At 40.3% G+C, this 279091-nt stretch overlaps 2 protein-coding genes, 1 long non-coding RNA gene, 3 other non-coding genes and 1 pseudogene across 16 annotated transcripts; 3 read left to right on the forward strand and 4 right to left on the reverse strand.

Annotated features, from left to right (window-relative positions):
- Nucleotides 1–1145: 1145 nt before the first annotated feature.
- PRRC2C (proline rich coiled-coil 2C) lies at nt 1146–106718 on the reverse strand. Of its 11 annotated transcripts, XM_037985964.2 has the most exons (36): nt 106499–106696; nt 82110–82278; nt 81128–81305; nt 79638–79747; nt 78423–78548; nt 76142–76365; nt 71652–71734; nt 70551–70684; nt 70383–70470; nt 68948–69092; nt 66127–66180; nt 61334–61946; nt 58642–58811; nt 57966–58215; nt 56772–56982; nt 52063–54321; nt 48870–49078; nt 44881–45035; nt 36983–37880; nt 34016–34101; nt 28640–28828; nt 28218–28469; nt 26707–26799; nt 23619–23720; nt 19818–20019; nt 17026–17229; nt 15227–15339; nt 14726–14862; nt 10477–10708; nt 10122–10244; nt 7541–7759; nt 7008–7111; nt 6253–6379; nt 5136–5372; nt 3549–3601; nt 2877–3100 (listed from the first exon to the last, which is right to left on the reverse strand). In XM_037985964.2, exons 2-36 carry the CDS (start codon nt 82219–82221, stop codon nt 3028–3030), a joined length of 8565 nt encoding a protein of 2854 aa, XP_037841892.2. In that variant the 5' UTR covers nt 82222–82278; nt 106499–106696; the 3' UTR covers nt 2877–3027. The 11 variants fall into 11 exon arrangements, with proteins under 11 accessions (XP_037841889.2, XP_037841888.2, XP_037841886.2 ...); XM_037985961.2 differs by lacking the exon at nt 3549–3601 and having other exon boundaries at nt 1146–3100; nt 79653–79747; nt 106499–106718; XM_037985960.2 differs by lacking the exon at nt 3549–3601 and having other exon boundaries at nt 1146–3100; nt 10137–10244; nt 106499–106705.
- On the forward strand, nt 74057–74160 carry LOC119619819 (U6 spliceosomal RNA). Its single transcript, XR_005236273.1, has one exon. It is a non-coding gene; the product is annotated as a U6 spliceosomal RNA (small nuclear RNA).
- Nucleotides 106719–106787: 69 nt separating the features above from the next.
- On the forward strand, nt 106788–155992 carry LOC119619654 (uncharacterized). The gene is made up of 2 exons (XR_005236155.2): nt 106788–106950; nt 155721–155992. It is a non-coding gene; the product is annotated as an uncharacterized lncRNA (long non-coding RNA).
- Nucleotides 110104–110206, reverse strand: LOC119619874 (small nucleolar RNA U13). The gene has a single exon (XR_005236316.1). It is a non-coding gene; the product is annotated as a small nucleolar RNA U13 (small nucleolar RNA).
- A 12975-nt stretch (nt 155993–168967) lies between the features above and the next one.
- LOC119619800 (U6 spliceosomal RNA) lies at nt 168968–169074 on the forward strand. Its single transcript, XR_005236256.1, has one exon. It is a non-coding gene; the product is annotated as a U6 spliceosomal RNA (small nuclear RNA).
- Nucleotides 169075–193372: 24298 nt separating this feature from the next.
- Nucleotides 193373–194023, reverse strand: LOC103230593 (ganglioside GM2 activator pseudogene; annotated as a pseudogene).
- A 33734-nt stretch (nt 194024–227757) lies between these two features.
- Nucleotides 227758–257931, reverse strand: FMO4 (flavin containing dimethylaniline monoxygenase 4). Its single transcript, XM_007989519.3, has 10 exons — nt 257636–257931; nt 255726–255867; nt 251953–252092; nt 248670–248858; nt 247550–247712; nt 240364–240506; nt 239239–239438; nt 237392–237744; nt 234700–234769; nt 227758–232701 (listed from the first exon to the last, which is right to left on the reverse strand). Exons 3-10 carry the CDS (start codon nt 252082–252084, stop codon nt 232275–232277), a joined length of 1677 nt encoding a protein of 558 aa, XP_007987710.3. The 5' UTR covers nt 252085–252092; nt 255726–255867; nt 257636–257931; the 3' UTR covers nt 227758–232274.
- Nucleotides 257932–279091: the final 21160 nt, after the last annotated feature.

Genomic DNA, 279091 nt, shown 5'->3' on the forward strand with positions numbered 1-279091 from the left:
GAATAACTAGTTTTCTTAAAGCTGGGTCTGGAAGCAATATGTTCAGAACATGGGATTTTAGGATAAGTAACTACAATCCCTCAGTTCATAAATTGAGTAAACAATACAAATGCCCTATAGCCTTTTAGGGCAGGTGATGATGTTCGTGAACATGCTAACAAAGCTATGAAAAATACAAACGTAAATAATACTGAGATCTATTTTTGGTCCTTCAGCTTCTGACCAAAAGATGGTGAAACTCTTTTCAACATCTGGCACTATGCATCAAGAAAACTTCTTTCTCCTTGACATCTCCTGCTTCGGCCTCCCAAGCAGCTGGGACTACAGGCATGCGCCACTACGCCCATCTAATTTTTTTACTTTTAGTAGAGACGTGGCTTCACCATATTGGCCAGGCTGGTCTTGAACTCCTGACCTCAGGTGATCCGCCCACGTCAGCCTCCGAAAGACCTGGGATTACAGGCATGAGCCACCACACCCAGTGGATAGATTTGTTTTCAATATGAGTTTGGCTACCTCAGAACAGGAGCCATGACTGCCACTGACAATAGTTACTTTAGTTGAATAATTTTCAGAGTTCTTCAAAGCGAGAAGTCAAGGCTTTGGATGATAATCCTTTTCTAGAGTATAATGTACTTTTTTTGAGACAGAGTTTCACTCTTTCGCCCAGGCTGGAGTGAAGTGGCATGATCTCGGTTCACTGCAACCTTCGACTCCCGCCCTGGGTTCAAGCAATTCTCCTGTCTCGCTTCCCAAGTAGCTGGTATTATAGGCACCTGCCACCAGGCCCAGCTAAATTTGTATTTTTAGTAGAGATGGGGTTTTGCCATGTTGGCCAGGCTGGTCTCAAATTCCTGACCTCAGGTGATCCACCTGCCTTGGCCTCCCAAAGTGTTAACAGGCATGAGCCACTGCTCCCGGCTGTATAATGTACTTTTTGTTTTTTTTGTATTTTTAGTAGAGATGGGGTTTCACCATGTTGCCCAGGCTGGTCTCGTACTCCTGAGATCAGGCAATTCACCCACCTCGGCCTCCCAAAGTGCTAGGATTACAGGCTTGAGTCACTGCGACCGGCCAGTACTCTTGACCACTATTTTTAATACATGACAAACCCTCTTTTAGGAAATGATTAGAAGCTCCAAGAATCATTATTTAGAGAATACTTTATTAGTTTCTGTAATCAAACCCATGTAGATAAGACCTTACATATTTAATACAGTGTGTTACCCCTGTACAAATGGAAAAAATTAAGTTTAACGTTTCTAGACCAATATGGCTGTTAATTTCTGTACAATGCCAACTCAACACAGTAAACTGGGATACTTTTTCCAAAGTTGACAGCACAGCTAAAGTTTCCAAAAATTCAAATTATATATATATATGTATATATATATATATTTATATAAAAAGACCAATAGCAGTATGTTATGCATCAATAGCAGCAACAGCTTTTCCAGGTTCTGCAGTCATCTGAATAAAATTATAGAGACATCCAGCACACTCCATTTAAAAAAAAGGCGGGGGGGGGGGGGGGGAAGGTAAAAAACAAAACCCCAGAAAATTGCAAAGTTCTGTTACTGTTGTGGTACCTGGCACCATTTTTTAAAATTAGCTTCTGAATCATCATCTGGAAATAAAACATTCTAGAATAACATCATTAAAAACAGCTCTGATAAAGCACGGTCACTACTACGTATCATAAAGCAGGTACAAGATATTTTACATTCACAGAGGTATGATACAGTACTGTCCTATATCTATAATACTAGAGGATACAATTAAAAAGGCATTATTTGAGACTTGATTCTACTTTTCCAGCAGAGGGCCCAAAGGATGGCATGACACAGCTCTGTAAAGAAATGCACCTTCTTAGGATTTCCTTTAATTAGTGGCACAGTTCTAGGTACTCACTGTTCTTCATAAACACCAGCTAAAAACTGGTTTAAAAAAAAAAAAAAAAAAAGAAAAAAGAAAAAAAGGAAAAAAACCCAGAACCATGGGATTCATACAAAGATGACTGAGTGGGGCAAGGAAGACTCAACCTAACTAGCATTTTACCAAATCTGTCATGTTTGAATGGTGAGAGCTCCATGGAAGAAAGGAGATGCTAAGTAGCGCTTCAAAGCTTCGGACCACAACCAAAACAGCATCATTTCAAACAGAAGCAGTAGCCAAACACTGCTCACTGTGATATGGTTCAAGGATGCTGATATCAGTATTTAATCATCTGCTCATTCATCCAGGAAGAAGGGGAGATCAGTTACTACTGTACTTTGATTGTGTTCAACTCAATCACCATGTTATAAAAATAGCAAGCTGCCATAATAAAAAATAAGGCTCCTCTATCCAGCACCAGTTATCTTCAGTTCTTCACCTCCAAGCCTACAAATGCCATAACCATATCCAAAGAACATAAGGGAGCAAAAAAACTGCATCTGATGTATTAGCTGGGACCATCACACTGTTCAGGCTGAGCTATTCCTCTGCTGTGTTATTCTCCTTATATTTTTGGTGTTTCATCTAATCATAAGGACTTTTAGGTCTAAATTATATGCACTCAAAAAAATGGGTGCATACATTTATATATAAATTCTGACTGAAGATGCGTGGCCATCAGCCGAGCACATGTTATATAGTAGGTACAAGCTTGCAAAGCCTCGTTTTTACCGGTACAGCAGCTATGTGTCAGTGTAAACTGCTCCTATGTCCCTTGTAAATCTCCAAGCTCTGAACAGGATCATGTCACAGACCATTTTGCCCCTTTGGCTGCTGGCATTATCTGACTTAATTCTCCATGTTTTCCCTCCCCCCACCCCCAATCCCCTGCAATAAACCATAGCCTTTAAGATTTTGTTTCTTCGGTTTTGATCGCCTGAGGTTTGATTGGTCCAGTTCTAACAGGTTTGGTGGCTATGGAGGGTGCAGGGGGTGGCTTTTCTTCTACTTTTTCCTGACAGACACCAGGAGGGTCGGTCAGTGTTTCAGGAGGTTTACTTGAATCACTGTCCACTTTCTGGGCTTTGCCTCCTATCTGTTTGCTCTGTTGCTGTTCAGAGAAGAACCGTTGCGTGGACTGAAGAACCTCTGCTCTCTGCTTTGCCTTAAAAAATAAGAAAGAACAACTAAAAATACTGCAGCATTACCAAAGCCTGTCAAATCAATCTTGGTTCAAATTCTTTTACCAATCACAAATCAGTTTTCCCCACACTGGTTTGGCCAAAGCCAAAAGGTACCTCATTGATCTTTGAGCTTTTAATGCATAGATTTCTTCCTATTTTTGAAATATTCCATGTGATTAAAAAAAAAAAAAAAGGAAACCACAGGACCACCTCCCACCACCTTTTCAAGGTTTGCCCTCTCATAAAATAATAAAATATAAATTGCTGCTGATTTGTATCTTCTCTGGAACAATAAGCTTATTGATATTACATTTTATTTAGGGAACCTGCTTGCAAATCTGAAAACATACATGTAACACTTAAAACTTCTAGTTATCAATATGTGGTCTACAATAAAATGAAAAGGAAGCACTTATATTGTGGCATTACCAACACCTAGGACCAAATGTCTTGTGGCTGAGTCCTCTTCCCACAGCTCTCTTCTGCAGGGGAAGAGCATCAGAAATTAGTAACTACGACTTCACTTGATCACTAAGTTCTGATAGCTCCTACCACATTCTGAGCTGGTAAATAATTTCTTAGTTTTGACTATGTGCCCCCAAAAATATACTTACGTCAATCTGTAAATTTTACCACTGTAACATTCACAATTAAAACTTAACTTTCCATCCTTCTTGCATATAAAAAAAAAAATGCTTCATGTTCTACAGGTAACCTGTACTATCCAAAGATCTGAAGCAATTTTCAAGAAGCTTGTACCCTTTCCCACCCCATTACGATTATAAAGTTCTAATGTTATTTCCAACATGGGAATATGTGAAAATCAAGAGCCAAGGAGCCAGAAGCAGAACTGCAATCCAAGGCCAAATAACTTCCGAAGATTTTTACTCACACTGGTATTTCTAATTATAACAAACAGATGGAAATCCTAGGCATACAGCCTTAATAAAAGTAGGTAATTATTTAATAAAAGTTTTGCTGCTGGGTAGTCTTTAAGGATTACTCAGGATCAGAAACACTAGGGATGTCGCCCCCAAAAACTTTAATTAATCAATCCATCAATCAAATTTTCGAATAGGATTATCATAAACATGTTTCTAATTCAGAGTAAAGCATTACTATGCACATTTCCCTGTTTGAAAGCGGTAAGCTTTTCTTTCTTCTAGTCTGATCTCATGACATATATAGTGATGAAACAGGCAAAATTACTAAGATCCCTGAAAGTCAAGCCTAAAGTAAACATAGAAATAAACGGATTTAACTGGCTATACTGGCAGACATGTAAGGTTTATGCTACAAAACCGTCCCCACACAGACTCCTAAAGGCACTCTTTCTGCATTAGCAAACCCCATGTTTATCAGTGCCTTTCATCATGAAGGATCCCAAAGTGCTTTTCTGAGTTCTTCATCTAAAACTGCACAATCCACTGTGGAATACAGCCACCTCATGTGGTAGGCCAAAAAGGGTATGAAAACAGTTTGAGAAGAAAACTGTACTTTGATGACTCATAATGGAAAAAATACCAAGATAGGTAACACATCTTACCCATTCCAGAGTTTTCATATAACCATGATTTATATTTTAAGCTGCTGGGAGGAGGAGACTCAGGGGAAAGGGGGAAGAAAATTAAAAAAAAAAAAAAAAAGAAAATGGGGAAGTCTATAATAATTCATATTACTTCTTTGCTATTCCAAAAAAAATTTTGCATCTAAACTCAGATCTCCCTCAAATATTTATCTGATAACAATTCATTTGGCCACAGTTTAAGACATTAATTCGTTTCCTGACTACAGTTGCAAAAAAAAAGAAAAACAAACAAAAAGAAAAAAAAGATGAAAGGAATGGGAATGGGGCAAAAAAAAGAAAAAAAAAGGGGGAAATGAATAAAAGTAGTTAGCTTGGTTAAGTCTACTAAGACAATGAATGCCTGGATATACAGTTATGGGTCCAGAGGCATTTTAAGACATGGTTCAGAGACAGATTCTTGATCTGTTGGCTGTTAACACTGTACTAACCTTCATGTCTTGTTCAGCCTTCAACGCAGCCTGGGCCTGATTACCTCTGACTCCAGATAGTGATCCACAAGGACCCCTGGCTACATGTGGCAAACGAGCATGGCTCATGAGGCCTGTGGTCAGCGGAGGAGGCATCTGACTGGCCAGTGCCATTGGTGGCCTCTGAACAGGCGCTGGGAAGGTGTTAGTATGTGGGGCTCTTACCAATGGAGGGACCAGGTTAGGCTGAGAGAGAATCTGAGTGAAAAAAACAAAACATACAACATTGAAGTGTTAAAAAAAAAAAAAAAAAAAAAAAAAAAAAACCAAAAACTGCCAACTAGACCAGGTTGGCTTATCCCAGAGTAAATCTGTGCCCATCCTACCAGTGAAAGGAAGTGTATGGATTGTGCCACTTCATTAACAAGGACAAAGAATAAACAGGCCATGCTTGGAGAGTTTAACAGAAAAATTAGGCAAAGCATGCTATGGCACTTCAGTTGGTCCTAGCATCTCAGTTGTAAATTCTGAAGGGGGGATAAAGACTTTTAATTAGGCTATCTTTTTAAAAGGTACAGTTACAGAAAAGGCACACACCTGTAACAAATGTAATCTGAAGATAAATAAAATCAATACTAATTCAACAAATGTTAATTTCTCAGGAACCAGTTCTAGTTTGTGAGAGTTCTTAGTTAGTCCTTTTATATGATCAGCAAGGGGAAGAGAAGCCAATATTTTTATACATATATTAAAACACCTTCTTGGAAATTTTATCTCAATTGCACATAAATATCTTAAAAACAAAAACCAACTTTAAACCTAGAAAACTTCAAGCACTGGGACCCTTCGCTGAAAAGTCAACTCCTTAAAAAAAGTTAAAAGGAAAAGGACTCAAATTATCAGAGCTGTGTGGGGAATCTTAAAACTATTTCTCTTGTCTGCTTTAGAACTAAACAATTACTATGTCTGGCTATAAATCGCAGACTATCTTTATAAAATAAATTTATTGTTAAATTCAGAAACTATTTTTTATTAAAAACTGTACTTAACTGGCTAACATAAGGCAAGATCACAATTTATCCAGATTAGTAACTATTTTTAAGTCAATAATACTCATTTCTTAATTATATCTGCCCACCTGGGGTGCAAACTGTGTAGGAAATGGTTGTGTCATTCTCACAGTGGCAGGGGCTGACTGGAACTGTTTCTGGTAGACAATGCTGTTCATTTTGCTGGACTGGCTGTTCGGACTTGTAGAAGTAGCCCTTGGGAAGAAGCCGTTACTAGTCAGTATAGTAATACCAAGTAAATAATGCTGTTAGATTTTTGCAAACACTGTTCTTAGTATTTTCATCATACTTGGTAGTTGGTAAAAATTACTGTGATGAGTTACCAAAACATTCTGGTAGAAGAGAGACATTGGAGGAGCAGAGGTAAGAAAGGATACCAGTTACCAGTTAAGATTGGCTGGTTCGAAACCAACTTGGACAATATTTTTAAAAAAATTAGCCAGGTTTGGTGGCACGTGTATGTAGTCCCAGCTACTCAGGAGGCTGAGGCAGGAGGATTGCTTGAGCCCAGGTGTTTGATATTGCAGTGAGTTATAATCATGCCACTGCACTCTAGCCTGGGTAACAGAGTGAGGCTCTGTCTCAAAAAAAATAAAAGAAAAAAAGATTTGCTCTGTAACAAAAGAATTTACTTAAAATATAGTACAATAAACACATTTCAAATAATTTAAAAGCTTAACATTTTAGACAAAACTATCAAAAAGAATGTCTTAATAATTCCTTTTCTGCTTGGAAAAGGGATTATATCACACAGGACTGATAAGTAGTTAACAAATAGTGACCAAATTGGAATTTCATAAGCAAATTTAAATGCCCATTTTACCGGAAGGGACTAGATGTTGGTGTGGTGCTTCTACCAGCGATTGGAGGTGTGCCTGGTTTTATATCAATGCCACTTCCAAAGGCTTTTAGTTCCATTTCAGACATCTGAGGAAAAGCATAAAATAAACTTAACATTTCTTTAATTCCATAAGCTAAGTGCTGTGTTTACATGTCCTATATGTGAAGACGTAATCTAGGAAAGGGCAAAAAACCTTAGTACAAAACTCCTACAGTTAGGCTTCAAGTATTATGGAATTATCAGACCAAGGAGACTTGTAATAAAATAAGCCCAAGAGACACTATAAATCCAATTCTTCCAACAAATTTGTGAATTCTTTGTTATTAGGTAAAAACTAGATGGGGCCAAACACATTAAAAGTAAACAGATAAAATGTAAATACACTGGGGTTTGAGATTTGTTTTGCAGGGTGGTAAACACTGACACATTTTAGTTTTTTAGATAACACAAATGTATAGATCTGAACACACTACCTTAAATTCTCAAACAACCTGTGCAAATGTCTCTTTACTTACTTTTCCTGTGGTTGCAATCATGCTATGCTGTGTTCCAGCAGGAATTAATCCTCTGAAAGGCTGGCTTACTTGTGCAGGACGGCTCAGACTCTGAGCCTGTGCTTGGGGAGTGGTATGCTGTAATGGGGGCTGAAGAGTCTGAGGCAAAGCAATTAGAGGTTGCCCTGTAGATCCAAAATTAGGCAAGGAAAGCTGGGATGCTGGTAAAGGTACTGTAACCTAGAAAATAAGTAAAGAGAAACTGAAGCAATTTGTTTCTGTTTACTGCAGACATACTCATACAACTATACACAACTCTTCAAATACTTTTGAGTAAGATTTAAAATAGAACACATCGGCTGGGTGTGGTGGCTCATGCCTGTAATCCCAGCACTTCGGAAGGCCAAGGGGGGCAGATCACGAGGTCAAGAGATCGAGACCATCCTGGCCAACATGGTAAAACCCCATCTCTACTAAAAAAAAAAAAACATACAAAAATTAGCTGGGAGTGGTGGCGTATACCTGTAGTCCCAGCTACTTGGGAGGCTGAGGCATGAGAATTGCTTGAACCCAGGAGGCGGAGGTTGCAGTGAGCTGAGATCGCACCACTGCACTCCAGACTGGCGACAGAGCAAGACTCCGTCTCAAAATATAAAAAATAAAATAAAATAAATAAATATAACACATCCATCTACTAATATATTTCACATACTTCTTTTGCTTAGTGACTACAAGTTGAGTATCTCTAATCTGAAAATCAAAATCCAAAACGCTCCAAAGCTTTCTGAGAGGCTGATATGACACCACAAGTAGAGAATCTGATACCAAGTCTGGGCACGGTGGCTCACGCCTGTAATCCCAGCACTTTGGGAGGCCAAGGTGGGTGGATCACTTGAGGTCAGGGGTTTGAGACCAGCCTGGTCAACATGGGGAAACCCTGTTTCTACAAAAATAAATAAATAAATACAAAAATTAGCCAGGCATGGTGGTGGGCGCCTGTAATCCCAGCTACTCGGGAGGCTGAGGCATGAGAATCGTTTGAACCCAGGAGGTGGAGGTTGCAGTGAGCTGAGATCGTACCACTGCACTCCAGCCTGGGTAAGGGAGACTCCGTCTCAAAAAAAAAAAAGAATTCAACACCCCACCTCATGTGACAGATCAGTCGAAGTGCGGTCAGAACTTTGTTTCATGCATAAAGTTATTTAAAATGTTGCTTAAAATTACCTTCAGGTTATATGTATAAGGTATATATGAAACAGGAATTTCAGGTTTGGACAGGCCCCACACATCCCAAGACACCTCATTATGTATACGCAAACATTAAAAAAAAAAAAAAATCTGAAATCCGAGACACTCCTGGTCCCAAGCATTTAGGTAAGAGACACTCAACCCTCAACTACATCTCCATTCTTCTATTAAAGGTACAATATAGTTTAGTTAATGCTACTCGTAGTGAAGAAAACAGAAAGTGAAAGAATTAGAACTATCTTTGAATTTATCCACAGGACATGCCAAATAATCACAAAGTACATGGGGACACAATATAAGTAGTATTCACAAGTTTCCAAACAGATATTTTACATAATGTTTTCAAGGCTGGTCAAAATGAGCTATGAGAAGAACAAGAATCTCTGTTTTCATATAAACACTGTATTTAATCTGAATGTCAATAAAATATTCCTGAATTATCACTCCCTAAAATAGCAAACAAAAACAGTTATAAGAAAATGACTAACGACTTGTTCCCCCACCAGCCCTCCACCACTTTTAAAGAATAAGCTAATGAAATTACTAGAGGAGATAGTTTTAAACGCACCATACACTTTTCACTGAAAATTATTATTGCATTCATACACTTAAGAAAGTATTTGCCATTTATACTCGATCACACTCTGCCACACTGTTGTATGTATGCTAACTTGTCAGATGGGTCTTTGGGAGGCTTCTCCCTAGCACTAATGGGTAAGCCACCTAAATCACACTTACATGTAACTATATTCTGCACAATGGTTTTCAAAGTTTTATATTCATGGAATCCTTTGTTAAAATAGAATAAATAATTACACAGAAACCTAGCAGCCAGGTGTGGTGGCTCAAGCCTGTAATCCCAACGCTTTGGAAGGCCGAGGCAGGTGGATTGCTTGAGCCCAGGAGTTTAAGATCAGCCTAAGGCAACATGGCAAAACCTTGTCTCTACAAAAAATATGAAGAAAAATTAGCCAGGCATGATGGCATGAGCCTGTAGTCCCAGCTGCACAGGAGGCTGAGGTGAGAGGATTGCTTGAGCCTGGGAGGTGGGCCACAATGAGCCATGATCACATCCACTCTGGCGTGGGTGACAGAAAAAAAATAAAACCCCCCAAACCAACAAAAAACCTAGATGTAAAAATACAGGAATGACTGAAGTAGGGGGTGATGGTGGTGAGAAGAGGGGTGTCATGAACCTGAAACCCCTTCTACGTGGACCCAATGGAATTCTTTATGACATCTCAGTGAACAGTTTAATGACCACTCCTCCATCTTTCCTTCATGGTTCAAATTAAATTCCCAAACAATCACAAAAGCAATAAAAATAATAATAAAGAAAATTGAGGAAATTTACCATGCCATAGTTTACCTGCTGGAGAGCACTTGGTGACTGGGCAGTGTTATAAAAATTTGTCTGACCAGGCTGTTGTACTTGTCCAGAATAAAGATTTGAAGCCTGGGTAAGATTTGCTCTAGCCTAGAAAAAATTTTGTAAGAAAACATGAGTAAAACTGAAAAAAATTTCAAATTCAGAGACAGAGATTATGACTTCAAAGCAATGTCTAGCAATTTTTAGTATTAGATAAAATGAAAGGACTTTGTTTTTTTCATTGCATCTTTTAACATGTTTTCTTTTAAAAATGTTTCCTTAAAATGATCTGTGGCATAGGAATACAATGAGTGTGCACTGTTCTAGTCCCCTGACTTACCTGGAGAAGATGTGTGTCAATCAGCTGGGAACCTCCTAGTCCTGATGCCTGCCCCAGTTGATGTTCATACAATATGGGAATAGGCTGGGTATTTGATGTTTGCTGAAAGGCAAGACCAGATTGTGCCTTGGCAAGTTCTTGGTGTTGGACAGTTGGAAAGTTGTGAATAGCAGTCCCAGAAAGGACCACAGATGGCTGGGATAAACTGCTTTGCATAAAAGCTGGCTGAGATCTACATAAGGATTAAAGAGAAAATATTGTTAGAATCTCATCTGGAATCGGAAAATCTTAACAATGCAAATCCCAAATGACCCAATACAGTCATGTGCTACATGACATTTCAATCAATAGAACACATATATATTGATGGTCCCATAAGATTATAAGGAAGCTGAAAAATTCCTATCACCTAGTGACATCACAGCTGTTCTAACATCACAGAACATATGACTCAAGTGTTTTTGCTGGTGCTAGTATTAAATATAAACAAACCTACTACAGTCATATAACAGTGCAGTACATAGTTATATACAGTACATAATATCTGATACTGATAAAAAGAATTATGTTACTAGTTTCTGTATTTACTATACATTTTGTTACTTTAGAGTGTACTCTTTCTACTTAAAACAAAAAACTATAAAACAGCCTCAGGTAGATCCTTTAGCGGGTATTCCAGAAGAAACCATTGTTAACATAGGACATGACAGCTCCGTGTGTGTTTCTGCCCTTGAAGACCTCCCAGTGGGACAGGATGTGGAGGTAGATGAGAGTATATTGATGATCCTAGCCCTGTGTAGGCCTAGCCTAATGTGTGTTTGCATCTTAGTTTTTAACAAAAAAGTTTAAAAAAGTTAAAAAAAAAAATTCAAAAAACAGAAAAACGTTAACAAAAGAAAAGGCCAGACTTCGTGGTTCATGCTCACAATCTCAGCACTTTAGGAGGCTGGGGTGAAAGGATTGCTTGAGGCCAGGAGTTTAGACCAGCCTGGGCAAGAGAACAAGACCTCATCTCTACAAAAAAATAAAAAATTAGGTGGGCACGGTAGCAAGTGCCTATAGTCCTAGCTACTTGGGAAACTGAGGTTGGACAATGGCGTGAGCTCAGGAGTTCGAGGTAGTGAGCTGTGTGTCACTGCACTCCAGCCTGGGTGACACAGACCTTGTCTCAAAACACAAACAAAAAAACAACAAAAAAAGAGAAAATATTTCTGTGCTGATGTACAATGTGTTTGTGTTGTAAGCTAAATGTTATTACAAGAGTCAAAAAATTACAGTAAGTTGAAGTTGATTTATTAAAGAAAAATTTGTTTTTACAAATATAGTGTACCCACAGTGTACAGTATAGACTCCACAGTAGTGTACAGTAATATCACTCGCCACTCACTCACTGACTCACCTAGACCAACTTTTAGTCCTGCAAGCCCCATTCATGGTAAGTGTGCTATACATGGTAAGTACCATTTTTAATCTTGTATGCTATCTTTTTATTGTACTTTTTCTGTTTAGATTGTTTAGATTTCTATGTTTAGACACAAATATTTACCACTGTGTTACAACTGCCTACAAAATACTAAGTACAGTAAAATGCTGCATGCATTTATAGCCTAATTAGACACAATAGGCTGTACTCTATAATAGCCTAGGTGTGGAGCTGCAGGCTATACCACCTAGGTTCCTGTAAGTACACTCTATGATGTTTGAAAAAGGATGCATACTTCAGAATGTTTCCCCATCACTGACACTTGGCTGCACTCTAATTAGCTCAGAAATCAAGAAAAGAGGCAGAGAATACAGACTGTGTCTAAAGCAACTTATTTCAAGATTTAAAGCCCTGTATACAAGGAAGCTTCACATGTAAAAGTCCTGTGAAAAGGCCTGTTCTCCCTGAGAAGTGGATTGCTCTCTCCTTTTGAATAGTGAGAATAATTCTCTTTTTGTGTTCAACACAAAGTTGAGAACAAAATCTCTTTTTCTCTTTGGCAACTTTCTAATTTATAGCACCAATAGCCCCAACTTTTCTTATTTGTATTTCATTACTTCCCCACATATATTTTTAATATAAATGGCCTAGCCTCAAGATCTTTATGGAATAAAGCACAGTAATAGCTCACGTCAGAATTACCCACAAAGATCAAGCAAGCAAACAAACAAGAACACAAACCAAAATCAAACCAAGCCAAAACACACCCCTCAAAACAAAACCATAATGCCAGACTCTAACTCCAGACTTCCCTATCATCTCTGAGGTGGATGCCTCCAGTCTACACTTTTAAGATGCAGAGATAAAGAATAAGCAACTAAATCAAAAGTAGTGGGTTAAAGAACATTATGCTTTGTTGTTTTATTAAAACTGACCTATGTGGCAGGAGCAAAATCCACTAAGAAAGAATGCTAGTCTAGGATCATAGCAATCTTTACAATATCTACTTATAATTTATGTTTCAAACACAAGGTAAGAAAACATTAATATACTGTAAAAAACTGTCCTGTCTTTGTAGAAGCCAATTCAGAGACTCCCTAATAAATACTATGCTGATTAGGTTAAGTAACAAGCAAGGAATGTTTAGGGATAAAATAACTGCTTTCAAAATCTAAACCTGTACTTTCCAATGTGGTAGCCACTTGCCACAATTACATATGTGTCTTATATTATATTTCTATTGACCAGGTCTGGTCTTAAAAGGTCTGTCTTCTAAGACAATTAGTGAAATGGGGATTACAAATACAGTACATTGCTACTCCACCTTCCATGGCCTGTGGAAGACATTACTAATTAATCACTGTACTCTTTCTCACAGTACTGAAAAGTGGTTGTAAACTTTTCAACAGTGTTTCAAGCAGCCAATACAATTAAAAGGAGACTGGCTTGTGAGGTTAAATCTAGCTGCTATTCCTGTGTCAGAAATTTTCAAGTTTTATTTTTAATATAAATTCCAAGATAATCCCAAATACAAGACTTCCTTTAGCTTCTAGTTGGGGCAAATAGTTTTACTTCTAATGGGAGAAAATAACGAAACTACCTGAGAGTAAGATGAGGAGGGAAGACCTACAACAGCTATATAGGTAACGACACAGGTGTATTAAATTTTACTAAAGTATCTTTAATCAAAAGGTAAAAATAAAAGCCACATTTATGAGGTTTACTAATGACTCAGCTCTCTGTTAAGAAAGTTTCATTAGCTGAACCTGGCTTCTCTAGGAGTATCATTATGGTAATATAAAACATACTGTATTAACTGATGACAAGTTTAATCTGTAAAGTATGGAAATTCTATCTGAACTCACTTCTGAAAACAAATTCCTAAAAACAAATGCACAGACTTCCTAAACCAAGTGTCCTGAATGTAACTTATTTTTCTTTCTGATGATTTAAGGCCACCATTAAGAGGATGGATGACAGCTATGCCATGAGGCACTGCTCCTACTGACTCTTACTCTCACTCTTCTTCCCTCATTAAATTGGAAACCAGAGACACTGAGGGTTGAATCCAGGCTCTGCCACTTTATGTATAACCTTAGGTTAAAACAAAACAAAACAAAACAAAACATAACAAAAAACCCTCACCCTCTTCAAGTCCTAACATCCACATGTTAAATGAGGATGACTTACCTTCACACAGGTGGCTTTGTGAAGACTAAATTTAGTTAATGTATGTGAAAGGCTGAATAGCTATCATATATAAGGAAAGTTCAATAAAAATCAGTTTTCATTATTTCCCTAATTGCAAAGGTAACTTACAGTGCATCTGAGTGAATTTTTGGAAAAAATGCTTTCTTCACTACATAGCATATTTGTCACTATTACTTCCATCCTTTGATAGTCTACCCCTCTCTGTTCTGTTATATTCCACCCTGTCCTATACCCTCTAACATAATGTAGTTAACTGCCATGCCTCAGCTCGTACATAGAGGAGATTCAGATATATATAGTTGTTGGTAGCCAGAAGGCACACAGACTTTTAGGTTCTTTAAGCAGCTATTTTCTATAATTTCTAACAGTTTTGGGGTTGCTGTTGTTCACTACTTCAAAAGGTTTTGAAGCCTGACTTTCTTTAATAAGGTATGGTTGAAATTACCAGAGGCTGAGGTTCATGACATATAATCAACATGCTCAACTAGCCAATGTGGTTTATAGCAGAGTCATCCTAGGTTTTTTTGGGAAGGAACAGTTATGGATTACGGCAAGGAGGATCAGTAGTTACAATGTTTTCAACATCACTACAAAAGTAACTTTTAAAGCATTTACCTATATGGTTGAAGTGAAGAGCTGAACAATTCCTGAGCCTGGGAAACAGCAGGTCCAGCCCCCAAACTCAGTTGGGCTTGATGCTGCCCTTGCAGTGGTGCATAAATAGGGATTGGAATCTGCTGAACTGAAGTTGGCTGCAATGCATTGAAAAAGTATGTAAACATATTATATATCAACATCATACAAATAAATCATTAACAATGGGATATAAAAATTTGAGACATGAAAAGAGTAAGATGAATACTATATATCAGCTCCATTTTAAAACAAAACTGCATGTAAACATCTAAATTTCCCTTTCAACCTACTACTTATTCTACATTGTTAATATTAAGCTCTCGTAAATTTGGGGAAATTTTAAAATTTTGCTTATAGAATATCAAGGTAATCATGCGTAGCTTGTAATTTCAGAGTCTATTATTTATGTTCCAAGGTAACTATTATAACCACAGAAATGCGAAGGAACAAACATAGGATGGAAGAAGTCTTTGATATTACCTGAGAGAGACCTGGTTGGAAACCCTGTTGTTGAGCCAAGGATGGTGGAGCCAATCGCGCATGTTGGGTATTAAATAAATGACTTGTGTCCATATAGAAGGCTGGGATTTGAGCTGTAGACCGTCAGGAAAAACAAGCAGTAATAAGTGTCCTAATTTCAGAATTTTCCAAACAGTAAATAAAAACCAAGTTTTGTAGCAGATTCCAAATTAAGTGCACCCTCTGAAAATTAATACAGCCATGGAAAAACTAAAAACCTGACAAGAGGCAAATGTGAAAAGATGGAAAACTTCTAGTAGACAGGTAACTAGTACTTGTGAAGGCATGAGAAAAAATTTATATACTGCCAATGGGGTATAGATACTCAGATTTTGTCAGTGGTAAAATTTCACATAATCTACTAAAATTGAAAACGAATCTACCCATTGAACTGGCAATTCTACTCCAATTTTAAACCTACCTACTAGAATCTAGCAAAATATTTAGAGGATTGACATTTAATTTTAAAAGTTTGGTATAAATTCTAAACACATTTCTATGTATGTACATACTACTTTGTGACTTGCTTTTTTTTTTTTTTTTAACAGTCTCGCTCTGTCACCCAGGCTGAAGTGCAGTGGCACGATTGAACCCAGCTCACTGCAACCTCCACCTCCTGGGTTCAAGTGATTCTTGTGCTTCAGCCACTTGAGCAGCTGGGTGTGTGCCACCACGCCCAACAGATTTTTGTATTTTTAGTAGAGATGTGGTTTCACCATGTTGGCCAAGTGGCTCTTGAACTGCTGGCCTCAAGTGATCTACCCGCCTCAGCCTCCCAAAGTGCTGGGATTACAGGCATGAGCCATGGTGCCTGGTTGACTTGCTGTTTTTATACAGTAGTATGTTCTGCAGAACTCCACATATTATAATGACGAGACAGGGTCTCACTCTGCCAGGCTGGAATGCGGTGGCATGATTATCACCTGGGCTCAAATGATTCTCTCACCTCAGCCTCCCAAATAGTGGGAACTACAGGCATGTGCCACCACATCCAGCTAATGTTTAAAATTTTTTTGTAGACGTGGGGTCTCACTATGTTGCTCAGGTTGGTCCTGAACTTCTAGGGTCAAGCAATCCTTCTGCCTTGGCCTCTTGAAGTGCTGGGATTATAGGTATGAGCCACCACGTCCAGCCTATATATTGTTTTTAACTTGTCATTATTGGAAATAATACTGCAATGAATACCCTCACTTAACCTCTGATAGGTTAAGTGTATCCATATGAGATTCCTAGCTAAGAAACTGTTACTACAGTACGTATATACACTTATATCTTCCAAGACACTTTTAAAAAGAGTTACATCAATTTAGGCTGGGAGAAGTGGCTCACGCCTATAATTCCAGCACTTTGGGAGGCTGAGGAAGGAGGATCACTTGAGCTCAGGAGTTTGAGGCCAGCCTGGGCAACATGGTAAAAAAACGCTGTCTAGACCAAAAATGCAAAACAAACAAACAAACAAAAAAATTAGCTGGGCATGGTGGTGTGCTCCTGTGGTCCCAGCTACTTGAGAGGCTGAGGAGGATCACTTGAGCCTGGGAGATGGAGGTGGCAGTGAGTCAAGACTGTGCCACTGCAATCCAGCTTGGGCAACAGAGCCAGACATCATCTCAAAAAAAAAAAAAAAGAATTACGCGAATTTAAATATTTACAGCAATGTACTTTAAGAGCCTTATGCTTAGCTGAAAGGTTAAGAAGAGACAAAAACAGGCATTTTAGTCTTCAATTTCTAAATTCCTTATATTCAAGCCTAAAAACATTACCTGCTGCAGACTGAGACACATAAACTTGCGGACTCTGTTGTTGCTGGGCAATAAGGGAAGGCATACAGCTTAATTGTGAAAAATGACTTGCAGAAGGCAGGCTGCTTGTCTGCAACTGCTGAGGTTTCACTTTACAAATATTTGGAGGGTCTGATGTGGTTGTAGATTTTGTGCTCAAAGAAGAGGTAGTGTATGTACCAGCTCCTATATTTGGGGAAGCAAACAAAGGGGAAAACAGAACAAATTTAAAAGTGTTGCTATTGATCACAGTACTAACCAGAAACTGCAAAATTAATGTTTCTACCCATCACGTACTTATATACTGCTTCAGGCCAAAAGTAGATGAGGTAGCTTACAAAACAAGAGTAATTATCACCAAATGCAAACATGACTAGAAAATATGGAACAGTAAACAATCGAAAATTAAAACAAGAAACAAAACACAAAATTCATAAAATGAGGCCGAGAGCCTATATAACTGTTATAGTTTGGCCAGAAACGACTTGTTTTTTAATCATCACAAAGAAGAATAGGATATATAATCAAGAGCTTCATTCACTTACGACCATAGATACAAGGACACAAAAGGGAAAAGTGCTATCCCTTAGAAATAATTACGACTATACACGGGCCTTGAGAGATCTCAACTGGTCCTAAAATGCCACATATACTTAAGGCTGGATTTCTCTCTCCTACAAAAACTGGCCCATGTTGAGGGCAGGAGTATAAGACCAGCCTGGGGAACACTGTAAGATTCTGTCTCACACAAAATTAAAAAATTAGCTGGGCATGGTGGTGCCTGTAGTCCCAGCTACTCGGGAGGCTGAGATGGAAGGACTGCTTGAGCCCAGGAGTTTGAGGCTGCAGTGAACAGTGATGACGTCACCGCACTCCAGCCTGAGTGACAGAGCAAGACATCATCTCTTAAAACAAAAAACACAACTCCAAAAACAACCAAAAAAACAAACAAAAACAAAACAAAACCACCTGGGAGATAGTAATATCTTTAAAACAAATGAAATAAACTACTTAATAAGTAAATAGAATTATAAAACTTAGGTGTTAGGGTCCATTAGTTTTATTGATTAATGAGCTATTATGACTGTATTACTGGCCCAAAATGTCAATACTGGTATTTGATTAAAAAGTAATGTATGGTTATCATTATCTTCAGATGATGTTCCACCTGAGAGTGGACCAAAATTCAAGTGCTTCTATCCTTCTAGTAATTATCTACCAGTAGGATGACTAGGCAACAAGGGCCTTGTTTAAAAAATTATCCTAGTCAAGCATAGTGTAGGAAATCTAGACCTGGGGAAACAAGTTAGTTGGGTTCCAAAGAAAGAACTAGGAACCATTATTTCCAGACCTTCCTACCACACTCTCCTGTTTCCTTTACACCACCTTCACTAACCCCTCCATCTCCAAGTAGACTGGGGCTCAGGCTAGTCTAGTAAGCATAAGAGAAGATGCCTTGGCAAATGAGTGGTGGAGGAATGCTAGGAAGGGTTTTAAAGTGAAAAGAGATATAGTTGGAACACAGTTTGATTTAAAATTTTAATGCAGCGTAGAATCACGGGAGTTTGTGTTAATACATACTTCTGATTACAGACAATATCAAAATAACTTGTATAACCCTAAGACCAGCTTTTTGGTAACTAAAAATAGCACGGTGGGTTGGAATACTGAAAAGCAATATTGAATGAGAACGAGTCAAATTAATTTATATCACTGGAAAGGAGCTTCCTACTGCTTTGGAAGCAGATAATACTGAGAAATTAACACTTGAAATTAAATTTTATTTTCTCAACAGAAGAATCTTGGTTCTACATATGGTAAAAGGAAAAGGGGGTACTTCCTAGAGTCAAGCATTTCGGAAACATCCGTGTTTCTTTCAGAACTGTAAGGCCTCCAAATAATGAAGTTCAGTGAAAAGATTATGCAATAGTGAAAATTTAAGAAAACCTAAGGAAAAAGAACAAGAAAAGCACCTTCTAACTTTGGGCACCAACGGACTCTCCTAAAAAACAAAATAAAACAAAAACCAAACCAAACTAAAGCCAAATCCGATGGATTACATCACTCAAATAGCAGAGGCTGAAAATTCTCTATCCCTAACTCTTTACCAGAAAATATGTTATCCCAACAGGTTTAGGCCAATAGCACCTTCAAATTAGACACATTTGATTGTGAAACATTTAAAACATTTAAAAAAGGTGTGATTCTCTGTTATTTTTGAGCTGATCTAGTTAGTTGTATATACATAAAAATGACAATCAAAAGGTGAACTTCCTAGAAAAATTTAGAGGAAAATGACACTTTAAAAAGCAATTACTGGCCAGGCGTTGTGGCTCACGCCTGTAATACCACCACTTTGGGAAGCCGAGACGGGCAGATCACGAGGTCAGGAGATCGAGACCATCCTGGCTAACACGGTGAAACCCGGTCTCTACTAAAATACAAAAAATTAGCCGGGTGCGGTGGTGGGCGCCTGTAGTCCCAGCTACACGGGAGGCTGAGGCAGGAGAATGGCATGAACCCGGGAGGTGGAGCTTGCAGTGAGCCAAGATTGCGCCACTGCACTCCAGCCTGGGCGACACAGCAAGACTCCGTCTCAAAAAAAAAAAAAAAAAAGCAATTACTGGCCAGGCGCCTGTAATCCCAGCACTTTGGGAGGCTGAGGTGGGAATACTGAATACTACTCTTTTGGGAGGGCTGGGTAAACAAGAAAAGACCATAAAAATTGTTAAATAATGTAAGATATTTAAAGAAAGAGTACAAAAAAGTTCTACCTGATAGTGATGTTGTAGGAGTGACTGAGGCAACAGGAATCTGGGGCATGGATGCACTTGAGAACGAATTATAATTAGCAGTGCTTGGTCCACTGGCACTACTGCTGACTCCAGTTGCAATTGGAGGTGCTGTGGAAGTTACTGGAGACCCCTTTTCCCTTACATTTGGAGAATTCTCCCATGCCTTGCGTGCAGACTCCATCTGCAATAAAATGGACATTTCTTATAGTAAAAAAATGATGTTAATACACAAAATACGTACTTATATACATGTATCAGTATTTAAATGCCAAATATAATCTTTCAAAAACCACACACACACAAAGATATTTAAAGAAAATCTAAGACCCTAAGACCCTAGGGATTTCAGACTTTCCATTTGCCTCTTTATCTTTGCTCCATTACTCAAATTGGGAGTGTGAGAGTGGGGCTTAGTTATATTTCTACAGAGAACTTGTTGATGGTTTTAGAAAACAAGTCAGTGTACTTTAAAGTCACAGCTCCTGAATGATTTAAACATGAGCCCCTATCCCCACCAGTGAATAATGAAAGGCCCTTCCCAGTAAATACCCATTCTCTCTATTGTTTCTTTTTACTCCAATGCTTCTTAAATGGCAAATGGCAGGCATCTTTTGGTTGGCTGCTTCATGCTCACAGTGTTTTAAAAGGCAAGGTAACAAGATAGGTTTTAGGCTTGGGTGCAGTAGAAATGCTTTTGTTTCACATCTAGATCTCAAGCATTTCATGTACCAGATGTAACCATTTGTATTTATGACCCCTGGTTTCAGGTGTCTTTTCTTCTCCCAGTTTCTTAAAGGGCAGAAAATGGCCTTATTTCAATCTAGAGCAGCACTATTCAGTAGTTTTCAACAGATACATATGTAAGTGCAGATCAAATATGTAATTTTAAATTTTCTAGTAGCCACATTTAAAAAAGTAAATACAGAGATTATATATTTATTTTGAAAACATTTAATTTAACCCAATATTTATAATATAACTAAAACACTAATGAACATAAAATTGAGATATTTTATAAATTTTTTTAATATTAAAATTTCAGATGCAGTATATATCCAACATGATCTGTAAGATCCAGCTGCAATGACTTACGTGAGAGGAACTTTTTCAAGTTACATATTTAATACCACTTTGTGGGTCCTTAAAGTATCAGTTTCTAAAATTTTATTTTGGTTATAAGAATTTTGAGAAATAGAGGCTGGGCGTGGTGGCTCACGCCTGTAATCCCAGCACTCAGACAGGCCGAGGTGGGTGGATCATGAGGTCAGGAGTTTGAGACCAATCTGGCCAACATAATGAAACCCCGTCTCTACTAAAAACACACAAAAAAATAGCTGGGCGTGGTGGTGTGCGCCTACAATCCCAGCTACTCAGGAGGCTGAGGCAGGGGAATTGTGTGAACCCAGGAGGCGGAGTTTGCAGTGAGCTGAGACCGTGCCACTGCACTCTAGCCTGGGCGATAGAATGAGGCTCCATCTCAAAAAAACAAAACAAAACAAAACAAAACCCAGATTTTTGAGAAATAGTACATAATTTACCCTGCCTTCCTTTAAAAACACACTATTCGTAATTTAACCTTTTCTTAAGACTAATTGTTATCATTGGATATTTAAAATATAGAACACTTTTATATTTGAGAAAAATCTAAAATCTTTTCTTTTTCTCAAAATCACCTGGCTGATTTCAAATGTGTTTTATTTTAAAATAAAAGTCTTGGGGGGAATTTAGGAAGTAAGCTATAACGTAATTTACCTGGACCATCTGAGATTTTGTGGTTTAGGGCAAGTTGACAGAGTACAATGTCTTTCATGCCAATTTTGTTTTACTAAACATATAAATTAAGTTATAGCTAATCAAACTTACATAACATATAGGCCACATGTATATATACAAGCCACAGTTTGACTTGATTCCATTCCTTAAGCAGAAAGATAATTTAAAGTTTTTATTTTTGGAAATTCAGTGAAACTAAAAGTACAATTAGTTAACTATACTCATTTTTTCATATTCTGTCAATGATGTCCATAAAAACTTAACACTGTCAATAGGTTCTTGGAAACTGTGACTTTAACCACAACAATGTATAATCAATATTTTTTCTCATAAACTTTAGAACAAGTGGCACTGACCCAAATGATGCTATTCTATGGATCCATTGTACACTGTTTTGCTTAAAGTTGCAGTTTCCATGAACCCACTGATAATAAGTAAGAATTTACTGTGTAATATAACTTTTCTATGCTTTACATATTACTACAATAAAAAGGACATGGCAGAGGAAGTAAAAAATAAAGAAATCAGAGATTTTAAGCTAATGCAATTTGATTTAAATTTAATTCTCAGTGTATATATTTCTTCTTGGAATGTTAAAAGCATGAGTGAAAGGCAAAGTTGAATAGGTATTCTAACGAAATAAATACTGGCTTAAAAATAATTAAAGATGACACTATATTTGCTTATGTGAAATTAGATTATTACCTTGCTAGTATAATGACAAAAACCATATAAGTAAGACTAAATAAGGAACGCAGATTGAGACAATCATTTAAGCCAAAAGACAACAGAAAAGGCTGAACAGGAATTGGCAGTAAACAGTAAAGACTGGGCAAAGACAGGGATGGCACAAAGCAGAAGCTGTTGTCTTATAAAATTTTACGACCTCAAACTTATATTTGTTAAGCCTCTTACAAAGAAGTTGGGCAGAGAGGGGGGAAGATAAGGGGACAAAAGTAGTATGAGTCCAAAATGAATACTGGCCACACTGTAAAATAACAAAGTTCCTGTGATTCCAACTGAAGACCATCAAAGAGATTGTCAACCAGTGCAACATCAGGAAGCCCTACCATATTGGAGATTAAGAACTTGCCTGGATTATGAACAAAGAACACCAATGAGATAAACAGACTTAAAAAAATCTTCCCTTGGCCAGGTGTGGTGGTTCACACCTGTAATTCCAATACTTTGGGAGGCTGAGGCACGTGGATCGCTGGAGCCGAGAGTTCAAGACCAACCTGGGCAATATGGCGAAACCCCATCTCTACTAAAAAAATTTTTCTTTTATTAAAAAAAACCTCCTTTAATTCCATGTTTGCACTTTTTTAAACGACTGACTACTCCAAAGATGAAATGATTTAAAACACTCTCAAACAACACAACTGTAAAAAATCATTAACACAGCTCAAAATTACAATAGATTAAAAAAAAGCCAAAACATTTTGACATCAAAAAGTGTGGAATCTCTTTTCCCTTCTTATTAATTATCCAAAAAACATCAACTGAAAATCTTCTGATATAATTTATAAAGCATACGTGTTAATTATCTTCCCATAAAATAATCATACAATGTTCATTCAATTCACACATAACTTACAGCAAAGACAAACAACATTCTTACTATTATCAGCACTTAATATTTTGGTAACAATCATAAAAACATGAAATTATAAGATTGCATTTTTTGTATACAAACCCATATATCCAAAAATTATTAAGATATCTGGCAGGAACTTAACACAAACATGGAAAAATACTCTCCTATATTTTTAAGAAAAAATTCACAAACATAATAGGTCTCATTTTAAATATGAGGATATCACATCACCACTTAGTGGTATCAGAAGCTAATAAAACTTTAAGGTATAATTTGACAGCACTCTAATTCCTCAGCTTAGTATTGTTGCTTACCACATAAATCTAGTAAAAATACCACACGAATATTGTTAACTTATGTACCCTTGCATGCAACAATTAAGGACTCTTAGAGATGGATGTTGTACATACCTTGAAGGTGAGGCTGAAAGTAGTGGGAGGAACTGAAGTTAGGCTGGAGCTCTGTTGTATAGTCTCCCTCTTAGGGAGGGGAAGGGTGTTGGGCAGGGGCACCTGAAAAGGTAGGCAACACATATCACAATCTAACTATGTGACTACTATGACAGCCCCATTAAAGACAATGCTAAGGTGTTCTAAGGGTAGTGTTTAATTTTCATCAGAGCTAACAGAAATATGTGATTATTTAAGAGTCACATTGTGTTTATAGTAGTTGGTAATTAAGGATATCTCAGATAAAACTTCTGAATGGAAATTATTATCTGTCTTTTCATACGTAAATTGGCAGAGTCTGCACCAGATATAAGGTGTATACTCAGAAGGCAGTGCTTCTCATATTTTAATATGTACATAAATCACCTGAGGATGCTGATAAAATGCAGATTTTGATTCAATTGGTCTATGCTAAGGCCTGAAATGCTGGGTTTCAAACAAGTTGCCAGGTGATGCTGATGCCGCTGGTCTACAGACTGCATAGCAAAGTTCTAAGGAATAAAACCTTCACCATATATGGGGCATCTACAGGCTCCAACCAAAAGTATTTAACATGATAGCAAAAATATAAAACATTAATCTCTTTCCTGCAATATGGTAAACTTTTTTATAACAAGATTCAAGAACAAAAGTAATCTTAGGAAGAAAGTATGGACTATTAGCACCACCTCATTATAATAAAACTGTTCTGCTATAGTAATAAAATTATGGCAAATATTGTTAGAAACTCTAAGATATTAGAAACACACTGCCTTTATCTCTGGATCTTGGGACTTTATTATGTATTACGTTTTGGATGGTTCATTCAGTTGCTCAGTAAAAATAACTGGGATGCTTGAAAGTTTTAAGATAATTACTTTGTGATACTATGGACTACCTAATGGAGATTCTTTCATACATGTTGAAAGCAGCTGTGCTATGATAATCCAAAATGCCACCTGCATTTAATCTTCAAGACATTCAAGATACAAGATGACTATACTATTAATACTACTAACCAACATGTATCAGTTAAGACCATAAAAAAAGTGTATTAAGCCCCAATAAGAGAAATAAGCCATTTTCAAGTATAATTTAAAAAGACAAAAGTTTTATGTACAAAATGGAATCCCCAAACAGATAAATGAAAGAAAAAAGGACATCTCAAGAGGTCCTAAATTTTTTCCCATGTAGGACATTTGTTTTTAACTCGACATTGAGTTCAGAATCACCAACACACTTGGCACAAGTAAGCAACACTGTGAAATCCTTTGAAACTGATGACCATTTATAATGCTCCCTGACCCAAACTGATCTTTTTGTGTTCAAATATACACTGGCTACACTGCTAACAATTGCATGCAGACTATTACCTATATATGAGACTAGGTCTCTTGCCTCCACTAATTATCAGTATAGAAGTCGCTCAATTAATAAGCCTTATAGATCACACAGAAACCATCAAAATGCTCATCTGGATATTTTCAGTGAATTTTAAGGGTTCTGAGAATAATAATTTCTTCTTCCTTATTCATATTTTATAAATCATTTTCAGAGGGTAGTCTGGCAAAAAGCATCATATACTTTAAAAACCAGTATCGTAGAAATATTCTATATATTTTTAAAAGTGAGAAAAGACACAAAGTATAATTAAACTTTATTGAGATTTTACTGATTATTTCATAATCTAGACAGTGACATCACAGCACTTAAACTGAAAGGAAGTCTTTTCTTCCTTCCCAAGTCTTCCACTATTTTTCACAGGAGGTATGAGTTAAAAAAAGAAAAAAAAAAAAAAAAAATATATATATATATATATATATTATAAACCACTCTCATTTTAAAAAGTGGGGGGTGGGTGGGGTGGGGAGGAAAGTTGAACAAATCACATTAATCAGCTCCTAGAGAGCTCTCAACACCAGGAAAAAATGTGTGACTCACTCCTTTCTATTCCTTTTCTCAGCTACATATTTAGTACAGTCCTTCAGCTGAACTACAAAAATTGGATCAAGTGACCCCTAATGCAGCTCACCTTTCTAAAATTCCATATACTTGATGCTAGAGGGAAGAATAGAAAGCATAGAAAAAAAGAAAGAAGATAATAAAGATTTTTGTACTCAAAATGATAGTTAAAGCTCTTTGTGACAGACCTTTAAATAGTTATCTGTAAAAGATTTTTTTTTAAAAAGGATGATCAACATTTTAGTCTGATACCCTTTGCTTATTATAGAAGGTTATATTTAAAACAGAGAGCACTAACCAAATTTCCATCACACCTGCTCTCCAAAATAAGGACCATGCAAGTAACTTTTAAAATGTTCTTCTAAATAAATGACACTGTACAACTATGGCAAGCTATCTAATGTTTCTGGGCTATTTTTCATGTCAGTAAGTGAACTAAGCAAAATGATGAACTGTACAGACTTTTAAACACAACCTTGAACTATATTAGTAACCTGGTTGCTCTAGAAAACTAGGTCCTAAGTTACAACATGACTTAACATCACCTTATATTAAAGCATCTCAGAGTGTTTGGTGTACTTATGTATATAACACATTATAGCTCAATCTACACAAAAGGAATGTTGTTAACACACTGGTATTTTTTTCTTTTTTAAAGACATACTTGATTCTTTGGGAATTCTATAGTTGTCTTTTAATTCTAATTTTAGTCATCTCAAATAAGTTAAGTTTCACTTAATTATAAAAAGGTTTTATATAAGAAAACAAAATCACCAACCATTCATGCTGAATTTGTAAAATGTGAGAGCTAAAACAACTTCTTACCAATACCAGGTTAATAAGATTAGTATTTATATGAAACCAAGCCCGCACACCCCAAACCTTCATCTTAAATGGAAAGCAGATGGCTTTCAGAGGAAAAATAAAAAAACTCAGCTTTGATTACTTTTACTAATTATATTACAGCGCTCCTAAAAACAGATTTACTACCAACTCTTTCCCTGAGCTAAATATTGATCGCTACAGTAAATAAAACATGAAATAATGTACTAGACAGTAATAGCCAGGTTCCAATCCAAGCTTGCCACATCTCAAACTGATTACTTACATTATTAACCAAAGTATCCTCCATCTTTGTGTTATTAGTAGCCACAGTGTTAGGCAGAGAAGAAGAGGGTGTAGTATAGTCTGTTACAGACTCCTGCAAAGTAGTAATAGAAAAAGAAAATACATTTTAAACTGAATTAATTGCTCACTTTTTTTTTTTTTTGAGTCTCCCTATCATGCGGGCGGGAGTGCAGTGGCATGATCTCAGCTCACTGCAACTTCTGCCTTCCAGGCTCAAGTGATTCTCGTGCCTCAGTCACTGAAGTAGCTGGGATTACAGGAAGGAGCCACCATGCCTACTTAATTTTTGTATTTTTAGTAGAGATGGGGTTTTGCCATGTTGGCCAGGCTGGTCTCGAACTCCTGGTCTCAAGTGATCTGCCTGCCTCAGTCCACCAAAGTGCAGAGATTACTAGCAGGAGCCACCACACCTGGCCAAATTGCTCACTTTCTAATGATAGCCTAATAGTTGTAAAGTTGTTCTGGAAGAAAGCAGGAGAAGACAGCAGACTTTAAGACTCAACTCATTCAATTAATTAACAAACAATGGAATAATACGACACAGACTCACCATCAAAATGACAGCATTTCAACTACTGCTGCATTCTTGTACATTTAGTACTAGGAGACTCTGTCAATAGTACCAAATATTTATTTCTGTGGGTTATTAAAATAACCTTTTATGTGTTTCCCATGTTCATTCTATAGCTCACTATCAATTACTAAGATCTTAGTTGTTGCAATTACTTAGGTTTTAGGGTATACGCCTTGTTTCCTGTCACAAATCTCATTTTGAAATATGGCAGAGTAGGACCACATAAGCTATTATTTATATGATTTCAGTTGTATGGCAATTAAAAAGAGAATAATATTCAGATAATATAAAAAATTGCATGTAACTTTTTTCTCAGTGAGTTTATGTCCCAGAGTCAACATCAAATGGCAGATAGGTTTGCTATTCCCACAAGTGTCAGTTCCCATAGTTAATCAACATATCTTGTCTTAATGAGTATTTTTAGATACATGTTTCATTCAATGTGGCCCCTAAATGTGAGTTAACAGCCTCTAGTGCTCAACCAAAGAAACAGTTATCTGTTCCAACTATGAAAGAAAACTGACTATACTGGAGTTACTAAAAGTCTGCCTTATTTCCTGACTTTAGAATGTCACCAGTGGGCAAGATAAAGTTCCACAGTAATTCTATTTATATTAAAAGTGATATAGAGCCATCTTTCAAAGTATTCCGATTTTGTGTAGATGTTTTTCACTTTAAACTACTCAAATAGTCCAGAATTTAGAGTAAGTTTCCTCAAAAAGAAATATAATTTGCTATAAAGAATTTCTTTAGATTACATATGCATACTAGGAAATAAAATCTTCTTTGTAGAAATAACCTCTAGAGTTATATGCCTCAGCAGGAAAAAAAAAAAAAAGCAGACTGTTGCTGTTCTTCTCATTCATTTTAGACATGGTTTGCATCTACTGAACTGGAAATCCCTACATGTGGCTTACCTTTGCATTAGTACCATATTCTGCAGATGATACCGAGATCATTGTTCCTATTTCAGCAGACATTTCTGAGACTGCTTTAGTTTCCTTTGTCGTGACAGGATCTGTGCTTCTGACTGTAGCTGGGCTTGGTTTCTCTTGTCCTTCTGGCTCCACCTGTTGGGCATCTTTTACTTTTCTATTTTTTAATGAACGTTCCTTTCCAATGGGACCAGGTTTATGTTCTTTGTTTTCTACTGGACTCAAATCTGGAAGCTAAAGTCAAATGTTTATGATAAAACTATGTTTATGATAAATGAGTATCTTTCATCATTGCATCATGATCAAAGATATTCATTAAAACTAAGTTCAATTTTAAAACTATTATTTGCTCTTCATGTTATTGGCCTTCATAAAATTTTATCTGGATTATAAAGTATATTTACCTTCTGGGCTTTGATAGGTCCTGCCCGTGGCTGCTTCTGCCGCTGTTCTTTAGGTTCAGGTATCTTGTCAGCAGATTTTTCCGAAAGCACAGGAACAACTTCATTTTCATTTCCATTTGAAGCTGGAGCACCAAACTGAATTGTATCAGCTCCAATTTCAAGTCCACTTTCTTGACCACTCTTCGCTCCCTAGTAAAAGAATATTTTAAAACTTGCTTGCAAAGCATAGTTCAGATGTGACTGATTTATGAAGTACTATATAGTTTAAGTACAATAGAAGGTTTAAGGCAATCTACATATTAACTGAGATTGACATTAACTGTATTTTAGGAGAATTTTCTCTTAACTGTTGTTTATCTGAACAACTGAAAAATGAAACTCGCATAAGACTGAAGTTTTTAAAGTCCTGGCTCTCCTGAGTGTGATCATGGGCAAAGCACAGCTTCAAGCTGTTTCCTCATTTAAAACAATCGTAAAAGCAACACACAAAGACACCACTACCAACAAACAGATGAATGAACTGGAAATAAAAGACAGTAGTTAAGTGTCACCTGCTTCTCAGAAGTCTGCTTTGAAAATGAAATTTAAGAAATATAACACAAACTTTGCGACTGGTAACGTAGAGCACACATCTAAGCAATCAATCCACCAATTAAACAGTTAATTTGGGCCGGGCATGGTGGCTCACACCTGCAATCCCAGCACTTTTCGAGGCTGAGGTGGGCGGATCATGAGATCAGGAGTTTGAGACCGGCCTAACCAACATGGTGAAACTCCGTATCTACTAAACACAAAAATTAGCTGGGCGTGGTGGCATGTGCCTGTAATCGCAGCTACTCAGGAGGCTGATGCAGGAGAATCACCTGAACCCGGGAGGCACAAGCTGCAGTGAGCCTAGGTTGTGCCACTGCACTTCAGCCTGGGCGACAAAGCGAGACCTGTCTCAAAAACAAACAAACAAACAAACAAACAAAAAAACCCAGCTAATTTGTTCAGCACCTTCTTTGTGCTAATCAGATGTGCTAATCAGTCTAACTGCACAATTTGCATTCTAGCAGGGAAAGCAAATAAAGAACTAAAAAGTCAGATAAGCAATATGCAAAAAGGGTTAAGAGACCAGCTACTAGACTGGTAGACACAGAAAGCCCCTGAGGAGGACACACTGACACTGAATGAGAAGACAAGATCAGTGGAAAGAGTTTAGGGAGACCACATACCTAGGGTAAACACCAAGAACAAAAAAAGGTCAGTGAGGCCGAAGCATAGCAGGTATGGGGAACAATTGTAGAAGACAGACAAGCAGGAGGTTAGGTGACCTAGGGCTTTGCTACAATTAATCTTTTCATGAAAAGACAAAAAAAAACCAAAACTAGTGTCAAAATTCAACTAAAGCTTCTTTTAATAATTGAATCACTACTCCATGTCATTTTTGGCATTCTCAAACCTAGCATGGTCAATTACTACATAAGGTTAATGTTATATCTACCAGGATATAATGTCAAGAGTATGAACAAGGCATGCAATTCAGATTTATTTTTAATATCTAAATAGTCACCTTCAAATACAGTCACGTGCCATATAATGATGATGTTTAGCTAACGATGGACCATATATACAAGGGTGGTTCCATAAGATTATTATATCATATTTTTACTGTACCTTTTTCTATGCTTAGAAACACAAATACTTACCATTGTGTTACAACTGCCTACAATATTCAGTATAGTAATAAGCTGTATAGGTTTGTAGCCTAGGAGCCATAGGCTATACCATCCAGGTTTGTGTAAGTAGACTCTATGATGTTCACACAATGACCCATTTCTCAGGATATATCTCTGTTGTTAAGCAATGCATGAATGTATTGGAAAATACTGACATAAATTAGAATAAAAATTTCTTTGCTTTAGTCAATGTTGAAATTCTACAGTCAGTTAAGTGTACAGTTAGTATTAGAAAAGAATGATGCAGTAAGTAGACTGTGAAGGTTATTAACTGTATGTACAAAAATGTTAAGAACTTGTACATATTTAAATGAGTAGAAAAACAGAAAAATAACTGTCAAGTTAATGACTATTACAGAATGTTATATCCTTTGAAACGAAAGTGTTTATGAAAAATACATAATACAAAGAATGATAAAAGTTTATACAATATTATAATATCAAGTCTTTGTAAGGCTAGTTGGTGTAACTAACATTGATAACTTTAAGTAAAATAATCATTAAGAGCTCTATTTCACCAGAATAATCCAAGAAAAAGTCCATTAGGGAATTCTTTCCATCCTATGAAATATCAACTTTGCTAATACAAAATTTTATCATGAGGAAAAACTCCAAAATAATGTATGATATTCACAAAAAATCATCTTCTATATAGAAAACATAAAGAACATAAAGACAATGAAGAAAAAAGTATGAGAGAAAAATGAGACACCACTAAAATATCTTGCTCCACCACTGACTGAAGGTAAGTGTAAACACCCATTTATCACTGTAAACTTGTAGAATGCCTGCAAGAAAAATCTTGCAGTTGGGAAACAATCTTCCACTCTGTCCTTCATACCAGCATGAAAAATCCTGAAATGCTCTCTATGACTAATCATAATGCTAATACCAACATGCAGAAGAAAAATTACTAAACTGAAACTCTTAAATATTGAATGCAGTGACTCTTGAGCTGTACAGAGTTCTCTGAAGAATCTGTAACATCAAAACAGATGATGAAGTCTATTCTAGACCTACTAAGTCAGAAAACTGGAGTGGAGACAGAAGTAGCAGGAAGACTTCTTTAACGAAAAAAAATTCTTTTAGCACCTACAAGGCTATACAAAAATTAAAATAAAAAAATTAAAATCTCAACTATATTCTCTTCTACTGCCCTATTTTTTTCTGTACTCCTTTATAGCAAAACGACATTCATATACAGTTGGCTCTCATTTGCAGGTTCCACATCTGTGGATTCAACCCAGTATGGATGGAAAATATTCAGAAAAAAATAATAAATGGTTGTGTCAGTACTATACAAGAACAGACTGTTCTTTCTTGTCATTATTCCCTAAATAATATAGTGTAACAACAATTTACATAGCATTTACATTGTATTAGGTATATAATTAATCTAGAGATGATTTAAAGTACACAGGGAGGTTGTGAATAGGTTATATGAAAATACTGCTTCATTTTATATGAGACTTGAGCATCCCTGGGTTTTGGTTTATTATGGTGGTGAAAATCAATCTCCACATATATGGAGAGAAAATGGTACTCATCTTTCCTTTCATTTTCTCTTAAACTCACTCTTTCATCCAGGCTTTCATCCCTACTACTCTACCAATAATGTTCTTATCAAAATCATCAGTGACCATCATATAACTCCAACTATCAACTGAACACCTATATTAATTGACCTGCCAGCAGCCATCTGGCACACTTAATCTATTCCTTCTTTGAACTTATCTTTCACTTGCCTTTTAGGATACTTCTCTAATCACTTAGCTTCTCTAATTCCTACATTTCCTGGAGTCAGAAAGCCCCAAGACTTAATTTTTGACTCTCTTTCCTAACTACTCTCATTCTCCCTTGGTAACCTTATACAATTCTATCACTTTAAACATCATCTACATGCTAACAATTTCAAATTCGTTATCTTCAAACTAGATGAACTCTTCTGAACTACAGACTCATATCCAACTACCTGACATTTCCACTAAGAGGTATAATAAGCATCTTACATCTAACATGTCAAAAACTGAACTTCTTATCTTCACCCCGAACCGGATCCATTTAGAACGTTCCAATCTCAGTTACTGAAAATTCTAGTATTTCCTACTGTTCAACCCCAAAATTTTGGTGCTAACTTTGACTCCTCTGTCCCTTCTCATACCCCATTTAACATTTTAGTAAATCTTGTCAGCTTAATCTTCAAAATACTTAGAAACTAACTATTTCTCATGATCTTTCATGCCACTTCCCAGGTTTTAAGCTATCATCATTTGATTATTGTAATATCCTAACTTCTACTCTTGCCACCTATGGATTATTTTTCACAGACCACCCAGAATAATTTTAGAAGTCAGATCCTGTCACTCCTTGCTCAACACCCTCCAATGTCTTCCTACCTCTTCCATAGGCCCTGTAGGATCCACCTGCTACTCAGGTGTGACCTCCAACTTCATCTATTCTCTTTCCATCTCTTACTTCACTCCAGCCACATGGACTTCCCTGAACTTCCTCAAACAAACCAAGCGTGCTGCTGTCTCATGGCATTTGTGTTTGCTACGATCTGAACCTGGTATCTCCTTTCCTCAGACATTCGAATAGCATGCTCTCTTATCTCCTTCAAGTCTTTAACTCAAGCATTATCTAAGTAGGCTTTTGTGGTCACCCTATATTAAACTGTCTTTGTGAACCATGGAAAATTCCTTATGTACCTTCTCTGCTGTTTTTCTCCACAGTGCTGATCACCATTAAACACACAATATGTTTTTTTATTAGTGCTTTCTCCTCACAGGACAATGGAAGTTCCATGAGGGTAGGGCTTTCTGACTGTTCTTAGTACCAGTTTTGTAAGCCCAAAGGTTAGAACACTACCTAGAATAGTGTGAGTGCTTAATAAATTTTCATTCAATGAATGAATGAAGAATCACTGACCCCTAACAGTCATTTACCAGTATCACATTTGAGAAATTATGTTAGAATAATAATCTGCTATAAACAGTTTCTAAATACTTATATTACTTAAGTCCTCAAGATAGAAATATGGGAGAAAAGTCCAGAAAACAAAAACCGCACTTTTATTTTCTGTATCATTAAAATCTTTCTTGAGACTAAATTGAAAACACGTGTTTAATGTCTAAAAGTGACACATCTTATAAATGTAAAGATGTAGCAGCCAAAGTATTCGAACCTCAACCCAGACCTAGTAAGTCATGAACTATGGGCACGGGGCTCAGCAATCTTAAGTTTTAATTGCCCTCCAGGTTAATTCTGAGGCATGTTATAAGTTTTGTTTTGCTTTCCAGATGGGGTCTTGCTCTGTCACCTAGGCTGGAGTACAGTGGCACAGTTATGACTTTACTGTAGCCTTGACCTCCCAGGCTCAAGTGATAGTCCAACCTCAGCTCCAGAGTAGCTTAGACTACAAAAGCACATGCCACCACAACCGGCGATTTTTTGTTTTGTATGTAGAGACAGAGTTTTCCTACATTGCCCAGGCGGGTCTCACTATGTCGCCAGGCTGGTCTCAAACTCCTGGACTCAAGCAATCCTCCCACCATGCTAGGATTACAGGTATAAGCCACCACACCCGGCCACACTGAAGTGTTAGGGAAAACCCAGCACGCTGACCCCACCAATGCTGTTAAAAGCCTATTCCTACCTCTGATGAAGCAGCTGATCCAAACGATGTTAAGGGCTTATTCCATGCACTGACTGAAGGTGGCTGTGGTGGACTAATGGGACCTACTGGAAAGAAGAAGCCATAGGAAACACGATTAAGATTTAGAGTCTAATAATCTCTAACTCATTTAACCCTTTCCTTAATCTCCTATTGTTTGGCTATTACTAGCCAGCCAATAAAACAATCACTTTTCAAATCACACTTACAAAGATTATGTATCAACATACAGGCATACCTCAGAAACATTGTGGGTTCAGTTCCACCCCACTACAATAAAGCAAGTACTGCAATAAAGCAAGTCACACTAATTTTCTGGTTTCCTAGTGCATATCAAAAGTTCTGTTTCCATTATACTACAGTCTAATATGTAATAGCATCATGTCTTTAAAAAGGTACATACCTTAATTAAAAAAAAAAAAAAAAAAACTACCACTAAAAAAGAAGCTAATCATCATCTTAGTCTTTGAATCGTAGTTTTTTTGCTGGTGGAGTCCTGCCAGTGGAGATGTCGATGGCTGCTAACTAACCAGGACGGTGTTTGCTGAAAGCTAGCATGGCTGTGGTAATTACTTAAAATAAGACAACAACGAAGTCTGTAACATTGACTATTCCTTTCACGAATGACTTCTCTGTAGTATGTGATACTGTTTACCCATACGGTAGAACTTCTTTCAAAACTGGAGTCAATAGTCTCAAATCCCATTGCTGTTTAATCAACTAAGTTTATGTAATATTCTAGATCCTTTGCTGTCATTTCGACAAAGTTCACAGCATCTTCACCAGGAGATTTCATCACAAGAAACAACCTTCTTTGCGTCAGTTATTTCCTCCACTGATGTCTTGAATTCCTCCAAGTCATCCGTGAGAGTTACAATCAATTTCTTCCAAATTCCTATTAATGTGGATATTGTGAAATCCTTCCATGAATCACTAATGTTCTCAAAGAAGTCTAGAATGGTAAATCCTTTCCACATGGTTTTCAAATTTCTTTGCCCAGATCTATCAGAGGAATCACTGTCTATGGAAGCTGTAGCCTTAGAAAATGTATTTCTTAAATAACAAGACTTGAAAGTCTAAATGCTCCTTGATCCATGGGCTGCAGAAAGGATGCCATGTTGGAAGACATGAAAACAACATAAATCTTCCTGTATTACCTTCATCACAATTCTAGGGTGTCCAGATGCCTTGTCAACAAGCTTATATTTTGAAGGAAAGCTTTTGAGCATTTTTCCCCCTGAGCAGTAGGTCTCAACAATGGGCTTAAAAATAATAGGTATGGGCTGGGCATGGTGGCTCATACCTGTAATTCCAGCACTTTGGGAGGCCGAGGTGGGTGGATCACCTGAAGTCAGGGGTTCGAGACCAACCTGGCCAACATGGCAAAACCTTGTCTCTACAAAAAATACAAAAATAGCCAGGCAGGGTGACGTGTGCCTGTAGTCCCAGATACTCAGGAGGCTGAGGCGGGGGAACTGCTTGAACCCAGGAGGTGGAGGTTGCAGTGAGCCGAGATCGCGCCACTGCACTGTACTCCAGCCTAGGTGACAAGAGTGAAACTCTGTCTCAAAAAAAAAAAAAATTAGGTATGCCATTTTGTAAACAGATGTGATGTCATCTAGGCTTTGTTGTTACATTTCTAGAATACAGGCAGAGTAGATTTAGTATAATTTTTAAGGGCTCTAGGATTTCAAACATGGTAAATGAGCACTGGCTTCAGCTGCAAGTCACCACATAAATTAGCCCTTAACAAGAGAGTCAGCCTGTCCTTTTAAGCCAGGCATTGACTTCTCCTCTCTAGTCATGAAAGGCCTAGATGGCATCTTCTTCCAATAGAAATGCTGTTTCGTCTACATTAAAAATTTATTATTTAATGTAGCCCCCTTCATCAATTATCTCAGTTTTGGATCTTCTGGATAACTTGCTGCTTTACCTTGCACTTTAATGTGATAGAGGTGGCTGCTTTCCTTAAACTTCCTGAACCAACCTCTGCTAGGTTCAAACTTTTCTTTGGCAGCTTCCTCACCTCTCTCAGGCATCACAGAATTGAACAGAGACGGGGGTCTTGCTTCGGATTAGGCTTTGGGTTAAGGGAATGGTGTGGCTGGACTGACCTGCTACCCAGACCACTAAAACTTTGTATCAGCAATAAGACTGTTTTACTTTCTTATCATTAGTACTGATTACTGAAGTAGCACTTAACTTTTGACCTATCTTGGCTTTCACCATGCCTTCTTCACTGAGCTTAATCATTTCCAGCTTTTGATTTAAAGTCAGACGTACATGACTCTTCCACTTGAACACTTAGAAGCCACTAGAGGGTTATTAATTGGCCTAATTTCAATACTGTTGTGTTCTTAAAGAATGGGGAGGTCCAGGAGAGGTAGAGACCAGGGTACAGCTGGTCAATGGAGTGGTCAGAACACACAAAACACTTATTAATTAAGTTCACCATCTTATTTGGGTGTTCACGGTACCCTGAAACAATTACAGTATCAAAGATAACCGACCACCATAACAGATAAATGATGAAAAATTTGACACATTCCAAGAATGACCAAAATGTGACACAGAACATGAAATGAGCACATGCTGTTGGAAAAATGACACCAGAAGACTTGCTTGACACAGTTACCATGAACTTTTAATTTTTAAAAATGCAGTGTCCACAAAGTGTAATCAAATGAGGTATGCATGTACAAGTCTCCCCCAAACATTGCCTATTATTTTCTCATCAACACAAAATTATTTCCATAAAATATAATATGCTTGTTAAACATGCTTAAAACAAAAATTTTAAGACAGTTAAGAGAGGATTACTATTACTCTTTCCTACAATAAAAAAATGAGATGGCTAGAAAACACTTAATGAGTATATAAATAAAATTGAACAGAAATCTCAGTATTCCCATGCCATTCCCCACCCCTCACTTCTCTTTTGTAACTTACATTTCTTAGAGATATCATTCAGCACAGCTGGTGGGGCCACCTTGTTATCCCATAATTCAGCTGTCAGAGTGCCATGTGACTGTGGGGTCTGGATGGATTTTCCTGAGGCTACGTAATCTGTGCCATTAGGTGTTTGAGCTGAAGGCAGCCTAATTGACGGTGGCGGCTGTTTTGAAGACTGTGATGGAGTCTGTAGTGGATTCTGGACTGGTTTGTGGGTCTGTGTCTGAGTCTGGGCTGGAGCAGGCGGGGCGGAGGTTGGGGCTGAGACTGGGGTGGTGGCTGGGGCTGGGGCTGAGGCAGGGGCAAGTGGAACTGAGGCAGTTGGGGCTGAGGCTGGGATAGTTGGTGCTGTGATGACTGGGGCAGCTGGGGAAGAGGCTGCTGGGGCTGGTGTTGGAGCTGAAGTTGGTGCTAGGGCCGAAGCAAGAATGGGAATTGAGGCTGAAGCAAGAATGGGGACAGAAGCTGGAGTTGAAACTGAGGCAAGGATGGGGGTTGGAGCTGGGGCTGAGGCTGGAGCTGAAGAAGAGGTTATAGCTACAGCTGAAGTAGAGGCTGGAACTGAAGCTGAGACTGAGGCTGAGGCTGAAACTGGAGCTAAGGGTGAGGCTGGAACTGGAGCTGAGGTTGAGGCCAGAACTGGAACTAAAGTTGAGGCTGGAACTGGAGCTGAGGTTGAGGCTAGAACTGGAGTTAAGGTTGCTGGAACTGCAGCTGAGGTTGAGGCTGGAACTGAAGCTGAGGTTGAAGGTGGAAGTGGAGCCGAAGCTAGAGGTGGAACTGAGGCTGAAGACTGTGCTTGCTGGATTCCTGTAGCCTGTTTTTTGGCAAATCTTGGAGGAAGCTTAGAAGTCTGGCTTCTTCCTTTTTCATTTGCATTCTTTTTGTTCCAGACCTTAAAAAATTAACAGGGATAATTTTCGTCAAAAATGCAGCTGAAAGCAACAGTTCATAAATGCAACTTTTAACAAAACTAACTCCCACTAACTTGGCTGCTTTACTTTGCAAAATAGGTACTCAAACTACAAAATGTCAGGGTTGCTAATAAGATTTTAAATGATGAGAAGCCAAGATGATATTGAGATAAAAGACAAATAGGTATTGTACATTCTCGACATACCAGTACACAATTCTGAAATTCAAGAACTAAGAAAGTTTGCAGTAAATTCATTTGGCAACAAACCTTAACTAAGCTAACAAAATGCGACTTACAGTCTTAACTCATATATTTGCCACAGACATTAATTTGGGCAGTGTGGCTGGTATGTTATGATACAGGGGAGATGCACTACTATTTTACCTTCCTAAATAAATGACTTCTGAAAATTTGGTTCCAAAGGTTATATACAATTAAACGAATAATTTATCTTGATTCACACTGTGTATTTAAATGAACTAATATAGATTACAACAGATACTTTTGTAGGCCAGGAATCCAAAATCTACTGGTTCGTGACATTTGTGTTCATTAGCTTTCCAAGATAATTTAAAATCAACTCAACTTTGCCTTGGGGCAAATAAGGTATCCCTAGTATACAATATGTTGTTAAAGTAAAGATGGTCTTGAGGAAGTAGCAGTTGCCATTCCAAGACGGTCAAATAGGAAAGGCTCCGGTCTTCAGCTTGCAGTGTGATCAACGCAGAAGATGGGTGATTTCTGCATTTCCAACTGAGATACCTGGTTCATCTCACTGGGACTGGTTGGACAGTTGGGTGCAGTCCAAGGAGGGTGAGCCGAAGCAGGGTGGGACATCACCTCACCCAGGAAGCACAAGGGGTTGGGGGATTTCCCCTTCCTAGTCAAGGGAAGCCATGACAGACTGTACTTGGAAAATCGGGACTCCTGCCCTAATATTGCACTTTCCCAATGGTCTTAGAAAACAGCAAACCAGGAGATTATATCCTGACCCACGAAGCCTTGCTCACTGCTAGGGCAGCAGTCTAAGATCAAAGTGTGAGGTGGTAGCTTGGCTGGGGGAGGGGTGTCTGCCATTGCTGAGGCTTCAGTAGGTAAACAAAGCGACTGGGAAGCTCGAACTGGGGGAAGCCCACCCGCATTTCAACCAGGTCTGCCTGCCTCTGTAGACTCCACCTCTGGGGGTAGGGTATAGCTGAATAAAAGGCAGCAGAAACTTCTGCAAACTTAAATGTCCCTGTCTGACTGCCCTGGAGAGAGCAGTGGTTCTCCCAGCATGGTGTTTCAGCTCTGAGAACAGACAGACTGCCTCCTCAAGTGGGCCCTTGACCCTCGTGTAGCCTAACTGGGAGACACCTCCCAGTAGGGGCTAACACCTCACACAGCCAGGTGCCCCTGAGACAAAGCTTCCAGAGGAAGGATCAGGCAGCAATATTTGCTGTCCTGCAATATTTGCTATTCTGCAGCCTCCGCTGGTGATACCCAGGCAAACAGGGTCTGGAGTGGACCTCCATCAAACTCCAACAGACCTGTAGCTGAGGGACCTGGCTGTTGCAAGGAAAAGTAACAAAGAGAAAGGAATAGCATCAACATCAACAAAAAGGACATCCACACCAAAACCCCATCTGTAGGTCACCATCATCAAAGACGAAAGGTAGATAAAACCACAAAGATGGGGAGAAACCAGAGCAGAAAAGCTGAAAATTCTAAAAAGCAGAGCGCCTCTTCTGCAAAGGATCGCAGCTCCTTGCCAGCAATGGAACAAAGCTGGATGGAGAATGACTTTGATGAATTGACAGAAGTAGGCTTCAGAAGGCTGGTAATAACAAACTTCTTTGGGCTAACGTAGGATGTTCAAACCCACTGCAAGGAAGCTAAAACTCTTGAAAAAAGATTAGACGAAAGGCTAACTACAATAAACAGTGTAGAGAAGAACTTAAATGACCTGGAGCTGAAAACCATACCACGAGAACTACGTGACACATGTCCAAGCTTCAGTAGCTGATTCGACTGAGTGGAAGAAAGGGTATCAGTGACTGAAGATCAAATTAAAGAAATGAAGTGAGAAGAAAAGTTTAGAGAAAAAAAGAGTGAAAAGAAACGAACAAAGTCTCCAAGAAATATGGGACTATGTGAAAAGACCAAATCTACATTTGACTGGTGTACCTGAAAGTGATGAGGTAAATGGAACCAAGTTGGAAAACATTTTAGGATATTATACAGGAGAACTTCCCCAACCTAGCAAGGCAGGCCAACATTCAAATTCAGGAAATACAGAGACCACCACAAAGATACTCCTCGAGAAGAGCAACCCCAAGACACATAATAGTCAGATTCACCAAGGTTGAAATGAATGAGAAAAATGTTAAGGGCAGCCAGAGAGAAAGGACGGGTTACCCTCAAAGGGAAGCCCATCAGACTAACAGCAGATCTCTCCACAGAAACTCCACAAGCCAGAAGAGCAGGAGCCAATATTCAACATTCTTAAAGAAAAGTATTTTCAACCCAGAATTTCATATCCAGCCAAACTAAGCTTCGTAAGTGAAGAAGAAATAAAATCCTTCACAGACAAGCAAATGTTAGCTCCTGAAGGAAGCACTAAATATGGAAAGGAACAAGTGGTACCAGCCACTGCAAAATCATGCCAAATTGTAAAGACCATCGATGCTAGGAAGAAACTCCATCAATTAATGGGCGAAACAACCAGCTAACATCATAATGACAGGATCAAATTCACACATAACAATATTAACCTTAAATGTAAATGGGCTAAATGCCCCAATTAAAAGACACGGACTGGCAAACTGGCTAAAGAGTCAAGACCCATCAGTGCGCTGTATTCAGGAGACCTATCTCACGTGCAAAGATACACATAGGCTAAAAATAAAGGGATGGAGGATGATCTACCAAGCAAATGGAAAACAAAAAACGCAGGGGTTGCAATCCTAGTCTCTAATAAAACAGAGTTTAAACCAACAAAAATCAAAAAAGAGACAATGAAGGCCATTACATAATGGTAAAGGGATCAATTTAACAAGAAGAGCTAACTATCCTAAGTATATATGCACCCAATACAGGAGCACCCAGATTCATAAAGCAAGTCCTTACAGACCTACAAAGGGACTTCGACTCCCACACAATAATAATAGGAGACTTTAACACCCCACTGTCAATATTAGATCAACAAGACAGAAGGTTAACAAGGATATCCAGGACTTGAATTCAGCTCTGCACCAAGTGGACCTAACAGACTTGTACAGAACTCTCCACCCCAAATCAACAGAATATACATTCTTCTCAGCATCACACTGCACTTATTCCAAAATTGACCACATGGTTGGAAGCACTCCTCAGCAAATGTAGAAGAACAGAAATCACAACAAACTGTCTCTCAGACCACAGTGCAATCAAACTAGAACTCAGGATTAAGAAACTCACTCAAAACCGCTCAACTACATGGAAACTGAACAACCTGCTCCTGAATGACTACTGGGTACATAACGAAATGAAGGCAGAAATAAAGATGTTCTTTGAAACCAATGAGAACAAAGACACAACATACTAGAATCTCTGGGACACAAGGAAAGCAGCGTGTAGAGGGAAATTTATAGCACCAAATGCCCACAAGAGAAAGCAGGAAAGATCTAAAATCGACACCCCAACATCACAATTAAAAGAACTAGGAAAGTGACAGCAAACAAATTCAAAGCTAGCAGAAGGCAAGAAATAACTAAGATCAGAGCAGAACTGAAGGACATAGAGACAAAAAAAAACCCTTCAAAAAAAATCAATGAATCCAGGAGCTGGTTTTTTGAAATGATTAACAAAATTGATAGACTGCTAGCAAAACTAATAAAGAAGAAAAGAGAGAAGAATCAAACAGACACAATAAAAAATGATAAAGAGGATATCACCACCTATCCCATGGAAATACAAACTACCATCAGAGAATACTATAAACACCTCTACACAAATAAAATAGAAACTCTAGAAGAAATGGATACATTCATGGACACGTACACCCTCCCAAGACTAAACCAGGAAGAATCTGAATCCCTGAATAGACCAGTAACAGGCTTTGAAATTGAGGCAATAATTAATAGCCTACCAACCAAAAAAACTCCAGGACCAGACGGATTCAGAGCTGAATTCTACCAGAGGTACAAAGAGGAGCTAGTACCATTCCTTCTGAAACTATTCCAATCAATGGAAAAAGAGGGAATCCTCCCTAACTCATTTTATGAGGCCAGCATCATCCTGATACCAAAGCCTGGTAGAGACACAACAAAAAAATATAATTTTAGACCAATATCCCTGATGAACATCGATGTGAAAATCCTCAATAAAATACTTGTCAACCAAATCCAGCAGCACATCAAAAAGCTTATCTAACAAGATCAAGTTGGCTTCATTCCTGGGATGCAAGGCTGGTTCAACACACGCAAATCAATAAATGTAATTTATCACATAAACAGAAGCAAAGACAAAAACTACATTATCTCAATAAATGCAGAAAAGGCCTTCGACAAAATTCAACAGCCCTTCATGCCAAAAACTTTCAATAAACTAGGTATTGACGGAATGTATCTCAAAATAATAAGAGCTATTTATGACAAACCCACAGCCAGTATCATACTAAATGGGCAAAAAACTGGAAGCATTCCCTTTGAAAACTGGCACAAGACAGGGATGCCCTCTCTCACCACTCCTATTCAACACAGTGTTGGAAGTTCCGGCTAGGGCAATCAGGCAGGAGAAAGAAAGAAAGGGCAGCAATTAGGAAAACAGGAAGTCAAATTGTCCCTGTTTGCGGATGACATGATCGTATATTAGGAAACCCCATCGTCTCAGCCCAAAATCTCCTTAAGCTGATAAGCAACTTCAGCGAAGTCTCAGGATACAAAATCAATGTGCAAAAATCACAAGCATTTTTATACACCAATAACAGACAGAGAGCCAAATCATGAGTGAACTCTCATTCACAATTGCTTCAAAGAAAATAAAATACCTAGGAATCCAACTTAACAAGGGATGTGAAGGACGTCTTCAAGAACTAGAAACCACTGCTCAACGCAATAAAAGTGGACACAAACAAATGGAAGAACATTCCATGTTCACGGATAGGAAGAATCAATATCATGAAAATGGCCATACTGCCCAAGGTAATTTATAGATTCAAAGCCATCCCCATCAAGCTACCAATGTCTTTCTTCACAGAATTGGAAAAAACTACTTTAAAGTTCATACAGAAACAAAAAAGAGCCTGCATTGCCAAGACAATCCTAAGCAAAAAAAACAAAGCTGGAGGCATCACGCTACCTGACTTCAAACTATACTACAAGGCTATAGTAACCAAAACACCATGGTACTGGTACCAAAACAGAGATACAGACCAACGGAACAGAACAGAGGCCTCAGAAATAATACCACACATCTACAACCATCTGATCTTTGACAAACCTGACAGAAACAAGAAATGGGAAAACGATTCTCTATTTAATAAATGGTGCTGGGAAAACTGGCTAGCCACATGTAGAAAGCTGAAACTGGATCCCTTCCTTACAACTTATGCAAAAATTAATTCAAGATGGATTAAAGACTTAAATGCTAGACCTAAAACTATAAAAACCCTAGAAGAAAACCTAGGCAATACCATTCAGGACAAATGCATGGTGGAGGAGTTCATGACTAAAACACCAAAAGCAATGGCAACAAAAGCCGAAACAGACAAATGGGATCTCATTAAACTAAAGAGCTTCTGCACAGCAAAAGAAACTACCATCAGCATGAACAGGCAACCTATAGAATGGGAGACAATTTTTGCAATCTACCCATCTGACAAAGGGCTAATATCCAGAATCTACAAAGAACTTAAACAAATTTACAAGAAAAAAATCAAACAACCCCATCAGAAGTGGGCAAAGGAAATGAACAGACACTTCTCAAAAGAAGACATTTATGCAGCCAACAGACACATGAAAAAATGCTCATCATCACTGGCCATCAGAGAAATGCAAATCAAAACCACAGTGAGATACCAACTCACACCAGTTAGAATGGCAATCATTAAAAAGTCAGGAAATAACAGGTGTTGTAGAGGATGTGGAGAAATAGGAACACTTTTACACTGTTGGTGGGAGTATAAACTAGTTCAACCACTGTGGAAGACAGTGTGGTGATTCCTCAAGGATCTAGAACTAGAAATACCATGTGACCCAGCCATCTCATTACTGGGGATATACCCAAAGGATTATAAACCATGCTGCTATAAAGACACAGCACACGTATGTTTACTGCAGTACTATTCACAATAGCAAAAACTTGGAACCAACTCAAATGTCCATCAATGACAGACTGGATTAAGAGAATGTGGCACATACACACCATGGAATACCATCCAGCCATAAAAAAGGATGAGTTCATGTCCTTTGTAGGGACATGGATGAAGCTGGAAACCATCATTCTCAGCAAACTATCGCAAGGACAGAAAACCAAACACTGCATGTTCTCACTCATAGGTGGGGACTGAACAATGAGATCACTTGGACACAGAGGGGAACATCACACACCGGGGCCTGTTGTGGGATGGAGGAGGAGGGAGGGATAGCATTAGGAGAAATACCTAATGTAAATGATGAGTTAATGGGTGCAGCATACCAGCATGGCACATGAATACATATGTAACAAACCTGCACGTTGTGCACATGTACCCTAGAACTTAAAGTATAAAAAAAAAAAAAAGAAAAGATGGTCTTTGCTATAAGTCAAAATATAAGGAGCTACAGTCCTTATATTTTATTTAAAATTTCCTTTGATTCCGGTCAAAATGATTTAAAGTTGGGAAGATGATGTCACTCTTAACACCTGAATAATGAATACAGTCTTGACTTTACAAGTAGATAAAAACCTTGAACATTTGCTGATACACTTTGGGCAACAAATGTAAATAACCAGCAACAAGTTGAAACCAGATTTAAACCTGTATGACTTGTTCTTCCTTCTTTCGGCGTTCTTCATCCTGTAAACGTTTTTGTTGTTTTTTGGATACCACTTCAGTAAAACCATCATCATTCAAATTTGACTGGGGATCTTCAATTACTGTTACTTCAGGATGATCATCAATTATAACAACACCTGTGGGTGTGGAAAAGGATTTAAGATATTTTCTGTTTTTCAAATGTTTCCCACCCTATAGCATGGCCATTCATTGTAAAGATTTGAAAAGATTTCATACACTTAAAAGTTAAAAATAAAAATCCTAAAACTGGCTAGGTGCAGTGGCTCACGTCTGTAATCCCAGCACTTTTGGAGGCCAAGATGGGCATACTGCTTGAGGCCAGAAGTTCGAGACCAGCATGGCCAACATGACGAAACCCTCTCTCTACTAAAAATACCAAAATTAGACGGGTGTGGTGGTATACACCTGTAGTCCCAGATACTTGGGAGGCCGAAGCACAAGAATCATTTGAACCTGGGAGGTGGAGGTTGCAATGAGCTGAGACCGTGCCACTGCATTCCAGCCTGAGTGACAGAGTGCGACTCTGTCCAAAAAATCCTAAAAATATCGTTTTAAATGATATAGTTAAGTAATATAGTGGTAATGCCTTAAAAAAGAAACAAAATCAAAATTTTCCTATGAACTAACCTCTATCTCTTAGCCTCAGATCTGTATAGTGCTTTAAAAGATCTACAAAACATTCTACCTCATTTGCATCTAACCATTCTAAGAGGTGGCTGTTACTATTATTTCTCTTTTTCAAAAAATGAAATAAACTGGCTTAGTGCTTCAGCATATTGGGAGGCCGAAGTGGGAGGATCATTTGAGGCCAACAGTTTCACACCAGCCTGGGCAACATGGGGAGATCCTGTCTCTACTTTAAAAACAAACATATAAATAAATAATGTTTTAAAAAATGAAATAAGCTGATTTAAGGTAAGATGACCGGCCTAGATGGTCTTATGACTCTTAATGTCTCTGTTTTATGTAGACCCTTGTCTACAGTGTGGAGTTTTAAAAAATAAATGTGTTATGGGCAACGTAGTAGTGAAACCCTGTCTCTAGAAAAAATGTAAAAATTAGCTAGGTGCACGCCTGTGGTCCCAGCTACTCGGGAGTCTGAGATAGGAGAATGACTTCAGTTGGAGGGGTTGAGACGGCAGTGAGCTGAGATCATGCCACCACACTCCAGCTTGGGAGAGCGAGACCCTGTCTCAATCAATCAATTAAAATAAATAAATGTGTAAGCTGTGTGTGAATGTAAGATGGCATAGGTGAACACATACCAAAATCATCTAGGTGATGAATAACTCAAGATCATTTCTCAACTTCTTTTCCCACTAACCATTACTTTGTCTATCTTAAAATTATCCTATATCCCAGTCAGTATGTGAAATATAAATCCATCAAATAATATTTCCAAGAAAAATTAAATTACTTCAGGTAATGTAATTTTTTATTATAGGTATAATATCTGAACAATAAGTGTAAGTATCGAGAAAGAGTGAAGCAATTTAAAGAAATTATTTAATTTTCAAACAATATACAATATTTTAATTGGAAATTACACATACAATAAAAATATTTTTCTTGGAAACAATAAGTATACAATTCAGGATGGTGATAACTTGTTGGGTACAGCAACAAGGGAAGGTGATACTTGTTAGGTATAGCAACATAGGTATGATCAGGGAAGTGGTCACAGAGAAACTATCTACAAACAATTCTTCTAAAATAGTTAAACTTAGCATTAACATACACTGAGAGATGAAATGAAAAATGACTACTGGCTTTCACTCCTTAGAAACTGGCTGGGCATGGTGGCTCACACCTGTAAACCCAGCACCTTGGGAGGCCAAGGAAGGCAGATCACATGAGGTCAGGAGTTCACGGCTAGCCTGGCCAACACGGTAAAACCCTGTCTCTACTAAAAATACAAAAAAAATTAGCTGGGCATAGTGGCACGCGCCTGTAGTCCCAACTATTCAGAAGGCTGAGGAAGGAGAATCATTTGAACTGGAGAGGTGGAGGTTGCAGTGAGCTGAGATTATAGATTATGCCACTGCATTCCAGCCTGGGCCACAGAGTAAGACTCCGTCTCAAAAAAAAAAAAAAAAAGGAAATTTGATTTCAAAAGAAAAAAAAACCCAGTTGATTCTATTTATAAGACAAGCCTACTTGTTTTTAAAATCCTTTTAAAAATCATGAACTCTGTAAAATGAAGCATATTCTCATTTCAATGAAATGTCTGAGTCAAACATTTCAAAGGATGTCATGCACACATTACTTCAGACTGATGGAAAGACCTCATCATAATTCTAATATCATCTCAGTTTTTCACTTACACTAAAATGTGTGTGTGTAAAGCCTATCTTATTATTTCAACTTCCTTATTTCACCCAACTACATGTATCATTTATGGAAAATTTGAACACTACATTTTAGTTTCCAGTGCCCTCTTCTTTTTACCATTTTAGGTTAGGCATATTACTTAAAAATAATGTTACCAGGAAGAAGAACTAAAGGTGACTAACTCTTAAAGATAACTTTAATGAGTTGAAGGGAATAGCTTAATTTCTATCACCACTTCAGAAATACAGTTTTTATCTGTTTTTGCTACGTCTTTTTTTTTTTTTAACAGGCATGCGCCACCATGCCTGGCTAATTTTGTATTTTTAGTAGAGACGAGGTTTCTCCATGTTGGTCAGGCTGGTCTCAAACTCCTGACCTCAGGTTATCCACCCAACTCGGCCTCCCAAAGTGCTGGGATGACAGCCCTGAGCCACTGCGCCGGTCCTAGTGGCTCACGCCTGTCATCCCAGCACTTTGGGAGGCCAAGGTGGGCGGATGGCTTAAGCTCAGGAGTTCGAGACCACCCTGGACAACATGGCGAAAACCCATTTCTTCAACAACAAAAAATTAGCTGGACATGGTGGCTCATGCCTGTAGTCCCAGCTACTCGGGAAGCTGAGGCTGGGGAATTGCTTGAGTCTGGGATGCAGATGTTGCAGGGAGCCGAGATTATGTCACTGCACACCAGCCTGGGCAACAGAGTAAGACTCTGTCTCATAACAAACAAACAAACAAATGAAGAATTTGCATTGCTCACAAATTTCCAGGTAATGCTGATGACGTGGGGACCACGCTTTGAGAACCACTGGTCAAAAAATAAATGTCCATGAGCTGTGCTCAAATCAGGGCCTAATATGTACAAATAACCATTAGGCAGATGAAAGAAAAACCTCATCTACATCTCTCATACTAGAATAACTGCAACTAACCCAACTTTCCTATTACTACTATTATTACTACTATCTGAGCTATCTGGTCTTAACTTAGTAAATATCTCGATTTTATTCAGTATTTCCAGTTTCATCCAAATGAATGGCAAATAGTACATTTCACATGTATAAATGTCTATACACAGATACTCCTTGTCTGTTTCCTCATCTAGTATTTTCTTGTTGCTTGTATTATCTTTCACATTTGATCCTCTATTACTTCATGGCTTTCCCAGTTATCCACAGTGACACTGCCTCTTGTCCTATTATTTATTTTGTATTTGCCGTATCTTAGACACCAATTTTACCAAGGACATAATTCACCAAGTTTAACATTTAGTTCCTTTTGTTTTTAATAATACATCTATACCAATATAACTAAGAATCAAATTTCTGTGCTTTCTCAAATCTGGCAAACTAGAGTGTTTACTTAATTTTCTTCCTCTTTTTTGGAAGAACAGTGCAATGCTATTGGATTATTTTTAACAAAAATTTTATTAAGCATTCAAGGCTACACTAAAAGCTGGAGTTATTTTAGTTTAAGTTTAATTAGTTAGTGTTTCATAATCAGCCACTATGTATACCTTGAATGTCCAACTCTTTCCTTCTTGGAAAACTTCTTTAATTGTGGCATCTACATTTTAAAATGTAACAAATAAATAAATAAAATGAAAGAAACCTAAGACATACTTGCATAATTGTTGAGATCAAACTGAGACAGAGCATCCACTTTCTCTTTAGGTTTTTTAGGACCTGGTTTGGGGTCTTCTCTTTTTTTCCCAGTAGAATCTTTGGAGTTCTTTTGTCCTGTACCATTAGGTACTCCTTCCTGATGGTGTGCAGAGTTGACATTGACGAGGTCAACCCCAGTTGTGCCTGCAGGCTGGTCATCAAACGGCCTACAAAAAGATGACTTGAGGTATTACTATTTCCACCTATCCGAACAAAAGAAAAATGCTCTTATTGGCAGTTTCTAAAGTTCATTCTAAGATGAAACACTGCTGGGATAGAAAACTAACTGTAACCAAACAAGCATTAGTGACTTTTGTTGAATACAACCTTACTAAAACTGGGTTTCCCAAGAAAGTAGACTAGCTCCCTAGAGTTCTTTCCAGCAATTAAATTCTAGAATTCTAATTATACCTGAAGTTCTTAAAGAATCTGTCTATCATATTATAAATGAGCTAATTAACACTGTTTATAGAACATTTCTGTGATCCAAGCAAGTTCAAAGTATTCACAAATGGATGCTCTCCAAAAGTGGGCAGCATATGAAAATAAAAATTTTTAAAAAGCATTCTATATTTACAACTATGTAGATTTAAAAAAAGTAATCAGATTTACACATTGATATAATTATTTTAAAAACCTTAATATAGAAATAATTCACTTCACAAACCAAATGTATCCCCTACAGTTCTTATTTCCTAAAAGAATAATTTCAGGTTGATTTTTTAAAATTTCCAAGTGAAAAGGATCATGGGAAATGGGTTTACTAATACATTTTCATCCTAGCCTATAGTATTACTCAAGATAAAAGCTTACCATGTCCCTGGTCATAACCTCAAACATTTTAAGAATGAGTTCATTTCTTCTACATGGTGCTCTTATAAAACATTTAATTATAATCATCACTGCCATTTCCATAGGTTCAAAGTTGTTGCTACCTATCTAGGTGGCACAAAAATCTTGCTACTTAGTTGAGATTTACATGGCACAAAAATCATATCAAAACTTTGAGTACTGTTACTTAAAATTCTAATTGGTTACAGGAAATAAACTATTCTATTTATTTTGGTTATCCTGATTCTTTTGGAATTTTAAGGGAATCAAATTCCAAGTAAAAATTTCCTCTTTCTAAATTATCTGGAACAGCAAGAATATCTTCTCTAATGCTGTGGTTTGAACGTATCCCTCAAAAGTTCATGTGTGGGGCCGGCACTCTGGCAGGCTCAAGTGAGCAGATCACCTGAGGTCAGAAGCTCGAGACCAGCCTAGCAAACATGGTGAAACCCTGTCTCTTCTAAAAATACAAAAATTAGCTGGGCATGGTAGTGTACGCCTGTAATCCCATCCACTAGAGAGGCTGAGCCAGGAGAAACGCTTGAACCCAGGGGGGTGGAGGTTGCAGTGAGCCGAGATTGTGCCACTGTACTCCAGCCTGGGTGACAGTGAGACTCCACCCCCCACCTGCCCCATCAGAAAAAAAAAAAAGAAAAGAAAAGAAAAGAAAACGTTCATGTGTTGGAAACTTGGTCCCTAATGCCAGTGCAGCAGTGGTGAGCGATGAGAACTTTGGGGGTGATTATGTCATGAGGGCTCTGCCCTTCTGAATGGATTGATCCTTAACAGGTTAATGAATGGGTTATCAAGGGAGTTGGTAGTTATCATGAATGAGTCTGTTATAAAAGCCAGTTCTGCCATCTCTTGTGAGCCCCCTCACCATGTGATAAGCATGGTGTCTTGGGACTCTGCAGAGTCTCTACCAACAAGAAGGCCCTCACAAGATGTAGCCCCCTCAACCTTGGACTTTGCAGCCAAGAGATTTGCAAGAAATACATTTCTTTTCTTTATAAATTACCCAGTCTCAGGTATTTAGTTGTATCAACAGAAAATAGACAAATATACCTTACGAGTATAGTAACCTGAAGTGCTAAGTATGTAAACCTAAGGAACTCAGATTAATACCATACAGTCCAAATAAATTCTTAAATTCTTATCAGCTCAGGCTGCAAACCTGGCAATTGCTCTAAAAGCAGGACACACATAATAATGACTACTTACTATATACCAAGTATTAAGTGCATCACAAGTATTATAGTATCTTCACACATTAAGTGCTACTATTTTCTCCCCATTTTACTGGCAAGGATGCAAAGGGGAAGCAACTAGAAAGTATCAGAGCCTAGATTTGAACCTAGGCATTCTGAATCTTAACTGCTACTTTATAATGCTTTCTAATACTAAAGAAATCAATACTAGCTTACTATAACCAACGTCTTTTGTTTTTTTTTTTTGAGACGGAGTCTTGCTCTGTGGCCCAGGCTGGAGTGCAGTGGCACAATCTCGGTTCACTGCAAGCTCTGCCTCCCGGTGGCACCTGCCACCATGCCCGGCTAATTTTTTGTATTTTTAGTAGAGACGGGGTTTCACTGTGTTAGCCAGGATGGTCTCAATCTCCTGACCTTGTGTGAGGACCTCGTGCTTCAGCTTCCCAAAGTGCTGGGATTACGGGTGTGAGCCACTGCGCCCAGCCCAACATCTTAATACTTAAAAAAACAGGCCAAGTTTAGCTTGAGAAAAATTCTTCTTTAAAAAAATCCATTGCTATGGCAATTATGTTACTGGTGTCCTTGGCAGTAGAACAGGGATTTGTTTTCTGGGCCTCTCTATAGATGATTGTCGATTATAGATTCGCAACCCAAGATAAGAATACAATTTATCCTTAATGTTCAACACTAATTCTCAAGAAACCAGTATTGAGTGATAAAGTATATGGTTATAACATTAATTTAAACCTCAGAGGACACCTGTGTAGCACTAGAGGTTTATGGGGAAACTGAGAAAGAAGGGAGGGTTACTCATCAGATACTTACCAAATAAGGACACCGTACATGTCCCTCCCTAGATGCGTACATTTTCCCAAAGCTACAAGTTTCCAAGAGGACTCTTCTGGAAAATGTAACTTAGCAGGGAAAGACTCCTAAGACACCTTAAGCCTCTCTTCCTTAAGCACCCTTACACTTTGAGAACAGAGAATTAAAGCATTTGGGAAGAACAATGTTTTTTGGTCCTTTATCTAGACTGGCTCTTCAAACAGGAACTCTACTTTTAAGCTTCTTTAAAGGTGCAGAAGCAACTATATTTAAAACAAAGTACTCACCCTCTCTTCCCACTTTTTGATGGTGGACCACTTCTCCTTTCATTTCTAGCACCTGAGAAATTCCTTCCTGATTTGGGTGGACCATTGTTGCCACGTCGATTCTGACGATCTACTGGTCTCTGACTTGAAAAACTTCTCTTTGCAATTTCCCTCTTTGGCGGTAAAACATTCTCTCCAATCTTTACAACTGTTTGTGCATTCAAGTCAGCATTTTTTTTTTCATCCCTCTCTCGCCTCTCATTGAAATCACTGCTTTCAGAAGCTGTTTCCCATTCTTCATTTGCCTGATCTGAAGAGTTCTGATTAGATAAATCTGGTGTCTTATTCCCAGAAATATCCCCAATCGTATTAACTGGTTCTTGAGCCACATTATTAACTGTGCCATTTGTGGGCACTGCTACCACCTCATTTGATTTTGAAGCAGCCTCCCTCTCTCTTAGCCGTCTAAATCGAGGTGGTTTGTCTTGCCTTGGTGGTCGGGTAGGACGCTGCCTTCGAGGCCTTTCTCTAGCTGGGTCAAATTTTCGCTCAAATTTTGGAGGTCGTTTATCTGCTGCTATAGGAATAAACTGCTCGTGTCTTCTTGGTGGCTCTCCATCTTCTGGTTTAGGAACTTCTGACTGCCTTGGGTTCCACTGATTGTCCCGATAAGCTGGTCTTCGTAAAGTGGAAGGGCGTGATGGACGGCCTCCAGGATCCCTCCCACCACGCCTGAATGTTCCCCCTCTGCCTCTCCTTGTAGGCTCTCCTTTAGGAAGAAATCCTGGTTTAGATTTATCGTCATCCCTTACATAAGGCTTTTCTAGCAGTCTATTATCTATTCGAACATGATTATCAGGCTTGAAAGAAGATTGAGGCTTCATAGATTTTTTGTTTTCAGGCCGTTCCTCTCTTTTGGGAAGTTTGCCTTTACTTAAACTATCCTTGTCACTTGCACTTTCATGAATTTCACTGTCTGTGTCAGTCTCTGAACCCCGCTGTCGTCTTCTTTTGGGGACAACTTCAAAATCGGAGCTCTCACTCCGTGTTTCACTTTCTTCTCGCTGTCTGAGAGGCCCTGAGGGTACATGCTCTGCTCTTGGCTTATTGTCTCTATACTGAGGATAATCTCGAGTGTGTCCCCTACCACCCCTGCCACGCCCTCCATAAGAACCTCTATAGCTTCGACCTCTGGAGTAATATTCACCTCGGCCTCGACCTCTGTATCCTTGATCTGGAAACCAATCTCTATCTCTAGCTTCTTTCCAGTAGGTCCTGGGAGGTAAAGTTGATTCTTTTTTAATTGCTGGTCTTGAATCTGGTCGAGGCCTCTCTATAACAAGGTCTTTGCTGATGACTTTCTCAGGTTGTTTTTCTTCTTTGACTATTGGTGCTGCCACAGGCTGTTGGTTTACAGTCTTAACTGCAGGCTCTACCTGAACAGTACTCACAGGTTCCAGAGACTTCTCAGTATCCTGAGATGGTTTTTGAGCCAAAGTTGCAGTTTCTGTTGAAGGAAATTTCTCTGCTTCTGGTTGAATTGGTGGTGGAACTGACTGTGGCTGAATCGGTGCTGGTGGCTGAGGTGGTGGTGGGGGAGGAGGAAGATCCTTCTTTTCCGTCTTTTCAGGCTTTATAACTACTTTTTCAGTCACCTTTTCGGTCTTTTCTCCTTCTTTCTCCTTCCTCTGTTCCCGTTCCTCTTTCATATCTCTAAGTACAGGTTTTTTAATGGGACCTGATCTTCTCACAGGTCTATCATTACCTTCTTCCCGTCTGTTGGAGCTTGGTCGTGGGCCCCAACGAGTTTCTGATTTAGATTTATATACTTTTTCAGGTTTTGGTCCTTCGGAAGATCGTATAAAGCCTTCCTTTTTTGGTTTCTCCTCTGGCCTTTCTGTTGGTTCTTTTGAATCAATGCATCTGCTGGTTACTTTAGGAATGCCTGCAGATGGTTCACTTCTCTGCTCATCTGGTTTTTGCATATGGTTAGATCCATGGGAAACACTCCTTTTCCGGGAAGGCTGACTTTCTACAGCTGAAATCCGCTCCTCTTGTGGAGTGGGTAAGGTCTTTTGATCAGGTGCTTCAAAACAAGCAGATTGATTATTTGCATCAGTATGGTGAGGTCTAACATCTTCCACAGATCTGCTTAAAAACTTTTGTACTTCTGCCTCACTTGATTCTCTGACAAAGTCTGCCTTTGGATGGGCCTCTAATTGATTATGTTCTACAGAATAAGCAGCAGTAATCTGTTCCTGGTCCAACGCAGCTTCAGACCTATGATGATAAGAATTCAAAGGTATAACCAACAAAGCAATCTTCCCCATGTGAAGTGCATAGCAAAATAATACCTCTAAAACAGAAAGCAAGGACTCTTAACCATAATGAGAATCTTTCTCTCGCTATATAAAAAGTTTAGAGGAGAATTACTCACAGTAGCCAAGAGGTGGAAACAGCCTAAATATCCAATAGCTGAATGGATAAAGAAAATGTGGTATACACATACAACAGAATGTTATTCAGGGATAAAAAAGAAGGAAATAGTGTCATATGCTACAACATGGATAAACCCTGAGGACATTATGCTTAAGTGAAGTCAGTCAGTCAGGACAAATACCTTACATGAGGAACGTGAAGTAATCAACCTCATCAAAGCAGAAACCATAATGGTGGCTGCCAGGGGCTAGGAGTAGGGAGAAATAGGAAATATAGGTATAGGTATAATATAGGAAATACAGGTAAAGGCAAAAATAGGAAATAGGTATAAAGTTTCAGTCATGCAAGATAAAAAAATGTTCTGGAGATCTGCTGTATAACATTGTGTTTACAGTTAACTACATGGTACTATATAATTAAATTTTTGTTAAGAGGATAGATCTAACGTTCTAAGTGGTTTCTACCACAAACACAAATGGGGCTGGGTGTGGTGGCTCATGCCTGTAATCCCTATCCTCACTTTGGAAGGCCGAGGTGGGCGCATCACCTGAGGTAGGGAGTTTGAGACCAGCCTGACCAACATGGAGAAACCACATCTCTACTAAAAATACAGAATCAGCTGGGCATGGTGGCACATGCCTGTAATCCCAGCTACTCAGGAGGCTGAGGCAGGAGAATCGCTTGATCCCGGGAGGTGGAGGCTGTGGTGAGCTGAGATGGCGCCACTGCACTCCAGCCTGGGCAACAAAAGTGAAACTCTGCTTCAAAAAAAAAATAAAAAATAAAAAATAAAAAAATAAAGGGCCTGGAGTAGCGGCTCACGCCTGTAATCCTTGCACTCTAGGAGGCAGGAGGATCACTTGAGCCCAGGAGTTTGAGACCAGTCAGGGCCATATGACAAAACTCTGTCTCTACAAAAAATACAAGAATTACCCTGGTATGGTACTACATGCCTTAGTCCCAGCTACTCAGGAGGCTGAGGTGGGAAGATCACTTGAGCCTGGGAGGTCAAGGCTGCAGTGAGCTGTGATTACATCACTGCACTCCAGCCTGGCTGACAGAGCGAGACCCTTCTCAAAAAATAAAAATAAAAAATAGAAATAAATAAATGAAGTTTATTCCTTAAGGAAAAACAAAGTTAAGACCATGCTGATGTGAATTTCTAATCTATCAAGATTAGTAATTTCCACCTAGAATGAAAGAGTACACTAGAGTAAGCTTATCTGTCCCAATTAATTATAAATAATTATAAAACATTACAAAAAAAACACACCCCATTAAAGGGCAGGAAGTTCTAACTGGATGGCTATAAATTATTACAGTCATCACCAATTGTGTGCCATTTCAAAGTCAACTTTGTATTATTATATTTCTCCTTATCTTGGCCTTAAAAATGTTCCCTAAAATACTGTTAAAATGGAAAAATTACATCTAGCTAGATTATATAAGCACTGTAGATACACTTAAATTTCTTTACACCTACTCTACAATAAAGACATCCCAAATGGCTGCACATGATCGTTCACGCCTGTAATCCCAGCACTTTGGAAGGTCAAGGCAGGCAGACTGCTTGAGCCTAGGAGTTCAAGACTAGCCCGGGCAACATGGCAAAACCCCATCTCTATAAAAAATACAAAGATTATCACAAGGTCAGGAGATCGAGACCATCCTGGTTAACATGGTGAAACCCCGTCTCTACTAAAAATACAAAAAATTAGCCAGGCGTGGTGGTGGGCGCCTGTAGTCCCAGTTACTCGGGAGGCTGAGGCAGGAGAATGGCGTGAACCTGGGAGGCGGAGCTTGCAGTGAGCTGAGATCGCACCACTGCACTCCAGCCTGGGAGATAGAGCAAGACTGTCTCAAAACAAAAAACAAACAAACAAAAACAAAGATTAGCGCGGTGTGGTAGTGTACGCGTATAGTCCCAGCTACTCAGGAAGCTGAGGTGAGCCGATCACTTGAGATTGGGAGGTGAAGGCTGCAGTGAGCCGAGATCACACCACTGCACTCCAGCCTGAGAAACAGAGCAAGTTCCTATCTCAAAAAAGAACCTACCAATTTCAACATCTAATACTAAATTACAGCATACAATTGAGTACAAAACCAGGTTACAAAATGCCCTAATGAATACAGAGAATATGTCCAAAGAGTAAGTGTAGTATGCTAAATTAAATAGAAGGAAACCAGATTTATGCTTCAGTCCTAAATTGGAATGATCTTCAGAAACACTATACAGTTTTCCTTTTACCAAAATATTCTGTATAGTCTGTTAAATTGAAATAATTTATTACCTTACATCCTCAGGCTCTTCTGTTGCTTTGGGAGTAGTTGCTTGTTGAGGCTCAGCATGAGGGTAGGGATCTGACCCCCACAGCATACGAGGCTCAGAAAGAGAAATTGCATGATCTCTTGCAGATCGAGCTATATGCTCAAATGACTCAGAACTGTTCGGTGACCCTTCCATCTGGTCTCTTCTCATTAACGGTTTAGGAGGAATCATTCCTGTAACGAAAGTTGAGAAAAAGGTGAAATGAGGCTTTTGAAAAATGAAAGAAACAAAATCATGATAGACATATAATACAGATTACTAATTGTTACATGGAATTCTCCATATTAAAAGCATTTTTTTCCTGAGTAAAAGATTGGTGGAAATTACGTAAGGGTTGTTCTGTGAATGAGATTTTATCACTGCTGTTAAATAAAAATTGCATTTAAGAACTGAGGAAGCAAAATCAGCAAAATCACAATAGCAGCCTGTTTTACTTCAAAAGAAATAAAATATTATGCATATAAAAATCAGACACCAAGTACTGTGACTCTGGATGTCAATACAAACATCATGAAAATTATACCATAACTTCCAGAGAAAATTCTTTCCTAAATTCCATTAACCTACCTTAGTTGGTCAATATTCTACAAAACATGCCACTTAAATTTCCAAATACCAGTATAAATTTAAAAATCATGATTTGTGATCAGCTTATCATCCCTAAATTTTCCTCTGTAACATTTTGGTAATAGATTATCTAGATTTATTCTGATGGATTCCATAAAAGACTACTAAATTCACTTTTTTTTTTTCCCCTCTAACCTATAAGGAAATGCAAGTGTTAGGTTGGTAAATGATGGAAGAGGAACTTGAAAAAGAACAGATATAACATATGGACAAAATTCAAATGCCGAAAACACTTTAAAGAAGAAAAGCAATGTAGCCAATAACAGATACTGTTAATAAGACATAATTATTTCCATCTGAAGTTTTAAATAATACTCACAAAACAGAAATGAAGTAGTATTTTGTTCTTGCCACATAAGCAATACGAGTGTCAGATATTTAATTACTTGATGCTGAAAGTTACATAATTTTGAGTAAAAATCTAGAGGTTTAAGTTTTTCCTAGATTACAACTCTCAAAGGAACTGAAACTCAAAGCAGGGAAAAAAAAATTTTGATCCTGTAAAACTATAAATGCAAATTCAACTGACCAGGATGAATGGGTGGAATATCCATAGCAGGTCTGCCTGACATCATTCGAGGATCCATGTAGGACTGCATCATGAGCCACCTTGGATCAAAACCCATAGAAGCCAAATGCTGAGGATGAGGCTGCATAGGCTGATAAAGAGGTCTGTGTGGTGGAGGAGGGACAGAACTACTGGATGGTTGTGAAGGAACAGTCTGTGGAAGTACACCTTGCTGTTGCTGCTGCTGCCACTGCTGCTGTTTCATCTGTTCCTGAAAAAGTAAGATCCCATATCTTGAGATTTTAGTTCCACATGACAAATTAATATAATCAATCATATCACAAAATAATCACCTGTTTTGAATCCTTGAAGGAAAAGTAAGAGTTCAAAAGATATTTAACAGTTAGAGTTGGCAAGACAAAAGACTGAAAGATGAACTGTAACATTTTACCTTATACTCAAGCACTGTATAATCTATCTCCTAGAAATGGAAGATGGTGTCTATAAATGAGGCAGAAGATCAAAAGGAATGACACAGAAGGTCAAGGTAAAACCCACATTAACTTTTATTTACAAAGAAAAATAATTTCAAGGGAACTTTGTGTGCTTTATGCATTATAAGTTTTATGTCTAATTTCCCAGATTATTGCATAACCATTTCAATCAGACATACATGATAAAATATTTTTATCATTACCTGCTGCCGCTGGAATCGTGGAGGTAAAGACTTCTGAAACTGTTTGAAATAGCCAGATAATACAGCCGGACGAGGTTGAGACCCTGATTCTGGTTCTGTTTCATGCACCACTAGTGTGGCTTCCTTTTCACTGCGATTGCTGTCTTGTCTAGTGAAAACGGGTTCCTCCTCTGCTCAAAGAAAAGGTGAAAGGTATTCATCTATGACACTTATCAAACACATGGTTTTTACACAGACTGAGGTATAATAAAAGTTAATGAGGAAGAAAATATCCTCCACACCCTAAAACATTATTTTCTACTTTAACATTGGTAGTTATCAATGAGGTAACATTAGATTATCAAAACCTTAGATTTCCTAAAAGCTGCATTCTTAGAGATGGAGAGCAGAGATCCAAATGCTTCATCATATAAAATCTATGTTTGATTTTTTTTTAAATAATGAAACATTTCCAACTCTACCTATTTTTTTGTTTCAATAAACATCAATGTAATTGTCAGCATTTACTGGTAGTTCATTAAAATCTACATGAAAACACAAATGGCCTACAAACACTTAAAAAAAGAGCATGTTGGTTTATTTAGTTATTTATTAGATAAAGGGACTATAATCTATAAGGAAGACTAATGAGTTTAGTTACTTATTGGATAAAGGGACTATTATCTATAAGGAAAACTAATGAGTTTAAGTCTGAAGACAACAGAGTGATCACCAGTTATCTTCAAACATAATTCATTCTAGAATGTCATTTGTCACAATTACAAAGCCATGCTTATTACACTTCTTTTCTCAAATGACTAGTAATGAATTTAAAATGGAAGATTATCTCCCAATGTAAAAGCATGCTGTTAAGAATCACAAATAACATTTTTATTGCTTGGATGACATTCAATATTAAGAATGTTGTAAAAGAGTGAGCAGGTCATGGTGGTGCACGACTGTAATAACAGTTACTCAGGAGGCTGAGGTGAGAGGGTCACTTGAGCCTGGGAATTTGAGACCAGTCTGGGCAACACAGCAAAAAAAAAAAAAAAAAAAAAAAATGATGAAAGGGAAAATAATACACTGGAGGAAGAAGAGCTACATAGGCACTGACTTTAAAATCACATGTGTCTTGAGAACATCTCAGAGAGCATTAAAACAAACAAAAAAATTGTATGTGTCTAGTATCAGAATTGAGGGGGAAAAAAAATCACATGGGTATATCTCACTGTTAAACCAAGCTAAAATTAGCTTGCCATGAGAATATATAAAATGTGAATGAAAATAAAAGCACAAATAAAACTTATTAAACTATGATAATGTTTTCCTTTCTCTTGTGAACACTTTATTTCACTATTTTGGTGTTACGAGCAATCTTCATAAGTACTTAGGTAATATAAGCCCACTATCAATAGCCCAGTTTCTCTAGATTGATTACTACGAAAAAAATCTGAAATCTTAGAGTCTTAACAAATGATCCATGAAGGCCTTTTTGGCCTTTATGGCCTTTATTTCATATGGCCTTTATTTCATAAAAAAAATTAAAGATAAAATACTCATACTCTTACGGTTACATTAAGAGCCAAGTTTGAAGGTAACCCTGCATATAAATAAAAACTTTATTCTTAAAAACACATTCTTATTATTTTAAGCAGCAGTGCCTTGTAGAAAAGAGCATGAGAGGTCAGGTTAGAAAACTTACAATATTGCCACATCAGAAAATACACTGAAATAAAACTGCATTTCTATTCTAATTCAAGTCGTTCATTAAAACTAAACTTTAGGCCAGGCGCGGTGGCTCACATCTATAATCCCAGTAGTTTGAGAGGCCGAGGAAGGCGGATCACACGGTCAAGAGATCGGGACTATTCTGGCCAACATGGTGAAAACCCGTCCCTACTAAAAATACAAAAATTAGCTGGTTGCAGTGAAACGCGCCTGTAGTCTCAGCTACTCGGGAGGCTGGGGCAGGAGAATGGCTTGAACCCGGGAGGCAGAGTTTGCAGTGAGCTGAGATTCCACCATTGCACTCCAGCCTGGAGACAGAGTGAGACACTGTCTCAAAAAACAACAACAAAAAACCCTGAACTTTAACTTTGCCAAGACTTCATACTATATTTGAATGCCATTAATCAGTCTACAAGCCAACTTGGAGAAGAACAAAAAAGTTGATTAGATCTAGAAAAAGAATTTTATTTTAAAGTATAATTACTCTAGGAAACTACAGTTTAATAGCATATCAACACCACCATGGAAGCTTGCATGTTTAAACTGATTAAACAGCAAACCTGAAATTATGAGCTAGGTGCAGTCATTTAATGATGATAATCCAACATTCTCATTAAGCTCTATGCCAGTTCAGTTTTAGAGGTATTCATGCACGTGAACAAATGAGATTTTGTTTAGTTAAATGTCTTGGAGTCAGAAAAAAGCAGGGGGAGAATCAGTACATGTGACTAGGAAGTCAATACAATTCTGCAGATAAAACAGAAATGAAGCCCATCTAATAACTGAGAAACACTTCAGGGATGTCTGTTCATATTCAGAATTAGAAAACATGGCTCTAGCCCATATTTTGTACTGGAAATGTTATCATAAAACAATCGTTTTTATTTTGATGACATATATTTAAAATATACAACCCCCAAACTGTAACCAACAAAAAGCTCTTTGTAAAGTTTATAAAAGAGAATGAAGAAGACTATCAAACCTTTATTACAGTTGTTTTCACTTTCTTGTTTTTCTACCATGGGCTCCAAATTAGGTTCTCTGGGTTCAATTTTCTCCTCTAATTTCTCCCTTTCCTTCTCCAGCTCACATTCCTTTTCTTGTTCTTTCATCTTTTGCAGTTCTTTTTCCTTTTCTTTCTGCCGTTCTAGTTCTTTTTCTTGCTTTCTTTCTTTCTCCATTTCTCTTTGTTTTTCCTGCTCCTTCTCCAGCTCTTTCTCCTTTTCCTGCTGTCTCTCCCTCTCTTTTTCCCTTTCCTTCTCTCGTTCCTGTTCTTGTTCTTTTTCAAGTTCTTTCTCACGCTCCCGTTCTTTTTCTCGCTCCCTTTCCCTAATTTCCTCTGGAGATGGTTGTTTTTCCAGGATGCCAAGCTTCTCATCCAATCGTTTCAGTTTCTCTGCACAAGCCGCCTTCCTTTGTTCTTCCATTCTTCGCTCTTCCTCTTCACGCCGTTTACGAGCACGTTCTACTGCTGCAGAAATTTCTGACTGTTGTCTTCGTCTTTGCTTCCATATTTCATCTTCATCAGCTACTTGCTGCTTGGAGGGAAAGGGGCCCGGTCTTCCAGGTACTGCCTGTCGATCTGGAGGTGGATGCTGAAACATTAAGGTATCAGATGAGTATGACAACTCTATTTCTGACTAACATTGGGTATCAGGCATGGAGAATGAAAAACCCCACAAAAGTATCAGAAATTTCTCTGATGAACATACACATTAAAATGAAAACACATAAGATGAGAAATATATTACATCTAGATAATTCACCAAACTAAGACCAGATTAATCCAGCTCTCCAATGTTTACTGAGTATGTACCTATTTATTGTACCAGACATTGTTGCTCATTCAGTATTTGTTGAATAAAATTAGAAGCACAATAGTGAATCTCAAAATCTAGTTAGAGACAAAGGAAATTTAGCATGAATGCTTTAGAAGCAGCTGCCACAGCTGGAATGCCTAAGAGAGAGAAATGAAGGTATTAAATACCCAAAATGATGGCATGTTAGCTCTGAGAAAATTAAGGTACAGCTACAGGTAAAAAGCACAGAGCCAAAGAAGCAAGGTGAAAAAGACAGAGACAGTGCTGTAATGATACCCCAAAGAAGAAATTCCTACAAATTAGTCTGGGTGAAGAAAAGTTCTATCTTTAGACTGAAAGATCCAGAAAAGCTATCTAGAACCCGGAGTGGAGAATGGGAGGATCATTTGAAAGATCCAAGTTTCAATGACTGAATTTTCATTAATGTGTTATAAAACAATGACAGCTTTTAAAATCACTGCTTGCAACAATGCAAAAACAATAAAAGTAACAAAAAAATTTCTTTAACATACTGATTTTAAAAGCTACTAGGGTGAAGAAATCTTAAAAGCCGTATGTAACCCAGCTGGAATGCTTACAAAAAGATTAAACAATGATACAACGAAAACACTTGACTGAATGTCTTTTTAAATGAATGCAGATTACCATGTACTAATAGTGCTATCATATGCAAACTACTTCAGCTCTCTGGTGCTGAGTTTCTTCATCCACAGCTCAGAGATAAGCTGAAAAACCAAATATATAAGTACCTAATTTACACAATTCACTTCAGAGAAGTAAAATTTACTTAAAACGTGCTGCACATATTTTAAGTGTATAGTTTGATGAGTTTGGACAAATGATACACCTGTGTAACCACTGCTCCAATGCAGACACAGCATTTCCATCACTCTTCTTCCTCCCCCTGTGGCCCCAAGCACCCCAACCCTAACCTTGTATAGTTTTGTTTGTCCTAGAATTTCATAGATGTATAAAATTATACTTTCTTTTGTGCTAGCTTCTTTTGCTAAGTATAATGGCACTGAGGTTATTTTATGTATGAGTAGTTTGCTCCATTTTACTGCTGGATAGTATTCCATTGTGGGCATGCTGTTTCATGTATGATAGACATGTGGGTTGCTTCCAGTTTTTAAACTATGAATAAAACAGCTATGAACATTCATGCATAAGTCTTTGCATAAATGAACGTTTTCATGGCTGTTGGATAAACAGCTAGAAGTGGAAATCCTGTGTCATATGGTAAATATATATTTCATTTACAAGAAACTGCCAAACTGTTTTCCAAAGTGGTTATAAGGTTTTCCAATGGATAAGGTTGCCAGCTGCTCTGTACATCCTTGCCAACACATGGTGTCATCAGTCTTTAATTTTGGCAGTGTAGTAAAATCTCAGTGATTTTAACTTGCATTTCCCTAATAACTAAAGATACTGAGTAATTTTCCATGTGCATACTGGGCATTCTTACATTTTCTTTTCAGAAACAAATGTTCAAGTCTTTTTGTTTAACTACTTATTACTGAGTTGTAAGATATTTAAAAAAAAAAAAAAAAAAAAAAAAAAAGGCCCAGGCTGGACATGGTGGCTCACATCTGTAATCCCAGCACTTCGGGAGGCCAAAGCAGGAGGACTGCTTGAGCTCAGGAGTTCAAGACTAGCCTGAGCAACACAGCGAAACCCGATCTCTACAAAAAGATAAAAAATTAGCCGGGCATAGAGGCACATGCCTGTGGTCCCAGCTACTTGGTAGGCTGAGGCAGGAGGATTGCTTGAGCCCAGGAGGTTTAGGCTACAATGAGCTGAGATTGTGTTCCAGCCTGGGGAACAGAACACGACCCTGCTGCAAAAAAAAAAAAAAAAAAAGAAAAGCTTAGATATAAGTCCTTCGTCAGATGTATTAGGAATATTTTTTTCTGTAACATATCTTTGCATTCTTTGGGAAACATTCTTCAAAGTCCAACTGACCAACTGTTTTTCCTTTCTAATTCGTGGCCAAGGTCTTATTTATCAAAGAAAACTTTGTCAGCTCCAAGTTCATGAACACTTGATCTTCTATACTTTTTTCTACATGTTTTAGTTTTAGCTTCTGTGTATGCAGAAATGCTATAAAGAGCTTTCAGTGGTTATGAGGAGAGGGACTGCTGGAAATGATGGTGATGGTTGTGATATGTGCAGATATCCCAGTAGGGTGATTAGAGAAGGTCTGGAGATCCTGATCATAACAAAGATTTCAGGAAAAGAAAATCTGCTTGTAAGAAAGAACAAGTAAAGAAGTCAGGAAGAGCAATGTGTATGTGGTGAGAACAGCAGATGAAATTAGAAAAGTAGACAGAGATCTGAAAGATCATGAGAAGGACCTGAACAAGGAGTAATGGACCTAATACATAGTTTTAAAAAGACAACAACTACTACAGGAGAATATGGGATGAAAGTGGCAAGTGAGCCGGCAGCATAAGAGGCAAGCAGTATCTGTCAAGAACCCACTCCAATAGTTCAAAGGAAATGTAAGAGGTGGTAGCAAGCAGTCAGTGTACATTTTGAAGGTAGAGGTGACATTTTGCTGATAAAGCTAGATGTAGGGTAAAAAAAGAGTTAAGAGTAACTTCTAAGTTTCAGCCTTAGCAAATATGTGAATAATAATGCCATTACCTGCAATAGGGAAGACAGGAGAAGCAGCACTGTGACATGTAGGGTAAGTGGGGGTGTGTGTTATGGTTTGGACATATTTGAGCTGTTTACTAGAGATCCAAGTGGAGTTGTCGAGTTGATTGTTGAACATATGACTCTTAAAAGTCAGGGCAAAGCTTTTCGGCCTAAATGTACATTTGAATGCCATCAGCTCATAGAAGACATTCCCAAGGAAAAGGATACAGATTTTTAAAACAGACTGAGAACAAGACTTAGTTCTCCAACACTCGAAGTGTAGCAGGCCCAGAAGGAATACAAAGCAAAGAAAAACAAAATAGTGAGGTGTCTCAGATGGAAGTAGGAAAAAAAGTGTTTTAAAGATAGGCCAGGGATGGTGACTCAAGTCTGTAATTCCAGCACTTTGGGAGGTCGAGGTGGATGGCTTGAGTCTAGGAGTTCGAGACCAGCTTGGACATGAAGGCAAGACCCTGTCTCTGCAAAAAATTAGCCCAGTGTGGTGGTGTGCACCTGTAGCCCCAGCTGCTGGGGAGGTGAGAGGACCCCCTTGAGCCTAGGAGTCCAGGTGGCAGTGAGCTATGATTACACCACTGCACTCTGGGCCAGAAAGCAAGACCCTGTCTCTAAAAATATATGCATATACACAAGAGGGATGGAGTAATCAACTATGTCAATGACTCAGCTGAGATTTAAATGAGATGAAGACAAGAAAACTGAATTTGTCAAGATGGAAGTCATCATTGACTCTGATAATAATAGTTTCAAAGGTAGAGTGGCAAAAGAAAGCACGCCTGGAGAGGGCTAATGAGAGAATGAGCAGCAAAAGACAGTAAGTATAAATAGTTCACTAAAACAATTTCACTGATGGAGAACAGAGAAATAGGGTAGACACTGCAATGGGATGGAAGGTAGTGGGATGGAGTAATGTTAACAGAGAGGTTTTCGTGAAGTTGTTTTTCTGAAAAGATGAGAGATAACATTATCAAAAGTGGAAAAGGATACAAGGAACAAAGTAAAAAAGTGTCCTTAGCAGCAAAAACAATAGGAAGAAAAAGTATACAGTGAAATTGAAAAAAAAAAAAAGTTGTCTCCTAGGTACTTCTTATTTTCTTAGTGAAACTTGGAGCATGCTTATCAACTGAGAATGAAAATGAAAAGGATGAAGAGTAAGACATGTAAGAGTCACAAGGTAAAAAGTTAGCAACTGTTTCATAAAAGTTTTAAATAAAAAATTTGGTGTCTTTCCACCAAAACAAAACAAAAGGTCAAATAAAACACATAATCCATAAACAAGCATTTAGTTAAAATTTACCTGCTGTGCAAGCAACTTTGGAGGTGGTGGCAGATGTGAAGACGTTCCACGTTCCTATTATAAAGAAGAAAGAATTACTATTATTATTTTGGAGACAGTCTTGCTCTGTCGCCCATGCTGGAATGCAGTGGCATGATCTTGGCTCACTGCAACCTCTGTCTCCTAGCGCCAAGCAATTCTCATGCCTCAGCCTGCTAAATACCTGGGATTACAGGTGTGTGCCAACACGACCGGGTAATTTTGCATCTTTAGTAGAGACAGGGTTTTGCCATGTTAGCCAGGCTGGTCTCGAACTCCTGACCTCAAATGATCTGCCTGCCTCAGCCTCCCAAAGTGCTGGGATTACAGGTGTGAGCCATTGCACCAGCCTGAAAGAATTACTTAAAAATAAACATATAAAAAAATATATATATCGGCCAGGTGCGGTGATTCATGCCTGTAATCCCAGCACTTTGGGAAGTCAAGGCAGGCGGATCGCCTGAGGTCAGGAGTTCAAGACCAGCCTGGCCAACATGGCAAAACCCTATCTCTACTAAAAATACAAACATTAGCCAGGTGTGGTGGCAGGCGCCTGTAATCCCAGCTACTCTGGAGGCTGAGACAGGAGAATTGCTTGAACCTGAGAGGTGGAGGCTGCAGTGAGCGAAGATCGTGCCACTGCACTCCAGCCTGGGTGACAGAGCAAGACTCCATATCAAAAAAACAAAGAAAAAGGAAAAATATATCTATTAGAAATATTTCAGCAGAGCGTGGTAGCTCATGCCTGTAAGCCTAGCACTCTGGGAGGCCAAGGCAGGTGGATCACAAGGTCAGAAGTTAGACACCAGCCTGGCCAACATGGTGAAACCCGTCTCTACTAAAAACACAAAAATTAGCCGGGCATGGTGGTGGGCGCCTGTAATCTCAGCTACTTGGAAGGCTGAGGCAGAAGAATTGCTTGAACCTGAGAGGCAGAGGTTGCAGTGAGCCAAGATCATGTCACTGCATTACAGCCTGGGAGTCAGATCAGGACTCCATCTCAAAAAAAAAAAAAAAAAAAAAAGAAATATTTCTGAATGTACTGATTTTCTCAATATCACAAGATTCCTAAACATCTTTCTCCTTCTCTATTTTTAAATAAAAGCATATCACTCATTACAAGATTACTTTTTATGGAATCACTCTGCTGTTTCAACAAGGTTAGAATCTCAAAAGCACTTTACAACAAAAATTTTAGCCAGGCGTGGTGGCTCACACCTGTAATCCCAGCACTTTGGAAGGCTGAGGCCGGTGGGTCATTTGAGGCCAGGAGTTCAAAATCAGCCTGGCCAACGTGGTGAAACCTCTTCCCTACTAAAAATACAAAAATTAGCCGGGTGTGGTGGCACACCACTGTAGTCCCAGCTAGTCAGGAGGCTGAGGCACAAGTATCTCTTGAGCCCACGAGGTAGAGGTTGTAGTGAGCCAAGATCGCACAACTCCACTCCAGCCTGGGTGAAACAGCAAGGCTCTGTCTCAAGAGGGAAAAAAAGAATTTTAGTCTAACTGTTCTGGAATTCTGATCCAGAAAATCTGACTGGGGAGAGCTATACCTCTAATTACTAAATTTTATTTATGTAAACTCAATTTGTTTTTAGTGGCAAACTAAAAATATGAGATCTTAAAATCTAAAACATAATGGAACAAAATATATGAAACATTCACTTGCTAATATACATACCACTATCACAAAAAAAGTCAAAGACATATTCCATCTATTCCTCTATTCTTTCACGAAAAATTCTCATTCCCCATTATGCCAGTAAGTAAAAAGTCACACAAAAAATTTTATTAAAATGTTATTTTAAAAATTATTCTTTTTCAGGGTTCATAAATTTATTCTTCAATGGACCATCAATGCCTTAAGATTAAAACCCTTGTAGAGCATACATTTTTAAGAAGTGGTGCTTATATAGTCTACCTCTCTCCCGTATCAAACTACTTAGAATTTCTTGAATGTGCCATGTGTTCTCATACTTCTCTACATGTGTTTCCACTGGTTATAATAGCTATATTCCCTTTGTATACTGGCTAAATCATGCTTAAGAATTAGCTCAAGTACTTAGTCTTCTGCAGCTTTCTACCTTAAATGAATTCTCGAAGAATTTATTTTGTACCCTCTATGATTATGCTACTTAGTCACACTTCTTACTTTTTTTCCTGTCAAAGAAACTGTTAGCTACCTCCTTTTAGCCCTCAGAAGGGACAAGTTCCTCCATCTATTTTGTATGAATCCAACAAATACATGCTAATTATACTGATTCCTTAATAAAGAGATAAGCGGACTCCCTTGAAAGTCGCCCTTTTTATTCCCAGTTTATAATGCATCTTTTGCAACTGTTTACCATCTCAGGAGTAGGTTCAAATATTTGTTGCATACACATTTCCCTTCATTCACAATGTTCTTCAAAATGATTCAGACTTTAGATGTCCCTACTCACTGTGTGATTTCCCTACAGATAGTGTACCATTCACACAAAAAGAATGACTAGTATTTAAGTATTCAATAAACCGTAAAGCACTTCAGCAATGCTTATTTTATTTTAGAAAAATGTCATCCCTACACTTCGCTATGACTGAGCTATATCATAAGGTGAAAAGGGTGAAGCTTTAGTTTTCACTTGATAATTTTAGCTACTCTACTGATAATTCCGGTTAAATGCAATAAAAATTATGATAGATTCAAGACTATTCAAGAAAAAATACACAGTTCCCTTTTCCTAAGTCCCATTCCACTCAGTGATAAGACTAATTATTCAAGATAATCCTTGAAATAACAAGGATCTCCATGAGTCCAACAAACCTGATTAAATGAAGGTCCTTTCCCAAAGGGAACTTTTGCTACTGATGGTTGGGCAGGTATTTGAGAAGATGATTTAGCGTTGGAAACTTCATCTGCTTCTTTTTTGTTTTCATTGTTTTCAGAGGCTTTTGAACCTTGATCCTCACTGAAAAATCAAAATGCAGAAGAAATAAAGTGGACAAACTGTACCATAAGTACATACATTTTTTTTGGCAATTAAAAAAAATTATTTCGGTATGGTTTCCAGGGGAGAATGTATTAAGGAATGAGATGCGTATGTGACCTACTAGTGCTAATTTCTTCTTTCAATAAATATATACTATGAAAGTGCAATACAGTAGTTGTCAAATCTAAACACACACATCAGGCATATATCCTGGCCAAAGAATATAATCACATAATTTCCTATCTCCTCTATGTAAGAAATATAATCCAAATATAATTGGGTAATATTGGAATTATTATTTAACTGCATTCTAATTTATTCTGATTTAATAAAAAGATAAACTATAGTATTTTTTCAAAGCCACAGCAAATCACAGGTAACTCTTACATGATCATAAAACGACTGTTTGTCACAATGCCATAACTGAAAAATTATGCCAAATGTGCTTACAAACTTCCATATATTTTAAAAGCCCAACATTTATGATATATAACCCATATATTCCTGACTGGTGCTCTAATATTCCAGAATGAAGGAAAAAGAAATAAAAAACTCCCCATTTTCTAAGGCCCTAATGCAGTTTACTAAGTTTTAAGAAATCGAGGACCTGAAGCAGCTGTAGTTACCCAGGGAATTATTCTCCAATTTTATAAATATGGATCAGGCCAAGCAAGTAACAGTTTAAAATTGTTCCTAATACCAATTCTCAAAAGATCTCCAAACTAGGTGCCAAGTACCTAAATATCTTCTTTTTTGAGATACAGTCTTGCTCTGTCACCCAGACTGGAGTGCAGTGGCATGATCTCAGCTCAATGTAACCTCCGCCTCCCAGATTCAAGTGGTTCTCCTGCCTCAGCCTCCTGAGTAGCTGGGATTATAGGCATGCGCCACCACACCTGGATAATTTTTGTATTTTTAGTAGAGACAGGGTTTCAGCATGTTGGCCAAGCTGGTCTCGAGCTCCTGACCTCAAGTGATCTGCCTGCCTCGGACTCCCAAAGTGCTGGGATTACAGACATGAGCCAATGCATCTGGCCCTAAAAGTTTTTAAATCAACTTTCTTGAGACGCAACACATTTTAATTAACTGATTAGCTGTATACTGTATTAATCTAGCTCATTTATCACCTTCTATTTAGTAAAACTTCTGAGAATATATAAATTCTACAAATAACAAACAATTGTCTATTAATAAAGCCTCTCAGCATAAGTAGCTAATATTGTATCAACAAATTTCATACTGTTATTAGTAAAACATACCACAACTTACCTGTTATTCTCTTTAGGACTGTTACTTCCTTGTTCATCATCATCACTGAAATTCAGTTGCTCTGTATAATCTACTTCCATCTGAGCACCTATTAAATTAAGGAAAACTCAGACTGGCTGCTTGAAAGCATCTAACAATTTAAAGCACTTAAGTAATTTTGCCTCTTACCTGCCCAACCTTCATCAGCTTCAGCATCTAGGTTATCAAATTTATCAAGCTCCTTCAGTTCTGATGCACTAAGAATGGATGGGCGTTCAGGCTCTGAGGCCCATGAAGGAGGTGGGCCTCTTCCTCGGAGGCCTCTAATGAAAGGCAGGTCATGGAAAAGACACAAAAGTTTATGATACTAAATTGGGAGAATACTAAAAGACTGGAATTTAGTTCATTTCGACATTAGTGTTTTCTACACCAAGATACGTAACATGTTCTGCATTGACGTGTGTGAAAAAATTAATATTAATACGTAATTATAGGATAATACGTAACTCTTAAGTAACAGCTGACACAGTTTTTAAGAATTCTCAAACATTTAAGATAAAACAAATAAACGCTAAAGGATAACAATATGAATAAAACTAACTTCAAAACACATAATTTTGAGGAAAATAATTCAAGAGGATGATCAAGTCTCATATAATAAGCAAAAAAAAAAAAAAAAAAGGGGGAGGGAGGGTCCATAACATGAAAGGAAGAGGAGAAAAACAAGTGTCATCAATTTTAGGACCATGGTTTTCAGTTTTCTTTTTTTTCCAGACGGAGGCTCGCTCTGTCGCCCAGGCTAGAGTGCAGTGGCACAATCTCGGCTTACTGCAACCTCCGCCTCCCAGGTTCAAGCAATTCTCCTGCCTCAGCCTCCCGAGTAGCTGGGATTACAGGTGCACACCACCATGTCCGGCCAATTTTTTGTATTTTTTTTTAGTAGAAACAGCATTTCACCACGCTGGCCAGGCTGGCCTTGAACTCCTGACCTCCTGTGATCCACCCACCTTGGCCTCCCAAAGTGCTGGGATTACAGGGTTGAGCCACTGTGCCCGGCCTGGTTTTCAGTTTTCAAAATCCTATGTAAATTAATTTAAATGTTTAAAAGAATGAATTATTTCTGGTCTGTCTTATAAGAGTTAGCCAATTATTTATTAATGACAACTGTACTGTGAGGACAGGAAAACGATCAATTACACAACTCAAAATCACACAATCCACTCCACCTTTAGGAAATCTTAACAAGCATATACATATTCCTTATAGACTTTAATCATTTAATAGCCTTACTTGTTTCCTTCAGATAAAGAAGGTGGGAATCTCATGGGACCATGTAGAGGAGGATATGTCATCCTTGGATACTGTTGAAACATCTGAATGAAGGAAACAAAAAATTTTGATAAATTTAGCAACCCAGTTATTTTAAAAAATTATATATATACACACACACAAATATATAAAAATCTGAGCCTAAGCCTGAAGTTATAATTTATAGAAATAATGATTAAAATGAATAAAACTATTAATGACTGTTACCTGCTAGCATAGATCATCATTCACCCTGAATAGCAACCCATTTCCAAGGCCATTGCCTCTACCAACTCTTTACAAATAGAATAACTAGAGCACATCATATGAAAGACTTCTGCATTATATTGATAAAATTACATTAAAGTAATTGTATTAACAAGATATGTACACATTAAAGTAACTGTATTGAGATACGTAATGTAAAATTGCATTAAAGTAACTGTATCAATAAGATATAAATTACATTAAAGTAACTGCATCAACAGGATATATACACACATGTACCCCAGCAAACAGCAAAGTGAAAATATTCGAAAAGCAGATGCTGTAGGCCTTCCTCCATAAGCAGGAGTAGAATAATTAGAGGCAGATTTGTGGATAAGGAAGATAACATCAGTCCCCAGCCCCAGCATCTCAAAAAGAAAAAAGGAGGGGTAGCAGGGGTAGGAAAGAAGAACTCAGTTCAGATAAAATTAAGGGACAGTCCACAATCCAAGGAACTGAGTTGGAAAAGGGGGACAGAGAGCTACCCAAAAATTTTCTACGGCTATGGCATAGGTGAATTCTCAATCAAATTACTGCACAAATGATCATTATAAACAGTCCCAAACAGGTCCAGATATTATTCTCTGTAGGAACTTGGGTCTGGGAAACTAAACTTAAGAGAAGACATAAGATAGATTCTGAGAACAAATAACACCAAGGGATTCATCCTATGATTTTGAAGGGAGGAAGTGTCAAAGAATCGCTTGGTCACTTACTATTTGCTTATATCCAAGTAAAATTATGTAAATAATATGAAATTATATTACTGTAAAAACACAATTTATATCCTAAAATAGAAGACTAGTTTTTCTAAAAAGAAAGTAGTAACTATGTGTTAGATAAGAAAATTACCTTACATTTAAAGCAAGGATGTTTATATGATTATGCTGTCTAAAGATGAAAATTCTCGGCCAGGTGCAGTGGCTCACACCTGCAATCCCAGCACTGTGGGAGGCCGAGGTGGGTGGATCACTAGGTCAGGAGATGGAGACCATCCTGGCTAACATGGTGAAACCCTGTCTCTACTAAAAATACAAAAAAACTAGCTGGGTGTGGTGGGTGCGCCTGTAATCCCAGTTACTCAGGACGCTGAGACACGAGAATCACTTGACCCCAGGAGGCAGAGGTTGCAGTGAGCTGAGATAGCACCACTGCACTCCAGCCTGGCGCCAGAGTTAGACTTCGTCCTTAAAAAAAAAAAAAAAAGAAAGAAAGAAGAAGAAGAAAAAGAAGAAATTTCTCTTAAGTCAGTTGAAGCAATGTTAATTAAGCCAAGCAACAGCTGAAACTCAGCTGGGGAAACATTGAGGGATACTCTGGAGAACTTTCAGTAGCATCACACTTCTATAATGAAGTTAATAAAGACACTACTGGAGGCATATGTTCATAGCTAAAGCTGCATTAAATCCTTCATCTGGTCATTCCAGGCATAATTTCATGTGGTCTTAAATGCTTAAAGTCTAGGAATTTGCCAGAAAATTCATTATAGAAACAAATTTTAAATTCTCAGTATATAGTAGTGATATTTAAATGTTTTTGTTAATTAGCGGAACACATTATTCAAATATAATCGCTGATGAAAGTGGGAATGATGCCCACTTGGTCTCCCCTCTTTCCTATCCTACCCTCTCACCTGAAAGTTCAGGGACCTTTGGTAGCACAAATTGAAAATGATTAGAAAAAAAGTAATTTTTTTTCCTACCCATTTCTAATGGGTATAAATCATTTTTCAAGGCCAGGTCAGCATACTCCTAAACTTCTTTTAGGAAAACATTTAACGGTCAGGCACAGTGATTGACATCTGTAATCCCAGCACTTTGGGAAGCCAAGGAGGATAGATCACCTGAAGTCAGGAGATCAAGACTAGCCCAGCTAAATGGTGACACCCTGTCTCTACTAAAAATACAAAAATTAGCTGAGTGTGGTGGCGTGCCCCTGTAATCCCAGCTACTTGGAAGGTTGAGGCAGGAGAATAACTTGAACCTGGGAGGTGGAGGCTGCAGTGAGCCGAGATGGTGCCACTGCACTCCAGCCTGGGCGTCAGAGCAAAAAACATTTAACAAGTAATTGTATTTAATCATTCATTTCCCTCTGTTAGTCTGGAATGATTAAAAATAGTAATGTATATGCTCACTTTGGCAGCAAAATTGGAAGAATATAGAGAAGATCAGCATGGTCCCTGCATAAAAATAGCATGCAAATTTATGAAGCATTCCATATTTTTAAATAACACCACCAATATGAAGGAATGGAAAGTATGATGGATATTTAGGATTCAAATATTAGAAGTTAAAAAACAAACTAAATAAATATGACCTAGATTTTTGTTTCCTATGAGAGTAATGAGTCTCCTGGAAAACTAAATGTATGTATCCAGGCACATGTGACTTGCTTTACAACTTTACATTGGGCTGAAAGTAAACAAAGAACGAGGACACCAAATCTAACTAATAATTTAGAAAATGTGGCAGGAGGGCAGGGGTGGGTGTAAGAGTATGTATTAAATGAAACTAAAGATAGAATCAACAAAATCCAAAATCTGAGGAACTTTACAGGTTAACAAATTAAAACAGATAAGCACCAAAGGAAACAGGAGATGGAGATATCTGTAGGTAACAAGATTCTTAAAAGAAATATGAACCAATCTCAAGGAATGGATGTTGCCTGGATCCTAATTATGAGACAATTACTGGGACACTGACATAATATTTGAGAATATCAAGGAATTAGTTTTCTTTTTAGGTATGATAACAGCATTGCAAACTTTCTCCCCAAGTCTTTATCCTTTAAAATAGAAATATTTACTGATGAAATATCTTGGATTTGCTTTCGTAATCCAAAGTGGTAGGAAAAGAGCAGGCATGGTGACTCACACCTGTAATCCCAGCACTTCAGGAGGCCGAGGTGGGTGGATCACTTGAGGTTAGGAGTTCAAGACCAGCCTTGCCAACATGGCAAAATTGTCTCTACTAAAAATACAAAAATTAGCCAGGTATGGTAGTGGGCAGCTATAATCCCAGTTACTTAAGGAGGCTAAGGCAGGAGAATTGCTTGAACCTAGGAAGCAGAGGTTGCAGTGAGCTGAGATCATGCCACTGCACTATAGCCTGGGTGACAGAGCGAGACTCTGTTTCCAAAAAGAAAAGTGGTAGGAAAAGAGGCAGATTCACTGCATTGTTATCTTTATTTTTGCAGATGTTTAAAACTTTCCATTAAAAAAAAGTTTAAAGGCCAGGCGAGATGGCTCATGTCTGTAATCCTAACACTCTGAAGGGCCAAAGTGGGCGGACTACTTGATGCCAGGAGTTCAAAACCAGCCTTGCCAACATGGCAAAACCCCAACTCTACTTAAAAACAAACAAACAAACAAACAAACAGGCGTGGTGGCACATGCCTGTAATTCCAGCTACTCGGGAGGCTGAGGCACAAGAATTGCTTGAACCCAGGGGGCAGAGGTTGCAGTGAGCTGAGATCCCACCACTGCACTGCAGCCGGGGCAAAAGAGCAAGACTCTGTCTCCAAAAAAACAAAACAAAAAAAAGTTTGAAAAAAATATTAAAAGTACACAAATAAAAACTTTGAAACTACAGCAAGTGTTCTTTATCTTTTTTTCCATGAACCACCCCTTTGGCAGTCTGATGAATCCTATGGACTTCCTCTCAGGAAAACATTTTAAATGCATAATGTAAAATACAAAAATATTGCAAAGAAAAACAATCATATTAAACAGAATTTTAGTGTAATTGTCCTCTGTATTTACAAAATAAATCTGTGGTATGGTAATGTATGTGTTTCTTTATTAGATCATTATCTATGGGTCTAATAATTATTTTGAAGTAATGTTGAATGTAATGTGATATGAAAATATCTACAATCTCTGTTAATAATAAAGACACTGCTGATAGTCCTGTGATTTGTTTCCTATATGGTACAACTACATTTACCCAAATAAAACAGCTAGGTGGTTTTGCTAAGAAACACTGCTTGGTAACCAGTTTCCCGGATAGCCCAAATGATCTCTATCTTCTGGTATTACACCACGTGTAGTCCCTTCTCACAATACACCATACAATAAAAGAAAATGCTAATTTTTAGTTAGATGTTAACGAAAATAAAGACCTAAACTTTTCCCTGTAACAATTCGCTCCTCGGACCCCAGATCAAAAGCCTCTTGTTTGACTGCTCGTTCATTTAACAATACTCACATAAGGAGGCATCATAGCTCTATACTGGGAAGCGAGAGCAGCCTGCTGTCCATTCAGTTTAGCCTGTGGAGGACCACAAGCTATCCTCTTTTCCACCACTTTGAGGATATCATTTTGCTCTGATGTTCCAGCTATGCTTTCATCCTGGCCAGGGAGCTTTTCATCTTGATCAGATGACGAAGGTGAGCCAGCAGCCTTACCACCATCTCTCCAACAAGCAACATCTAGTATGAAAGCAGAGAAAAAAGGAAAAAGATAAAAATCTGAAAATGGAACAAAGTGAAACCAAACCAGGCACATTTCAGGAACATGAAAGCAAGTAAGCAGAGTGAAAGAGCAGGAAAAGTCTAATCCAGGTCTTACTAATGCTTTCAAGGTGTTTGGGTAGTAGTGACTTCCAAAGTGGAGAGGATGTACCTCAGAGGGTGTCACCACAAGCAAATACTGGGGTGGGAGAAGAAAATATTAGAACTTCTCTATGAGGCTTTAACAATATTTGGTATAGAGATTAAAATCACTGCTCTCCCTATATCAGATGGCCATGTTTCAGAGTGACACACCTGAGGTTTCCTGAGGGAAGGAAGATGGGACTTCTACAATCTGGAAGGGTTGACAGTGATATTCTCATTTGTCTGTTTCCAGTATATCACTGCTAGTTACAGATGCCCCCAAGTGAACGGACTATGTGAAATTATCTGGTGTAACTACACTTAACCAAATAAAACAGCTAGGTGGTTTTGCTAAGAAACACTGCATGGTAACCAGTCTCCTGGATAGCCCAAATTATCTTTATCTTCTGGTATTTACACCATGTGTAGTCTCTTCTCACAATATAGCAGGGTTGGTCTGTGTAACCTGTAGAATATGGCAGAAGTGATAGCATGTCCCTTTCCAGATTAAGTTATTAAAGACTGTGGGCTTCTGTCTTGGGTGGAGTATATCTGTCTCTCATCATTTATTCTGCAGAAGTCATGTCATAAGCAGCCTCACTAAGAGACCATGAAAGTAAAGAGCCAATAGCTACACCAGTTTGGAAGTATAGCCCCAGTCAAGTCATCTTTAGACAACTTAACTGCAGCTTTGAGAGAGGAGTCCCTTGGCCAGAACCTCAAGCTAAGCTGATCCTGGATTCCTGACCTTCAGATACAGTGGGATATCATAAGTATAGTTCAGTTTGTTGTTTTACATTGCTAAATTTGTTATGCAGCAATAGATAACTGAAAATTCAACTGAACAAGAAAAGAGGAATTGGCACATCTATTTCTAATACAAACGCACCAACCACATTATGACACTTGAAAAATAAAAATAGAATTTAGATTTATTTAGATCTGATAAGAGCCAAAAAATATAAAATATATCAGGTTATTAGAAATATGGAATTTGTGCCGGGCACAGTGGCTCACGCCTGTAATCCCAGCACTTTGGGAGGCCGAGGCGGGCGGATCACGTGGTCAGGAGATTGAGACCATCCTGGCTAACATGGCAAAACCCCATCTCTACTAAAAATATAAAAAATTAGCCAGGCATGGTCGCGGGCGCCTGTAGTCCCAGCTACTCGAGAGGCTGAGGCTGACGCAGGAGAATGGCATGAACCCGGGAGGCGGGGCTCGCAGTCAGCCGAGATCGTGCCACTGCACTCCAGCCTGGGTGACAAGAGCGAGACTCCGTCTCAAAAAAAAAAAAAAGAAATACGGAATTTGTAAACACTTCTGTCATAGATGAACCTCCCCATGTAAACAAGGTCCTTTAAGATACTTGGTAATGACAATATGAAGCTATCACAATTAAGAAGACATTTAAAAATCCCTCAAAAATTTTATACTTCTATTTTTAGTTTTTGCTTTGTAATGTACATAAACTATCCCTCACTATCCAAAATTACTTGTTTCCTCAGTTTGAGCTCAGAAAGTGAGGAATCACCAAATATTAATATAGTAGTAAGTAAATAGTTATATATTAGGGAAGCTAGCTCAAAAACTTACTAATATAAAAAAGTCCAAATATTGATATACATGAAAGTCACCTGGACATCTTGTTAACATGTAGATTTTGATTTAGTAAGTTGGATGCAAGGCCCAAGATTACACATTTCTAACATGTTCTCAAGTTATGTTGATACTGTCGCTGCAAAAATCACACCTGAGTAGCAAGTGACTATAGTACTAAGTCTGCTTTTTCAAACTAGGCAAATCATACATACAACAGCAAGCAGGAGGTTGCATTGCAAGATAATATACAAATATGATCTCACTTTGTATTAAAGAGAAAGTACTCTTACTTGGTGGGCGTAAACTGGGTCCAGGTCCATAGTTGTCATCATTTGTTTCCTTTTCTTTTTTTTCCTGATCCCCAGCTGCCTGCAGGCTGGGAAATTCTTGCTGAAACTGACTATTCACTTGGATGCCTATAGATTTAAAAAAAAAAAAAAAAAAATTAAAGGTAACTTTTATACTGAAGATAATACAAGCCACCCTTCCAGGATAGAGCTCTCTGCCTCTTTCTCATAAATTATTCCACATTTCAGTGATGACTGTTCATAGCCATAAATCTTTAAAATTCATCTAGACTCCTTTGAAAAGCTAATGATCAGCCATGAGGAGATGAAAGTCTAAGACAGTAATCTTCCAGCACCATTCCAGAGGTCTCATTTAAGATGACCATGCAAGTGAAGAGCTTCTCTTGTTTCTCTTTCATTACAACTCCTTACATTTTCAATACCCATCAAATTCCTTTGCTAAGAATTCTCAGAATTTGTTCAAATCATATTACTGAATAGTGTTTGATGAATAAAGACTCCAAGCTCAAGATGAGGCTAAAATGCCTTTATTTAATTTACTGCTTCATTTACTTTACTTTGATTTAATTTACAGCTGAGAAGACTGCACCTCACTATTCACCCAACTTCCTATCTACCTATTTTTTTAAATTAAAAGAGCTAGTTTTATTAGCTTGAGGGCCCAGATCGGTTCTTCCATAGAATGTTTTATAGACAGTCCCTGTTTTGAAAGTAGGAAAACTAAATTCTGCTGGAGATTCCATCATTCCTTGGGGAAAAGGGTAATATTACAGCAGTGGTGCTTTATGGCTACTTTCTAGCTCTTCTCTCAGGAAATCATGGCAGCATGTCGGAAACAGGAGAAGTTGGGGACACAGTTGAAAAATGAGTATGGTTTCTAACAATCTATGCAATGGCTGGATACTTTGAAGGTACAAGCTTTGCTTGGATATGTAGACGTAAAGATAAAATAATGTGGGGCAGAGGGTATCTTAAAGACTCCTTTTCTTAACCAGTATCATTGACTCGTGCATGGCTCTTGACACTGGAATTTAGCTAGCCCAAGAGATTTTTTAAAAAACCTTTTTAGGAGCCTCGAAAGTATATCCTTTAACAATGCTTTATGGCTCTACCAAAACACAGTTCACCCTTTATCTCCTGCATGGCTGTTCAGTAACTATCAAGCCTAGGCAGTTTCCCCAACTAATGTCCACTTACCATCTCCTTGCCCACCTTGCTTGTTACTGGCCCATGATTTGGGAGCAGGTGCTACTTCTGGGGGAGCTGCAACCCCAGGTTTTGGCTGTGCTGGTGGCACTTCTGGTGTTCTTAAAAAAAAATATGAATCCATTATTTCAGATACTGTACGTTTAAATAAAATCAATATTATATTTAAGGTAAATCTGTGTACACTGTGTACAAATTATTTTGGCTATACGTTTATTCATTGGTAAATCTCCTATAAATGTTTTCTCTCTGCAACATTCCTTTAAATGATTTACGGCTATTTTTATCCCCTTTCATCTCTGCCTTTGAATAACCCAATGAGATGAGTTTTGCTTGTTTTCCATTTTGTTTAAAAAACACACACACACACACACACACACACACACACACACACACACACACATATTTTCAATGGAACATAGTTACCAAATATCTGCTTTGAAGAAGTGAACACTTATAATTAAAAATAGCAGTATAAACATACATACAGTCTGGAATGGTGAGATTAGCTGAGGGCTAAAGCTAAGCAAACTCTCCACCTGGAAGTCAACAGGATCACCACTGTACTTATTACTGTTATTCAAAGAGGTAACAGCAATCTGCCTAATATATTCACGTGAGTAAAAGGTATTTTGAAAGGCTGTACAGTTTTATTCAATTCTTGTAATGAGGTAATGCTTAAAAATAAGAAAGTAGTTAAGACGCTCACAAAATGCAATATATTTCTGGTACACTCATACCTATAACTGACTCAATACTATAAAACAATTTTACTACAGCTAACAAGCATAAGTATTTGATAAATTTCTACAGAAGTAGTCACATTTACTATACAAATCTCCCCAGGCAGGAGTATAGAATTTTGATAAGAGATAGGCAAGAAAACATCAAGTATCCAATGGCTTATCTTATTTTTTAAAATTACCACTATTTAGGCTTGGTCATTCAATTAGTTAAAAGCCTGGCAAAATCCTTGACACACAGAAGTCTAAACAGTTGTTGAAAGAACGATGACTAAGATGGACACTATTAATTCTATCCTAGCTGTCTTGCTAGAGTATATACAAATTATTACTTGAGCACCTATGAAACATCAGGCAATTTCAATGCTAGAGATACACAGCAAATTGGCAGACAGACATCCTTAGTATCATGAAATTTAGGTATCAGAGTCAACTCTTAATCATATTGGAAAGGGAATACTGGAGTTGGTGGTAGTTAAGAGAAGGGGGAGCCTAATAAAGGCTATGACATAAGCAAGGTTGTGATTTGCAATTGTCATCTGTTCTACCCTGACAAATAGAAATACTTTTAATAGGGAAAATTAACCAAAAGTTACTATAGTAAAAAGACTTTAAAGAGTATAAAATATGTAATATGTAATACAGACAGCATAACACTTAGTAAATAGCAGGTACTCAAACATAAATTCCCTACAATGAAAGGGGAAGGGCTTCATTCTTTAACAGACTTTGACTCACTTTTCTTCTTCATGTTGCTCTTGTTTAGATGCCCACCCTGTGCCATCTTTAGGTACAATATTTACATTAGGATCATTGCCTTTGTTTTCTGCTTTAAGACTCGGGAGGTTAGCAGGTGGAGGCATACGCCGTGAAATACCGACTTTTCCAAGACTCTGTAATCCATGTCGAGCTGCAACTAAAGATCAATAACATCAACTTTCTTAGAACATCTATTTTATTACCCATATTATTCCTCAAACAATATAGAAAAATAGGAATTAATGCAATCCCTGAATGATTTTCATTCATATATTTTAAGATAATAAGTTTAAAACTAAGCTACACTTGCAACACAATTCAGTGTCGAAATCAAGCCATTTAACAGCATTTAACAGATTCCTTAAAAATTCTAACAATGCAAGTCAATACACTACAGAAAACACTGATAATGCTGACATTTTTTCAGAGAATCTATTTCAAACTCAAAACTTAGAATGTTAGAGAATAAATGTATTGATTTCATGTTCATAAAGAATACTGTTAATATGCCATGCATGATTTTCAGTTTTCATTATACTCACTAGGTCACAGTATCTAACACACACACACACACACTCATACACACACACACACACACACACACGAAACACAGGACTTTCTCTAGTCTATAACTAAAAAGATACTAAATTCCCACTAATATATAGGTCTGTGCCTATCAATCTCATTGACTGAGTTTCCCCTTTAGAGCCATACAGTTCTTTTTTCCTGCTGACAACAGAGAAAAACAAAAATATTTTTAAAGGGCTCTATGAAAGTATAAATTTTCCATTACAAGATGTTTATCACACATTCTCTGAAAAATGCGTGCATGCATAAAAAGGCAAATGTAAATAGGGTGGTATTAACTTGGGTACATCCTAGTTTCTCATAGCAGCACGTGTATCACTTATGGTAACAAAACAAACCACGAAAAACATAAGTGTCACTTGATTTTACTCACCTGTGGTTTTCTGTGTTTCTAATGATTTCCCCTTGTAAGTATTAAATAAACTGAGTGTTGCATACTTTTTCCCATCCTTTGCTTTTGTGCTCTGGCCTGACTTCTCCGACATTTCGGTGGAAACTCATCGAGTCCAAAACCTCCTGCCACACCCCTTAAAACCCCAGTCCTTAAGATGTACACAAGAAAGAAAAATAAAGACGAAAAACTCAGTAAATTCAAATGTTCACAGAAATTCAGAAAAAACTTCCCATATCAATAATTTCACAGAACTTTTTAATACTGTCAAATTCCAATAACCAATACACAACAAAATTGATCATAACAAGCTATCATGCACTTATGAAATATATCAGTTATATATGGTTTATAACTGCTTAACTCTATCATAGAGAATAAGGGTTACAATTCCATGCTGATATGAATAGTTCAAACACAGTGAGCCTATTGAGACTATTTTAAAAAGACATATTATCCAATTTAATATGCTTGAAATGACTGACATCAACCTTTGCACATGGAATCCAAATGACAGGGGGACATCTTCATTCCCCTACATACTACATTCCTAAATCATCAGGCAATATGTGCCCAACAAAGCTCTATTAATTTAACAGATTAGAACAGAAACAACATTCTATGTTCTCTTCATTTTGTAAAAGGTAAAACATCTCACAAACACAAGGTACATAAAAATAACCTATTTCATTGCTGTGGACTAAATATTCAAAAAACAGTATGCATTTTTTCCAAAGCATATATAAAGTTCCCTTACATATGAGAAGTTGTAGAAATAAATAATATTTTCATAAGCATTCAAATACAAACAGAATCCTCATCTTTAGAGCTAATGTACCCTCATCTTGGTGATGCACCCTAACTTAGATTATTAATAAATAGGAGAAAAAGACAAATTATGTCTCACACTATTTCCCTTCAATTTAATGAAGTTGTAGACACATATCAAACTAAGGGTTGTTTTTGTTTTTGAGGGGTTAGTGTAGCAGTAGGGTAGAAGATGGCTAATTCTACCATAGAAACAATCAATCGCTAAAAACATTGAGAACTGAAACACGGGAGCCAAAGGTAGTATAGAATAGGTATACCACGCAGAAAGCATCAAAGTAAAGCCTATATCCACTTTACTTTTATAAATTTCGTTTCATCTGTTAGTTTTATATTTGTCAATTACAGAATCAGCAGAGACGTCATTTTATATGCATGTAAAATGCCACCCAACGTTTGTATAGTTGCATAAAATTTATCAGGCATTCTCACATCTATTATCTCATTTCAGTCTAACAACTTTATGGTGTAGCTACTATCTTGATTTTTACACATAAAGACTAAATTAGATTGAATTTGAAACCAGGGTGTCGGGTTCAATCCATTACACTGTGCTGCCTCCTCCCACATAACAATGTAGATAACCATTTCGCTTTCCATGTATACATTTACAATAAACCACCCTTCCTTGAGACAACCGGCAACCTGAAAAAAGACTGACCTGCAACCAAAAGGACTACACTAATACAATTTGTCACTACATGTAGAAGAACGTATACAATTAATTATACCCCAAGAGCGCTAATGATGATGATGATGATGTTGTGAAAAGAGAATGTATTACCAAAATCTATCCTATTGGCAAATTTACCAGTAACATGTACAAAGATATAGAAAGAATATTCATCTACAGTGACAAAGGAGGACAGTAAATATTCACTACCTGACAAAATTAAAATTCAAAGAGCTGTTTCATCAGGTGAAAAAAAGAAGGAACTGATGTATCAAAGAAAACCAGTCAACTTGCTCAAGTTATTTAACTAAGGATCCTCAAATCTTGGACTTTTCTGAATACCATTACTACTCACGCAACACTCTTGGTGGAGACCCTTTCTGTATGTTAGAGAGAAAGCAACATCATGAGAAAAGAACTCCTTAAACTTTCTAGGAGCAAATCTCCAAACCAACCTGTATCTAACATCCAATCTTTTCTTCCTACACCTACTGCGGTTCGCAGAACCATGTTTCCGGCCCGGCACTATGGCTCACGCCTGTAATCCCAGCACTTTGGGAGGCTGAGGCAGGCGGATCACCTGAGGTCAGGAGTTCAAGACCAGCCTGGCTAACATGGTGAAACCCTGTCTCTACTAAAAATACAAAAATTAGCCAGTCATGGTGGCAGGCGCCTGTAATCCTAGCTACTTGGGAGGCTGAGGCAGGAGAATCACTTGAACCTAGGAGGTGGAGGTTGCAGTGAGCCGAGATCATGAGTACAGCCTGGGTGACAAACTGAGACTCCGTCTCAAAAAAAAAAAAAAAAAAAAAAAAGGAACAACGTTTCTGAGACGTGATTCTACAGAAACCATGTTTCTCTAGAAATAGGATAAAAATGAAAATTCTCAGGTCCCAACCCAGACATACTGATTCAAACTCTGAGGAAGGGGCCCAGCACTCTTTACAGCAAGTCTTCCAGACTGATTCTAAGACTTACAAAAATGTTAAGACCTACTGACTTATTATAAGCAGATATATTCTAAGCAGTGATTCTCAACTCTTGCTGTATACAAATCTGGAGGCAGGGGGGCAATTGGGCATCAACTCTTTTTTAAAAAAAATTCTTCAGGTGATTCTAACTGAAAGTGGTTTGAGAACCACTGCAATACATAAAGTTTATCTTTCTTCTCATTCCATTTAAGGTCAATCTTTCCTCTGGTGCTCTTTATCCTATCCCCACTTCCCTTCTTATCTAAACTCTTGTCTAGGAAATCTCATTAGCTCCTTTGGCTTTAATTACTAACTCATTACCTTCTGCTCAGTACTCCTGAGGAATATATCCCCACACTGCCTGTTTACATTTCTTTGTTTTGAATGAAGCTTCACCTTTAACTAGAACATAGGCATCTATTTCATAGCAAAACTTTAAGAAGCAAGCTTACTAAACATTCTGTCCAGAATAAGAGAAAAATAATGGTTAAAAAATCAAATTGGGCTCGGAGCGGTGGCTCATGCCTGTAATCCCAGCACTTTGGGAGGCCAAGGCGAGCGGATCGTGAGGTCAGGAGATCAAGACCATCCTGGCTAACACGGTGAAACCCCGTCTCTACTAAAAATACAAAAAATTAGCCAAGCATGGTGGCTGGTGCCTGTAGTCCCAGCTACTCGGGAGGCTGAGGCAGGAGAATGGTTTGAACCTGGGAGGCGGAGCTTGCAGTGAGCGGAGATCGTGCCACTGCACTCCAGCCTGGGCAACAGAGCAAGACTCTGTCTCCCCAAAAAAAAAAAAAAAAAAGAAGAAAAAAAAAATTAAATTGATGGTCAGTGTAGAAAATAATCAACACTTGACAAAATGTAAATATGCTATAAGAACTCAACAAATCAAAGACGCCCAAAGAGTAAAGCTATGAACAGACAATTCACTAGAGAAATATTAGTGAGCAAGCGTATTAAAATGTCCAATGTTACAACTAAACAAAAATCAAAATAAAATGCCAAGTTCAGCTTTTCCATATTCTTACAAAGGAAAACAAAGTAGTAATACACAATTTAACCACAGGGTTATAGAATATCCGATTTAACTCTAGCCATCACAGAACACTCAAGCTTAAAAGAATCATAAAATGAACCTTAACTTCCCTACTTAAAGACAATACCAATCCTTCTCAATAACACGTTAAACCAATTAAATACCAGGACCAAGTTTGATTTATCCCTAGAATGCAAGACTGGTTTAACATACGCAAACCGATGTGATATACCAGTTTAACAGAATGAAAAGTAAAAACCAAATGATCATCTCAATAAATGCAGAAAACCGTGTGACAAAGTTTAACATCCTTTCACGATAAAAACTCTCAACCAAATAGGTACAGAAGAAAATTCCTCAACATAATAAAGGTCATTTATAAAAATCCCACAGCTAACATCATAACCAATGGGAGAAACCTGAAGGCTTTTTCCTGCGATCTAGCACACAGTTAGAATGTCCACTTTTACCATTTCCATTCAACACAGTGTTGGAAGGACTAGCAACAACAATCAGACCAAAAAAAGGAATAAAAGGCATCACAAATCAGAAAGAAAGTAAAACTGTCCCTGTTTGCAGATGACATGATCTTTTAAGTAGAAAACTCTAAAATTTCACAAAAACTGTTGAAACTAATAAATGAACTCAGTAAAGCAACAGGATACAAAATAAACATACAAAAATCAGTTGCATTTCTTTTCACCAATAACAACCTAGCTGAAAAGGAAATCAAGAAAACGATCCCATTTACTATAGCATCAAAAAGAATAAAGTACTTAGGAGTAAATCTAACCAAGGGAGCAAAATACCTGTACACTGAAAACTACAATTGATACAAGAAATCAAAGACCCAAATAAATGTAAAGATCGCCCACATTCACAGACTGGAAGAATTAATATTGTTAACAAGCCAGCAAAGAAAGACCTGAGAGGATCAGAGGGGAACAGTGCCTAAAGTTCATAAAGGGCTGGGAATAGTACCTGTTTCACAAACAAGACTAAAAAGATGACATGACATGCTTCACCAGGCATTAGGTAGAGTTGTTCTTTTTTTGGAGACAGAGTCTTACTCTGTTGCCCCGGCTACTTAAGTACAGTAGTGCGATCTCAGCTCACTGCAATCTCTGCCTTCTGGGTTCAAGTGATCCTCCTGCTTCTGCCGCCCAAGTAGTTGGGACTACAGGCATCTGCCACCATGCCCGGCTAATTTTTGTATTTTTACTAGAGATGGGATTTCACCATGTTGGCCAGGGTGGTCTCGAACTCCTGACTTCAGGTGATCCACCGTCCTCGGCCTCCCAAAGTGCTGGGATTACAGACGTGAGCCACTGCACCCAGCCCAGGTAAAGTACTGAGCAAAGCCTTGCCTCCAGCAGTGGGTGAAAATTACCCTAATGTAAATACCGCTCTGATCTTGTCTAACAAATCTTTTCTTCTTTTTATGTTAAATAAATGAGATGGGATCTCACTACATTGCCCAAGCTGGTCTCAAGTGATCCTCCCAACTCGGTTCTTCCCAGTAGGTGGGATTACAGGCATGTGCCACCACATCTGGCTTGTCTAACAAACCTTAAAGCCACACTTGAAAAGATCAAACAGTTTCCCAGTAACTTAACTGAATCCCAAATCAAGGGGGGTTGGGGTGGGGGGAATCAAGCAAGTGAAACCAACCCAGTCTTGACTATTGATGTTAGAATTAGAGGACAAGAACGTTATTTTTCTTATGTCACCTTGTCTAAGAAAAAGCTACTTTATAACTGTATTCTATATGTTCGACAAGCTAAAGATTGAATACAAATAGACATAAAAGACATCAAAACGTAGAGAAAAAAATTCACCAATTGGTATTACTAGCATTATTAGACACTGCCAAAGGTAAGAATACTACAGGTTGCAATCCTTTATGAAAAAGAAAATTCCCCTTTCCAAATTAAACATTAAACACACACATGCACGCGCACACACACACACAAAGGAAAAAAATAGTGAATCTGAAGCCATCAATAGAAGCTATCCAATGGGAAAGATAAAGTGAAAAAAGCTTTAAAAAAAAAAAAAAAAAAGGACCTTAAGTGAACCTTAAGACAACTTCCAACAGTCTAATCTATGTGTAATTGGTGTTTCACATAGAGGGGCTTGACAAACTGAAAAAATAATGGCTAAAATGGTACAAATTTGATGAAAACTGCAAACCCAGACCCAAGAGACTCAACAAAGCCCAAGTCTAAGAAGCATGAAGAACCCACACCAAAGCCTATCATAATCAAAGTATTCAAAACCAATGATAAAGAGAAAATCTTAAAAGTAAGAAGAGAAAATAGTTACTTTACATATAGAGAAACTGAGTAACAGCAGAATCCTCATGGGAAAAGGTGCAAGCAGTAGAGCTACATGCTTAAAGTACTGAAACAAAAAATAAAAACAGAATTCTACATGCAACAAAACATCTTTCAAAAATAAAGACAAAATTGGCTGGGCAAGGTGGCTCATGTCTGTAATCCCAGCACTCTTAGGAGGCTGAGATGGACGGATCACTTAAAGTCAGGAGTTCGAGACCAGTCTAGCCAAAATGGTGAAACCCTGGCTCTACTTTTCACCAGTGTCATCACAGTGTGTACTTACAAATGTAGGTGGCATAGCCTACTGAAAACCGAGGCTATATGGTATAGCCTATTGCTCCTAGACTTCAAACCTGCACAGCATGTTACTATACTGAATATTGTAGGCAACGGCAACAAAAGGTGAAATATTTGTATATCGAAACATGTCTAAACATAGAAAGCATACAGTAAAATATGGTATTATAATCTTATGAGGCCACTGTCATATATGCGGCCCACTGTTGACTGAAACATCATTATGTAGTGCATGATGTGGATGCAGAAAAAGCATCTGACAAAAACCAACCCAGTCCTTATTTGAAAAACAGAAACAAAACAAAAATCCTCAATAAACAGGCATAGAAGGGAACAGTCAAAAGTTTGAATATGCTTGCCCTTCTGTTCCTTTCAATGACGAGAAATGAGGCAAGGATATCTACTCTCCCTTAACACTTCTGTTCAACACTATACTAAAAGTTCCAGCCAGCAAAATAGGAAACAACAACAAAAAAATCAAATTGGAAGGGATAAAGTAAAATTGTCTCTAATAGTTAGCATTGTACGATCACATATATAGAAAACCTGATGATATCTTTAAAAAACCTACTAGATGGGAGCTTACAAGAGCATATAAGATCAACACACAAAATTCAATTGTATTTGTGTTCAGCATTAAACAATTAGAAACAGAAATTATATATAGTGCCATTTGTAATAGCAATAAAAAATGAAATACGGTCAGGCGCAGTGGCTTACGCCTGTAATTCCAGCACTTTGGGAGGCCGAGGCAGGTGGATCACCTGAGGTTGGGAGTTTGAAACCAGCCTGACCAACATGGAGAAACCATGTCTCTACTAAAAATACAAAAATTAGCCAGGCGTGGTGCAGCGTGCCTGTAATCCCAGCTGCTCAGGAGGCTGAGGCAGGAGAATCGCTTGAACCTGGGAGGCAGAGGTTGCGAAGAACAGAGATCATGCCATTGCACTCCAGCCTGGGCAACAAGAGCGAAACTCTGCCTCAAAAAAAAAAAAAAAAAAAAAAAAAGAAAAGAAAAGAAAAGAAAAAAGAAATACTTAGGGATATTTCTGACAAAAGATATGTAAGACCTACACATTGAATACTACAAAACATTATTTAAAAAGCTACATAAACATGGCATAAGAACATATGCCATGTTCATGGATCACAAGACCCAATATTAAGATGTCAATTATTTTCAAATTTATCTACAAATTCAAAGCAATCCCAAACAAAACCTCAGAAGAAATTTATTGGAGGAAAAAAGTTGTCAAGCTGATTCTAAAATTTATAAAGAAATGGTCTGTCTCTAGAATAGCACCACCGCCACCGCCCCCACCCCTACTCCCACCCCGCCAGCTTTGAAAAGAATGAAATTGAAAGGTGAATAGTACTTGCTTTCAAGACTTAAGGCACAGCAATGAAGACAGTGTGGTACTGGTGTAAAAATAAGACAAATAGATCAGAGGAGCAGAACAGAGTCTAGAAATATATATACATATAAGCATTTGATTTTTGACAAATGCAAAGAAATTCAGTGGATAAAGGACAGTCTTCCCAAAAATGATACTGGAGCAATTACATGTACATAATATTAAAAAACACTGATTCACACCTCACACCATATATGAAACTCAACTCAAAAATGAACCATAGACAAAATGTAAAACTTGAAACTGTAAAACTTCCAGAATAAATACAGGAGAAAATCTTTGTGGCACTGGGTTAGATAAGGACTTCTTAGCTATTAACACCAAAAGCAAAATCTATAAAAAATGAAATTTATAAACTGGACTTTTGCTTTTTGAAAGATACTGTTGAGAAATAAAGGACAAGCTAGAGTCTGGAAAAAAAACTGTCAAATCATAAATCTGAGAAAGAACTTTTACCAAGAATATATACAAAACTCTCGCAACAACCAACCCAGTTTTTAAAAAGAGGCAGGAGATTTGAAGAGACACTTCACCAGAAATATACAAATGGCAGGTAAGCATATGAATATACTCAGTGATATGGTTTGGCTGTGTCCCCAACCAAATCTCATCTTGAATTGTAGCTCCCACAATTCCCACATGTCATGGGAGGGACCCGGTGGAAGGTAACTGAATCATGGGGGTGGGTTTTTCCCGTGCTGTTCTTGTGATAGTGAATAATTCTAAAGAGATCTGATGGTTTTATAAAGGGAAGTTTCCCTGTAAGACCTGGCTTTGCTTTTCCTTCTGCCATGATTGTGAGGCCTCCCCAGCCATGTGAAACTGTGAGTCAATTAAACCTCTTAACTTTATAAATTACCCAGTCTTGGGTATGTCTTTGGCAATGTGAGAACAAACTAATACACTCAGCATCATTTGTATTTGGGAAATGCAAATTTAAACCAAAATAAAATACCTCCACACAATCAATACAATTGCTAAAATTATAGAATGATTATATGAGGTTTTGGCAAGAATATGGAAGAACTGGAAATGAAAATAGCACAATCACTTTGAAAAACAATTTGGCAGTTTCTTTTCTTTTTTCTTTTCTTTTTTTTTTTTTTTTTTTGAGATGGAATCTCACTCTGTTGCTCAGGCTGGAGTGCAGTGGCACGATACTGGCTCACAGCAACCTCCGCCTCCTGGGTTCAAGCGATTCTCCTGCCTCAGTCTCCCAAGTAGCTGGGACTACAGGCATGTGCCATGATGCCTGGCTAATTTTTGTATTTTTAGTAGAGATGGGGTTTTGTCTCGTCGGCTGGGCTGGTCTTGCACTCCTGACCTCAGGTGATTCACGTGCCTCAGCCTCTCAAAGTGCTGGGATTACAGGGGTGAAACACCATGCCTGGCCTACAAACACATTTACATGAACATTCACTGATCATGCCTCAGGGAGACAGGCAGGAGACGAAATCAGAGTAGGCAAAAGTCACATTTTGCGGAGCCTTGGATTAGAAGTGTTATCATTGAGTTTATTCCAAATGCCACAAAAAAAGCTGGGTGTGGTGGTATATGCCCGGAGTCCCAACTACTGAGAAGGCGAGGTGGGATGATTACTTGAGTCCAAGAGTCAAGTCCAGCCTGGGCAATACCAGCAAGACCCCATCTCTCATTTGAAACAAAAAAACAAAAAAGGTTTTAAGGCCAAGAAAACCTACTGAAGGAAAAAGCTAGTGAAAAAAAACTCAATTGCTGAGTAGGCACAGATGCACTCAGCATAACCACATTTAAGTAACAAAATGGTACAATTTACATAATTAGTAATCCCAAAATCCTTGAAACAGCAAGCTCAGTAGCATTCGTCTTCAGCTTGCCAGCTCTGATTTCAAAACCCATCCACACAGTTATAGAGGATATCAAAAGAAGTATATCCTCTACCTACATCAATTTTAATTTTGAAAAGCTTTTTTATTACTTTTACAATGTTAATACTTTTTATATTACTGTCCTACTTGCCATGTATCTAAAACTCTCAATCATTAAGGGCAGAGGATCAGCCTGTAAAAACAAAACCTTCTGAATAACACACCTTTCTTTCTCTGTTTAGGGAAGAGAAAATCATCTTTTAAACTCAAGGGTGTATGACCAACTGAGCAATGCTGGTAAGAAACTAGCATTTTTCATTGTAATTAGATGTATCAAAACAGGTACACCTCATCTGGGAGTGGTGGCTCACATCTGTAATGCCAGCATTTTGGGAGGCCAAGGCATGCAGATCACTTGAGCTCAGGAGTTTGAGACCAGCCTGGGCAATATGACAAAACTCTGTTTCTACAAAAAATACAAAAATTAACAGGGCGTTGTGGTGGGCACCTGTAGTCCCAGCAATTCAGGAGGCCGAGGCAGGGAGGACTGCTTTGAGTCCAAGAGGTCAAAGCTGTAGTGAGCCCTGTTCACACAGTAGCTCATGACTGTAATCCCAGCACTTTGGGAGGCCAAGTCAGGAGGATCACTTGAGCCTAGGAGTTCAAGACCAGACTGAACTGGTAGTGAGATCCTGTCTCTACAAAAACAAATAAATTAGCTGGGTATGGTGGCGCACACCTGTAGTCCCAGCTACTCAGAAGGCTGAGGTGGGAGGACTGCTGAAGCACAGGAAGGCTTCAGTGAGCCATGATGGCGCCACTGCACCCTACCTTGGGCCAAGAGAGTGAGACCCTGTCTCAAAAAAACAAAACAAGACATGTGCATCTGCATTTTCCATATTTTGAACAGCAAATATTACCTTGTAACAGTTTTGTTTTTGTGGGGAAGAACAAAAAGTACTGAAATGAAAGAAGTTGTTTAGGAGGAAAAAAAAGGAAGCCAGGGCTTTTAAAGCAGACTGTTTCCAAAAGGTCTAAAAGAAATTTGGAAGGCAACGGTTTATTATAATATTTACATTAACCTTTTAAAATCAAAGAATGACACTTAACAGTGATAACAAAAGGATGTTTTTCATGAAAGGATAGCTATCATAGATTCAAACTCTGCGGAGATAACCTGGGCAACATAGTGAGATTGTCTCTAACGAAACAACTAAAAAGTAGCCAGGCATGGTGGCGCGCACCCGTAGTCCAAGAGGCTTAAGAGGCTGAGGTGGGAGGATAGCCTGAGCAGAAGTTCAAGGCTGCAGTGAGCTGTGATTGCACCAGTCCACTCAAGCCTGGGTGACACGGCAAGATTTTGTCTCTAAAACTAAAAAAATTTAAATTAAAAAAAAAAAAAGAAAATCTGGAGGAAAAAATCTAAGTGGTTTCCACATTTGCTAAAGAGATTAGCTATGGTCTCTCAAATTCCTTTGGTACTCAAAACTATAAGATTCTAGTTTTAATAAAGAAAACCTTAATTTCAAGTAATACTGAAAATTTAGTATATTTGGAAAAATAACCCCCATACTTCAGCAAATTGCTATTTGCTAAATTCAATTAAATGACATGACTTTCTTTCTGGACACAATGGGTTTCTAAACATCCAAGCTCTGTTTACTATTCTTTCCTCATTATTCTCATGATGAGTTCAGTTCCCCTGGAAAATACAGTGCCCCCCAGACTTAAGTAGTTAACATTAAAAATGAACTACAACAATTTCCAGAGAAGTATACTCTAAAAGTGTTTTACAGAACATTTGTAAATCAAGAAATAATGTGTATTAACTAATTGATAATAGTCAAGTATCACATATAAATATAAAAGGTAAATAGCTTCTGTGTAAACCATTTTCTCTGGTTTCCATGACTATGACAGCTTTCAACCTCGTTAACTTTTTTTCTGTCTCTTCTTGCCATCGCTCCCTTTTCTTTTTTGTCTTTCTTTTTTGTTCTTTTTTGTCTTTCTCTTTTGTCTCACTTTGTCGCCCAGGCTGGACTGCAGTGGCATGATCTTGGCTTACTGAAACCTCTGCCTCCTGGGTTCAAGTGATTCTCCTGCCTCAGCTGCCAGAGTAGCTGGGATTACAGGTGTCTGCCACCACGCCCGGCTAATTTTTGTATTTTCAGTAGAGACAGGGTTTCACCATGTTGGCCAGGCTGGTCTAGAACTCCCAAACTCAAGTGATCCACCTGCCTGGGCCTCCTGAGTAGTAATCCCAAAGTGCTGAGATTACAGGCATAAGCCAGTGTGCCCAGCCCATCTCTCCCTTTTCTATTAATAAGTGCTTTCTCCTTTGGCCATTTCATCTGCTGTTCACTGCTTCAAATATTTTCAGTAAAGACAATTCCCAAAACTTTCCTTCAAGCTACAATCTTTAGATACACAGTTTTAATGGTCTACAAAACATCACTTACATTTCTTGTCGGAACTTCAAACTCAAAATGATTAGTTCCACTATTCAACCATACAAATATTTACCCAGTGTCTACCATATATCACGCACTGCTAGGAACAGATGAACAAGAGACATGCTTTCCTCATCCACTGAGTGGAGGTAGAGTTTAGAAATTTGAGGAGGCTGGAAAAGGTTTGAAAAGCAAATGGGAGAATGTGAAAGACAGCCAAGATATTGGCAAGAAGTACTGAAAGCCTAGTAGGGCTGAGTGTCATGGCTCACGCCTATAATCCCAGCATTTTGGGAGGCCAAGGAGGGAGGAATGTTTGAGCCCAGGAGTTCCAGATCAGCCTGTGCAACTTAGTGAGAGATCTTGGTCTCTACGCAAAATGAACAATTGGCTGGGCATGGTAGAGTATGTCTATAGTCCCAGTCCCAGCTACTCAGGAGGCTGAGGCGGAAGGGCCATTTGAACCCAGGAGTTCAAGGCTGTAGTGAGCGATGATCGCAACTGTTGGGCAACAAAGCAAGACCCAGTCTCCCCTTCAAAAACAGAAAAAAAGAAAGCCTAGTAGAAGCTGGGGAGCAGGGGTATACAGTACTCCCAAGTTTGTGCAGTTATGATTCTCTTCAATGTCCAGTAGGACATCTAGGGAGTCGGGAGTGGTAGAAAGCACAAAAGCAGCTGGACTGAATCAGAGATTACAGTTGCACCAGTAATTAGTAAACTAGTAAAGAAAAGCAAGGTGGATGAAGATACTGCCAGAATTTCTGGAGTAATGTTTTACTGAAGTCTAATCCAGATAGTGAAAGAAAATGGTTTGAATGCCTACGTTTCCTCCAAATTTCATGTTGAAACTTAACCCCCAATGCCACACTATTAAGAGGTGGGGTCTTTAGGAGGTGATTAGGCCATGTGGGCTCTGCCCTCATGGATGTGATGTATGCCTTATGAAAGGGCTGGAGGGGAACCAGCTATGCACTTCTGTCACCTGAGGGCATAACAAGGTGCCATCTTGGAGGCCGAGATCCTGCCTGTCGGTACCTTGATCTTGGACTTTCCAGCCTCCAGTACCAACAGAAATTAATTTCTGTTATTTATAAGTTAACCAGTCCCAGGCATTTTGTTACAGCAGCATGAATGGACTAAGAGAGGAAGTCAGAAAATAATGAGGAGGAGAGCAGAAAGGACTGGTGATTTCAGTAAGGCTGACTAAAAGCTCTAGCAATAAAATAGTAATTATTGGCAGGGCATAGTGGCTCACGCCTGTAATTCCAGAACTTTTGGAAGCAGAGGCAGAAAGATGGCTTGAGCTCAGGAGTTCATGACCAGCTTGGGCAACACAGCAAGACTTTGTCTTTTCTTAAAAAAGAAAAAAAAAAGATAAAGAAAAAAGAAAAATTAGCCGGGTATGGTGGCTCCTGCCTGTAGTCCCAGCTACTCAGCAGGCCAAAATGGGAGGATCACTGGAGCCTAGGAGGTTGAGGCTACATTGAGCCATGATTATGCCACTGCACTCCAGCCTGGGTGACAGAGGGAGACCTTGTATCCCCCCACAGCCCCACCAAAATCTGAGCTCTAAAGACACAGTATAACATAAAAATACCAGATTAGGGCCAGGTGCAGTGGCTTACACCTTTAACCCCAGCACTTTGAAAGGCGAAGGTGGGAGGATCACTTGAGTCCAGGAGTTCAACTCCAACCTGGGCAACAGGTGGCCTCATCTCCACAAAAAATAAGTTAGCCAGGCCTGGTGGCACATGCCTGTAGTCCCAGATGCTCAGGAAACTGAGGCAGAAGGCTTGAGACTAGGAGGTTGAGGCCACAGTGAGCCATGACTGTGCCAGTGTATTACTGCCTCGGCAACAGGGTAAGACTCTGTCTCAAAATAAATAAATAAAAATAAAAATAAATACCAGATTAGGACTAACAAAGGCTTAAAACCTAAATCACTGAATATTACCAATGAAGAAGCAATCTTAGCGAAGTAAAGTAATTTGCTCAAAACACACAGAGCTGGAAAGTGGTAGAGTCAAGATTAAATCCAGGCTGACTTCAAAGCCAGTGCCCAACACAATCTCATTATTTAAAAAATCAGGATTGAACGTTCATTTAAAGAAATTAACAAACCGGATGTGGTGGCTCATGCCTGTAATCCCAGCACTTTGAGAGGCTGAGGTGGGCGGATCACGAGGTCAGAAGATCAAGACCATTCTGGCTAACATGATGAAACCCTGTCTCTATTAAAAATACAAAAAAAATTAGCCGGGCGTGGTGGCGGGTGCCTGTAGTCCCAGCTACTCGGGAGGCTGAGGCAGGAGAATGACGTGAATCTGGGAGGCAAAGGTTGCAGTGAGCCGATATTGAGCCACTGCACTCCAGCCTGGGTGAGTGAGAATACGTCTCAAAAAAAAAAAAAATTAACAAACTGAAATATAAAACAATAAAAGTCACTTAAGAGACCCTAAATGATTCATGTTTTCATTATCAAACGTACTGCATTACAATACAGAATAAGATACCAAAGATAAAACACAATAGCAACAAAACACAGCAACATCTCTATTAACAAATGTATTGGTGGGGCATGGTGGCTCATGCTTGTAATCCCAGCATTCTGGGAGGCAGAGTTGGGAGAATGGCTTGAGCACTGGAGTTTGAGACCAGCCTGAGCAACATGGAGAGACCTTGCTTCTATCAGAAAAACAGCCAGGTGTGGTGGCACATGCCTGTGGTCCCAGCTACTCAGGAGATTGAAGCAGGAGGATCGCTTGAGCCTGGGAGGTTGAGGCTACAGTGAGCCAATGATTGCACCACTGCACTCTAGCCTGGGTAACAGAGTGAGACCTTGTCAAAACAAAACAACACACACACACACACACACACACATACACAGACACACACGCTCCAAATGTATCGATTTGTTGCTAGAAATGTCATTTTGTAGTACAAGTAATAAGAGCTTGTGAAATAAATTTAATTACGGTTTCTGGTGATGACAGGGTTTAGACAGCAGACATTAAAAACCAAGCACACAGGGTGTGTGTGTGTGCCTACGTGCATACTATATAGAAAATAATAAGGTAAATATGGTAAAATATTAACAAGTGGGGAATCTGAATGAAGGAATATGGGAATCCTTTGTATTATTTTTGTAACTTGTAAAAAACAAAACAATCAGGCCAGCTGTGGTGGCTCACGTCTGTAATCCTAGCACTCTGGGAGGCCAAGGCAGGTGGATCACTTGAGGTCAGGACTTCAGGACCAGCCTGGCCAACATGGCAAAATCCAATCTCTACTAAAAATACAAAAATTAGCTGGGGGTGGTGGCATACACCTGTAGTCTCAGCTACTAGGGAGGCTGAGGCAGAAGAATCGCTTGCACCTGGGAGGCAGGGAGGGACCCTGCAAAAAAAAAAAAACAAAAAAAACCAAAAAAAACAAAAGGCATAAGAACCAATGCTCTATAAATCATAAACGGGGCAGGGGTGCTGATGGACTGATGGGTGCCCCCTGACATTCATATGTTGAAGCCCTAAATCCCCTGGGCTGATATTTGGAGATGGGGCCTTGGGGAGGTAATTAGATTTAGATGAGGTTGTGTGGGCCATGAGGTATCTCTAATAAAAAGAGATACCAGAGCTTGCTCTCTTCTCCATTAGAGAATACAGTCAGAAGGTGGCTGTGTGCAACCTAGGAAGAGCCCTCACCAGAACTACCTGTCAGAAATATTATAAAGATAATTCTTGCTTTGAGTAAGAAGTTGAATTGGCCACTTATAAGGTCTCTTCCATTTCTAGTAGTTAAAATGAACTAGCAATTCTAAGGTCAAATATTTTAAGAGTACATTTGCCACTATAATAGTAAAGCTAAGAATACCACCATATGTTGAATTCTTTTACTACAAATAGCAGTTCAGCAAAAACATCCAAAATGGTCATTTTTAAAAAAACAAAGTGTAATATAAATAAATCTGCTGGAGTTCTAATTAGGATAGTGGAAGGGCTCAGACTGTTCCTGGAACCTGAAACATGTGAATTAAGTTTCCGGAGCAGGATAAAGCCTTAACAATCAGAACAGAAATGTAGCTATCAAATTTTCTGTACTAAAAACTGCTGTCCTTAAAAATTACAGCTGTCTGTCTACCGATTACTTAATGAGGTGATTGCCAGGGCATTCTTTTTAACAACTTACGTATTTTAAAATTGTTAAAATTACACAACTGTTTCTCTTAAAACTGTTTTTGTTTAAATTCTAGCTCTAATATTTAGTAGCTAGGTGACCCACCGGTAAATTAATCTCAACAAATTTTTACTTCCTTACCTGGGTGGGCTATAATATCTACTCCAACACTATTACCAGATTTAATTAACAAAGTGTGTATAAAGCTCTTAGAATACTGTAAAGCCCATAACAAAAGCTTATTTAGTGGTAATCAATATTTGCAAAACTAATATATTAAAAAGAAAAACCCAAGCATAGATCATTTCTTCTCTTTTTTTTGAGACAGAGTCTTCCTCTGTTGCCCAGACTACAGTGCAGTGGCAGGTTCTCTGCCTCCCAGGTTCAAGCAATTCTCCCGCCTCGGCCTCCTGAGTAGCTGGGGTTACAGACGCCTGCCACCAACTGGCTAATTTTTGTATTTTTAGTAGAGATGGGGTTTTACCACGTTGGCCAGGCTGGTCCCAAATTCCTGACCTCAAGTAATCCACACACCTTGGCCTCCCAAAGTGCTGGGATTACAGGGTGAGCCATCGCTTCAGGCCCAAAGCACAGATAGTTTCTTAGTCAACCTTTATGTATTATTTTTCTTTTCAAGAGTTTTACTCTATCACCCATGCTGGAGTGCAGCAGTGCCATCACTGCAACCCTGAATTTGAGCTCAAGTGACCCTCCTACCTCACCCTCCTGAGGAGCTAGGACTACAGGCACATGCCACCCCACCCAATTAACTGAACTTTATTTTTTGCAAGGCCAAAGTATGTTGAATGTTATGGGATTGAAAGAGAAGTATTTGCTCCAAGATGCTCATCTAGCATCATGAATTACAGTTAATCTTTCGGATGACCAAAGGGTTGCCTTTAAAAGTTAGAATATTAATTTTAAATTTATTAACTGTAGAGAATTGGTTAACATCCCTCCATATCATTGGCTCTCTTTTTCTACCACGGAAATGTCCAATCTTAAAACAAGTAAACCTATTTCCTTCCTTCTTTCTCTCCCTCCTTCCCTTATTATTTTATTTTATTTTATTTTTTTAAATTCCCCGGCCAGGCACGGGGGCTCATGCCTGTAATCCCAGCACTTTGGGATAGCGAAGCAGGTGGATCATTTGAGGTCAGAAGTTCGGGACCAGCCTGGCCAACACGGTGAAACCCTATCTCTACTAAAAATACAAAAAGTAGCCAGGCATGCTCGTACACACCTGTAATCCCAGCTACTCAGGAGGCTGAGGCAGGAGAATTGCTAAAACCCAGGAGGCAGAGCTTGCAGTGAGCCGAGATTGCGCCACTGCACCCCAGCCTGGGTGACAGAGAGAGACTCTGTCTTAAAATAAATAAATAAATAAATAAAAATGTCCCTACCCCCTTGCTTTTACTAAGAAACAGGGTCACCTTAAATGTTGTCCAGGCTGGAGTGCAGTGGCTATCCCACTATTGCTCAGCATGGGAGTTTTAACCTGCTCAGTTGCCAACCTGGCCCAGTTCACCCCTCCTCAGGCAACCTGTTAGTCCCCTACTCCCAGGACACCCTATTGATGCTGAATTTAGTGCAGACACTCAATCCATATGTAACACATAGTGTGCTACCCTCCAAAACTCCCGGGCTCAAGAGATCCTTCCACCTCAGCCTTCCAAGTAGCTGAGCCTACAGGCACATGCCACCACACCCAACTCCTTTTTCTTTCTCCTACTTTCATTCTTTCTATGTTCAAGTTTGTCATAAATATTAACAGTATAATCAAAATATTTTTTCTTTCTGATCAGAAAACAAATCAATCAGCATGCATAGGCCATTCTTGGCTTTTTCCATCCCCCTTTAATAGTTATTGCTTCAAGAGAATTTCCCTGTCTCCCAAATGCCAGAAGACTCTAGTTCTACAGTTGGGAGATGTTTTATCTTTCCACATTCTGTATCCTAGTTGTGGTGGGGACTACAAAAATCCGTATGTACTAAAACTTATAGAACTGTACACCACAAATCAAATTTCTAAATATAAACTTAAAATTCACCTGTCTAAAGCCTCCTTTGTTTTCAATGTCCTCTTTCTGGTTTCAAAATAAAATTCCTCTGTTCCATTTTCCTAACCTTCAGAAGTAACTGTGTACCTTCCCTATTGTGCTTCTTCAATTAAGAGCCATAAAATTTATATAGCTTTAATTGTAAAACCTAACATTAAAAAGTTACTTATATATCAAACTACTTGCCACATGACCAAAAATCTAAATTTTAAACTCCCAAATTACAAAGTTTTTGGGTAAGATTAAATTGTGTTAAGTATTGTTTTACTCTTATCGTTCCTCTTTGAAATTTGATAAACTATGATATTTAATACAGTTTCTTGGTTAATAAAAATATTTAATAAACTACAATACACATTTTTAAAGCACACTGGGTAAACTAGAATTCTGTGCTTGCCCAACCACCTAACCCATCTTAGCAAAATGTTCAAAGTTTCTTGTTCCTTAGTGACCATTTCTCCAATTTCCCAATTGTTTTTTATGTTGTTCTAAATGTATCCTTAATATGTCTCCTTAAGAAGTCTTTCAGAGCATCCATTGGTCTCCACAGGGCCTTTATGTAACTAGGAAAAATACATCCTTCTGGGGAAATACAGAAACTTTTGGCAAGGAGCCGACGCCTTGGAGAGAGGAGAAGTGGAGGCACAGTTTCCTCTGGGAGGCCTAAGCTAGGGCACCGGACTCTGTAAGCAGAACACAGGCTGACTTGTTGCTTCCTTCAGTCCAGCGTCTTTGGGCAGTACACAAGCTGCACAACCATATATAGCAGCCCTGTACCTTCAGATTGTTCACTGGCAAACAGGGAAGAAAAAATGAATTATTAACTTGGATACCCATTCTCCAACCACATACATGCATCCATCTCTTATCCTTCAGACTCAAGATTTATTCAGAAGGGATCTTCCAACCTCATAGGGAACCTATCCTCCCTTTATTTTTAGTTTTCCCTTTTCATGGTTCTCTTTTCTGCTTTAAATATGGTCAAGACTCATGTCTTGATATTGTGTAATATTAAAGAATATTAAATTCAGAAGATATATAGAAATACAGTACAGTCTTCTGAGATAGAGGAAATGGATATTATCCTTATATCATAAATCAACATATTTAAAACTTAAGCCAGGTTAACTTGCCCCAAAATTAACAGCTGGCACAAAGTGACAAAAAGGACTAAACCTAGGTTTAAAACAATTGTTTAAAACAATTAGTCCAGAGTCCACTTTCAGTATTCAATATATCTAAAAATCAAGAGATTTTGCCTCCTACCCCTTTAACCTTTCACCTTTGTAACTTGACCTAGATTATTTTAAGGTCACCAAGGATCTCACAGCCAAATCCAAAGACTACGTGTCACATATTTTTCTGAACTCTGCTACATTTAGCTCTAATAATCCTGTTTTTAGATTATTCTCTTCTGCCCCGATTTCTATAGTGGCTTCCTTAGTTTGTCTTGTTTTTCCCTTGCCACAGACTGTCCTAGACATCCTATTACATTTCTCTATCGAAATAAACCTACTCCTTTGCAGTTTATCATGAAAGTGGTTGTCTCAAGTATGTAGTTAAGACTCTAACTCATATCTCTATTGCTGTAATGCTGCCATTTCCTATTTTATCAATCTATTCCATTCTAGGCTTTTGACCTTCATTAACTGTAACTGTGGCCTCATCCTATCCAGTATTCATTTCTTATAGCAGTAATGTCCCAAAGGGTGGAATACAAAGACTGGTAGTATATTGGATGATTTTAAGTGATCCATAGAAAATTATGTAAAATCATGTTTATTTTAAAATACATTGGGGGCATGCTAACGCCAAATAATCATAAAAATTTTCTTTTAAACAGCCAGATGCGGGGGATCATGCCTGTAATCCCAGCACTTTGGGAGGCCGAGGTGGGCGGATCATGAGGTCAGGAATTCGAGACAAGCCCGACAACATGGTGAAACCCCATCTCTACTAAAAATACAAAAATTAGCCAGCCATGGTGGCGGGCGCCTGTAATCCCAGCTATTCAGGAAGCTGAGGTAGGAGAATCACTTGAAACCAGAAGGGAGAGGTTGCGGTGAGCCAAGACAGCGTCACTGCACTCCAGCCTGGGCAACAGAGTGAGACTCCATCTAAAAAAGAAAAAAAAATTTCTTTTAAATTCATTCAATTAAAAGACAGCGAATTGAGTTGAAGAAAAATATTAAGTAACAGGCAGGTGGTTTGAGACAAAGCAGAAATTGTGAATGGTTTAAGTTTGGAAAATACTGGCCACTAGGAAACCCATATAGTTGAGTTAGGCACTCAGGCTCTGGATCAATAATTCAAATGCCATTTCTACCACTTAGAAGCTAAGTAACTTTGAGCAAATTACTTAAATCTCTTCCTTTTAGGCTTTCTGCAGTATGGATTTAAATAGATCATTCACAAAATAGTTTAGTACATGGCATAGTAAGTGCTCAAGAAATAATAATCACAATTATTCTTGATTTTTCTTAGCCATCACTGTTTCACTTATAATCAACTAGGCACTCAATCTGTACTATCAGTAATTTTCTGCACCAAATTTCCCTTACCTTCTTAATACACCTTTTTAATCTTCTAGCATGAATCCAAAGATTACAAGATAACTTTTAACATTAATCCTCAAGGCTGTGAACACCTTGGGAGTGGACCAAATGCCATATTGCTCCGATTCACTGGGCCTTACAAAATTAAAAGAATATTTAATCTTTGTTGAATAAGCTAAAAATTTTAAAAATCAGATGTAAATAAATCTCACAATGCATGCTATTTAACACAAACTCTTTGAAGGTTACCTGTGATACTATTCTTAGAGGTAAAGGAAAAAAACCTGACAGCATTTCCTTTTGCTCCAATAAGATATTTATCAGTTAATCTTGTGGGTCTATTCTTTTGTGTTTCTGACCCTCATTCATTCAATAACATATAAACTCTAGGTATACGCCAACCACCATACAAGGTGATGAGGACATGGAAACAGTCTAGTAGAGGAAAACAAACTAATATCAGAACACAGAAAATAGAAAAATTACTAGGTACTATGTATTGCTATGTAGTATGCTACATACATAATATCCAGTAGTTTTTTTAATACCAGACGTGCTCCACAAATGATATCCCATCTTCCCTTAATGTTGAGGACACAGCAGCACTACACGGGGTGAGCATATCACACTGACTATACTTCACGTAATAACTTCATTGCAATCTTTTGTTCAGACTCTTAGATATCAGCCAATCATGTCTGCCAATCAGACAAAAATTTCCTGTTGAAACTAAGTAACAGCCCTTGTTTGACTGGATTTGCTGGCATGTAGTCACAGGCCCCAAAACATGCTTTCTGATAACTTGGAGGAAAATAAGGACTAGAAGTGTAACTGGCAATGCTGGGAGCAATGGTAGGCACTTCTAGTCCCAGCTACTTGAGAGGTTGAGGCAGGAGAATCTCTTGAGCCCAGGAGTTAGAGGTCAGCCAGGGCAACAGAGTTAGGTCTGTCTCTTAAATAGAAAATTTACTAAAGTTACCCTCTCTCTATAGAACGCATTTATCCACAAAGGTGTTCTGGCTGATGCATCAATGAGATTAGCCAGGAATTTAAAATGTTGTGACTCAGAAAACTAACATAGTAACTCTCAGACTTGTAAGCAACAATTAACATAGACTGAGATAAGCTTTCATTGTGTTGTCCTATTCATAAGGTGACAAAATCACGCTTTACCGAAGTAAAAGTATGTCATAACTCAGATACAACTTTTGTATCTCCTTCGTGGTAAGAATACAATTCTGTACTAACTTATGTAACATTTCACCAATCATCAATCCTTGTCGTTTACAAATATGACATAAATAGCATCCAAAACACAAGTTACCTGATTTAACAAACTGAAGCAGCGTTCAGGGGTGACACTTGGAGGGAGACAGGGATATAATATAATCTCCAAAGACATTTTATCAGTAAAGAGTGTGGAGTGGGCGTAAGAAGAAGACAGGGGACTGGAATGAGCCAGAACTTCTGCATTTTCAGCTATGAACAAGATACTCATCCCAAGGATATTTACTGTAGAGCATAAAGAAATTGCTAAGAAGCAAAATCCTGCATATAAATAGATATATTAGGGATAAGGGGAGGTGAAATTTTCTTAAGTACCTAAAGAAATATACACATCACCCTGAGAATATACAGATTATTTATTGCTTGGAAGAGAGTATTTTCTTCTACCAATATCCTACCATTCTCCCCCCGTTATTAGTTGACCTTTTACGATGTACTAAGCATAGTACGAAGTCCTTTACATATATTATCCATTATCTTTTTTTACTCCTATAATAAGCCTTTGAGGAAAGTCCTATTATCATCACCATTTTACAGATGAGGGAGTATTCTACCAATAATATGTCAGATGCTCAAATTTAGAAATTGTATCTATGACATGGTAGAGTTAGTTTTAAGTTATCTCTAAGCACTCAAATAGAAAAGGACGCAAAAACATTAGCCTCTACCCCACCTCCAAAGTGGATATAATCCATTTTTACAACTTGCAACACTTTAACCTTAGCATGCAATCATGTTCATAAACTAGTCAAGCTAAAGAAAAACTACCAGTTAATAATGCTTTATCTTATTTAGTTACTACAGTTTACAATTTACAAGGCAGGTTGAAGGTATAGAGCATCCCCTTTGGGTTCAGACAGTATGGAATTGAACCTACACAATACTACCAATAACCACTAAGTGACCTTGGTCAGACTACTCAGATTTCATTTCCTCATCTGTAAAATGGGGATGATCAGAATTACCATTTCCCTCAAAGGTCTGTTGTGGGGATTAAAAAAAAATATGTATGAAAAGGGCTTATTACTGTGCTCAGTGTATAGCAAAGGGTCACCTAATGGAGAACAGCCACACACAAGCTAAGCAGAGCAAACGAAATCACTTAAAAAGGCTATATTCTGAAAATCCATTTACAGAAAAGGAGAGAAATACTATTTGACTACATGCTAAAGACAAAATTCAAATTCAGTCTATTCCTAATTTTTTAGGGGATCAATGCATTTGGGGTGAGCCAGAAAAGATGCTGCAGTGCATCTGTGACACACACCTAAAAATGGCTCCAGTCAAAGCAGCATCTTAATTACCAATATGGGAGGTGAAATCTAGTTTTGAAAAATGCTGGGGTTAGGCTTGGTAGGTGCTTAATATCACCGTATTTTTATTTGCAGGAGTAAGCTATTAAGTACTCAGCAATCAAAAATCCTCCGATTCTTCTGGTGCATTCCAAATGAAAATCTTACAGCAGAGCCGCCTACTGTACAATTCTAAGTACTCTAACGAGGTATGCATATGAACCCAGGCTGAAGACCAGCCAATGCGGAAATCCGGGTAGCTTTATAAGCCAGCAAAGATCAGGCATGTCAGACCCTCAAAAGATCCCAAATAATGTCAAAACACACATACATCCCTTTAAATTAGAGTTATTCATCTCATGCAAAGGAAGGAAGCCTCTATCAACGTCTCCATTGGCCCCATGCCCTTTTCTTCAGTCCTAAAACGGGGCCTTTACCCTAACACCACCAATACCAACGCTATCTCAAAGACAGGGAGCTACCGAGATTTACCACGCAAGTTAGAGGATGGAGCGGCCTAGAGTGTGAAAAGACTACCCAAATCCTCCTCTGGAGTTGGGCAGCACTTCCCTAGCGGAAGTAGGGTTGGTCTTGATTCCCCGAAGAGCCTCTCATCTCATCAGGTCTTTAATCCAGACCCTCCTATACATTGCTCATTCCAAGTCCCACCCTCACTACACAGGAAGAGATAGAGAGTGAAGGCCCCGGCTGAGTCCTTCAGTTGTTTGGGGGAACACATACCCCACACTAAAAAAAAAAAAAAAAAAAAAAAGACTTGCACGTCCGCCAGTCCAGGAAGACGGAAAACCCCTTCGCTTACCCGGCAACATGCGTAATCCCCTCGCAGGGCCAGGACTGGGGTCTGGGTGGTAGCAAGACAGACCGGTCCAGAACTCCCGCTGCAGACCACATGGGGCGGGTCTGACTCCGGTTTCCCGCTCCCCAAGCTGGAGGCCGACTTCCCCAGACACAGAGATGATGGTAACCAAAGAGAAGGGAGATGCCCGGACCCAAGGCCCTCTCCACGCTGCCCCCTAGCCTCCGGGCGCCAAGGTCTGGGTGTGCTCCCACGCCCCAGGCCGCACGCTGGCCGTTCCCGACGGGGCCCTCTTTGATCGCGGCCCCCACACCCTCGCTTTCCTTACCGGTCAGGGTGAGTGTCAAGTTTGCGCACTTCTAGGGTCTCCGCCGATCTCTGATCGAAAGAAGGGGGAGGGAAAGCTGGGGTTAAAGGGGTGGCCGGAAGGGCCACCGGACTGGAAAAGCCGAAGCTGCGGATGGACAAACCGCCAAAGCACTTTCGCAGCTTCCCGAGAGGGAGCGAGCGAGCGAGAAAAAGAAGCAAGATGGCGGCTAGCCAGCCCCTACGTACTACGTCATGACGCTAAGTACGTAGGGCAAATCTCCGCAAGACCACACTCCTGCGCAGAGACGGCCGCATCACGTGAGGCCTCCGTGGCGACCTGACCCCGGCAGAGGGTGCTGGCGCTTCCTGCTGGACGGAGGGAGTTTCTGCAATCAGAATTATCTTTTTCAGGACAAAGCTTGGACCTGAGACCTTTCCAAGAAGTCTTAAATTGAGCACATTTACAAGATGGTAATAAGCCTCAGTTAAATGAGCACTCTTATGTCTGGTGGGTGGATGTGTAAATGGTTGAATCAGCAGTTTGCCAGTATGTTCTCAGTGAATTTGGGGGCAAGCTGAGAAGTCTTGGTGTATTGGAAAGTTATAACAGAGAGTGAAAGTAAAACTAGTGTGAGGAACAGAGTAACATGGGCTACTGAGAGCACTTTTTAAGTTCCTGATTATGGATGTGAAATAAGCCATTCAGTTTATTTATATGATCTCTGCAGCACAGTGTTCAGCTCCGTTGAATAGTAAAGTTCACCCATGCTGGCTTTTACCACAAGTGTAACATAGGCAGATGAGTGTATCTGGAAGTGGGAGACTATAATGATGATAATATTATGTCAGAACAGGTGGTGAATGTTTAGTAAATGGTATCTTTTGTCCTCTTTGTGAACTACCTATGACTTATTTAAAAATTCAAGGATTTCTTACCACTTCTGGTCTGAACGATCTTCCCCGCCAGTAGCTGGTGTATGTCCGTGGAATTATCACTGTAGCATTTATTTCATTCATTATTAAAATAAATGAAATAATAAACAGAGGTAAATTATGAACACCTCCCTCCCCACTGATTTAATTTGAAGTGGAAAAGTCTGGGCTTGCTTGGTGGCTCATGCCTGTAATACTAATACTTTGGTAGGTCAAGGCAAAAGGATTGCTTGAGACCAGGAGTTCAAGACCAATCTGGGCAACATGGTGAGACCCTACCTCTGCAAAAAAAATTAAAAAGTAAAAAAGCTAGCTAGGCATAGTAGCACATGCTTGTAGTCCTAGCTACTTGGACTTGGGAGGCTGAGGCAAAAGGATCACTTGAGCACAGGAGGTTGAAGCTGCAGTGAGACTTTCAAAAAAATTAAAAAGAAGAAAAGAAAAAGTTGTTCTTATTGATATAGGGTCATTGCCAGGGGAAAGCCCACTGATCATCCACAAGAGGACAAGGAAGCATTACTTTAGTGAATTTCTACAGTCTTCTAGGATCTGGTCTACAGTGTCCTGGTCACAAAAAACATCTATCTTTGTTTTTTGAGGCAGGGTCTCACTTTGCTACGAAGGCTGGAGTGTAATGGCACGATCACAGCTCACCGAAGCCTCAACCTCCCAGGCTCAAGCAATCCTTCTGTCTCAGCCTCCCAAGTAGTTGGGACTACAGGTGCTTGCCACCACACCTGGCGTTTTTTTTTTTTTTGTTTTTTTTTTGTTTTTTTTTTCTCCCCAGTAGAGCCTTGGTCTTGCTATGTTGATTGGGTTGGTTTCGAACTCCTGAGCTCAAGCAAGCCTCCCGCATTGGCCTCCCAAAGTGCTGGAATTACAGGCATGAGCCACCACGCCCAGCCAAAACATCTGTCTTGAGCAATGGAGAACCACTTCAGCAATCAGATGAAGTTAAATTAACCAAGGTCATAAGACTGACATGTATTAAGTTATTAATTTCCAAGAGCTTTAATTTATATGCCTGAACACTCACAACTGCAAAGCCAATACTTTTTTTTCTTTCTTTTTTTTTTTACTTTTTGCCAGAAAGAGAATGTCTCCAGTGTTACAGCATGGACCCAAGGTGTTGTCTTTTCTTGAGTACATTTTCTCATTCCTTCCCCTCCCCTCCTCTCCCCTCCCCTCCCCTCCCCTCCCTTCCCTTCCTCTCCCTCCCCCGCTTCCTTCTTTCCTTGCCTGCCTGCCTGCCTTCTTTCCTTCTCTTTCTCTCTCTTTCTTTCTTCTGTCTTTCTTCTTTCTTTCTTTCTTTCTTTCTTTCTTTCCTTCCTTCCTTCCTTCCTTCCTTCCTTCCTTCCTTCCTTCCTTCCTTCCTTCCTTCCTTCCTTCCTTCCTTCCTTCCTTCCTTCTCTTTCTCTCTTTCTCTCTTTCTTTCTTTTTTTTTTTGAGATGGAGTCTCACTCTGTTGCCCAGGTGGCATGATCTTGGCTCACTGCAACCTTCACCTCCGAGGTTCAAGTGATTCTCTTGCCTCAGCCTCCCGAGTAGTTGGGATTACACAAAGGCGCCCCCACGCCAGGCTAATTTTTGTATTTTTAGTAGAGACAGGGTTTCACCATGTTGGCCAGGCTGGTCTTAAACTCCTGACCGCATGTGATTCGCCTGCCTCAGCCTCCCAAAGTGCTGGGATTACAGGTGTGAGCCACTGTATCTGGCCCCTCTGAGTGCATTTTCTGTGTAGCCAAACCTATTCAGGAAACCAAGGTATTATCAGAAGGTTGCTTGATGAACACCTATTCTGAACAAGTGGAGTTATATGTATAGACTTTTCTTGATTCATCTATCTTCACAACAGGACAATTTTGTTCTGAAAATAGAAGTTCTCAATTTCCAATGGCTGCACTGATCTCCAATATGGTGGGGACATCCTGCTGAGCTGTTGATTTGTACTCTTTCTCTCGTTAGCAGCACTTGGATGGCCACTGGCCCTAAAGTGCCCCTGTATGTGACTTTCTCTGTTTCCATGGCTACCCAAACCGCTTAGCAATATTATTTCAAGAAAAATCAAGTTACAGTTAAATCAAACCAGTGTGTGTTTTAAAGGTGGCTTTGCTTATTTCTGCTCCTAGCTATGTATGTGATCTTAAAGTTTAACTTTTAGAGAGCAGTCTTACTGCCTTTGTTTCCAATTTATTGGGGAAAATGTGACTGAAGTCTCCTTGTACTGGTACAATATCCAAAGCCAACTAATACTCTTTTATAGTTTACTTTGACTTGGATTATTTGCACTTCTCTTGACACTCCACCATTGTAGACAAATTTGTTAAAAATGTCTTCATGACAGATAGAATGAAAACTTCTCATTTAATTTACAACGCTTCTATTTAAACAATCATTTTAGGGTAACATTATCAAATTTCCAATTGGTGGTGTGGAATCAGGCAAACTAGTTTCTTACTGAAAACGAATTCACTCTCCAAACAGTATGACCTATTTTCTTTGTGATTGCCCGGCCTTATTTGCTAATTATTTTATTGAGTTTCTACCCTTCTCATTGTGATTGATTCCATAATCCTGTAGGCACTGAAATTTTATGGTAGTTGAAAACAAAATGATCATAAAAGTATCATACTTTATTAGTAGTAATTTTCCTTTTTTCTCTCTTCTTTGTTTAAAATTTTTAAATTTTCACATCGGATGGGGAATGGACCACGTCATAACAAGGTTTGAGGGTGGCACATCTCATATATGCATGTGAACACCGAATCATCACACTTATGAACTACAAAAGGATCAGCAGTGTGTTTCTTAAGTGTTTAGGTGCATTTGACAATTTTGTTTTCTTTTTATCAATGATCCAGCAAATCATATTTAGTTAAAAACTGTGAAACATGATAAGCCTGGTGTAAGGAAAACCAGAATACCCAAATACTGCATGAAAATGTAATCTCAGTTTATAAACATCAACAGATGTTGTACATTTGCTAATAAAGATAAGAAAAATATTGCTAGTGCTTCAACAAATCACCTTTGGGGGGTCCGGAAAAAACAAAAACTAAGAAAAAAATGGGCCAGGCGTGGTGGCTCTCACCTGTAATCCCTGCACTTTGGGAGGCCGAGGCAGGCAGATCACCTGAGGTCAGGAGATCGAGACCATCCTGGCTAACACAGTGAGACCCCATCTCTACTAAAAATAAAAAAAATTAGCCGGGCGTGGTGGCACACGCCTGTAGTGCCAGCTACTCGGGAGGCTGAGGCAGGAGAATTGCTTAAACCTGGGAGGCGGAGGTTGCAGTGAGCTGAGATCCTGCAACTGCACACCAGCCTGGTGACAGAGCAAAACTCCATTCCCCCCGCCTCCCCCAAAAAAAGGCCTTTGGCCAACTTGTGAGGGGCTAGATATTAAATACATGATAATATTTATATTATACATTATATATAAAATTTTACATTATATATAAAAGGATAATTTTTTTCTTTTTTTTTTTGGAGACAGGGTCTCACTCTGTCACTCAGGCTGGAGTGCAGTGGCGTGATCTTGGCTCACTACAACCCCCGCCTCCCGGGTTCAAGCCATTCTCCTGCCCCAGCCTCCCGAGTAGCTGGGACTACGGGTGCATGCTGCCACACCCAGGTGATTTATTTATTTATTTATTTATTTATTTATTTATTTATTTTATTTTAGAGACGGGGTTTTACCATGTTCCCCAGGCTGGTTTCGAACTCCTGAGCTCAGGCAATCCACCCGCCTCAGCCTCCCAAAGTGCTAGGATTACAGGCATGAGCCACTGCGCCAGGCCAAATAGCATAAATATTTTATTTTATTTTATTATTTTTTTTTGAGATGGAGTCTTGCTCTTGTCACTCAGGCTGGAGTACAGTGGTGTGATCTCAGCTCACTGCAACCTCTGTCTCCTGGGTTCAAGCAATTCTCCTACCTCAGCCTCCTGAGTAGCTGGGATTACAGGTACCCACCACCACACCCAACTAATTTTTGCATTTTTAGTAGAGACAGGGTTTCACCACGTTGGCCAGGCTGATCTCGAACTCCTAAACTCAGGTGATCCACCCATCTCAGCCTCCCAAAGTGCTGGGATTACAAGCGTGAGCCACTGCACCCAGCTGATAAATATTTTAATTACCAGTCTGTTTATTGTCTTAGCAAACTCTTTTTATGATTGAATAAAGGGGACAGTTTGGCTAAAAGTTGTATTTATTTCTTATGTCATAAATTAATGAAGTCTGGATTACGTGGCATTTACTGTCCACCAAAAATTTTCCAAGAGTTTTCTTAGCTGACAGAAGAAACTAAGTTCTTACAGCTATGGATTCCAAGTCAAGAGGGTGCTGTGTTGTTAATAAGCACAGAATATCTGGAAGATTTAGTCCCTCACAGAGCTGCAGGCAGAAGGGAGGGAAAGAGGGGAGAGATGGAGAAAACAAACTTTGCTGTCTCCCATTTTTGCCTTAGGCTGTAAGTTCACCTGAGTCAGGAAATGAGTAGCGATAAAAGGCACCGATGCTAAGGGGAAGATCACAAAGGGAAAGGGGTCACAACAAAGGCAGAACAGGAAAAATTTACAAAAGGAAAATAGCCAGGTGGTAATTGAAGGTACAGAAAATTGTAATTTCTTAATTTTTTTTAGGCCAAAAAGCAAATCCTTGAGATATTACTAATGAATATGAATACAGTGCTCAATAATTATTTCAAATTATAACTCTGTCTGGGGCTTGTAGCATTTCTTAAAGTATACGAAACTTTTTATGTATCTGCTGCCCAACCAATTAGGTATATGTATAAATAAAACTATCCGATTTCAAATCTTTTATTGCTTCATAGTAATTAAGAGAAGATTGATAGTACATTTTTTGGTTACCATTGGGATTAGGTATTTTTTTTGAATAATTTTTAGGCTTGTGGTAGAAGAGAGAATTTTATATGTTACAATGTTACCAGTAGCTTGTACCTAGTTTGGTTATTTGGTTTGTTTGTTTCTCTTTCTCTTCTCTATTCTTATGTCTGCTGGGGTTAATTAAATGATTATTTCAGAAATATTTCTATGAGTTGCTGAGAGTCTCAGTGAGATAATTGCTTCAAATGGGAATTAGTGCAATACTCTGGAGATCGGACCATTGTTAACTTCATAGGGCACAGTCTTGGTAGAAGAGAGAAAGGAGAATAGTGATTGAAAGAGAATTGAGATAAGGTATCTCAAAGTATTTAACAGCCTTGGTGAATTGCAGTGAAATGAAACTCTTCATTTCAATATTCCATAAAAAACATAAAACAATATTCCCTGTTACCTATGTATTAGCCAGGTGTGTGCCCATAATCTCAGCTACTTGAGAGGCTGAGGCTGGAGGATCTCTTGAGTCCAGGCATTTGAGTCTGCAATGAGCTATGATCTTGCTACTGCTTTCCAGCCTGGACAACAGAGTGAAACTCTGTCTAAAAACAAAACAAAACAAAACAAAACAAAAGGCATGATATATCAGGCTACAGAAGACATAAAAATGAATAAAACAGTTTAAATTTCTGTTCTCAGGAGATTCTATTCAAGTGGGATGAGAGTGGGGTGAAATTATAAGTAATTATGATTAAAAGTGACAAGTCCTCCAGAGAAACAGAACCAATAGGATGTATAGGTCAACAGACTGGAGACAGGGAAGAGACCAAGTTGTAGTTTAACTCAAAAGGCTGCCATACTTAAGAATTCCTTTGCGGGAGGTCAGTCTTTGTTCTTTTAGGCCTTCACCTGATTGTATGAGGCCCACCCACATTATGGAGGTCAAAATACATCCATTTACAGTTAATATAATCACCCCCCCCCACCCCCTCCCACAAAACAAAAACACTTTTATAGGCTGGATGAAGTGGCTCATGCCTGTAATCCCAGCACTTTGGGAGGCCAAGGCAGGTGGATCAGTTGAGGTTAGGAGTTTGAGACCACACTGGCCAACATGGTGAAACCTCAGCTCTACTAAAAATACAAAACTTAGCCAGGTGTGGTGGCACGTGCCTGTAATCCCACCTACTTGAGAGGTTGACACAGGAGAATTGCTTGAACCTGGGAGGTGGTGATTGCAGTGAGCCGAGATCGGGCCACCGCACTCTACCCTGGGTGACAAAGAGAGACTCTGTCTCCAAAACAAAACAAAACAAAACACCACTTTTACGGAAACATTCAGGATAATGTTTGACCAAATATTGACATAGTAGCCCAGCCAAGTTGACAAAAAAAAACAACCATCACAGGTGATAAATTCTCTGATGAGAGAATTAAAAGTGCCATGTGAGTCCAAAGGAAGGCACCTAACCCAAATTTCCAGGGACGGTGGGGGTCAGGGAATGTAGCCATAATAGATCGGTTGCAAGTCAATATGCAGGGTTGCAGCAGAGAGATTTAATCATATGGCCATGAGGAGTTTAGGGCTTGGGTTTTTAAGGGTTTCAGAGTGGGCTGAAGTGTAGAGATAGTTGATGGGTTGAAGAGTGCAGAGTGAAGTCATGGGGCAGGAGATGAAGAAACCGTATTCTCGTGCTAACTACGCTGCTCTTTGGAGATCTTTAAACTAGTTGGTGTCAGCTGTTCTGTTTGAAATTCAGGATCTGTTTAAGCAGTATTTTTTTTTTTTTTTTTTTTTGAGATAGAGTCTCGCTCTTACTCGCTCTTATTGCCCAGGCTGGAGTGCAATGGTGAGATCCCAGCTCACTGCAACCTCTGCTTCCCAGGTTCAAGTGATTCTCGTGCCTCAGCCTCCCAAGTAGCTGGGATTACAGCCGCCCGCCACCACACCTGGCTAATTTTTGTATTTTTAGTAGAGCCGAGGTTTTACCATGTTGGCCAGGCTAGTCTCGAACTCTTGACCTCAGGTGATCCGCTCACCTTAGCCTCCCAAAGTGCTGGGACTACATGCGTGTGCAGCTGCGTCCAGCCTTAAGCGGTTCCTAAAAGCCTAATGATTCTAATGTTAGAAATCCTATCAGTAGGAAATATCGAGGTGCAAATGGTCAGTATCTAGTGTTACGTGACTTTCTCACGAGGAAGTGGGTCATAGTGCAGCCTGATTAATGCTTATAACTACATTTCTGCCCAGAATTCATCCCCAACAGTTTATAGGAATTAGATGCGCATATGAATATATGTTATGAGTGAGGGCGTGTTCTGTGTGTGTGTGTGCAGATATGACAGGAAGTGATGGGGCAAGCTGTGGGGAAAGGGAGGCAGTTAACCTGCATATAGTGAAGGGTGAAGAATGTTTCAGGCAGAGAGACCAGTGTATGGAAAGATCCCAAAAGCCAAATGGAACATGGCATGTTTGAGGATTTTAAAAAGCAGCTTGATAGCTCTGTTGTTCCTAAAGTAAAAGGGAAGAGGTGGAGGGGGTGGGGGGAAGGTGAACAAGGGGGCCAAAAAGCAAAACTTCAGAGATGATCAGAGACCAGACTGCAAAAAGTCATGTGAACTGAGTTTATATGACTGAGGGCAATAGGAGCCAATGATTAGATTTAAACTGGGATATTACATAGTCTAGATAAAATGTGTAAATTTTATTGATATCACATACGAAATACAGCTTAATGTATATTATTCCTTAGTGACTTTTTCCTTCAACCAGTATTAATTGAGTGTAAACTATGTACCAGTGATTGTGCTAGCTGCTGGAGCTATAAATGATTAGTGTTTGAAACCTTTCTTTAGCTGAAATGTGAAGAATGGTTTGCCTGGCACAGGAGCAGCTGTGTTAGGGGCTATAACGATAATCCAAGGAGTAGTGAGAGGAGGCTTGAATCCTGCAGTAGAGGTTGAGAGAAGTAGGCGGGGCTGTATTGTTTCCTCGGATTGTTTTTGCTTCCACAGAAACTCCATCATGATTCTCTTAAGAAACTAGGGATTTATTCTTGCAATGGTGTGATTTCAGAAGGCAAGCATTCTAAAACCCATTTGTGACCATTAAATGTAAAATGTATTTATTTTTGTCATCCAGGCTACAGTGCAGTGGCTGATCACAGCTCACTGTAGCTTCAACTGCCAAGGCTCATATGATTCTCCTGCCTCAGCCTCCCAAGAAGCTGGGACTACAGGTGTGTACCACCTTGCCCAGCTAATCTTTTCTTTTTTCTTTTCTTTTCTTTTCTTTCTTCCCCTCTCCCTCCCTCCCTCCCTCCTTCCTTCTTTTCTTTTTGTTTCTTTCTTTTCTTTCCTTTCTTTCTTTCTTTCTTTTTTTTTTTTTTTGTAGAGATGGGGGTCCCACTATGTTGCTTAGGCTGGTCTCAAACTCCTGGGCTCAAGGGATTCTCCTGCCTCGACCTCCCAGAGTGCTGGTATTACAGGCATGTGTCTAGCTGAAAATTTAAAATTTTATTAACAAACTAGTATAGCACTTGACTGATGGTTGTGGTTTTTTTGTTTGTTTGTTTGTTTGTTTGCGATTTTTATTTTATTTTATTTTGAGACAAGGTCTCGCTCTGTTTTCCAGACTGGAGTGCCGTAGCACGATCTTGGCTCACTGCAACCTCTACCTCCTGGTTTCAATTGATTCTCCTGCCTCAGCTTCCCAAGTAGCTAGGATTACAGGAATGCACCACCACACCCAGCTAATTTTCGTATTTTTAGTAGAGATGGGGTTTTGCCATATTGGCCAGGCTTGTTTTGAACTCCTGGCCTCAAGTGATCTTCCCGCCTTGGCCTCCCAAAGTGCTGGGATTACAGGAGTGAGCCACCACGCCTCCCTTGTATTTTTAAAATATGTAAAGTTTTTACCCATTTGAGAAATAAGGGTTCTGTGTCTCAGTGAGAGAACCACCAACGGCGGTGGACACTGAGATGTGCTGCCCGGTCCCTCTTGGGGAAGGAATGACTTATTTTAGAGTTCTTGGGAGTGCTGGGTGAGAATGGCCCTCTTTGAGACTGAGCCTTCTTTTAAGATTGCCTCAGCTAATGAGAACTGCCTTGCCCAAGGTCACAACTCTTTTCAGAGGTGTCCACCATCTAAATGACTGATTGGTGTGAGGGTACAAAGATCTGGGCCTTTTATCTCATCTGAGGACCATTCTGAAGGGACATTTCAGTTTCAGAACTCCATGTACTGTTGGCAAAGGCCTTTATTGGGACTTATCATAGATCAACTGCTCAGTCTGTCTGATTCTGCTTCTCTCTCCTCTTTTCCCCTGGTGGTCCCTAAAACATGCTAGTTAGTGTTCTGCATGCTAATTTGACTGTTACCCCAAGGAAGCCAGCCTGCAATACCATCATCTATCCAGTTTGCTCAAGCCAGAAATCAGGGAAATCCACCAGATGTCATTCTCTCCTTCATTCTGAAAATCCACTATATCTAATCAATTGCCAAGCCCTTATTTTTTTTTCCCCATTCCAGTTGCCACCATTGTAATCCAAGTCACCACCATATGTCATTTAAGTAAACTATTTTTTTTTTGAGACGGAGTCTCGCTCTGTCGCCCAGGCTGGAGTGCAGTGGCCAGATCTCAGCTCACTGCAAGCTCCGCCTCCCGGGTTCACGCCATTCTCCTGCCTCAGCCTCCTGAGTAGCTGGGACTACAGGCGCCCGCCACCTCTCCTGGCTAGTTTTTTTGTATTTTTTTAGTAGAGACAGAGTTTCACCGTTTTAGGCAGGATGGTCTCGATCTCCTGACCTTGTGATCCGCCCGTCTCGGCCTTCCAAAGTGCTGGGATTACAGGCTTTAGCCACCGCGCCCGGCCCACTTAAGTAAACTATTAAGGTCACTGCTATTTTGTTTTGCTGTCTTTACCTTTGTCTTTATCAAAGTGACTTATTTTTTCTTATAATTTTATTACGCTGAATAGATTTGTTGAGGTATATATGACATCCAGTATGCTGTGTATATTTAAAGAATACAGGTCAGCTTGGTGTGGCAGTGCATGCCTGTAGTTCCAGCTACTCAGGAGACCACGGTGGGAGGATCATTTGAGCCCAGATGTTTCAGACCAGCCTTGGCAACATAGCAAAAACCTCATCTCAATTTAAAAAAATAATAATAAATTAAAAATTAAAGTATATAAGTTGATACATGTTGACATTTTGGTGTGTCCCTTACCCATCTTTCCAGCTCCCCCTGGCAGGGTTCTCTTTTTTCCAGCCAGGCAGGACTGGACCTTAAAACCGAGTTCTGTGATGCCTTGCTTCTCATGCCTCAGGGCCTTTGCCTCTGCTCCTTCCTCTGTTTCTACTCCTCATTTTCATCTGCTTTTATCCCTGCGTTTGCATCATCTTAAATTTTCTCCAGACCTGATCATAATGAATATTTAAATGTAATATGTATTTAATATATATGTTTAAAGTAATTGCTAAGTAATGTTTATTAAGCGCTTACTTTTTGTTAGGTTTTGTGCTTTTGACATTTTATCTGGTAAGCCTCACAAAACTTAGAATTTGCATTATTTCCCTTATTTTGCAGATAATAAACTGTTCCTTCCCCTAGATCATGAAACTAAAAAGTAGAGTTGTGGCTGGGCATGGTGGCTCATGCCTGTAATCCCAGCACTTTGGGAGGCCGAGGCGGGCGGATCATGAGGTCAGGAGATCGAGACCATCCTGGCTAACACAATGAAACCCCGTCTCTACTAAAAAAGACAAAAAAATTAGCCGGGCGTGGTGGCCGGCGCCTGTAGTCCCAGCTACTCTTGGGAGGCTGAGGCAGGAGAATGGTGTGAACCCAGGAGGTGGAGCTTGCAGTGAGCCAAGATCACGCCACTGCACTCCTGCCTGGGCAACAGAGCAAGACTCCATCTCAAAAAAAAAAAAAAAAGAAAGTAGAGTTGCTGGATTTAGGATTCAGCTACTTGCTGAATCCTTAGATCTGCCAAAAACTCTCTCTTTTTGCCAAAACTCTAATCAGCCTCCTCTGAGCCCTCTGCTTGAATAAACCTCTCTGGGTTTCCCTCTCTGTCCTCATAGAATCCAGTTTGAACAAAAATCCCACTAAATCAATTTAGTGAAAAATTCCCCACCATTGGTATCTCATTACCCCCATATCTTACCACTCTAGGCTAACCTCAACAATAATCCTATGAAGTTGATTTAGCCAGAAATCCCCTTATCCTTGATGTTCCCTCTAAGTAATTTTCCAACCACTGACTCCCATCTCGCTACTTATTACAAATTTCCCTTGTTTTTGTTGGAGTCAGAGTTGAGTCTAATGTCCTTCCCCCACTGCAAGACCTCATTACAGTCGTTTCTATACCCATTGCCATGGCCCTCCTCCAATAAAGTCAGCTTTACTGTCTTTAACAAGTGTCAGAATAATTTTTCCTTTAACAGACCAAGATAAGTTACTGGTTACAGGCTACTGTGTAACATCCTGCAGTTTTCCTTCATAACACCCATTGCTGTGACTATTAAATGTCTGCCATGTGTGATCTATATCTACATCAGGGCCTAGTGCACAGTAAAGGCATACTTTATATTTCTTGGGTAGATATGGAATGGATAGTAACTTCCATTGCACTTGCAGGTATAATAGGTTAGTAACAATAGCTTGGGTTCTGAGCCAGGGAAGTTCAAATTCAAACTGTGCCAATATATAACCTTTAGCTGGTATTTTACCTTTTGAGGCTTTGTGGGATTTTTTTTTCTTTTTTTTTAACCTGTGAGATAGAGATAATACACCCCCCACCACACCTCTTATAGAATTGCTCCAAGGAATGAATTAAATGATGTCAACAGAAGTTCTTAGCATAGGATATGACACATTTTTTCCTCTTTCCAACATTACATGTAAAAAGTATCCAAGGGCAGTGATATGGTTTGGCTGTGTCCCCTCCCAAATCTCATCTTGAATTGTAACTCCCATAATCCCCATGTGTTGTGGGAGAGATCTGGTGGGAGGTAATTGACTCATGGGGGTGGGTTTTTCCCGTGCTGTTCTCGTGAGTGCATAAGTTTTGGAAATCTGATGGTTTTATAAAGGGCAGTTCCCCTGCACACTCTCTCTTGCCTGCTGCCATGTAAGATGTGGCATTGCTCCTCCTTGCCTTCTACCATGATTGTGAGGCCTCCCCAGCCATGTGGAACTGTGAGTCCATTAAACCTCTTTTTCTTTATAAATTACCGAGTCTTGGGTATGTCTTTATTAATAGTGTGAAAACGGACTAATACATGCAGGTATCAAAGTTTATAATTATTTTGTATCCTCTGCTATGCCTAGCATATACAAAGTAAACAGTACACAGCAAGATAAACTTTTTATTTATTTTTTTCTTCAGACACAGGCTCTTGCTGTGTCACCCAGGCTGGAGTGTAGTGGTACAATCATAGCTCACTGCAGCCCCAACGCCTGGGGTCAAATGATCCTCCTGCCTCAGCCTCTCAAGTAACTGGGATTACAGGCACAAACTAGGGCACCTGGCCCTCAGCACCTTAACATTTTAATGAGTTTATTTAAACATTCAGTGATTCACGAATTAAGCAGCACTGGATCACAAGTGATTCAGGGCTCCACTGAGGGAACATGAGGAAATTTTTATAAGGTGCTCACACAAGCAAGACAAATAAAATATTTGGTTAAAGAGAAAAGTCCCTAATTAGAGGTTAGAGTTGGCAGTTTATGATTGTTAATGTCTCTAACGGTTAGCTTGTGGTTTCTTTTCTTTTTGAAACAGGGTCTCCCTCTGTTGCTGAGGCTGGAGGGCAGTGGCACAATCACAGCTCACTCTCTGCCCAGCCTCCCAAGCTCAAGAGATTCTCCCCTTAGCCTCCTGAATAGATTGGACTATAGTTGCATGCTCACGATGCCCAGTGAGACGGGGTTTCACCATGTTGCCCAGGCTGGTCTCAAACTCCTGACCTCAAGCAAATGCGCTCACCTTGGCCTCCCAAAGTGCTGAGATTATAGGCATGAGCCACCACACCCAGCCAGTTTGTGGTTTCTGATTGGTTAAGCTTATACTTTGTATTACTGTATACACTGAGTGGGCTTTTGGTTTGCTTATGTAGGAACCCAAGGCACTGCAGCCTTCTCATCCTAATGGCTTTCCGATTAATTATTTTAGCAATATATTGAATGCCAGTAGGCATTTCTGTGAACTGGGATTTAAGATTCAATCTCCTTACTTTACAAGTCAGGAGATAAATAAGGCAAAGCTTTCTTTTTTTTTTTTTTTTTTTTGTTTTGTTTTTTAGTTCGCTTGTTTGTTTTTGAGACAGTTTTGCTCTTGTTGCTCAGGTTTGAGTGCAATGGCACAATCTCAGTTCACAGCAACTTCAGCCTCCCTGGTTCAAGTGATTTTCCTGCCTCAACCTCCTGAGTAGCTGGGATTACAGGAATGCAACCACCATGCCTGGCTAATTTTGTATTTTTAGTAGAGATGGGGTTTCTCTGTGTTGGTCAGGCTGGTCTTGAACTCCCAACCTCAGGTGATCTGCCCACCTCAGCCTCCCAAAGTGCTGGGATTAGCCTCCCAAAGTGTTGGGATTACAGGCGTTAGCCACACGCTCAGCAGCTTGTTTTTGAGGTAGGGTCCTGCTGGCTGCTCAGGAGTGAAACAGAATAAGGCAACACAGATCAGAGTTGAGCCAGCATCTATCTGGCCAAATGATGTAAGAAGCAAGATACATAGAAGACTCATAGACCAATAGGCCTCGGGTGTGGTCAGAGCTCACAGAGTTGCTCATTTCCACAGTGTTTTAAATACATTTTTATGTATTTATTTTTGTTTTTGAGACCGAGTCTCACTCTGTCCCCCAGGCTGGAGTGCAGTGGCACGATCTCGTCTCACTGCAACCTCCACCTCAAGGGTTCATGCGATTCTCATGCCTCTGCATCCTTAGTAACTGATACTGCAGGTGCCCACCACCATGCCCAGCTAATTTTTGTATTTTTAGTAGGGACAGGGTTTCACCATGTTGGCCAGGCTGGTCTCAAACTCCTGACCTAAATGATCCGCCCGTCTCAGCCTCCAAAGTGCTGGGATTACATGTGTAAACCACCGAGCCTGGTGCATTTCCAGTTTTGATTCATTTGTTTATTTACTCATTTATTGAACATTTGTATACAACTACTATATGTGTGAGCTGCTCTAGGTACCCTGGGCAGTAATTCTCACATGCTGTTGGTATTGGTCAACAGAAAAAGCATCTGAGGAACTGTTAAGATAACAGATTCTTGAGTCCTACTCTCTGAAGTTCCTGATAAAGGGTAATCCTGGGGACTGGTGTTTTTTTTTTAAAAAAAACTCTTCGTGTGATTCCGATGCACTCTTCTGAGGGAGCAAACTAATGAAGGCATTGTTTCTGTTCACAAAGATGAATGGGAGAAGAATAAACATAACTTATAAGGAAAACTGCATCAAGGTACATTAGTTTTTTTGTTTTTTGGTTTGTTTTTTGCTCTGGTTAACATGAATTTATTTGCCCATATTATCCTTCCTGCAAAACATAGCCTAAAACTTCGGGGGAGGGTCATGTGTTGTTACTTTATTCATGGGACTGTTGTTGGAAGTGAAAGTGTGCTGGTAGAAAACGATGTGAGCTGATATTTTGTGTTTCTATATATGCTGGTATGTAATTAGAACACACGTGATAAGTAAACTCTATGTAGCTCTGGTAAATTTCAGGCTAGAAAAGGGTGCAAATAGAATTTTCTTTTCTTTTTTTTCTATGTATTTAGGTCTAGGGCAACAGTAGAATTTTCTGGAGAGGTATGACATCCTTACCAAGTAGGGTGTTCTTCCCAAAAAAAAAAAAAAAAAACCAACACTTCACTGATATATAAACAGGAAGTATTGATAAGTGCCTTTCCATCAATTTCCAGAAAATATCCCCATCATCGCTCATCCTGTGGACAGTCCTGGAAGTTATGAATGGGGGTAATGTAGGGATGCTGTATGTCTCCACCCTACAAGCACAAATTCAGCGTGAACACTGAATATGAATATATAAATGTACATATTTGGGACAGCAGGTAATGTACTGAATGCAGATTTAAAAATGTATATGAAAAACCTTCTCAGTCTGGGCAACATAAGGAGACTTTGTACAAAAAAATTAAAAATTAGCCAGATGTGGTGGTGTGTGCCTGTGGTTCTGGCTGCGCAGGAGGCTGAGGTGGGAGGATAGCTTGAGCATGGGAGGTCAAGGCTGCAGTGAGCTATGACCACACCACTGCATTCCAGCCTGGGCAACAGAGCAAGACACTGTCTCAAATAAATGAATGAATGAATGAATGAATAAACAAAAAGAAATAAAAGAAAAGTGAAAGCTTTTTTCCCTACTCAGTTCCAGGATGCAGGATAATGCATATCCATTACATTTTACATAATGTGAAATTCAATACTTGCTATGTTGGAAAATTTTAGTTTCAATATTAATTCGAATCAACAAATACTGTTGAGCATCTTTTATGTGTGAAAGAATCTTTCTAAACATTTTAGTGAAAATAAAATACTGGTACTTAGAGTTTACTCAGAGCCACATTTTTTTTTGTTTGTTTTTTTTTGAGACGGAGTCTAGCTCTGTCACCCAGGCTGGAGTGCAGTGTCGCTATCTCGTCTCACTGCAACGTCCGCCTCCTGGGTTCAAGTGATTCTTCTGCCTCAGCCTCCCGAATAGCTGGGATTACAGGCATACGCCACCACGCCTGGCTAATTTTGTATTTTTAGTAGAAACGGGGTTTCACCATGTTGGTCAGGCTGGTCTCAAATTTCCAACTTCAGGTGATCTGCCCGCCTTGGCCTCCCAAAGTACTGGGATTACAGGCATGAGCCACCGTGCCCTGGCCCTGGGCCATGTGTTTTATAGGCTATCTCAAAATTGCCATTATTAGTGTCTGCCTTTCAGTATGGAGGGTAATGTCATCTGTGACCCAATGGTCATTTATGTTTTGTGATTTTTACATTTTTTTTTAGGTGTGAGGTTTTTTTGCTTTTTTTTTTTTGAGACAGGGTTTTGCTGTTGCTGCCCAGGCTGGAGTGCAACGGAGCGATCTCGGCTCACTGAAGCCTCTGCTCCACCGGCTTCAAGAGATTTTTCTCCCTCAGGCTGCCGAGTGGCTGGGATTATAGGTGCCCACCACCATGGCCTGGCTAATTTTTTGTATTTTTAGTAGAGACAGTGTTTCACCATGTTGCCCACACTGGTCTCGACCTCCTGGTCTCAGGTGATCCACCCACCTTGGTCTCCCAAAGTGCTGGGATTACAGGCATGAGCCACTGTGCCCGGCCTAGGTGTGAGTTATCTTAAGGGTGTTTTGTATTATCTCTGTGTGGGAGATAATTGAGTCATAGAACAGACTATTAATGCAGGCCTTTCCAAATGACTAAGTGTCTCATGCAAAGTTATGGACACAGGCTTTGACAACCATCCTGCTTTAGCTTTAAATTTATTGTTTGGTCAAAATTTTTCATGATGGATCTAAAATATTTTTCTTTGTTAAAAAGTATGATTAAATATATTAAACTGATGTTGGGTTAAAACATCAGGAAGAAACAGATAACTAAAAATAACAGGATATGATTAATGGTTTTGATTCATAGGGCTATTTTTAACCTCTTCTGGAGTCTGAGTGCCCAGATTTATATTTGCAGAGCAATATGAGAAAGAATAAGATTGCAATTTTAATTTTGAAAGTTTTTCCCCTTTTAAAATTCTTAGTCTTATTGAAAATCTATCACTTGAAAACTTGATCCGTTTATGAATGCTCTGATAAAATTAAGTTTCTCCTGGACTAGATCTTAGCCTAGCTAAGGATTTCTTGTTAATGTTATGGGATATGACAAAGTTATTGTGATTATGTTGTTTAAAAAATTCTCATCTCTTAGAGATACTTGTAGAAATATTTAAAAGTAAAAATGATGCAAAAGGCCAGGCGTGGTGGCTCATACCTGTAATTCTAGCACTTTGGAAGGCCAAGGCAGGCGGATATTGCCTGATCCCAGGAGTTCAAGACCAGCCCAGGCAACATGACAAAACCTTGTCTCTACAAAAAATACAAAAAGTTATCCAGGTGTGGTGGTGTGTGCCTGTAGCCACAGCTACCTGTGGCTGAGATGGGAGGATCACCTGAGCCTAGGAGTTTGAGGCTGCAGTGAGCCATGATCACACCACTGCTCTCCAGACTGGGCAGCACAGTTAGATCCTGTCTCAAAAAAAAAAAAAAAAAAAAAAAAGGATTGGGCATGGTGGCTCACACCTTATCCCAGAACTTTGGGAGGCTGAGGCAGGCAGATCACTTGAGGCCAGGAGTTCGAGACCAGCCTGGCCAACATGGTGAAACACCATCTCTACAAAAAAATTATAAAAATCAGCTGCATGTGGTGGTGCATGCCTGTAATCCCAGCTATTTGGGAGGCTGAGGCATGAGAATCACTAGAACCTGGGAGATGGAGATTGCAGTGAGCCAAGATCACATACCTGCACTCCAACCTGGGTGACAGAGTGAGACTGTGTCTTGAAAACAAAAAGAATCATGCAAAATCTTGGTTTTGCTTTAAAAATATTCCACCACTAGCTAGGGGTGGTGGTACATGCCTGTAATTCCAGTTACTCGGGAGGCTGAGGCATGAGAATCATTTGAACCCGGGAGGCAGAGGCTGCAGTGAGCCAAGATCACATAACTGCACTCCAGCCTGGGTGACAGAGTGAGACTGTCTCAAACAAACAAATAAACAGTATATGTATTCCACCATCTTCTCTGTAGGCCTAAATCTGAATTTACAATAAAACAAAAAATTAAAAATTAAAAAAAAAATACCATCTTGATTAGTATGGTGGTGAGTTAATAAAAATAAAAAAACTAATATAAAAAAATGAAAGAAAAATATTCCACTAAACAAAACAAAGCAAAATGAAAAAGAATGTAGGGGAATGCATTTGTAATAAGAATGGCAGAATATTGATAACTGTTTAAAGTGGTGATAGGGATTCATTATATTCTCTCATTTTACAAATTAAAAAGATTTCCACAATAAAATATTCTTTAAAAGGGTTTTCTCCAGGATATATTCTACATCATATTTTTACTTCACCCTCTTTTAGAAATCTTTCTTTTGGCAAACCTTCTGTCTTAGTCAGCTTGGGTTCACCCTCTTTTAGAAATCTTTCTTTTGGCAAACCTTCTGTCTTAGTCAGCTTGGGTTGCTATAACAAAATACCATAGACTGTGTGGTTAAACAACAGACATTTATTTCTCACAGTTCTGGAGGCTGGGAAGTCCATGATCAAGGTGCTGGCCAGTTTGGTTTCTGGTGAGGGCTCTCTTTCTGGCTTGCAATGGCCATCTTCTTGCTGTATCGTCACATGCCGGACAGAAAAAGAGAGAGAGAGCGAGCGCGCGCTTGATTTGGTATCTCTTCTTATAAGAGCACTAATTGCATCATGGGGACCCCACTCTCATGACATCATCTAAACCTAATTACTTCCCAAAGGCCTCACCTCCTAATACCATCACATCATGGGTTAACTCTTCAACATATGAATTTTGGGAAGACATAAACATTCAGTGCATAACACCTTTTCTCCGAAGCACATCTAGAATGTAAATGATGATAATGACACTATTCATTCTTTGTTCATGAACATAAATTCATCACCTTTTTATCAAATAATGTGTGCTTGGTGCAATTGCTGCTGAGGTAAGGGGATTCAAAAGGACCCTGTGATCTGGTCACTAGGAGCAGACCACATTTCTGATCTTCAGTTTCCTATGGTAAAATGAGCAAACTGGGCTGGATGAGCTCAACAATCTTCCAGTTCTATGTGTCCTTGAGCATAGCTTCATGGAAATAAGGATCACAATTATCCCTTGGTTAGAACAATTAGACTTTAAAAACATATGCACTTAATGGCAAGTGACTTTGAACCCCATACCCATTCCTTCATATGATAATAGAATACTCTTCATAGCACTCCTTCTCTTGCCAAGCGTCTGCTACTTTTGTTACAGTAGGTAGTCAGACATGACAAGGACAGGAGAGGGTAATGCCCCTACCAGTAATGTCAAGTGACCATTAGGTGATGGTCAGGCAGTTGTTAAACTGTCTCTATAAAATAATAATTGGCCTCAGCTGGTGCCAGGGAAAGGCAGTCTCCCAGTAAATAAACACCTGAAGCTGGTGATCAGCAACTTTCCTGTAAGATTTCAGGAGTTAGGCAAGTGGGGCTCAAGCATGTGCCCTAAGAGGCAAAATGGCAGAGTTTAACTGGCACATGATCTCCTTCTAGGAACACTTAGCTGGCAAGGGAAGAATGCCTCAGGTCAACATGTGTACAATTTCAGTAAACATACTGTGCATGTGGCCCTTCCACAGGGCTGGCAGGCCACTGTACATGTGGACAGCTCACCTCAAGGGAAGGATCAGGGGAGAAGTAACAGAAGACCCCAAGTCAAAAGTCACACCATGCACTTGAATCTCACAAGTTGTCTGCTTGGCCCTCTTCCAAGGGTACTTTACTTCCTTTGGTTCCTGCTTTAAAGCTTTTTAATACACTTTCACTCCTGCTCTAAAACTTGCCTTGGTCCTTCCCTCTACCTTATGTCACTTGGATATATTCTTTCCTCCGTCGAGGCAAGAATTGAGGTTGCTTCAGACTCATATGGATTTGCCACTGCTCACATACTTTGGTGCTTCATGAATATGTTCCTTAGTGCTAACATTGTCTCTCCTGGTGCTAGTTTACTTCCAAGAATAATCTAGAGTTTTCAGCCAAATAGTCACATTCAAGAACCTACCTTACAGACTTAAGTGAATCTTTGAAATCTGCTGGCAATAATATTTATTTGTAGTAAAAGATGACCTAGTTGTTGCCAGACAATTTATGCTCTTGCTTCCAGTATTTATGACATTATAAAATATTTTATTAATCAAAACTGTTGGGAATTTAACTCACCCAGCTTTTTAAAAAAATGAGTGTTAATTCAGTTTCAGACTTAATATGACTATTTTCCTCAGCTACAAAGAAGTGAAATCAGGAACATGCTAACAGAATAAGCCAAACATAGTTTGGGATTCAGGTATTAGAACATTGGGAAGACTTAAAACTTCCATTTTGACATCCTATTTTAAAAAAGGAAAATATGGCTGGGCATAGTGGCTCATGCCTGTAATCTCAGCACTTTGAGAGGAAGAGGCAGGTGGATTAAATGAGGCCAGAAGTTCAAGACCAGCCTGGGTAACATAGTGAGACCCTGTTTCTACAAAAAAAATAGAAAAATTATCTGGGCATGGTGATGTGCAGCTGTAGTACCAGCTACTCAGGAGGCTGAGGAGGGAGGATTGCTCGAGCTCAGGAGGTGAAGGCTGCAGTGAGCCGAGATCTTACCACTGCACTCCAGCCTAGTTGATAGAACAAGACCTCATCACAAAAAACAAACAAACAAAAACACAAAACAGGATGTTCTGAAGAAATTAAATTACAATAAATGTGGCTACTAGAACATGTATTTAGCAGAAGCATGAACAAAAGGTGTTTACAGGGTTGAATACTGCTTGTGTGGAGAATTCAAAAGTTAATTATATATGTTTTTTACAACAGAAAAGGGTAAATTGGCCCCCCTTTACACAAAATCATCTTTTATTTGAAGCTTTTTACACTAAATCATAGTTGTAATCACTTTTTTGTTGTTGTTGCTTGTTGTTAGTATTATGATTTAGGTATAACAAATATCTCTATTAAATATTATCCAAATAGTATCTTACTCAGGGAGGCTTAGAGATTTATGTTGCAGTCAACCTGACTAAGTGTGTCTTTTTAAAATCTCTTCTTTGGAACTGGGGATATAGAATGTAACTATATGCCTTAGTTAACATTTTTTATTGGCAGAAGGATGGGGATAGGTGGGCTGAAACAAACTGAGATCAATTGGAAACTTACTTTTTCTTCTACTTTACAAGTAAAAGAAAACATCTTGGGTTTGTTCTTTTTTTCAGCTCCTTCACTCATTCTTCCCTTCTCCTTTTCTTCCTTCCTTACACATTTATTGGGCTCTTTCTCTCTGTTAACTTTTAGGGATTTAGAGACATGGAGATGGCAAGCTAGAGGAGAAGTTCTGACACGTCAGTCATCAAGTCCTAAATCTAGGACAGACCTGTACAACACTGTCTTTCCAATCCATGGACCATAGCTCTGATTCTACCTGCAGTTCTAGAATTGTGTTTTCAATTTTTTGTTTGTTTGTTTGAGATGGAGTCTCACTGTGTCACCCAGGCTGGAGTGCAGTGGCACGATCTTGGCTCACTACAACCACTGCCTCCCGGGTTCAAGCAATTCTTCTGCCTCAGCCTTCTGGGTAGCTGGGATTACAGATGTGTGCTACCATGCCCTGCTAATTTTTGTATTTTTAGTAGAGAGACAGGATTTCACCATGTTGATCAGGCTGGTTTTGAACTCGTGAACTCAGGTGGTCTACATACCTCGGCCTCCCAAGGTGCTGGGATTACAGGCGTGTGCCACCATGCCTGGCCTCTAATGATTAATTGGTCTTTTTTTTCTATCATTTGTTAACAATTGCTCTTGAGCTTTGTGTGCATTTCTCATTAAACTCTCCTACGAAACCCTTATAAGACAGGTAGTCTGGCCATTTTGCAGGTGAGGAGATGGAGGTTTATTATTTTTCTTTTATTACTTTTATTTATTTTTTAAGACAGGTCTTGCTCTGTTGCCCAGGCTAGAGTTCAGTGGCATGATCACAGCTCACTGCAGCCTCAACCTCCAGGGCTCAAGTGATTCTCCCACCTCAGCCTCCCAAGTAGCTGGAACTACAGGCGTGTGCCATCACCCCTGGCTAATTTTTGTATTTTTTGTAGAGATGGGGTTTTAACATGTTGCCCAGTCTCATCTCAAATTCTTGAGCTCATGTGATTTGCCCAACTAGGCTTCCCAAAACACTGGGATTAGAGGCATGTGCCACCGTGGCTGGCCCATTCATGCTTTTTTTTTTTTTTTTTTTAATGACCAACTCTCATGAGAGGTGGTTTTTAAAAACTACCTTATCACACTGTGTATACCAGGATCCCTAAATGTCTGCAGGAGGTGAAAGTCCAGTGCAGACTGTGGATGTCTGGGTGAATTTGTGCTACATTAAAGTGGCAGAAGCTATTGATTGGCTCTATGCAACTGAGGCTAGGCAGAAATGCAGTTTTGGTGTTATAGTGGTTCTAATCTTTTTGAAAGAAGCCAAATAGAATTTTTTGGGGGTGAAATCTTTCAGTCGTTAAGTGATGGCATTTAATTACACACACAGTTATAAATAACGTGCGATCCAAACAAAACATGTCTGCCGACACCTGAGTCTCAACACTTCTACAACTGCAAGGGCTTCAATTATGCAAATGTTGGCACTCCTTAATTTGTTTTCTCTATCATCTTTCTCCAATTCTTTTGAATTCTATATTTCACTTTTCTTGTGCTCCTTCTAATTTCATCCTTATTGTTATTGGATTTATTTATTTTTTCCTGTACTTTTAGTTCACATGTTACCTCCTATTATTTCTCATCATTTCTTCCCAGAGTTTTTTTCTTTTTCTTTTCTTTCCTTTTTTTTAATTTTTATTTTTTCATTTTGAGACAGGGTCTCACTCTGTCCCCCAGGCTGGAGTGTAGTGGTGGGATCTCGGCTTACTGCAACCTCCGCCTTCTGGGTTCAAGCTATTTTCCTGCCTCAGCCTCCCAAGTAGCTGGGACTACAGGCACCCGCCACTGTGCCCCGCTAATTTTTGTATTTTTAGTAGAGACAGGGTTTCACCATGTTGGCCAGGCTGCTCTCGAACTCCTGACTTCAGGTGATCCGCCTGCCTCGGCCTCTTAAAGTACTGGGAGTAGGTGTGAGCTACTGCGGCCAGCCTAGTTCTTTTCTCTCTTGTCTTGTCTTGTCTTGTCTTGTCTTGTCTGCCTGCCTGCCTGCCTGCCTGCCTGCCTGCCTGCCTTCCTTCCTTCCTTCCTTCCTTCCTTCCTTCCTTCCTTCCTTCCTTCCTTCCTTCCTTCCTTTCTTCCCTCCTTCCTTCCTTCCTTCCTTCCTTCCCTGCCTTGTTCCTCCCCTCCCCTCCTCTCCCTTCCTTTCCTTTTTCTTTCTTCTCTGTAGTCTAGGCTGGAGGGCAGTAGTGGGATCATGGTTCACTGCAGCCTCAAACTCCCCAAACTCAAGCGATCCTCCCACTTCAGCCTCTTGAGTACAGGCACGTGACATCACACCTGGCTAATCTTTGTATTTTTTGTAGAGACAATAGGGTTTCACCATATTGCCCAGGCTAGTCTCAAACTCCTGGGATCAAGCAACTTACCCGCCTCAGCCTCCCAAAGCGCTGGGATTACAGGTGTGAGCCATTGTGGCCAGCCTCATCTGTTTTTTGATAGCTATTATTCTCCTGGTTAGTATGATTTGTTCATTGGTAAATTTGTAATTTTTTTCAGTTTTTCTTTTCTTTTTTTTTTGAGACACAGTCTCACTCTGTCATCTGGGCTGGAGCACAGTGGCCTGATCTCAGCTCACTGCAACCTCCACCTACCAGCTTCAAGTGATTCTCATGCCTCAACCTCCCAAGTAGCTGGGACTAAAGGCGCCCACCACTACACCCGACAAATTTTTTGTATTTTTAGTAGAGATGGGGCTTCACCATATTGGCCAGGCTGGTCTCAAACCCCTGACCTCAGGTGATCCGCCCACCTCAGCTTCCCAAAGTGTTGGGATTACAGGCGTGAGCCACCAGCCTGGCCCACAATTTTTCTTTTGGTATGCTTGTATCAATGCTGTCAGTGCCAGATTTTTTTTTGTTTTTTATTGCCTAACAATGAATGAGTTAGATTGTCTTCTTACTTTTTACTTTTTTTTTTTTTTTTTTTTTTAGACAGAGTCTCACTCAGTTACCAGACTGGAGGGCAGTGGCATGAACACAGTTCATTACAGCTTCAACTTCCTGGGCCTGAGCCTGAGTAATCCTCTTGCCTCAGTCTCTGGTATAGCTGGGACCAAAGATGCATGCCACCACTCCTGGCTAATTTTTAAATTTTGTAGAGATAGGGTCACACCTTCTTGCTCAGGCTGATCTCAAACTCCTGAACTCACGCAGTGCTCCTGCCTCAGACTCCCAAAGTGCTGGAATTACAGGCATGAGCCACCATGCCTGCCCGAGTTAGATTTCCATTAACCTAACTATTTGTAGGAGATTATTGCATAGCAAAAGAGGTGAGACAGGGTAACCTTTGAGACTTTACAACCCAAAAGTTTTCTCCTTTGCAGCAAAAATATACCAGTCCTATCTGTTTGAATTATCTGTGTAATTCTTTAGGTAGTCCTTACATGCCTACTTCTCTGAATCACACAAAGTCCAGGAGGGCTTCTGCTAAGAGCCTTGCTTACCCCACTTCCCATAACCCTTTTCGCAAAGAAGTGATATTGCCTTCGAACTGCAGACTGGGCCCCTTGCTTTCAGAAAGTGACCCCCACCTAGGTATTTCCTGAGCTCGAATAAAAAGAACCTTTCATCACCCTTCAAATTTCTTCTCTCCATTTTCTGTCATAAGGCTTTTGCCCATTCTCAGCTGTTTTTCGCTGCCCTAATAGGTGTTTTGGAGTCTGCAGATTTTATCTATTTTATCCTAGTCTCACTGAAAATGGAGTGTTTTGGCCAGGTGCGGTGGCCTCACACCTGTAATCCCAGGAATTTGGGAGACCGAGGCGGGCAGATCACCTGAGGTCAGGAGTTCAAGACCAGCCTAGCCAACATGGTGAACCCCTGCCCCCTACTAAAAATACAAAAATTAGCAGGGCATGGTGGTGCATACCTGTAATCCCAGTTACTCGGGAGGCTGAGGTGGGAGAATTGCTTCAACCTGGTGGGACGGAGGTTGTAGAGAGCCAAGATTACACCGCTTCCCTCCAGCCTGGGTGCCAGAGCGAGACTCTGTCTCAAAAAAAAAAAAAAGAAAAGAAAAGAAAAGAAAATGGAGTGTGCATTTGTTTTTGTAATTGTGATAAAATATATGTAACATAAAATCTACCTGTTTTTTTTTTTTTTTCCTGGGAGATAGTGGAGACAATCTTACTCATTGCAACCCCCCACCTCCTGGACTCAAGCCATCCTCCCACCTTAACCTCCCCAATAGCTGGGAGCTGGAACGACAGGTGTGCACCGCTGTGCCCAGTTAATTTTTTTTTTTTTTTTTTTTTTTGTAGAGAAGGGATTTCACTACATTGCCAAGGCTGGTTTTGAACTTCGGAGCTCAAGCAATTCACCTGCCTCAGCCTCTCAAAAAGATCTGGGATTACAGGTGTTAGCCACCATGTCCAGCCAAAATCTACTCTTTTAACCATTTATTTTTTAGATGGGTCTTAGGCCGGGTGTGGTGGCTCATACCTGTAATCCCAGCACTTTGGGAGGCCAAGACAGGTGGATTGTTTGAGTTCATGAGTTTGAGAACAGCCTGAGCAACATGGTGAAACCCTGTCTCCACAAAAAATACAAAAATTAGCTGGGTGTGGTGGGGCGCACCTGTAGTTCCAGCTACTCAGGAGGCTGAGGTACGAGGATGGCTTAAACCTGGGAGGCGGAGGTCGCATTGTGCTTAGATCAGACCACTGCAATCCAGCCTCAGCGACAGAGCCAGACCTTGTCTCTAAATAAATAAATAAAGATGGGTCTTGCTATGTTGCCCAGGCTGGTGTCAAACTCCTGGCCCCAAGTGATTCTCTCACCTCAGCCAGCCAAAAGTGCTGGGGTTACAGATGTGAGCCACTATGTCTGGCCTTAACCATTTTAAAGTGTGCAGTTCAGTGGCATTAAGTATATTTCTGTCGTTTGCGTTTTTTTGATCTAGGATCTTGCTTTGTCACCCAGGCTGGAGTGCAATGGCACAATCACAGCTCACTGCAGCCTCAACCTCCCAGGCTCTAGCAATTCTCCTACCTCAGCCTCCTGAGGAGCTGGACCTTTATTTTTTGTAGAGACAAGTTCTCGCTATGTTGCCCTGGCTGGTCTTGAGTACCTGGGCTCCATCGATCCTCCCACCTCGGCCTTTCACAGTGCTGGGAATACAAGCATGAGCTATTGTGCTGGCAATATATTCATATCGTTGTACAATCACTGTCACCATCTGACTCCAGAACTTTTTCATCATCCCGTACTGAAACTCTACCCATTAAACACCAACCCGTTCCCTCCTCCTCCAGTCCCTGGCAACCACCATTCCACCTTCTGTCTCTATGAATTTGACTACCCTAGGTACCTCATATAAGTAGAATCATACAATATTTTTCCTTTTGTGTCTGGCCTGTTTTTATTTTACTTAGCACAATGTCTTTCTAGTTTATCCAACTTGTAAAGTGTATCAGAATGCCATTCCTTTTTAAGGTTGAATAATATTCCATCGTATGCATATACTATATTTTGTTTTATTCATCTGTTGCTGAATATCTGAAGTGATATTGTTAGCTTTCTTTCCATGTAAGCATTCATCTTGTGGGTTGCTTTAATCTTGTGGCTATTGTGGATAATACTGCTATAAACATTGGTGTAGAAATTCTATATCTGTTTTTGTGTTTTATTGTTGTTTTTCATGTTGCTTTGAATGCTTTTCAGGAGGTTCAGGATGCTGATTCAGCTATAGTTATTTTGGTAGTTCTTTTGGAAGCTGCATTTCAAAATAAATATTTTAGATGATTCTCAGGATTAGGCAAGTTTGGAAAGCACTTCCTACCATTTCTATCTGAATGAAATCAGATCAAAATAACATCAGAGATAGTCTCTCACAAGAAAAGAAGCACCAAGAAATCTGGGTAAGGTTTTGGGCAGGAGAGGCACTGATGATAGCAAGAGGGAGGTTTGGTGCTTTGAGCAGGTTAAATACATACAAACCAATTGTTCTACTAAGCACCATCTGTCAGAGCTGTTCCTGCTTCTGTGAATCACTATGCAAGCAGAGAGAGGATGAAATAGATGGGCTAAAATTGCCTAATTCCCTTTCTGGGTTGACTGTATCTTAGGAAAATCCCCATTTGGCTCTGCTTTCAAGAATGACAAGCTTAGCTCAGCACTTCTGTGCATCTGCTGATGCTCATATTTTGAACTGGGGGATAACCCAATCTATGTCAAAGTAACTATTGATTCTTGGTTTTAACATAGTAATTTAACAATCTCTAAAGTTGTCCAAGGGCAGTCAGCTAGTCTAAACTCATCTCTTATGGTGGCTTAGAGTTTTATCAAAGGAATACTGTAAGATACCCAAGGAATAACTTTCATGACACAAGCCAACTGTAGCCATGGGAATATTTTGAGGCAATTTGTTAGTGAACTTCTGTTTAATCTCCATAAAGCAAAGCTACAGTGAGTCAGAGAAAAGCAGTTTGGGATTTTGCGGCAGACAAAGATACACTCAGGCGGCTTTCTAGAGGGAGAAAAAGGAAACATTTGGCTAGTTGCTGGCACATTTTTATTCATTAAGCATATATTTATTTAACTCTTGTCATATAATAGAAACAATGGATAAAGCAGAGAAAAAGCTTTTTTCAAAAAAAGTCCCTGAGGTTATCGCACTTTCATTCTGCGGGGGAAGCAGATAATTACAAAGTGAATAAATATAAATATATTTTCAAACAGCAGAGTACAAAGCATCAAGTTGACCTAACTAAATACTTACTAGTAACTAATTAAGTTTATTGCAAGATTCCTTCAGATTGCTAGGGCCAATAGTTTATTTCAATTACAATTTTATCTAAAAATACATAATTTAAAAACAAATCTTCCTGACACTCAATTACTTTGCAAAGTAAGGTATTCATCTTTTTTTAAAGACTGAGAAAAGAGCCTGTAATACCAGCACTTTGGGAGGCTAAGGCAGGTGGATCACCTGAGGTCAGGAGTTCGAGACCAGCCTGGCCAACATAGTGAAACCCCCGTCTCTACTAAAAATACAAAAAATTACCTGAGCATGGTGGAGGGCACCTGTAATCCCAGCTACTTGGGAGGCTAAGGCAGGAGAATCACTTGAACTCAGGAAGCAGAGGTTGCAGTGAGCCGAGATCATACCATTGCACTTCAACCTGGGCAACAAGAGTGAAACTCTGCCTCTCAAAAAAAAAAAAAAAGACTGAGAAACTGTAAATGCCTACATGGAAAGAGAGCTAACAATGTCACTTAATCATATGGCTAAATGCAAACTGGCTAGTATGGATTCTAAGTACCATGACTTTTCAGATAAGAACCAAGATTTTTCATGGTTTTAGGGCCTGACAGTTTGGACACTTTTGTATGCCCAAACAGGTTTTAAACATCTCCCACAATTTCTTAAATTGGCTTATCCACTTGTTCACTTGCTTTAGTGTTTCATCCGTTAGAAGAGAGTGGGAGGTGAGAGGAGGATAATGTTATTATGTGCTGCTCCCTGTAGGCTGTTTGTATATAAAAATGGCATGCTGGAATTGTTAGAATGGTGCTTGTATCTAACTGAGGAAAGCAGTGGTTGACTTTTTTGTTCAGTAAAGTGTAGAAAGAAAGATTCCCAGATGTTAGAGTCCTTCATTATGTATACTGTTGCGTGGAAAACCGTGATGCTGTTCTTGGATCTGACATACCCTTTGAGGGATGAAACATTGATCACTCTGGCTCTATTTGAGCAGGCTAAGGATTTGAATGTGTTTCACTTTTGCTGGACAGTTCTGCGCAAATAAGGTACAACTTTCCCAAAATATTTACATTGAAAAAGTGGCTGTTTCAGTTGCAGATTTGGATAATTATCATATATTGTAATTACACATGCCATATGTAATAATACAAAGAATACATAAAGTATAAAGTATATATATACGAGAGGGGAGGGAAATGTTAAAGCAAGTGGGCCAAAGGGGTAGAAAATAAACAACTGATGAATTTAGATAAAAACTATATTAAAATTTCTTGGACATACCTGTAATACCAGCACTTTGAGAGGCAAAGGCAGGCGGAGAGCTTGAGCTCAGGAGGTTTAGACCAGTTTGGGCAACATGGTGAAACCCCATCTCTAACAAAAATTAGCTTGGCGTGGTGGCGGGTGCCTGTAGTCTCAGCTACTTAGGAGGCTGAGGTGGGAGTATGGCTTGAGCTCAGGAGGCGGAGGTTGAGTCAAGATTGTGCCACTGCATACCAGCCTGGGCGACAGAGCCAGACCTTGTCTCAAAAAAAAAAAAAAAAGGCCGGGCTCGGTGGCTCAAGCCTGTAATCCCAGCACTTTGGGAGGCCGAGACGGGCAGATCACGAGGTCAGGAGGTCGAGACCATCCTGACTAATATGGTGAAACCCCGTCTCTACTAAAAAATACAAAAAACTAGCCGGGCGAGGTGGCGGGCACCTGTAGTCCCAGCTACTCGGGAGGCTGAGGCAGGAGAATGGCGTAAACTCGGGAGGCGGAGCTTGCAGTGAGCTGAGATCCGGCCACTGCACTCCAGCCTGGGTGACAAAGCGAGACTCCGTCTCAAAAAAAAAAAAAAAAAGAAAGAAAGAAAGAAAAAGAAAAAAACAAATATATTAGAATTTCTTGACCTAGTCTTGCAGATTTTCTGTTAAGTTTGAGTTATATTAAAATAAAATGTTAAACAATTTCCTGTCTTGGTGGAACTTACCTTTGTGTTTAGGTGGCTGGGTGGGGTGGGATGTGGGGAGAGTTGCAATGTTTTTTTCTGTTTAATTTAAAAACTTTATTTTTTAGAAAAGTTTTAAGTTTACAAAAAAATTTTAAAAACCCACTGAGCAGAAAGTACAGTTTCCACATACACCCCTCCTTAACACAGTTTCCCATATTATTAAACATCTTATATTAGTATGATACATTAGCTGCACTGATGAACCAATATTGACACGTTAGTATTATTAATAACTTAAACTCCATGGTTTGCATTATGGTTCACTCTTGTATAGTTTTATGGGTTTTGTCAAATGCATATTATTATTTACCACCAGTACAGTATTGTACAGAATAATTTCACTGCTTTCAAAATCCCTTGTTTGTCACCTATAAATCTCTTCTTATACTTTAATCCCTGACAGCCACTAATCTTTTTACTATTTCTACAGTTTCGCCTTTTCCAGAATGTCACATAGTTGGGATCCTACATGTATGGTCTTTCAGACTGATTTCTTTCATTTAGAAATATGCATTTTCCTCCATGTCTTTTTGTGGCATGATAGCGCCTTTCTTTTTTCACCGAATACTATTCCATTGTATGGATGTACCTTGGTTTCTTTATCCATACACATGTTGAAGGATATCTTGGTTGCTTCCATTTTTTTGGGGGGGGGCAATTACGAATAAGGCTACTATATACATTTATGTACAGGTTTAAGTGTGAATGTAAGTTTTCAATTCATTCGGATAAATACCTAGGAGTGCAATTACTGATCATGCGGTAAGTTTGTGTTTAGCTTTGTGAGAAATTGCCAAACTTCCTACTGAAGTAGCTGTGCCATTTTGCATTCCTACCATCCATGGTTGAAAATTCCTGTTGTTCCACATTCTTACTAGCATTTGGAATTGTCAGGTTTTTGGATTTTAGCTATTCCAATAGGTGTGTCACTGCATTTCATTATTGTTTCACTTTGCAATTCCTTGATAACATATGATGTAGAGTGTCTTTTCATGTGCTGATTTACCATTTGTATTTCTTCATTGGTGAGAGTATCTGTTCATGTGCTTTGTTCACATTGTTCAGATCTTTTGTCTGCTAGAAGGTTGCAATTTTAAGTAGTGTGGCCAGGGAAGGTCTCATAGAGACTTTTGAATAAAGATCTGAAAGAAGTGAGGGAACAAGTTGTTTAGAACTCTAGGGAAAAAACATTCCAGGCAGAGGGAAAACATCTGCAAAGGAACTGAGTCCGGAGTGTGTTTGGTATATTCTGGGGTAACAGGTGGCCAGTGTGGCATGAGGGATTGGCCAGAAGGAAGGTATTAGGAGATAAGGCCAGAGGCACTGGGCTCAAGCTTATGTGGCCTTGTGGACCATTAGGCCTTTGCTTTTATCCTGAGTGAAGTAGGAGACCAGAGGATCTTAAGCAGAAATTGATGCGATCAGACTTATGTTTAATAGTATACTCCTGTTGCTTCACTAAAAATGGGCGAGGCCGGGCATGGTGGCTCACACCTGTAATCCCAGCACTTTGGGAGGCTGAGGCGAGTGGATCACCTGAAGTTAGGAGTTTAAGACCCGCCTGGCCAACATGGTGAAACCCTGCCTCTACTAAAAATACAAAATTAGCCAGTTGTGGTGGCACGAGCCTATAATCCCAGCTACTCCAGAGACTGAGGCAGGAGAACGTCTTGAACCCAGGAGGCAGAGGTTGCAGTAAGCTGAGATCGCACCATTGCACTCCAGCCCAGGTGACAAGAGTGAAACTCTGTCTAAAAAAAAAAACCAAAAAACAAACAAACAAACAAACAACAACAACAACAAAAAACCAGAAAGAAAAGAAAAGAAAATAGACCAAAGGCAGGTGGATACAAAAGCAAAGAGAGTGGTTAGGAGGTTGTTGCAGTAATTAGGCTATAGGCGATGGTGACTATGCCCAGAGGGGCATTGATGGAAAAGATGAGAAATGATTTAATTCTGCATATATTTGGAAGATGAGGGGATTGAATGATGGGTAGGAGAGAAACAAAGGAATCAAAGATAGTTCCAAATTTGTTCTGTTTAATTTTTTTCCCATAAGCAACGGAAAGAATAATATTGATTATGCTCTAGTATCACAGGTCTATATGAGGCCTTCTTTTTTCTCTTTATTCCTGATGCCCATTCTGATTTTTTCTCTCTCTCTCACAGGCATCACCAGTATGCTTGGAAATTATGTGTTGCTTAGAGTGTTTTAAATTTTCACTGGTACTTTGATACAGATTTTGTTTCGTTTCCTACATTTTCCCACTTGACACTATGTCTTCAAGAGTTAGCCAGATAGCTGAGTGTATGTCTGGTCCATTAATTCTGACTACTACCCAGTTTTCAACTGAATACATATATCACATATGATGGAGTTCTGTCCCTGCCTATCATGTCCCAGGTTTTTCCAAGCTCCTGCTGCTACAAACAATGCTGAGACGCACATTCTCATATCTGTTCCCATTAATACCTGTGTGCAAGTTTCCTTGGAGTGAGATTTCTGGAACATATTAAGTTGCATAAATACTGGCAAGTCACTTTCCAGTATGGCTTCCTCAGTTTACAGTCCAAGGTTACCCCATCCTCCCAATTCTTACGAATTCTTGATATTACTAACCCTTTACATTTCTGTGAAGTGGTATCTTATTGTTATTTTAACTTGAATTTTTTTCTCACTAGAGAGTTTGAGGATCTTTTTATAGATTCACTAGACATTCAGATTCCTTCTTCTGTGATTTGCCTATTTAATCCTTCGTCTAGTGTATTAGGCTGTTCTTGCATTGCTGTAAATAAATACCTGAGACTGGGTAATTTATAAAGAAAAGAAGTTTAATTGGCTAATGGTTCTGCAGGCTCTACAGGAAGCATAACAAAGGCATCCATTCCTGGGGAGGCCTCAGGAAGCTTTAGGTTATGGTGGAAGGTGAAAAGGGAGCAGGCATCTCACATGATGGGATCAGGAGCAAGACAGAGAGGGAGGTGCCACACATTTTTAAATGACCAGATCTTGTGAGAACTCAGTCACTATCGTGGGGACGACGGCACCAACAGGATGGTGCTAAATCATTCATGAGAAATCTGACCCCATGATCCCATCACTTCCTGCCAAGTCCCACCTCCAACACTGGGGATTACGTTTCATGGGCATGGATGCACATCCAAACTCCATCATCTAGTTTTCTAGTGGACTTCATGTCTTTTGCTTCTTGATCTACAGAATTTCTGTGTATATTCTACATAACAGTTCCTGAGTTGTATAGGTGGCAAATATACTCTTCTAGGCTATCATTTGTCCCCTAACTTTATTTATGATAGTCTTCTTTGAAAAGAAACTGTGGTGTTTTTGTTTTTGTATTTAAATCCACAAATTTCTCCCTTTATGGTAAGATTTTCAGGCCTTTCTTACTAACAACTCCATTTCAAAGTCACAAAGATATTCTTCTATACTTCCCTTATCTTCATTGATTTCCATTTCATATGAAAGGAATCCATTACAGTTAATATTTGTATATGGTATGAGGCAGGAATACAACTGGGTTTTTCTCCATGTACCAGCTCTCCCAATGTCATTCACTAAAAACAAAACAAAACAAAATCTACCCTTGTTTCTTCATTGATTAAAGATGCCATTTCTATGATATATGAAGTTTCAGTATGCGCATGGGTTTGTTTTGGGACTCCCTATTTTGTTCTACTGATCTATTTGTTCTTTATTTGTTTTTTTTTTTTTTGAGATGGAGTTTTGCTCCTGTCACCCAGGCTGGAGTGCAGGCTGGAGTTGTCCAGGCTGGAGTCACTACATGTGGCTAATTTTTGTATTTTTAGTAGAGACGGGGTTTCACCATGTTGGCCAGGCTGGTCTCGAACTCCTGACCTCAAGTGTTCCACCCACCTCGGCCTCGCATAATGCTGGGATTACAGACATGAGCCACGGCCCAGCCTATCTGTTCTTGTGCCAGTATTAAATTATTTTTATTTCTGTGAATGTGATTTGTCTTAATATTTGGTAGAAAAAAGTCTTCTATCTTTGCTCCTCTTTTTCAAAATTAGTTTAGCTGTTTGTGTCTTAGCTATTCTTCGTTCATTTCAGAATCAATTTGTCACATTCCCCTCAAAATCCAGCTGGAGTCCTAGAGAATGGGCTGCCCAGTTTCCAAGTGGGAACGTTCATAGTGCCATTGATGAGAGATTAAATATGGGTGATGTTGAGAAAGGCAGAAGACTTTTGTTCAAAAGTGTGCTCAGTGCCACACGGGTCCAATCTTTATCATAGTCTCTTTGGAAAACAGATGAGTTCACTGGATTCTCTCTCACAGACATTAGTAAGAAAAAAGGCATCGCCTGGGGAGAAGAGACACTGATGAACTATTCGGAGATTCTCCAGAAATCTATCTCTGGAACAAAAATGATGTTCACAGGCATTAAGAAGGAAACAGAAAGGACAGACTTGATAGCTTATCTCAAAAAGCTCCTAATAAGTAATAATTGGCCACTGCCTTATTACAAAGCAGAAATGTCTCATAACTTTTTTTTTCTTTTAAAAGATAGGGTCTTGCTCTGTTGCCTAGGCTGGAGTGCAATGGCACAACCATGGCTCACTGCAGCCTCAAATTCCTGGGCTCAAGCAATCTTCGCACCTCAAGCCTCCTGAGTAGTTGGGACTACAGGCGTATGCCAACACACCTGGCTAATCTTTAATTTTTAATTTTTTGTAGAGACAACGGCTTGCTAAGTTGTGCAGGCTGATCTTGAACTCCTGGCCTCAAGCAATCCTCTCACTTTGGCCTCCCAGAGTGCTGAGATTATAGGTATGAGCCACTGTGACCAGCCTCATGACTTTTTAAATGTGTGTCATAATTTAATTCATCTCATACACCAGAATTCAGATCATTAATGACTGACAGAATATTTTTGTTGGATAGTCCTGATTTAACTAAGTCTGGCTTATGGTTAAATGAATACAATTGTTTCTTGAATTTTGATAGTAATTCCAATTCAGTAAATGCTCTCACTGTTTCCTCTTCTAAAGATAAGTTTGGACTTGATTAGTAATGTTAAACTTTTCACAAAGATGGAGAATGCCATCACAAAGTCAATTAGAAATTGGTTTTATGTTTTGATTTATATAGTTATATAAATGAATATATGAATATATTTAAATACTGGGAAAATCCCTTTACTGTCTCAGAACCAAGCAAGAATTACCTGTGTTTTAATTTGTGTTCATTAGCCTGTTAAGGGCAAGGGCTGAAGATAAGGTAGCAATGTCTGCTTTATATTTTTGGTCTTAATTATGTCAATCTAATTAGAATTCCTGGTATCCAAAATGCTATTTTTATTTTCTTTCTTTCTTTTTCTTTTTTGTTTTTTTGAGACAGGGTCTCACTTTGTCTCCCAGACAGGAGTGCAGTGGTATGATAAACAGCTCACTGCAGGATCAACCTCCCAGGCTCAAGCCATCCTCCCACCTCAGCCCCCTAAGCTGCTGGGACTAGAGGCAGGCACCACCATGCCAGGTTGGTTTTTGAAGAATTTTATGTAGAGACTGAGTCTCACTCTGTGGCCCAGGCTTGTTTGAAACTCCTAGGCTCAAGCAATCCTACTACCTTGGCCTCCCAAAGGGCTGAAATTACAGGAGTGAGCCACTGTGCCCTACCTAAAATTCTACTTTTCAATTATTGAAAGGCATTTTAGTGTAGTTTATGTGTAACACCAAATAAAGAATACTAATCACTTATAAGAAGTTCAGGCCAGGTATGGTGGTTCGCACCTGTAATCCCAGCACTTTGGGAGGCCAATCACAAGGTCAGGAGATTGAGACCATCCTGGCTAACACGGTGAAACCCCGTCTCTACTAAAAAGTACAAAAAAACTAGCCAGGGAAGGTGGCGGGCGCCTGTAGTCCCAGCTACTCTGGAGGCTGAGGCAGGAGAAAGGCATAAACCCGGGAGGCGGAGCTTGCAGTGAGCTGAGATCCGGCCACTGCACTCCAGCCCAGGCGACAGAGCGACACTCTGTCTCAAAAAAAAAAAAAAAAAAAAAAAAAAAATTAGCTGGGTGTGGTGGTGCACACCTGTGATCCCAGCTACTCGGGAGGCTGAGGCAGGGGAATTGCTTGAACCAAGGAGGCAGAGGTTACAGTGAGCCGAGATCATGCCACTGCACTCTAGCCTGGTGACAGAGCGAGACACTGTCTCAAAAAAAAAGAAGTTCAGGTGGAATTTTGACTGAAAATGTGTTATACATTGTTATTTTTAGAAGAGCCTACAGATTTCTATTGTAAAGCTATTTTATTTTTCCTTTTCTTTTTAAATTATTATTTTTAAACAGAGATGGGGTCTTGCTATGTTGACGAGGCTGGTCTCAAACTCCTGGCCTCAAGCAATCCTCCCATCTCAGCCTCCCAAAGTGCTGGAATTATAGGTGTGAGCCACTGCGTCCAGCCTGTTAAACTATGTTATACATTTAGTATAGCTACATTTTTTCAACTTCTTTTGTCTTCAAGAGTTTTTTTTTTTTTTTAAATTTAAATTTTTATTTTTGAGACAGGGTCTCACTCTGTCACTCAGGCTGGAGTGCAGTGGTGAGATCTCGGCTCACTCAACCTCTGCCTCCTGGGTTCAGGTGATTCTCCTGCCTCTCCCATGTAGCTGGGATTATAGGCATGCACCACCACACCCAGCTACTTTTTGTATTTTTAGTAGAGACGGGGTTTCATCATGTTGGACAGGCTGGTCTCAAACTCTTGGCCTCAAGTAATTCGCCCGCCTCAGCCTTCCAAAGTGCTGGGATTACAGGCATGAGCCACCGTGCCCAGCCTTTTGTCTTTAATAGGGTTTTAAGGGTATTTTTAGGGCTTTTCACTGTGAAAATTATTAGAGTTATATTTAAAGATACATTTATGTCTGAGCGCAGTGGCTCATGCCTGTAATCCCAGCACTTTGGGAGGACGAGGTGGGTGGATCATGAGGTCAGGAGATCAAGACCATCCTGGCTAACACTGTGAAACCCCGTCTCTAGTAAAAACACAGAAAATTAGCCGGGTGTGGTGGCAGGCGCCTGTAGTCCAGCTACTCAGGGGGCTGAGGCAGGAGAATCACTTGAACCCGGGAGGCAGAGTTTGCAGCACTCCAGGCTGGGTGACAGAGCAAGACTGTCTCAGAAAAAAAATAGTAATAATAATAATAAAGATACATTTACGAAGGTGTAATGAATATTTGGAAATTGTCTACATGTCTACTAATAGAGGAATGGTTAAATAAATAGAAAACAAACTGATGTATGCATTTGCGGAAAATCACATTTAAATCATACTTTCAAAGAATATTTATGACATGATAAAATATTGTTATACTGTTACATCATTACTTGATGAGATTACAGGGATTTAAACAGTCTTTATTATAATTTGTAGGATATGTCCCAAGTTTTCTGAAATAAACATGATTTATTTTTACAATTTTTTTTTTTTTTTTGGAGACGGAGTCTCTGTTGCCCAGGCTGGAGTGCGGTGGCGCGATCTCAGCTCCCATGGCAACCTCCGCCTGCCGGGTTCAAGCAATTCTCTTGCCTAAGCCTCTTGAGTAGCTGGGATTACAGGCAAGCGCCACCACACCTGGCTATTTTTTGTATTTTTAGTAGAGACAGGGTTTCACCATGTTGGCCAGGCTGGTCTCAAACCCCTGACCTCAGGCGATCTGCCTGCCTTGGCCTCCCAAAGTGCTGGAACTACAGGTGTGAGCCACTGTGCCTGGCCATAATTTTTTCCTTTAAAGAAGTTGTTGGAGGCAAATTAAGTTTTGTATTTGTCATCTGAATCTATTACAGGAATATTGGGAAAACGATTTCTGACTCATCTGATGAGCTCATCAAGCAATAAACAATAACTCACATGTAAATTTTCTAGCTTGACTTCCTGCCTCCTCCATCTGCTGGGACTCCTTACAGTTTGTTAGACCACATGACTCAACTAAGTATAAGTAAACGAAATTTCACACATTCATTTTTTTCATGTTACAAATATTTAATAATCTGCTGCTTATGTTCCAAGTACTCTACTAAATCCATTAAAGATAAAGAAATCACTTAAATTGTCTCAGTCCTAACAGGGCTTAGTTCAGTTGGTCCTCTGTTTCTATGAATTCCAGATCTGTGGATTTAACCAACCATGAGACAAAAATATTTAAAAAAAAAAAAGAAAAAAGAAAAAAGAGAAAAAAAGTGGTTGTGTCTGTACTGAGCTTGTACAGAATTTTTTCTTGCCACTATTTCCTAGACAATGTAGTGTTACAACTATTTACATACTATTCACATTGCACTGGGTACTATAAGTAACCATAAGATGATTTAAAGTATACAGAAGGATATGCAAATACTATACCACTTTATTTTATTTTGAGACGGAGTTTTGCTCTTGTTGCCCAGGCTGGAGTGCAAAGGCGCGATCTCGGCTCATTGCAACCTCCACCTCCTGGGTTCAAGCAATTCTGTCTCAGCCTCCTGAGTAGCTGGGATTACAGGTGCATGCCACCACACCCGGCTAATTTTTGTATTTTTAGTAGAGATGGGGGTTTCATCATATTGGTCACGCTGGTCTTGAACTCCTGACCTCAGGTGATCCACTTGCCTCAGCCTCCCAAAGTTCTGGGATTACAGGCGTGAGCTACCGTGCCTGGCCTACTATACCATTTTATACAACGGACTTGAACACTGATATGGTTTGGCTCTGCGTCCCCACTAAAATCTCATCTTGAATTGTATTCCCATAATTCCCATGTGTTGTGGGAGGCACCTGGTGGGAGATAATTTGAATCATGGGGACAGTTTCCCCCATACCGTTCTTATGGTAGTGAATAAGTCTCATGAGATCTAATGGTTTTATCATGGTTTTTGCGTCTTCCTCATTCCATACTGTTCTCATGGTAGTGAATAAGTCTCACGAGATCTGATGGTTTTATCACGGTTTTTGTATCTTCCTTATTTTTCTCTTGCTGCACCATGTAAGAAGTGCCTTTCGCCTCCCACCATGGTTCTGAGGCCTCCCTAGCCATGTGGAACTGTAAGTTCAATTAAACCTCTTTTTCTACCCAGTCTTGGGTTTGTCTTTATCAGTAGTACGAAAATGGACTAATACAAACATCAATGGATTTTGGTATGGATGTTCAAGTCCCTCATATAAAATGAGGTCCAGAAACCAATCCCCCGTGGATACCAAGGAATAACTCTGTGACACATAAAGATTCAGGATTTGGCTGTCAAGTTCAACCATGCCAACTCTCAATATTTCTGTGCTCCAACTATCCCAGATTATTCCCCCTACTTTTCTCATGCTGTGTCCTCACTTGGAATTCCTTTGTCTTTTTATCCACCCATAAAAATGCTGCTTATTAGCTAAGTACAGTGGTGCACACCTGTTGTCCCAGATACTCAGTAGGCTAAGGCAGAAAAATCTCTTGAGCTCAGCAATTCAAGGCCAACCTGGGCAACACAGTGAGACCCCCAGCTCTGAAAAAAAAAAAAGCAATATATGTCTTACAGTTTTGTGAGAACTTCTCTGATCTCCTATTTCCTCTAACATTCCATGAGCACTTCAAATGTAGCTCTAACTTGGCACATTCTTCACGCTGCTTTGTTTTTGTCATTTTTTTTCCAAAAGCAAAGATGATGGCATGACCGCTGTCTGCATTAAATACTGCAATTACGATCTTAGTGAACAGGAAAAATGGAAATTCAAGCACCTATATTTTCAAACAACACACTCCACACAATACTTTTTTTTTTTGGAGATAGAGTATCGCTCTGTCACCAGGCTGGAGTGCAGTGGTGTGGTCTTGGCTCACTGCAACCTCCGCCTCCTAGGTTCAAGTGATTCTCCTGCCTCAGTCTCCCAAGTAGCTGGGATTACAGGCATGCGCCACCACGCCCAGCTAATTTTTGTATTTTCAGTAGAGATGGGGTTTCACCATGTTGTTCAGGCTGGTCTTGAACTCCTGACCTCGTGATCCGCCCGCCTCGGCCTCCCAAAGTGCTGGGATTACAGGTGTGAGCCACTGTGCCCGGCCCACACAATACTTTTACCATTGCTATATTGGTCAGTAGATGGAAAAACTGAACATTGGGGAAAATTGTCCTGGCAATCTTGGGCAAGTACAGGACCCCGCTGGCGATAGGCCACTGCACCTGTTTAAAAGTTTCTATCAAAGAGACTTCTTGGTTTCATTAAGGCTGAGGGGTGATTTACAGAGACTTTAGGAAATTAACAGACCACAATAATTTAGAAACCAAACGAGGGAAACCAGCAAAAGACGAGCAAACAGGACCCAACAGTGTCCCTGAGGGCTCTGTCCACTTGGATAAATTGTATGTTATTCTTATTTCCATGGGTTACCTTTCAATCACCAAGCTTTGCTCTACAGGACTGTGTTCCCCGGAGGAGGCGCCTCTTTCTACTTTGCACAGAGAGGCTGAATAGGTTCCAGCTGCCCCTGTAAGCGAAACAGGTTTCATTCCTTTTCCCAGACTCACCCATCAGCTCACTCTTCTTCCATGATGAGGAGTGGGCAAGGGGATTATGGGGGGGCAGGCAGTGTGCCTTCTATATTTCTCCTCCCTGGGCTGTGCAGTTAAAATCCTTTCCACCTTTCTTTACTACATGAAGAATTTCCTATGTGGAATTCCCACCTGCAATCATCTTACGTAGTTCTGACAACCACTCGGTAGTATTCTTACTCTCATTTTATAAACACGTGGTAAATTATGCCGAGAAAATGGAGCCAGCAAGAATTGACTAACCATTTTGGAATTTTGGATGAAATGAGAAAAAGTTTGAGGTGCAAAGTTGAGGCCTGTTTTTGAAGGAGAGACTTGAACTTGTTTAGAGGACAGTAGTTCTCAACCTTGAGTATGTATCAGAATCACCTGGAGAGCTTGTTAGGCCTTAGTCTGCTTGGTTGCAGGCCCAGAGTTTCTGATTCACTAGATCCGGGGTGGGGCAGGAAAATTTGCCTTTCTAACACATTCCCACTTGATGCTGATGCTGTTGAGACCTCGCTCTGAGAATCTGTGATAGGCCAGGTTAAGGGAGGCAAAATATGGCTGACTGCCTGTTTTTGTATCACTCCTGAAGTAAGAATGGATTTTACATCTTTAAAAACAATATTTTGTTCATGTGAAATATGAAATTCAAATTTCATTGTCCATAACATTTTATTGGAACGCAGCCACATATTTATTATATATTGTCGATTGTTTTCACATTATAACAGCAGAGTTGAATAGTTGTGACAGATAGTAAGGCCTACTAATACAGTGTGGATATTTGTCCCTTCCAAACCTCATGTTGAAATATAATCCCTGTGTTGGAAGTGGGGCCTGGTGGGAGGTGACTGGATAATGGAGGATCCTTCATGAATGGTTTAGCACCATTCTTTTGGTGATAAGTTAGCTCTTATTCAGTTAGTTCACTTGAAATGTGGTTGTTTAGACTGGGCGCGGTGGCTCATGCCTGTAATCCCAGCACTTTGGGAGGCCGAGGTGGGCGGATCACCTGAGGTCAGTAGTTCGAGACCAGCCTGGTCACATGGCATAACCTTGTCTCTACAAAAAATACAAAAATTAGCCGAGCATGGTGGTGCATGCCTGTAGTCCTAGCTATTTGGGAGGCTGAGGCAGGAGAGTTGCTTAAACCTGGGGAGTAGATGTTACAGTGAACCGAGATTGTGCCAATGCATTCCAGCCTGGATGACAGAGCAGGACTCCATCTCATCTCAAAAAAAAAAAAAAGAGAAATGTGGTTGTTTAAAAGAGTGTGACAAGCTGGGCACAATGGCTCATGCCTGTAATCCTAGTACTGTGGGAGGCTGAGGTGGAAGGATTGCTTGAGCCCAAAAGTTTGAGACTAACCTGGGGCAATGTGGTGAGACCCCATCTCTACAAAAAAGAGATCAAAAACATTTGCTGGATGTGGTGGCTCTAGCCTGTAGTTCCAGCTACTCAGAGAGGTAGAAGGATGGCTTGAGCACAGGAGGTCGAGGCTGCAGTGAGCCCCGATGGCACCACTGTATTCCAGCATGGGTGACAGAGTGAGACTGCGTCTCCAAATAAATAAATAAAATAAAAAAGTGTGACACCTCACCTCCCCCTCACTCTCCTGCTCCCACTCTCGCCATGAGACATGCCTGCTCCAGCTTTGCCTGCCATCATAAGTAAGAGCTCCCTGAAGCTTTACCGGAAGCACAATGCTTGTTGTACAGCCTGCAGAACTGTGAGCCAATTAAAGCTCTTTTATTTTTAAGTTACCCAGCCTCAGGAATTTCTTTATAGTGACAAAACAATGTCTTTATAGTGGCAAAAATTTCTTTATTGCAAAAACAACCTGACACACCTACAAAGCCTAAAATATTAACTATGTGGTACTTCACAGAAAAAGTCTGACATCCCCCTGGGCTAAGGTAATGTAGGAGAGAGATAGCTAAGTGAAGGGGCGGCATTCTTTGTGGGGCAACAGGGAATGCAGTTAAGAAAGAGGAATGTCTTATTCTCTAAAATGGGAGAGAAGTTGGTGAGAAATAGGGAGAATCTAGGTAAAATTATAGGTATGTGGCTTGGTTGAAATTTGATGAAGGTCACTTGATAGAAGTGAAAAAGGGTGGGGAGTTGATAAAATTGGCCAAGGTTTAGATTAATCTTTTAAGTGGAATAGGAGGAATTGCTAAAAGACCTCATTGAGGTTGAGGGTTGTTAATTTTTAGTGGTACATTTGCATAATGAGTACCATTTTATTCAATTGTGCTTATTGTCCCAATGTAAGAGTAGAGAAGGCAGTTGTGGAATTGACCCAGAATTTAAAGATAGGTATGCCTTGGAATCAAGGGTGTTCATGAAAAATTGTGCATGTGATCCACCACATAAGAGTATCCTGGGTTCAGAAGGAAAAGAGGTTGGGAGAAGATTGGGAGAAATGAAAGAATAAGAACTAGAAGAACTGTCTTGTGAGAGTCGAAAGGACTGTCTAGTGGGTGCTTGAAAGATGAGAGTCCTAGTAGGAGGATGAGTTATTAGAGTTTGCAATATAATTAATGGGTTAATAAAGTAATTCCAGATGATGACAAGGTTCAGAAATGATCACAAGAATGAGTAGCTGAATGAAGGAGAAACAGTAATTATTGAAGTTGCAGGCATCAAGAAACTAGGAAACTAGAGTGTTAGAAGGGTTATCCACTGGACGTTGAAAACTACCAAGTATTCCAAGAATGTGAGCATGTAAAATAAACAGATGTCAGAGAAAGAATAACTCTCAAAAGGGCAGTGACATTTCAAGGAGAGTGAAGACCTGGAAGTGCTATTAGAAGTGAGGAAAATCGCCGGGCGCGGTGGCTCAAGCCTGTAATCCCAGCACTTTGGGAGGCCGAGACGGGCGGATCACGAGGTCAGGAGATCGAGACTATCCTGGCTAACACGGTGAAACCCCGTCTCTATTAAGAAATACAAAAAACGGATGAGTTTGTGTCCTTTGTAGGGACATGGATGCAGCTGGAAACCATCATTCTTAGCAAACTATCACAAGAACAGAAAACCAAACACCGCATGTTCTCACTCGTAGGTGGGAACTGAACAATGAGATCACTTGGACTCGGGAAGGGGAACATCACACACCGGGGCCTATCATGGGGAGGGGGGAGGGGGGAGGGATTGCATTGGGAGTTATACCTGATGTAAATGACGAGTTGATGGGTGCAGCACACCAACATGGCACAAGTATACATATGTAGCAAACCTGCACGTTGTGCACATGTACCCTACAACTTGAAGTTTAATAATAATAAATAAATTAAAAAATAATAATAAATAAATAAATAAATAAATAAATAGAAAAAAAAAAAAAAAAAGAAATACAAAAAACTAGCCGGGCGAGGTGGCGGGCGCCTGTAGTCCCAGCTACTCGGGAGGCTGAGGCCGGAGAATGGCGTGAACCCGGGAGGCGTAGCTTGCAGTGAGCTGAGATCTGGCCACTGCACTCCAGCCTGGGCGACAGAGCGAGACTCCGTCTCAAAAAAAAAAAAAAAAAAAAGAAGTGAGGAAAATCTTAACCTCACTTACTCACCTTTGGGCATATAGGGTGGGGAAAAGGCCAACCACATTAACGAGGCTGTAGGAAATGTTCTTGAGCCAAAGCTGAGTCTTAATCATGACTAGGAATTGAGGTAGTAGTCTATGAATTTGGGATGCTAAGAGGGTACAGGTATGGGAGGGAAGGAATAATAAAGCAATATGGGAAGGAGGGTATTGGGAAAAATATGTTTTTGTTCCTGGTTATTTATGCCAACTCTGTGAGAGCTAGTGTGATTGAACAATTATAACGGCCCCATGTGGGATGGCCCTAAGTCTCAAGGTACAGTCAGATGGTGAGGTCTGGATGCTGAGGCTGGTGCATTAAAGTACTTAGATTGCGAGTTGTGGACCTTATCTCTTAGGAGTTTTAGGCTGAGGCAGGCTGAAGCCTGGTAAGTGAGGGTTTCATAGTGAAGAATTTCCTTAATTACTCACTTGACAAATGATTATTAAATAACTAGTTATATTTCAGGCAATGTAAGATACTTATTGAATACAGAAATGAATTAAAGACAGGATTACTGTCTTTGTGTATGTAAAAAGTTTAGTGTAAGAGTATGATAAATGAACACAATGTAATATTAACTTTTTTTGTTTTTTTTCTGTTAAAATTTACTTATTTATTCATTTATTTATTAATTTTTGAGACAGGGTCTCCCTTTGTCACCGAGGCTGGAGTGCAGTGGCACAATCTCAGCTCACTGCAGCCTTGACCTCCCAGGCTCAAACCACCCTCTTGCCTCAGCCTCTAGAATAGCTGAGACCACAGGGGTGCACCACCACACCCAGCTAATTTTTGTATTTTTTTGTAGAGACAGGATGGGGTTTGGCCATGCGATCTGCCTGCCTCGGTCTCCAAGAGTGTTGAGATTACAGGTGTGAGCCACTGTTCCTGGCAAAATTGACTTTTTAATATAATGTTATATTATTTGCCTGCACTGTGAAAAACAGCAGACAGAGCAATGTAGAATTAAAAGTATAGTGGAGGGACACGTGTGGGTTAATGGCAGAAGTACACACTCCATTTGAGATAAAGGAAAGCTTCCTGATTGAGGTCTTCACTGAAACTCAAGAGATGATTTGGATGTAGGCCAAGCTGGGTAGAGTAGAGGTGCTGAGAGTTCAGGAGGAGGAAATGGGAGATTATAAGCAAAATGAAAGTGCAAATGTCTAGAGTTTTAAAGGAACAAGCATGTTTACAAATTGTTAAGAATGTTGGGGTGGAATGGTTTATGGCTGAGCTCGGGAATGAGACAGGTGCTCTGAAAGCCAAGTTTGGTCTTTTTTCATGACGGTGTTGGTGAGTCACTGAGAATTTTTAAGCCAGGAAATGACATGATGAAATTACTTTTTTTTTTCTTTTTTCTTTTTTTTCTGAGGCAGAGTCTTTCTGTATCACCCAGACTGGAGTGCAGTGGCGTAATCTCAGCTCACTGTAACCTCCACCTCCTGGGTTCAAGCAATTCTTGTTCTTCAGCCTCCAGAGTAACTGGGAATACAGGTGCATGCTACTATACTTGGCCAATTTTTGTATTTTCGCTAGAGATGGAGTTTCACCTGTTGACCAGGCTGGTGTCGAACTCCCCGCCTCAAGTGATCCACGCACCTCGGCCTTCTAAAGTTCTGGGATTATGGGTGTGAGCCACTGTGCCTGGCCCAAAGTTACCATTTAAGAAAGTTTATTTTGGCTGGGCATGGTGGCCCATGCCTATAATTCCAGTGCTTTCAGAGGCTGAGGAAGGCAGATCACTTGAGGCCAGGAGTTCGAGACCAACCTGGGCAATATGGTGAAACCTTGTCTCTACTAAAAATACAAAAATCAGTCAGGCGTGGTGCTACATGTCTGTAATCCTAGCTACTCAGAAGGCTGAGGCATGAGAATCACTTGAGCCTGGGAGGTCTAGGCTGCAGTGAGCTGAGATCTTGCTACCGCACTACAGTCTGGGTGACAGAGCAAGACTCTGTCTCAATAAAGAAAAGAAAGAAAGAAAGTTCATTTTGGTGGCAGTATGGAGAATGAACTGAAACAAACACTCCCCTCCCTAATTACTCACAATACAATACTTGGCACTTTAATTGTAGCACTTCTCAAGCCCTCTTTTATATTAAAGATTTTGTGTAAACTGTCTTCCCTACTAGTTTATGAGCTCTCAGGTGCCAGAGAGCCTATTTTATTCAAAGGCATAATATCTCCTCTCATTACTTAGGATTTTCTTGAATCTACTAGATCATCAGTAAGTGCTCGTATGAATATCAATATACTCTTTTATAGACAGTAATCTTTCACATTTAATTGTTTCCCTCTTTCTCAGGCCCTGATTCACTCTTCCCTAGAGTGAGAAATCAACGTCATTTCTTCTATATATGGTACTCAAAATCAGGATTGACAATTTGACAAAATATATTTTTCTTTAATTTTGAATTTATGTATATATCAAGTCTGCAAAACATAAGTTACATTTGGTTATATGTTTTTGTTTTCATCCAAAAGAGGAAGATTATATAAAACTGGGACTGCTTTGGGAAGCCTAAGATGCATGGTTTCTATGCTTTTGTACATCAGGGACTTGGAGAGAACATGATGAGGTCACCTGTTTTGTGAGTTGAGGCGGTGTGATCTGCATTCCCCAAGTCTGAATCATGTTGAATAAACTGATCATTAACTTTCCAGACTATAATCCTTAGAGAGCAAATTTGGAGTACAGAGTGGTCAGCAGTCTTAACACTCCTTTTCCTGACTCATCTGAATAGTCAAATAGGAGAGAATAGAAATATATATTGCTCTGCGTGGGTTTTTAAAATTTATTTTATTTTTTTTTTTATGGAGTCTCGCTCTGTCACCCAGGCTGGAGTGCAGTGGTGCGATCTCGGCTCACTGCAACCTCCGCCTCCTGGGTTCAAGCGATTTGCATGCCTCAGCCTCCCAAGTACCAGGGATTACAGGCGTGTGTCACCACACCTGGCTGATTTGTATTTTTAGTAGAGATGGGGTTTCACCATGTTGGTCAGGCTGGTCTTGAATTGCTGACCTCAAGTGATCCACCCACCTCGGCCTTCCAAAGTGCTGGGATTACAGGTGTGAGCCACTGCACCGGCCTCTGCATGGGTTCGAGTGCTACGTGCCTTCTCAATTCAGAAAACCTGTTCTCAGACTTCTGCGGTGTTATCACTAGGGATTTCCCAGACTGACTGAATCACCGATTATCGAAAGCAATATTAGGCCTTCAGGCTGAACAACAATATTGCTGATATTGAGCCTTGCACCTGCAAAATGCTCAGGGTTTTTATGGTTTAAAATGTACGCTAGGAGCCCAGATAAAATGATACTTTGACCTCAGAGACTTCCTCTGTTTCTCCTGTGGGACATTCCAGACAGCCTTATCCCCTCTGCCTCTAGTCCCTCTCTAACATCACTTGCCATGGATTTCTGAGTTTTCTAGTTTTCTGTGTCTTATTTTTTCTATCAGACTATCAGCTCTAGGAGGCCACAGCCTCAGTCACATTTGCATTTGTATCTGTAGGGGCCAAGGGAAAACTTGCCCTTAGCCCTTTGAAGTTTCTCTGAAGCTGGGCACTTTGGGAGGCCAAGGCAGGAGGATTGCTTGAGGCCAGGAGTTTGAGGCCAGCCTGGGCAATATAGTGAGACTTCGTCTCTACAAAAATTTAAAAAAATTAGCCAAGTATGGAGGCACATGCCTATAGTCCTGGCTGCTAGGGAGGCTGAGGTGGGGAAACTGATGGAGGTTGCAGTGAGCTGAGATCTAGCCACTGCTATCCAGCCTGGGAGGCAGAGTGAGACCCTGTCAAAAAAGGAAAGAAAAGAAAGAAAGAAGGAAAGAGAGAGAGAGAAAGAAAAAAAAAAGAAAAAATACCATGAAGTTTTCTGAAAAGCAACTGACAAAAGGTAGATTAATAGGATAAAAGCACACAGAATCTAGTAACGTGCTGGGCACAGGGGGAGAATCACACGGTGATCATCCAACAACTCAGCGGTACAGAAGCTTCTGTACATTGTTTCATGGGGTGGGGGGAGGGATGGAGGAATGAATAGGCCCAATGCTCAGACTATGGTTCTCTTTGGGAGCTGACTGGGAGTAACTCCAAAGTTGAGGGGCAGAACAAAGGTTTTTTATTATTATGTAGATAAAGCCCCTCAGGTAATCTCTTGAAGTTGCCCTCAGAAAAATAGATGAAAATTCTGTCTGGACATGATGAAGACCCCTGGTCTCTTCTACTCTCTGGTGGTTGATCTTTCCTGGTTATTTCGTGAGATTTTCTAGGGAGGGAGTCTTAAAACAATTTCATTTCTTTTGGAAAGATGCTTTCTTCATCAGATAAGGAAATTCCCGAGAGATTCCCTCCTGGTGGCTTGGAAAAGAGGATTAGAGAGACCAGGGGTCAGGGAAAAGTCAGAGAGCGATTTTGGTTCTGAGACCTATTCTGATGAAATGGATAGGAGGCAAGGAAATACTGGATAGAAGAGGGCAGCCCCAGCGAGGGCCCCAACCTCAAGCCTGGAACTTCTGCCCAAAGTGAGAACATGCATTCTTATTTTCCCACTTTAATGTTGCTTTTTGGCCCGCCCGCCCCGATCTTGTACGCATAAAAACCCCAGGCTCTACTGGCAGAGCAACAGAGCGGAACACCAGAGAAGGAGAGAAGAGAAGAAGCAGCTGGACATTGGAGAGAAGCAGCTTGACTTCAGAGGGACAACTTGACAGCAGGACTTTGGAGAAGAGTTCAGCTGGGGATGGAACTAAGCTGGCTGAACTCCAAGGGAAGACTACCTTCCCACTCCATCCTTCTCACTCCATCCCCTTTCCAGCTGCCCATCCTGCTGGAAGTCACTTTCATAGGCAATAAAATCCCCCACATTTACCACTTCAATTTGTTCATGTGACCTGATTCTTCTGCATGCCGAACAAGAGCTCAGTATACAGAGGGCTGTCACACTCAGCTGTTAAACACTTAAGCCATTTGTAGACAGCAAAGTTAAAAGAGCACACTGTGACATGCACCCTCTGAGGCTCTAGGGGTTGCAGGTACCCCCAAGATGCTGCCAGGGGCCACATGGGGTTCCGCTCCTGTTAGCTCCCAGAAGCACTTATCTTGGCCCCTGCACCTGCCCACCCGCATGCTCCCCCTCCCACAAGGGGTTGAGAGCTGTGGGCTGAGTAAATGAGCCACCCCCTTCGTGAGTCCTGCAAAGGGGTCAAGGGAACTATCCCATTTCACTGAGGCCTTTCAATTTTCAAAAGCACTCAGCAAGCCAATGGCCATATTTTGGGGAATCGTTTTCTGCCCCCCAACATATCCCTCGATGTACTCGGTATGGTGCTATGTGTGTGTCTGTGTGTTGAGTATTTGCTAAACAAATTTAACTGAATTTACCTTTATATGGTTAGGCAAATAAGATAAATTATAAACTAATATAAAGTTTGTGAAAAACTTTAGCACCATTTTATTCTTATTTTAGGAGACAACCCTGCCCCCCGCCCCCTCAGTTAGCTATGCTAAAGACTGGCCTTGGCCAAAGAAAAAGAAAAAAATTGAAATTGGAAAGTAAAAGTTGTTAGTGGTAAGAGGTAATAAAGAAATAGAAATAGATCCAGAAGACCCAGAAAGCTCTTTCTAGAGCAAGAAAAGGAGGTAAACGGAACTCACACTGTATCTCAAGCCATGCTCAAGTGGTTAAGAGAGGGGAATACAGAACATATATCTGCACAATTCTGAGGATGTTTTAATCATCATAATTTCAGTGGCACTGGAGAAGGTACAAACCCCAAATACCTGAGACAGGACTCAGTTAATTTAGAAAGTTTATTTTGCCATGGTTGAGGACCCACATCCATGACACAGCCTCAGGAGGTCCTGACAACATGTGCCCAAGGTGGTCAGAGCACAGCTTGATTTTATACATTTAGGAAGACATGAGACATCAATCAACATATGTAAGATGAACATTGGTTTGGTCCAGAGAGGTGGGACAACTCGAAGAAAAGGCGGGACAACTTGAAGTGGAGAGGTGGCTTCCAGGTCATAGGTAGATAAGAGACAAATAGTTGCATTCTTTCGAGTTTCTTATTAGCCTCTCCAAAGGAGGCTATTAGATATGCATTTGTCTCAGTGAGCAGAGGGGTGACTTTGACTAGAATGGGAGGCAGATTTGCCCTAAGCAGTTCCCAGCTTGATTTTTCCCTTTAGCTTAGTGATTTTGGGGCCCTAAGATTTATTTTCCTTTTACAAAGGCAAGTCAACCTAGGGGCAGTTCTCTTCGCCCTCTCAGTGTGTACCTCCTAAAAGGCCCATTACTTGGAGAGGTTTCTCAGTGAGAGCACTGTGGAGCCAGAGGCGAGAGAGGGCAGAGGTACCAAATGTAGGAAAACTACTGTGTGTGATATAATCCCTCTCCAGTTTTTCAGTAAACTTACTAAATTTACAAAATCACAAGGGTGACTACATTTTTGGAGAAAATGGGCTAAATGTAGAATGTTATGTATGGGTTAAGGAAATAGACTAATAAGGGGTTGTGATTATTACAGTTTTAGCAAGATCCCCAGAGGAGAGCTGCTGATGCTACTTGGGAATGCGTCTGTCCCCAGAGGCTGGAAGATAACTGAAGGAGGGAGAAATGTTGTTTACCCCAAGGTTGCATGAGAAGGGGTCAAGGAGATTTAGGATGGGTTTCTTGGGATCTCAGGAAGGGGGAAGGAAATGGATTCTCTGGGTATAAAGTCAAAAACAAACTGTTTTACCTCTTTACTCTCACATATCACAAAACAGTTCTGTGACCAGCTATGTGGAGATTTTCTGTGTTAGAAACAAGTGCTTGGCGTAGCCAAAAGAAACCAGCACTTAGACAGAAAATTTCTCAGCAAGGCAGCTTCACTTCTGCAGAAGGGTGCTGCTTGTGCCTGATGCATTCGCAAGAGCACACTGAACAAAGGAGGGAAGGAGCTTTTAACCCTAACGTAGTTCCTGTTTCTGTGTCCTTCCCCTATTGACTGGGGTTGGATGCACAATCTAAGCTGATCCCAACTGACTGAGACTTAAACCTTCTCAAATAGGGTAAATGCATGATTTGCTAAGAGAAAAAGTGGGGAGGAAGGGGGTAGGGTTGATTTAAAACTTTTACAGCTTATGACCAGGAAGTTGAGGCTTTGAAGAGGAACTTAGTTGTCCCAACATTCTGCATACACCAAACAATTTTCCAGCAGATGCCAACTATGTGTCCTCTAATTCAATTCAATCCTGATGTTATCTGCTTGGAATTAGTGTCAGATCCCCCAGGTTAAGGGGTCAGTGCCACAAGACTGTCCCCCCTTCAGATGTCAATTACAAGTCCCAGATTGTTACCTGTACTTCTGACTGACTGGCTATGGTTTGAGGTTCCAGCTGGGCATGGTGGCTCATGCCTGTAATCCCAGCATTTTTGGGGGCCTAAGTGGGAGGATTACTTGAACCCAGCAGTTCAAGACCAGCCTGGGCAATAGGGCAACAGGTCTTTTGTGAGACCACATCTCTACAACAACAACAGAAAAATAAAATAAAATAAAATTTCTGGGTGTGGTGGCCCATAACTGTATACCTAGGTACTCCAGCGGCTGAAGTGGGAGAACTGCTTGAGCCCAGGAGGTTGAGGCTGCAGTGAGCTGAGATAGCACCACTGCCCTCCAGCCTGGGCAACAGAGCCAGACCCTATGTCAATCAATCAATCAATCAATCAATCAATCGGGGTTCCCATATCTCCTTTCCTTGGATTCCCTTAATTTGGTAGGGTGGCTCACAGAACTCAGGGAAATACTTTACTTACATTTTCCAATTATAAGAGATATAGGAAGCATACAGATGAACAGCCAGATGAAGAGATGGATAGGATAAGGTATGAGGTTGTAGATCTTCCATCCTCTCTCTGGCACAACACCGTCCTTCCCAGTACTTCCAAGTGTTCAGCAACCTGGAAGCTTACTGCATCTCACTCGGTCTTTCCAGTGACTGACCCCATCCTGAGGCTATCTAGGGGCTCCACCCTAAGGTCACCTCATTAGCACAAACTCAGCTGTGAGCCAAAGGGCTTATTAAGAGTAACAAAAGAAACTTCGATCACTTAGAAAATTCCAAGAGTTTTAGGAGTTCTGTACAAAAGACAAATATTATAACAAAAGATGCTTTTGTCACCCTTCACACTAAGGAAACTAGAATAATTTAGGAGCTCTGTGTCAGGAAGCTGGAATGAAAGCCAAAAACAATAGACAGTTGGCCTTTTGTATTCATGAGTTCCGCATCCACAGATTCAACCAACCACTGATCAAAAATACTCCAAAGAAATTTGTGTCTGTACCGAACATGTACAGACATTTTTTGTCTTGTTATCATTCCCTAAACAATACAGTATAACAACTATTTACATAGCATTTACTTGTATTGGTTGTTATCAGTAACCTAGGTATTATTTAAAGTATATGGAAGTTCTTCCTGGCTGTTTCTGGGGAAAAAGAATATACAGTATATACATCCTCTGTGGAGGATGTGTGTAGGTTATATCCAAATATTATGCCATTTTATGTAAGAGTCTTGAGCATCTGCTGGCTTTAGTATCCACTATTGGGTCCTGGAACCAATTCCCCATGGATAACTGGAGACAACTGTATTGCTTTTCTTTTTTAAAGAAATTAAAATAAGAAAAAAATTTATTACAAGCCCACAACTAACTTCATAATTGTAATTATTTTCTTTTTTTTTTTAGAGGTTGGGTCTCACAATGTTGCCCAGGCTAGTCTTGAACTCCTGGACTCAAGCAATCATCCTGCCTCAGCCTCCTCAGTTGTTGGAAACATGGGCACGAGCCATCATACCTGGCCCAACAACAGTATTTCTTATTGCACACTGGGGCTGGAACAGGCTGGGACTTCTGAGACCTCTGAAAAACAGCTCAGGCTCTGCCTAAAAAATGGGGGTGAGGCAAGCCAATTGCTGGGTACCAGCAGCAATGACAGAGACAGATTGGAAGGGAGCAGATCTTAGGAGTGCAAAAGGTTTATTAGAAAGAAAAAACAAAGTACAAAAATAATAACAATAAAAGAAAGAAGCAGATCTACCTGGGTAGGGCTGCTTTCACAAGAAGCCAGGCTGTTGTGAAGCAGTATGGTGAGGCTTGGGTGAGTGATGACTGAAGTGTACAGATGGGTCAGGAGGTGGCAGCCATTTGTAGTGACCGGGAAGCTGAAAGACAAGGTTGGGAGGATACCCAAGTATCTGTGAGCTACCTCACCCCTTAAAGATTCTCCTTTCTATGAGGAGAAAATAAGATCTAAGTTAGAAATACCCAGAATGTGGATGTAGTGGGTGTGGGGCAGGGGCTGGGGTTGGTAGAAACAATAGAAACCCTGTCTTCCTAGCTGCTTCCACAGGCTGTCCTGGCCCAGGGGAAATAAACTGTTACACTAGCGGTTCCCAGCCCCGGAGCTGCGGACCAGTACCAGTCTGGCCTGTTAGGAACCGGGCTGAACCACAGGAGGTGAACAGCTGGCAAGTGAGCATTACTGCCTGAGCTCTGCCTCCTCTCAGATCAGTGGCAGCCTCAGATTCTCACAGGAGCACAAACCCTATTGTGAACTGCACATGCAGGGGATCTAGGTTGTGCACTCCTTATGAGAATCTAATGCCTGATGATCTGAGGGGGAACAGTTTCATCCAGAAACCATTTCTGCCCCCCCCGGCCCACCCCCGCCCCACCCCGCCCCACCCCGCCCCACCCTGTTAGCAGTGGAAGAGATCAGAGTTACCCTGAGTTACCAGCAGCTGTCCATACAGGTCTATAGTAACTTTAGTCCTTGCCTCCTCAGAAGGAAGAACTCAACTGAGGAGCATAAAGCAGAAAGAGACCGAGGTAAGTTCCAGAGCAGGAATGGAAGTTTATTTAAAAAGGCTTTAAGGCAGGAAATAAAGAAAAGAGCCCTCGGAAGAGATCCAAGTGGGTGCCTGAAGGTCAAAGAGAGAAAAACAATATCAAGTCCCCATTTAACCATGATCTTAGGATTTTTTTTTTTTTTTTTTTTTTGAGACGGAGTCTTGCTCTGTCACCCAGGCTGGAGTGCAGTGGCATGATCTCAGCTCACTGCAAGCTCTGCCTCCTGGGTTCAAGTGATTCTCCTGCCTCAGCCTCCTGAGTAGCTGGGACTACAGGCACAGTGCCACCACGCCCGGCTACTTTTTGTATTTTTCAGTAGAGATGGGCTTTCACCATATTGGCCAGGCTGATCTCTAACTCCTGACCTTGTGATCCACCTGCCTCAGCCTCCCAAAGTGCTGGGATTACAGGTGCGAGCCACCGCGCCTAGCCTGCCATTTTGTCTCTTAACACGCATGCCCCAGAAGCTGCTTCTCCATAAGGTCTGCATTCAATGAACACGTTTAATGTTAACAGGTGTGGACCATTAGGAGATTGTCTCTCCTGGCTGCCTAATTATCATTTTTAGAGAAGCAATGTGATAATTGCTGAACCATCACCTGACATTCCTAGTGGGTGGGGGAGAGCCCTCTCCTGCCCTGCTCATGCCTGTAATACTACACGCCCAGCCCCAGCCCCAGCTGAGGAAATACTGTCTTCCATGAAACTGGTCCCCGGTGCCAAAAAGATTGGGGACTGCTGTGTTACACCAGCTGAAGTTAACTATGATGAAGGGAACTATGGTTATTTTTTAAATACTGTAACTAGCTTCAATTTTATCATGGCCAGTAGAAAAACAGAACATTTGTGCTCCACTCTCTTGCATGTGAGAGGGGAGAGAGAAAGTTATGTATCTAGCTTCTAGAATTGTGATTTTAGTACTAACAATAGTCAGTATTTATTGAGTATTTACTATGTGCCAGGCATCACATTTCAGTATCCCGACAACCCTCAAGTAGGTTCTCCTGTCATCATTTGACAGATGAGAAACTGATATTCTGAAAGGTGTATTAACAGCTTGGAAGTGGCCAGATTAAGATTCCAACACTGCTCTGTGCGTCTGTGAAGCCTGTGCTCCTGACTGCTGGGCTATGTTGCTTTGTCTGTGCTTGAACAATGAGGGATCCTATCTGTGCATGTCCTGACCTAGGCCAGCCTTTAGGTATGTAAGGCACTCTGACTTGGGAGACAGGTTTTCACTAGCTTCTTGAGGTCATAAACAGGAGAGGCTGGAACTGACTCAACAGAGGCCCTATCCAGCTTTGTCCTGAGGGGATCAAGCTCCTCTGGGAATGCGGAATAGGCAAGGAGGAGAAAATATGAGGGCTTTAAGAGGAAAGAATAAGAAAATCCCAGACTGTAACTTGTGAGCAAGGGTTTGTCCTTCCTGCCAGCAGCGTTTTCATAAATCCATCTCTCTCTAAGGACTACATTTATTCATCATGTCGGACTCTCTCTCCCATTAATTCATTCCAAAATGATCAGTGTTATTGGGTGAAATGGGAATGCATTAAAGGGTGTAAAAAGGGGAGTTTAAGAGTTTACATTTTAAAATGATTACTCCGGTAGGCTGGGGGTAAAGCAGCTCCAGTTTTTTTATAACCAACTTTTTTCCCATCCTCTGTAATTCAGGGGTAAGGGGAGAGAGGAAAGAAGAAAGTTCAATACCTCCCCTCTTTCACTATCCTCTAAAGTTCCAAGATTTCCCAAGATGTTTCTCTCCCTGCTCACTTCAGCAACTTACTTGGCCCATTCTGGAATCCCAGTCAAATTTACCTTCTCTCTGCCCCATTAGGGCTCCTTAGCATCTTAACAGAAGGCTTAAGGCAAAGAGGGCCTTGCACTTGTCCTAATATTGAGACAGATTAGGGATGGGACTTGGTCCCTCCACCCCCGTTAATACATAATTTTCCTCTTTTTCTGTCCTACCTGCTGACCCGGGGACCTTGAAGAAAGGAAGATAAGCAGCATCTCATCATCTTACTCAAGGCACCATACCCACTGATCTCAGGACTTTGAAGAGACTAAGATAGGCAGCATCCCACCCTAAGTCTTAGTCAAGGAAGTCAACTCTATCATCCACACAAATACAAGACCAGAAGAATGATGATCTTTACCCTGTAGAGTTGCCTCATTATTACACTAAAATCTCCACCCAGGGAAGGGCTTATTTGCCATTTTTCGATCATGTGATGTACTAAAATGATTTTGCACTGTGTCTGCACACCCTGTGCTCTACCCCACACATGTCATGACGTTTGCGTACCTCGTGCTTATTCACGTCACCCTTCTTAAAACACCAGAAAGACCTGTCCTTGGGGAGCCAGCTGGACAACTCCTCACTCCAGTGCTCTTTCCCTTGTGTTTGAGCATAAGCCCCTAACAAAGCTGTGTTTGGGAAACTTGCTTGGCCTCCCGTCAATTTCTATTGCATGGGAGCCTAAAAACCTATGGTCCCTAACACTGTGTCACTAATATCCTGTACGGGCAGGCTTTTTGGTTTTATTTTGTTTTTGAGACAGGGTCTTGCTTTGTTGCTCAGGCTGGAGTGCAGTGCTCACTGTAATCTTGAACTCCTGGGCTCAAGTGATCCTCCCGCCTTATTTTTTATTTTTATTTATTTTTTGAGATAGAGTTTCACTCTTGTCGCCCAGGCTTCAGTGCAAGGGCACGATCTCAGCTCACTGCAACCTCCGCCTCCTGGGTTCAAGCAATTCTCCTGCCTCAGCCTCCCAGTAGCTGGGATTACAGATGCCTGCCACTACGCCCGGAAGTTTTGTAATTTTAGTAGAGATGGGGTTTCACCATGTTGGCCAAGATGGTCTCAAACTCCTGACCTTTGGTCATCTGCCTGCCTCGGCCTTCCAAAGTGCTGGGATTACAGGCTTGAGCCACTACGCCAGGACTTATCCTTCTTCCTCTAGATTCCCAAGTAGGTGAGATTACAACCATGCCTGGCTAATTTTTAAATTTTATGTAGAGACGGAGTCTTGCTATGTTTATCAGGCTGGTTTTGATCTCCTGTCTTTGACCTATCTCCCGCCTTGGCTTCCCAAAGCACTGGGATTACAGACGTGACACACCACACCCAGACTGGATTCAAAGACTATCTGATTTGCGATTGGTTAAAGAGGTTAAGCTTTGTACAAAAATTTGAGATCAGCAGAAAAGAATGTTAGCTCTGACTTGGGAGTGTGACCTCCTTCAGGCCCCTCAGGAAGAGATTCAGAAGAACAGTCATCAGAGTTCAGTCCTCCGTTCCCCCTTAGTTGAGCTCTATGTGCCAGCAGATCCATTTGGTGGGGATCTGGGTCTCCGACAATTCAGGGACATATTTTAAGGTGTGATCTTTAGTTTCTATAGAGAACAAAACATCTGACTCTAACTTCCTTGGCTATTGTTTTATTTATTTATTTATTTTTTAATTTTTATTTTTTGAGATGGGGTTTCACTCTTGTTGCCCAGGCTGGAGTGCAGTGGCACTATCTCGGCTCACGGCAACCTCTGCCTTCTGGTTTTAAGCGATTCTCCTGCCTCAGCCTCCAAACAAGCTGTTCATTTACTTCTCAAGGCTAGCTAGGTGTCTGGAATTTCCCTTGAAGGAACTCAAAATTTTCCTTCATTTCCATGCTGAGGGAGAGGGGAGGGGACCGGGGGGTGAGGGGAGTGGACCCACGGGCTTCAAAGAGGGGTCTGTTCTGTCTCAGTTTTACCCATAGCTGTTGGAAGTTTTTTGTTTTGGAGGGGGGTCAGGGGGTGGGATGGCGGTGGAGATGTTTCTCTCTCTCTTGCTTTTTAAAATCAAGTCACACTCTCTTGCCCATCTGTCTTATTGATGATTCTTCAGGATGGACACAGTAATGACAGAGACAGGAGGCAGCCAAGAGTCTCCCAGTGAAACCCCTCCTTCAAGCCTAAAACAGTCGGAAGGCTGAAAAACCAGACTGCTGGTCTGGATGAAGGCTGCCTTTTCCCAACCAATTCTGAGGAATGCCCACCTGCGCACTGGGAGGACTGGGTGAAGCCTCAGGAAGTTCACGCTATTTGCAGTGGTGAGGATCCCGGCCTCTCCTGTTCCTGTGTGGTGACCTGGGATTCAATCTTTGAGGGGGAAAACCTGCTGGCAGGACTCTCAGTTTGCTGGAGTTCCTGTTTCTCTCTCTCTCTCTTTTTTTTCCTTTTCACTCAATAAACCCTGCCCTACTAACCTTACAGTGTGTCCCTGTGCCTCAATTATCCTGGTCATGTGACAAGAACCTGTTTTTTTTCTACAACAGTAACAATGATAGCTAGTACACACGTCCTTACTTCATGTACTGCTCTGCACTGCTGCAAGCACTTTAGTCATTTAGTCCTTATTACATCCTTCTGAAGAAGGTACTGTTATTACTCCAATTTACAGATAAAGAAACAGGATTCTGCTGAGAGAGGGAAAACGAACACAAAAACCAGAAGCACAGAATGGTTAAACCACTTGTCTGAGGCCCACAGCTAATACCCTTAAACAGTATGCATAACTTACAGAGAATGTTTTGGAGCAATTTTAGAGCACCAAAACATCAATGTCCGTTTATCTTAAGGTGAGTTTAGTTGTGTGCAACTCTATATTGTTTTAACTGTCTGGATGGAGCCATTTCACTATTTCTCACCCCCATTTCCTTTTATGGAAAACAGCACAAACAAATAGAAGACTCAGGAGTTCTTTAGTCACATAAGAACAGACCATGCCAAAGTGAAACACTGTGTTAAAATACCAGATGAGCGTGAACGTTATGCAACATTTTCAGAAATTAAGTGTTCTACAAAGACACTGACTTGTTACCAGTCTTATCACCTATAGGTGTGTCTCTGGTCCTTGTTATTATAATTATTTCCTGTTTTGCTTTTGTTCCCACTCACCTGAAATGAGTCACTCAGATAACTCAGAAATTTGCCTTTAGAGTCAGAAAGCTCTAAGTAGGAACGAAAGAACTGAAATCTGAACAAATTATTGAAAGGAGATCCACTGCTGAAACTTCAAATTTAGTTCCAAGGAGAGATAAATAATGAAATAGTGTTAAAATAATCCATTGCTATACTGTCAGAGCAATCCTACACTGGATTCTCTCCCACAAGCACACACAGAGGTTTGTTAGAATAACCACCACAGGACCAGCGTGGTGGCTCACTTCCGTAATCCCAGCACTTCTGGTTGTTACCAGGTGGTCCTTGCTCTCAGAGCTCCCAAGAAGGTGGCTGGCTGCTTCCAAAATGGTGGCAAGCCTTGTGTTCTCTGACCTGGGGTTCTTAGCCTCATGGATTCCAAGGAATGGAATCTTGGGCCATGCGGTGAGTGTTATAGCTCTATTAGAAGCCATGGGTCACAGAAGAGAACAGTGGAACCCAGTGACTAATGTTCAGCTCGATTAGGATGAACCCGGGCTCTTAGCTGTGCAGGAACAATGGCAAGTCTTTAGCCCGATGGTGAGTGGCAATGGGCACCTCACCAGATCAGGAGCACAGTGGACACCTTGTCAGACCCTGAGGGATGGAAGTCAGCCGGGGTCTGTGATGGGTGGCAAACAGCAGTGGTGGAAGGCGAGGGAAAGCTCAGCTCCAGTGGTGTTGGACCAGAAGAGGGCAGTTTCAAGATTTAATAGAGTGAAAACAGAGCTCCCATTCAAAGGGAGGGGACCCAAAGAGGGTAGCCATTGCCATCTGGAATGCCTGGGTTTACATCCTGATTATTGTCCCTCCCGCTGTGCTCTCAGGCGATAGATGATTGGTTATTTCTTTACCTCCTGTTTTTGCTTAATAAGCATTTTAGTGAGCTCTCTTTACTACCTGATTGGTTGGGTGTGAGCTAAGTTGCAAGCCCCGTGTTTAAAGGTGGATATGATTACCTTCCCCCCCAAGCTTAGGGATTCTTAGTTGGCCTAGGAAATCCAGCTAGTCCTGTCTCTCAGGGAGACTGAGGAGGGTGTATCACTTGAGGGCAGGAGTTCAAGACCAACCTGGCCAACATAGTGAAACCCTGTTGTTACTAAAAATACAAAAATTAGCTGGGTGTGGTGGCGTGTGCCTGTAGTCCCAGCTACTCGGGAGGGTAAGGCACAAGAATCACCTGAACTCAGGAGGCAGAGGTTGTAGCAGTGTGCCGAGATTTCACCACTGCACTCCGACCTGGGTGACAGAGTGAGACCCTGTTTTGGAAAAAATAAAACAATAATAACAAAAAAAAATCACCACCACGGTACTGATACTGATTTTGTGATGGGTTACAACAAAATCACTCAATCTTTCTGCTTCCTGTTGTTCCTGGATCAAACTGAGGGCCAGGCTGCTATTTATTGTGGCCCAATAACGAGATGCAGATAAACTGGAGAGGAAGACAGTTTTTATTTCTGTAACTGATTACAGGGAGAAGGCCTGGAAATTATCACCAGACCAACTCAAAATAACAAAGTTTTTCAGAGCTTATATAACTTCTAAGCTATATGTTTTTGTGTAAGTGTGCATTCATCTAAAGACATTAACTTCTTTTAATCTATAACTAAGTGATTAACTTCTTTTAATCTATAACTAAGGTCTGGGTCCTGGAGACCTTCTTCTGGAGCCTCAGTAAGTTTACTTAATCTAAATGAGTCCAAGTGCCAAGTGTTGGGGTGATTGCACTTATCTTGTCTCCTGCTAAATCACAGAGGTTTGGGGGAGTTCCTTCAGATTTCCAGTAAACTTGTTTGTGGAGGCCTGGAGAGTTTCTTCAGACCCCCCAATAAAATTTGTGCAATCCTAAATGGGCCCTGTTAAGAATTCTTTCATTACTTTGTCATACTTTAAGGCTAAGGAAAGGCCTAAGCAAAACTCATGGTGGGCTTTTGTTATATTGCAGCATTTGTACAAGGGCACTAGCTTTTAATATTTAACTTAACCAGTCAGTCAGTACTAAAACAGTTGTTATGTAGGCCTGCCACACTGTTGCAGTGATGTGATAGAGCCAGACTAATGCCACTTATGCAAATCACCAACTTTTAACTTGATTATATAACTCTAGAGCTGTAATGAAAAGGCTTTCATAGGTCATCTAAGTAAGATGGTAATTTTTTTTCCATTTTACCAGTAGATTCTTGTTTTTATTTGTTTCTTTTCTAAAGTTGATTAATTATTATTATTTTTTATTTTTAGAAGCAATGTCTTGGTCTGTTGTCCAGGTTGTTATGCAGCGGCAGGGTCATAACTCACTGCAGCCTTGAATGCCTGAGCTCAAGGGATCCTCCTGCATCAGCCTCCTGAGTAGCTGAAACTACAGGTACATGCCACCATGCCTGGATAATTATTTTATTTTATTTTATTTTTGTAGAGACAGGGTCTTGCTTATTTGCCCAGGCTGGTAATTCATTTTCTAATTGACGAATAACAAATTGTATATGTTTATGGTGTACAATGTGATGTTTTGATATATGAAAACATTGTGGAATGATTAAATCAAGCGAATTGACATATTCATCATCTCACATACTTAAATGTGTGAAGATAACATTTAAAATCTACTCTCTAGTAGCAATTTTCAAATATACTCTACCTTATTATTAATTATAGTTATCATGTTGCACAATAGATCTCCATAACTTATTACTCCTAACATCAACTTTGTATCTTTTGACCAACATCTACCCATTTCCTCCTCCTCCCCAGTCACCTCCATTCCCAGCCCTGGTAAACACTGCATACCAAAAATAAAATTCTAAACCCTCTAGCTGACTGATGGGTCCTCCCCTTTGCCCAGGGCATTCCAAAGTTATCCTGAAAAACTAGTTCAGGCCATAATGGGGAGTGGGGATCAGGCATACCTCATTATGCCCTCCTCCCTTCTGGAATTCAGGTACAGCTGACCAGCATTAGATCAATACAGAGCCCTTAAGACTGATAAAATAGTGCTTGCATTGGCAGCACATATAGTACACTTGGAATGATACAGAGAAGATTAGCATGGCCCCTGTGCAAAGATGACATGCAAATTCATGAAGCATTTCATTAAAAAAAGACTGACAGAACAGAGTCTTTAAGTCTGATAAGAAACATTTACAATCTATTCTCTCTGAAGCCTGCTACCTGGAGGCTTCATCTGCATGATTAAAATCTTGGTCTCTACAAACACTTATCATAACCCAGACATTTCTTTCTATTGGTTCCAGGTCTTTAGATAATAACTCTTTCAACCAACTGCCAATAAGAAAATCTTTGAATCTGTGTGTGATCTGGAAGCCCCCCACCTCCTTCTAGTTGTCCTGCCTTTCCAGACTGAAGCAATGTACATCTTACATGCATTGATTGATGTTCCACGTCTCCCTAAAATGTATAAAACCAAGCTGTAGCCCTACCACCTTGGGCATGTGTTCTCAGGATCTCCTGGTACTGTCACAGACCATTAGTCACTCAAATTTGGCTTAGAATAAATGTCTTCAAATGTTTTACAGAGCTCAACTCTTTTTGTTGATGCTACCACTCTACTCCCTGTTTCCATGAGTTTGATTTTTTTAATCCCAGCACACTGGAAGGCCAAAGAAGGAGGATCACTTTAGTCCACACATTTGAGACCAATCTGGGCAACATAGTGAGACCCTGTTTTTACAAAAAATTTTGAAAAAACTAGCCTGATGTGGTGGTGCCTGCCTGTAGTTCCAGCTACTCAGGAGGCTGAGATGGGAGGATTGCTTGAGCCCAGGAGTTCAAGGGTGCCATAAGCCACAGTCATGCCACTGCACTACAGCCTGGGTGACAGAGTGAGACCATATCTTTCCAAAACAAAACAAGAAACAGGGAGGTCCCAAGATGGCTGAATAGGAACAGCTCCAGTCTACAGCCCCAAGTGTGAGCAACGCACAAGATGGGTGATTTCTGCATTTGCAACTGAGGTACTGGCTTCATCTCACTGGGGCTTGTTGGACAGTGGGTGCAGCCCACGGAGCAGAGCGGGGTATCGCCTCACCCGGGAAGCACAAGGGGTCAGGGAATTCCCTTTCCTAACAAAGAGAAGCCATGATAGACAGTACCTGGAAAATCGGGACACTCCTGCCCTAATACTGTGCTTTTCCAATGGTCTTAGCAAATGGCACACTAGGAGGTTACATCCTAGTGTAACCAGTGGGACTGGCTTGGACAGTCCCACTCCCACGGAGCCTCACTCACTGCTAGCACAGCAGTCTGAGATCGAACTGCAAGGCGGCAGTGAGGCTGGGGGAGGGGTGTCCACCATTGCTGAGGCTTGAGTAGGTAAACAAAGTCGCTGGGAAGCTCGAACTGGGTGGAGCCCACTGAAGCTCAAGGAGGCCTGCTTGCCTCTGTAGACTCCACCTCTGGGGGCAGAGCATAGCTGAACAAAAGACAGCAGAAACTTCAGCAGACTTAAACGTCTCTGTCTGACAGCTTTGAAGAGAGTAGTGGTTCTCCCAGCATGGAGTTTGAGATCTGAGAGAGAGTAGTGGTTCTCCCAGCATGGTGTTTGAGATCTGAGAATGGACAGACTGCCTCCTCAAGTGGGTCCCTGACCCCAAGTAGCCTAAAAGGGAGACACATCCTAGAGGGGCCGACTGACACCTCATACAGCTGGGTGCCTCTCTGAGATGAAACTTCCAGAGGAAGGATCAGGCAGCAACATTTGCTGTTCTGCAATATTTACTGTTCTGTAGCCTCCGCTGGTGATACCCTGGCAAACAGGGTCTGGAGTGGACCTCCAGCAAACTCCAACAGACCTGCAGCTGAGGGTCCTGACTGTTAGAAGGAAAACTAACAACCAGAAAGGACATCCACACCAAAACCCCATCTGTACATCACTGTCTTCAAAGACCAAAGGTAGATAAAATCACAAAGATGGGGAGAAACCAGAGCAGAAAAGCTGAAAATTCTGAAAATCAGAGCGCCTCTTCTCCTCCAAAGGAATGCAGCTCCTCGCCAGCAACGGAACAAAGCTGGACAGAGAATGACTTTGACGAGTTGAGAGAAGGCTTCAGATAATTGGTAATAACAAACTTCTCCAAGCTAAAGGAAGACGTTCACCCCCATTGCAAAGAAGCAGGCAGGCCTCCTTGAGCTGTGGTGGGCTCCAGCCAGTTCGAGCTTCCTGGTTGCTTTGTTTACCTACTCAAGCCTCAGCAATGGCAGGCGCCCCTCCCCCAGCCTAGCTGCCACCTTGCAGTTCAATCTCAGACTGCTGTGCTAGCAATGAGTGAGGCTCCGTGGGCGTGGAACCCTCTGAGTCGAGTGCGGGATATAATCTCCTGGTGTGCCGTTTTCTAAGACCATTGGAAAAGTGCAGTATTAGGGTAGGAATGACCCAATTTTCCGGGTGTATCTGTCACTGCTTTGCTTGGCTAGGAAAGGGAATTCCCTGACCCCTTGCACTTCCTGGGTGAGACAATACCTCACCCTGCTTTGGCTCTTGCTCAGTGCACTGCACCCACTGTTCTGTTCTGCACCCACTGTCTGACAAGCCCCAGTGAGATGAACCTGGTACCTCAGTTGGAAATGCAGAAATCACCCTTCTTCTGCTTTGCTCACACTGGGAGCTGTAGACTGAGCTGTTCCTATGTGGCCATCTTAGAACCGCACCTGTCATTTTTTTTAATGTAGTTTCTTAGTTTGGCTTTGGTATCAGGGTAATGCTGGCCTTGTAAAATGTATCTGGAAGTCTTCCTTTCTCCTCAGGTTTTTGGAAGAGATTGAGAAGGATTGGTATTAGTTCTTTAAATGTCTGGTAGAATTCAGCAGTGAAGCTAACAGGTCCTAGGCTTTTCTTTGGTGGGAGACTTTATTACTGATTCACTCTCTTTACTCATTATTGATCTATTCAGATTTCCTATTTCTTCATAATTCAATCTGGGGAAGTTGTACGTTTCCAGGACTTTATCCATTTCCTCTAGGTTATCCAATTTATTGGCATATAATTGTTCGTATTAGTCTCTTAACAATCCGTTGTGTCTCGACAGTGTCAGTTCTAATGTCTCATCTTTCATTTCTGATTTGATTTGAATCTTTTTTTTAGTCTTGCTAAAGGTTTGTTGATTTTGTTTGTCTTTTAACAAAATCAACTCAGTTTTCTTGATTCTATTATTTTTCTAGTCTCTATTTCATTTATTTTTGCCCAGATCTTATTCCCTTCTGAGAGACAGGACTAGCTGGATTTCCTAGGTCAACTAAGAATTCCTAAGCCTAGCTGGGAAAGGTGACCACAGCCACCTTTAAACACTGGGCTTGTAACTCAGCTCACTAAAATAGCAATTAGGCTTAAAGCAGGAGGTAAAGCAATAGTCAATCATCTATCGCCTGAGAGCACAGTGGGAGGGACAATGATCAGGATATAAACCCAGGCATTTGAACTGGATTGGGCAAGCCCCTTTGGGTCCCCTCCTATTGTATGGGAGCTCTGTTTTCACTCTATTAAATCTTGCAACTGCACACTCTTCTTGTCCGTGTTTGTTCTGGCTCAAGCTGAGCTTTCACTTGCCGTCCACCACTGCTAAACTCCACCATCACAGACCCACCATTGACTTCCACCCCTCAGGATCTGGCAGGGTGTCTGCTATGCTTCTGATCCAGTGAGGCACCTATTGCTGCTCTTGATCAGGTTAGAGGCTTGCCATTATTCCTGCATGGCTAAGTGCCCAAGTTCATCCTAATCGAGCTGAACACTAATTGCTGGGTTCCATGGTTCTCTTCCGTGACCCATGACTTCTAATAGAGCTATAACACTTAGCGCATGGCCCAAGGTTCCATTCCTTGGAATCTGTGAGGCCAAGAACCCCAGGTCAGAGAACAGAAGGCTTGTCACCATCTTGGGAGTGGCATGCCACCATCTTGGGAGTGGCCCGCCACCATGTTGGGAGCTCTAAGAGCAAAGACCCACCAGTAACACTTCCTTCTACTAACTTTGGGCTTAATTTGTTCTTCTTTTTCTAGTTCCTTGGGGTGTAATGTTAGGTTGTTTTCTTTTTCTTTTAGATCCTTCTTTTTCAATGTAGACAATTATTGCTATAAATTTTTTTCTCACGGTTGCTTTTGCTGTTATCACATACATTTTGGTATGTTGTTTTTCCATTTTTGTTTGCCTTAAATTATTTTAAAATTTCCCTTTTGATTTCTTTTTTGACCCATTGTTTGTCCAGGAGCATGTTGTTTAATTTCCACATATTTTTGAATTTTCCAAAATTCCTCCTGTTGTTGATTTCTAATTTTATATCATTGTGGTTGGAAAAGATACTTGATATAGTTTTGGTCCACTTAATTTTTTTATTTTTATTTTTATTTTTTTTAGATGGAGTCTTGCTGTGTTGCCCAGGCTGGAGTGCCATGGTGCCATCTCGGCTCACTGCAAGCTCTGCCTCCCGGTTCACGCCATTCTCTTGCCTCAGCCTCCCGAGTAGCTGGGACTACAGGCACCCACCACCATGCCTGGCTAATTTTTTGTAATTTTAGTAGAGATGGGGTTTCACCGTGTTAGCCAGGATGGTCTTGATCTTCTGACCTCGTGATCTGCCCATCTTGGCCTCCCAAAGTGCTGGGATTACAGGCTTGAGCCACCGCACCCGGCCTAGTCCTCTTAATTTTAAAATAATTATCATATATAAATTATTATACAATATAACTATATGTTATAATTACATGTTATCATACAACACATTATATTCTACACACTATATTGCACACTGTTAATATAATAAATATAACAGGTGATGTATTGTCTGTAATATTAGAGTGAATATAAAGTCCAATATGTTATATTATATATTATTATATTTGCATATAATAACCTTAGGGAGATATGTACAAGATTTTAAATTGCAACTGGTTCTCCCAGCACTGTATCCCTCTCCCTGGTTTATTTCTTTTCTTTTTTTACAAAAACACGTGTTCCTCTTCTTTTTTTTTTTTTGAGATGGAGTCTCACTCTGTTACACAGACTGGAGTACAGTGGCTCAATTTTGGCTCATTGCAACCTCTGCTCCTGAGCTCAAACAATCCTCCTGCCTCAGCCTCCCAAGTAGCTGGGATCACAGAGGCATGCCATCATGCCCAGTTAATTTTTGTATTTCTGATAGAGATGGGTTTCACCATGTTGCTTAGGCTGGTCTTGAACTCCTAAGCTCAAACCATCCATCTGCCTTGTCTTCCCAAAGTGTTAGGTGTGAACCATCACACCCGGCCAAAAATAAGTGTTCTTTTAATCACTAAAAGCAGGGTATTCATGCAATTTATTCAAAATCATCAACTTTTTTCTCTTTCTTTCCCTTCTATAGTCCAACATCACATCTATCACCCGTGCTACCACTACCCCTGCCCCCTCCTGCTGTTATTTTCCATTTGCTTTCTGGGTTATTAATGCCAATCTCCTTCTAATATGTGAATTATTCTGAAGAATGCTTTGTGTGCACTTGAGAAGAATGTATGTTCTGTTACTGTTGGATGGAATATTTGTATATGTCTTTTAGGTCCATTTGGTCTACAGTGTACTCCAAGTTCAATGTTTTCTTTTCTTTCTTTCTTCTTTTTTTAAATTACATAGATGAGTTCTTTATTGGTGATTTCTGAGATTTTGGTGTACCCATCACCTGAGCAGTGTAGACTGTACCCAATGTGTATTCTTTTATTCCTCACCTTTCTCCCACCCTTCTCCTCAAGTCCCCAGAGTCCATTATGCCATTCTTCTGCCTTTGTGTCCTCACAGCTTAGCTCCCAATCGTAAGTGAGAACGTATGATATTAGGTTTCCCATTCCTGAGTTACTTCACTTATATTAATGGTCTCTAACTTCATCCAGGTTGCTGCAAATGCCATTATTTCATTCCTTTTTATAGCTGAGTAGTATGCCATGGTGTATATATACCATATTTTCTTTACCCACTTGTTGGTTGATTGGGCATTTAGGCTGGTTCCATATTTTTGCAATTTTGAATTGCACTGCTATAAACATGCATGTGCAAGTGTCTTTTTCATATAATGACTTCTTTTCCTCTGAGTAGATACTCAGCAGTAGGATTGCTGGATCAAATGGTAGTTCTAATTTCAGTTCTTTAAGGAGGCTCCATACTGTTTTCCATAGTGGTTGTACTAGTTTACATTCCTACCAACGGTGCAAAAGTGTTCCCTTTCTACCACATCCACATCCACGCCAATATCAGTTTTTTTTTTTTTTAATTTTTAAATTATGGCTATTCTTGCAGGAGTAAGGTGGTACCACATTATGGTTTTAGATTCACATTTCTCTGATAATTAGTGATGTTGAGCATTTTAAAAAATATGCTTGTTGGCCATATGTATATCTTCTTTTAAGAATTGTCTTCAGCCAGGCACAGTGGCTCACACCTGTAATCCCAGCACTTTGGGAGGCTGAGGTGGGTGGATTATGACATCAGGAGTTCGAGACCATCCTGGCTAAAATAGTGAAACCCTATCTCTACTAAAAATACAAAAAAAAATTACCTGGGCGTGGTGGCACACACCTGTAATCCCAGCTACTCAGGAGGCTGAGGCAGGAGAATCACTTGAACCCAGGAGGCGTAGGTTGCAGAGAGTCAAGATTGCACCACTGCACTCCAGCCTGGGCAACAGAGTGAGACTCCATCTCATACACACACACACACACACATACACACACACACACACACACACACAGAGAAAGAAAAAAAGATTGTCCATGTCCTTAGCCCACTTTCTTTTTCTTTTCCTTTATTTATTTATTTATTTATTTATTTATTTATTTATTTATGAAGGGTCTCTCTCTGTTGCCCAGACTGGAGTGCAGTGGTGTAATCTCAGTTTACTGCAACCTCCACCTCCTGGGTTCAAGGGATCCTCCTATCTCAGCCTCCCAAGTAGCTGGGACTACACACACACGCCATGGCACCCTGCTAATTTTTGTATTTTTTTTAGGGACAGGGTTTTGTTATGTTGCCTAGGCTTGTCTCAAACTCTTGGGCTTAAGCAATCCACCCACCTTGGCCTCCCAAAGTGCTGGGATTACAGACACGGGCCATTGAGCCCAACCCTTAGCCTACATTTTGATGGGATTGTTTGTTTTTTTTCTTGCTGATTTGCTTGAGTTCCTTGTAAATTCTGAATATTAGTTCTTTGTTGGATGCATAGTTTGTAAATATTTTCTCCCACTCTATGAGCTTTCTGTTTACTCTGCTTATTATTTCTTTTGCTGTGCAGAAGCTTTTGAGTTTAAACAAGTCCGAGCTATTTATCTTTGTTTTTGTTGCATTTGCGTTTGGGTTCTTGGCCATGAACTCTGCATAGGCCAATGTCTAGAAGGGTTTTTCCAATGTTGTCTTCTAGAATTTTTATGGTTTCATGTTTTAGATTTAGGTCTTTGATCCATCTTGAATTGATTTTTGTATAAAGTGAGAGACGAGGATCCAGTTTCATTCTTCTATATGTAGCTTACCAATTATCCCAGCACCATTTGTTGAATAGGGTGTCCTTTCTCCACTTATGTTTTTGTTTGCTTTGTTGAAGATCGGTTGGCTGTAAGTATTTAGCATTATTTCTGGGTTCTCTGTTCTGTTCCATTTGTCTATTTTCCTGTTTTTATACCAGTACCATGCTGTTTTGTTAACTATGTTTTGTAGTGCAGTTTGAGATGCTTCCAGGTTTATTATTCTTTTTGCTTGGTCTTGCTTTGGCTATGCTGGCTCTTTTTTGGTTCCATATGAATTTTAGGATTTTTTTTCTAGTTATGTGAAGAATAATGATGATATTTTGGTGGAAATTGCGTTGAATTTGTAGATTGCTTTTAGCAATATTTTCATTTTCACAATATTGATTCTACCCATCCATGAGCATGGGATGTGTTTCCATTTGTTTGTGTTGTCTATGATTTCTTTCAGCAGTGTTTTACAGTTTTTCTTGTAGAGGTCTTTCACCTCCTTGGTTAGGTATATTTCTAAGTATTTTATTACTATTATTTTTTGCAGCTATTGTAAAAGGGATTTGAGTCCTTGTTTTGATTCTCAGCTTGGTTGCTATTGGTGTATAGCAGTGCTGCTGATTTGTGTACATTGATTTTGTATCTTAAAACTTTACTGAATTCATTTATCTGATCTAGGTGCTTTTTGGATGAGTCTTTAGGGTTTTCTAGGAATATGATCATATTTGACATATTTGTCAAACAGTGACAGTTTGACTTCCTCTTTACTGATTTGGATGCCCTTTATTTCTTTCTCTTGTCTGATTCCTCTGGATAGGTCTTCTAATACTATGTTGAATAGAAGTGGTGAAAATGAACATCCTTATCTTGTAACAGTTATCAGTGAAAATGCTTTCAACTTTTTCCCATTCAGTACAGTGTTGGCTGTGGGTTTGTCATAGATGGCTTTTATTAACTTAAGGTATCCCTTCTATGTCAATTTTGCTGAGGGTTTTAATCATAAAGGAATGCTGGGTTTTATAAAATGCTTTTTCTGTGTCTATTTAAATGATCATATGATTTTTATTTTTAATTCTGTTTATGTGGTGTATTACATTCACTTCTGTATTTAAACCATCCCTGAATCCCTGGTATGAAACTCACTTAATCATGGTATATTATCTTTTTGACATATTGTTGGATTTAGTTAGCTAGTATTTTGTTGGGGATTTTTGCATCTGTGTTCATCGGGGATATTGGTCTGTAGTTTTCTTTTTTCTTTTGTCCTTTCCTAATTTTGGTATTAGGGTTATACCGACTTTTTTTTTTTTTTTTTTTAGATGGAGTATCGCTCTGTCACCAGGCTGGAGGGCAGTGGAGCCATCTTGGCTCACTGCAACCTTCAACTCCCTGGTTCAAGCGATTCTCCTGCCTCAGCCTGCCGAGTAGCTGGGATTACAGGCATGAGCCACTACACCTGGTTAATTTTTGTAGTTTTTAGTAGAGATGGGTTTTCTCCATGTTGGCTAGAGTGGTCTTGATCTCCTGACCTTGTGATCTACCCCCTTAGCCTCCCAAAGTGCTTAGATTACAGGCATGAGCCACCATGCTCAGCTGGTTATAATGGCTTTATAGAATGATTTAGGGAGGATTTCCTCTTTCTCTATCTCTTAGAGTAGTTTCAGTAGGATTGGTACCAATTATTTTTGAATGTCTGATAGAATTCAGCTGTAAATCCATCTGGTCCTGGACGTTTTTTTTGTTGGCAATTTTTAAATTACCATTTCAGTCTTGCTGCTTGTTATTGGTCTGGTCAGAGTTTCTATTTCTTCCTAGTTTAATCTAGGAGGGTTGTATATTTCCAGGAATTTCTCCATCTCCTCTAGGTTTTCTAGTTTGTGAGCATAAAGGTGTTCATAGTAGCCTTGAATGATCTTTTGTATTTCTGCTATATCATTTGTAATATATCCCATTTTGTTTCTAATTGAACTTATTTGAATCTTCTCTCTTCTTTTCTTGAGTAATCTTTCTAATGGGCTATCAATTTTGTTTATCTTTTAAAAGAACCAGCTTTCTGTTTCATTTATCTCTTGTTTCAATTGTATTTAGCTCTGCTCTGATCTTTGTTATTTCTTTTCTTCTACTGGGTTTGGGTCTGGATTGTTCTTGTTGCTCTAGTTCCTTGAGGTGTGGCCTTTAATTGTCTGTTTGTGCTCTGTCAGACTTTTTGAGGTAGGCATTTAATGCTATAAACTTTTCTAGTAGCACTGCTCTTGCTGTATTCCTGAGGTTATGAGAGGTTTTGTCACTATTATCATTCAGTTCAAATAATTTTTTTTGAGATGGAGTTTCGCTCTGTCGTCCAGGCTGGAGTGCAATGGTACAATCTCAGCTCACCGCAATCTCCACATCCCAGGTTCAAGCAATTCTCCTGTCTCAGCCTCCCGAGTAGCTGGGATTATAGGTATGCACCACCACGCCTGGCTAATTTTGTATTTTTAATAGAGACAGGGTTCCTCCATGTTGGTCAGGCCGGTCTCAAGTTCCCGACCTCACATGATCCACCCACCTCAACCTCCCAAAGTTCTGGGATTATAGACGTAAGCCACCATGCCCAGCCCAGTTCAAATAATTTTTAAATTTCCATTTTGATTCCATTGTTGACCCAAGGATCTTTCAGGAGCAGATTATTTAATTTACATGTATTTGTATAGTTTTGAGTGTTCCTTTTGGAGTTAATTTCCAATTTTATTTCACTTTGTTCTGAGAGAGTACTTGATATAATTTCAATCTTGTTAAATTTATGGAGACTTGTTTTGTGGCCTATCATATTGTCTATCTTGTGGAATGTTCTATGTGCTGAAGAATAGAATGTATATTCTGAGTTGTTGGGTAGAATGCTCTGTAAATATCTGTTAAGTGGATTTGTTCTAAGGCATAGTTTAAGTTCATTGTTTCTTGTTGACTTTCTGTGTTGTTGACTTTCTGTCTAATGCTGTCAGTAGAGTATTGAAGTCCCCCACTATTATTGTGTTGCCATCTATATCATTTCTTTGGTCTAGTAGTAATTATTATTATTATTATTAGAGACAGTCTTATTCTATCACCCGGCCTGGAGGGCAGTGGTGCCATCTTGCCTCAATGCAACCTTCACCTGTTATGTAGCTGGGATTATAGTCATGCACCACCACACCCAGATAATTTTTCCATTTTTAGTAGAGATAGGGTTTCACCATGTTGGTCAGGCTGATCTCCAACTCCTGGCCTCAAGTGATCTGCCTGCCTCGGCCTCCCAAAGCACTGGGATTACAGGTGTGAGCCACCACACCTAGCCAGTAGTAATTGTTTTATACATTTGGGAGCTCCAGTGTTAGATGTATATATATTTAGGATTGTCTTATTTTCCTGTTGGACTAATCCTATTTTTATTATATAATGTTCTCTTTGTCCTTTTTAAACTATCATTACTTTAAAGTCTGTTTTATCTGATATAAGAATAGCAACTCTGGCTCGATTTTGGTTTCCATTAGCATGGAATATCTTTTTCCACCCCTTTACCTTAAGTCAGTGGGAGCCCTTGTGTGTTAGGCGAGTCATTTGAAGACAGCTGATACTTGGTTGGTGGATTTTATCCATTTTGCCATTCTTTATCTTTTAAGTGAAACATTTAGGCCATTTACATTCAACATTTCTATTGAGATGTGAGGTACTGTTCTATTCATCATGCTAGTTGTTACCTGAATACCTTGTTTTGTTTTCACTGTGTTATTGTTTTATAGGCCCTATGAGATTTATGCTTTGAGGAAGATCTATTTTGGTATATTTTTAGGTTTTGTTTCAAGATTTAGAACTCCTTTTGGCATTTCTTATAGTGCTGGTTTGGTAGTGGAGAGTTATCTCAGCATTTGTCTGAAAAAGAGTTTATCTCTCTTTCATTTATCAAGCTTAGTTTTGTTGGATACAAAGTTCTTAGCTGATAATTATTTTGTTTAAGGAGGCTAAAGATAGAACTTCAGGCAGGGTGTGATGACTCACGCCTGTAATCCCAGCACTTTGGGAGCCCGAGGGGGGTGGAACACGAAGTCAAGAGATCAAGACCATCCTGGCCAACGTGGTGAAACCCCATTTCTACTAAAAATATAAAAATTAGCTGGGCATGGTGGTGCATGCCTGTAGTCCCAGCTACTCGGGAGGCTGAGGCAGGAGAATCGCTTGAACCTGGAAGGAGGAGGTTACAGTGAGCCAAGATCGTGCCATTGCACTCCAGACTGGACCCAATCCCTCTGGCTTATAGGGTTTCTACTGATAAATCTGCTGTTAATTCAATAGGTTCTCCTTCATGTTTTATCTGATGCTTTTGCCTCACAGCTCTTAAGATTATTTCATTTGTCTTGACTTTACAATAACCTGGTGGTTATGTGCCTAGGTGATGATCTTTTTGTGATGACTTTCCCAATTGTTCTTTGAGTTTCTTGCATTTGAATGTCTAGATCTCTAGCAAGGCCAGGGAAGCTTTTTAAAAATTATTATTTACTCAAATACGTCTTCCAAACTTTTAGATTTCTCTTCTTCCTCAGGAACACCAATTATTCTTATGTTTGGTCATTTAACATAATCCCAAATTTCTTGGAAGCTTTGTTCATTTTTTAAAAATTCATTTTTTCTTTGTCTTGTCTCATTATGTTAATTTGAAAGCCTTGTCTTTGAGCTCTGAAGTTCTTTTTTCTACTTGTTCTAGTCTATTATTGAAACTTTCCAGTGTATTTTGTATTTCTCAAAGCGTGTCTTTCATTTCCAGAAGTTGTATTTGTTTTTTCTTTATGATATCTATTTTTCTGGAGACTTTTTAATCCATATCCTGTACTGTTTTTAAAATTTCTTTAAGTTGGTTTTCACCTTTCTGTGGGCGGCAAGCCACCTAGGTGCCAAGGCAAGAGACCAAGGGCACAAGCTGTTCCAGTATAATAAAGAAAATACATAGAATAAGAATAGTTATACCAGAAATAGATTATATATATGATTATATACGAATGTTATTAATCATTAGTTTGTAGCATTACTCTTTTTGTTGTACAATTATAACCTAGGAAAAACCAGGCCATAGAGAGATAGGAGCTGAAGGGACATGGTCAGAAGTGACCGGAAGACAAGAGTATGAGCCCTCTGTCATGCCTGGACAGGGCCACTAGAGGGCTCCTTGGTCTAGCGGTAACGCCAGTGCCTGGGAGGGCACCTGTTACTTAGCAGGCCTTGGTCTAGTGGTAGTGCCAGTGCCTGGGAAGGCACCCCTTACTTAGCAGACCGGGAAAGCGAGTCTCCCTTTCCCCTGGGGGAGTTAAAGAAGACTCTGCTCCACCATCTCTTGTGGAAGGGATGACATCAGTTAGGCTTGCCTGCAGCCATCCAGAGGCCTAACCTTCTCGCTGTGATGCTGTGCTTCAGCCCTCATGCTCCTGGTCCACTTTCATGTTCCGTCCTGTACACCTGGCTCTGCCTTCTACATAGCAGTAGCAGAATTAGTGAAAGACTTCAGTACTTTAGAATTAGTGAAAGTCTTTGAAATGCATAGAAGAAATAATGACGTGAGCTGTCCCCTCTTTCTCTCTGCCTCAGCTACTAAACAGGGAAGGGCCTTCTGTCCGGTGGACACGTGACTCGCATGACCTTACCTATCACTGGAGATGGCTCACACTCCTTACCCTGCCCCCTGCCTTGTATCCAATAAATAACAGCGCAGCCAGGCATACAGGACAACTACCGGTCTCTCAGTCTAGGTGGTAGCGGTTCCCTGGGCCCAGCTGTCTTTTCTTCTATCTCTTTGTCTTGTGTCTTTATTTCTATGATCTCTCATCTCCGCAAATGAGGAGAAAAATCCACAGGCCCAGTAGGGCTGGACCCTACACTTTCTCTGGTACCTCCTTGAGTAGCTTGATAATCAACCTTCTGAATTCTTTTTCTGGAAATTCAGAGGTTTCTTCCTGGTTTTGTTCCATTGCTAGAGAGCTAGTGTGACTTTTTAGGGGTGTTGAAGAACCTTGTTTTTTCATATTACCAGAATTACTTTTCTTGTTCCTTCTCATGTGGGTAGATTATTTCAGGGGAAAGATCTGGAACTCAAGGGCTGCTGTTTAGGTTCTTTTGTTCCACCAGGTGATCCCTTGATGTGATGTTCTTTCCCTTCCTCTGGGATGGGGGCTTCCTGAGATTTGGACTGCAGTGATTGTTACTGCTACTCAGCAGAGCTACTGGGCTCTGGGCTAGTATTGGGGATTGTCTGCAAAGAGTCCTGTGATGTGATCTGTCTTTAGGTCTCCCAGCTGTGGATACCAGCACCTGCTCCAGTGAAGGCGAAAGGGGAGTGAAGTGGACTCTGCAGGAATCGTTGGTTGTAGTTTTGTTTAGTGCACTGTTTTTCTTGAATGCTGGTAATCCTAGTAGTGAAGTTGTCATGTGGACAGATTCAGGAACCTCTGGTTAGCCATGTTGTAGGCAGTGGAATTAGCTGTTGTTTTCTCCTTCTTTGGAGCAGGGTTGTTTTCTTATGAGTTGCTATAATGGCTTGAGTTGGGTGACCTCCAGCTAGGAAGTGGCGCTTTCAAGAGAGCACTAGCTGTGGTAGAAGGGGGATATAAGCTTGCCCTATGTTGGTCAGGATAAGTATTCAGGCTTCTCAGGTGATGGGCAGGGCCATAGAGCTCCCAAGAGTTTATGTCTTTTGTCTTCAACCATCGGGACAGGTAGAGCAAAACTATCAGATGGCGGCAGGGTTAGATGAATCTGAGCTCCGACTCTCCTTTGGGGCTTGCTGAGGCCACTGTCCGGTATGGGGGGTGTGGTTCTCAGGCCAATGGAATTATGTTCCCAGGAGGATTATGGCTGCCTCTGCTGTGTCATCCTGGTTGCCAGGGAAATGGGAGAAATCCAGCAGTGATTGGCTTCCTCCAACTTCCATGCAGCCAGCAAGGCCAGTCTCATTCCTGCTGTGCCCTGGCAACAGCACCGAGTTTATATTCAGGCAGCTGGCATGCAGGGCTGAGCTCTTGCCCCAGGCTGTAAGCTTCCCTCCTGAGAAGGCTAGCAGGACTTTCAGGCCTTGCCCCCCTCCCTGTCTGCCTAAACCTTTGGCTGTAGCTTCTAAGCTCCTATCTGCACTTCCTGTTCACACCCTGAATTCTGCTCAGAAAAATTCGTGCGTGGTCAAAATTATTACAAAGTTCAGCTAGAATCTTCTTTCACCCTTTGACCCTTCCCTAATTCCTCTGGCTTAGCCTTCCCCAAGGATCCCTGTGAGATAAAGTTAGGGATGGTTTCCTTGAGCTCAAACTGGGGACTGGGAGTGCCTACAAGGCTTTTCTTGCTGCTTTTTCTACTTTTTATATTTTGCTCAGCTCCCTAAATCTGTTTTAGCTCTAGGTAAAGTTAAATTCTTCTCCTGTGATCTGGATTTTCAGGTTCCCCAGTGGGGATGTGTGTTTGGAGGCAGGCTTTCTCCCCTCTCATACGTTGGGAACTCACAGTTTTTCTACTGTCTCATAGAGTTTGCAACAGCAAACTGCTTCTTTCAGAGGGTCTGTGAATTCTTTCAGTTTTCCTGATATGTTCCTGCAGTGGTTCTTGGAGCAAAATATCACGATATGAGTCTCTACAAGCTGTTCTGTTCATCCAAGTGGGAGCTGCACATTAGTCCTGTCTCCTATCTGCCATTTTCTTTCCCACTGCACCCTCTTAGGTTTTTTTCCTGTTTTTTTTTTTTTTTTTTTTTTTTTTTTTTTCCCCCCCGAGACAGAGTCTCCCTCTGTCATCCAGGCTGAAGTGCAGTGACATGATCTTGGCTCACTGCAATCTCCCCTTCCCAGGTTCAAGCAATTCTCATTCCTCAGCCTCCTGAGTAGCTGGGATTACAGGCACCTGCCACCACGCCTGACCTTTTTTAAAATTTTTTATTTTTATTTTAATTTTTAGTAGAGACAGGGTTTCACCATGTTGGTCAGACTGGTCTCAAACGTCTAACCTCAAGTGATCTGCCTGCCTCAGCCTCCCAGAGTGCTGGAATTACAGGCATGAGCCACTGCCCCTGGACTACATTTTTAAAGACTTCTTTTGTGGCCTAAGATATCTATTCTGGAGTAGGTTGTGTGTGTATACTTGAGAGGAATGTGTATTTTTCTAGGGTTGGATGTATTGTCATATGTATGTCATTCAGGTCCATTTGATCTAAAGCAAGCTTGTCCAACCCATGGCCTGTGGGCTACGTGCAGCCCAGGATAGCTTTGAATGTGACCCAACACAAATTCATAAACTTTCTTAAAACATTATGAGATTCTTTTTTTCTTTTAGCTTATCAGCTATTGTTAGTGTATTTTATATGTAGCTCAAGACAATTCTTCTTCCCATGTTGCTCAGGGAAGCCAAAAGATTGGATACCCGTGGTCTAATGTGTAGTTCAAATCCAATGTTTCCTTATTGATTTTTTGTCTGGATGATCTGTTCTTTATCGAAAATAGGGTATGAAAGTCTCCTACTATTATTGTATTGCAACATATCTTTCTCTTTGGATCTGTTAATATTTGCTTCATATATTTAGGAGCTCCAGTGTTGGGTGTGTATATATTTACAGTTGTTATATCCTTCTCTCTAAATGTCTGAAATAAAATTATCATATCCTTTTGATAACTTGACCCCTTTATCACTATATAATGACAATTTTAATCTAGTTTTTACAGTTTTTTACTTAAGGTCTATTTTGTCTGTTATAAATATTGCCACTCCTCCTCTCTTTTGGTTTCCATTTACATGAAATATCTGTTTCCATCTCTTTGCTTTTAGTCTAAATGTGTCTTTATGATTGAATTGTATAGGCAGCATATGGTTAAACCTTTTTTTTCTTTTTTAAACATATTTAGGCATTCTCTGTCTTTTGATTGGAGAATTTAATCCATTTACTTTTTTTTTTTTTTTTTTTTTGAGACAGAGTTTCAGTCTTGTTGTCCAGGCTGGAGTGCAATGACATGATCTCGGCTCACAACCTCTGCTTCCTGGGTTCAAGCAATTCTCTTGCCTCAGCCTCCCAAGTAACTGGGATTACAGGTATGTGCCTCCATGCCTGGCTAATTTTGTATTTTTAGTAGAGACGGGGTTTCTCCATGTTGGTCAGGCTGGTCTCGAACTCCCAACCTCAGGTGATCCAGCTGACTTGGCCTCCCAAAGTGCTGGGATTACAGGCGTGAGCCATCACACCCAGCAATCCATTTACATTTAAAGTAATTGTTGACAGGTAAGAAATTGTGATTGCCATTTTGTTAATTGTTTACTGACTGTTTTGTAGTTCCTTTCTTCTAATCTTGCTGTGTTCCTTTGTGATTTGTTGAATTTTTGTAGTGGTATGTTTTGATTTCTTTTCTTTATCTTTTGTGTATCTACTAGAGATTTTTTCTTTGTAGTTACTATGAGGCTTGCGTAAAGTATCTTGTAGTTATAACATTCTAATTTATGTTAATAACGGCTTAACTTCAAGCACATACAAAAACTATATACTTTTACTTCTCCCTTATCCCATTTTATGCTGTTGTAGTTACACTTTATATCTTTTATAGTGTATTTTCATTAACAAATTATGGTAGCTATATGTTTTTAATTAATTATTTTATTTTTTATAGTGATAGAGTCTTGTTATGTTGTCTAGGCTGGTTTCAAATTCCTGAGCTCAAGTGATCCTCCTACCTCAGCCTCCTGAGTAGCTGGGACAGGTGCATGACACTGCACCTGGCATAGAGTTATTTCAAATACTTTAAATTCCTGTTTTTAAACACAACTTTATGTGGACTCCTACTATACACAGCCTGTAATACAGTTTGGCTGAATTTTCTCCTATCTCCTGAGAAGCATCTTAAGGCACCTGTACCGAACACAGTTTGAGAACCTCTGATCTGGTGTAAATCTCTCATGTACAAATGTGAAGGTTGAGGTTCAGAGAAGTGTAATGACTTTTCTAAAGTTACTCAGATTGTTAGTGGCCAAGTTGTGGTTCTGAACTTGAAAGTTTAGAAAATGGCAATTCCCTTCTTCCAATTGTCCTGGTCAAAAATCTTGAACTAATCCTTGAGTCTTCTCTTTCCTTCACACCCCAATTCTTGCTGTCCATTATCAACTGCCCTCCAAAAATACATTCAGAATCAGACAATCTCTCCCTTCTACTGTGCTACAACTTTGATCCCAGTCACCCTGATTTCTCTACTGCAATAGCATCCTGAATCATCTCTCTGCTTTTCTCATTTTCCCCCTTCCTCCTTACCTCCCTCACTGGCTTTATTCAACACTGCAACCACAGTGATCCTTTTAAAAACACCATATTTCATTGAATCTAAGATGCCACCAATTTAAGATGCACTATTATCTTTTTAAATTTTTTCAATTTAATTTTTTATAGAGATGGGGGTATCGCTATGTTGCCCACGGTGGTCTTGAACTCCTGGGTTCAAGCAATCCTCCTACCTTGGCCTCCCAAAGTGCTGGGATTACAGGCATGAGCCATTGTACCTGGTCCCACCATTATCTTACATATTACTAAGAAAGAAAGATGCTTCCAGTCGTATGATGATTTATATTTATTTATTTATTTATTTATTTATTTATTGCTTCCTGCCCTTAGACATAACACATGATGATTTTAAAAAGTCTTTAAAGATATATTTTGAGGCAGAGTTTCACTGTGTCATACAGGCTGGAGTGTGCTGGTGCAATCATGGCTCACTGCAGCCTCACCCTTTCAGGCTCATGCAATCCTCCTGCCTCAGCCTCCTGAGTAGCTGAGACTACAGGTGTGCACCACCATACCTAGCTAATTTTAAATTTTTTTGTTTTTTAGAAATGGGGTTTCACTATGTTGCCCATGCTGGTCTTGAACTCCTGGGCTCAAGCAATCTTCCTGCCTCAGCCCCCCAAAGTGTTGGGATTACAGGTGTGAGCCACTGTGCCTGGCCCATATGATGATTTAATACTTTCCATCACTTACATTTTGTTTTTGGTTAGCAAAAGCTCTTTATTCATTCACACATGGCAGCCTTGCAGTAGTTACAAAGTAAGATGGAGCAGGTCCTGCCTCTAAGAACTCTAAGCAGATATTTGGGGAGCTCACAGATCATTGTAACACCAATTGCTACTGTGGAAGCTCCAGGTGGGGAGAGGTGTTGATGCGGTTTGGCTGTGTCCCCACCCAAATCTCTTCTCGAATTGTATTCTCCACATGTCAAGGGAGGGACCTGTAATCCCCACGTGTCGAGGATGGGAAGTGTAATCCCCATGTATCGAGGATGGATTATGGCGGCCATGTCCCCCATGCCGTTCTCATGACAATGAGTGAGTCTCACGAGATCTTGATGGCTTTAAAAGTGGCAGTATTTCCTGTGCCTACTCTCACTCTCTCTCCTGCTGTCTTGCTTACCCTTTGCCTTCCACCATTTTTTGTAAATGTCCTGAGGCTGCCTCATCCATGTGGATCTGTGAGTTAATTAAGTCTCTTTCCTTTATAAATTACCTACTCTCACTATTTCTTTACAGCAGTGTGAAAATGGACTAATACAGGTGTCATAGAGATGTTGCGGGAACATCTGGCAGTCTGTGGGGTTGACCTTCATGCAATTTTTGTTTTTGCCTTTGTGTTTTCCTCCAGAAGAGCTTCTCTGCTTTCCTAAGGCTGTTAGATGTTCCACCCATGTGCTCCCTCAGCTCCTTCTACTTACCTGTCACTTAATACTGTCTTCGGGTTACCTGCTTACTTGTGTGTTTTCTTCTTAGGATGCTAAGGTATTTGAGGATAAAGATTGTGCCATGGCTTGGTGAGGATAAAGATTGTGCCATGGCTTGGTGAAGCTGCTCACAACTGTAAACCCAGTGCTTTGGGAGGCTGAAGCAGGAAAATCACTTGAACTCGGGAGTTTGAGACCAGCCTGGGCAACATAGTGAGACCCCATCTCTCCAAAAAAAAAAAAAGGTGGTGGTGGTATGTGTGTGTGTGTGTGTGTGTGTCAGGCCTCTGAGCCCAAGCTAAGCCATCATATCCCCTGTGACCTGCACGTATACATCCAGATGGCCTGAAGCAACTGAAGATCCACAAAATGAGTGAAAATAGCCGTAACTAATAACATTCCACCATGGTGATTTGTTTCTCCCCCACCCTTGAGAAGGTTCTTTGTAATCTCCCCCATCCTTAAGAAGGTTCTTTATAGTTCTCCCTACCCTTGAGAATGTACTTTGTGAGATCCACCCCCTGCCAGCAAAACATTGCTCCTAACTCCACTGCCTATCGCAAAACCTATAAGAACTAATGATAATCCCACCACCCTTTGCTGACTCTCTTTTCGGACTCAGCCCACCTGCACCCAGGTGAAATAAACACAGCCTTGTTGCTCACACAAAGCCTGTTTGGTGGTCTCTTCACATGAACACGTATGACAGTGTGTGCCTGTAGTCTCAGCTGAGCATGAGGATTGCTTAAGCCCAGGAGATCGAGGCTGCAGTGAGCGGTAATCACACTGTGGCAGGCCAGGTCCCACTGATGTAGGCCTCCATAACAGCTGTCACAGCACTGACTGAGGGGTTAAGTTAAATACTGAAAGCTGAAAGAGCTAGTGGCCTTGTACAAAGTCTGGAATGTGACAAAAGCCCACCAAGAGTTTTGCCTAGGCTTTTCTTAGGCCTTAACGCATGACAGGATAATGAAGGAATTCTTAACAGGACCTGTTCAGGATTAAACAAGTTTTATTGTGGGCCTGAAGAAACTCTCCAGGCCTCCACAAACAAGCTTTATTGGGGACTAAAGGAACTCCCCAAACCTCCATGACTTAGCAGGAGACAAGATAACAGTAATCACCCCAGCACCTGGACCCATTTAGATGAAGTAAATTTACTGAGGCTCCAGAGGAAGGTCTTCAGGACTCAGATCTTAGTTATAGGTTAAAAGAAGTTAATCGCTTATGTCTTTAGGTGAATGCACACTTACACGTACACATATAGCTTAGAAGCTATATAAGCTTTGGAAAACTTTGCAATTTTGAGTTGGTCTGGTGATAATTTCCAGCCCTTCTCCCTGTAATCAGTTACAGAAATAAAAACTCTCTTCTCTCCCAGTTCATCTGCATCTCCTTATTAGGCCATGAGAATAAGTAACCCGATGCTTGGTGTGGGAACACCACCACTGGACCTCAGCCTGGGTGACAGAACGAGACTCCATTTCAAACAAACAAACAAAAATAAAGGGATTGTGCCTCACTTATTATAGGATCTTTAGGAACTACAGAAACAGCCTCATTGTCTGGGGTAAATACCAAGGTTCTTGATCTCATGGCCAAGGAAATCAAGGATGCAGACGCATACAGAATGAGATTGGAGCAGGAGTTTAAAAGGTGAGAAAAAAGAACAGCTCTCTGTCACAGAGAGGGGTCCAAACCAATTGCAAGTTGTAGTAAGAATGTCAGGGTTTTTGGCCGGGCGCGGTGGCTCAAGCCTGTAATCCCAGCACTTTGGGAGGCCGAGACGGGCGGATCACGAGGTCAGGAAATTGACACCATCCTGGCTAACATGGTGAAACCCCGTCTCTACTAAAAAAAAAATACTAAAAACTAGCCGGGCGAGGTGGCGGGCGCCTGTAGTCCCAGCTACTGGGGAGGCTGAGGCAGGAGAATGGCGTGAACCCGCGAGGCGGAGCTTGCAGTGAGCTGAGATCCGGCCACTGCACTCCAGCCTGGGCGACAGAGCGAGACTCCGTCTCAAAAAAAAAAAAAAAAAGAAAAAAAAAGAAAAAAAAAGAATGTCAGGGTTTTAAAAAAATGGGCTAGTGATGGGGGGGGAGGGCGTTGTCTTATCTCCATAGGGCCTGAAGAACCGGTTAGGACCAGGCATGCCATCTGCATAGAGCAGTTTCTAATAGCCCCACCCCATTCTTTGATTGTGTAGGCAGGCTGTTAGTTTGTGCTGCTCTGTTGCTGCTTATCTGCGTGTGTTAAAAGGGGAGGGAGAGTTTCTAGCCCATTCCCAGGCACCTTCTTGCAGCTGCAGACATCCCCCACCCAGTGCATGCTTCCAGCTTCTCTATCTTAGGCTAAAGAAAGGGAAAGGAATGTGCTTATTAAGGTGCACTGTTTTTACTGGGGCCCATTGTACGTTTGTGAAGTTTGGTGACCACCAGGAAGCTTCCCACTCTGTGTCCAGGTTGCTTATCTGTGTTTTACAGCCTGATCTTCCAGGCTGCTCTTCGTTACAAGAGAAGTGATTTCTTTGAACTGCATGAGGTTAGAAAGGGAGCAATTTCTGAGCTGCTTTTTGTTAGAAAGTTTTCTGCTGGGAAGTCTCTTCATCCTATCTATCGATCTATCGATCTATCTATCTATCTATCTATCTATCATCTATCTATCTATCTATCTATCTGATTTCTTTCTATCTCCTATATCACTATTATAGTGATGACACACAACAAACGATGAATTACTGTTTGTTAAATTAATCAATGTTATATAGGTTGGTTGTATTATCAATCCCCAGGCATTAGAAAAAAGCCTGAGTTCCCCAAAACTTCATTTACTACATATACCAGCAATTATCCTGCCAAACTTAAGAAAAAAACACTGTTTTTTACTCTAAGGGATACCATTATGTAAGATGACCAGCCATCCTGGGAAAATCACTATGATTGGTCATCCTCCACTCATGGTAATAGCACACAAGCCTTTACAATTTCATCACCCCATGGAGCTTTTATGTCTGCACTTGTATGTTTTTAAAGGAGTTCAAAATCAGACTTTGTGCCTCTGCACGTACTTAAAATTTTTTTCTTCTTAAAATTATGTTTTTAAGTTCACATGATATATATGACAGATTAAGCTACAGTCATCCTTGACTCCCCCAATTTTTTCTTCTACATAATTAATTACCATTTTTAGTTTGCATATATCCTTGGGGTCTTTATTTATCCATATATATACATATTTATACAAATAAACTGATGAAAATACACAGTATTATTTTAGGAGTGCTTATTTTAAAAATATATTATGCAAATTGTTTTTTACTTAAAAATTCGCTATAGTTCATTTTAATGAGAACTCTATAGCATTTATCACATATAATTAAACATAACTAAATATAAAAGGCAATCCAGCCTGGGCAACATGGCAAAACTCTATCTCTACAAAAAATACAAAAGTTAGCTGGACTTGGTGGTGTGTGCCTGTTGTGCCAGCTACACAGGAGGCTGAGGTGGGAGGATAGCTTGAGGCTGGAAGGTTGAAGCTGCATTGAGCTGTAATCACACCACTGCACTCCAGCCTGGGTGACAGAGTGAGACCCTGTCTGAAAAAAAAAAATAAAAGAACAAACAGTACTTTTTGTATCAATCTAGTTATTCCTAAGGAATTAATAACAACTCTCTCTCTTTTTTTTCTCCCTAAGACAGAGTCCCACTCTGTTGTCCAGGATGGAGTACAGTGGCACGATCTCGGCTCACTGCAACCTCCTCCTCTGGGGTTCAAGTGATTCTGGTGCCTCCCCGAGTAGCTAGGACTTCAGGCACATGCCTGGCTAATTTTTGTATTTTTAGTAGAGAGGGGGTTTCACCATGTTGGCCAGGCTGGTCTCGAACTCCTGGGCTCAAGTGATCTGCTCACCTCAGCCTCCGAAAGTGCTGGGATTATAGGTGTGAGCCACCACACCTGCCTTTTTCTTTTCTTTTCTTTTTTCTTTTTGCAAGTTAAAAATATTTATTGCTATTCCAGGCTTCAAATGAACCCCACAACTCAGGTCCCATGTGTGATTCAGAAGTTGTCATGGCATAACAGGGTGGTGGACGAATCCAGGCAGCCTGACCTTGAGTCCACCTTATCTTCCTCGGACCCCTGCTCCACAAAGCAGCTGTTGGTGGGGCCAACTCTTTCTCATCTGCCTCATTCCCCCTACAGAGCTCCAAGACTGGGGCAGGCAGCCTCCTAATCCCCACAGCTCACATATGAGAGGCTGCCCATACCTCTCCTAGAACTGGAAGAGCCTTCTCCTTAAGATCAGACACGATGGATTTGGCCCTGTGGAGAGAGAAGTGGTGCCACAGGAGTTGTTTTAAGAGAAGGCATGCACCGTCTTAGATCAGAGATTGCAGTATGGCCACCCACAAGCTGACTTTCCCCACTCACATGTCTGCTTGGCCCCTTTGGGCTGCACAGTATTTAAGAAAAATAATTGCTGGGCACGATGGCTCATGCCAGTAATCTCAGCACTTTGGGAGGCTGAGGCGGGCAGATCACGATGTCAAGAGATCATGACCATCCTCACCAACATGGTGAAACCCTGTCTCTACTAAAAATACAAAAATTAGCTGGGCGTGGTGGTGTGTACCTGTAGTCCCAGCTACTCAGGACGCTGAGGCAGGAGAAGCGCTTAAATCTGGGAGGTGGATGTTGCCGTGAGCTGGGATCGTGCCATTACACTCCAGCCTGGGTGACAGGGCGAGACTCTGTCTCCAAAAAAAAAAAAAAAAAAAACAAACTGTCCAACTCATCCTCCCTTAGGTCAGGGCTGCTTGTCCCAGCCTAAAATGTAAGTGGCACAAAATGGTTTTCAGTGAGGGTAGCCGACCCATTGCAGAAAGGGGCTTGAAGCGGGGCAGAGAGTCAAAATTTGGCCTTGGCAAACATGAGACAAAGGAAAAGGAACCTTCCTCACATCCTTTCATTCTGCTGTGGCTAATGCCATGTTGTATTCCCTTTAGAGAGACAGCAATCTTTTTTTTTTTTTTTTTTTTTTTTTGAGAGGGAGTCTCGCTCTGTTGCCCAGGCTGGAGTGCAGTGGCGTAGTCTTGGCTCACTGCAACCTCTGCCTCCTGGGTTCAGGCCATTCTCCTGCCTCAGCCTTCCGAGTGGCTGGGACTGCAGGCTCCCGCCACCGGTTTCACCTTGTTAGCCAGGATGGGAGAGAGCAATCTTGATGTAGCTCAGACACTTTCCTCCACTGCTCAGGATGCTCTCAATGTGGTAGTTTCTGGTGCTGAGCCAGCTGGGCAGCTCCAGGTCAGGCACAGTAAACTCACTCATGGTGAGTAGGTGCCTTCTTTGAAGGGACAGTAGCAAAGAAGCCCATAGGTATGCAGGGGCTCTGGGCAGGGCTCCCCAGGGGGAATGAAAGTATCAAGCACATCACAGAAGTTTTCATAGGCACAGCTGCCAATCTGTTCCATGCATAAGATCTTGACCCAGAAGCCAGTCACTTCCTTCTCTACAGTTAATTCCACCTTCAGAGGATATTTGAGGGGGACACTGGTCTTGCCCTCAGCACTGACGATCACGTTCCCAGGAACGGAAAAAAACTGGTCAGCTTCCAGAGACAGGCTTCTGATCACCACAGGATCTTTCCCTTTGTCTCAGCTATCCCAGGGAAAGCTACTGATCTGGTTCAGGTGGACGTGGGCAGGGGCTGCTAGGCCTGCTAGAAGCAAGCCCAGGACAATCAGGAGCGGAACCTCCATCAGGGATTGCACTGTGAAGGGTGAGTCCGCATGGAGTTAACCACCCACATTTTCAATCCTTTAAGTTACAAATCTCAATAAACAAAGTACTGGGAAAAAATTATTCTGGCTTGTGTTGTGATTCTCTCTCTTAGCCTGGTGAAAGAGAGACAAAGAGAGTGAGAAGAAAAGAGAAGGGAAACAGAGAAAGGGAATAGTGTGATGGGGTGGGATGACAAGAGAACCTCGATTATGGTTTCGTCAAGACTGCACACAATGGAGAAAGTCTTTTCTGTAAAAGAAATTAGGAGTGTTGTCACAAAGAGGGGAAATACACTAGGCAGTCAAAATGGAAGACATCCACTAGGCAGACATTGGAATGTCACAACTTTTAAGCAAAACTTTTTCAAATGTCAAAATAGTCAGCATATGCATAATTCATGTAATTATGATTATTTTCCTAAAAGGAAGAAGTCACTTTTCTTAGTAGAAAGATGCTTGTATATTCATGCCCCAAGTGGGCCATTTATCTATTCAACATTTATTGAATATTGATCAATATTTATTGAACATTGATCATGTTTCAGTTACTGTTTTAGGTGTGGGTGATAGTGGTGAACAGGATATAAACATTGCTGTCCTAGAGATCACATTCTAGTGGGTCAAATAGGTGATTTAAAAAAAAGTAGACAGACTCACATGAAGATTTCAGGTAATAAATCAAGGTAAAAGGAATGGGGGTATTTTGCTTATGGTGAATATTCTTTAAAGAGTAAAACTTTTGTATATGAGAATGAGGGGCAAGGATATTTATACCATCTCGGGGCATTGTGATATGTTGAATGTGGAAAAAAAAAATTACATATGAAGAGGACCCAGGTGTAGCAGTGTACTCAGAGGGATTATTGAGGAGCACACAGAGTAGGAAACACTTAGAGAAGTGTTTGAGGATAGAGGGGGTTTTGTTGATGACATCTGTGAGTTCCATAGGACATAGTAGAGATATTGTGTGGCTCAGGAAGGACAGAAGATTGGACCAGTCAGGTATGTACAGTGTCCTGTGGGGAGAAAAATCTAGTGATGACCCTAAATTTTGGAACTTGGACTTTTGTGGATGACTGAGGTAATTAAGAAGGCAAGGCATGATGGCATTAGCTCCTTAGAAGGTGGGAAGTCAGTTCATTTATAGCTTCTTTCTCTGGCTTGGACTCTTGGGTGGTTTCTAGTGGTAAAGATGTGGGAGGAACAATCTCTCCAGGGGCTCCAAGCAAACAATCCCTGTTCTTCAGACTCCTCCTGATGTTCTTTATAGCACACGGTATCTTGATGCCTTACCATCCTGGTCACCCTCTACTGATTGCATTCAGTCAATCAGTGTCATTGTTAGAAAGTGTCTTTTAGAACAGATTATGATATTCTGAATGTGGGCTGGAAAGTACAGAGTGCCCTGAACTTAGTACCTCTTTTGACTTAAATACTACTCTTACATTCATCCACCTGTTTGTGTTTCTCAGTTCATGGTGAGATAATTATTCTGGGACTTTTTTTCCCCCTCAGGAACTGCCCTTGTGCTAATTCTTCCTATTATCCTGTAGCTGTATAATTATACAGTTCTTGAACACAATCAGTCTGACATATCCAATCTAGTACATTTTATAGATGGGAAACAGAGTTCCAGTTAGAGTAAGTGATGAGTGTGATTTGATGTTTTGAATCAAATACTTGGCTGGTTTAGAAAAACACAAGATTAATGAAATCACTTACAACTAGTTTCAGTTTAGGGAAGTGAATCCAAACTTCTTCCTCTTTGGTAACTGTGGGCTAGTCTAAAGAACAAAGGGACATTCTCCTGGTGGTGGTTGGATTTACCCTTGCATAGTGGGATTTGCCTACAGTCTTGGTAGCTCAGATATCTGACCTGGAATTGGGGCAACTTGTCTAGTCACTTTATAGGAGCTGATTTACCTTTGGATTTTTGCTTGCTTGCTTTCTTTTTCTTTTTCTTTCTTTCTTTCTTTTTTTTTTTTTTTTGAGACAGAGTCTCACTCTTTCTCCCAGGCTGGAGTGCAATGGTGTGATCTTGGCTCACTGCAACCTTTGCCTCCCTGGTTCAAGCAATTCTCCTGCCTCAGCCTCCCAAGTAGCTGGGACTATAGGTGCGCAACACCATGCCTGGCTAACTTTTTTGTATTTTTAGTAGAGATGGAGTTTCACCATGCTGGTGAGGCTGGTCTTGAACTCCTGGCCTCAAATGATCCACCTGCCTTGCGCTCCCAAAGTACTGGGATTACAGGTGTGAGCAACTGTGCCCAGCTGGAGTCATTTAACTTCTTTAAGCCTCCATTTTCTCACCTATAAAAGGGGAACAGTGGGCCGGGCAGGGTGGCTCATGCCTGTAATCCCAGTACTTTGGGAGGCCGAGGTGGGTTGATCACCTGAGGTCAGGAGTTCAAGACCAGCCTGGCCAACATGGTGAAACCTTGTCTCTACTAAAAATACAAAAAAAATTTAGCTGGGTGTGGTGATGGACACCTGTAATCTCAGTTACTTGGGAGGCTGAGGCAGGAGAATTGCTGCAACCCAGAGGTTGCAGTGAGCCGAGATCACACCATTGCACTCCAGCCGGGGTGACAACAGCAACATTCTGTCTCCAAAAAAAAAAAAAAGATGGGGGAGGTCAGGGGGGTGTAGAGTGATACTCATTTAATAGGGCTATTGTAAATATTAGTGAATGAATGTATAACATTTAGGATGCTGACTGGTAGACACAAAGTAATTGCTCAAGAAATGGTAACTATTTTTATTTTATAGATTTTAAAAAGACAAATTGCTTTGTTTTGAATTAGAACACTAGGAGATGGACTCAAAATCCTAGCTTTTATTTTCTTAGGAATATAACAATAGGAGGAAACAAATGAGGACCTCAACCCTAAGCATTTTTCTGGCTGAGTTTGAGAACACACTCTCACATAGCATGGTCCCAATAAACAAAGTGTCTGGTGGAAACTTCTGATTTCTAGGATATTCAAGGCATGTGAAATAATGGTTTCTAATTTGTAGCACTTGCTTGTATTTTAACTCCATTATGATGGTCCCATCTGGTGGGACTTAAAGTATGGTCTACTTTATTTTTTAAAGGTCAATTCTCCATTCCCTACAGATTATAAACCTTTAATTCACTAGTTATTACATCTAAAATGCTAGCCAGTATGTTTCCTCCTGGGCAAATTCCATCTGGGGTATCTCAGGTAAATAGTTTACAGGACAAGCAGGAGAGATTTAGGCACTGCTCTCCCATTATTGACCATGGTCTTACTTGTTTATCACCTTGTGACAAAATCTCTTAGAAGCAACACAAAATTCTTTGCAGCTTTTATCGATCTTTCCTTGACATTTATTTTTGTGGTCAGGAATCTATTCTGCAAGTAGCTGTTTAGCTACATATAGCCTTCAAGAGCTACTGAAGCTCATGTAAAGCCTGTATCTTAATAGCATCATGAAAATCTAGGTCAGTAGATATTTAACTTAGCTGAAAATAAAATGTTATGTAATGTAGTCTACACTCTCATATTAAAGCAGCTGTTCCATAATAACTTGACATCATATCTCTCTGAACAAAGTGCATGACCCCCTGCTAAAAAAGACCAGCACACATATGCTGATACCATGTTTTATTATCAGGAACTATTGTCTAATTACTGTACTCTCTTATTGTAAAAAAAGAATGTTGAGTTCAGGTGCAGCGGCGGCTCACACCTGTAATCCCAACACTTTGGGAGGCTGAGGTAGGTGAACTGCTTGAGCCCAGGAGTTCGAGGCCAGCCTGGGCAACATGTTAAGACCCTTGTCTCTATAAAAAATACAAAAATTAGCCAAGTGAGCTGGTGCACACCTATAGTCCCAGCTACTCAGAAGGCTGAGGTGGAAGGATTGCTTGAGCCTAGGTTGAGGCTGCAGTGAGCCATGATCGTTATATTGCACTCCAGTCAGGGCAACATAGTGAGACCCTGTCACAACAACAACAACAACAACAACAACAACAACAAACAAAAAACAATGTCTTAGATGAGCTTTGAATAATTAAGAGTGGTGGCTCAGGCCTGTAACCCTGGCACCTTGGGAGCACAGGAGGATTGCCTTAGCCCGGGAGTTCAAGATCAGCCTGGGCAACATAGTGACACCTTGTCTCTGCAAAAAACAAATTTAAAAATTAGCCTGGACATGTTGGCTTGCATCTGTAGTTCCAGCTACTCAGGAGGCTGAGGTGGGAGCGTTGCTTGAGGCCGTGAGTTTGAGACCAGCCTGGGTGAGACAGCAAGACCCTGTCACAACAAAAAATTTAAAAATAAAAGAATTCAGTAATGTGTGTGTATTTATGGAAAGTTAATATATTAAAGTTGGCATTTCCAATCAATGGGGGAATAATGAATTGTTCAACAAATGCTATTGAGAAAGTAAATTACTATTTAAAGAAAAGAAATTTCATTTCTATCTTATAGCATATGTAATATAATTCCAAATTACTTAGAGGTTAATGCATAAGAGGTTAATGCATTTTTTTTTCATACTAGATGAAACAAAACAAAGCTTATCTTGGTAATTTTCAAAAGGCAAAGACACCTGCAAGGCACCAAACCCAGAAGCTGCAAAGAAATAGATGAACAGATGTGCTGTAATATAACTCAAAGTGTTTTCATGATGAAAGTTACCATAAACAAAATAAGAGACAATCTGGGAGAAAACTCATGCAACATAGATAACAGACAAAAATTAATATTTACAAAGCATAAAGAGCTCCTGTAACCATCAATAATAACAATAAAAAAGCCAAAAAATAAGAATTGTGGAACTACAAAGGATGACATCAAAATGGTTCATCTACTTAAAAAGTTGCTCAACCACCAAATCAGGGAAATGTGAATCAAAATAGGATTCTGTTTTTCACATTTATTTATACGTTATAGAATAAGAGATGAAAATTATATAAAAGAGCTAATAAAAAAGACGTGGATTTAGTGGGGATGTGAGAAAAGGGGCGCTGAAAAGGGAAGGCGTATAAATTGTTGTAGCTATTTTGGAGTATAATTTTGTAGTATCTTTCAAAATTTTATCTATTGCCTCAGCAATCCTGCTTCTAGGAATCTAGCCTATAGAATTATTTGCAGACTGGGCACGGTGGCTCATGTCTATAATCCCAGCACTTTGGAGACCAAAGTGGGTGGATTACCTAAGTCAGGGGTTTGAGATCAGCCTGGCCAACATGACGAAACCCCCATCTCTACTAAAAATACAAAAATTAGCTAGACGTGGTGGTGGTCTCCTGTATTTCCAGCTACTCAGGAGGCTGAGGCATGAGAATCGCTTGAACACGAGAGGCAGAGGCTACAGTGAGCTGCGATTGTGCCACTGCACTCCAGCCTGGGTGACATAGTGAGACTGTGTCTCAAAAAAATCAATAAATAAATAAAAAAAAAAAAATAAAAAAAAGAATTATTTGTGCACATTTGTTTGTTTGTCTCTGAGCATTAGATCCTTATTTCCATTTCCAGCTAGTCACTGGATAGCTCCATTTGGATGTTGCACAAAGATCTTAAAACTACATGCCCTCATTTTTCTTGTTTTTAAACTGAACTCTGAACCTTCTGAGTCTCAAATCTGATTTTCACGCCATCTCCCTTATAGCAGAAAATGATGTCTCTTCAATCTATTTTCATGCCAGTAAACCAGGAGTATCTTTGAGACCTCTTTTGCATCACATGCCCAATTCATCATTAAGTCCTGTGGATTCCACCTTCAAAATATATCTGTAATCTGTCAGTTGTTCTCCACCTTCACTTGCCCACCTTTTTAATTTTAATTTTTAATTTTTTTTTGAGATGAGGTCTCACTCTCACCCAGGCTGGAATGCAGTGGTGCAATCACCGCTCACTATAATCTCCACCTCTTAGGCTCAAGCAATCTTCCCACCTCAGCCTCCCAGTAGCTGGGACCACAGGCAAATGCCACCACGCCTGGCTAATTTTTGTATTATTTGTAGAGACGGAGTTTTGCCTTCTTGCCCATGCTGGTCTCAAACTCCTGGACTCAAGAGATCCACCTGCCTTGGCCTCCCAAAGTGTTGGGATTATAGGCGTGAACCACTGCACCTGGCCTTTACTTCCCCCATTTTTAAACCAACATCTTTTGCCTGTACTAAGGCAGTAGCTTTGTAACTTGCATAACCTGCAAACTCATTTCCCCATCTATTCAAATTCCTAAACAGCAAGAAAATAAACAGGCGAGCCATAGACTAGGAGAATATATTTGTAATCAGGTATCTGATAAAAGAGTAATATCCAGAATAGATAAAGAACTCTTATAACTCAAAATAAGACAAAATTCCCAATCTATAAAATGGCCAAAATATTTGAATAGACACTTCACCAAAGAATGTATACATCTGGCAAATGGACACATGAAACGAAAAGATGTTCAATGTTTTTGCTGATTAGGGAAATGTAAACTAAAACCACAGAGAGATACCACCACACACAAACTAGAATGACTAAAATAAAAAAGACAGACAATAAAAAGTGCTGGTAAAGATGTAGAGAAATGGAAAACCCTATACCTTTCTAATGGAAATGCAAAATGGTGTAACCACTTGGGAAAACAGTTCAGCAAGTTCTTAAAAAGTTAAGCAGGAACTTATCATAGGACCTAGCAATTCCACTATTAGGAACCTAGCCAAGAGAAAGAAAGCATATATCCACACAAATACTTGTAGATGAAGTTCACAGTGGTCTTTTGTAATAGCTAGCAATCCAATTGTCCATCCACTGGCGAATGGATAAACAACATGTGTTATATGCATACCACCAGATGCTACTCAACAATAAAAAGAAACAAACTGTTGATACACACAGTGTAATTGTAATAGGTTCACTGCCCCATGCACACAGCAAGTCAATGCACTGAGACACCAGGTTGCAGCAGAGAAAGAGTTTTAATCATAAGGCTGCTGAACAAGGAGATGGGAGGAAACCTCAAATCCATCTTTTTGAGGAGCTTGGGGGTAGGGTTTTTAAGGGTTTCACAGTGGGCTGAAGTGTGGAGACTGTTGATTGGTCAGAGTGCAGGGTGAAGTCATGGGGGCAGGAGATGAAGAAAGTATTCTCATGCTGACTTGGTTCCTCCTTGGGGTCTTTAATCTGGTTGCTGTCAGCTGTTCCACTGGAATTCAGGATCTGCTTAAGCATTTATTAAACAAAAGCCTAATGATCCTAATATCAGAAATCCTATCTATAGGAACAACTGGGATGCAAATGGTCAGTTTCTAGTGTCATGTGACTTTTGGTTACAAGAAAGTGGGTCAAAGTGCAACCTGAATAATGCCTAATTATAACTACATTTTTCTCCAGAATTCTTGTTAACCTTGTGAAGACAGCTTCAATAATACTGATGATCCTCAAAAACATTGTGCTAAATAGAACGAGTCAGACGCAAAACTCCACATAGTGTATTTAATTTATATGAAAATTCTGGCTGGGCGCAGTGGCTCATGCCTGTAATCCCAGCACTTTGGGAGGCCAAGGCAGATGGATCACTTGAGGCCAGGAGTTCAAGACTAGGCTGGCCAACATGGTGAAACCCCATCTCTACTGAAAATACAAAAATCAGCTGGGCATGGTGGCCCATGCCTGTAGTCCCAGCTACTGGGGAAGCTGAAGCACGAGAATTGCTTGAACCCAGGAGGCAGAGGTTGCAGTAAGCCGAGATTGTGCCATTGCACTCCAGCCTGAGTGACAGAAATAGATTTTGTCTTAAAGAGGAAAAAAAAAGAAAAGAAAAGAAAAGAAAAAGAAAAAAGAAAAAGAAATTTCTAGAAAAGGCAAACTTACTGAGACTGAAATCAGATTAGTGGTTTCCTTGGGCAGTGGGTGGGTACAAATAGGCACAAATGGGCACAAATGAACTTTGGGTGACTGCAGCGATGGTTGCACAAGTGTGTAAATTTACTGAAACTCCTTAAACTGGCTTAAAGTGGATGATTATTATAAAATCCGTCTGTAGTACTTTTTAAATTTTAGAAACATAAATCAAATCATGTCATCTTTTTGTTTACAATACTTATCTTAGGTACAATCAGAACTCTGTACCATGACCTAATAAGATCTTCATTTATTTGGTTTATTTGGCTTTGACTTCAGAATCCTTCCCTGACCATCTTCTTGCCAACTGATTTCCAGCCCTAAGGGCCTATTTTCAGCAATGTGAAGTACTCTCTTTTTTTTGTCTCAGGGAATGCTTACGTGCTATACTTCTGCCTGGAATATGCCTAATCTTACACTCTTTATTGGAAGAGCTATTACTCATTCTTTATGTTTCAGTTTAAACCTCACTTTCTCAAAGAGCTCTTCCTTGATACACCCCATTCACAGTTTAAATTAGGTTACTGTCACACAAGTCCATGTGAAGGGAGTTCACCAACAGGCTTTGTGTGAGCAACAAGGCTGTATATTTCACTTGGGTGCAAGTGGGCTGAGTCCAAAAAGAGAGTCAGCAAAGGGAGATGAGGTGGGGCAGTTTTATAGGATTGGGGTAGGTAGTGGAAAATTATAGTTAAAGGGGGGTTTCTCTTGCGGGCAGGGGCGGGGGTCACAAAGTGCAGGGTGCGGAGCTCCTGAGACTCATTGTCCAGGAGAAGGAATGTCACACAGTCAGTTAGGGCGGGGCAGGAGCAAATCACAATAGCGGAATGTCATCAGTTAAGGCAGGAATTGGCTATTTTCACTTCTTTTGTGGTTCTTCAGTTGCTTCAGGCCATCTGAATGTATATGTGCAGGTCACAGGGTTTATGATGGCTTGGCTTGGGCTCAAGAGGCCTGATAGGTACTCTGTCATTCTCTCTACTGGACTGTTCCTTCAAAGCATTTTTCACAAACTGTAATTATTATTTTTATTATTATTTTTTGAGACAGAGTGTCACTCTATTACCCAGTCTGGAGTGCAGTGGCACAATCTCAGCTCACTGAAACCTCTGCCTCTTGGGGTCAAGCAATCTGCCTGTTTCAGCCTCCTGGAGTAGATGGCACCACAAGTGTGTACCACCATGCCTGGCTAATTTTGTTGTTGTTGTTGTAGAGATGGGGTTCTGCCATGTTGCCTAGGCTGGTCTCGAACTTCTGAGCTTAAGCAATTCACCCGCCTTGGCCTCTCAAAGTGTGGGATTAGGTGTGAGTCATCGCATCCAGCCATACAATCTGTAATTAAATATTTTGTGATGGCTTATTTAGTTTCCATCCATGAGACCAGAAAATATACCTATTTTATATATTCATTTTCAGTAGATATTTCCAACAGTTAGTTGGTCCATACAAAATAAGCAGGCAAATTCATTTAATTACCCAGGATTACATGCTGCAATTAGAATATCTGGAAGAGTCCACCACAAAGTAAGATGCTAAGATGAAAATAAAAACACTTCATTGACGTTTTTCTTTTTTCCTTTAACTAGTTGTACAGTTGGTAACATGAGCTTAGAGAATCGTCTAGGCTAAAAGTATTACGGGTAAGCTCTATGGTATAGAAATTTGGGCTCTCATTGTTGTACAATTGGTAACATGAGCTTAGAGAAGCGTCTAGGCTAAAAGTATTACAGGCAAGCTCTATGGTATAGAAATTTGGGCTCTCATTGTTGTCTAAATGTTTCCGTATACATTGGCAGAATTGATCATCAATGTATGGAGAGAGAATTCCTCAAGCGACTACGTATGTGTAGGGAGTCAAATTCTTGCCAAAAGCTCATTTGAGAGGGATAATATTAAGGGAAGATTTCTAAGTGATACACAGTCCTTCTAGAACATCAAGTACCTGCTTACTTGTACTAGATTATTTTGGTCCCTCCTAGAATTGTTTCTAGTGATTTGAGTTAATCTGTTAATACATAGAACAATATTTTAAGACATACTGTTGTGTAACTTATTTACAGACTGCTATGTTCTATATCACCCACTGTTCTCAAGAGCTCTAGACATGAATATCCAGCTACCTGCTAGGCATCTCCACTTGGATACAGATCCAGGGACAAGAGTAAGCAAGATGACTGAGTTTCAGATTTATACATAGTATCCTTTTCTATTAGAGCTGGTAGGAATGTGTGGCTTACAATTTTCATATATATTTTTCAAGATAGAGTCTCACTCTGTAGTCCAGCCTGGAGTGTGGTGGCTAGATCTTGGCTCACTGCAACCGCCACCTCCCGGGTTCAAGCAGTTCTCCTGCCTCTGCTTCCTGAGTAGCTGGGATTACAGGTGCCTGCCACCACACCCAGCTAATTGTATTTTTGGTAGAGACAGGGTTTCACCATGTTGGCCAGGCTGGTCTTGAACTCCTGACCTCAGGTAATCCACCTGCCTGGCCTCCTAAAGTGCTGGGATTACAGGCATGAGCTCATAATTTCTGTGTCCAACCCTGACTTTTCCCTGAGCTCTGGACTCCTGTATCTATTTATTATATGTGATATTCTCATTAATATTTGTAACAGGCCACTTAAACTTCTGTTTTAAACTATATTTAAAACAGAACTCTAATGGGCCGTGCTTTGAGGCTTGTTTCACTCATGGTGTTGAGTGCTCAGCGACCCTTCGTATTATTTCTTTGATAATTTTTTTTATTATTATATTTTAAATTCTAGGGTACATGTGCACAACGTGCAGGTTTGTTACATATGTATACATGTGCCATGTTGGTGTGCTGCACCTGTTAACTCATCATTTACATCAAGTATATCTCCTAATGCTATCCCTCCCCCCTCCCCCAACACCATGACAGGTCCTGGTGTGTGATGTTCCCCACCCTGTGTCCCTGTTTTCATTGTTCAATTCCCACCTATGAGTGAGAACACGCGGTGTTTGGTTTTCTGTCCTTGCTATAATTTGCTGAGAATGATGGTTTCCAGCTTCATCCATGTCCCTACAAAGGACACGAACTCATCCTTTTTTATGGCTGCATATTATTCCATGGTATACATGTGCCACATTTTCTTAATCCAGTCTATCATTGATGGACATTTGGGTTGGTTTCAAGTCTTTATCATTGTGAACAGTGTGGCAATAAACATACATGTGCATGTGTCTTTACAGTAGAATGATTTATAATCCTTTGGGTATGTACCCAGTAATGGGATTGCTGGGTCAAATGGTATTTCTAGTTCTAGATCCTTGAGGAATCACCACACTGTCTTCCACAATGGTTGAACTAGTTTACACTCCCACCAACAGTGTAAAAGTGTTCCTATTTCTCCACATCCTCTCCAGCACCTGTTGTTTCCTGACTTTTTAATGATCCCCATTTTAACTGGTGTGAGATCGTATCTCATTGTGGTTTTGATTTGCATTTCTCTGATGGCCAGTGATGATGAGCCTTTTTTCATGCGTCTGTTGGCTGCATCAATGTTTTCTTTTGAGAAGTGTCTGTTCATATTGTTTGCCTGCTATTTCTTTGATAATTTTATCTTGCTTTCTGACTTCTTCTGAAAGTCCTGTTATTCAAATGTTCAATCTTCTACACAGATATTATAATTTTCTTAGTTTTTAAAAATTGATCACCATTTTACCTTTTGTTTCACTTCATCTTTATCTGAATTTTCATTCCTATTTTTAATTTCTGCAAGCTCTTTCTCATTCTATTGTTCCTTTTACAATAGTATTCTCTTCTTGTTTTTTGGATGCAATACTACCTTTTGTCTCTCAGAGGACATGGATAACAGTTCTTTTGATGTTAACTTGTGCACTGTTGTTATTTTAATTTAATTTAATTTATTTTTTTTTGAGACAGTGTCTTGCTCTGTCACCCAGGCTGGAGTGCAGTGGCACAATCTTGGCTCACTGCAACTTCTACCTCCCAGGTTCAAGCAATTCTCCTGCCTCAGCCTCCCGGTAGCTAGGATTACAGGCATACACCACCACACTTGGCTAATTTTTTTTTGTACTTTTAGTAGAGATAGGGTTTCACCATGTTGGCCAAGCTGGTCTTGAACTCCTCACCTTGTGATCCACCTGCCTTGGCCTCCCAAAGTGTTGGGATTACAGGCATGAGCCACTGCGCCCGGCAGCTTGTGCATTACTTTTATTTTCTCAAGTTCTTTTTTCTGTGTTTGTTTTCATCTCTGCCTTCTTTATTAGATGGTTTCCTTAAAAGTCTGTTGACCCTTTACCTTCTGCGCATGTTTTAGAGCACAGCACCAAACTATTGATTTGCAGCTCTATATGTTTGTGGAGGACTTTTTAAGTAGTAGGATTTATCGTGAGGTAATCAGGCTGAGAGCCTAACTTTTTTGCTGGGAGTTAGTACTAGGAATTTTTCTCTGGAGTCATTCAGATCTTCCAGGGAAAAAAGATGACTCTTCTGCCCAACTGTTGGTGGGTTCAGGCAGGGGAAAGCAATCTGGAGCTCATTCAGAGTAGAGACTTTAATCTGGATGTGGTGGTGCACACCCGTAATACCAGCTACTTGGGAGGCTGAGGCAGGAGGATTCCATGAGGCCAGGATTTCAAGACCAGCCACTGCAAAAGAGCAAGATCATATCTCAAAGCAAAACAAAAATAAAACCAGAAGAGATACTCTAAATTTAGAGCCCATTTGGCTATGTCCACTTGTTCCATCCTTTCCCTTTGCTGTACTGGATGGTATTAAATCCTGAGCTTTTCTAAGGTTCTGTGGATTCTTATGGTATTTATCTCTATTATGATTTAGGTTGTAAACTTTCTCCACTTTGTTAGTTAGTATACTTCCATCTGCTTTCCGTCTACTGAAAATGTGATGACATTGCTCATCTGCTGTTGTCTCTCATTTTTTGTTTTGGTGGGGTTCCAAAGAGATGAAATAAAAATAATTACCTGTGTTCCACCTGCCATGTTCAACCAGAAGTTTTAATAAGATTACTTTTTATTGAACACCCTAGAAAATAATTTAAAACGAATAGGTGGACAGTCTATTTATTTAACCAAGTGTCCTTTCTCCAGTCATTTTTAGAATTCCTTGTTTGGAATCACAAAAGTAACCCAGTTTCATTATGTCAGCTTTTATTTTTAGTTTTTTAATTTGTTTTTTTTTTGAGACAGAATCAGTCCAGGCTGAAGTGCAGTGGCTTGATCTTAGCTCACCGCAACCTCTGCCTCCTGGGCTCAAGCTATCCTGCTACCTCAGCTTCCTGAGTAGCTGGAACTACAGGCGTGAGCCACCACACCCAGCTAATTTTTATGTTTTTTATAGAAACAGGATTTTGCCGTGTTGCCCAAGCCGGTCTCGAACTCCTGAGCTCAAGCAAAGCTTGCATTTATTTATTTATGTTTTGTTTGTTTTATGTCCCATAAAACATTCCCACAAAAGCTTTTATTATTAATTGAAACAATATTTCTCAGTTTGTCTTCATAACTTACTCATGCAAATTGGGGTCTAAGTGATTTCAAATTTTTTTAATTTTTAATTTTCAAGTTGCTTACTGCAGCTAAGTGATTTTTTTTTTTTTTTTTTTTTTTTTTTTTTTTTTTTTTTGTGATAGTGTCTCAGTCTGTTTCCTAAGCTAGAGTGCAGTAGTGTGACCTTGACTCACTGGAGTTTCCAACTCCTGAGTTCAAGTGATCCTCTGCCTTAGCCTCCCAAGTAGCTAGAACTACAGGTACACACCACTGTGCCTGGCTAATTAAAAACAATTTTTTTGTTTGTTTGTTTTTGTAGGGACAGGGTCTTGCTCTGTTGCTCAGGCTGGTCTCAAATTCCTGGCCTCAAGTGATCCTCCCATGTTGGCATTCCAAAGTGTTGGAATCACAGGTGTGAGCCACCATGCCTGGCCAGAGTAAGTGATTTTTAACTGCTTTCAGAAATCAAATTTATTCTCAAAAGATGATTATTTAGTTCAACTAAAATTCCTTGATGACAGATTTTTGCTCTAATGCATTGTTTTACTCCCAGACCGCTGCTTGAGAGGCTCAGGTGTCCTGTGTTAGATGCCCCAGAATGCTGTGCTATTGCGGTTGTTTGGTTTTCTGTCTTTCAAGTTGATGGTGTTCTCAAGGACTATTGAAACCGTTTTAATTCTTCCACATGACCGAGGGGCCTCTACCGTTCTGCTTGGAGTTTCTGCCTTTCTCTCTCTTCTCTTTTGGTTGTTCCTCTTCTCTGCTTTTGTCTATTACTGCATTTGCCGCGGTCAGGGATCATTACATTTGACCTTTTGAACTGTTGCTCACAGGTACCTGAAAGTTAATTGAGAGTGGTCAAGGGAGGTTAGATTGCTTGGTACAAGTAAAATGAGTTCAAATAAACTCTATGCATATATAGAGGGGGTATAGTTCTGGTTCTCTCCTGCAGGGTAAATGGTAAGCACTGTGATTACTATTCCCATAGAGATTCACAATTCAGCTTGAACACTTAGAGTAAGCCCAATTCATAGAGGTGAATGTGTTAGAACATGTATGCATATGGGTGGGCCAAGAAAATGAAAAGAAATGCTTTTGAGCTTCATTTATTCCCTCTTAAGTTATCATACGTATTATTGTTAAAGTAGAAAGTACAATATATGAAGCTCAGTCTTTTTTTAAAAAAATGATTTCCTAGGCTGGGAGGTGGAGGCTGCAGTGAGCTGGGATCACACCACTGCACTCCAGCCTGGGTGATAGAGAGAGACTCTGTCTCAAAAAGGAAAAAAAGAAAAAAAAAGAGATTTCCCCCTTCACTTGAAGGGCTTCTTTTTGAGGAGATAAATTTCCAGAAATTGCATAACAGAACTATCTAACTATAATGCTGAGCTTTGAACACATTTTAATATTGTGCAAAAGACTATTATAACTGGTTTATTTTAAATTTCCTTGAACAATCCTGTGAAACATGGTTTGCCTCAAAACGCTTCTTAATATTGCATTATTTCATTTGAATTATAATTTTATGTTTAAATATATGAATTCTATGATAATTTACAGAAGATAAAATGCCTTTAATAATATATATTACTTATATATGTGTATATTTACACACATATGTATATATACACACATGTATGTATATATATGTTTTTTATTTATTATACTTTAAGTTCTGGGATACATGTGCAGAACATGCAGGTTTGTTACATAGGTATACATGTGACATCGTGGTTTGCTGCACCCATCAACCCATCATCTACATTAGGTATTTCTCCTAATGCAATCTCTCCCCAGACCCCTGCCCCATGACAGGCCTGAGTGTGTGATGTTCCCCTCCTTGTATCCATGTGTTCTCATTATTCAACTCCTACTTATGAATGAGAACATGTGGTGTTTGGTTTTCTGTTCCTGTGTTAGTCCCCTGAGAATGATGGTTTCCAGCTTCATCCATGTCCCTACAAAGGACATGAACTCATCCATTTTTATGGCTGCATGTTATTCCATGATGTATATGTGCCACATTTTCTTAATCCAGTCTATCATTGATGGACATTTGGGTTGGTTCCAAGTCTTTGTTATTTTGAACAGTTGTGTCAATAAACATATATGTGTATGTGTCTTTACAGTAGAATGATTTATAATCCTTTGGGTATATACCCAGTAATGGGATTGCTGGGTCAAATGGTATTTCTAGTTCTAGATCCTTGAGGAATCACCATGCTGTCTTCCACAATGGTTGAACTAATTTACACTCCCACCAACAGTGTAAAAGCATTCCTATTTCGCCACATCCTCTCCAGCATCTGTTGTTTCCTGACTTTTAAATGATCGCCATTCTAACTGGGGTGAGATGGTATCTCACTGTGGTTTTGATTTGCATTTCTCTAATGACCAGTGATGATGGGCTTTTTAAAAATATGTTTGTTGGCTGCATAAATGCCTTCTTTTGAGAAGTATCTGTTCATATCCTTTGCCCACTTTTCGATGGGGTTGTTTTTTTCTTGTAAATTTGTTTAAGTTCTTTGTAGATTCTGGATAATTAGCCCTTTGTCAGATGGATAGATTGGAAAAATTTTCTCCCATTCTGTAGGTTGCCTGTTCACTCTCATGATATTTCTTTTGCTGTGCAGAAGCTCTTTAGTTTAATTAGGTCCCATTTGTCAATTTTGGCTTCTGTTGCCATTGCTTTTGGTGTTTTAGTCATGAAGTCTTTGCCTGTGCCTATGTTCTGAATGGTATTGCCTAGGTTTTCTTCTAGGGTTTTTTTTTTTTTTTTTTTTTTGAGACGGAGTCTCGCTAGGTCGCCCAGGCTGGAATGCAGTGGCACCATCTCGGCTCACTGCAAGCTCTGCCTCCCGGGTTCACACTATTCTCCTGCCTCAGCCTCCCGAGAAGCTGGGACTACAGGTGCCTGCCACCACGCCCGGCTAATTTTTTGTATTTTTAGTAGAGACAGAGTTTTGCATTGTTAGCCAGGATGGTCTCGATCTCCTGACCTCGTGATCTGTCTGCCTCAGCCTCCCAAAGTGCTGAGATTACAGGTATGAGCCACTGCCCCCGGCTTCTTCTAGGGTTTTAATGGTTTTAGGTCTTACATTTAAGTCTTTAATCCATCTTCAGTTAATTTTTGTATAAGGTGTAAGGAAGGGGTCCAGTTTCAGTTTTCTGCATATGGCTAGCCAGTTTTCCCAACACCATTTGTTAAATAAGGAATCATTTCCCCATTGCTTGTTTTTGTCAGATTTGTCAAAGATCAGATGGTTGTAGATGTGTGGTGTTATTTCTGAGGCATCTGTTCTGTTCCATTGGTCTATATGTCATTTTGGTAACAGTACCATGCTGTTTTGGTTACTGTAGCCTTGTAATAGATTTGAACACAGGTAGCAAAATGCCTTCAGAGTTGTTCTTTTTTGCTTAGGATTGTCTTGACTATATGGGCTCTTTTTTGGTTCCATATGAACTTTAAAGTAGTTTTTTCTAATTCTGTGAAGAAAGTCAATGGTAGCTTGATGGGGATAGAATTGAATCTATAAATTACTTTGGGCAGTATGGCCATTTTCAAAATATTGATTCTTCATGTCCATGAGCATGGAATGTTTTTCCATTTGTTTATGTCCTCTCTCATTTCCTTGAACAGTGGTTTATAGTTCTCCTTGAAAAGGTCCTTCACATCCCTTGTAAGTTATATTCCTAGGTATTTTATTCTCTTTGTAGCAATTGTGAATGGGAGTTCACTCATGATTTGACTCTCTGTTTGTCTATTATTGGTGTATAGGAATGCTTGTGATTTTTGCACACTGATTTTGTATCCTGCAGACTTTGCTGAAGTTTCTTATCAGCTTAAGGAGATTTCAGGCTGAGACGATGGGGTTTTCTAAATATATAATCATGTCATCTGCAAACAGAGACAATTTGATTTCCTTTCTTCCTATTTAAATACCCTTTATTTCTTTCTCTTGCCTGATTGCCCTGGCGAGAACTTCCAATACTATGTTGAATAGGAGTGGTGAGAGAGGGCATCCTTGTCTTGTGCCGGTTTTTACCGGGAAGACTTCCAGCTTTTGCCCATTCAGTATGATACTGGCTGTGGGTTTGTCATAAACAGCTCTTACTATTATAAGATATGTTGCATCAATGTCTAGTTTGTTGAGAGTTTTTAGCATGAAGGAGTGTTGAATTTTATTGATGGCATTTTCTGTATCTATTGAGATGATCTTGTGGTTTTTGTCTTTGGTTCTGTTTATGTGATGGATTACGTTTATTGATTTGTGAATGCTGAACCAGCCTTGCATCCCAGGGATGAAGCTGACTTGATTGTGGTGGATAAGCTTTTTGATGTGCTGCTGGATTCGTTTTCCCAGTATTTTACTGAGGATTTTCACATAGATGTTCATCAGGTATATTGGCCTGAAATTTTCTTTTTTTGTTGTGTCTCTGCCAGGTTTTGGTATCAGGATGATGGTGGCCCCATAAAATGAGTCAGGGAGGAGTCCCTCTTTTTCTATTGTTTGGAATATTTTCAGAAGGCCTGGTGCCATCTCCTCTTTGTGCCTCTGGTAGAATTCAGCTGTGAATTCATCTAGTCCTGGGCTTTTTTAGTTGGTAGGCTATTAATTACTGCCTCAATTTCAGAACTTGTTACTTGTCTTTTCAGGGATTCGTCTTCTTCCGGGTTTAGTCTTGGGAGGGTTTATGTGCCCAGGAATTTATCCATTTCATCCAGATTTTCTAGTTTATTTGCATAGAAATGTTTATAGTATTCTCTGATGATAGTTTGCATTTCTGTGAAATCAGTAGTGATATCCCCTTTATAATTTTTTATTGTATCTATTTGATTCTTCTCTCTTTTCTCTTTTATTAGTCTGGCTAGCAGTCTATCTATTTTGTTAATCTTTTCAAAAAACCAGCTCCTGAATTCATTGATTTTTTTGAAAAGTTTGTCGTGTCTTTATCTCTTTCAATTCTGCTGTGATCTTAGTTATTTATTGTCTTTTGCTAGCTTTTGAATTTGTTTGTTCTTGCTTCTCTAGTTCTTCTAAGTGTGATTTTAGGGTGTTGAGTTTAGATCTTTCCTGCTCTCTTCTGTGGGCACTTAGTGCTATACATTTTCCTCTTAACACTGCTTTAGCTGTGTCCCAGAGATTCTGGTATGTTGTGTCTTTGTTCTCATTGGTTTCAAATAACTTATTTATCTCTGCCTTAATTTTGTTATTTACCCAGTAGTCATTCAGGAGGAGGTTGTTCAGTTTTCATGTAGTTGTGTGGTTTTGAATGAGTTTCTTAATCCTGAGCTCTAATTTGATTGCACTGTGGTCTGAGAGACTGTTATGATTTCCATTCTTTTGCATTTGCTGAGGAGTGCTTTACTTCAATTATGTGGTCAATTTTAGAATAAGTGCAATGTGGTGCTGAGAAGAATGTATATCTTGTTGATTTGGGGTGGAGAGTTCTGTAGATGTCTATCAGGTCTGCTTGGTCCAGAGTTGAGTTCAAGTCCTGAATATCCTTGTTAATTTTCTGTCTCGATCTGTCTAATGTTGACAGTGGGGTGTTAAAATCTCCTACTACTATTGTGTGAAAGTCTACATGTTTTTGTAGGTCTCTAAGAACTTGCTTTATGCATCTAGGTGCTCCTGTATTGGATGAATACACATTTAGGATAGTTAGCTCTTCTTGTTGCATTGATCTCTTTACCATTATCTAATGCCCTTCTTTGTCTTTTTTGAGCTTTGTTGATTTAAAGTCTGTTTTATCAGAGACTAGGATTGCAACCCCTACTTTTTTTGCTTTCCATTTGCTTGGTAAATATTCATCCATCCCTTTATTTTGAGCCTATGCGTGTCTTTGAATGTGAGATGGGTCTCCTGAATAGAGCACACTGATGGGTCTTGACTCTTTATCCAATTTGCCAGTCTGTTTCTTTTAGCTGGGGGCATTTAACCCATTTACATTTAAGGTTAATATTGTTATGTGTGAATTTGATCCAGTCATTGTGATGCTAGCTGGTTATTTTTCCTGTTAGTTGGTGTGGTTTCTTTATAGTGTCAATGGTCTTTACAATTTGGTATGTTTTTGCAGTGGCTGGTACTGGTTGTTCCTTTCCATGTTTAGTGCTTCCTTCAGGAGCTCATGTAAGGCAGATCTGGTAGTGACAATATCTCTCAGCATTTGCTTATCTGTAAAGGATTTTATTTCTCCTTTGCTTATGAAGTTTAGTTTGGCTGGATATGAAATTCTGGGTTGAAAATTCTTTTCTTTAAGAATGTTGAATATTGGCCCCCACTCTCTTCTGGCTTGTGGGGTTTCTACAGAGAGATCCACTTTTAGTCTGATGGGGTTCCCTTTGTGGGTAACCCAATCTTTTTCTCTGGCTGCCCTTAATATTTGTTCCTTCATTTCAACCTTGGTGAATCTGAGGATTATGTGTTTTGGGGTTGCTCTTCTTGAAGAGTATCTTTGTGGTGTTCTCTGTATTTTCTGAATTTGAATGTTGGCCTGTCTTGCTAGGTTGGGGAAGTTCTCCTGGATAATAACCTGAAGAGTGTTTTCCAACTTGATTCTATTCTCCCTGTTACTTTCAGGTACACCAATCAAAGGTAGGTTTGTTCTTTTCACATAGTCCCATGTTTCTTGGAGGCTTTGTTCATTCCTTTTCATTCTCTTTTCTCTAATTTTGTCTTCATGCTTTATTTCATTAAGTTGATCTTCAGTCTCTGATATTCTTTCTTCCGCTTGATTGATTCAGCTGTTGATACTTGTGTATGCTTCACGAAGTTCTCATGCTGTGTTTTCAGCTCCTTCAGGTCATGTATGTTCTTTTCTCAACTGGTTATTCTAGTTAGCAATACCTCTAACATTTTTTCAAGGTTCTTAGCTTCCTTAAATTGGGTTAAAACATGCTCCTTTAGCTCGGAGGAGTTTGTTGCTATCCACCTTCTGAAGCCTGCTTCTGTCAATTCATCAAACTCATTCTCTGTCCAGTTTTGTTTCCTTGCTGGTGAGGAGTTTTAATCCTTTGGAGGAGAAGAGGCATTCTGGTTTTTTTGGAATTTTCAGCCGTTTTGTGCTGGTTTGTCCTCACTTTGTGGATTTATCTCCCCTTGGTCTTTGATGTTGGTGACCTTCGGATGGGGTTTCTGTGTTTCATTCTCAACCAGGGAGGGGCAAGACTCATAGCCGCTGATCTGAGAGAAACTGTCAGCTTCAACTTGAACCATGACCCCTTATAAAGGCCCAAGTCCAGGCTCAGACTGGATTTTCCAATTACTCCTTGCCATAAACTGTACACATGGCAGGTCAGCCTGCTGCACTTGATTGGTCCTTCCCTGTCTGCGAGACCTGATCAGAAATCGTTGATTGTCAAGGGTCAAACTAGGTCTAGGCTGAGTTTATCTAAGTGAATCTCAGTTTCTCCATTATTAGGATTAAAGGATTCCTGAAATTAAATTCTAAGCATCATTGCAAGTTTTGGTTGGCAGCACATGGCCTGCTGGTCGAACTTCGCTCATACTCATGCTAAATGGTTGAAATTACAAAAATGCCAGAAAGAATTCGGTAGTGTCAGATGAGACATTTGAAAAGTCTCAAGAATATGAAGACTTATCTTTGCCTGCTTACTTAGGTGACTTGCATGCATACCTAACTGATTTCTCATACAAATTAGTTTTTTGAGATGGAGTCTCGCTCTGTCACCCAGGCTGGAGTGCAGTGGCTTGATCTCAGCTCACTGCAAACTCCGTCCCCTGGCTTCAAGCAATTCTCTGTCTCAGCCTCCTGAGTAGCTGGAATTACAGGTGCCTGCCACCAGGCCCAGCTAATTTTTGTATTTTTAGTAGAGAGAGGTTTCGCCATCTTGACCAGGCTTGTCTTGAACTCCTGACCTTGTGATCCTCCTGCCTCAGGCTCCCAGAGTGCTGGGATTACAGGTGTGAGTCACCTAGCCTGGCCCATGTTCTTAATTAATAGTAATAAATACTTCTTACATTTAAATCAATTTCATATTTTAAAATCTTCTCTCAGAAAAAAATATACCTTTAGATGGGGAGATTCTAATTCTGACCATGGGTAAATATTTGTAGTTGCAAATGAAAATTATTTCTCTGGAAGAGTCAAACTGAGTAAATATTGATCTTAACCTATAACTTAAAGAGAAGGCATTAAGTATGAGTAGTGGTAGGAAACGTATGCAGAAGAGAACAAAATTGGTGTGTGGACTCAAGTTCAAAGCAGACTTTGCCAGGTGTGGTGGCTCACGCCTGTAATCCCAGCACTCAGAAAGGCAGAGGAGAGAGGACAGCTTGGGCCCAGGAGTCTGCGATCAGCCTGGGCAACATATGGAGACCCTGTATCCACAAAAAGAAAAAAGATCAAAAAGCAAAAAACAAGGGAGACCCTGGAGAACTCTTAATTACAGAGGCTGACATTTGAGTCATAGTACATGGGTGGCAAGCTTACTTTCAACTGAGGCAGTGGCTGGCACTGGAACATTCAATTCACTGATGGAAATCAGTCTTGAAGAAATTGAGTGACATTTTAGTCCTTGGGACTCAAGTAGGCAGGTGACTTCTATCAGGAAGTTTGCCCCGTGCTATGGTCCTCCAGCCCATCACAAAATGTTCTACTTTCACGTGGGACTGATTTGAGCAACTTTCTGCATCAGTGTTCAGGGTAGGGCTGAGTACCAGCTAAAAATTTAAGGAAGTACCACATAGACTTTGGAGGACAACTGGGCATGATGGCTTGCACCTATATCCCAGCTACTCAGAGGCTGAGGTGGAGGATCCCTTGAGCCCAGGAGTCAGAGGCTGCAGTGTGTGCAGTGTGCTATGATCGCACCACTGCTCTCCAGTCAGGGAGACAGAGCATGACCCTCTCTAAAAAAAAAAAAAAAAAAGAAAATAGACCCATTTAGCTTCAGTTCATGCCCTTTCATTGGCATCATGCTGCCAGTTACTTTAGAGCAGTAGTTGGCACCAAGCAAGCAGTTCTCCCCAGACTTAATTGACTGTGAAAAATCCTATGTCAGAAGAATTCTTGTAAATTATTTACCCGTGTCTGGAGTGTAAAACTGTAATTTTCAGAAGCTAAAATCAACTTTTTTTGCAAACATAGAATGAACACATGTCAAAGATGTAATAATTTTATTAGTCAGAGGAAAAGTACTATGGTAAAGCTAATTTTAAGGGTATTTATAGAGAATTAAATAAACAAATGTTAGAATAAATTTTCTAAGTTAGAAACAAAGCTGATTAATGTCTTACCTGGCAATAAACTGTAACTTTTGGAAAGATGTGTTTTACTGGAGAGATTTCATTTGCATCTTTTTCGTTGTTCTTGTTGAGACAGGGTATAGCTCTGTTGCCTAGACCAGAGTGCAGTGTCATGATTACAGCTCACTGCAGCCTCAACTTCCGGGGCTCAAGTGATCCTCCATTTTAGCCCTCTGGTAGCTGAGACAGCAGACATGCACCACCACACTCTATCAATTTTTAAATTTTCTGTAGAGGTGGAGTCTCACTATATTGCCCAGGCTGGTCTCAAACTCCTGGGCTCAAGCAATCCTCCTGCCTTGGCCTCCTAAAGTGTTAGGATTACAGACATGAGCCACAGCACCTGGCTCATTTGCATCTTTATCGGACATAAATCTACAAGTCGATATAACTTCACAAAAGTTAAAGTCCCTAGTTAATAGTAAATAGAAAAGTTAGAAAATGGTAACTTCTCCTAAAAAGTAAACCAATCCTTGGAAGGACTGTGTGACCTTTTCTTTTAAAAAAAAATTCTTCAGAATTACATTCATGACCTTATTTTCAGGTTCTTTGTTGTTTTTCTTGAGAAGTGTGTGCAGCTAACCTCCATTCTAATCTGTAATGTCTGTGATTCTCTGACTTTAGGTGGGTGAAGCAGTGTAATATGTGGTTAAGTGCGGGAACTCCAGAATGAAGACCTGTCTCAGTTTTAATCCTGGTTGCATCGTATAGTAGCTATGACCTTGGGAAAATTATATAACTTATTTTCCTCATCTGTAAAATGAGTATAATAATCATCCTTACCTCATAGGTTGTTGTATTAAATTAGTTATATATAAAGTGCTTAGAACAATGTCTGGCACATGATAAGAACTATATGTATCATTTGGAAAATCTGTTAACATATACAGTTTTCAGGATGGAGAGGCCAGAAGTTCAGGACTCTGCATTTGAAACTACCCACCCAGGTAGTTTTGATGAAGGTAGTTCATGGGCCATGTTTGAAGTTACACTGCCGTGTGCTTTCCATCTCAGTTAGCATTGACTCAGAAAGTGGAGGGGGAGAGGAAGCCTGCAGGAGGAGGAATGGTAGAGTAGTGAATCTACTTACAAGCTGGGAAAAGCAAGGATGGGGAGATGGGGAGAGGCCTGTCTGACCTAGGCATACATGATTCATCAAGGAAGGATTTTAGAGGGAAGCAGGGATTCAAAATGCTCAGTTAGCATGTCAGTGAGCATGAACTCAGGTTTTTCTTTCTCCTCAGTGATCCCTGGTCAGTGGCGAGAGGCAGCATAGGGTGCTAAAGCAAGCACAGGAATTTTCTTTCTTTCTTTCTTTTCTTTTTTTTTTTGAGATGGGAAGTTTTGCTTAGGCTGGGGTGCAGTGGTACGTTCTGGGCTCACTGCAACCTCTGTCTCCCAGGTTCAAGTGATCCTCCTGCCTCAGCCTCCCGAGTAGCTGGGATTACAGATGTGCACCACAACACCTGGATAATTTTTGTATTTTTATTAGAGATGGGGTTTCATCGTATTGGCCAGGCTGATCTCGAACTCCTGATCTCGAGTGATCTGCCCACCTTGGCCTCCCAAAGTGATGGGATTATAGCCGTGAGCCACCATGACCAGCCAGCCATAGGAATTTTCTTAGAACAAATAACTGGGGACCACACTCTCTAAAGAGATTGATAAGCATATGGAAATTCATGAAGCACATTTATCAGATGGTCACAGAACTTGCTATAGGTAAGTGAGGGTTGTATGCATTGAAAATGAGGCCCTAAAACTGAAAGAGAGAGAAAATTGCAACTATTTAGTATCAGCCATTACTGATTTAGTTAAGACAGAAAATGTGGAAGGATGTCTCACACACACACACACACGAAGAGCAATTGGAGAGAAAACTAGCTCAGTTAAGAGAACAAAGCAAGGAAGCCTGTCTTGTCCCTGGTTATGCAGGGACAGACGGTAACAGCATAAGTGCTAATAGTAAAGTGTGACATATTTCTGTGGACAGTTGGCCATAAGAAGAGTTTAAGAAGTTTTCTTCACTAACTTCATAGTTTTGATCAACTACACTCAATCAATGGGGAAAGATATTCTAATCCTGAGGAAGACTATCCAGTTGCAGCTGGAAATAAATAGATCAGAAAACCTGGATGGGCCAGGATGGAATAAAAGAGTGAAAATGATAGTTACAGACTCCTAAGATCAGCCAAACAAGATATATTTAGAAGTATAAATTATTTGAATATAATAATTCAAATAATTTCAATATATAATTATTTGAATATAATAATGTACAGTTGCAAAACACTTTGTGGGCTGGGCGTGGTGGCTCATGCCTGTCATCCCAACACTTTGGGAGGCTTAGGTGGGCGGATTGCTTGATCTGGGGAGGTGGAGGTCGGGGTGAGACGAGATCGCACCACTACACTCCAGTCTGGGTGACACAGTGAGACTGTGACTCAAAAAACAAAAAAAGGAAACACTTTATGGTGAGAGGCAGATTACTTTAGAGGAATACAAAGACTTTAGGCAGAGTGATACAGAAACGAAGATATAGAAACTTGTCTTAGATTTAAATATTGGTGATAGTAGAAAAAAGTGATATGTATCTCAACTAATTCACATAACAGATTTATCATTCACTAGTATTTTTGTACATAGTTTCTCTATTTGCAAAGAAAACAGTTTTCTCTACCCCAGCCTTACACATTAAACATGGTTTGGTGGAATTCATGCCTTTGGCCAATCGATTACTGATATCTCTGTTATCTATGCAGAGCAGTGTTCCACAAAGGATTCCACTAAGCTAAGGCAGTGACCAGCAGACATTGGGACCATTTTATGACCATTATGGACTCCACAAAAGGATCTATACTCATTAGAGAGTCAGTTATATACTAGTAACTTGTCAGAGCACCAGGAGGCCACATAAAGAGGAAAATGTAGAATGACACCATGCTACTCCAGGAAAAACATTTTAGAGTGCTTCTTTAGAACACATACATATTTTAAGAATTCTGAATCACAGTAAAAATCTTAATTGCAGGAGTTATGTAGAACCTCTAAGTCATGTCTTTGCTTTAAAAAGCATATATTATTCAGGCCAGGCATGGTGACCTCATACTTGTAGTACCAGCACTTTGGGAGGCCGAGGCAGGTGGATCACCTGAGGTCAGGAGTTCGAGACCAACCTGGCCAACATAATGAAACCCCATCTCTACTAAAAATACAAAAAATTAGCCAGGGCTGGGGGTGCACGCCTGTGATCTCAGCTACTCGGGAGGCTGAGGCACAAGAATCACTTGAAACCGGGAGGTGAAGGTTGCAGTGAGTCGAGATCACACCACTGCACTCCAGCCTGGACAACAGAGTGAAACTGTGTCAAAAAAAAAAAAAGGCATGCATTATTCATTCATTTGTTTATCTGCTTCTTCCTTTAGTAAATAAATAAGACAAGACAAGTTCTTATACTCATAGTGCTGACTGTTAAGTTGGAGGATAGAGTAAATAATAAAAGAACACACAGATAACTCAAAATAATGCAAAGCACTATGAAGGAAACCAATACATGCAATGATTGTTCACAAATAAAGGTAGGGTAAAGGGACGGGGAAAGTTCCTGTTTAAAATAGATCATCAAAGAAGACCCCTCTAAGGAGGAGACTTTTAAACTGAGCCTTGAAGGATGAAAAGGAACCTATGACATGTAAAATGTATTAAAGGATAGCTAATACAGGTGAAGAAGAGTAGAAATTGAAGAGGAGACTGGAATGAGATAGGGCCAAATGAAGCAGAACTTTATAGGACGTGATAACGAACTTGGATTTTATTGGAAGTGCAATGGGAAGGTTTTAAGTATGGGTGTAATTTGATATGATGGTAAGACTAGAAGTGGGAAGACCTGTTTACAGTCATCGGCATGAGAGGAGCTTGGATTAGGGTAGAACCATACAGTCTTCTGTCAACCTTTACTGCCAACTGATCTCTGTTTCCAACATAGAGTCAGTATGGGGAGAATGAGTGAAGTTGTTTACTAATGGACGTTGATAGCACTTTGAGGCAGGAAGCTGATAAAGTAGCAGGCCAACAAATAAAAGGGAAGGAAGGCAAGAGTAAGGGAGTTTTTATGGGGCATGTTGATGATGTACTTGTAAAGAATTATGATTTCAATGGAAAAGCTAGGCAGTGGGAATTAGAGGTACAATTAAGTGTCATATTATTAGTATACAGTGGAGTCTCTGAGAGTCCTTCCTCCCTGAATAACACCTATCTTCCTTGCATGGATTCTAGAGAATTTATAAGGTAAAACAAACAGTAAAGACTGAGTCAAAAATATTCATTTCGTTACTGATAAAGATGAAGCTGGAATGTATGACTTACTAAGCCTCAGAATTAGGAAATTCGTCATCCTGTGCCTGGAGCAGAACTGAGAGGCTGAGGCACAAGAATCACTTGAAACCGGGAGGTGAAGGTTGCAGTGAGTCGAGATCACACCACTGCACTCCAGCCTGGACAACAGAGTGAAACTGTGTCAAAAAAAAAAAAAAAAAAGCATGCATTATTCATTCATTCACTCCACCAGAAAGAGTGTAGAGTTGGTGGGGAGCGTTATTCTCCCCAAATTTACCAGTCAGACAAATCACTGCACATGTCTAGACACAGAAGCAGTGTAAGTAAAGGGATGGAGAGAGGCTCAGGACTACGTTAATTGGGTTCCTTTCTTGGGAAGGATGCATGAGGAGTGCGGAAGAAGTGTGTCTGGGAGCATACAGGATGCAGAGAGAGAAAGGTACATTTCACAGAGAGTTGCAGAGACCCTGTGGACCACTCCAACTCTCTACAGACAATATCGAGTGTGTAGGGGAGTGGGAAGTGGGAGGATCAACTACTTTGGACCCTGTTTGGAAAAGTAACAGCTTCATCTTATGCTCTACCCAATAGGTTAGAAGTTTTGGAATGTAAGGATGTTACCTTCAATAAACATTGATTGTGGATTTCTGTTCTTTCCTGCTGATTTAGGAGAATTGATGACTCATTATTTGTTTCTGGAGGTACAGGCATTGGAAATGCTGAAGGCTCCAAAGACCTCTTCCATAGCAGCAGGCATTAGACTGTTCCCAGAATCTACTGACAGTTGATCTGGAGGATTTTTTTGTTTTTGTTTTTGAAACGAGCCCTGCCCCACCTCTGCCAGGTTGGGGTGCGGTGATGCCATCATTGCACATTGCAGCCAAGGAACTCCTGGACTCAAGTGATCCTCCCACCTCAGTCTCCCCGGTAGCTAGGATTACAGGCATGAGCCACTACACCCAGCTGGAAAAGTTTTAGAAGCCTTGTTGACTTGGGAGAAACTTAATTCAATGAACTGCTTTATTGAGCTGGCTTTAGTCAGGCTGCTTTCTACTCCTGCCTTTGAAGAGTGCATAACCTAAAAGAGATGTAGAAAATAATCACAAAGAGACTTCTTTATCTGGGGATTTATTATCTGAATCTCTAAAGTTATAATACTGTGTAGGAAAGGGAACTCATCATAATACAAAAATATTCACTAACGAGTGCTTTTCTATTTTTATTTATTTCCTTTATTTTTGTTTATTTTTATTATACTTTAAGCTCTAGGGTACATGTGCACAACATGCAGGTTTGTTACATATGTATACATGTGCCATGTTGGTGTGCTGCACCCATTAACTCGTCATTTACATTAGGTATATCTCCTAATGCTATCCCTCCCCTCTCCCCGCTCCCCACAATAGGACCCGGTGTGTGATGCTCCCCTTCCTGTGTCCAAGTGATCTCATTGTTCAATTCCCACCTATGAGTGAGAACATGCGGTGTTTGGTTTTCTGTTCTTGTGATAGTTTGCTGAGAATGATGGTTTCCAGCTGCATCAATGTCCCTACAAAGGACACAAACTCATCTTTTTTATGGTTGCATAATATTCCATGGTGTTTATGTGCCACATTTTCTTAATCCAGTCTGTCATTGATGGACATTTGGGTTGGCACTGTGCTTGAGAAACTGATCCCCTCAGCCCTCAGATTGGTAAGGCAAGACCATGGGCAGAGTGCCTGGGCAGGAATCTGGGACCTAGAGCAGCATTTTGGACAGCAGGCTCTACATTGTCCCCTTTTGGCGACAGCGTGATGTGTGTGTGAGTCCTGCATTTGATATTTCCCTGGGTTGCTTTGAGCTTTGTCAAAAAGGTACTGAACCATCTAGGCATCTACTTTAGCAGGACTTACAGAGCATGCCATTCCCCACTGTGGACAGGGGTTGTGGACTTGTTGGTGAAGTTGCTATGATAGGTGCCTTGTGGTGATGGTGGTTAGAGTGTTGGAGGTGGCAGGGAGTACGTAGGGCTTACTGGTAGGTGCAACTTCAGTCTGTAAAACTGTTCCTATAAATCTTGTAAAATTAATCAGGAAGAAGCAAAAATAAACCAAGCTTGCGGCACATTTAGCATTAATCATTAGGTCAGCTTGATCTCTTACCTACTTCCTCATAATTGTCTATTGCCTCAGAATCACGTAGACTTGTCACAAGATGATAGTTCCCCTTAACTGCTCTATAGTTAACAACTTGAGCACTCTGAAATGTTAAGTTTTCCATTTGAGATGTTCTTTTGTGTCCTGCATGCTGATAAAACTACTGACATTAGGTTGGGCATGGTGGCTCATACCTGTAATCCCACCATGGCCAGCCTAATGTTGGCAGTTGTCAGTAGTAGTCCATGGTGTGTGAGAGAGTATGTGTGTGTGTGTATTTTATATATATATATATGTGTGTGTATATATATATACACACACACACACAAAACATTTTTTTTGGGGGGGGGTGAGGGACAGGGTCTTGCTTTGTCACCTAGGCTAGAGTGCAGTGGTACAATCATGACTCAGTGCAGCCTCAACCCTCTGGGCTCAAACAGTCCTCCCACCTCAGCACCCCAAGTAGCTGGTACCACAGGCATCCACCAACATGCCTGGCCAATTTTTGTATTTTTTGTAGAGATGGGGTCTTGCCATGTTACCCAGGCTGGTCTTGAACTCTTGAGCTCAAACAATCCTCCTGCCTCAGTCTCCCAAAGTGCTGGGATGACTGGCATGAGCCATGGTGCCTGGCCTCTACATTTTCTTTATCCAGCACTTTGGGAGGCAGAAGTGGGAGGATCACTTGAGCCCAGGAGTTCGAGGCCAGCCTGGGCAACATAGTGAGACTCTGTTTCTACAAAAAGCTTAATATAAAATAAACAAAACAAGACAAACAAAAACTATTAATGTTAGCTTGTCTAAAGGACTCTGAGAAGAGCTGACTCACCAAAGAATGCAGTTTCTACATCCTGATGATTTCACCTTCCTTTCCTAACCAATCAATGACCCTAAGGGCACTTTGCCCTCCACAATTCCCTTAAAATCCCTATCCCAGAACTCCTTGGGGAGATGGATTTGAGGCTCCCTCCTCTCTCCTCAGTGAGTCACCTGCAATCATTAAACACTTTATTGCAAACCTTGCTGTCTTGGTGTACTAGTCTGTTACTGCACAGCAGGTATATGAACCTGTTGGTCCTGTAAAAGCAGTGGCTTGGAATTTCTATCTTCACATAGTACTTAATTCTGTGTATCTGTGGCTAAAATGCACTTTTAGTGTATCCAAGCTACCTGCAGGGTGAATGCTGTAAGTTAGCTTCTTTTACTAATTAGAACTTTGTCTTATTTATTTTCATTTTTAGTTTTTGAGACAGAATCTCACTCTGTTTCCCAAGCTGGAGTGCAATGGATATAAAATGTGGAATCATGCAATGATAGCTCACTGTCCCTGACCTTGAACTCCTGAACTCAAGGGATCCTCCTGCCTCAGCCTCCTGAGTACCTGGGACTACAGGCAGATGCCACCACACCTGGCTAATTTTCAAACTTTTTTGTAGAGTTAGTCTTGCTATGTTGACCAAACTGGTCTTGAACTCCTGGCCTCAAGCAATCCTCCCACTTTAACCTCCCAAAGCATTGGGATTACAGGTGCGAGCCAATGTTCATGGCTAAACTTTGTCTTATCCTAAATTACTTGTTTTAAAAACGTTTGATTGGATTTGAATCAATTCTTATAACACAAAAAAACTTTAAATGTTACATTTTTCAATAGGAGAAAAGGAAAAAAAACACACACTTGGGATTTAAATATTTCAAGTGCTCTGATTTTTTTGAATGACTATGAAATGGTTTTATATTATTTTCATGCCAACTTGCCGAATGTGAAGTGCTCATCATTAAAAAAATCTTAAGCATTAAGTATATAATTTCAAGTGTAAAATATGATAGAAAAAGTTTTGTTTCCAGAAATTAGCTCAGGTTTTAATTAAAAACTGTGAATATTTATTTGGAAGTATATTATAAATTCTGTATTTAATATTCTTCCTAAAATTTTGTATTTATATTTTGCTTAAATAATTTTATTTTAATATATAAAAAGATCAGTTTTTCCTGTGCTCACACAGATAACCACATCCCTTCTAGCTTATCCCAGTGTGAAATACAAACATTATTGTCATTTTTCTTTTTTTATTTGTATAAATTTAAAGCATACAAGTGCAATTTTGTTGCATGCATATATTGTTAGTGGTGAAGTCTTGGACTTTCAGTGTAGATATCACTCAAATAAGGTACATTGTACATATTAAGTAATTTCTCATCACCCTCCCTCCCTTCTATGATCCTCGCCCTTCTAAGTCTCCGGTGTCTTTCATTCCACATTTTATATCCATGTTGATATGGTTTGGTTGTGTACCCACCCAAATCTCATCTTGAATTGTAGTTCCCCAAATCCCCACATGTAGTGGAAGGGACTCAGTGGGAGGTAATTGAATCGTGGGAGCGGTTGCGCCAATGCTATTCTCGTAGCAGTGAGTAAGTTCTCACAAGATCTGATGGTTTTATAAAGAGCTTTCCCCTTTGCTCAGCTCTCATTCTTCTCTCTCCTGCCACCATGTGAAGAAGGATGTGTTTGTTGCCATGATTTTGAGTTTCCTGAGGCCTCCCCAGCCATGTGGAACTGTGAGTCAATTAAACCTCTTTCCTTTACAAATTACCCAGTCTCAGGCAGTTCTTTATGGCAGGGTGAGAATGTACTAATATACATATGCACACATTATTTTGTTCCCACTTATAAGCGAGAACATGCAGTATTTGACTTTCTGTTTCTGAGTTGTTTCACTTAAGACAATGGCCTTCATTAGAATATGTGGAAAAAAAAGATAATGGCCTCCAGTTCCATTCATGTTGCTTCAAAAGACATGATTTTATTTTTTTTATGACTGAGTAGTATTCCCTGATATGTGTATCTACACACACACACATATAGACATACATGCACATATAGACATATACATACATACATACACACCCACATATACATATGTACCACATTTTCTTTATCTAGTTATCCATTTATGGACACTTAGGTTGGTGAATAGTGCTGCAACAAACATACAAGTGCAGAAATCATTGATATAATAATTTCTTTTCCTATAGGTATATACCCAGTAGTGGGATTGCTGGATCAAATGGTAGTTCTATTTTTAGTTCTTCGTGAAATCTCCATACGGTTTTTTTTTTTGAGATGGAGTTTTGCTCTTGTTGCCCAGGCTAGAGTGCAATGGCATGATCTCAGTTCATTGCAACCTCTGCCTCCCAGGTTCACGTGATTCTCCTGCCTCAGCCTCCCAAGTAGCTGGGATTACAAGCATGTGCCACCACACCTGGCTAATTTTGTGTTTTTAGTAGAGACAGGGTTTCTCCATGTTGGTTAGTTTGGTCTTGAACTCCCGACCTCAGGTGATCTGCCCACCTCGGCCTCCCAAGTGCTGGGATTACAGGCATGAGCCACCACACCCGGCCCCTACTGTTTTACATAGAGGTTGTACTACTAATTTACCCTTTTCTCCATGTTCTCACCATCTGTTATTTTTTGACTTTTTAATAATAGCTATTCTGGCTGGTATAAGATGATATCTCACTGTAGTTTTAATTTGCCTTTCTCCAAGGATCAGTGATGTTGAGCATTTTTTCATATGCTCATTGGCTATTCATATGTCTTCTTTCATTATCATAATCTTTTTTTTGTGAGATGGAATTTTGCAATGTTGCCTACTGGTCTTGAACGCCTGAGTTCAAGTGATCCCCCGACCTTGGCCTCCCAAAGTGTTGGGATTACAGACATGAGTCACTGTGCCTGGCCCATTACCATAATCTTCTATGTGTCATAATGTGAACAAGATTGGAAAGCACTGTTCTAACATCCCTGACTCAGGCCTACTTACTGATTCGTCTTTCAGAAACAATACCCTTCTGTGAAATATTCATGTGGGTCACATCCTCACTTTATGATGCAAGTTCCAGTAAGAACATTTCAAGAGTCATTTCTTCAGAGAAATCTTATCTGAGCATCCTAACTCCCACTACCCTTTGTCTCTTAAACTTACTTTTTCTTCTTAAGACTGATCACTATAAAACATTTTATTGTTCATTTTCTGCCTCTCACACTGGATTATAAATTCCATGAAGTCAATAATTTTATGTCTTTCTATTTGCTTCTATTTCCTCATGGTCTAGAATAGTTCTTGGAACATATTAGGTGCTCAATAACTTTTGGCGAGTGAACAAATTAACTGACCACTTAACAGTTTATTTTCGGCCAGGTACAGTTGCTCATGCCTGTAATCCTAGCACTTTGGGAGACTGAGGCAGGTAGATGACTTGACCTCAGGAGTTTGAGACCAGCCTGGGAAATATGGTGAAACCTTGTTTCTACAAAAAAATGAAAAAATTAGCTGGGCATGGTGGTGCATGCCTATAGTCCCAGCTTGAGCCTGAGAGGTCAAGGCTGCAGTGAGTGGTGATCATGCCAGTGCACTCTAGCCTGGGCGACAGAGTGAGACCCTGTCTTCAAAAAAGAAAAAAAAAAAGTTTACTTTTCCTCAAACACATATCCAACAGTACTGTTTGACAGTACGGTCTACTCTAGATATCATTCCCATAAATGTATTTCATAAATGTGTTTGTGGTCAGTCTCTTATAATTGTCTGACAATGCAGGCCATATGATTCAAATCAACGGCAAAGAGAAGTTACATATTCTGCTGTATTAGTCCACTTTCACGCTGCTGGTAAAGACATACCTGAGACTGTGCAATTTGTAAAAGAAAGAGGTTTAATGGACTTATAATCTCACATGGCAGGGGAGGCCTCACAATCATGGCTGAATGGAAGGAGAAGCAAGTCACATCTTACATGGATGGCAGGGGGCAAAGAGAAAGCTTGTGCAGGGAAACCCTTGTTTTTAAAACCATCAGATCTCCTGAAACTCATTCACCATCACGAGAACAGCACAGGAAAGCTCCACCTCCATAATTCAATCACCTCCCACCAGGTTCCTCCCACAAATGTGGGAATTGTGGGAGTTACAATTCAAGATGAGACTTGGGTGGGGACACAGCCAAACAATATCACCTGCAACTAAGAAGCATGTTGAAGTTGATGAAGTAATACTGGAGAACTGTTAAGTCATTGGCAAGTCTAGATCTTGCCGAGTTAAATCATGTAAGAAATATAAGAATAACATGGAGAGAATTGGCAAGCATAATGACAAGACAGGAAATTCAAAAGAGAATGATGTAAATATAAAAGAATGAAAATTTGAGTTACTTGGCAAAATCAATGAAAACTGTGAACTTTTTTAAAAAAGGGCAATCTTATAATCTTGCTTTGAAAGTCAAATGGGAAGTAAAGAATGTTGTATAAAGTGGAGAATGTTTTATCTTGCTGTAATACAAATTGTCAGACAATTAGGCAGTTCCCACTGGTACATAGTTCCAATTATAATGTAACTCAGTTAAATAAACAGTAAAGCAAACTTATTTTTATAATTTCTGGTTTTATTTCTCAAGTTGAAGTTTTGACCAAACCTAATTTTTTTTCCATACTATTTGCTATGATGTTTTGATTCTCATTTAAAATGGGTTCCCTTACAGTGGACTTTTCCTGGTACCATTTGTTCCTTGAGAACTGAGGTTAAAACAAACCCATTCTAAAGAAAGTTTCTGTTGTGGGCTTTCAGTATTCAGACAGGTGTCTGTTAAGAACTACTGATGGGAAAAAGAAGATTAGCATTATGGTGAGCTCCAAAGAAGTGAATAAGTTCTGGATGGCTTATTCAAACCTACTGAGAACTAAAATGGATGGGCTGAAGAAGAGGGACAAAAAGAACACAAGTAACATCAAAGCAGCACAGTGAAGGACCCTGAATTTCCCCTGCTTTCACCAGCTATCACTAGTGAATTGCAATTTTTCCTTTAATTTTTAGTTTTGGTCACATAGCTAGGTTTCTGGTTCCCCCGCAGCAGGTGTTTTCAAGTAAGATTAGGGTCATTTTGGAGAGAATAGTTGCAATGTTTATAGGGTAGCTGTGGTAAGAAGCTAGTTTATTTTACATCTGGCTAATTAGTCTGTGATGCATGGTTGTGTCCTACTGGATTATAGATTAAAAGTCTCTGTAGCCATCTCTGTGAAGACCAATATATCATTAAACATGTCCATTTATCATCAGCAGCAGCAACAACAACAAAAACGATCGTTAGCTGGAAAATGCTGCCATAGAATCCAGGGAGAGCAAAGGCCATGCCTCCAGATTACACAACAGGGAATGGGATTTGGCAGTAGTTTCAAGTCCTTTCTTTAATTCAGAGAATAGAAAATGTCCTCTGATTCTGCGGCTGTTAATAGTTAACTTACCTTGGACCAAACACCCTGCATTTTCTCATTAATGTTCACAGTAAGGTAGGCACTATTATGACCACTGTTTTCTGGATGAGGACACTAAGGCTTAGAGAGGCTAGGTCACATGGCCAAGACTTCATAGCTAACAGGTTGAGTTCTCATTCTCAAGTTAGTGCTCTTAACCAGTGTACTTGACTCCTGTGCAAGTACTAGACTGTATAGTTCTATTTCTTCTAATTGCCACATGGATTGTCTTTTACTTATAACATTAGCTGTTGGTGGACTGTTCTTGTTTGTTTGCAAGGCTGAGGAAATTTATCATGTTGGCATAAGACAAGAATGTAGGTAGAAGAGGGCAAACAAAGAGTGCCAGCCGGCAAGGCCACTGTCGATTCATCAAATTGTTCTTCAGCAATGCTTTGTATCAGGCAGTGTTTCAGATGAACACGATATGATTCCTTTTAGGAACTCACCATTTGTTAGGTGACAGACGAAAAGAAAATGATACAGTAGTGAGAAAAGAGCAGCACCAGAGCATACACAAGGTGCAGCTGCTGCACAGGGGTGACTATTTCTGAGTTGGGGATTTAGGGGAGGCTGCATAGAATGAGAGCACTGAGCTCTCTTGAAAGGTAAATAGGATCTCACCAGTCAGGCACAGTATAGATTTGTGTGCCTGACAAGCAAGAGCTGATGCCAAAGGGAGGAGTTACGAGAGTCCATAGTTTTGTAGTGCTGGATGGGAGGGTTTGAAATAAAGGCATTCTGCTGACCCGGGAAAAGGGACTCAGATCATGAAGGGCCTTCTATGTTAGGCTAAGGAATTTGGACTATTATGTCTTCTTCTTTTTTTTTTTTTTTTCTTTTGAGACAGAGTCTTGTTCTGTCATCCAGGCTGGAATGCAGTGGCATGATCTCAGCTCACTGCAACCTCTGTCTCCTGGATTCAAGTGATTCTCCTGCCTCAGCCTCCTGAGTAGCTGAGATTACAGTTGCACACCACCACGCCCAGTTGATTTTTGTATTTTCAGTAGAGACGAGGTTTCACCAGTTGGCCAGGCTGGTCTTGAACTCCTGACTTCAAGTGATCTGCCCACCTTAGCTTTCCAAAGTGTTGGGATTATAGGTGTGAGCCACCGTGCTCAGCCAAGGACTATTATCTCTAATCAAGATAGAAAATGAAGGATTTTATATGGGAGGGTGACAAGATTAAACTGGATCCCTTTTGTGTGCCTCACTGTATATACTCTCCATCATCTTTGCTCTGCTCTGTGCCCTAGGAGCCTGACGTCTGTGGATGAAATCTGTTGGCAGTCTTGCCTTCTGACTTTCATTTGGGTTTGGCCATTGGGGAGCACTAGCAAGGGATTAGAGAGTGGAAAGAGAGTAAGATTAGATACTTTATTTCCCCGGATCTCTACTTTTGTAGTCATTGTGCACCTGCCTTTGTCATTCAGCTGAAGGTCATTGCTCTTGTTAGGTGGCCCTCCACATAGTTCTTGCTTTTTCTCTTTAGTAATTGCTTTCTTCTCTTGCCTCATTAGGTCTATGGATAGTAAAGGTACCCGATTGTTATAAGTCTGGGCGTGTTTCATTATCTCTATGATCTTCCTATACTCTGCCCATATCTTTTAAAATAATCTCTGTATTAAAATTTCCAGGTAGGCATGGTGGCATATGTCTGTAATCCCAGCAACTTGGGAGGTGGAGGAGGGAGGGTTGTTTGAACCCAAGAGTTCAAGATCTCAGATCTGAAAACATAGTGAGGCTGGACATGATAACTCATGCCTGTAATCCCAGCACTTTGGAAGGCTGAGGCAGAATGATTGTTTGAGCTCAGGAGCTTGAAACCAGCCTGGGCAACATAGCAAAATCCTGGCCCTATTTTTTTGAAAGAAAGAAAGAAGGAAGGAAGGAAGGGAGGGAGGGAGGGAGGAAGGAAGGAAGGAAGGAAGGAAGGAAAGAAAGAAAGAGAGAGAAAGAAAGAAAGAAAGAAAGAAAGAAAGAAAGAAAGAAAGAAAGAAAGAAAGAAAGAAAGAAAAGAAAGAAAGAAATAGTAACACACTGTCTCTACAAAAACCTTTAAAAAAATTAGCCAGGCATTGTCCCAGCTACTCAGAAGGCTGAGGTGGGAGGACAGCTTGAGCCCAGGAGTTCGAGGCTGCAGTGATCTATGATTGTATCACTGTGTTCCAGTTTGGGTGACAGAGCGAGACTGTCTCTAAGAGAAAAAAATTTTCTCAACTTAATTTCAGTGCCATTTTGTTTTTACTGAGACCTTCATGGGAATCAGAGGTTCCTGCATATTTATAAACCATATATTTACTTTAGAGTAATAAACCATATTGTATTAGTCTGTTCTATTGCTGCTAATAAAAACATACGCAAGACTGGGTAATTTATAAAGGAAGGGAGTTTTAACAGACTCACAGTTCCACATGGCTGGGGAGGCCTCACAATCATGGTGGAAGGTGAAGAAGGAGCAAAGACACATCTTACATCGTGGCAGACACGAGAGCGCTTGTGCAGGGGAACTCTCATTTATCAAACCATCAGATATCATGAGACTTATTCACTACCATGAGAAGAGTATGGGGGAAGACCTGCCCCCATGATTCAATTACCCCTCTCCTGCGGCATGTGGGAATTATGGGAGCTACAATTCAAGATGAGATTTGGGTGGGGACACAGCTAAATCATATCATAGATATTTATTTTAGAATAATCACTGAGGTAGCAGGGTAGAAAATGCATTGGAAAGGGTGGCAAGAAAGAGGGTACTGAAAACAAAGAAGACAGTACAATAATTCAGATAAGAGATGACTGGGCCTGAATTTGGCTTATAGCAGTTATGATGGAGAGCAGAGGAGGAATGCACAAGATACTTGGAGATAGAATTAGCATGACTTGGTGCAACCCTGGTAACAATCAGGTTCATCCTCGCCAAAGACTTACTAGGTAAGGGGACATTCTGTCCTGTAGTTTATCTCTCACCAACTTCAAGAAAAGTGAAGATTTACAGATAAGTAGAAGAGAGGCAAGTAGGATAGGTGCCCCCCAGGCTTTTAAATAATGTGACATGGAGGCAGGCTTGGAGGAATCAGGGACAATTCGAGTTTTTAAAGGTTTCAATGTTCTGTCCCACTGGGTCAGGATGGCATTTCTGGCTCCATCCCATTTTCCAGGGCCCACAAGGCGGTACTGGTAAGGAGTACATGGTCCAAAGAAAACCTCCCAAGCTAGTCTGGGATCCTTGAGGAACAGAAGTGGGATGCTGGGCTTTGTGCCTATGCAGGCAGCGATATCATCCATGTAGGCAATGTAGTCCAATTTGTCTTTGTTGGTGTCTTTAATCACACCCCTGAGAGGAAAAAAGATGGAGGACTTTTCATTAATCACTCCTCCCTGCATTTCTCAAGTTATCAGACCCACTCCTCCTCCCATCATTTTGTTACATTTTTTGGGAGAAATCAAACCATGTTTGGGAATGTTTTTGTATGTTAGGAAGAAAGAAATTAAAGGAGTTTATCTACAGAGGGTATCTGTGAAGCTAATTAATTTTACTAGAGATGATAAAAGGAGGCAATTGGAAGAGAAGCTTTAAATAATTTTTCAGTACTTGGATTTGATGTGAGGACAATGTCTGATCACTCCAAACAGAATAGCTGTTGAATGAATGAATATGACCAGAAAGCATCATATGTACCTAAATTTTTTATTGGTGTGAATTGTGAGTTGAGAGGGCCATACTTGGTATATAAGGACTGAACTTTCCACAAACATGAGCATATTATATATTAACATGAAGGCATTATTCATACCTATTTCTGTCAGTAAACTTACTTATTTACTTATTCCTGTCAGTAAACTTCCATGATGTCCCAGTATCAATCATTCACTCATTCAGTGAATAAATAAATAAATGAACATTAAGTGTCTATCACCTTCCAGGCACCATTGTAGGTGCTGGAGACCCAGCAGTGAACAAAACAAAGTCTTTGCTGTCAAAAAGCCTGCATTCTAATGGGGGAAATGAACAAATTATTAAAAAACCCCAACTAAGTAGATATGTAATATATCAGGTGGTAATAACGGGCATTCTGAGAAATAGAAAGGAGGGTAAGGGGAAAGGCAATGGTGAGACAGGGTGGATTGCTGTCACATATAGTGTTGTCAGAGAAGGCTTCTCTCTTATGAGGTGACATTTGAACAGAGTGAGCTGAGGGGGTTCTGAGGGGGTTATGCTTGGTATGTTTGAGGAACAGGTAGGAGGAACGCCTGAAGCAGCACGGATGAAATGGAGAGCAGTAGGCAGTGAGGGCATATCAATATTTGGGTGCGCTGTGGGCCTCAGAGGCTGCAGGGAGGCTCCTGGGAGTGAAAAGGAAGCAACCGGAGGCTTTTGAGTAGAAGGGCAATGTGACACGGCTCACTCTTGATGCTGTGACAAGCCTAGATTGTAGAACAGAGTGGAAGGAGGGAGACCAGGTAAGAGGTGGCAGCAAGTGTCCTGATGAGAGATGTTGGTGGTCTGGTCTGGGGTGGTAGCAGTAGGGGTAGTGAGAAGTGTCTGAATTCTGGATTTATTTAGCAGGTAGGAGCTGACAATATTTGCTGATATGGGGTGTGAGAAAAAAAGAAGAGAAAAGGATTATTCCAAGGTTTTTGACTGAACTTGGTTTTGACCAACTGGAATGAGTAGCTATGAACTGGGATGGGGAAAAGTTTCCGATCAGCCCATTTACAGATGGGGGTGGAGGGGTCAAGAGTTCATTGTTAGACATATTAAATTTGAGACACGTGTTAAATATCTAAGTGGAGCTATCTAGAGGGAGTGGGATTAGGAGTCTGGAGTTCTGAAGAGAGATTTGAATTAGAGACACAGTTTGGGAGCCCTGAGTATATGACGGTATTTAAAGCCTCGGGCCTGGATGAGGCCACCTGGGAGTGGGTGTAAATAGGAATGAGAAGACGCCTGAGGACTAAGTTTGGAGCTCACTAAATTTTAGGAGTGAGGAAGAGGCGATACCAGCAAATACAGAGAAAGAGCAGCCTGAGAGGTAGGAAGACAGTGAAGACAGAATAGATTTCCTGGGCTAAGTGAAGACAGGATTGCCACCGGTAGGGGGCCAGGCTGTGTGTTCCGCTGAAAAGACCTGGTGTCCCCAGCTGACTTGTCTAAGGCCACATGTCTGATTGGTGGCAGAGTTAGGACTAAAAACATATCCTTCTGATTCCTAAGGCGGAGTTATTTCCAACCTGCCATACTGCTTCTCTAGGAATGGCTTTTATACTCTGAATACTTTTTTTGTAACAGAATACACTATAAGTTTTCCCTGGAGCAAGCTACATTTCATACCTTTTAATGAGCTGTTCCTTTTCAGTAGCCGCCATCATCAATTTTTGGGATGGAGGTATCTTACAGAGTCCTGTGGGAACAATCACAAACAACACTGAAGCCACGTGTGGCTTTTCCTTTATTGAGCTTCTCCTCCCACTCCTTTCTAGCCTCCCACTGCTCTAACTTCAGAACACATGATAGTCAAAGCTCAGAATGGAATTGCAGCACAGAAAATAATTTTTTGGAGGTAAAATTCCCCTCCCAGCTCGCTTAACCAGGGTACTCCACTGCCAGAATTGTCAAGAAAGATGCTTCTGTGACCCAACTGTCAGCCTGCGTCACACTCACCGGACACCTGCACCTGTGCCAGTTGGCCTGCCCTGTCTCTCTTCATCTGCTTTCACTGTATAAATAATATAATTTATATTACATTGTATGTCTACCCTCCACATTGTACGTGTGTGTGTGTGTGTGTGTGTGTGTGTGTGTGGCATGTTTGTGTTAAAGCTATTAGTTGGTTAGATGTAAACGCTTAAAATGACCCCATTTTAGGCTGGTCACAGTGGCTTATGCCTGTAATCCCAGCATTTTGGGAGACCAAGGTAGGAGGACTGCTTGAGTCCAAGAGTTCAAGACCAGCCTGGCAACATAGCAAGACACTCTTTCTACAAAAAATAAAAATTTAGCCAGGTGTGGTGGCATGGGCTTATAGTTCCAGCTACTCAGGAGGCTGAGGTGGGAGAACCCCTTGAGCCCAGGAGATGGAGGCTGCAGTGAGCCATGATCACACCACTGCATTCCAGCTTGGGCAATGGAGTGAGGACTGGTCTCTAAAAAACAACTCACTTTATAACCCTGTCTTAGAACATTTTTATTTTTCTTACACAAGGAGCCTCGAGTGTGGAAGGGGCCTGGCAGTTTCTCAGTCAGTCTCACCCAGGCTCTGTCTGCTTTTGTTGTGAGGACCTGCTCATTCCCAATCTCCCGTCTAGGCAGTCTTAGCACTTGGACTCTGCTCTTCTTGTTTTTCTGAATTCTAAACCTTATTCTTCCTTAACAGCTTGCACCCTGATAATTCTCTGCAGTTGTTCAGCTTCCCTAGAGACTAAAATCTCAGTTTGTCTTCTGGGTTCCTAGAACATCCATACTCCCTCTTATAATGTAAACTCTGTCCCCACCCCATGCCCCTTCACTGTTCCTATCCACCTCATGCCACTTGTGACCCTTGTTAGTCTACCCTGTTTGCCATCCCATTCTGGTCAGTCCTGCCCTTGTCAGGTGCCAAGTGCTGGCCCAGGGTGTAGGTTTACTTTCCAATGAGATAGGTCCAACTAAGCTCTGTGGACAGCTTTCCACTAGGGTCACCTTATGCTCTAAAAAACTAGCAAGATTTAATTGGTTGTTCCTAGATTGCTTTTTGGAAGTTCTCGGGAGAAGCATGCCATTACTCCTATGGTGTGAGCTAAACGAGTTTTCTTTTGTCAGCTTTATCATTCTAATAACCATTTTGGAGCTCACCATAAAATACTTTTAAAAACCAGGTAGTTAATGAAGTCTTCTGTGGTTTTAATGTAATTAGATAATGCTGTGGAAACACTTTAATTGGGCTTAAAAAACAGAAATTTGTGGTAATTTACTGGAGGGTTGTAGAATTTTTTTCTGTAATGTAAATAAAATGAGATTTTTTAACTGCCTTCTTTCCCCTCCCCTCATTCAAATAACATTTCCTTTTTTTTGCCAACTTAGGAGAATGTACGGTTTTAAGTGTGACTGGTATCTATTATATTTCTAGAATATAATATTTGATATAAGTCAACACTACTTAATACCATGTTATATTAGCATACCATGTTGTATGCTATTTATAAATTATTGGTGATTGTTTTTATTCATTAAGAACAGAATTCTTCTACAGCATAGCTGATTGGCCCAATTGCTATGGCTGTTTATATTTGAAAATAAGAAAACTGCAGTTCTTTAAGACTAAAATGCTTGCTAATCTAAAATTTGCCCTACTTCAGAGAGGTATGATAGCAATAGCAATGGTCAGAGAAACCCTGTCACTTAATAAGCATTAGTTATATGTCAAGTACAGTGCTAATTGCTTTGCAGACATTATCCATTTTACAAAATTCTTGTGATAGAGGATTTACTATCCCCATTTTACAGATGAAGGGGCTGAGCTTTAGAAGGGTTCTTGCAAAGCTAAAGAATTTCAAAGCTGGGATTCGACCTCGGTAGCTCTGACTCCAGCATCTATGCTCTTATCGCATAATTGACAGAAAGTAGTTTCCAGTGTCTAAAATATTTTTTTATGGGCCTCTAATCTCAACTTCATTCATAGTGTATACTATTCCAATATCTTTCTTTGGAAGCAATATAAAATTATACTTTTAGTACTAAATGAAAAGATTTAGGAGTAAATAGGTTAGACTAGGCTAGAATAGGATCATGAAGCCTTCAATAACTTCGGCTAATCTGAGAAATTTGATTATATTCTGTTGTCCAAATTTATCTCACCCACAGAGCCAAAATCTCTTTTCCCATTAAGTGACACAGCACACCCATCATATTACAAACATATACAATTAATTGTACATTAATTTAAAACATATTTTGTTACTTTAGTTCACATCTGTTTGATTTTAGCTAAATGGCAGGGCATCAATTTTAAGATCCAAAGAGAGGGCTTTCAGTAGAGTCACGGTACCTTTGAATACTCTTGTGGCCCATCGTGCCTGGAGCTCTGTGGCTGATAAGATGGATCCTTTAAGGCTGAGAAGGCCGATGATGGCTAATGTTGCTCTCTCCAGGTTTAAGGGAAAGACGTGCTTGTATAGAAATATCTTCTTTGTACAGAGGCTTTTAAGAGGTTCTTCAAAAAAAGGAAAAGAAAACGTATATCCTGTAGTGAAGATCACAACATCAATGTTTTCTTCCACTGTCCCATCTTCAAAGACAGCAGAGGTTTCTGTAAATTCCATCACGCTGGTTTTCATAGTGATTGTCCCACAGAGGATACAGTTTGGCAGCTCATCATTCACGATGAATTTTGCTGTTTTCCTTTGACACACAGAAGAAAATTATTCACTGTAGTTATTTTTATGAGAAACTTCAGCAAATGACTTATTTAGTCAATTCAGGAAAATTACCTGCCATGCTAAGGAAGATAATTAACCAATGACTAATTCAAAGTCATCTACTTGACTTAGTATATTTATAACATGGTTTGTGTTTCTGTTCTCAGTAGAAGGCATGTGGAAAATGACTAAACCTACTCTTTCTTGCTTGGGGTTTAAAACTCTCTATCTCTTAGAACTAATTTCTGGAGCAATGCTTTTCTCAGAGTGTCAGCATACAGTATACAACAATCCATTTGATGATCAATTTTGGGTCTCACATTACTTAGGTCTCTAAGGAATGACATTAGTCAGAGAGGAAATTAGCAAGGAACTCTTTAAATAAAAATTTAATACAAAATTTAGCTGGGCATGGTGTCCTGCACCTGTAGTCCCAGGTATTTGGGAGGCTGAGGGAGGAGAATCACTTGAACCTGGGGAGGGCAGAGGTTGCAGTGAGCCAAGATCACACCACTTCACTCCAGCTTGGGCAATAGAGTGAGACTCCACTAAAAAAAAATTATACTGATAAATATTTTCAGTGTGACCATCACAGTCTACCTAATCACATCAAACATAATGTCTTTATAAAATGTACATATCAAATCATCCTTTGCCAGTAGTTTTCCTCATAAGTTGAAAGACATTTCAAGGGTAAAAACACAGACAAAAAAGAAACAAAACAAAAAACAAAAAAAAGGTGTCTTACCAAAGAAAAATATTTCGGTCAAGTGTATAATAAAAATCATATTTAATGACTTTACATGCTTTTCAAAGGCTTTCTTTTACTTGCCAATGTGCAACTCTATCCAGATGTATATTAAAATATATCATTTTGGCTGAGTGGGGTGGCTAGAATCCCAGCACTTTGGGAGACCGAAGCAGGTAGATCACTTGAGACCAGGAGTTCAAAACCAACCTGGCCAACAAGGCGAAACCCTGTTTCTACTAAAAATACAAAAATTAGCTGGGCGAGGTGGCCTGTGCCTGTAGTCCTAGCTATTTGGGAGGCTAAGGCAGAAGAATAGCTTGAGCCTAGGAGGCAGAGATTGCAGTGAATAGAAATCGGACCATTGAACTCCAGGCTGGGTGACGGGAGTAAAACCCTGTCTCAACAACAACGACAACAACAACAACACAAAAAATCCCCAACAACAATAACAACGACAAAAATATGTGATACTTGTAACAGCGGGAAATTAAAGTTTTCATCTTTTATTTTCTTCCAGCCTCATGAATCACTACTTCTGCTACCAGAGAGAGAATACACATATTTTAAGAACTGCTATGGTACCTGTTGGATAATGTCTTAGGGAAATAGATTTAGAGTAGAATAAACAAAGGCAATATTACAATTATTGAACATTTTGCATTCTGAATAAAATATATGAGAAATATTGATTTAATAATTTTTCTATTAAATAAAAAATGTAAGTACCCTTTGGTAATACTTAATCCATAATCCTCATGATTAAATCTCTTATTCAACTTCCTCTCTTGAATCCAATTTAGAAAACGTGAAGGCAGAACTTGTGCAATAAAACTATAGTATCTTCTTATAACCATCATATTAAAAGGATAGCCCCAATCTGCAGAGCGCCCGAGAACCCAGGTACCAGTTCTAGTACTGAGAAGTACCTAAAAAGTAAGGCAAGAAGGATAAATAAGTGTTCATCATTTTGTAGTCTTTTTCATCAGTGTGTTTCAGATGATCTTATTCCAGTTTGGTCTTATAACAATAGAGGATTGGTGAATTTGTACATAGGTCTACATAAGATTATCTGTTCCTATTGCTGTCATTGTTCTCAAAATCACTTTACTAGATCTGTATCTCTCTTAAATATTTTGCTATGTTTATAGAATTATAAATATAGAAGTATAATATTTGTAGATACATGGAATTGTTCTGGCAATTTTTTACATGTAAGCAAAACAGACTTTAAAGTGAAGGTATGGAAAAGCAATTTTAACGTATTTTTAAATAAAAATCTATTCTTTCCAGATCTAATCATTGTCCTTTAATTTATGCTAAAGTGCAATAGATTTCTAATTTGTGAATCTGGTCTTAAGACTTTCTAAAATCATTATGTATATTTGTTGTGCAAGTGTTGCTTTTATCTCGAAACAAGGTACAAATACGACTTTTAGTAGAGAACTTAGAAACATTCAAGAAAATGACCTTTCTATTCTCACATACGTATTTTGCCAGAATGACAAAGGGATGGTGTAAAAAAAAAGATAATTGACCTGGGTGAAGTAATTTGCCTATATGGTCTTGTTTTTGAAGAAGCACTTCTGAAAAATGCTCAGAGGTCTGGCATCCACACAATTCTCCTAGACCCTTCTTGGAGATGGTTCAGTTCTGTAAAGCATGGCTTTTTAAATAGTTCAGAAAGGACCGTGGGTGGCTTTAAAGATTTTCAGTGTTTTTTTTTTTTTTTCCCACTTACTCTATGTCTGCATAATTTAGCAATTGGCCAATGTACTTCATAGTTTTGAATACCTCTTTCTAGCCACCATCACTGATGATGGGATTAGGGGCATTAATTCAGAGATGATATACCTGAGCTGCTGTTCGACTGAGTTCCACAGCAATGTCTCCTCCAGTGTTCCCAAGACCAATCACCAAGATGCGCTTGCCCTGAAAGCCTTCTGGGATCTTGTACTCTTGACTATGCAGGATCTGACCTTTAAACTTGTGAATTCCTAAGAGGAGTGAAGGATCAGAAAGTCTGAAATATCTAAAGCTATAATTTCTCACTATGTAGGGATAGGGTCTGTGGAAAAAGCTAAGTCCCACAACTATGGCAGCCCTTTGCTTATGCTGCTAGTGGCAGGAAGTAGAAAAAGCATATAACATCCCTCTCCCCTGGGATGCTGTGAGCCCAGATGTGGATTTAGTACAAACTGCTTTGTTATAAACATAGGAGATCTTGAATTCCATATGAGTGTGCCCTTTTCAAGCAGTTGCTTCAGGAAATCAAACTCACAGATAATAAGCAACATCTTATATACTGTGCTGAACATCCTGGGCAAAAAGTAGATTGTTTCTAGTTCATCTACAATAAGTATTATATCCAACTGTAGCTTCTCCCAGGACCACTACACTTGTATCTAAATACCTACTTGACATCTTCTTTTGGATGCTCAATAAAGATCTTGAACAAACAAACAAAAACAGTAGGTTGTTGATGCATGTTACTTTGCCCAATAGATATATTCTATCAGAATGTGACTTGTGTATATAATATGTTTACATATTAAATTTTGATTCAATTAAAATTCTCCACAGGGGAGATTCTGTGATAAGCTCTTTTGTAAATGAAGTAATTACTCTTGTGATTTAAGTTCAGTTACTTATACTTTATGCTTATTTTACTTTATGCTTTATCATTGATGTGTTGTTATGCAGTATGCTAATTTGTATTTTATTCTTATGTTATTTATACTTGTTTCTGATTGATCTTTCATGAAGCACCTAATACTCTGTCCATAGAAGCACAACCAGCTATAATGATATTTACATATGTAAGGAAGACTACAAATATTTCTTCTTTTGATTCATTTTTGGTGATTATCTCTTTGGCAGACATAAAAAACTGATGTAGTTCGGTTGTGTCCCAACCCAAATCTTGAATTGTAGCTCCCATAATCCCCACATGTCCTGGGAGGGACCCAGTGGGAGGTAATTGAATCATGGGGGCAGGTCTTTCCCATGCTGTTCTCCTGATAGTGAATAAGTCTCATGAGATATGATGGTTTTAGGAAGGGGAGTTCCCCTGGACATGCTCTTTCTCTTGCCTGCCACCATGTAAGATATGACTTTGCTCTTCCTTCACTTCTGCCAGGATTGTGAGGCCTCCTGAGCCATGTGGAACTGTGAGTCAATTAAACTTCTTTCCTTTATAAATTACCCAGTCTTGGGTAATTTAGATATGAACCATAGATTCACATAAACTAAGAATGGTAGGAATAGCGGAAGCAAGGGTGTTTATAGCAGCAGCAGCAACAGTGGAAATTGTGGGAGGTGACAGAGGAAACAATTGTGATGAGGCCAGTGATGGTCAGAATCACAGATGAGATGAAGCATTGACAAAGGATAAGAAAGCAAAGTCCAGCAGTTTTGAGGACTAGACTGCCTCTCGAAGGCTTCAAGTGCCTTTGAAGTATCAATGTACAAAGATTAAACTATCTTCTGGAATATATCATTCTCCTCCTATTCAGTCATTGATTCATTCATTTACTTGGTAACATTTATCGAGTAACTACAACCTGCCTTGTTAAAAATATAGGAAATCTTATATTCCATATGAGTGTTCTTTTTTAAAGCACTTGCTTCAGTAACTCAAACTCACAAACAATAAGAAACATCATATATACTATGCTGAACATCCTGGGCAAGAAGTAGATTGTATAACAAAATGTTTCAATAGGATTCTTTGCCTACTGAGGCCCCCAAAGCTGGGTACTAAACAATAGTTCCCGCATTCCAAGTGAGGTGCTAAACCAACTATGCTGAATTTGCAGAAACTGTGTGTGAGGTCAGTTTTGTGATCCTTATTTAGCCTCATGCTCACTTTGAGGGTCTAAAATGGTTGAGGTTGAAGTGGCTAGGAGTTGGAAATTTACAGGAATTGTGGCATTTTCTGTCACCATTCCTGTAAATTTCTGTCAGGGGAGAGGATGGCAGAGGAAGAAAGAAGTCAAGGACACCGTCTCTTCTTGACACTGCTGTTAGCTCATAGCAGGTGCCAGATAGTGGCATTTTACATTACATACAGTTGCAAATTTTCACTATTGAATGAACAGGACATTTTAGTTATGAAAATGATACATATATATTTTTTGGTGACTTATAATGATCAGATGACATTTCATTATCTGAGAATAAGCAGAAAACTGCTTGAGATTTCATCCAGGGGCAAGGGAAAGACAAGCCCCACAGATCAGGTCTGTAGGGATATTAAAGGAAAATTTGGCTAATAGTCGTACCTTATATAACCTGTTCTTTCAACACTTTCAACACCTAAGGTGCTACGCTAGGTCTAAGGGATGTGAGGACAAAAGGTTGTTCCTATCCTCAAAGAACTTTTTTTGTTTGTTTGTTTTTGAGACAGAGTTTTGCTCTATCACCCAGGCTGGAGTGCAATGGCGTGATCTTGGCTCACTGCAAACTCTGCCTCCCAGGTTCAAGTGATTCTCCTGCCTCAGCCTCCTGAGTAACTGGGATTACAGGTGCTTGCCACCATGCCCAGATAATTTTTATATTTTTAGTAGAGACAGTATTTCGCCATGTTATCCAGGCTGGTCTCAAACTCCTGGCCTCAATTGATCTGCCCACCTCAGCCTCCCAAAGTGCTGGGATTATATGTGTGAGCCACCACACCCCACCATACCCTCAAAGAATTTGTCCTCTGGGCTGGGTGAGGTGGCTCATGCCTGTAATCTCAGCACTTTGGGAGGTCGAGGTGGGTGGATTGCCTTCCGTCAGGAGTTCGAGACGAGCTTGGCCAACATGGTGAAACCTCACCTCTACTAAAAATAAAAAAAAAAAATTATCTGGGTGTGGTGGCAGGCACCTGTAATCCCAGCTACTTGGGAGGCTGAGGCAGGAGAATCACTTGAATTTGGGAGGCAGAGGTTGCAGTGAGCTGAGATCACGCCTTCGAACTCCAGTCTAGGCAACAAGAGCAAAACTCTGTCTCAAAATAAATAAATACATAAATAAAAATAAATAAAGACTTTGTCTTCTAATGGGGATATAGGTAAGTAAACAGAAAATAGCTAACAATTATTTAGCCATTGCTATGCTAGTCCCAGGCTTCTGAGAACTTTATACGTATTAACAAATTTACTTATTTATTTACTGAGAAGGAATTTAACTCTGTTACACAGGCTGGAGTGCAGTGGCATCATCAGAGCTCACTGTAATTGCCTCCCAGGCTCAAGTGATCCTCTCGCCTCAGCCCTGAGAGTAGCTGGGACTACAGGTGCATGCCACCATGCCTGGCTAATTTTTTGTATTTTTAGTAGAGACAGGGTTTCACCATATTGCCCAGGCTGGTCTCGAACTCTTGAATTTAAAAGATCTGCCTGCCTCGGCCTCCCAAAATGCTGGGATTACAGGCATGAGCCACCACACCTGGTCTATACTAACAAATTTAAACCTCACTGCAACCCCATAGAGTGGACCATAGTATTATTCCATTTTGTCAAAGCTGAGATTGAGACAAGAAAAAATCCCTGGGCAAATGGCTTAACCTCCCTGTTTGTTTTTGTTTTGCACTGCTGAGATTGCAGTGCAAAAAAACAAAAACCCAAAACCAACCAACCAACCGAATAAAACAGGGAGGTTGAGCAACTTGCCCGAGACCATATGGTAAATAGCAAAGCCCGTATGGGAACTCAAGATGTCTGACTCTGGATCTCAGCTGTCAGGCATGATGCTATACTCCCTTCCAGAAGAGAAGGCATTATGATGGCTCCAGTGGGACGTCCAGCCTGGACTGAGCCAGTGAAGGCATTTGAAGGAGATTTTCTTAAAGTGAGAATTTGTTAAAGAATGATTAGAAATTGGAAAAGGGGAGCATGAAGAATTTTCCAAGAAGTGGGAACAGAATATGCATCAAATGCATTGGAGAGTGGGACATTCAGCCACTTACGAGGTTTTGCTGGAGGGAATTTACTGGAGGGTTCAACTTTGCTCATGGATTTTATATCTTTCATATTGCCTAACACAACGACTTGCAAATGACAGATTCTCTGTAATTACATACGAAGAAGAAAAAATAGAGAATGTGTAGGTAGTTCTGAGTCAATGATTATGTCAATGCAGTGCCAAAAAATGAAAAAGAAATATATTTGATAAATTAAAACTACTAATTCAGGAAAACAGCAAAAGTCAGTTTATATTGGAAATAAAAGAAACTTTATCTGAGGAATGCAAGTCCTCTTTAAGTTATCAGGCCAGAGAGCCATTGAAATTTGACAGCAATCACATGTCACTCCCCGTCTTGAGTTAAGTAATCACCTCTAGAAGACACTTGCTCTTTGGGCTCTGGACTTACTGACATTAAGTAGCCATAAATTAACCTGACAATGCTATATGCTGGATGTCATAACTCGTAGCCTATAGTTCAAAAATGTACAGTCAATGACTAATCAATGCTATTTCTGTAAATTGATGAGAATTCCTGTCAAACAACTTTGTATCTGCGCACTACTTGTTCCCTGTTCCCTTTAGAAACCTGCCTGTAACAAAGGCTGAACAGAGCACTTCCCAAGGCAACTTGGAAATGTTTCCCAAGCAGCTCTCCTCAAGGAAACTCTTTAAAATTTTATTTTGACTCAAGTAAACTCTTTGAAATCACATGTGCCTCAGCTTCTTCCATTAGGTGGACAATATAGATTTTTAAAAAGGGTATGCATGTGTTGCAATGTCAACTTTCAAACAGTTGTGGTAACATGTTATAGACAAAGCTTGCGATTTCTATGGATTTTTTTCAATAGCGTAGAAATAGTCCTGATACTTTCTATGCAGAGAAGAGTTAATGTCCCCAAGGAAAACATTCATTTCAACAGGGGTCCTAAAGCTATTTGTGAAAGAGACTGTGGTGGTTAGTTAAAAGCAGAAACGGAATCTTAAAAAGTTACAGTCCTGTAATCTCAGTATTTGGAAGGCCAAAGCAGGTGGATCCCTTGAGTCTAGGAGTTGGAAACCAGCCCTGGCAACATGGAAAGACCCCGTCTCTGCAAAAAATACAAAAATGAGCCAGGTGTGGTGACATACGTCTGTAGCCCCAACTATTCTGGAAGCTGAGGCAGGAAGATTGCTTCAGCCCAGGAGGTTGAGGCTGCGTGAGCCGAGATGAGACCCTATCTCAAAAAAAAAAAAAAAAAAAAAAAAAAAAATATATATATATATATATATATTATGTGGAACTGAATTTAGTGTGGAATAAAGAGTAAACAATCCCAAACTTGAAAAGAATAAATTCTGAAAGTGTCCATGTCAATAGTTTGGCACTTACAGCACATTTTCCCATAGAGAATGTTGTAAGAGGTGTTTTTATATTTCTTTAGTACTGTACAGTTGTGTGGTTAGTCCCCAGATCAGCAGCAAGCCTGAAGTCAACCACCATTTATAATAGTGTTTCCTTGCAAAATAGTGTATTGAATTTTCACTTGATTCCTTTTTGAATAGGATATTCTGTCAATTTGTGATTACACTTATAAGACGTATTTTCATTCATTTTGCCAATGTTTGTATATTTTATTCTTCACAGTTTTCCTTCCTTAAAAGTTCTTTTAATTCCTTGAAGAAATTTCAAAAACTCACCTATTCGGGAGGCCGAGACGGGTGGATCACGAGGTCAGGAGATCCAGACCATCCTGGCTAACACGGTGAAACCCCGTCTCTACTAAAAAATACAAAAAACTAGCCGGGCGAAGTGGCGGGCACCTGTAGTCCCAGCTACTAGGGAGGCTGAGGCAGGAGAATGGCGTGAACCCGGGAGGCAGAATTTGCAGTGAGCTGAGATCCGGCCACTGCACTGCAGCCTGGGCAACGGAGTGAGACTCCGTCTCAAAAAAAAAAAAAAAAAAAAAAAAAAAAAACCCAACAAAAAAACTCACCTATTCAATTGCCGTTAGGGCCACTAATACGTAACAAAGAGTAGCTTTATTACATTTTAGTAATCCTCAATTGATTAATTTTATTTCCCTCAACTGAATTTGAATAGCTTTTGACTTTTCAAATAACCAGTTTTGACCTCAAATGATGGCAATTTGATAGTCATGAGTCTATTAAAAAGAATATGCTGTCACAGTAAAAAGCATTTCCAAAATGGAAGGTTCTAAAACTCCTTTTTGTGGATAGCCCTGGTTTAAGAGTTGTATGATTATTTATTTATTTGTTCATTTACTTTTGAGACAGAGTCTCACTCTGTGGCCCAGGCTGAAGTGCGGTGGCATGATCTTTGCTCACTGCAACCGCCACCCCTCCAGGTTCAAGCAATTTTCGTGCCTCAGCCTCCTGAGTAGCTGGGATTACTGGTGTGAGTCACCATGCCCAGATAATTTTTGTATTTTTAGTAAAGACAGGGTTTCAGCATGATGCCCAGGCTGGTCTCCAACTCCTGGCCTCAAGTGATCTCCCTGCCTCGGCCTCCCAAAGTGCTGGGATTACAGGCATGAACCACTATGCCCGGCCGAAGAATTGTACGATTATTGTGTTGACTGTTTTGAAGGGTGAATATATTGCTTTTTTTTCCTTTTTAAATTTTTATTTGTCCAAGAACCTCCAACTCTAGAGGAGGTTGAATATATTGCTTTACATGTTTAATTTCTGGTTTGTTTCTTTAAAAAAAAATAATATACTCTCATTTCCTGTACGTTCTATTACAGGCCAGTCCTGATTCAAATTACCTGTAATTTAATCCCTAAAATCAAAGCCTCTTCTTTTTCATGACAGACCTGGTTGTTTTGAGCCTTACGTGATCACTGAATTTCAATTAGACACACATTAGAAAGCTCAAACAATAATGACAACATTTATATTAATAAATAAGACCCGACACCACCTACATAGTGCCTTATACACCTTTTAAAGTAATTTTGCACATATCATTTTTGAGAGTGAATATAAAGCTATCTATAATCATGGGGAGGTATATCCCACTGTAAATCAGTAAGTTTACTTCTAGAAGAACCCAGAAGCATAGGCATGGTCTCAGGTAGAAATGACTCACCAGGAAAGGCTTCCAAAGGTAAATGGGGATTCAGGAAATGTCCAGTGCACACCATAACAGCATCAAAGACAGCTCTATTTTGCTTGCCCTCTGTCTCTGTGACAACATCCCACTGACCAGTTTCGGAGAAGTCTGGACGCTTCGTTATGCTACACACAGTGGTCTAAAAGTGAAAGACAAACACTCACTTCTCACCAACACCCCTGGACCTCATGCAATGACTGGTGTGGTAACCATGTCTGTTACTTTCAGTAGGCCAAGTCCCATGACAGGAGGTCTATTAATACTGATTTATCATCTTCTTAGAGAAGTTAAGTAACTTATGCAAACTCACAAAGGTGGCAATATAGACTTTGACTTGAGACATTTGAATCTTTTAGTAGAAGGAAGAAACAGTCGTGTTTTATTCCTGGTGAGAAAGAGATGAGTTACAATGCCCGGTGCTTTGGAAAATTTAGGAAAATTAGTTTTGCCTTATTATAATTTCTATGGTTCAGATGTCTAGATTTTTTTTGTCCCCAATGGGCTTCATGAACAAAATTCTTTTTTTCTCTCTTAAAAAAAGTCAAAATTTCATCCTGAATGAGAGTTTGGCATTTAGAGGATGAATCAGCAAATTCAGTTTTTTATTTTATTTTATTTCATTTTTGAGACGGAGTCTCACTCTGTGGCTCCAGCTAGAGTGCAGTGGCATGATCTTGGCTCACTGCAACCTCTGCCTCCCAGGTTCAAGCAATTCTCATGCTTCAGCCTCCTGAGAAGCTGGGATCACAGGTGCACACCACCACACCCAGCTAATTTTTGTACTTTTAGCAGAGACGGAGTTTCACCATGTTGGCCAGACTGGTCTCGAACTCCTGACAACAAGCGATCTGCCCGCCTTGGCCTCCCAAAGTATTATGATTACAGGTGTGAGCCACTGCACCCGTCCCCAATTCAGTATTTTAATGATTGATTTGAGTAAAACTTGAGCAGCAGCAGAAGAGAGGAGTCCTTATTTTCTTCCTATTTATTTAGAGATAAAATCAATAAAAAGTTTACTTTAAACATCCAGTTTTCATTAGATTGCTGAATAGGCCAGCCCCCATCTATTCATCTTCCATAACCCAAAGAATCTTACCTTAAACTGAATGTATTTCAGGAGGTCAAAGTGCTCAGCAAATTCTTGGAGATAGTCCCAAAATTTTTCCTGGTTCATGAAATTAGGATAATCTTCGTGGAAAGGGAAGTCACTGTAACATGACATTTCCTTACAGACATTTGTCACTAGTGACTTATAGACCCTGGTCATCCCATCTTTGGAACATTCCTGTGGTGAAGGCATAGTTAGCTTGTTGGGATCATGGAGATAGGAGCAAGAGAACAGAGATCATGGAGATAGGAGCAAGAGAACAGAGATCATGGTGGATCATGCCAGCCTTACTGAGAGGGGGGTCATAGCAATTAATGTCCCATTTGTAATTTTATTTATTTTTATTGATTGATTGATTGAGATGGAGTCTCACTCTATCACGCAGGCTGGAGTGCAGTGGCGCGATTTTGACTCACTGCAACCTCCGCCTCCTGGGTTCAAGCAATTCTCACGCCTCAGCCTCCCAAATAGTTGGGATTACATGTGTGCGCCACCATGCCTGTCTAAGTTTTGTATTTTTAGTAGAGACAAGATTTCACCATGTTGGTCAGGCTGGTGTCTAACTCCTGGCCTCAAGTGATCCACCCAACTTGGCCTCCTAAAATGCCTGGATTACAGGCATGAGCCACTGTACTGAGCCACTATTTGTAACTTTAAAGAGTTCCAGGAAACCCAGCATTAGGTGTCTATGCTATAATTATCAGAAATCACTGGCGGGATTGTATAATTAAATTCAATATATTTTTCAAACCACAAAGAAGCTAACCAAATTAAATAGGGCTCTCCAAGACTAACATTGTCCTTAAACAATTCCATGAATGCAGGGCTCATTATCTATCTTGTTTATCTTTTCCTTCTTCCACTGGCATGGCTACTCACTCCACTCATGCCCTGGGCATCTTCCTTTTTGGCTTTCCTCAGGGAATACCTTACTAATTTTTCTCATTATTGTCTCCGTATATTCCCAATCTACCTCCCTCTATTGGCTCCTTCTCATCAGCACAAAATACTCTAATTTTAAAAACAAACAAAACGTCCTCTCAACCTATGTCCCCTTCAGCCCTGTCTCTCTCCATCCTATCTCAATCTTCATAGAAGAACCATTTACTGTAGCCTCTGTTTTCTCATGAAGTCCTCCACTTATCTTGATTCAATCTCCATCACTCAAAAACAAAACAACAAAACAAATAGGTCTATATTAAAGACACCAATGAACTTCTTGTGGCTGAAGCTAACCTCTGTTTCTCCCTTAAGTCTCTTTCTTAGCTGTCACTTTCTCTAAGAAGTTATCCATGATCCAACAGAGCTGCATAAGGTAGCTGATGTGGCCCTGCTGCATCCTGTACTTCTACCACGAACCTGAAGACACTGTGTTGTAATTCCCTATTTACTGTTTCTGTTTCTCACCGGACTGCAAGGAGGACAGAGTCCCTGTCTATCTTATTCATCATTGTGTCCTCACAGAAGGGCATGATAAGTACTTGTTGAATGAGTGAAAATTAATATTATGATAACATTTTTGAAAAAAAAAAATAGTACAGCTGGCCCTCTGTATCTGTAGGTTCTAGATCCATGGATTCAATCAACCAAGGATGGAAAATATTTGGGAAAAATAAAGGATGCTTCCATATGTATTGAACATGTACATATTTCTTTCCTTGTGATTATTCCATGAACATTACAGTGTCACAGCTATTTATATAACATTTATATTGTATTAGGCATTATAAGGAACCTAGAGATTCAGGTTTTTTAAATTTAAAATATTCAGGAGGATGTGTGTAGGCTACACGCAAATATTATGCCCTTTTCTATCAGGAACTTGAGCATTTGTGAATTTTGGTATCCACAGCAAAACCAAAGGGATACCTAAACCCCCCCAGACACCAAGAGACAACTGTATATTTATGACTGAGAGAAATTACATTGAAATTTTAATAGTACTAATTTGCGAGTATTGTTACTTAATTTATATTTTTCCTTTTTTCCCTATTTGTTTAACTCAAGATTGTTTTCTAAAATTAATCTGTATACTTTAGAATAGCAGAAGTAAACCAAACCAACTGTGGGGCCAAATAGCAGACGCTACATAAACCAGACCCAATATTTTCCTTCCACATTAACATTTGGTGGCTTGATGAAGTTAACAATATACCAAAGTTTTTCTTTCTCTTAGTATACTATAATCCTAGGGTTATGACTACTCCTGCTTATATGTAGTTGCTTATTCTGTTTTACTCATCATCCATCAGAGACCTATTAATAGCAAACAATATATCTTCTATGAAGGCTTCTCTCATTCATGCCTGTTGAATGTCACTATTCTTTTCCCCTATAGCATTTAGTACTTGGGCCTACCTAGCTTCCATCTTATTTTTTATTTGTTTGTTTTTAATTCTATTTTTTGTAGAGACAGGGTCTCGCTATGCTGCCCATGCTGGTCTCGAGCTCCTGGCCTCAAGTGATCCTCCCACCTCAGCCTCCCAAAGTGCTGGGATTACAGGCATAAACCTTCTGATACCTTCTTATACTTCACCACTGGAGCAGATCCCTCAGTCCCTACTGGATACTCTGCTACTTCCAGTAACCAGCACCAATCCTGACCAGAGGCAGGTGGTATTTAACCACTTCCATCCCCACTGTCTGATGCTCAAGTCACCTAATAGGTGGCCTGGACCTAAGTGTAGCCTCCGAGCCTAAATATTCCACTTCTAAGAAGGATTAGTTAGTGCCTGAGTTCTTTCTATTCTGAAAATGTGACAGCGAACCCTCCCCCTCCCGCAAGGCCTTCCAAGGTCTGGGGCCCTGCCTCACTCTTGCCAGTTCGGTTCCTAAAGACCTGAACAATGTCCGGGGGTTGTGGTTCTACTCCCTGTTGCCAACTTCCATTCTCCCTAGAGTGTAATCTTTTTTATGTTCACCAATGCTATTCAGTTTGCCTGATGTTACACTCCGCAGCTTTGTCTTAGAAAGTCTACAGTCCAGAAATCATCATAAATGTCCAATACTATGCTTATCTCTCAGACTTAACTCTTTTTTTCTCTCTCTTCCAACTGTCCCTGACCCAAGTCTGCACACTCTCAAGATTCCTCACCAATCAGACTGCATCCTGCCTAGTGTTTAACACTGCATTACGCACATGTTTGTGCTGTTGTAGGAAGCCACTCCCTTACTTGATCACCAAGACAGGCTAAAGCCACCATGTCTGAGCAGAGACAAAGCAAATGGCCAGATCATGACTGATAGAGATAAGAGGATGTGAACCACGTACAGTAAACTTCCATAATCCCCCAATGCCATCACTTCTCTCAAAGCAGGTGGGCTCCAGGTCCTCATCCACACAGCATTTGATGGAGGAGATGCCACTCACACCAGCTCCAATCACTGCAACTTTCTTGGCCATGGTATGCTCTGTTAGAGGAAAGTCAGGCAGAACTTCTTTATTTAACAAGTTTGGAAGGGAGCCCTTGTCACAAGACTCAACTTTTATAGTGATATATATGCATTTTTTTTTTCATCTTTGAGTGGGAGCAGAATCACATGCTGCTTAAAAATGCAGGTTCTGAAATCAGATTGTTTTGGTTTAAGTCTTGGCTTCACTACTTATTAACTGTGTGATCTTAGGCTAACTATCCTGTCTATGCCTCAGTTTTCTCATCTGTAAAATGTGAATGGTAATAATAGTGATACCAACAAGAGGCAAGGAAATACTGAGTAGAAGAGAACAGTTCCCTGGCAAAGGCCTCACTCTCAAGCCTGGAAACCTACAGCCCTAAATGGGAACAGGTATTCCTGTTTTTGCACCCCAGTGTTGCCTTTTCCAAGACCATTCTGGCCCACCGTGCCCCTATTCCATGCCCATATAAACCCCAAGCTCCACTGGCAGAGCAGAGCGGCATGGCAGAGAAGGAGAGAAGAGAAGGAGTGTTTGAATGTCGAGAGGAGTTCAACTGGGGATGGTTGGAGAGGAGATTGGCCCAGGATGGCCAAACTCCAGGGGAAGATCATCTTCTCACTCCATCCCCTTTCCAGTTCCCCAACAAGTCCCCTGAGAGCCACTGCCACCACCAATAAAATACCTGCATTCACCATGCTTCAAGTCCATGTGACCTGATTCTTCCTGGACAAGGACCTGGGTACCAAGAGGGCAGGGTGTAAAAGAGTGTCACCTGAATCTCCACTGAACTGCTCATACTTAGCTGTCCGTAAATGGCAACTGCTAAAAGAGCATTAATTTTAACACACCTGTAGATCCTACTGGGGGCCGGAGCCTAAAAGCACTAGCCCTGGCTCCTGCACCTGCCCATCTGCATGTTCCCCTTCCTATAAGGGGTTTGAACATACAAACAAGCCACACTGCTGTAGCAAGTTCTGCAAGGGGTCAGATAACTTTTCCGTTTTAATAGTAATAATAATAATAATGACTTTAAAGGGTTGTTAGGATGATTAGATGACTGATAAATGTCGGAATGGTTTTAGAAATGTGCCTGCTACATAGTAAATGCTCCACTAAATTTAGCTATTGAGGGTTGAGCAGCCCAAACCCCCAAATCCAAAATTTGAAATACTCCAAAATCCAAAACTTTTTGAATACTGACATGAAACTCAAAATAAATGCTCACTAGAGTATTTCAGATTTTAGATTTGGGATGTTCAACCAGTAAGTACAATAAAAATATTCCAAAATCTGAAAAGACTTGAAATCTCAAACATTTATTTTTTATTTATTTTAATTAATTTTTTTTAATAGAAATGGGGTCTCACCATATTGCCCAGGCTGGTCTTGAACTCCTGGGCTCAGGTGATCCTCCTGCCTTGGCCTCCCAAAGTGCTAGTATTACAGGAGTGAGCCACCATGTTCATCCTACTGAAACATTTCTCACCCCAAGTATTATTATTATTATTAGTTTTGAGACAGAGTCTTGTTCTGTCACCCAGGCTGGAGTTTAGTGGTGCAATCTCAGCTCACTGCAACCTCCATCTCCAAGGTTCAAGTGATTCTCGTGCCTCAGCCTCCCAAGTAGCTGGGATTACAGGTGCCTGTCACCAAGCCCAGCTAATTTTTGTATTTTTAGTAGACATGGGGTTTCACCATGTTGGCCAGGCTGGCCTCGAACTCCTGACCTCAAGTGATCTGCTGGCCTCAACCTTCCAAAGTGCTGGTATTACAGAGGTAAGCCACCATGCCCGGCCTGGTCCCAAGTATTTTGGATAAGGAATGCTCAATCTGTAGTATTTTAGAGTGTAGACAGTACCTCGACCCCATTGGGATGCTAGAATTTCTCAGTATTAAAGGGGTTCTTTGCTATCACTTTGTGCCTCTGAATCCCAGGAATTTCAGTCAGTAGAAATGTTGGTTTTGATTCAAAGCATTTAGAGTCTTGAAGAATAGCTGGTCACGGCCATGCCTTGCCATAAAACAAGGATATTACATGGGTTGAGGATATTACATGTTCTTAACCTTGCAAAGAGGCAAGACTGACCATAATAGAAAACAAAGTCCCCAAGGAACGTCATAAGGGATATTCCGGAGCCCAAGACGATGTCAGCTAGAAATGGGGATGCTCATGCTTGCCAGTGGCAACTGGTGGAAGGGTACACATACACATATATGGGGATATAGGACCAGTTTTTGACAGTTTTTCTGGATTTTATCATTTAGCCTTCTGCACATCTCACATTGCTTTTGCTTCAATCAAATGGGCTGAGTTAATTCTAGTAAATCAAGTGTATGTCACACTGAGGCCTTTAATATGTCATGTGGACTTAGTTGCAAGTGCTGCTTTTCCCTGCAACCCCCTTGGCCAATTCAGAAGACACACAAACAATAGCTGAGACCTCAAAGTATTCTGTTGTTTTATGAAACATATATAACTCATTTCACTTTGCCTTTGAAGATACAGTATTCTTTGAGGAGAGATCTAGTTGTATAACCCCTGTGTGATTTTTGTAGTCTCATGTCACTTATCACAGTGGTATTTGCCTTGGGGAAACAAGAGAGCATATCTTTTTTGAGCTATTAGGACCAGTAAATGGGAAATTAGCATAATCATTTGAAACAACTTAAGGCTACACTGCTAATAAGAGGCAGAGTTTGCACTGAGTATGGATTTCAGGATCTGAAACCAAGACATGAACATGCTGTTGGTCTGAGAGCCTGAGGTATCCTGTGGTTTCCCTCACCTTCATACGGTACTTGGTTCTCAAAGGTTGCTTATATTTATTAATTATTTGAGATGGAGTCTCACTCTGTCTTCCAGGCTAGAGTGCAGTGGCGCAATTTCGGCTCACTGCAACCTCCGCCTCCCGGGTTCAAGTGATTCTCCTGCCTCTTCCTTCATCTTTGCCCAGGTTTGCTGCTGCACCTTTGGGATGGGCTTGGAGGAGTTTTTCTCTATGGCTTTGTAGCTTGCCTCTTAATCAGATCAGAAGCCCCAGATCAGAAGGCACAGAGTCAAAGTGAATTTACTGACTGCAGGGAGTAAAGAAAGACTCCTGAGTCCTCCAGGAACCCTCAGACTTACCTGACTCTAAGGCAGACTCATGAACTTGCAATGAAGATCAGACGAATTTCCTAGGGCCTTCAATTTCCGAATGTATTTGCTGCCTTGCCCTTTGCGAGGCTGAGACTGCCATACCTGGCTTCATTATCTATTACAAAATGTATCATTTTTCCTCTTAGACTTTTTATTTGGGAATCCCATTTAGTTGAGAGAGCTATATGGGAATGCAATGAAAATGGATTTTGGAGGGAGCAGAGTTGGATTCGAACTTTCTCTGCTACCAACTGGCCAGAGCAACCTACTGGAGCAACCTTAGATATAGTCTTTGTAAAATAAGAAAAATACCTATGTTGAAGGATTGTTTGCGTTTTAAAAAACATGATATTACTTACACAAAAAAAGTGCCTTACACAAAATATTTACTCAGTGTTCATTCTCTACCTCCCTACTTGTCTCCTTTCTTCCTTTTCTTCTCCTTGGCAAAGACAGTTCTCACAGATAAAATGTATCAACAAGTTTGGAAAGGAGTAGGCAGACATACCTGTGTTTTCCTCTGAGTTGAGGAGTAGGAGGTTTAGACAGCTTCTAACCAGAAATAAATGACCTCCACCAATAAGAATACTTGAATTTCCAGGCCACTAGGTAGAGGCCTGGGGTGGGCAGATCTTTGCTGTGCTCTCTCTCTGCAATAATAACATAAAAAGAAATGGCTGCTAACTAAATTGCCAAAGTGAAAAATATACCGGCATGAATAGACTGGCAGCAAAGTAATTCATTCAACAAATATCCCTGGGTACCTCTAAGTGCAAGTACTAAGCCAAGCGTGGGGCCCTGAAGATAATCAAGACGCTGCAACTAAGAAATAGTAGTAAAGTCTCAGAATTAAAAAAAGACAATGACTGCTCTTAAGATGTTGTATATGGAGAGACTGATGCTACCTTGTGCTAAGTCCTATGGTAGCAGCATGCTCTAGGCACGAATGCTTGCACTCTCCTGGCCTGTTTATCCCTGCCTAGAGACCTAGTTAGTGACAGAGTGGGCTGTGGGTTAAAAAGGTGCTGGGCAAAAGCACTTTAAGGACTGACTTAGAGACTCTACAGGCAGTAGAAACAAATTGGGAATTTGCACTTTTTAAAATTAATCCATATTTACAGACTATACATTTCTGAATGGGAGCAACCATTTTAAATTTTGCCTCGAGTCAGTAGATGAAGGTAGTAAGTGAACTGGAAATTGAGAGATCTGAGTTCTAGTTCTGCTTCTGCCTCTAAGCAGCTTGTAACCCTGGAATAAATTCTCGATTTCTCTGAGTCAGTGCTTCCACATTTGTAAAACAGAGGGTTCAAGTGGCTTTCTCTTTGTTTCCTTCTAGTTTGAAAGGACTGTTCTTATGTCTGAAAACCAAGTAATTGGTGCAAAAAAAAAAAAAAAAAGATATGAATTCAAAGGTAGGAGAGAATACTGCAGGCTTGAAGGATTGGGAAAACATGTGTGTGCAAACTCTGTAAACTATAAAGTGGACTTCATAAGGTACTTGGTTGCTCAAAAGTTGCTTATATTTATTTATTTGAGATGGAGTCTCACTCTGTCTTCCAGGCTGGAGTGCAGTGGCACAATTTTGGCTCACTGCAACCTCCGCCTCCTAGGTTCAAGTGATTCTCCTGCCTCAGCCTCCTGAGTAGCTGAGACTACAGGCATGCAACAGCATGCCTGGCTAATTTTCGTATTTTTAGTAGAGACGGGGTTTCACCATGTTGGTCAGGCTGGTCTCAAACTCCTGATCTCAAGTGATCTGCCCGCCTTGGCTTCCCTAAGTGCTGGAATTACAGGCATGAGCCACCGTGCCAGCCATAGGTTGCTTATATTTAGTCCCTTGGCAGAAAGGAGCCCTGACCTATTGAACTAGACCTTTGTACAACCGGAAAACCCCAGCCCACACCTGACTGAGCAAATGTAGGAATCCTTTATGAGACATGGAAAGACTTGGGTGATTTGCAAATCATGTAATCAATTATGATTTCTTTGAATTTGGAATTTGATCATTTTATGTTTCTTATCATCACCCTACCATGCTCTTACTGTGTTACAGTATTTTTTTTCACACCATCTGTGGGGTATTTTGTTTCCCAATGGCTGGCGTTTCCATCTCATTCATAAGATGAAATCAGAGGTGAGCCTGGAGTCACTGAAAGACTCATGATTCTGTTTATCTCATTGACACCTTCCTTTTGGATGGTTCTGTCCACAATATAACTTTGTTTCCTTACAACTTCCCTTTGCTTCCTGACTTTTTCCTTAATTCTCTTGCTTTAGCCCTAGTCAAGAGACCCCAAAAGAAGATAATCACATTCATTCTTAAGGAACACACTCAAAGAAGAACACTCATCTTTTGTGAAAGCAGTTTCTGGATCATTTCCCCATTAAAAAAAAAAAAAAATCCAGGACACTTACCTTGGTTAGCATAGAGCAGATTCTTTGACTTAAATTATTTCTCAAAGTCAAATAGGCAAGGAAAGTGTTTGTCTTTTTTTTTTTTTAAAGCTCAAAACCCAAATTCTTTTTTCTAAAAGAAAAATAAACGGAAAGATGACTTTTGTAAAAGTGCCCTCAGTTTAAAACAAAAGCCATTCGTCTTTTCTGCTTTGCTGGTGACAGCAGAAAGTATACCGACCAAGAAAAAAGTTGTGTAGGAGACAAGTGTGATACTTCCGTGATCTTAAGGGAGGGCCGAATGGTGAGTTAGAATACAGCTGTTGGATTGGCAGAACATAAACCCTTCCTGCCCCTTTACCCCACCCTTCTCAACGTCACAGTTCTGGCAAAGCCCTAAAACTTATGAGAAGCACATGATAGCGTCGCTCTTGCCATTGCAGTCTGTAGAGGGCGCCAAATCACCCCAAATCAGCTTTCTCAGCGAAACAGGAGTTCTACTTTTGGAAACAAACGTCTACATCCTGACTCTTGCTTGAATTACCACAGGAGCTGTCCAAAGGAGAAAGTTATTCAGATGACCATTACCTCATCAAGTTCTTTCATGCTTGGAGATCTCCAACCCCAGAAATGTGATTTTAAATTTCAGGACTTACAAGGAATTTAAGCTGTTTTATCCTTCCGGTTGGATCAGCAGAGGGAGCTGGTGAAATGTGTTTGAGAAAGCATAAAGCTAATTTTAGATATTAACCTAGGGCACAAGAAAGGTAGTAATTACAGAAGCTGTGGCAGTAATAGAAAACTTACTTTTTTTCCTTCCACTGTGTGCTTGGAGGATAACATAACAGACCATCTTTAGAACTTGTGCTTAGGGATATTTTCCAACATGGTTCACTGAACAATTTCTAAACCACATTTGCTTGTGACTACACATGCAAATGCATACAGGAGTGAGGAGGGTAACATACTTGAGGAAAGTGGGTCAGATCTGACTGGAAAGTACTTTCTCCGTCTATTCAATTCAGCTAAATGTTGCTATTTAATAAAATGAGCCCAACATGGCAAGGCCTTAGGCTCTTTTCAGTAAAAGCTGCAAATGCAGATTTTAATATAAAATCTTCTGTTGGAAGCAAATATTTTCTTTTGAAAAATATCATGGAATATTATGCAGCCATAAAAAGGAATGAGATCATGTCCTTTGCAGGGACATGGATAAAGCTGGAAGTCATCATCCTCAGCAAACTAACACAGGAACAGAAAACTAAACACTGCATGTTCTCACTCATAAGTGGGAGCTGAACAATGAGAACACATGGACACAAACAGGGGAATGACACACACTAGGGCCTGTTGTAGGGTGGGAGGTGAGGAGAGGGAACTTAGAGGAGAACTGGTCAGTAGGTGCAGCAAATCACCATGGCACACGTGTACCTATGCAACAAACCTGCACGTTCTGCACATGTAGCCCGTTGTTTTTTTTTTTTTTTTTTTTTTTTTTTTTTTTTTTTTTAGAAGAAATAAAAAAAGTTTTAAAATGAAAAATGAAAAATATTGTGTCTGGAGTTAGTTCCTTCTGGTGGGTTCGTGGTCTCACTGACTTCAAGAATGGAGCTGCCAACCTTCGGGGTGAGTGTTACAGCTCTTAAAGATGGCACCGACCCAAAGAGTGAGCAGCAGCAAGATTTATTGTGAAGAGTGAAAGAACAAAGCTTTTACAGCATGGAAGGGGACCTGAGCTGGTTGCCGCTGCTGGCTGGGGTGGCCAGCTTTTATTCCCTTATTTGTCCCCTCCCATGTCCTGTTTCTGTCTTATCAGCATGCCCTTTTCTCAATTCTCCTTGCAGTTGGTTACTTTTAGAATCCTGCTGGTTTGTCCATTTTACGGAGCACTGATTGGTCCATTTTACAGAGTGCTGATTGGTCCATTTTACAGAGCTCTGATTGATCCATTTTACAGAACTCTGATTGGTCCATTTTACAAACCTCTTGCTAGCTACAGAGCACTGATTGGTGCATTTTACAATCCTCTTGTAAGACAGAAAAGTTCTCCAACTCCCTACTGGACCCAGGAAGTACAGCTTCACCTCTCAATATCCCCTTTAAGCAGGACACCCCAGCCGCTGTTGGGAATTGGGCATTGACTGCTCTAGCTACTTCCTGCTGGATAGGGGTGAAGAAGGGGCCCTGAAGTTGTAATATCTCCAGAGGGGAACTTTCGAGGCATCAAAGGGCCAGCGGGTTGATCCAGGGGTCCTCAGTAGAAGTTGTGAGTTGAGCTCATTTGGAGTTTCATTTGCAAAACCATCTGTGTAGCTTGATGTCCTCCATCCTGGAGGAAACAAATTTGACAAGGAGTTTAAAAACACAGGGCCCAAAGGCGAATAATAGCAAGATGCTGTCATGAGGTCTAGAAAGGGTAGAAGCCATGTCGCCCAACTCCAGAGGATGGTATAAGAGTTTGAAAGGCATTGTCTGATTTCAGAAGACATTTCCTGTAAACGCTGGGTGGTGTCTCATACTAACCCTGACTGGTTAGTGTAAAAGCAACACTCATCCCCTAAGAAGGTGCAAATTCCTCCTTTCTCAGCAGTGAGGAGGCCTCAGTGGTTTTGGAGAGTCACTGCTGCCAAAGAGTCTATTTGGGATTGTAGAGTAAGGATAGATTTTGTTATTTCTTGCAAACTGTCCGAGAAATCCTTCGAGAGCATGTGATAGTGGGATAATGGAAGTGGATAAACCTGCTATTCTGGTTCCTGTAGCAGTGGCCATTCCTAACCCTATAAGTAGGGGTATTAGTTGTATGGCCCTGTGCTGATGGATTTGAACTTTGAGGGGCACTGATAGGGTCTTGGCCATGTTAATGTTGGGACTTAGGAAGACTAAGGTGCAGGTGCTTGTCCAGTTGGTGGGGAGGCAGATATAGGTTGATGTTCCACATAAGAAGAATATGCCTTGGCTGGGTAGACAGAACTGGATGTGTATGTTAAAAAGGTGTGTGAGTTTGTTGGTTTCATTTTCCCATACTCCTAGAGTACTTGCCAAGGTGGCTCCGGTGAGTGGCTGGAAAGGGGTGCTGGGAGCAAACTGAGTGGCTCCCCGTGTTCTATTTTCCCATTGGGGAAAAAACCATTTTGTAACTACTAGGAACCATTCAAGAGATTAATTGAAAGAGGGGATGAGGAGGCATTCACTAGTTGTGGGGGTGCTGCTGCAGAGGGTCCGGGGGTGAATGGTCATGCAGGGAGTATGTTTGCCATTATAAAACCTGGACTGTTTGTTAAGCAGGGAGGAGGTGATGATTTTTGGAAGCCCTGAGAGGTGGACAAGCCGTCTGAATGGAGCTGTTGGGGTCTCGAAAGTTACTACAATCAGCTGTGGCTTGAAATTGTAGCATGTAATTACACTGATGGGATAGTAGGTTCCCTGGGGGCAGGCCTGATAACAGGTTGTGTTGGATGCATAGAGGGGCTTGGAAAGTTAAGATGGTATTCACAGTTACAGGGATTTGCCTTCTCGACCTTTGCTAAGGATTGTGGCCTTCAGGCACAGTGGAAGTAATATGGTATCCCTAGTGCCCTGGAAATTCCCTGTTACTGTGGCTTTAAAAGTTGGACCATTGTCACTTTGTAAACTTTGGGAAAGCCCAAATCTAGGAATTATTTCATGAATTAGAACTTTAACCACTTCCTGAGTCTTCTCTGTCTTGCAGGGGAAGACTTCTATCCAATTTGTAAAGGTATTGATGCAGACCAATAAGTATTGAAATCCCTTAGACTTAGGCATATGGGTGAAGTCTAACTACCAGTCCTCTCAGGATAGTGCCCTATTCTTTGTTCCCTGAGAGGGGCCTTATTATGGACAAGGGATTATTCCTTTGGCAGACCTCACAGGCTTTGACCGCTTGGTGGATGGTCTGGAGGAGATTTGGCCCTGTAAATAGGGATTTAGCCATTTGACAAGTGTTTTCAATACCCATATGAAAAGTTTGGTGGAGGGTCTTAAGTATTTTCCACTGGTTGGCTTTGGGTATGAGTGCCTTTCCCTCTTCTGTTGTGAACCACCCTGAGGGGAGAAAACTATGCCCCTGTGAAAGTCCCCATTCTGTTTCGGTTGGGAAATACTGGGGCTTAATTTCTTGGAGAGGGTTGTTCCATACCAAGGGACCTTCTATAGGTATTTCTAGTGGGATGTTCTGCCTGGCAGTGATTTTGGCCTGAGAATCTACCCAACAGTTTCCTTCTGCCTTTTCTCCTTTTGTCCTTCACCTTTTTGATGGCTTTGGCAGTGTAAGACTGCCATCTCCTTGGGTTTTTGCACTGCATGCAATAACTTCATGATTTCCTTGTGGTATTTAATGGAGGTTCCCCCAGAGATTAGGAACTCCCTTACTTTCCATATTGTAGCATGGGCATGTAGGATTAGATAAGCAAACTTGCTATCTGTATACACATTAGTTCTTTTTTCCTTTCCCAGTTCTAAGGCTCTGGTAAGTGCCACTAGTTCTGCTAACTGAGTGCTGGTTCCTGGGGGAAGATGCTTGCTTTCAAGTACTGTTACATCACTAACTATGGCATAACTTGCCCTTCATATCCCATTCTCCACAAATGAACTTCCATTGGTATATAAATTAAGGTCAGAATTAGCTAAGGGGACTTCTAAGACATCCTCTTGGGCGACATAAATCTGGGCTACAATTTGTTGGCAGTCATTCTTGATTGGTTCCTCATCCTCTGGGAGAAAAATAGCAGGGCCGAGGGCCACATACGTGAGTATTTGAAGCACTGGTCCCTCAAGGAGTAGCACCTGGTATCTAAGCAGGCGGTTGTCTGATAGCCATACATTTCCTTTGGCACCTAGTATGCCATTTACATCATGAGTAGTCCAGACAGTGAGATCCTTTCCTTGTATTATTTTGATAGCCTCTAATACTAAGATGGACTCTGCTACAACTACCCGTAAACAGTGAGGCCAGCCTTTTGCTACCACATCACTTTCCTTACTTAGATATGCCACTGATTGTGGGGTTGTCTTCTTAGGATGAGGATAAGCCAGTATAGGCACTATTCGTTCCTTGCTGAGGGCCCTGGTTCTTCTGGCTAAGATTAGACATAGCTATCTGACTTGTTGTAGCAGAGCTGGGCCTTGTACCGTGGATTAGCTAGAAAGTTCAAGATATCTAGAGTAGCACATGAGGCTTCTGAACTGGTAGCCAAAAGTAAATCATCCACATATTGAAGGACCAGAGTACCTGGACTTGACAAGTGGCCTAGATCTTGGGCCAGTGCCTGACCAAACAGATGAGGGTTATCCCTAAACCCTTGGGGTGAGACCGTCCATGTAAGTTGGGATGTGTGGTCTGTGGGATCCTCAAAGGGAAAGAGAAACTGGGAGTCAGAGTGCAGGGGTATGCAGAAGAAGGCATCCTTAAGGTCCAGAACAGTGAACCATTCTGCTTCCTCTGGTATTTGAGAGAGCAAGGTATAGGGGTTGGATATAGAGGAGTTACTGCCTCATTGATGAGTTTAAGATTTTGCACTGGTCTCCACTGACCATTAGGTTTCTGTACTTCTAGAATTGGGGTGTTGCAGGGACTGTTGCATTTTCTTACTAAGCTTGAGCTTTTAAATGTCTAACAATATCCTGTAATCCTTTATGAGATTCAGACCTTAAGGGATATTGCCTTTGATAAGGAAAAGTGGTGGGGTCCTTTATCCTGTTTTGGACTGCACATTTTTTGCCCTTCTGAATTGTCCTTCCAATGCCCAGACTTCAGAGTTGATTTCCTCCTCAAGTAGGGGACAATAAATGGGTGACTTGTTCCCCATATTCATATAGATAATAGCTCCAGCTTTGGCCAATATGTCCCTCACTAATAAGGGTGTGGGTCTTTCAGGCATAACAATAAAGGCATATAAAAAGAGCAAAGTCTCCCAGTTACAACTGAGGAGGTGGGAGAAATACCTGGTTACAGGCTGTCTCAGGATTCCTCGGATGGTAACAGACATTGAGGACAGTCATCTGGGGCAGGAGATTAACACTGAGAAGGCCATGCCAGTGTCCACAAGGAAGTCAATTTCTTGGCCCTCAATGGTTAATCTTACCAGGGGCTCAGTGAGGGTGATGACATGAGCTGGCGCTTGCCCCGGGCACCCTCGGTCCTGTTGTTGGATCACCTGGTTGGGGGCTTCTGGCTCAGTGAACCTTTGTCCGTTGGGTCAGTGAGCCTTCCAGTGATTGCCTTGGCATAGTGGACATGGGTGAGGGGGTGGCTTGTTTCACATTGGACAGTCTTTTTTAAAGTATCCTTGCAAACCACACTGATAATAAACCATACCAGGTGATTGACCTGCTCCATTTTCTGCCCTCTCTGAACCACCAAGGTTGGTTTGTCTGAGGGCCATGACTAAGGCTGCAGCCTTTCTCTGATCTCACTTTTCCTTTTTGGCCTGTTCCTCTTGGTCCCTATTATAGAACACCGAGGTTGCCAGGTTTAATAATGCCTCCAGATTTTGTTCAGGGCCCAGGGTTCACTTTTGTAGCTTTCTCCTGATGTCTGTGGCTGACTGGGTAATAAACTTATCTTTTAGGATTTATTGATCCTCAAGGGAGTCAGGTGACAAGGGAGTATATTTTCTTAAGGCCTTCTGTAGTCACTCAAGGAAGGCGGAAGGATTTTCTTACTTTCCCTGAGTTATGGTGGACATCATTGAATAATTTCTGGGTTTTTTCCTATTCTCCTTAGTCCTTCTAGAACACAGGTCAGTGGAAGTTTGCGACTCCAGTCCCCATGATCTGAGTTGAGGTCCCAGTGGGGATCCATACTGGGGATAGCTTGCTGACCGGTAGGGAATTTGACCATTTCTTCAGCTGTCATTCTATCATTTATTGACTAAGATACCAGGTATCGCCAAACTCTCAGGCTGCAACTAAAGCCACATTCTTTTCATTAAAGGCCGGGGTTTGATCTAACTATAGTGTGACATCTCTCCAAGTGAGGTCAAATGTTTGCCCTAGACCCTGTAGGACATCAGGATCATCTGAAAACTTCCCCATGTCTACCTTGATCTGCTTTAAATCAGAGAGGGAGAAGGGGGCATGTACCTAGGTTGGGCCAAATTCCCCTCCCCCTACAGCTTGAAGGGAGCATAACCGATGGCCTGGGGGTTTTTGTGGTCCCTTGGAGATTTCTTTGCTTGTTTCCTTCTGGGTGGGGGAGATTAGAGGAGACTTATCATTAATAGAAAGGGGAGCTATAGGAAGGCTAGGATACGGAGGTAAGCTGAGAAGTCCTCCTGTGGAATGTAAATTGCAAACTTTGCATAGTTGTAGATTATCCTTCAATGAAAAGAAAGCTTGGACATAAGGTATTTCACTCCATTTGCCTTCTGTCTTACAGAAAGGGTCAAGCTGCAGGATAGTATTGTAATTTATACTTCCCTCAGGTGGCCATTTTTCCCCACCAGAGAGAGAATATTGGGGCCAGGCCATAGTGCAGAACAAAAATAAGCTGTTTCTTTTTCAGAGTTTGTGGATCAAATTGGTCTCAATGGCTTAGGATGCATTTCAAGGGTGAGCCTGTTGATACCTGAGTGTTTCTCATCTGAAAGAAACATCCATGATTTTGGTTTGTTTGTTCCCCCCACCCCCACCCTGCTGCAAGAACCTGCAATGATCCCTGGTCCCTGCTTATTGGAATAGTTGCACTCACCGAAGCAGCAGTGGAAACACTAGTTTTCCTTATAGACCACAAAGATGATCAAAGAAGGTCGGATTTAGTGGCCCTTATTGATGCACTCTCGAAAACCTGCACCCTTGCCTTTCTTCTTAGACCACAGAGGACCGAGACAAATTGGATTTAGTGGCCCTTACCGATGCATTCTTGAAAACCTGTTAGAGTCCTAAGCGTTTTTTCTTGTTAGTATTGATACCTTACCCTTGTTTTATAAAGATAATATTCCTCAAAATGGAGGGGAGAGCCATATCTTGAGGAAGGGAAGGGATCTCTAGGGTTTGAAGAGTGATGCCTTTTGTCCTCAATTCCGAGGACATAGGAAGGACATAATTTCTGAAGCTCCCCATATCCTAGCTTTGGGAATAGCTTTTGTTAGGCCTGCTAGTCTGAGGAGGGATCCTAAAATTCCAGATAGTCCCCCAACCCTGATGGGGCTTTGGCAAAAATTATGTCTTTCTGATTGGTGATGCTGGGTTCCTAAAGAAGGGAACAGAGTCCTGAAATTTATACTAGAAATCATTCTTATAGGAGAACCTAGAAAAGCACCAGAGACAGGGAGTGGTTTTTAGAAGCAGGACTAGCCTCAGAGAAGAGAGGCGGGAGGAAGTTTGTCTGACAGCCGTTAGGACCCAGGAGGCAATCAGGATAGATAGGATAGATGGGTGAGTCTTGCTTGGGCAATGTGACTTTGAGAGTTCTGCTCATGGCTGCAGGGTCGACCAACTTTTTGTCAGGACCCCAGAGCTGAATGGCTTTCCTCTCTATCGACCCTTGGCTCAGCCCAGAAGTACAGGAAAAGCGGAAGCTGGTTCCAGGCAAACCAACACTCCCAACTCCGAAGAGTTGGGGGTTGTTAGAGAGCCGTTTCCTAGAAAGCCTGGCACCTGTGTCTTTAGTCTGGTGGCCACACTAGTAGCTTTTAACTGGCTGACAGGTGCCCAGTGTTTAGCCCCCAAATTCTAAGGAAAAATAGGACAGAATAGCAAGTGAAAGTGGTCCAATGGTACTCATTGTGTGGTGAAATCCCGGACAAGCCCTCAGGTTGTGTCTGGAATTAGTTTCTTCTGGTGGGTTCTTGGTCTTGCTGACTTTAAGAATGGAGTTACGGAACTTTGTGGTGAGTGTTACAGCTCTTAAAGATGGTACAGATGCAAAGAGTGAGCAGCAGCAAGATTTATTGTGAAGAGCGAAAGAAAAAAGCTTCCACAGCGTGGAAGGGAACCCAAAATGGTCACCGCTGCTGACTGGGGTGGCTAGCTTTTATTCCCTTATTTGTCGCCTCCCATGTCTTGTTTCTGTCCTATCAGAATGCCATTTTCTCAATCCTCCACGTGATTGCTCACTTTTAGAATCTGGCTGATTGGTCCATTTTACAGAGTGCTGATTGGTGCATTTTACAAACCTCTTGCTACCTACAGAGCACTGATTGGTGTGTTTTTACAGAGCACTGATTGGTGTATTTTACAAACCTCTTGGTAGCTACAGAGTGCTGACTGGTGCGTTTTACAATCCTCCTGTAAGACAGAAAAGTTCTCCAAGTCCCTACTCGACCCAGGAAGTCCAGCTGGCTTCACCTCTCAATATCAAGCCCACAGAAAGGACAAAAGAACAGTTTTCATTAATAAACACCAATATCTCCTTCTCCTCCTCCTCATCCTTCTCCTCCTCCTCCTCCTCCTCTTCCTCCTCCTCTTCCTCCTCCTCCTCCTCCTCCTCTTCCTCCTCCTCCTCCTCCTCCTCCTCCTCCTCCTCCTCCTCCTCCTCCTCCTCCTCCTCCTCCTCCTCCTCCTCCTCCTTCTTCTTCTTCTTCTTCTTCTTCTTCTTCTTCTTCTTCTTCTTCTTCTTCTTCTTCTTCTTCTTCTTCTTCTTCTTCTTCTTCTTCTTCTTCTTCTTTTCTTCTTCCTCTTGTTCTTCCTCTTCTTCTTCTTCTTCTTCTTGACAGTGTCTCACTCTATTGCCCAGGCTGGAGTGCAGTGTCTAGGTCATGGCTTCACTGCAACTTTCACCACCTGGGCTGAAGTGATCCTTCCACCTCAACCTCCTAAGTGGCTGGAACCACAGGCACAAACCACCATGCATAGCTAATTTTTAAAATTTTTTGTAGCGATGAGGTCTCACTATGTTGCTCAGACTAGTCTTGAGCATCTGAGCTCAAGTAATCCTCCTGCTTGGCTTCCCAAAGTGTTGACATTACAGGCATGAGTCACTGTGCCTGGCCTGTGGTTTTTGTTGTTATGATTTTTGTTTATTGGATATTAGCATCTCATCAGATACATGGTTTGCAAATCTTTTCTCCCATTCAATAGGTTGTCTCTTCACTCTGTTGATTGTTTCCTTTGCTGTGCAGCTTTTTAGTTTAATATAGTCCCATTTGTCTATTTCTATTACAGTTGTCTGTGCTTTTGAGGTTTTAGCCATGAAATCTTTGCCTAGACTGATGTCCTGAAGTGTTTACCTGTTTTATTTTCTAGTAGTTTTATAGTTTTGGGTTTTATGTTTAAGTCTTTCTTTCTTTCTTTCTTTCTTTCTTTCCTTTCTTTCTTTCTTTCTTTCTTTCTTTCTTTCTTTCTTTCTTTCTTTCTTTCTTTCTTTCTTTCTTTCTTTCTTCTTTCTTTCTTTCCTTCCTTCCTTCCTTCCTTCCTTCCTCCTTCCTCCCTCCCTCCCTCCCTCCCTCCCTCCCTCCCTCCCTCCTTTCTTTCTTTCTTTCTTTCTTTCTTTCTTTCTTTCTTTCTTTCTTTCTTTCTTTCTTTCTTTCTTTCTTTCTTTCTTTCTTTCTTTCTTTCTTCTTTCTTTCTTTGCATGATCTCAGCTCACTGCAACCTCAAGTTATTTTCCTGCCTCAGCCTCCCGAGTAGTTGGGATTACAGGCATGTGCCACAATGCCCAGCTAATTTTTGTATTTTTAGTAGAGACAGGGTTTCACCATGTTGGCCAGGATGGTCTCGATCTCTTGATCTCATGATCCACCTGCCTCGGCCTCCCAAAGTGCTTGAATTACAGGCATGAGCCACTGCACCTAGTCTTATGTTTAAGTCTTTAATTCACTTTGTGCTGATTTTTGTATATCAGAAGAGATAGGGATCCAGTTTCATTCTTCTACATATGGATATCCAATTTTCCTAGCACCATTTATTGAAGAGGGTGTCCTTTCTCCAGTGCATGTTCTTGGTGCCTTTATTGAAAATCATTTGGCTTAAGCACACGGATTTATTTCTGGACTTACCATTCTAGTCCGTTGATCATGTCTGTCTGTTTTTATATCAATATTATGCTGTTTTGGTTAATGTAGTCATATATATATAAATTTTTTCATATATATATATATACACACATATATATATGTGTGTGTGTGTGTGTGTGGTTTTTTTTTTTTTTCAGACAGTCTAACTCTATCACCCAGGCTGAAGCACAGTGGCGTGATCTTGGCTCACTGCAAGCTCTGCCTCCTGGGTTCCTGCCATTCTCCTGCCTCAGCCTCCTGAGTAGTTGGGACTACAGGCGCCCACCACTATGCCCGGCTAATTTTTTATATTTTTAGTAGAAATAGGGTTTCACCTGCGTTAGCCAGGATGATCTCGATCTCCTGACCTCGTGATCCACTCATCTCAGCCTCCCAAAGTGCTGGGAATACAGGCGTGAGCTACTGTGCCTGGCCCTTGTGATATATTTTAAAGTCAGGTAGTCTGATGCCTCCAGTTTTGTTCTTTTTGCACAGGACTGCGTTGGCTCTTTTGACTCTTTTTTGATTCCATATGAATTTTAGGATTGTTTTTTGAAATCTGTGAAAAATGACATTGTCCTTTTGATAGTGTTTGCATTGAATCTGTAGATTTCTTTGGGCAGTATGATCATTTTAATGATATTAATTCTTCTGACCTGAGAGTGTGAGATATCTTTCCATTTATTTGTGTCCTCTTCAATTTCTTTCCTTAGCATTTTGTAGTTTTTCTTGAGGATATCTTTTACTTTCTTGATTAAATTTACTCCTAAGTGCTTTATTTATTTATTTATTTATTTATTTATTTATTTATTTATTTTTGGCTATTGTAAATGGCATTGCTTTCTTGATTTCTTTCTCAGCTGGTTCATTATTGGCGAATGGAAATGTTACTGATTTTTGTATGTTGATTTTCTACCCTGCAATTTAACTTAATTTGTTTACCAGTTATAAGAGTTTTCTGATGGAATATTTAGGGTTTTCTCGATGTAAGATCATGTCATCAGTAAGGAGGGACAATTTGACATTCTCTTTTACAGTTTGGATGTCTTCTTTTGCTTTCTCTTGTCTAATTGCTCTGGCTAGGACTTCCAGTACTACGTTGAATAGGAGTGGTGAAAATGGGCATCCTTGTCTTGTTCCAGATCTTAGAGGAAAGGTTTTCAGCTTGTCCCCATTCAATATGATGTTAGCTGTGGTTTTTCATATAAGGCCTTTATTATATTGAGGGATGTTCCTTCTATTCCAAGTTTGTTGCTAGTTTTTATCATGAAAGGATGTTGACTTTTATCAAAAGCTTTTTCTCTATCTATTGAGATGATCATGTGGTTTTGTCCTTCATTCCGCTTTTTAGATTTATTTTCATTATAGTTAATTTTTTACTGAGTGGCTCTTACAGAGACAGCTTCATTTTGTGGATGTGATGTATTATGTTTATTGATTGGTGTATGTTGAACCATTCTTGCATCCCTGTATAAATCTCCCTTGGTCATGATGTGCTATCTTTTTGATGCACTTTTGGTTTCAATTTGCTAGTATTTTGCTGAGGACCAGAGCTGTTACTAGTAGTTTTCTTTTTGTGTTTTGTCCTCTGATTTTGGCATCAGGATAAATGCTAGACTCATAGAATGAGTTACAGAGAGTTCCTCTTCAATTTTTTCAATAGTTTCAGGAGGATTCATATTAGTCCTTCTTTATATATTTGGTAGAATTCAGCTGTGAATTTATCCAGCCCTGGATTTTTCTTTGTTGGGAGACTTTTTATTACTGATTCAGTCTCACTACTCGTTATTAGTCTGTTCAGCTTTCAAATGTATTTTGTATTCATTCAATAAATTTTTTACTTCTAAAATTTCTTTTTGTTCTTATAAAATATCTATCTCTTGGTAAATTTCTCTTTCATATCTTGAATTGTTTTCCTGATTTTTCTGTTTTTTTTTTTTTCAGTACAGAGAAACCTGTATTTGCAGCATTCTCTTGTATAACACTGAGCTGCTTTAAATTCAGTATTTTGAATTCTTTATCCAGGATTTCATGAATTTCTTTTTGCTTGGGATCTGTTGCTGGAAAATTATTGTGTTCCTTTGGGGGTGTCATATTTGCTTGTTCTTGTTTCCTTGTTCACATTTTCTCTTCCCTTATATTGATATCTCTGGATCTGGTATAACAATAACTTCTTCCAATTTCTTGAAGTTGCTTTTGCTGGGGAGGATTTTCTCTGAAGATGTATATACATTTTTGGTTGCATAGGGTGCTTTTACTTTGATTTTGGGTGCATGCAGGAGTGTAGACACCAAATAATTTCTTCAGCTGTAAACAGTATCAGTAGTATCTACGATTTCTTCAGTGGCTTAGGGTGTGGTTGTTAGTAGAGTCTAACTCCCCTCTTCCTAAGCAGCAGGTATGATGTGAGCAATGGCAGTAGCAATGGTGGAGCAACCCTCTGGAGCCCACGCAGTCTGTGCTAGTTTTAATGTTGATTGTGACAGGTTGTGTAGGCCAGTCCCCTGGCCTACTGGTAGTGCATGTGAGTGGGTGCTTGCTGTGGTGGTATCAGCAGGTTGGGTCAGCCTGTTTATGTGCCAGTGAAGATAGACTAGATTTGGCAATCTCCAGGCCTCTGGATAGTATGTTTGAGTTCTAGAGGGATGGACTGGACTGGCTGTATTGACCTTGCCATGACTATGACTAGTTGCAGAAAAGAGAAAGTAAGAAGTTTAGAGTAAAAAAAATTTCCTTTTTTAAGTAAATGAGGGAGAAATTGCACACATTATCTCTATTCACATTCTATGTCAAGAACTTCGTCACATGGCCACACAAACTGCAAGGAAGACTGGGAAATGTACTTGCCAGAGAAGTGACAATGTGACCAGGAAGAAGGGAGAAACAGACTTTTTGGGTACAAGCAGCTGCCTGTCAGATTCTCCTTCTGGAAGGCTCCTGGAATTACTTCCCCCTCTTTTTCTGCAGATTGTGGTCTGAAATTTTGGTCCTATCCCTTACTACCCTGAGAATAAAGCTGGCCCAGGGAGAAGGGCAGATCCAAGGGAAATGTGGAGAATTCCCATTCTAAGGGAATGTCACCAAAGCTACTGGATTAAGTCAACCCAGAAGCCCTCCCTGTTGCTGGACTCCCAATTATGTGAGCCACCAACTGTTTCTTGTCATGCTGGTTAACTTTGAAATTTCTGTTTCTTGAAGTATGATGTTTCATAAATTAACCATACTAACACAGGAGTTATTAAGAAATTATTTTTAGACAACTAGAAAGGGTAAAAGAGTTCTCAGTGAAATTTTCCTTCAATAAAAAGCAGCCCCCAAACCATTTCTTCCCTAATAGAAAGCAGCCTGAAAAGTCAAGCTGCAAGCATAAATATGCAAGCTAGAAGCTTTTATATGTAAATGCCAGCAGTTGTACCTGGAAGTCAGGTATGTTCAATATGGTGTTTTGTGTTCTCTTTTCCTTGTCACCACCTGTGCAGGTGTCATAGTGACCGCCAGGTAGAAGCCACATTTGCATAATAAAAAATTAGGGTGGAAGGGCCAGTCTTTTCATGGGCTATTTAAATAGCACACCCGGTCAAACCAATTTTCTGGGTCCAAGGTAAATCAGTCACTGTCTCCTCAAGCCTCTGTGCGAAACTGATTGTGTTCCACCCCAAACCTGGAGACCTTCTCTTGGGCAATCTGCTTTCTCAGCATGAGAAAGCTTTCTTTCTCTTCTTTGTCTATTGAACTTTCCACTTCTAAACTCAATCCTCGTGTATCCATGTCCTGAACTCTTTCTTGGAGCAAGACAAAGAACCACAGGTATATCCTCAGACAACGGAGCCATTTCCATATCACTACTGAGAGACACTGTTATTTACACTGGGAAAGGAAATTAATTTGGGGACCCCAAACACGTTTAGCCAAAGGGAAAAGTCAAGCTGGGAACTGGGTCATGAAAATCTGTCTTCCCCTTTTAGTTCCTAAATAAGATGGCTACAAGATGAAGAGCTACACACTTCCCCCATATTTTGCCCACAAGGAAATTACTAGTGAATTGTTAAAACTTCACCACGGCAGTGCAAATTGATAGCTTATCTTTATAAGGTACAGTTACCTCGGCTCACCAGACCTAAATGCATATCTGATTGTTCCCCTACCCCATGTTGTCTGTGTTATCTTATGTAAAATGCAGATTCATGCATTTTTCCTCTGCTCCTTTCATGTCATCTTACGTAAAAAATGCACTCACCTGAAAACTGTGTGCTTCTCAATATCCTGCCCTTTCCACTTTAAATTTGGAGCCCTCAAAATCACCTTTGGAGAAAGGCATTGATCTGTCGCCTGGGTTAGTCCTTAACTTTGGCAAATAAAATCTCATAAAATGATTGAGACTTGTCTCATCATTTTTCTTGATTGACATCTGGTAACCACAAAGGGATCCTGAGTGAAAGATACCTGGCTTGCTGCAGTTTGCCTCGTGGTGCTTCGTACTAGCTTGGGCACCTCAGAGCCTTAACCAACAGGATGATTTGCCAAAGTCTGGGACTTCTTTCCTCCAGGGGATCTTCCAACGTTTTTCAGTTGGGGATCTGAAGTCTGAATGCTGTTAAAAAAAAAAAAGTCTTTATTTTGTGGGAGTTTTTCCACTCGCTTCCATCAAGGAAGGCAAGCTCATCTGCTTCTGCGTCAATGGAGAGTGGTCTTCAGCTTGGGCCCCCATCACTAGGTAAGATACTGGTTTGGGGTTCTGTCTTACAAATTCTTTTAAATGACTAACAATAGTATTAACAATAAGCTGGTGTTAATTTCTTGCTTACACTTAGAACACTCAGAAATCGTATAATTTGTGTGATCATTGTGAGTTTTGCTTAACTGTTTTGTTTATGTTTTTGTGTATGTGTGTATGTGTATGTTTCGATCCTTTCCCCTGTTGGATTTGACCAATACCAAAACCCTCTAGCTCATTAGTGTGGAATCTTCCACTCTGAAGAAATAGAACACCTTGCGCCCCTTAGCCTTTCTAGGCATTCTCAGGTGACTGAGAATCACGTGAGGGTGTCTGGGAGAAATGCTCCCTAAGATGTGCAGTGGCTCTAAATAAGTTTCCCCCTCAGAAGAACATACTTAGGTTCTAATCTCAGTTGGCAGGTGCATATAAGGAACTGACCCCTCCTGCACCTTGAGCTCCAACACATTGCGCCTGGTAGCTGCAATATGTGTGGACCAAACCAGTTCAGCGTGTAATGGCCCTGAAAAGCTAAGTTTCCAAGCAGCACATTTTGGGTGTTCCACATGTCCTGACTTAGTCAAATCCAAAGAGGAACTCTAAATTATGGAGAACGAGTCCTCTAAGACCTCAGCAGCTGCGGAAGATAAACTTCCCCCTTTAGAAACTCTGGCCGGGTATATGCAAAATACTTATGGTGAATCATCATGCAAATATTTAACCAAGTGGACCACTATAACTAAAGCAGTTTCTAGATTACAATGACTTAAATGGGGATCCTTTGAGATGCCCAAATTAGTGAACCTGCAAACCAAGATGGGTAACGGAGGGACAGAAACTAAACAACCAGAATGGGAGAGCCATTTTTAGTGGTATCTGGAAAGTAGCAAAAGTGGGAAAGACCATCTCATCTCCCCACAGGAGGTGAACAAACAAGTTAGAAATGCTAGTCAAGAATTCTCTAATCTTTTAACTCCCTTAAAGAAATCCTCGGGGTCTCTTGCTTCCCCCGAGGCATCTCCCTCACCTCCACCTCCACTCCCACTCTACCCTGACCTCTCTGAAATTCCCGGACCAGATCTGTCCCCTACTTCTCCTGCATGTTTAACACTTGCTTAACACAAGGCAGGTGGGAATCTGACTTCAAAGACCCCACCCGCTGACGATTAACTGACAGCTCCAGTGCAGCATCTCATTTGGAAGATGTGGAAAAGGGGACTCCGCAGGGACTTCCCTCATGATAACCCCATTTTGGGACCAACCAATAACAGGTAGGGGAAGCCCATTGGTTGTCTACCAACTCTGGTCAAAGGCCAGATTACTAGGCATAAAGAATTTCCTGACCCTCATAAATATCCAATTGGGTTTGCCTGAGAATTTGAGCTCATTATCAGAAGCTATGACCCAGGTCATTCAGACCTTTATCAGCTAGTCCACATGTTGATCTCAGAAGCTAAAGCTAAGGAATGGCTGGAAAAGGCATAATGGTCAGATCCTATAGCAGATTTGACCCCTGAAGGCCCAATAGCATTGCAAGAACCAGCCCCACCGAATTCAGAAGACAGGCATGAAAACATGCAGGAACGAGTCACTGCTCTTTTAAATAGCATTCCTTCAGTGTTTCAAAGGGTGATGGATTGGAATAAAATCCAACAATGCTGCTAGAACCCAAATGAATCAGTTTTAGATTATTTCACACATTCTGATAAAACTTTAAGGCAGTGTTGCAATATGTCAGCTAATTGCTTTAAAAACAATAAAAATGATACATTATTATATGCAAATTTCTTTATTAATTTTTTTTTTTGAGACAGAGTCTCGCTGTGTCACCCAGGCTGGAGTGCAGTGGTGCGATCTCGGCTCACTGTAACCTCTGACACCCTGGTTCAGGCAATTCTCCTGCCTCAGCCTTCTAAGTAGCTGGGATGACAGTCGCGTACCACCATGCCTAGCTAATTTATGTACTTTTAGTAGGGACAGGATTTCACCGTGTTGGCCAGGATGGTCTCGATTTCCTTACCTCATGATCCACCTGCCTTGGCCTCCGAAAGTGCTGGAATTACAGGCACGAGCCACTGCGCCCAGACAAAAAATTTCTCAATTACACGGACTAGATGATGATTTAGCCACCCTTGTAAAACACCACATGACAAACTGGGCCATAGCCAGAACTAATGAACCAGTTAACCTAGCTGACCAATTAGCCCACACTATGATAAAAAAGGAAAAACAGAAGATTGCCTGAGTTACGCATTTACAGCTAAAGCAATTAACTTCTCAAACCTCTTGGCCGGAAGATTCTAAGCTTCCTTAGTCTGAGAACTCTTCACTCCCAGTCTGTTACTACTATAAAGACTGGGACACCTTAAGAGGAATTGCCTTAGGCTGAAAGAAAAGGCAGGAAAATGCAACTCTGGAAGACGAGGGATGCTCCAAGGAAATGCAGGGGTTTCACCTCTTCAAATATTCTACCCTGACAGACAAATTGGGAGAGACTAATAAAATAAACCGTAAGCTTACAACTGCCTTAATTGACGCAGGTGTGACTATATTTCTGATAACTCCCATCTTAATTAGAACCCCATTGTTGGAGTAATGAAAGAATTTACATGGCGGGTGTGTCTAATAAAACAATCTTTTGTTTTAGGTCCAAACCTGTACCTTACCGGTTCATCAGGTTCAGCTCCTCCACTGAAGGCTCTAAGTGTGATATGCTCAATAGGTCCTATATGTTTCTTATATGCCCTGGGTCCCCTGTCAATCTTTTGGGCTGTGATCTCCTCAACATCCATAATGCCCATATCTCTTTTTCATAAAAAGGTGAACTTTTTTTAGAATTGGAGCCAGGGTACCAAAAATACCAAATTAAAAAATGTCCTGACAATGTACCACAATTTACTACTAGTAACGTTAAAACATCAGCTTGTGACTGGGAAAATGAAATGGAGACAGAGGAGGAAATATTAGGGGGAAGAGAAAACGTTGGAATAAAAAGCAGGAAACATTACAACTCTTTCTAGCTTCCCCAATCTTCCTTTTAACGCCAGAAGCAGAGCACTTACTCAAGGATGTCCCTTCCCATTTATGGTCTCAGTCAAATACAGATATAGGAAAAATATTCTCAGCCACTCCAATAAAGGCAGAGATGAACCCAAAGAAACCCCTACCCAACCTTAAACAATATTTTCTACGACAGGAAGCCATAGATGGAACTGCCCCTATCATACAAGATTATCTGATAAAGGGGCCTCATTCCCTGCACGAGCCCCTGCAACAGCCCTATGTTCCCTGTAAAGAAACCAAGCGGGAGAGAACAGAGACTTGTGCAGGACTTGAGGGCAACAAACAATACTGTAATACCCAGGTACCCAGTAGTCCAAACCCACATACCCTTCTATCAGCTAAACCCACTACCAGCCAGTATTTCTCAGTTGTGGATCTCTGTAGTGCCTTCTTTAGTATTCCTGTAGGTCCAGACAGTCAGTATTTGTTTGCTTTTGCTTGGAAAGAACAGCAATATATTGGACTGCAATGTCCCAAAGTGTATACAGAAAGTCCCATTTACTTTTCCCAAATATTAAAAGCTGATTTAGATTTAATTTTTTCCCCAGGGCTCAACACTTATTCAGTATGTGGATGACTTTCTCCTTTGTCCAGACACACTCTCTATCCTTTCAGGAAGATAGTCTATATTTACTCAGACAGCCACCAAGGGACACAAAATGTCCAAAGACAAACTTCTGCTATGATTACTGCAAGTTAAGTGTTTGGGGCATATTATCTTAGTCAAAAGACTGAGTATTAACCCTGACAGAGTGAGAGGAATTTTAGCTTTCCCAATGCCCATCGCTAAGAAAAAACTTAGAGGATTTTTAGGTTTGGGAGGCTATTGTAGAAACTGGATACTATATTTCTCCCTTATGTCTCAACCTCTGTATGCATACCTAAAAAATAAGCAACCTGATCCCATCGGGTGGACTCCAGAGGCACAATCAGCTGTACAACAAATAAAGGACATTCTAACTAATGCCCCAGCTTAAGGCACCCAAATTGCCTTTCTCCCTTTTCGTACATGAAACTGGAGGTACTGCACCCAGGGTACTGACCCAGAGACATGGTGATCATCAGAGACCTATAAGCTGTTATAGCCAACACCTGTATCCTGTGGCGCAAGGGCTGCTTCCCTCTGTGACAGCAATATCAGCCATGACCCTTCTGTACAAGTCTGTTGAAGATATAATTATGGGTTCCCCTCTTACCATTTTTGTGCCACATTCTCTTGAGGCCCTTCTAAACTCTCATCATACTCAACATCTGTCTGTCAACTAGTTAGCCTCTTATGAAATTTTGCTTTTATCATCTCCTAATATTACAATTTCCTGCCGTAATAATCTTAATCCAGCCACTCTCTTGCCAGGCCCTTCCAACGAAACCCCCCACGACTGTGTTCTGATGACTGACCGACTTCTCTCCCTCAAGACAAACCCACAGGAGATGCCACTGGATAATGCTGAATGGTATACAGATGGATCTTATTTAAGAGGAGAGGATGAAAATTTTAGAGCAGGATATGCTGTGGTTTCCTTACTAGAGGTAATTAAAGCCAGTCCTCGTCCTCAGACCAGATCAGCTGAAGAGGCCACACTGATTGCCCTGACCCGAGCTTGTCAACTGGCAAAAAGACAAGGCTGCAAACATTTACACTGACAGCTGCTACGCTTTTGGGGTTGCTCATGACTTTGTTATGTTATGGAAAGAAAGAGGATATTTAACTTCCTTGGGGGCAACCCATAAAAAATGGACAACAAGTATCAGAGCTATTAGAAGCTATTCTAAAACCAAAATATGTGGCAACTGTAAAAATCCCAGGTTATTCAAAATTAGACACCAAAGTAAGTTAGGGTAACCAACTGGCTGATGCTACAGCTGAAAGGGCAGCATCTGAGCCACCAGTCCCGATTTGGGAAATGGCCATAAAACCCTAAATACTTAAAAACATGTTGAAAGAAACCCAGAGCATAGCTCCTACAGAAGAGAAATCTACTTGGAAATAGGCAGAGGGATACTTGTCTCTTGAAAGTGAAATATGATGTGGACCTAATAATAAACCCATTATTCCAATGGGATGTCATGTGTCCCTTATGGAATATGTTCATAATCTAACCCATTGGAATCTAGATAAAATAATACCCTGGTGTAAACGATATTACTGGAAACCATCCTTCACAGTGGCACAAAAAGGTTACTCTCGATGTGCTATTTGTCCCAAATATAACTTAGGAAAGACCCTCCAGGGGTCCAGCATCATTTTTTACTTCTGGCTCGACCTTTTGAGGTATGGCAGCTTGATTTTCTCTGGCTGCCATCATCTCAAGGTTGGAAATAATTTTTTGTAATGGTCTGCATGTTTGCCCATTGGGTTCAAGCTTTTCCCTGCAGGCAAGCAGCAGCCATGGCAGTTGGAAAATTCTACTAGAAAAAATTATCCCACTGTGGGGAGTTCCCTGTGAACTTCACAGTGACAGGGGAGCTCACTTTACTGGCCAGGTTATTCAAAATGTTTGTGAGATTTGACCCATATTTCAACATTTCCATTGTGCCTACCATCCCCAGTCCTCAGGCCTGGTAGACAGGACCAATGGAATAATTAAAACACAATTGGCTAAGCTCACAGAGGCATTTCACCCACTGGCCCAAAGCTGCTTACACTCTGATCCACCCCTTTTGGAAAACATTAACTTTCTCCTTATGAAATTATAACAGGAAGGCCCATGTGTATGGGAATGAACATAACCAATCCAACTCTTCTCA

This window comes from Chlorocebus sabaeus, chromosome 25 (assembly GCF_047675955.1).
Source record: "Chlorocebus sabaeus isolate Y175 chromosome 25, mChlSab1.0.hap1, whole genome shotgun sequence".
NCBI classification, from domain to species: domain Eukaryota; kingdom Metazoa; phylum Chordata; class Mammalia; order Primates; family Cercopithecidae; genus Chlorocebus; species Chlorocebus sabaeus.

Bases quoted from the DNA above. Each gene is read 5' to 3' on its own strand.
- PRRC2C (XM_037985957.2), bottom strand. From the start codon at position 82,221: ATGTCGGAGAAGTCAGGCCAGAGCACAAAAGCAAAGGATGGGAAAAAG. The intron at 81,306-82,109 runs GTGAGTAAAATC...ATTGATCTTTAG, and splicing joins AGAAACACAGAAAACCACAG to TTGCAGCTCGACATGGATTA. The intron at 34,102-36,982 runs GTAAGTTACAAA...TCTTCTTTCCAG, and splicing joins GAATGATATCTCTAAGAAAT to TAGGTCCCATTAGTCCACCA.
- FMO4 (XM_007989519.3), bottom strand. From the start codon at position 252,084: ATGGCCAAGAAAGTTGCAGTGATTGGAGCTGGTGTGAGTGGCATCTCC. The intron at 247,713-248,669 runs GTAAGATTCTTT...TTTCACTTTTAG, and splicing joins TGAAATACATTCAGTTTAAG to ACCACTGTGTGTAGCATAAC. The intron at 240,507-247,549 runs GTGAGTCATTTC...CACTCCTCTTAG, and splicing joins ACCTTTGGAAGCCTTTCCTG to GAATTCACAAGTTTAAAGGT.